This window comes from Cupressus sempervirens, chromosome 11 (genome assembly GCF_028749045.1).
Source record: "Cupressus sempervirens isolate cs-2001-9-10 chromosome 11, ASM2874904v1, whole genome shotgun sequence".
NCBI lineage: Eukaryota > Viridiplantae > Streptophyta > Pinopsida > Cupressales > Cupressaceae > Cupressus > Cupressus sempervirens.
Window position 1 is genome coordinate 44,699,184 of NC_143128.1, and position 288,358 is coordinate 44,987,541.

At 36.2% G+C, this 288,358-nt stretch overlaps 1 protein-coding gene across 1 annotated transcript; it reads right to left on the reverse strand.

The window, feature by feature from the left end:
• Window positions 1-88,759: 88,759 nt before the first annotated feature.
• Window positions 88,760-232,400, reverse strand: LOC149528170 (rhomboid protein-like protein). The gene is made up of 8 exons (XM_089811973.1): window positions 232,239-232,400; window positions 193,835-193,959; window positions 185,803-185,863; window positions 143,867-144,033; window positions 93,057-93,171; window positions 92,712-92,914; window positions 92,457-92,591; window positions 88,760-89,345 (listed from the first exon to the last, which is right to left on the reverse strand). Exons 1-8 carry the CDS (start codon window positions 232,263-232,265, stop codon window positions 89,240-89,242), a joined length of 939 nt encoding a protein of 312 aa, XP_089668099.1. The 5' UTR covers window positions 232,266-232,400; the 3' UTR covers window positions 88,760-89,239.
• Window positions 232,401-288,358: the final 55,958 nt, after the last annotated feature.

Genomic DNA, 288,358 nt, shown 5'->3' on the forward strand with positions numbered 1-288,358 from the left:
CCAAAGTAAATAACAACCATAACAAGATTCACATAGACAATTACACTAGATATGTTAACTAGGGAAACCCTTGATCAGAGGGAAAAACCTGGTTGGAATGATGCCCACAAGATGATGTACCAATATCAATATTCCTTGTTAGAGGATGTATCTTGTTAGGAGACTTTGAATCCTTGTTAGGAGTTGTAGAAGACAAAAGGACGCAATGTCCAAATAGCTTCTGGGGGAAGATCACCAAACTCATTATGCAATTAATCTCTCAACTATTCCTTGCAGAATAATCATATGTATTGTACTTTTACTTTAACTTCTTTCCTTTGTCCTTTCAACCAAACCAATCACTATCAGACCTTGTAGACTAGGTCACAAACCTCAAATCCAAGTATCCAAGTTTGAATCACACAGTAAAACCTTGGCAATGAAGTTTCCTTTACTTTTGGTCTACACTGTTCAACTTCGTAGTTCACCCTTCATGTTGCTTACAATCACTTTTCTTCCACACTAACGATAGAGGAAAATATCCTTTATATCAAATCCATAAAAAATTCCTTGATTCAGCTAGTACCTTCTCAATTAATTATCATAGGAGCACATTAAGAACATGTTACACTTAGTGATAACTGTTGATCTCAGTTTGGTTTTGACAATTGAGTGTCAAAACACTTAAGATATTTACTAAGTTCATTCTAAGCTAGTAATACATGCCAAGTGTAATATGTATAGATGTCGAGTTGCAATAAGTGCTGAGTCACTCAAGTGTCGAGCAAATAGACCATGCTGAGTAAGTAGTTGATGCCAAGAAATTTAGGTGCCAAGCCAAAAATGGAACTATAACATGTGTTGAGCATCAGTATTATCAAGTGTTGAGTAACATAGATTAGATCTAGTTGTTTGTGATGGCACAAAAAACTATGTAAACTAGTTTTATGCCAATTTATGGATAAATCTCAAAGCTTTAAAGGTAAGAACGAATCTATTTGGATTTCCTATGAAATCAACATGTGACCAATCAAAAATTGAAAAGGTTAAATGGAAAAAAGAATGAATCTCAGCTGTAGATTCATACCTAACCCTAAGCCACCAAAGTCTTTATAAGGAATACGAAGCCCCAAACATTAGAGTATTCAAATGGTTGAAAAAGAGAAGTGATATCAAGGGGTGAATGAATGAATTGTTCAGTTATCATTTAAGGTGACTTAGTAGAGTGAAACAAGTGCAAAATCAATTTGCAGAATAAAGGATCAAAGATTCATCATTGAAAAATCATATCTGAAAGGATTAGGGACATAATGGTGATCTTAAATCAACAAGTTAAAGTTGTAAGTTATTAGATCAAACATTCTACTATTACTTTCTAACAACTGTATCAACAGAGTGAAATCCTTTGGACTAAGGTTGACTTAATAGTCATTGAAAAATCCTTTAACATGGTGACATTCGAAGTGAATGTTCTAAAGTCCTTGAATCAAGCACACTTCTAAGAGGGTGTTAAAATCCTTTAATAGGGTGGGATTTAATAGTCTCCTGTAAGCCTTTAACAGGGCAGACCTTTCACAGGGCAAATCATGTTTCATGGTCAACACTTTATAACCTTAACAAGTGACACTTTATTGTTGCAGTAGTGAAGAATTGTGGGTATCATCCCCACCTAGTTTTACCTTCTCATTTGGAGGGTTTCTAGGTAATCATATCAACTGTCAAATGTGTGTATGCATATTTGATGCATTTGCTTTACATTTCATTTTAGTTTTATTGCATGCATCTAATGAATGGTAAAAATGGTTTAAGTGCTAAAGTTTGAACTTTTGATTCACCCCAACCTCTTAGAAGTACATGTTTCCTATTTGTAATTGCAATGATTGGTATCAAAGCTGAGTTCTCATTAGGAGAAGCTTTATAGCTTGGAGAAAAGATCTTGAAATGGACGTTTACAAATTGGGAAAGGTTGTTGAGAACCAAGGAATTGAGATACAACTCATCTTACATTCACTAGATGAAGCCAAAGAGGAGTTAAGGAAATTCTTAAAAAGAAGGACAGAGATTGCTATAGCAAAAAATGACACACAATACAAAGAGATTGACACAAAAAAGTTATTTGCAAGTGGAAACTCAAATGAATTGGATGCAACAATTATAGATCTAATGGAAGATAATAGAGTACAAGCTAAGGAGATAAAAAATTTCAAGATAGAGCAAGAATCCCAAGCCATAATGCTATGTGAGGCAACTGAACAAAAGAAGAAAGCCATAGAAGACAAGGCCATGATTGAAGAAGATGAGATAATCTTGGCAAACAAACTGGAAAAGAAGTCAACTAAGCTTGCTAGAATCTCCAATATGCAATTGGATACCCTAAATCAAATGATGAATGCTCATCATGAGTTGAATGTCAAAGACATTGAAATTACTACAATGAAGTTGTAGAGTGAACAATTGCAAAATGATCTAAGAAGAGAAAGAGAGATTGTTGAAAGCTTCAACAAGCCAAATGAAGCCATCAAGTATTTTGAGCAATTACTAAAATCTACTAGAACTAGCAATGATACATCAGGACTAGGCTACACAAGCACTGAAGAAGGAGAATCATCCAAAACCACTGAAGAAAGCAATGAAAAAGGTAAGAACTATAAAACCACTTGTCATTATTGTGGTAAGAAAGGACATATAGCTAATGTTTGCAGGAGCAAGAATGCTAGTTAGAATGCTAAGTCAAAGAACATGACTCATTGTCACAAGGGAAACAAACAAGGTCATCAGGCACATGAATTCATAACCAAAACCATGCATGCACCAAAATTTGAAGGACACTACTACAATTGTCAGAAGTATGGACATAGAGCCTTTGAATGCAGATCCAAGTCCACATAGTCATCAAGGAAGCCAACAAAGGTAAGAAGCTATGAAAACTGCTATAATTAGGATTACAATAGAAGTTACAACTATCACTACTATCAAGAATATGGACATATCCCTAATAAGTGCATTAGAACACACTTTAGTGGTAACTACAATAGATGGTTGAGTCAAACCACATGTTTTAGTTGTCACAAGATTGGTCACATTAGCAAGCATTTTCCAACTAGGTCGAAGGCACCAAGTTGTGAATTTGACAAAGGTAAAGGCAAGGCAGATGTTGAGCACATTAGGAATGAGATGAATAGGACATGGAAGAAGAAAGATGCTAGAGGTACATCAAATGGAGAAGGGATCACTTCACCCAATGGGTCAAGTGGTCACACTTCATCAAACTAAGAAAATAAGAGGTATGTGGGACTGATACTTAAAGTATTGCATTATACATTAGTTCCAAAAGAAATTAGCATTGAAATGATTCCATTATCATGAATAAAGATGCAAGAATTCAAGGAAAATTCAAGGTTAAAATATTCAAGTTTTATGTTGTTGCTGAGCATATAAAAAAAAAGTCCTCAAAAGATGCCGAGTAAATATTAGTGTGTGCTAAGCTTCTAGTCAAAATCAGTTGAAGCCAAGTTTGTAGTAGCTGCCAAGTGAAGGAAGTCACTAAAGATGTTGAATGGTGGTAAAATCAATGGATGCTGAGTGAAACAAAAATCAAATTGAAGTTAATTTTACAGTTGTACATGATTAAGTATTAATTTTAGAGTTCTGAAGGGTATATGGGTGATTTTCACCTTTTTTCATCATTATGAATTCAAATCAAGAGCAATTAGAGCGAGGAATTACAAACCAATTTGAAGTGTTTACACAAATCATAGCAAAGATCAAGCACTAGCTCATCGAACTTAAAGGTATTCTTCATCTGCTAAGCTATGCAGTTTTATACTTGTTAAACCCTAGTTTTATGGTATGGAATCTAGTTAAAAAAGTATGAAGGAGAAAGAAAATTTTTAAGTTTAATTAGTTAGAAATGAGGTTAAACACCCCAATTTCAAGGCTATACTAGATATGCCTACAAGAAAGACCCATCACACATGTTATCTATGATTTTCCCTAAGGTTGTAATGGTACAAGATGTAATAAAATTATATAATTGCAAAGTAGGAGGTATTGGGGACATGGAAATAAGATAGGCGTATGAAAAATTATGTGAACACCATGTGTTGAAGGAGGAAATCAAGATTGTGGAGAGAAAGGGTATAACCCATGCCCTCGAATTCCCAATAGTATTCATAACAGAGTGGATTAAAAAAGTTTTGAGTAGAATACATGATGAATAATTGTGGTTAGAAGGTGGACCCATTAAAATTTCAAAGAGAATTGTCCATAAGGTTACTAGTTATCCAACCCTAGATTGGCCCAAGACATTGAGAAGCAATTCCAAAGAGGTGATTAAGAAAAATACAGGTGCTAAGTGGAACAAGTGTGGAATGACCATTGAAAATGTTATAGATCCACTTCTTTATTTTGCAATAATGGTCATATCACAAAAATTTTATTAATCAAGCATGTTAAACAATGTTCCCTACATAGTTGTTGATGTAGGTTATAAAATTGTCAAGAAGGGTCATACTTATGATCAAGCAGAACTCCAAATGCAGCAAATAACAGAGAATCTTGGAGCTATTACAAAGTCAAAGAGTGCTCAATGCAAGTTTGGATCAATACTTGTATGTATGTTTTTCAATGTACAAAATGAGTTCCCATATTTTGGCAAAGTAGGATGGAAGACAAATAGGTTAGTTGCTATTAAAATTAATGAATATATTGAGCAAATGGGAGAAAATTTTGAATCAGTGATGACAAGCTATTTTGAAGATTTCAAGAAGTCTATGAAGAAAAGTTTAAGGATTCCTACTTTCCTACTTGAGCAATACTAAAATGACATTTGTTTCCTTGTACATATTTATTACACTTACATCTAGGCTTCTCTACGTAGGGTTAGATGGCTAAGGCCCATAGGCTATGAAATAAATGTTGATGAAGCCTCAACTATCATTACTATACTCCTTGCTAAAGAAACTGACAAAAGTGCCAAGATATTTGGTAATTATGATGTTGTGAAGTCAAAAGTTGAGATGGAAATAAAGACAACCTCTACTTTGAAAAAGAAGGATAAAATGGTAAAGAAATTGAAGGCCAAGTTTGGAGAAGGTGTAGGTGATGATGAAGATGATGAAGAGGAAGAAAAGGTGCAAGGTCAAGGACCTTTAGCTTTAACCCAAGGTATGGGTGAAGACCAAGAAGAAGCCAAGGAAGCACCAATAAAGTGAGAACCTAAAAAGAGGAAGTCTAAGGCACAACCTATGGCTAAACCAAAAGCAAAGAGGGCTACCAAGCCAAGCATAGCAAAGACAACTTCCCCAACAATAAGGGCTAGTACAAGGGCCACTACTCAAAAGCCCAAAGAATAGGCAAAGGAGAAAACAAAAGAAACTGAACAGAAGGGCTTAGTACAGAAGAAAAAAAGAAGAAAGTATATTGCACAACCTGAAATAGATGATGAGAAGATAGAATCTAAAGATACAAGTCAGTTTAGGATGGTAAGTCATGCACCTAAATCTGATCTTGACGATATTTATGATAATGTTAAAGATAAGGCAAATATGATAGGATTAAAGAATATTGACTTTGGAAAACTTTGTAGAGAAGAGAAAAATAAGGTAGAAGAGTCAGTATATGCTATGATGTCTAAGTTCAAGAATACTCCACTTGAATTAGACAACACAATGCCCAAGGAGCTATACACCATTGTAGAAATAAGTGGTATTATTGCTTAAACCTAGAAATAAAATAAGGGAATCAACCCTAGCCCAAGTGATGCCTAAATTAACAAAAGGGAAAATTATCAAGGAAAATAAGAAATATGGTAGCAGATTTGCACCCAAATATAGAGCATTCAATATAATCTAGAACAACATTGAAGATGTTGTAAAAGTAAGCCACTCGAATATGGAAATTGATATATGGGTTGACAACTGTCAAAGTAGGAGAAGAGGATCCCTTTGAGGGAAGAAATGATGGAGAAGTAGACAAAGAAAAGGAAGAGGAGACAAAAAAAGAAAAAGAAGACACCACTGTGGAGGAGACACAAAAGAAGACAGATGAAATGGCCACAGCTGAAAAGTAGCAAGAAGAAAAGAGTGTGCAAGAAACACAAATGCCAGCCACGAGTCCTCCAAATGATATAAGCACACCTATAGAAACCATAATAATAAAGGATGTTCCTGATAGTTCACCTCAGAACATCAACCCATTAACTATAGAGGACCTAACGAAAATTCTTGATCAATCCACACTACAAGGCAGATTGTATAAGAATCCTGCATTGGTTAGTTTTGAAGAGCTTCAAAAGGCGATAGCTGATATAGCAAAGGACAAGGTGAATCCACAAGAACCACCTTTTTCCATCCCTTCAGCTACCCATGTGCAACCTCTAAAACAAACACCAATAGATACATCTACAAAGGATGACACTATTGTAAAATCTGACATAGTTGAACAACAAACTTAGACTGCTCAAGAAGAGAAGGCTCCAAAAGCACAAATAGGATAGACAGAGGTATCTATGCCTGATACAAAAACACAAGGAGTAGGTCAAATAATAGTAATTGACCAAGGAAAAATTAAAGAAAAGGACATACCAAAGGAGAATATCAAGAAGCCATACAAACATTGGTAAATTTACCAACATCTAGCACTCCAACAAAATTCCTTTAAAGGCTGAGCACTGATGCAATACAACTATAGATTTTAGCACCAAGCTTGAACTCATCCAAAGTTGCCAAGGTATTTCACTATGGAGATGCAATTTTAGATGAAGAAATAGTGATACCAAAATATGACTATGCAACCATGACACTATAGCAAATAGGCATAATGCAAGAAGCCTTAGAAAAGAAGAAACAACAAGAAATACTTAGAAAAGAGTATAAATAGAGGCAAACATTACAAGAGATTAAAGAAATATTTTTAGATACTTTCAGCTTGCAAACACCTGATGAAACAAAACCAATCTTAGAACATTATCAAAAATTGTAGAACAGGGGAATAATAAAGACTAGGAAGCCAATGTCAAACTTATGGAATGGTCTGAAAGAAAATTCCAAGGGAAAGTCAATGAGAAAATATCAGGTGATATAACACTCTCACAAGTTGAATTAGCTAATAAAATTGAGAAAGTGAAGAAGGTACTTGAGAACATATTATCATTGTACACCAAATTGTGTGATCCCACACTCTTCACAATAGAAACAAGCCATAGAATTTTGAGTCTGGAGAGAAACTTAAAAATATTAGGTACACAATTACCTTAGAATCCAACTCAAAGTGAGAAGATTTCCATTCATTGCTTCATACACAAAGTCAACTAGTTGTGTTAATAGTAGAAGAGGCTACTATAAGAGCCAAGTTGACTAACATCCAAGCCTCCCTTACCCCTCACATGGAGATACTCCACAAGGAACTAGGTTATACAAAGACCTTGATGAAGAAAGATCCAAATCTTTCAACATCAAATGGAAAAGTTCACCTTGCAATAGAGATAGACATCCAAATAAAATCATTAGATGTTGCATTAGACAACTGTGATGTTTCTTTGAAGATTATAATGGAAGTCCACAAGAAATTTTTGGACAAATACACAATTAGTGTATAGACCCTTTGACATAAGTGTCAAAAAGAGGGAGATAAATATGCAAGGAGGAGATAAACAAAATAGGGAGATAACCCAAAACGGGGAGCACACAGTAAAAGAGCAGAAACAAAGTATATATCATATAAAGAGTATCAGTATTTTTGAAGCCAAAGAGTATTAGAAAAAGACAAGTCTATGGAGAACAGATTTTGGATATAGAATAGGCACATTAACTTAGGGGGAGTTACAAAATTTTGAAATTTTTTGAGGTTTTGTATATATGTCGAGCTATGAATGTATTATACTCGAGGAAATTAGATTTCTTATATACAATTAAGTGTTTTTGAAACTCATGTCAAAGGGGGAGATTTTTGATCTCAATTTAGTTTTGACAATTGAGTGTCAACACACTTAAGATATTTACTAAGCTCATGTTGAGCTACTAATACATGTTGAGTGTAATATGTATAGATGTTGAGTTGCAATAAGTGTCATGTCACTCAAGTTCTGAGCAGATAGACCATGCTGAGTAATTCAAATGTCAAGTAAGTAGTTGATGCCAAGAAATTCAGGTGTCGAGCTAGAAATAGAACTATACTATGTGTCAAGCATCAGTATTATCAGGTGTTGAGTAACACATATTAGATCTAGTTGTTTTTTATGGCACAAACAACTATGTAAACCATTTTTATGCCAATTTATGGATAAATCTTGAAGCTTTAAAGATAGGAATGAATCTATTTGGATTCCTTATGAAATCAACATGCAACCAATCAAAAAATTGGAAAGGTTAAATGGAAAAAAGAATGAATCTCAGCCATTGATTCATACCTAACCCTAAGCCACCAACATCTTTATAAGGAAGATGAAGCCCCAAATATTAGAGTATTTAGATGGTCGAAAAAGAGAAGTGATATCAAGGGGTGAATGAATGAATTGTTCAATTATCATTCAAGGTGACTTAGTAGAGTGAAAGAAGTGCAAAATTAGTTTGCAGAACAGAGGATCAAAGATATAGCATTGACAAATCATATCTGAAAGGATTAAGAAGGGCAAATGGTGATCTGAAATCATCAAGTTAAAGGTGTAAGTTATTAGATCAAACATTCTACTGTTACTTTCTAACAACTATATCAACAAAGTGAAATCCTTTGGACTAAGGTTGACTTAACAATCATTCAAAATTCTTTAACAAGATGACATTCCAAGTGAATATTCTAAAGTCCTTTAATCTGTCACACTTCTAATAGGGTGTTAAAATCCTTTAACAGGGTGGGATTTAATAGTCTCCTGTAAGTCTTTAACAAGGTAGATCATGTTTCATGGTCAACACTTTATAACCTTAACAGGTGACACTTTATTGCTACAGTAGTGAAGAATTATGGGTATCATCCCCACTTGAGTTTTACCTTCTCATTTGGAGGGTTTTTGGGTAATCATATTAGGTTTCAAATGTGTGTATGCTTATTTGATGCATTTTCTTTACATTTCATTTTAATTTTATTACATGCATCTAATGAATGGTAAAAATGGTTTAAGTGTTGAAGTTTGAACTTCTTATTCACCCCACACCCTCGCCCCCCCGCCAAAAGTATATGTTTCCCATTTGTAATTCCAACAATAACATGAATATTCTTCCTTACAACTTAAATATCTTTTCGTACATGTAACATTTTGATGAGAGGACTTAACCACATCATCACCAACATGTCTTCTTCACATTTTAAACTTTGGCTTCTCAGAATAACAACTCTTCTAAGAGATATAACAAGTTTACCAGAACATGCCTTTGTAAACTCTATCTCAAAATAGTCTTCATCGAAACTTGCATAACTTCTTCCAAGCTTAATATCTTATGTTTCTAAGATTAGATGTGTATACTAGACACGCATATTGTGATCTCCCTTTAACGTCACTACTAAAAGTAATCAACAATCTATCAGTACCAACTTCATCTTTACAATTTTTCTTATGTCAGATACCACATAAAATTACTATGTTGACATTAATGACAAACTCAATAATGAATGTAACATATCATCATGATAATGATCTAATCATATTTCTACAATATTTCTCCATAGGAATACTATTAACATTTGTGCTTCCAACAAATAGGAATACTAGAAAGAGTTCATTCTAGTTTATTTATAGAAGACACCCCAGAGGAGTTTGTGAACTTAGAGAGGTAAAAGAACATCAATCAATTAGTGGGCATGCAAAATATTTTGCTCATTCCATGAAAGAAATACATGATTATGATAAGAGAACTCTGATAGAGGAAAATTATAAATTGAAGGAAAAAGTGAATAAAGGAACAAGGGATCTGAAATTTTAGGTTGGAGACTTGGTAGTAGTGCATCTAAATAAATCCAAGTTGCAGAAAGGAGTTCCTAGCAAATTGCAGATGAGAAGAATTGGTCCCTACAGAATTATGGAGAAGCATGGACATAATGCTTATAAGCTTGATTTAACAAAGGAGTTAGGGTTATCACCTATCTTTAATGTATAAGACCTAATTTCCTAAAAAGGACTTGAGATTCCAAAATATAATAAAAAAGTAGAGATAGAGACAGACATCCAGGAAATCAAGATACCGGCACAACAAAAGCTACAAGTAGAAAAGATACTAGATTCTAGAGTAAAAAAATGACTAGGCATGGAGTATACATGGAGTATCTCATTCAATGGAATGGATTGCCTACTGTGGAGGCTACATGGATAGATGAAGAAGATTTCAAGAAATGAGGCATTAGTGAGGTGTTCTTGCCGACTAATCTAGCTTAGTCTCTTTTTCACAGAGGGGGAGTATGGTACAAGATCACCCTAGGGTTTTACTCCAAGCCCTAGTTCATTTTCATGCTTGTGGTCGAGGGGTGGATCACATCAAATAAGCCATCAAATAAGTGTAATGAGGACTTCAAAAAAATCATTCAATTTTGCAAGCTCACAACCAAACAAGCAATTAAGCTATTTAGCCATGCAAAGTTGCACAAGCATTTAAGTGTTAACATTTCGTAGGTTTGCAATAGTCATCAAGAGGAAAGGATTAAGATGTACAAAGTGGAAAAAGTGTAAATAATAGAGTTAGCGTAAGATCATAACATTTAAATGTTAACAAGTGAGACATGCAAAGTTGTGAAATAGTTAAAAGGAAGGATTAGTGCACGTTTGCAACATGAAAGGTCTAACAGTTGAAGAAGCCTAAAAAGTTGTGAAGGAAGAAAAAGATAACCATTTCACATCATTGCCAATATAAAATGTCAAGGTAGCCTATTTGTAGTGAATAAATGATCAAAGGAAACAAGATAATTCACTTCCTTATAACCAAAAATAGTTAAGTCATGTAAACTGTAGTGAAGTTGCACTCAACATCTTTTCACAAGATTGCAGGGCTAAGTGAATAGCGAGAGGAAACTATAGTGAAGTCACACTAATATGGTTTACAACATCATAGGAAGATAGAAGGAGTTAGGAGAAATCATAGAAAAGCACAAAGGATTTCAAGGTCGCATGAGTCAAAATATGGTTAAGGAAAATACTAGCGAAGTTGCACAAGTTAGTTTTCACATGATCACAAGGTTAAGTAAAATGTTACAAAAAAGTGATGCAAAGTCATGACCAGTGTTCATAGCATCACAAAAATGAAGGGGATAGTTAGAGGATAAGTTGTGAAGGAGAGAAATATTTGGGAAGACAGCCAAGCACAACATCGCAACTTGAAATATAGACAATGAAGAAAGAGGTGTGATGGAGAGATAAAGACTTGTTTACAATTTTGTAAGCCAGAAAAGTCAAAAGTGGAAAATAATACATGGAGAAGGAAATTGGAGATGTTAGCCAAGAAGCAATTATGAGTTAGAAAGAACTTGAAAAGTTAAAAAATGTGGTTGGACGTTGAATCTTGATGATTAGATGGGACAAGCTAGAGTGGAGATAAAAGTTGAAGGATCTCGGATGACACATGGAGAGTAGAAGGAAGACATAGAAGAATTGTAAGAAATAGAGTAGAGCTAGTAGGGAGTTATTTTCTAGTAGAAAGAAGCCTTCAATGTAATGTGATTTCTAAATTTAATAAAAGATAGTTCTAGTGTGTTAATCAATTTCAACTTGTAATCTATTTTCTGTTAATAGAGCTTATTAGATTAGGATTGTGTCACATAGGAGTAGCCAAATAAATGGATTCTTTTTTACCTCTATGTTCAGTCAAATGGACTTTTGGAGTCAAGAAGAATCCTCTATACATATGTTCTTTTCTTTTCTATTTGTGTGTATCATGGAGCTAGCTCATAATTTAAGCAAGGCCTAGATGAGAAAGGCATGTCTTGGTTAGGAATTTGTAGAGAGAGGAGAAGTGAGAGGAGAGTGCATAATTAATCTTTATCATTCAGGAGAAGTGATGGTTTGATATTCTTTTTAGTGGGTAGGAAGCCTTGAAAAGGAGAAGAGGTTAATTCCCCTAGTACTAGGGTTAGGTCATAATCCTAGGGACTCAGTAGTGAGTCTAAGGATTCCTAGAGGAGAATAGAGCTCAAGATAGAAGGTGACCGTCCCCATCAGGATCCTAGGAGGGTAGAACTGAATCTACTCATTTCAAGAAGTAATTGGATTAGGGGAAAAGTTAAAATATTTTTAAATAAAACTCAATTTATTCTAATAAATGTATATGGACCAACTCCAACATTTAATAAGAAAGAATTATGGCCTAGGAAATATTGAGAAGGGGGGGGGGAGGAGTGAATTAATATTTTGCAAGCTTTAGCCCAAAATTGGATATTATTATATTATTAACAATCTCATAACTTACATATGAAATAAAACTAACTATGCTAAAAGTAAACACAACCATGCAATAAAGAAACTCATAACACCATATTTTGTTAACTAGGGAAACCTTGGCCAAGAGAAAACTCTCATGGGGATGGTACTCACAAAATGATCCACTAATCAAAAATATGTTGTAAAAGATATTGACCCTATTAGGAGTCTATTAAATCCATATAGTGTCTCGGTCCTTGTTAGATGACTTAGGCCTTGTTAGAAACCTCAAACCTATTAGGAGTTGTTATATACAATTACAAAATGTATGCAAGATGAGCCCACTTTCCAAACATGCAATGTACAATATAGTTCTTCAATACAAAGAGATAGATACAAAATCCTCTTCACATTTCTGTTGGTACCTTTAATATCTGATATGCCTTTGTTGCTCATCACACAATTTTAATTCTTATGATTAAACATCAAAATTCACATCACAAAATATTACATCAATATCACATTGCATCACTTAATCATTCACATAACTTTGCATTTGCAATGTTTCATTTATACCTTGTTAATTACAAATATCTACCCAATTGGCCTTCATGTCTTTATAGATTTATCAAAATATACAATATTAACTCTTTCCCACTTAGGGTTAATATCTAGGATGTTGTCCCTAATTAGTTAAGTAATTTTTTTTAAAAATAAAATAATCCCTTAACCCAAAATATTTTTTTCCTCATCATGCTCTACTCTACGTGTATACTATTATAACTGGTAAACTAACCATAACTTTATCTATATTGTCTATACTATTGTGTGTACTTGCATACATCATCATCATAATGTTAGGTAGTTGTACCTAACTCCACATGTTTTTGTGATGTATCTATGAATCTCACCAATCAAATCTGTATTTGTTTTGCTAGATAAAATGTATGGCATTTAAAAAAATTTCTAATTATATATGTCATCACTTAATCTTTATGATTTTCCCACTTTGTATGACTGATATGTTGCCATAAATGAGAATATAATAATGTCTAAACTAGACAATTTTTTGACAATCTCCCCCTTTGGCATTGATGGCAACATAGGAAAAATTGGCTAAGTCCCAAAACACAAAACTTCTCAAAATTGGCCTTGATAAAATTTCAAAATTTCAAAGCTGTGGATCATTACATATTTTTCCATTAAACTTAATGAAAGATAAATCCCACAGCTCTCAAGAATCACTTGCATGCAAACACCTATCACAAAAGAGAGAAGCATAAAGTTATGGAGGCTAGAATTGCCAAATCCATAGATGAGACATTCTTGATGGGAAAAAAGAGAGATTGCTATTATCAAAAATGAATTAATAAATTACAAAGAGATCAGTCCTTATAAAAGGAGATCAAAACCCTAACATGGTAAAACCTGCGTTGCATGATAATAATCAATAAAAGAATTAATTATTATATGCCTAAAGTTTAGCTTAATTAAACTAGAGATAATAAGTGACTTATAATTAAATCAAAATGATTTAATTAATAAGGTAGTATCTTATTACTCTAACACCCCCCCTTAAGATAAACTTAGGGAGTAGATAAAAACCTAGAAACTACTACTGAAAGAAAATTTGGGTCCTGACAACAAGGCCTGATGAGGTACCCAAGTACAACCAAATCTATATAAAGAGAAGAAATAGAGAAAACCACATGGGCAAAACCCTACTCCAAAAAGAGATGGAAAGAACATTCTAGAAGATAGGAACAAAAGGATGATCATGAAGAACACCACTGAAGCATGAACTTGTAAATACTACCAAACTGTTGATCTAAAGAACCTCCACTGTATAGAATATGACCAGGTAGAGAAGACAAAGTTTGAAGAGCTGATCAATCAAAGATGAAAGGTATCTTCATGGCCTCCAAAAATAGGAATGAAAGAATGTCTATATGGTAAATGATCCATCTCACCAAAATGGATAGGTATCTAGCCACTGTAATCCCTAGCACATAGGATCAAATAGTGAATACATAGCTCACTCCATCAAAACAAGAAAGCAATAGAATGAACATAACCCCCCTATAATGTTGAGAGGTACAATATGAAAACTAAAATTGAATGTAATATCTCTTGCAAGAACATTGAGAGTGTAAAAGAAGTAGAAACACCTATAATGGCATGTGTCATCATCACATCATGAGGCTAATGTTGTGGAAGGAACACTCAATTGAAAATATAAGATGGATAATATGGCCAACATAAAACCCCCTAGGCACTTTATAATGTAGTGCAAGTACAACAAAACACAATGATGTGCAAGATCCCAAAATGTAATAGAGTGGTACTTTATCTCAATGGGTTTGCAAAAATACTACAAAAGAATGTCAACAAAGATCAAAAGAGACATAAGGCTGATACAACAAACATTACAACCCATCATGAGTCAACTAAAGCAATGAAATCAATCCTCAGACCTAAAACAACCAAGATATCCACTAGAATAAAAAAATAAAAAAGATTGAATAGAATGTTCTTGGAGAAGAATTTGGAAAAATAACTAGCATCACTAGAAAGACCTCTCTAACAATATAAAGAATTCCCAAACCAAAGATTATATGCTCAAGTTATGTTTCCCAAAGTGAAAAATATAACTTTTGACTTTGACTACATAAACAAGAAACCAAATATCATCAAAAGCCCAAATAACCTATAACATCATGACAGGCTTGGAAAGATCTTTTCGACAAAATAAGATTTCTCAAAAAATACTTCTGTATGACCAAGATACAACCATAAAACAACAAACAATTTTTTAGGACAAAACAAATTAAAGAAGAGACTATTTGAAGGCCACCAAATTTTGGCTTCAAAATTGTTGACATCACACCTATGGTTGTCAGACCTGTTGTGTTAGTACTTGGACTAACATGTGTCAATACCTTGCTAACATATGTCTAACCTAGCTAAATTTTCAACAATCTCCCCCTTTAGCATTGATGGCAATAAAGGGAAAATTGGCTAAGTTCCAAAACACAAAACTTCTCAAAATTGGCCTTGATAAAATTTCAAAATTATGGATCATTACATATTTACCATCTTTCCTTATGTCTCTAAATTACATTATAAATCCCCCTTTTATTATGGTTATAACTTCTATTACAACTTCTATATTACTCCCCCTTACTTATGCTTTATCTCTCCCTTATATATATATATATATATATATATATATATATATTTATATATGAAATTTTCCTTATCTCTCCCCCTTTGACATCAATGACAAAGGTGTCAAAATTTTCTATCCTCACCTCAAGGTTGTTACTGAGTTGTAATCCATGAGATGCAATCATCAAAGTTATATTTAAAAATAGAGAACTCCATGTCCCATTTATCCTTTAGTGCATCTGCAACACTTAATACCGCACATAGAGCATAAGAAGTTATCTCTACTACATCCAAATCTATGTATGCAAAATTTTCATATGATGCCTTGACTGCCAAGCATTCCTCCAATTTTCTCTATACAAGATCAATTTTCAAGGAAATGTTCTCTTAGCAATAAAAATATCTTTAATTTTATCTCCTTTTATATCTCCAAAAGCTTGATTTCATCATTGATCTTATTGATTCTTCTATCTAGCTCAACAAACTTAACTGAGGGATTCTCCACTTGATTTCCAAGTGCCTCCAACTCTTTGATTTTATTTCACAACTCATCTAGAATATCGTTGATAAGTGTGTGTGCTCCAACACACTTTCTATACACTGTCTTCCCTTTTGTTAGACACTATCTCAATTCCTTGATCTTTTCATAAAGATTCTTCAAGTCTCCTATTATATTATTGTCACAAAATTTTATTAATATCTCTACATCATGAAAATTTTGTGCCTTCACAATGGCTACATATGAAAATTTAGTGAAATCATTATCAAAATCTTGAATTAGAACTTTTTCTCTATCCTAGGAATTTGACTCTATCATTTGCACTGATATGGTGCTCTAAAGTCTATTAGTTATTTCCATCAATTAACTCTAAAGACTCTTCACCTTCTTGTTCTTCTCTATGACCTTGTTGGGTGATGAGATCAACTTTGTTTGATCATCATCATCTTATCTTGTTAAGGATGCTAGTGCAAGGGATGTCCTAGAAGAACTAGGTACACTTGCCTTCTTTTATTCCTCCTTTTTAAAACCTTTTCTTCCCTCTTTTCATTCTCTTCTTCTTTCTTCTTCTTTTCTTCCTCCTTCTTTACTTCCTCTTCTCATTTCTTCTTTTCTTCTTCTTCCATCCTCTCTCTCCTCTTATAACTTCTTCTTTTTCACCTCTTCTTCCTTTTTCTTTTTCTCCTCTTCTATCTTCTTTGTTGCCTCTTCATTCTTCTTTCTTTCTTTCTTTATTCTATTATTTTCTTCTTCTAATGTCTTTCTTTCTTCTTCCTTTTCCTTTTATTTTTCTTCTTTCTCACCTTTTCCTTCTTTCTCATATTTTGAGCTCTTATAGCTCACCAAATTGTCAATATTTGTACTAAAATTCCTAAAAGGGTCTTCTACTACATCAACAATAACTTTAGTGCTGCCAATTTTCATTATGTCTACACCTATTGTTACCTATGGAATTATTGTTGGTACTGCTATAAATTGAGAGATGGAGGGTTTAATATTATTCATCATCTCCACTATGGCTTCTTGAGCTTCTTCTTTGACCTCCTCATAGTTACCTCCCATAATCAAAATAGGCATTGTCTTGTTCCTAAATGTTCAAGTATTTGCAACAAGTTCTTCAAGTGTTCTTAACTTTCAACTGCACAAAGTTTTCTAATCATATTTTCTCTAATATTCTTGTCTTCATCTTGTACTCTCCTCTTTCTATTTACCAATCTTTCATACAGATCATTAGGGATATATTCTTTGATATCTTCAAACTTTTTTATATTAAGTATCATATGTCTAATTGTTGCATTCTCTAACTAAAGCTTATCCAATTTACTATATAAATCATAAAAAAAAATTTAATTAAAAAAAATTCCTTCATAAGTTATTGCATTGTTTAATTTCTCTACCTTAGGCTTCCAAGGTTTCCTCCCTTTGCTCGAAGACTCATATTGTTCTTTCCTAGTTTTTTTGGCTCAATATCCTTGAATTTCTTAGGTGACTCCACCTCACATTTTATTTCCCTCATAGGTCATTAAGTCCTTTTTCCTTTTTCCCAGTCCAACCATCATCTATTTCACTCTCTTCTATTTATATGTCTCTACTTGCTCTTATTTGATCTCAGCTAATCTAGTTGACTTCTTTTTCACCTCAAAAAATTATGCCTCTTCTTCTTTTGAAAGTTGCACAAGTGAAACAATAGGTGTAGCTTGTGGTTATACCTATGATATTGTTTCATAGGGTATTGTTGATGTTGTTGTCTAAGATTTGGCAAAAGTTATACCTTATGTCAATGGATTTCTAGGCAAGGGTCCTGTTGTTGCAAGTGTTGTGACAAGTATGATGCCTTCTTGTCCACTCTTCTTCATTCCTGCCACTATTTTTCTAACATATGCTACTTCTTCATGTGTAATTTGAGCTTCTTCCATGCTATTCTTCATGGTGGCCTGAACCTTTTTCCTTTTTGACTTCTCAAGTTGATCTTTATTAGTCATCCGCATTATTTCTTCATAGGTTCCAAATCTATTAAATTCCTAACCTCCAAGGATGAATTAAGGATTACTTCCCCATGGCCTTCAAATTTCTCTTTAGTGACCTCATATACAAGTGGTTCTACATATAAAATTATAGATTCTACTAGCTCTACGTAGGTAAAGTCAATATCAACCATAAAGCATATGTTATTCGTGAACTTCCTTACTACCGAAGGTGGAATTTTGTACCCTTTCTTCATCTTAGCTTGGAATTTTTTAACTATTAAGTCCATACTGCTTCCAATATTATCCATGGGATATCTTCTATAAATATTGATTATCTTCTCTATAGTACACTTTTCATTGTTCAGTAACTTAGTCAAACACAAGAATGGAAATCTTTTGATCAAGTTGAAAAACATGTAGGTTTTCAATAATCTAAATCTAAATTGGTTGTTCTTTAACTTCTTCATCCTTTCCATGTTCTTCATTAATTGTGCTATCAAAGTATAACACATGTTCTCTTTCATATTTTTAACACACATCTTGTATTCTACATGAATAAAGCCTACTGCCATGTCATCCTCTCTAGAACTGGCATAAATAGTTGATGCCATAATTATGCATACAAATATCACATCATTTTTCTTTATCTTGTTGATCATAATTCCTCTTCCATTATACTCAAAATAAGTTTTTTCCAACACAAGTTTCTTCACATTATTCTCATTTACTAGAATTGAACCTTCATTGCATAGACTAGTCACTTCATGAATTAGGTTAGTTGATATATCACTACACTCTCTCATATTCAAAATTGTCCATCGTGAATTCTTCTTAATATTAATTTTCCCCAATTCTCATTGTCAAAATCATGGGAAAATAGGAACTTGATCAACTTATTATGTTATAGGTGCTCATAACCACTTTTAAAGCTCATGTCTTAGTTGTATATTAGGTCAAATTCCTTAGTCGCATTTTCTTCTCCTACTTCCACAAATTTAATCTTAAGGTAGCTGTCAATGTTTTCTTAATACAATACTCTGTCCAAAATAACTAAAAAATAATGTTGTAGGATCATCCTCTAAGGGTTGTATGGAGTTTATCTTCATCTTGGTTTTGGCCTCATCCTCAACATTATGAATCAAATTTCTATCCATTTCTACTACAAATACTAAACTCAAATTCACAACTTTAACTTTCAAAATTTGTAAAATAACTTTACTTCACAAAAATAGGGTTTACAGATGAATTCACTTCAATGTTGCTTTGATTGCCTTGGATTCTCTCTCAATTTTTTCCTTAACTCCTTGCACATTCAAGTGATTCTCAAAATCTTAATTCTAATCCTTAAATCCTTTCCATTTACCTACTCCATTTCATACGAACTCCAAATCATTTGCACACTTAACCATATCTTCACCACATCAGGTTCTATCTTATACTAACTAGACATGCCTTAACTCTTTCTCTACCTTTCTGAGGCTTGATCTTTAAATAAAAGTACTTAATTCAAGTAAGATGAATCAAATACTATAGTTGACTTCAATCTTCCTTCACACACTTCACTTGACTATTCTTCCAACACTATATGTGAACTTGATGGGCCTCTGGCTTTGATAAATACTTCTTTAAACTCTTCTACATGTTCTGTTCAATTTTTTTTGGGTATCACTAGTGTTGTCATTTCTTTTGACATTCATTTCCATGTTCCTTCCAAACTTTAGATTCTTTCAATTGTTTCTCATGTCCACTCTATGTAATCTTTCTATATGAACAAAGTTCTTACATAGCTAGAATATTGGTGCATTGCTTCCAAATCTAGGTCCAAGTTGGTTAGCAAGTGCTCTACAATTTCTGGCAATATGTCCAAAGTTGTTGCACTTGTAACACACAATGTTACTCCTCATTCCATTTTTTCTTTCATTAGATCTTCTTCCTACTGGGTTAGTGCCTCTAAAAATTCTACTATTGCTATTACTATTATCAAATTTAGGTTTCTTACAATCAACTTCTCTATGACCAAAACTGTGTCAATTATAACAATAAGATCAATAACAGGTGTAAATGACTTACCTATGCAGTCCCTTTTCGTATGACCAATTTCATTACATGCGTACCATCTACATTTGAATTCATATCTTATTTCTTTAGGTGATTCAATTTTCTCAGGTTTCTTAGGTTCATCAACTTGTTTAGGTTACATCATGACTTTCTCAACCTCCTTAGATGCATCATCAGATTGATTTGACTCAATCTTATTTAGATCTTTATCTTGCGTAGGCTGAAGAATTTCAAGATTAGGTTCCTTTTTAGCTTCAAATTTATTATCAGACTTTTCTCCAATTAAATATCCAAGACCATTTCTATCATAAGAAAGTATCTACAAATATATTTGTTCATCAATCTTCTTACTACTAGAATATAATTTCTCAAGTTGTTTCTTAGACTAGGTTAACTCTCCTTTCATAATAGTGTTATACTTCTCAAGTTTTGCATACTTCAACTTGGTAGAATCAAGATCAGTTGTCACTTTGGTAAGATTTTATCTCAGATCTGCATTCTTAGACTTTAAATCTAATTCAATTTTACTATCATCATTCTTTAAGCTCAACTTTATATCTATAATCTTAAGTTCATGCTATTTTCTTTCTTTAGTCTTAAAACTTCATCACTTTCCTTGATCTGGTCTTTAGGCTCTTTCTTTAATTTGAGATAATCTATCTTATCTTTCATCTTTCCAATATAATCTTTACCATCTTCATATCTTTCTTTCAAAGCATCTCTTTCTTCAGTAAGAACATCAATCTACTCAAGAGATTCTTCTAGGTTATTCTGTTACTATTCCATATGCATAGGGATCTTACTCAAGTGGTTAAGACTCTTCAAAGTAACTTTTCTCTTATACCAATTGTTATAAATAGGAAGTACTTGGAGGGGGGGGGGGGGGGGGGTTTGAATCAGTATTTCATAAACTTTAGCCCACAACTGAATATTATTAACAACTTATAACTTGCATACAAAAGAAAATTAACTAGGTTGAATAGTAAACACAACCATAAAATCGAGGAACTAATAACACTATATATTTTTAACTAGGGAAACCCTGTCCAAGGGAAAACCCCAATGGGGATGGTACACACAAAATGATCTAGTAATCAAAAGTATCTTGTGAAAGATATTGACCCTATTAGGAGTCTATTACATATGTATAGTATCTCGGTCCTTGTTAAAGGACTTAGGCCTTGTTAGAAACCTCAACCCTATTAGAAGTTGTTATATGCAATTACAAAATGTATGCAACATGAGCCCACTACCCAAACATGAAAATGTACAATATAGTTCTTTATTACAAAGAGATAGATACAAAAACCTCTTTACACTACTACTGATATCTTTAATATTTGATATTGAATTTTTTGATCATCACATAATTCACATTCCTCTTATTATACATCAAAATTTTCATCACAAAATATTAAATCAATATCACATTACATCACTTAATCTTTCACATAACTTCACATTTACAATCTTTCCTTTATACTTAGCTGATTACAAATATCTACCTAGTTGACCTTCACACCTTTATACATTTATCAAAATACAATATTAACTCTTTCCCACTTAGGGTTAACATCTAGGATGTCATCTCTAATTAGTTAAGTAATTATTTCATAAACAAAATAATTCCTTAACCCAAAATATTTTTTTCCTCATCATGCTCTATTTAGCCTATATATTGTTGTAACTGGTAGACTAATCATAACTTTATCTTTGTTGTCTATAGTATCTTGTGCACTCACATACATCATCATCATAATGTTAGGTATATTCACCTAACTCCACACAAGTCTATGATGTACCCATGAAGCTCACCAATCAAAACTCTATCTATTCTGCTAAATAAACTATATGACACTAAGATAATTTTCCAAGTATACATATCATAACTTCATCTTCATGATATGCCCACTTTATATGATTCATATGTTTCCATAAATGAAAGAATCAAAATGTCTAACCTAGCCAAATTATGAATACGTACAACAATATAAATAGTAGCAAACCAAAAACAAGATGGATATAGAATAAGACCAACAGAAACCTTAGGGACATGTACTATATCCAAAATAGCAAGGGAAACAAAATCCAACCTAAAAAAACTAGTAGGAAAGGACTATAGACCTACTACTAAAATAGAACTAGTAAGTCGCTCCATAATAGGAAATGATTTAATGCACTAACATCATTCTGCCAATAGTGATAATAACCATATTTAGTTCACAACTAGAAACAACACATTTTTGGTCAAAACTAATAATGACAAAAACAAATTTGTTTAGAACCAACATCTTTACCTCTACCAAGACTTCTTGACTCATATATGACCCAAGAACCACTTTATATCCAACACACACATTAGGACTTTCCTCATTCACATCAAATATCCACCACTCAAGACTAGAGATTTGATACCATGTAATGTTGCTGAGAGGAACCCTTCCACCAAGAGAAAGGTCTCTTGGTCTTAACTCTATTATATTAGCATTTTTATGTCACATGACTAGTTTTGAAATATTTTTTGCATTTGAATGGAAGGCCTTCAGAATCCAAAGACAAAAGCCATGATCACTTTGGTGTATGAAGTTTAATCTCTATAGGAAGGCCTTTTGAATAATATATATCCATAAGGATACAATAAATGTTCAAGTGAAGAGTATAAGACAATATTGAGTTCACCATTAAATACTCACCAAAACCATCAACTATTGCCTCAAGTACCAAACTCACCCATATATGAAGTACGAGGTTTAGAAGGCAAAATAAAAAAGTATTTTTGTAGAATGATTTAAAAGATAGGTTAAAATATTGATGCTAGGGTTTAACCATCAATGGGTACCAATTTTCTTGTGTAATTTTTTTTTGACAAAGTTGAATAACCTTCCTATCCTCTAGTTTATCAAATTTGGAAATAAAAAGTAAGTTTTCCTAAGGAAAAAAATTAATAGAATCTAAATTAAGGGGATCCCAATGCTTAGTGATCTAAGCAAAAAGCCCCAGAAGAGTAGCTTAAAAAACCCCAAATTGATAAATGATTGCATCAATTGAATAGCCTAAGTACCCTATTGAATATATGATATAGTTTCTTCCTCAAGATCTATGATGATAGATCAACAAATAGGAAAGAGTGGATTCACCACTCAATTTGTGGAAGACCCCAAACCTCCACTAGATGATAGAGTTTGGGCATAAGAAATCCCATCCTTATACCAAATATAGAAACCTCAATCCATTGTGAGAGGAACCTACAATCCTCCCACCATCAAAACATTTTTCTAAACCAATCTTAGTAGCCATAGATAGACCTCTAAAAACCTAAATGTCATCAACCTTGGCCAAAAAACTCTTAGACAAATTCAAAAAAGTGTAACTCTCAACAAAGGAAGCTATTGTAATAACCGTACCCAATGAAAACACCTCCATAATAGAATCCAAACAAGATGAAGGAGGACCAGCATTAGTGAGAGTATTAGAAGGTAGAGGAGAAACCTTTCCTCCAACGAGTTGGTGCTTCTAAACACAAGATTTGGTGCCTCAAGTAGGTTAGTACCTATAAATCCTTGTAAAAGGACAAGTTTATATTATCTATATATATATATATATATATATATATATATATATATATATATATGTATGTATGTATGTATGTATGTATATTTGTATGTATATATATATATATATATATAATATATATATATATGTATATATATATATATATATGTATATATATATATATATATGTATGTATGTATGTATATATATATATATATATATATGTATGTATGTATACATATGTATGTATGTATACATATATATGTATGTATACATATATATGTATGTATACATATATATGTATATATATATATATATATATATGTATATATATATATGTACATATATATGTATACATACATACATATATATATATACATATATACATACATACATACATATACACACACACACACACACACACATATATATGTATATATATATATATATATATAAAATATAAACTTGTTCTTTTACAAGGATATATAGGTATATATATATATATATCATTATATGTTAAGTGAATTAAAAAAATTATTTGTCTTTATTAGAAGCATACTTCAGAAAGAGAGAAGGTTGTATAAGTTGTAATTAAAGAATTCGTATAGATAGAAGAAGAGAAATTGTCCATTAAAAGTATCCATTATTAGTTGAGTAAGCAATATTGATAAGGTGGAAGAACAATTTGTGTCGAGTGTTTTGGTTCTCACAAAGACAACAATGGAAGTTGGTGCTTCTAGTGAGTCAGTGCTCATAAACACAAGGGTTGGTGCTTTGAGTAGGTTAGCACCTGCAAATCCTTATAAAAGATAAAGTTTATATTAAAAAAATTATTTATCATATTTTTCTCCCGCATTTGATTTTCATGTAAATCATTGTGTCATTGTGTTCATGTAGAATTTGATGCAAAACAACTTCATGGAATCGACAGAGATCACCTATAAGAAAATAACATGTTACAAGGAAGAGAGAAGTAGAGGAGAGAAGAGTGGCTCTCAAAGATGAAAATATATTCAAGAGAGGAAAAAATTAAATAAAAAATGTTACAATATACAAGGGGATCATTACTTATAAAAGGAGATCAACCACTCTAAAAAAGGAAACCCTAAAGAGATAATGTGACTTTTAATAAAAGGAAACAAATATTAAATGTCACCTTCATGAAGAGACAAAAGTCAAATTTCAATACTCAAATCTTAATAGTAAGTAAAAGATAATAAACCTTTTACTCTAAATCCCCCCTTAAGATGAGTTCAAATGCAACTATAAACAATGCATGCAAAAGAAAGAAAAACAAAATGCAAAAGGAAACTTGGGTCTTGAAAACAAGGCCTAATTAGGCACCCAATCACAAAAAAATCTTTATAAAGAGGATAAATAGAGGAAACCTCATGGGAAAAAATATAACCCAAAAAGAGATGAGAAAAAATGATTTAAAAAAATGTGAAAGGAAGGAAGGCCTCACTAAGACCCCCCAAGGACAACTTCATTCACTCTAAGGATGGTGCCCAACTGAAGATAGCACATAGATGCAAAAGATTTAGTGAAGATTTTGGCAACCTATGCTTCCAAAAGAATATAATCCAAGAGGAGAACACCATATTGAGTCAACTATCTAATGAAGTGCATGTGGATCTAGATATGCTTAGTACATTGATGCTCCATGAGGTTGCAAGAAATATGTATGGCATTCTAATTATCACACCAAATCATAGTGGGACTATCAGGAGGAAACCAAAACTTAGTCATCAACTATCAAAGCCACAAAATCTCCTAACTAGATAACATTGTTGCTTGGTACTCTTACCCTATAAAGGATACTGAAATAGTAGACTTCTTTCAATACCATGTGATAGGACCAGAGCCAAGGCATAGAATGAAGTGAGAGGTATACTTCTTATCATCAATGTCACCAACCCAATTAATGTGTGGGGATCCTATAGTGTAGTAAATGCCAAAATGTGTAGTGCCTTGAATGTATCTCAAGATATGTGTGGCTTCTTTCCAATGGATCTCATTAGGATCATAGAAAAATTGAGAAAGAAGACCAACCACAAAGGAGAGATTATCATGAGTATGTGTCAAGTACAAAAAATTACCAACCTAATATCAATATAAAGTGGGATATGCTGAAATAGTAGGAAAAGTGGTAGACAAGAAAAAACCTAACTAAAATGGTGTAGGGGAAGTCTTGCAGTCAAGCATGCTGAAGCATCAGAGAATATCAAGGGAATATTCCTACTAAAAGATGGAAATACCATCAAAAGTCTAAGATATGTCATCTCAAACTGATCTATCAATTCTCTTTGAATATACTAAATCATGGAGGATTAGCTACCAATAATGATGAGATCATCAACATAGAGCACAAGTATCACAATATCAATCCCCTGACACTGAATGTACATTGTATGATCAAAATGATAGCATACGAAGTTTGTAGAAAGAAAGAATGAGTCCATCTTCTCATACCAAGCCTAAGGAGCTTATTTGAGATCATACAATGAATGTCAAATCTTGAATACTAAGGAAGAGTCCTACACAAATCCCTTAGGCTTCTCCATATAGATCTCCTCCTGAAGATCATTGTGCAAGAATACACTCTTCACATCCATCTGAAATACTAGCCATCCCTATGAAGCTACTAGTGAAAGTACAAAGTGAATAGAGTTCATCTTGGGGATGGGGGAAAAGGTCTCAAAGTAGTAAATACTCCCAACCTGTGAGAATCCCGTTGCAACAAGGTGTGCCTTATACTTATCAATAGAGTCATTTGTAACATACTTGGTACGATACAAGCACTTTCACCAAACCAACTTTATTCCTTTTAGAAGAGCACAAATATCCCAAGTGTGATTCTTTATCAAAGAAGAATACTCCTCATCCATAGCCAAATCTCACTCTATGTGTCTCATTGCCTCTGAAAATCTCTTAGGATATATGGAAATAGAATGACTCAAAAGATTGAAGCTAGATGTCTAAACTCAAGTACGATGTGTATTTGTAGGATCCCCTACCAAAGGGCTAGCTACCTCAAATGTAAAATGGGCCCACCTAGGAAAAGTGGGGCAATTGGTGGTGGTGTTAATGGTGGATCATCATTTGTATCATCCTCAAGAGATGGAGTAAGAAATAAGGAGGAATCTTGAGAGGGAGAAGTTGAAAGAGGAAAGTGCTCATCAAACTAGGCATCTCATCAAAAGAAGACCTCTCTAGAATTAGGATCAAACAAAATGTATGCTTTCACATATTCATAATAGCAAAAAAAGATGAGTGGTCAAATCTTCTTCTCCATAGATTTTCTTTGAGCATTAGGAATAATAGTCCATGCCTCACTACCAAAAACTTGGAATGTAGAAACATCAGGCTTGGCATGAGACCAAGCCTCCTTAGGAGTCATATGTCGCAATGCCTAATGGGTTATTTGATTTTGAATATAGTTGGCACAATTGACTGATTCAAACCAAAATGACGAATGCATATACTATGACTAAATCATGCAATTGGCCATCTTTTGTAAGGTTCCATTCTTTCTCTCAACAACACCATTTTGCTAAGAGGTGTGTAGAACTGAAAACTAATGTAGTAAACCATGTTTAATTCAAGAATCTATGAATGTCTTATTCACATACTCCCCCCTTTATCTATATGTATCTGTCTAAGAGAAAAGTAGCTTGATTCTCCACAAATGTTTTAAAGATTCAAAAGGAATCAAATGGATCATATTTTTACTTAAGAAAGTACACCCATGTATGTTTGAAGAAGTTGTCAATGAAGGTGAGCACATAGTGAGCTAGTAGGAAATGACATAAGGTCACTATGGACCAACTCTAATGGTGCCTTAGCATGTGTAGCTATTCCTGAAGGAAAGGGATCTTGATGATGCTTACCAAGAATGTATCAAAAACAAATACGATGAGTGAAATAGATCTATGGTAGCCTAGAAACAAGTGCATGTGTACTCATCTCCTATAAATATTGGTAGTTGACATGGCCCAAATGCTCATGCCAAAGCTTTCTTATTGAGTTGACATGGTAAATAAGAGAAGAATCCACACTTTTTTAACTCTAAAATCTATCAAAATGGTATAAGTGAGACTAAGGATCCACACTGCCAATAGAAATAACTAAATTAGGACCAAGGAGATCTCGAATAACCACATCATGTGGTGAGAACTAAATTGTCTTACTAGAGCTAGAAAGGAAAATCAAATAAACTAAAAGAAGGTTTGTCAAAATGCCAAGAATTAGAAAAACATCCTAAAGAGAGAAACCATCCAATGAAACTAAATCTAAACTAAGAATTGGGAGTTGTATAGAGTCACCAACTGCAATATGTGATGTATCACTATGAACAAGTGTGGTAACCAAATCTTGTGAGTAATTCATGTGGTACAAAGCACCAAAATAATGATCCAAGATCATCCTGAAGATAAGTCTCATGCATGGAGAGAATGATCCTTCCTCATAGAAGAGGAAGGGTGATGCAGAGTGCTCACACCAAAAGCTTGCTAGTACCCCAACTCCAACACTTAGGGTAACTTACCTTTCCTAATCTTTGAGAGCCCTTCAAGACTCCTCCCAACAAGTTTCAACAAAATGCCAAACTCCTACACAATTCTTCAATTTTTAAAGCATTGTTCCCTATCAATGGCTCTAGGGATCAATAATGGTAATATGGTTGAAACCAAGAAATGGGCTCCAACCTATTCCTTGGGTCAAGATAACACTTAGGATCTTTCAAGGAACACTCAAGGATTGGACTTCTACAATTACTTGACTCCCCAAACTTCTACTTTGCAATTTTTTTCTTAAGAGGCCTAATTCCCCATGTAGCCCTTTTAAATTTTTTAGGATAGTAACTTGATTTTTCCCCAATAGACTTATCAAAAAACTAGAGTTTAAAATACCATTTTGGAAGTTACACAAATACCCAAAGAAATAATTCTCCAACCTACTCCAGTGCCCTTGAACTTACGCAAGCCTAATAGACCTAATTAGCTAAATCAAGCCTAGATGACTTGGAATGAGAAAGGATGGATACTTAGGATTTTTTTTTTGTTATAGGAGCTTTTATTTAACCTTTTCCACTAAGATATGACCACCCACCAAGTTCTAGGGCTCCATTCCAAGTTTTGTCCACAAATTAGCACTTTCATGGCTGAATGCATAGTAATTTCTAGTCTAGGGCATGTTCATAGAACCCCTGAATCACCTAAGAAAAATTTATAGCTTTGAAATCTTAAAATACATACCCTAACCTTGCAAATCCTAGAAGGCCATGAAAAAAAAACCTTAGAATTGCAGGTTAAGGCCACATTTTGCTTGAAACCCTTAATTTAAGGGTTTTTAAACCTACTTGCAATGAAAATTCTCTAACTTATCTTAGACTAAACTAATAAAAATGAAATCAAGTGAAATGTAATCTATAATTAAAACACTTTCAAATCATGCAACTAGATTTGGTCTCCCAATTTGTACAGTTCTATACGATAGCAAAAATGCTCAGAAAATCTGTATATGTGGTATGAAAACTTGTTGAACGTACATATCCTTACACCTATGACTTCATAGAGGTTATTAGAATCCAAATACATCATTACCAACTAATATATGGTTGATTTGAGTAGTTACAAGACTAGTTGTAATGATTTTGCAAAATTGTCAAAATTGACAAAAATTTGTCAACAACTTTTCTTGCAAAATGCAATTTTTCCGTTATTGCTTCCTAGAACCTAACCACCTAGACATTTGCAACACTTAGGAAATAAATAAGGTGTAATTTCTCACAAAACACACCTAGATTCAATTTATTGACTAAAAAAACCAAAAACAAGATCCTTACGACTAAGGCAACTGAGGCTTATATGGCACCTTAAGTTCCTTGACCTCATAAACAAGGATCATCCTTATTACAACAAGAAAAAATCAACATTTTACTGAGGTGGATCATCACCCCTTTTTTTCCATCATGAATCTCTTTCAATTTGATGAGATGACCTATCATGTCACATAGGTGCCCTGCACCATACTCCTGTTGCCAAAAAGAGACTCAAGTCCCTTGAATAGGAATGTCCAAAAGTTTCACACTAGTCTACTCAATATCCTTTGGAATCATGAAAGTGGACTCCTCTAAAGGTTTTCCCTTCCATTTAACCAAGTATTCATATAGGTATGCCTTATATTCTAACTTTTGATCCTCTTTTCTAGTATGCACTCAATACTTGGTGATACTTTCTTTGGTAGACCTTGAAGTACATTTGTAGATAGATCATCAGTACACCCTACAACAACAACATCAGTAGAACTAGAAGGTTTTATGTGCATATATATCTAAAACATTAAATATATGAGAAAGGCCTATATCAACAGCCAAAGCAATTTCGTATGCATTGGGACCACATCACTTGAGAATATAAAAGGGACCAATCTTCTTCATGTGTAACTTAGTGTACTTTCCTTTAGGAGGCCTTTCCTTCTTAAGATGTACCATAACCACGTCCCTGATATTGAAATGTACTTATCTTCTCCTTACATCTATTTCTTGCTTATACTTTGTGAACTCTTCTACAACTTTTCTTTTACTTGGTGGTGAATGTCCCTCATGACCTCTGCAAAGTCATCAACAAGGGTACTCCTCTGACCAATATTTTCTACTTATCTAAGCTCAAACACTCCCCTAGGATGAGAGCCATACACAATCTAAAAAGGACTTAGTTATGTACTTCTATTGATGGAATCATTGTAAGAAAACTTTTCTTGAGGTAAAACACTATCACATGTAGCACCATAGTCCTTGGTAAGGCATCTAGAAATTTACCTAAGGACCTATTGATGACCTTAGTCCGCCCATCTGATTGGGGATGGTAGGTAGATGAAATTGCAATATTTTTTTCTAACCTCTTTTACAAGGTATGCTAAAAGTGTCCTACAAACTTTGGGTCTCTTTCTAACACAATAGAAAGAGGAATTCCATGAAATCTTACAACCTCTTTATAGAATAGGCTTGCTATACTAGAAGCATCATGTGTGGACCTACAAGTAAAAAAGTATGCTATTTTGGAAATTATGTCCACAACTACATAAATGCTATCATAACTAGACTTGGTCCTTTGAAGACCCAAAAAAAAGTCCATGTTGACTGAATCCCAAGGATTTTTAGGTATAGGTAATGGAGTATACAAACCTTGATTAGAACTTGTCCCTTTAGCCCTTTGATAAATCAAACAAGTTTCTACAAACTCCCTAACATCTGATTGCATTCTAGGCCAAAAATAAAATATTCTTACCAACCCCAATGTTTTTTCAAGGCCAAAATGACTAGCTAGGCTTCCACAATGTTTCTTCTTATTATATTTTCTCTCATAGAATACCAAGGTATACATAGTTGACTTCCTTTGAACAAAAGGCCCTCTTGAATAATATAGTCTACAAAATAAGTATGGTATATATCCCCTAGTTCCATACAAACTTGGTAAGCTTCATGAAAGTCTTCATCAATAGTATACATATCTTTCAAAGTAGAAACACCAACACTCTCCATCTCGATCTCTTAAATGGATAGATTCCTCCTACTCAAGGCATTATCTACCTTGTTAACCACTCCTTCCTTATGCTTGATAGAGAAGGTATATGACTACAAGTACTCCATCCATTTAACATGTCTATGGTTTAGCTTTTTTTGTCTATTTAGAAAACTCAAAGCTTGATTGTTAGTATAAATTCTTTAGGTAACAAGTAGTATCTCCACTTTCTAAGGGACTGAACCATAGCATAGAGTTATAGGTCATAAGTGGAGTACTTTTGTTTTGCCTCATTAACATTTTCACTAGAAAAAAGCCACAGGCTTGCCATCCTGACTCAAGGCACCACCAATTGCTCTCTTACTCACATCATACTCAATAGTAAAAACCTTGCTAAAAATAGGTAAAACCAAGATAGGTTTTTTTGCTACCCTTATTTTCAAGTATTTAAATGATTGATCTACATCTATAGTTAAGTGAAACTCACATTTCCTTCCCCCCTTAATAGTATCAATCATTGGTGAACTTATCCCACTAAAATTCCTTACAAATTTTCTGTAAAATCTAGCAAAGCCATGGAAATTTTTTACCTCACCAACAAACTTTGGAGTAGGCCAATTCAATATGGCTTCAACCTTAGAAGGATCCATCTTTAGGTTGCCTTTGAAAATGACAAACCCAAGAAACACAAGCTCTTCTTGCAAAAATACACACTTTTTTAAATTGATCTTCAATTGCTCCTCATGTAGCCTCCTCAAGACCATATCAAGATGTGTTAGATGTTCATTCTTATCCCTGCTAAAAAATCAAGATATCATCTAGATACACAATAATAAAATGTTTATGAAAGATTTAAGAACTTCATTCATCAATCTCATAAAGGTGCTTGGAGCATTGGAAAGGCCAAAAGGCATCACAATCCATTCAAACAATCCCTCATTGGTCTTGAAGGAAGTTTTCCATTCATCCCCCTCTCTAATTCTGATTTGGTGGTAGCCACTCTTCAAATCAATCTTGGAGTAGTAACTTGTATTTCCCAAGCAATCCATAAGATCTTCTCTTCTAGGCATTAACAACCTATACCTATTAGTTATCCTATTGATGGCTCTAGATTCTATACATAACCTCCATGCACCTTCCTTCTTAGGAGCTCGTATTGCTGGAACAACACAAGGGCTAATGCTCTTCCTTATAAAGCCCTTTTCTAACAATCCTTGAATCTGCCTTGCTACTTCAGCATTTTTCTCTAGAGTTAATTTGTATGCAACCTTGTTAGATAGAGTGAAGCCAAGAATGAGATCTATACAATGGATTATCGCCCTTTTTGGTTGTAATTTATCTATGTATCATCAGCAATTATCCCCTTATACTGATCCAATATGTCTCCAACTTCTTTTGGGCTAACTTTCCTCAAAGTCTCTTGTGTTTGATTCTCTTTCCTAGATGTATCATCCTTAGGTTTCACTACAATAAAAAATTGTGGTATTTTGTCCTCTTTTAGCCCCTTTAAGAATTCCTTTTCATCTACTAACATGATTGCACTAGGTACACTCTTATCCTTAGGTTCTCCCACCAATGGTGTCATTGTGTAAGTTTCCTCATTTTTGGTCAACGTATATACATCAGTCTTTCCTCCATGTTGGTCATTTGTGTCATATGGTCAAGGCCTACCAAGGAGGAGATGACAAGCATCCATATCCACAATTTCACATAGTACTTTGTCCTTATATTCCCCAATCTAAAACTCAACATAACACTACTCACTTACTAAGGTCTACTTCTCCTTAATTAACCAAGATACCTTATAATTTGTAAACTTAGTTTATTCACCATTTCACTAGAAGCTAGATTTTCAATATAGCTTGAATCAACAATGACTTTACATACTTTTCCTTTCACCTTGTAGGCTGAATTGAAGATTGACTTTCTTTGAGGAGGTTATTGGTTAAGTGGCATCAAAAGTGATCTATTGAACATCAAACTCTCTCTTGTCTTAGGGCTTTCATGTTTTGAAGAAGGTGTAGCAGTATGGAATGACTAACTTGAATATTGATTTTTTTTTAGGAGTTTATTGGTTAAGTGGCATCAAAACTGATCTATTGAACATCAAACTCTCTCTTGTCTTAGGGCTTTCATGTTTTGAAGAAGGTGTACCAGTATGGAATGAAGTTGTGCTTTGGCAATCTTCATCTTGGAGCAACCGAATCCTCCTTTTACCTTGGTTTCTTGCACCTATCTTTTCTGGACACCTAAAGGATTGATGTCCAACTTGGTTACAAGAGAAGCATCTTCTAATGAACACACTTATTCCTCTACCTCCAAATCTGCCTCTAGGACTAGGTATCCTTTCCCTAAAGGAACCTCTGCTACTAGTGATATTCTCTATCGCTTGACTACTACTAGATTTTCCTTTTTTCCTAGGATAGTTTCCTCTTCCAAAGAATCTACCTCTTCCTCTAAAATTATTTCCTCTTCATCCTCTATTATTTTGTTCACCTTTCCTCTTTTTCTTTTCCTCAATCCTGAGGGCAAGTTGGTAACATTTGTGGACTGATTCCATTGAAACCAAAGTTAACCATCTTGAATGTTATATTTGAGCCCATTAATGTACCTTGCTAGTTTTTGTTTCGCATTCTCATACAATTTAGACCTAAGCATTAAGGTATGAAATTTTTTGGTGTAGGTACTTACATCCATGTCCTTCTACTTGAGATTATGTAGCTTCTTGTGGAGTATCACTTCATAATCCTCAGGTGTAAACTATTTCATGATCTCTCCCATAATTCTCTTCCATGTAGAAATGGGTTGCTTCTCTTTGTCTCTCCTTTCATTTTGGAGAAAATTCCACCAACCTAGGGCTAGACCTTTGAATTTAGATTTTTCCACTTTCACTCTCTGATTAGTAGGTATCTCCTTACTTTCAAAATGATTCTCAAGGGCTTCTAACCATTCCATGCATGCCTCTAGTTCCAACTTCCCATCAAACATCAAACATGGGTAAGTCTCCCTTGTATTTTTTTCTTCCTACCCTCTAGAGGGATATTACCATGATCTTCTGATCTTCTGACATATTTAGAAATTCTTTCTCTTCCTCTTCCTCTTCCTCTTCCTCTTCCTCTTCCTCTTCTTCTTCTTCTTCTTCTTCTTCTTCTTCTTCTTCTTCTTCAACTTCAATCTCTTCATGTTCTCCTCTTCTTACTTGCTCCTTCAACTTATCAAGTTCTCTCTTCATTGCCATGTTTTCTTCTCTGACTAACCTGCTCTTATCCATTTTTTCTTTTACAATCTTTACCAACTCAACTTTAGTTATTCTTAAAGGAATTTCTTCCTCTTCTTCCATCTTATTCTCCCAATTATATTCTATGTGGCTCTGATACCACTTGATGCAGACTGCTCACACCAAAAGATTGGTATCACCCCAACTCCAACACTTAAGGTAACTTAATTTTCCCAATCTTCTAGATCCATTTAAGACTCCTCCCAAAAATTTTGAACACAATTCCAAATTCCTACACAACCCTTTAGTTTTCAAAACATTTCCCTATTAGTGGCTCTAGTGATCAATAATCGTAATATGGTTAAAACTAAGAAATGGACTCCAACCTATTCCTTGGGTTAAGCTAATACCAAGGACCTTTCAAGGAACACTTAGGGGTTGAAATTTTGCAAGTACTTGACTCCCCCAACTTCTACTTTGCAAATTTTCTCTTAAGAGGCCTAATTCATCTTGTAGCCTTTTTTAGGGTTTTATGATAGTAACTTTATTTTTCACCAATAGAATTGGAAAAAAAACTAGGGTTTCAAATACCCTTTTTTAAGTTACAAAAATACCCAAATCACTAACTCTCCAACCTACTTCAGCACCCTTGAACCTACGCAAGGCTCACAGACCTAATTGACCATATAAAGCCTGGATCACTTGGAATGAGAAAGGATGGGTTATTAGGATTGGTTTGTTGTTGTGGGATGTCTTATTTAACCTTCTCCACCAAAAAAATGATCACCCACCAAGTTATAGGGCACCATTCCAAGTTCTGTCCATAAAATCAACATTTTCATGGCTAAATGCATAGTAATTTCTAGTCTAGGGCACATTCATAGAACCCCTGCATCACTTGAGAAAAATCTATAACTTTGAAATCTTAAAATAAATACCCTAACCTTGAAAATCCTAGAAGGCCATAAAAAACCAATTATAGAATTGCAAGTTAGGGCCATATTTTTCTTGAAACCCTCAAATTAAGGGTTTTTAAACCTACTTGCAATGAAAATTCTCTAACTTGTCTTAGATTGAACCAATAAAAATGAAATCAAGTGCAATGTAATCTAGACTTAGAAAACTTTCAAATCATGCAACTGGATTTGGTCTTCCAATCCATATAGTTTCATACAACAACAAAAATGCTTAGAAAATATGTATATTTGTATGAAAACTTACTGAATGTACACCTCCTTACACCTTTAACTTCATAGAGTGTATTAGCATCCACATACATCACTCCAAATTGATACTTGGTTGGTTTGAGTAGTTACAAGACCAGTTGTAATAATTTTGTAAAAAATGTCAAAATTGACAAAAACTTGTCAGGAACTTTTCTTGCAAAATGCAATTTTTCCACTACTGCTTCTAAGAACTTAACCACCTAGACATTTTCAACATTTAGGACCTAAATAAGGTTTAATGACTCACAAAACACACCTAGAGTCAATTTATTGACTAAAATAACCAAAAACAAGATCCTTAGGACTAAGGTAGCTTAGGCTTATATGGCACCTTAAGTTCCTTGACCTCGCAAACAAGAATCAACTTTATTACAAAAATCAAAATTTTACTGAGGTGGACCATCACCCCTTGTCTTCCATCATGAATGTGCTTCAATTTGATGAGATGACCTATCATGTCACCTAGGTTCCCTACACCAAAGGGGGTTGAGGAGAGGAGATGTGATGTTGTTGTATGGCATCCTCTAAAGCCTCTAACCATTTCCAACACCTAGAAACTAGATGGAAGACACCATAGAATTAGAAGAGTTACCCTTCTTGTTGATATGAGATTTTTTTGAAGTGCAAGAACCTATAATGAATAATCATGGTTTTATCATTGATTTCAAACTTGCTACTTGTTGGTAAGATAACTATTCAGTTGATGTGAGTACTATCATTTGTTTGATTGATGAAGAGGATTTGACCAACTAAGATAATAGGAGCACCTAGAGGAAAGGTTGAGTTATGGTATGAAAAAAGAGTACAAAGATTACTTAAGACAATAATGATATAGTGTATTTTTTATCTTCTTAAGGCTACAAAAGGATGGATACATTGATCAAGTCTAGAAGAACAAGTAAGAAGAAGTGAGTATGCCAAGCTTGATCAGGTACATAGTAGGTAGTGAGAAAATTTAGTACAAGACAAGGAGAAAATTAGTTGGAGTTGAACAAAGTGAAAATTTAGTGTATGCCAAGTGAACTTAATGTAAATTGAGTAAATTTTAGTTAATGTCAACCACAAGTAAACTTTAGTGTTTACCGAGTTAACTACTGGAAGCTAAGTGGAAGAACAATATGGAAGCCAAGTGAAAACATATTGATGTTGAGTGCCACTATTCATGTTAAATATTAGATTTGATGAATCTAAGTTGACTATTTTATTCTCTTGAATTTTTTGAAGCATGTGGTAGATAAATATGATGAGTTGGTGGTACAGAATTCAAGGTAAACCATTTTGTGGAAAATTCAAAAAGGATTGAGGTAGAAGTTTCTAGAGGAACCAAATGGAAAAGTGGGTAGATTCACTGTATCCTACCTAATCCTACCTAACCCTAAAATGGACAATTATGGTGAAACAAAAAAAGATCTTAAATATCTATTTATAGAGAGAGCTAGTCAGAAGCCATGGTTGTCATGGGTGAGAACCTAAGGAAGACAAGGAGTCTAGGGTATTGCTTCATTCAGTGGCCAAACAAAAGAGATTGCAAATGAAATGCAATGAAAGAAGGCTTATGAGTATGAATGTTTGAAGGGTGAACAAGCTATTAGAGCTAAAGTGTGTGCAAGCCAAGTAGAATGGAGGATTGAAACAAAGATCTATAATCTGTAAGTGAGTTTTAATTTGTTATTAGATCAAGCCTTACTGTTACTTTCTAATCATTATATTAGTCTAGGATAAATATTTTAGATTGAGGTTGACCTAAAATTCATTTGAAAATCCTTTAACCAGGTGACATTCCAAGTGAATGATCTAAAGTCTTCTAACAAGGCTCACTCCTAATAGGGTGACTGAAATCCTCTAACTAGGTCACATTTAATAGCATGTATTGTAACCTTTAACAGGGTTAGTCCTTCATAGGGCATCACTTCATAAGAGTGATAATTAGTAGCATGTTACTAGTGGTTTTTTCCAAATTGGGTTTCCATGTAAAATCCATGTGTCAAATGTGTTATTCAATCTATTATCTTTCATGTGTACATTTCTGCAAAGTTATTTTGACCTAGGATAGTAACCTACAAAGTTTAAGAGTTGTATTATCTAATGGATGCATGCATAATAAGGTTTTATGGATATGGGTTCACTAAGATGTGAAAATTTTTATTTGTACTCTAGACCTTGGATAACTAATTCACCCCCACTCTCTATTATTCTAAAGAATTCCAACACTTCTTAGGATTTTGTTGTGGTTCGGAAGGAGACTATATAGATGGATTGGACAAATGTTCATGACCAACTAAATCTCTCTTTGACTTCGATGGCTTCTTCTTCTTCACTGTAGATGAATGTGCAACCAATGTCTTGTTCTTTTCTCTTGATAGAGAATCCAACTAGTAAAGCTTGGCCTACTCTCTAGTCAATCGATCACAAAAAATCTCAAATGTAGGCATGGTGAAAGAAGGGCCCAATGCATCCATAGTGAAGTGAAATGTAGAGGAGAAGATATAAAAGTTACCTTGAAGGTTAGATATGGTCCAGAAAATGCACTATTTATCTATCTTCTCTTTGCCACAAACCTATACCAATGATCTTTGTTGCTTAAAATTCATCATAAAGTCCTCAAGGAAGGGTAAAGAATTAGATACTAGAGATGTAATCTCTACCTTAAGATGAAGTTCTATGAACTCAATGATTGTACTAAACAAGTCCTTGAACTTGATCCACATCTCTCAAGGAGTGTCAAACTCATCAAGAAGAAACTATAAGAAACTATAAGCTATATGAAATACTTAAAGAAATCAAACCCATGGCCTCATCCATCTTATTCTTATGTTGGTATGTGTGATAGGGACTCTAAAAAATATGTTGATCTTCATCTAATCAAGACCACAAACCCTTGGAATGAAGTAACTATGTCATGGTAATTGTCCATGTGTGATAGTTATGTGAGTTTAGAGGAGCTAGACAAGAAGAGGTCTCGACCATTGTTTTAGAGAAAATGTTTTGGTTTTGAGAGCTATATGTTGTATAGAATTAAATGATAGAAGCAACGTATAAAAAAAACATCCCCACAATACAAGAAACCAAACCCCAAAAACTAAAAGGAATGTGTATAAAATGAGAAGAGAAAAATACTTCAGTTGACTAAATTATGTACCTTTGAAAACATCTGATGAAAAGAATAGAAGATATGGATAGAGCACTACACTAGCTTTCTAATGCTTTTTCATTGGCTGAAAATAGAGATTGGATGCAAAATATATGGCCCCTAGAGTACGAAAAAAAATGCATGTCTTTGATAGTAAAAACAAGTACCTAAATAACATAAAAATCTATTGAAACTAGCACCATCACGACAGGTGATATCTTATTTTTCCTGATTTTGATACAATATGCTAAGTTATGAGAAATCAATTGAATGATGCTTCTTATGGCCTTGAAGGGCATGAAACTTTCTTATGCAATGTTGATGTTATCAAGTCATTAGCTTAAATTTAACATCCCTATGGCCATCACAAGAAAAAAAAGGGCTTGTTGATGGGCATACTAACTAGGCGTTGACTAGGAAAAAATGTGGAAAAAAGTGGGCCCGAGAGCTCACATGGTAGGGGGCCACGTGGAGACTGGCTGACATAGTACATACCACATGTCTGTTGAGTCAACAAGTACCACGTGGTTGGTACTTATAGAGGCTGCCATGTGGCATAGTTGTATTCAGCCACATTGGGTGTCTAGGAAAGTTTGCAGGCACCACATGGCACTTTCATAGTGGGCTATGTGGCACAATGTTGCAAGTTGTCGATCGGCTGGGCAATGATGGAGTCACAGTAACCATCAGAGGTGGCTAAGTGAGCTGCTAAATTTTTTATATTTTTTATATTTTTCTGCTCATTTTGCGTGTCAAGGCCTATGGACAAAATAATTCTTCCACAAAATTTGATAGTGGCCAAACAAGACATGTTTTATATGGAAAGGGGGGTTTTTGGGCTCTTTGAATCGAATAGTGAGGTATGTTTGGACTCAAAGTGCTCCAAAAAATTGCACCCCTTTAGATCCAAATATAAGAACACATACGACCAAGAAAAAAACTCCAACATCAACTTTATCTAAAATGGAACAACTTTATATGAAAATGGGGGTTTTTGGGCTTTCTAAATCCAATGTTGTGATCCATTTGGACTCAAAATGCACCAAAAAATAACACCCCTTTAGATCCCAACAAAAGAGGGTATCTAAAACCTTCAATTTGTAAGCTTCAAAAATGACTTCAAACAAGAATAGGAAGCTACAAGTTCTTTGATACCATGTAGAAAATGATGCAAAACAACTTCATAGAATCCAGAAAGATCACTTGCAATAAAATAACCTATTACAAGGAACAGAGAAATAGAGGAGAGAAGAGTGGCTCTCAAAGATAAAAATACATTCAAGAGAGGAACAAATGAAATGAAAAGTGTTACGATATACAAGGGGGTCATTCCTTATAAAAGGAGATCAACCACTCTTAAAAAGGAAACCCTAAATAAACCCTAAAGAGATAATGTGACATTTAATAAATGGAAACAAATATTAAATGTCACCTTCATGAAGAGAAAAAAGTTAAACTTCAATATTGAAATATTAAGAGTAACTAAAAGATAATAAACCTTTTACTCTAATAGTTCATGTGTGCAATTATCTATTTCAATTATTGATTTTATTGTGTAGATTAAAGTTTGAAAAGGAAAAATTCATTATTATACTAATCACCCCCTCCCTAAGTATGATCATGTGCTCTTTAATTGGTATCTGAGTAGGTTCCTTTTATAAAGCCTAACAACTTGAAGGTAGATATTAAGAGCACAACATCGACAAAAGTTTTCAAAACAAGACACCAACTTTTGATGGGAAAAGCTATGAATATGGAGTTTAAATATTGAAGTGCATTTAAATGATATTGGATTTTATGTTTAGTAATCAGTACTAGATGTTTACACCACCAATGACACCTCTAATAGATTTAGTCAGAAAGAAAATATGCAAAAATAATGCCAAAGAAAAATATGCAATTTTATGCAATCTATCCAACTCAGAGTTCACAAAAGTTATGCATTGTAAATCTGCAAAGGATATATGGGACAAGTTGAAAAATATTTATGAAGGGGCCAACAATGTAAAGAAAGCCAAACTTCAAACCCATTGAAGTGCATTTGAAAGCTTGAAAATGAAGGAATATTAGAGACAGATATCCATTCCTTTCTCATGTAGATGAAGTTGTCAATTCAATGAAAGCCCTTAATGAAGATGTAGAGGAATAATTTGATGTGGAAAAGATCTTGAGATTCCTATGTAAGAGATTTGATTCTAAAGTGTCAATGATTGAGAGGAAAGAACTGAGAAAACTTACAAAAGATGAATTGCATGGGATCCTCACATCTTATGAATGAGAACCAAAGGAAAAGAGCCTATAGGAGAGATAGTATTCAAAGAATTCTAGAAATTGAAGTATAAAAAAGATGGTTTTAGAAAAGCTTGAGTAGTGAATCAGACAAAGAATAGGCCCACTTTAAAATAAAGATAAAAAGGGCTAATTTAAAGTACAAAGAAAAAATTATTTTCAAGTATTTCAATTGTGGAAGAGTGGGGTATTATGCATTCAAATGCCCCTTTAATAGAAGTGATTCCAGAAAAGATAAAGAGGAAGAATACACAAAGAAAAAGGGAAAGTAGTATGCTAGGTGCAATCAAAAGAGGATGAAGTTTCACAAGCATAAAAAGAATTTTTACTTAAAGAAAGAAAGAAAGTCATTGGAAGAGATCAATTATGAATCCCAAAGCAATGTTGTACAATACGAGATAATCTTTTTGGCCAAAGTCGGCAAGAAAGAGGAAGAAGATATTGACAAAGAATATATTGATGACACATGTAGTGATGAAGTAGAAGTTGATAAGTCATCCAGTGAAGAAGAAGATGTAGATGTCATGGAAGAGTTGCACTATGCATACAAATAAAATAAGAAACTAAAAGGGAAAGTTACTAACTACAAGATGAAAATTAAATAAGTCTTGGAAAATTTTGAAGATATAAAGAGTCAACTAAAAGAATCCATTGCACCTTTTGAATCTATCCTCATTGGGAGCAATCAATCTTCTCGATGAGTTGTCACTTTTCTTGGGTGAAGTCTCGAATAACACTATGCAATCATTTTGTCAGTCCACCTATTGTCTGTCTCTCATACTTTATATGAATGCATCTTATTCTAGTTTTGATTCAAGAGCATCTTGGGTGTAAGAGAAATCTTGTATCAACCAAAAATATTTTATTTTTAGTCTTTTCTATTTTAATAAGGACTAGTAAACAAGGTGGTTACTATTTATTGGAACTTGCTATTTTTACTAAGTTTTTCATATGAGCTTGGAATGTTCTCATTTTCTATAGAAAGGTTCATTTTAGAGTTTTAAGCCTACCATAAAATCTCATTGCTCAAGCATAAGTATCAAAGAAGTTATTGCAGATTTTCAGTGGAAAATTTTGTAGAATTATTCTCCAAGCTAACTGTTGGAGGCCTTAGAGTGCTTGAATGAGGTCTAAAAACTCAATGGAAGGGTGCTACCATCATTCTGAGGTTGTAGATTAGGCGCTGGCATTTCTAAAAAGTGGTTATAATAGCCAATTGGAGCAACAATTTGTAAGTTATGGCCTTTCAACATTGGGCTACTTGAAATGTCTAAAATAATTGTCAAATATATATTTGGCTGACTCTATATGTATTGTTAGGGTATGTTGGCCCTAGGTATTAAGTTTCATTGTCTAGAAGCTTCCCGGGTGACATAAAATTGTCTATTTAAGAAAGGCCTGAACATTGTCTAGGACAGCTTTGGGTGATAGTTCGTAGCTTGTCTTGCAATTATTGTAATGAAGGCACCCATGTGGGTTAGCATATTATACTTGTGAATTCTATAACTCCACATTTGCGGTACAAATAAGAAATCTATATTTTATTCTTGCATTTTTTGTTGTTTCTTTGTTTATGTTATGAGTTTATGGCATTAGGGAGAGCAACCTTCATGAAGTGGTACCAGAGCTAGAGTTCTTGATTGTGTGGATAGATCGTTGATTGTAAGGCACTTCATACTAGGACCATGGTTTGGGCTAAGTGTGTAGACAAATCACTTATTGTACAGTAGTTTGTACTAGGGTTTTAGCAGAAGCGCAAAAAATGCCTCCACGAAGAGAGTGTGGTAGAAGAGTTGTAGGTGTTACACCTGAGGGTTTTAGAGCCCTCCAAAGATAGATGCAAGCATTGGAAGAACAAATGCGTAGAGGAATGAATCTTCTTGTAAGAGATGAAAGCAAGGATGAGGACAAAGTAGAAGGCGGTTCCAAACCCAGAGGAAGAGAGGTTTTCTAGGACCATCTCCAAGATTGGAAAAAGAACTAAGTTTGAGGTTCCCACATTTTTGGAAAATCTTAACCCAGAGGAGCTAATCAATTGGATCAATGAACTAGAGGAGTACTTTGAGTATAAAGATATTGATGATCCTGATAGGGTCAAGTTTGCAAAGGAAAAACTAAAGGGACATGCAAAGATCTAGTGGCAAGAGGTTTAGTTGCAACAAAATAGAAAGGGAAAGGACAAAATCACTAGATGGGATTGAATGATAGCTAAATTGAAGTGACAATTCATTCGCATGGATTGTGAGCTTGATTTTTTGAAGAAGATGCAAGGGTTTAAGCAAGAAGGAAAATTTGTTCAAGAGTATATCAAAGAGTTCTAATGAGTTCTCATTAGAACTGGCCATGCAGAAGCTAATAAGGAGAAAGCGGTCCATTATTTTAATGGGTTAAGGCCAAGCATTCAAGATGAGTTGAGTCTAGTTTGAATGAACAATATTGAAAAGGCATACCAATTTTCTCTAAAAGTTTAGGGAAAGTTGAGGAAGAAGTTTGACAACAAGAATAGTGGAAGAGGTTATGGAAAAAGATTTGGAGGACAATCTTATGGTGGTCGTAACGATGACCAAAAGAACAAGGAGAAGTTGGAAGTAGCAATCAAAACTAGAGGGGAAACAATTCCAATCATTTCCATGATTAGAATAATAGAGATCAGAGAAGAAGAGGCAAAGGAAAAGGATCTAGAAGAGGAGGCTTCCATGAGAAATGTTTTCACTATGGAGAAGAAGGGCACAGAGCATTTGAATGTACCCAATGCCAAGGAATTAAAGATCAAAGAACAGAAGGCTAGGACAGAGTTGCACATGTTGATGAAGATGTTAGATCATCACATTTTAAAGATGTTGAAATAGGAGAAGTCCTAGTTAATAGAAGAGTCATGTTGAGTGGTGAGAATGAACCTAATCAAAGAAGGAGCTTGTTTCACACAAGGTGAAAATGTGAAGATAAGTGTTGTGATGTGATCTTTGATGGGGGAAGTACTAACAATCTAGTATCAAAAATGATGGTCACCAAGTTGAAGCTAAAGAGATAGAAACACCCATGTCCATAACATATTTATTGGGTGTAAGATGACCAAAAGGTCATGGTCAATGAGTGGTGCTTAGTGAAGTTCAAGATTGGAAGCTTCCAAGATGAGGTACTATGTGATATCATACCTATGGACATATTTCATATGTAGTTGGGTAGGTTGTGACAATTTGATAGGCATGATGTACACAATGGGTGAGCAAATACCTACACTCTGACCAAGGATGGAGTGAAACATAAGTTGAGGTTGTTGAAGGGTAAAGAAGAAAAGGTATTTAGTGCTACCAGAATATGTCTTGTTGATGGAAAAGAGTTTCCCAAAGGTATGAAGTTTGAGCATATGTGTTTTGCTATAATTCCAAAAGATAGTAAAGAGAAAGTAGAGGAGGTACCTGCAGGAGTTGCAGATATGTTGGGAGAGTTTTTTGATATTGTATCAGATAATGTGCTTGATGGATTGCCCCGAATGAGGAAGATCATTGACTAGATGGATTTGGTTCTAGGAGCCAGTTTTCCAAACAAGGCAGTGCATAGAATGACACCAGTAGAAAATGAAGAGTTGAACAAGCAAGTTCATGAGTTCTTGCAGAAGGGGTTGATTCAAGAGAGTTTGAGTCCATGTGTTGTACCAATAGTATTAGTAGCAAATAAGTATGGAGGATAGAGGATGCACATAGATTCTTGTGCTATCAATAAGATCACAATCAAGTATAGATTTCCATTTCCAAGGATGGATGATATTATGGACTATTTGAGTGGAGCTAAGTATTTCACAAAGATATATTTGAAGAGTGGGTACCATCAGATTCGTATTAGAGAAGGTCGTGAGTGCAAGACTACTTTCAAGGCCAAATAAGGACTGTACAAGTGGCTAGTCGTGCCTTTTTGGCTAACCGATGCACCAAGTACTTTCATGTAGCTCATGAATGAGGTACCGAAGGAATTTTTTGGGTAAGTTTCTCATTGTTTATCAAGATGATATATTGATCTTTAGTAAGACCTTGGAGGAGCATTTGATTCATATTTGCAAGTTGTTTGATAAATTGAGGGAAGAAAAGTTGTTGATAAACCTAAAGAAGTGCAATTTTGTAAAGGACGAGTTGGTGTACCTGGGATTTATAGTCTCAATAGAATGTCTGAAAATGGACCCAGAGAAAGTGAATTTTATCCTTGAATGGCCTAATCCAAGGAGTGTGACAAAGGTAAGATCTTTTCATGGACTAGCTAGTTTTTACAAAAAGATCATAAGAGGTTTTAATAGTATTTATGAACCCTTAAATGAGAGCAGATAGGAAAGAGTTTAAGTGGACTATAGGAGTAGATAAGAGTTTTAATCTGTCGAAACATAAAGGTACTGAGCAACCTATTTTAGCACTTCCTAATTTTAACAAGGTGTTTCAAGTAGACTATGATGCTAATGGTACTAAAATAGGAGCTATTATGAGCCAAGAAGGTAGACCTATTCCTTATTTCAATGAGAAATTGAATGATGAAAAAAGAAAATATTCTATTTATGATCAGGAATTTTATGCTATAGTTCAAGCATTGAAGAAGTGGAGACACTATCTTCTTCCTAAGGAGTTTTCTTTCTATACTAATCATCAAGATTTACAATATTTGAATAGTCAAGGAAAATTGAACCAAAGGTATTTGAAGTGGGTTGAGTTTTTTTAGAGTTATACATTTTTTTTGAAGCACATGAGTGGGAAGTCTAATAGAGTTGCAAATTCTCTTAGTAGAAGACAACTTTTGCTGATAGAAATGTAGATAGAGGTGGTTAGTTTCAAGGAACTCAAATCTTTGTATCCAGATGATCCTAATTTTGGTGAAGTGTGGAAGGCTTGTACAGAACCTATTACACTTGAAAAGACAAAGTGATTGGATTTCATGATCTAAGATAGTATGTTGTTTAAAGGAAGCCAGTTGTGCATTCCCAGAAGTTCAATGAGAGAGAATCTCATCAAGGAGAAGCATAGTGGAGGATTCACTAGACATTTTGGTAGAGATAAAACCATAGCTTTGGTTGCTAAGAATTATTACTAGCCATAGTTGTAGCAAGATGTGAAGAAGTTTGTACACAGTTGTAGAGTATGTCAGATGGTGAAAGGAGTGCAAAAAAATACAGGGTTGTACTAGCCATTACCTATACTAGGGAAGCCATGAGAGGATGTTAGCATGGATTTTTTTCTTGGATTACCAAGGACACAACATGGTTATAATTCTATTTTTTTGGTGGTTGATAGGTTATTAAAAATGGCACATTTTATTCCTTGTAGGAAGACTAGTGATGTTGTTCATGTAGCAGAGTTGATTTTCAAATAAGTGGTGAGACTAAATGGTCTACCAAAGAATATAGTTTCAAGTCGAGATACCAAATTTTTTGAATATTTTTGTTGTGCATTATGGAAGAAGTTGAAGATAGATTTGAAGTTTAGTTCATCACATCATTCACAGACTGATGGATAGACAAAAGTTGTGAATTGCAGTTTGGGAAACTTGCTAATATGTTTGGTTAGAGATGAGACAAAAGGATGGGATATGAATTTACCACAAGAAAAATTTGTATATAACAATTCTTTCAATAGGAGTACAGGCAAATCACCATTCTAGATTGTATATGGGAGTAGTCCCAAAAATGCTTCTAAATTGAGGTAGTGGGATAAAGGAGAGATAATAGTGTTGAAGCAGAAGAATTCGCTGAACATTTGAAGAACATCCATGATGAGGTGAGGAAGCACATTATAAAGATGAATATAGTAAAAGGATGAGTCAAACATGAAAAGGACGTATAAGGAATTTTAGATTGGAGATGAAGTCATGGTTCATTGGAGAAAGGAGCACTTTCCAGTGGGTACATATAATAAGTTGAAGATGAAGAAGTTTGGACCATGCAAGATAGTGAAAAGGCATGATTCTGGAAATGCTTATGAAGTGGAGTTGCCTACTAAATTGAATATTTCACTAGTATTTAATATTTTAGATTTGACAGAGAATTATGGAGGTGATGGAGATGAAGTTGCAGAAGCGTAGTGGAGTACTCCAACAACTAGTTTGGCTACAAAGAAGATTGAGGAGATATTGGACAGTCGCGTTGGAAAAAGTACAAGGAAAAAAACTTATGAGGAATATCTAGTCAAACGGAAAGGGAGGCCAACAGAGGATTTATCATGGCTAGCACAGGAGGAAGTTAACCACCTTCATTTTCCTCTAAACACCGGAGACGTGACAAAGTCACTTCTTAAATTAGCTCAAGTGTTTGATGCAAGAGCATTCTGGGTATAAGAGAAATCTTGCATCACCCAAAAATATTTTATTTTTAGTCTTGTCCATTTTAATTAGGACTAGTAGACATAGTGGTTACTATTTATGGGAACTTTTTATTTTGATGCAGGAGCATCCAAAGGTATAAGGGCAATCCTGTGTCACTCAAAAAACTATACTTAGACTTAGTTTTTGTTTCATGTGTTTTCATTTTTGGATACCCATTTGGGTTAAATAAAGGTTCCAACTCTTACAGTTCCACTATCAGTGTGCTAGTAAATCTTGAAAAAATAGGAGTATGTAATTGGGCCATCATTTTGGTGAGCTAAGAGGTGTAAATTGGCCAGATGAATGTAATTGTAATTTAGAGCATTCCAGAAAAAGAATCAGGTCAAAAGGCCCCATGGTTTGAAAGTTATTGCAATTTTTCAGGTTTTGGAGACCTCCTAAGAATGCTTCAAAGTCAGGTTAGGGGCATTAAATGACCTTGAAAAGGGCCCAAAAATGGGGGATGAGTGAAGCTGGTCCATAGGGCTATAGAGTGTTTCGAGAGCTTTCCAAAAATGTAAACAGTTCGTCAATCAGAGCTACGGTTCAAAAGTTATGCCTCCCGAAAGTTCGGTTACCATTTCTGGATTCTTCTAGATTTGTACCGACTTCTAACGCAGCTTCTGGAACCTTCTATTTGGTCGGTGGATGCCTACTAGCACTTTCTAGAATGTGCTCCTAGTCCTTAACCCTTCAAGGTCTATTTAAGGAGATTTCTGGCATTGTAAAAGGTAGTTTGGAGTAGAGTTTGAGAGGAGGTACTGAAAGGAGAAATTATCTCCACAATTATGCTATTGTAAGCCCTTAGGGCATGTTTTGAAGTTCATTTTCTCTGTACTGAATATACTAGCTTAATTTTCAGTTAATACAATTACCCTTTTTTTGTTGTGTTCATTCTGTTCTTGGGTTGTGTCCCCATCAAGTGGTATCAGAGCTGGTTTTCCTAAGTGTGTAGACAAAGCGCCAACTGTGAGGCAGTTTGCACCAGGACTGTGTGGTTGTGGGTTCAAGTTAGAAGATGCCTCCATGAAGAGAGCGTGGCGAAAGGGCTAGAGCTATTAATCCTGAGGAGGTTAGACCCCTCCAAAGGCAGGTACAGGCATTGCAAGAGGAGCTTTGTAGAGGAGCAAATGTTGCCGCAGGTGACGATAGTGACGATGACAATGAAGAAGAAGTAATGGGACCAGAAGGGGAATTTGATGAGGAAGTTCTGAATCATGCAGAGGAAAGGCTTTTTAGGGCCATTACTAAGTTTGGGAAAAGACCCACAATTGAAGTGGGTGTATTTTCAAGAAATCTGAAACTAGATGAGTTGATCGATTGGATCAATGAACTGGAAGAATACTTTGAGTATGAGGATATCAGGGACCCAAATAGGGTTAAGTTTGCAAAGGCCAAACTAAGCCATGCCAAAATCTGGTGGCAAGAGGTTCAATTGGAAAGAAATAGAAGAGGAAAGGAGAAGATCACAAGATGGGATCGCATGGTGGACAAATTGAAGAAGCGGTTCATTCTTGTGGACTATGAGCTTGATTTGTTTAAGAAGATGCATGGGTTAAAGCAAGCAGGAAGATTAGTCCAAGAATATACAAACAAATTTTATCGACTCTTGATTAGAGCGAGACATGCAAAAGCAAATAAGGAGAAGGTTGCTCGTTATATCAGTGGGTTGCGACCTAGCATCCAGGAGGAATTAAGTCTGGTAAGAATGACCAACATTGAAGAGGCATACCAGTTTGCCCTACGAGTTGAAGAGAAGCTGAATAAAAGGTTTGAAGGAAGACAAAGAGGGTGCGACCAAGGAGGAAGGGGAAGCGGTAGATCATCTGGAGGCCGCAATGAAACTCAAAAGAAAAATGAAGATGTGGGTACTAGCAAGAACCAGAGGAATGAGGGTTTCAACCGCTCCCATAATCAAGACTTTGGAAATCAGAGAGGAAGAGGTAGAGGACGTGGACAAGGAAGAGGAAGCTTTCATAGTACCTATTTCCATTGCAATGAAGAAGGTCATCGTGCCTTTGAATGTCCTCAATGACAAGGAAGGATAGATAGGAGAGCTGAGGGCCAAGCTAGGGTTGCTCATGTGGATGAAGATGCACAATCATTACATTCAGAGGATGCAGAAAGAGGAGAGACCTTGGTAAATGAAAGAGTCCTACTAAGTGGTGAGATTGAACCAAGACAACGGAGGAGTTTGTTTCGTACCAGATGCAAGTGTGAGGATAAATGTTGTGACGTGATCATTGATGGTGGTAGCACTGATAACCTAGTATCAGAAGAGATGGTCTCTAAGCTAAAGCTCAAGAGGGAGAAACATCCCCAGCCTTATCGGATTGCTTGGGTAAAAGATGATCATAAGGTCCTGGTAAGTGAACAATGTTTAGTGAAATTCAAAATTGGGAGTTACCATGATGAAGTTCTCTATGATGTTATTTCGATGGATGTTTGCCATCTATTGTTGGGTAGACCATGGCAGTTTGATAGACATGCAGTACATGATGGACATGCAAACACATACTCTCTAACAAAGGATGGAGTTTGCCACAAATTGAAGCCCATGAAAAAGGAAGGTGAAAAGGTATGTAGCAGTGCTAGGATTTGTCTTGTTGATGAAAGAAAGTTTTTAGATGGCATGAAACATCAACATATGTGCTATGCTTTGATTCCTAAGAAAGATAAAGAAGGTAGTAGTGAAATACCACTTGAAGTTTCAGATTTACTAGACGAGTTTGGAGATATTATCTCTGATAATGTTCCAGATGGATTGCCACCAGTAAGGCAAATCAGTCATCAGATAGATCTGATTTCAGGAGCTAGTTTGCCTAACAAAGCTGCTCACAGGATGACTCCTACTAAAAAAGAGGAGCTAAATAGACAGGTTCAGGAGCTGTTGAGGAAAGGCTTGATTCGAGAGAGCCTGAGTCCATGTGCAGTACCTGCAGTACTCACACCAAAGAAGGATGGAGAGTAGAGAATGTGTACAGATTCTCGAGCTATAAATAGGATAACCATCAAGTACCGATTTCCTTTGCCAAGGATGGATGATCTTATGGACTGCTTGAGTGGAGCTCAGTACTTCACAAAGATAGGTCTCAAGAGTGGCTATCATCAGATACAAATTCAAGAAGGAGATGAGTGGAAAACAACCTTCAAGACCAAGAAGGGTCTTTATGAGTGGTTAGTCATGCCCTTTGGATTGACGAACGCCCCAAGCACCTTCATGCGGCTCATGAATGAGGTTCTTAAGAAGTTCTTGGAAAAATTTGTTATTGTTTATTTGGATGATATTTTAATTTTCAGCAAGACTTTCGAAGAACATTTACTGCATATGCGTAGTGTCCTTGAAAGGCTAAGGGAAGAGAAACTGTTAATTAATCTGAAGAAGTGTATCTTTGCAAAGAGGGAATTAGTCTATTTGGGGTTTGTTATATCACCTGAAGGCCTCAAAATGGATCCAGAGAAGGTAAAAGCCATCTTGGAATGGCCTACTCCAAGGTCTCTTACTGAGGTAAGATCATTTCATGGTCTTGTTAGTTTTTACAGGAAGTTTATTAAGAATTTTAGTGGCATATGTGCACCCCTAACTGATACAATAAGAGGGGATAGAAAAGAGTTCAAATGGACTATAGCAGCTGCGAGAAGTTTTGAATTGCTGAAGAAGAAGGTGACAGAACAGCCTGTATTGGCACTTCCAAATTTTAGAAAGGTTTTCCAGGTGGATTGTGATGCCAGTGGTAGCGCTATTGGGGCTGTATTAAGCCAAGAAGGTAAGCCTATTACATATTTTAGTGAAAAATTGAATGATGCAAAGAAGAAGTATTATGTTTATGATCAAGAGTTCTATGCAATAGTTCAGGCCTTAAAGAAATGGAGGCATTATTTATTTCCAAAGGAATTTTTTTTGTATACTAATCATCAGGCATTACAGTACCTAAATAGCCAAGGTAAATTGAATCAGAGGCATATGAAGTGGGTAGAGTTCTTGCAGAGCTATACATTTGTGTTGAAGCATAGAAGTGGAAAATCTAACATGGTTGCAGATGCACTAAGTAGGAGATAGTTGTTGCTTACAGTAATGCAGGTTGAAGTAGTTGGGTTTGACGAACTCAAGAATTTGTACCCCAAGGATCTTGATTTTGCTGAAGCATGGAAAGCTTGTAAAGAACCTGTTGCTATAGATAGAATCAAGTGGTTAGACTATTTGATTCAGGATGGCATGTTGTTCAAGGGTAGTCAATTGTGCATTCCAAGGAGTTCCATGAGGGAAAATCTGATTAAGGAGAAACATAGTGGAGGGATGGTAGGACATTTTGGTCGAGATAAGACCATTTCCATTCTTAGAGAACATTATTTTTGGCTTCAAATTTCATAGGATGTGAAGAAGTTTGTACAGAGTTGTCAGGTTTGTCAAGTTGCCAAGGGGTTTAGTCACAATACTAGCCTATATCAGCCATTTCCTGTTCTATCAAGGCTATGGGAGAACAAAAGTATGCTTCTCCAAAATGGCACACTTCATTCCATGCCACAAAACTCATGATGTTGTCCATATTGCAGACTTGTTTTTCAAAGAGGTGGTAAGACTACATGGTCTTCCAAGGAGCATAGTTTCTGATAGAGATACTAAACTTGTGGGGTATTTCTAGAGGACATTGTAGAAAAAGTTGAGAACAGACTTGAAATTTAGTTCCATGCATCACCCACAAACTGATGGCCAAACAGAAGTGGTAAACAGATGTCTGGGCAATTTGCTGAGATGTTTAGTTGGAGATAAGCCCAAGGGATGGGATTTGATTCTACCACAAGAAGAGTTTTCTTACAATAACTCTATAAATAGGAGTACTGGAAAATCACCATTCCAAATTGTATATGGGAATAGCCCAAGGACTGCACCAGAGCTGAGGAAGATAGATCAAGGGGAGAGGACAAGTGCTAAAGCGAAGGAATTTGCTGAACATATCAAGCATCTACATGAGGAGGTTCAGGCACACATTACCAAGATGAATCAAGAGTATAAAGCTAGGGCTGATCAAAGGAGAAGACATAAGGAATTCCAAGAAGGGGATCTAGTCATGGTGCACTGACGAAAAGAAAGATTTCTAGCCGGTACTTACAACAAGCTGAAAATGAAGAAATTTGGCCCCTGCAAAATTTTGAAGAAAGATGACTCCGAAAATGCATATGAAGTGGAGCTGCCATATGGTATTCACATTTCTCCCATTTTCAACATTGTAGATTTAACAGAGTATCATGATGATGGTGCAGATGAGGAGCTGGTGTTAGAGCCATGTCCAATTCCTACTTCTAAGAAGGAGGAGATAGAAGACATTCTAGATCATCGTGTGGGTAGGAGTACCAAAAATAGATAGTATGAAGAGTATTTGGTCAAATGGAAAGGACGATCAATTGAGGACTCAACCTGGATTTCAGCAGCTGAGGTTTCCCATTTGGGATCTCCTCTACCATTCATAAAGTGACAGGGTCACTTTTCAATCTACCCTGGGTGTCTGATGCAGGAGCATCCAGAGGTATAAGGGCAATCCTGTGTCACCCAAAAAAATATACTTAGACTTAGTTTCTGTTTCACGTGTTTTCATTTTTGGATACCCATTTGGGTCAAATAAAGGTTCCAACTCTCACAGTTCCACTATCAGTGTGCTAGTAAATCCTGAAAAAATAGGAGTATGTAATTGGGCCATCATTTTGGTGAGCTAGGAGGTGTAAATTGGCCAGATGAATGTAATTGTAATTTAGAGCATTCCAGAAAAAGAATCAGGTCAAAAGGCCCCACGGTTTGAAAGTTATTGCAATTTTTTGAGTTTTGGAGACCTCCTAAGAATGCTTCAAAGTCAAGTTAGGGGCATTAAATGACCTCAAAAAGGGCCAAAAAATGGGGGCTGAGAAAAGCTTGTCCATAGGGCTATAGAGCATTTCAAGAGCTTTCCAAAAATGTAAACGGTTCGTCAATCGGAGCTACGGTTCAAAAGTTATGCCTCCCGAAAGTTTGGTTACCATTTTTGGATTCTTCTAGGTTTGCACCGACTTCTAATGCAGCTTTTGGAACCTTCTATTTGGTCGATGGATGCCTACTAGCACTTTCTAGAATGTTCTCCTAGTCCTTAACCCTCCAGGGTCTATTTAAGGAGATTTCTGGCATTGTAAAAGGCAGTTCGGAGTGGAGTTTGAGAGGAGGTACTGAAAGGAGAAATTATCTCCACAATTATGCTATTGTAAGCCCTTAGGGCATGTTTTGAAGTTCATTTTCTCTGTACTGAATGTACTAGCTTAATTTTCAGTTAATACAATTGCCCTTTTTCTATTGTGTTCATTCTGTTCTTGGGTTGTGTCCCCATCATATTTTTTAGTAAGTTTGTCATATGAGCTCAGAATGTTCTCTTTTTCTATAGGAAGGTTCATTTTAGAGTTGAAAGCCTACCATAAGAATCACATTGCTCAAGCATAAGTATCAGAGAAGTTATTGTGGATTTTTGGTGAAACAATTTGCAAAAAAATCTTCAAGCTCACCGTTGAAGGCCTTAGAGCTCCCGAATGAGGTCTGAAAGGGTGCTAACATAGTTTTGAGCCTATAGATCAAGATTTGGAATTTTTGAGAAGTGGTTATAATAGCCAATCTGAGCAACAATTTGCTAGTTATGGCCTTTCAAAGTTGGGCTACCCGAAATATCTAAAATAATTGTCAAAGATGTATTTGGCTGACTCTATATGTATTGTTAGGGTTTGTCATCCCTAGGTATTAATTTTCAATATGTAGAACCTTCCTAGGTGGCATAAAATTGCCTATTTAAGAAAGGCCTAAACATTGTCTAGGACAAATCTAGGTGATAGTTTCTAGCTTGTCTTGCAAATTATTGTAATGAAGGAACCCATGTGGGTTAGCATATTGTACTTGTGAATTCTATAATTATGTATTTGTAATGCAAATAAGAGGTCCATATTTTGTTATCACATTTTTTTTGTTTCTTTGTTTTCTATTATGGTTTATGATATTAAGGGGAGCACCCTTCATCACTATCCATTGGGAAGGAAAGTCGTAGGGAAGGAAAAAATGAGGACTTGCTTTTAAAGAGGAGAAGATTGGGGGAACACCTAAACTACCAACAAGAAAAATAAGTGACCAGCTACACTAAACACCACCAAAAGATCATAGAGCAACAAGAGTTATATATATATATATATATATATAGGTGAGAAGAACTCACCATAGAATTAGAGCTAAAGAAAACTTACACGAAGTCATTCACTAGTTGTGAGAAGAGATCCTTTTTGGAATAATAAGTCGCATCGGCATGGTGAAATCCAGCACCACCTCCATTTGGAAAACTCTCTATCTTCGTAACTCAAACTAATCATGTGTAGGAATCTTATCAAACAATCACCACACCCAAAGAGCCAGATCTCATAAAATTCTAAGTTTCCCTAGGCCTTCTATAGAGAACTTTCAAGCCCCTTCCCAACAACCCACTGAAACAAAAATTGTTCAAAAACTTCCAAAGTGGGGATTATATCATTTTTAATATATATTTTCTCGGGATCAACACAAGCAAGAGACTTTTCAAAATTAAAAACACCCTAAAAAAAATGAGCTTTTTCAAGCATAGGGTCAATCTTGGCTAGGATAAACTGTTGGTCTTGTATTGGTTTTGACATTTGAGTGTCAACACACTTAACCAAATTCTCAAGTTAATGCCAAGTATAATACAGAAGCCAAGCTACAGTGTATGTTGAGCTAGAGAATTCAACAAGTGCTAAGTGAACTTTAGGTGTAGAGCAATCTTTAGTTGCCAAGTGAAGTTCAAGTGCCGAGAAAAGTATAGGTGTTGAGTCACTATAGATGCCGAGTGAAACAGAATTGCTATAGAAGCTGAGTGAGCTAGTTTTTCTATACCTGTCGAGCATCAACAACTAGTATGTGTTGAGTAACACAGAAATCAGCATATGAGTTAGATGTAAACCATTTTTGGAGCCAACATAGTATGAATCTCAAAGGATCTTGAAGATAATATTGAATCTTTCAGATTACCTATGCAATCTCCATGCAACCAATAAGAAAAATGGAGAAGGTATGCAACCAATAAGAAAAGTGCATGGAATGAGTGGGAAATGAAGATTTGATATTGATCGTAGATTCATACCTAATCCTAAGTCTTCAAAATATTTAAAAGGAGGACGAAACCCCATTGTATGTGTGGAAGAGAGAAGTGTATGGGTGAACTATAGAAAAATTCAAAAGGGTAAGAGACTTAGTGAAAAATAGAGCAGGATTGTAGAATCCAATTATTGAAGAATAGAACATCAGAACCACGCAGAGTGACATATCAGATCAAGCAAAGATCAGATCAACAAGAGCAAAACAAGGATCTAGAATCGGCAATTAAAGATTGCAAAGCTATCAAGTCAAATATTTTCTAATACTCTCTAGCAATTGTAGTAGAAATGGAAATCCTATGGACTTAGGTTGGCCTAGCAGCCATTTGTAAATCTTTTAACAGGGTGGCATTCCAAGTGAATGTACAAAAGTCCTTTGACCAGGCCTGCTTTTAGCAGGGTAGTAAAATCATTTAACCAGGTCACTTTTGATAGAGTGTAAAGTCTTTAATACGATAGGCCTTTCACAAGCCAGACCATTGGAAGTGATCAAACATTGTAACCTTAAACAGTTACACATTGCTGCAGTGATATTTTATGGGTGTCATCCTCACCCTAGTTTTACCTTCTCATTTTGGAGGGTTGTTGGGTTACCAAATTTGTGCCTTGTCTATTTTCATGCATGTCTTTACTTTCATGTTTATTAGATAAATTAAATGCATGTGAATGGTTTCAGTTAGATAAATTTGAGAAGGTTAAAGTTAGTTACTTCTTATTCACTCCCCCCCCCCCCCTCTCTCAGATGTAAATCTTCCCTCTTGTTAATTCCAACATAAACTCTTCATCCTTTGTTGCTATTAAGTCTAAAAATTATTTATCTAAAATAGAGGAATAAGACAAGTTTATACCTAGAGTTTCCATAAGTGCAATTCCTTGTTTATTAGCTAAGAGAAAGTGGAACAATAATTCTTCATTGTGAGGCAATATGTTTGTTGAAACCTTTAATGGTTCTTGAGATTGTATAACTTTGGAGCCTTGAAGTTGTCCCTGTTGTACATTTGTTCCAACATTCTCTATTTCAAGAGAGAGAGAGAAATGATCTTTCCCACCTAAAGCTTATTCTTGTATTTGGAAAAGAGGGTTTTCTATAATAGTGGCATACTCACAAAACCTTGTTGGTAGGTATAACAAATTGAGCTTGCACTAAGTCACCTTATCTTCTAGCCCCTCAAATTATATTTTTGTTTCACTCGTTGATCTATCAATTGGTTTGAAAATGCCTTCGTTATGTGGGTATCTGAGAGACTCTCCCTTTCAAAAATTATTTTTGTCAGGAATGAGTGTGATTACCTCCAATTTCTGAAGATTGTCCAGTTGGGATCTAATTTTAGGTTGCAAATTAGCATTTGAGCCTCTCAAGCACCTCATAAGAGTGTACAAGTCCTCTTGTTCCTCTAGTATTTAGGTTGAAACCATTTCTTTGGAGATGATGGGTAATGAAATAAAAATATTTCATATTCTACCCCTCCATCAACTTGAAAGATGTGTTTGGTTTCTTATGCATGAATCTTTCCATTGTCATGTTAATCAGCTTTTTCCTAATCAATGTTGATGACTGAAACTACATTAGGAGCTTTAAAAGAAAAAGGTTCAAATATTGGATAAGAGATAGTCATTGGGAAGCTTGAATTCAACTAATTTTCATCGCACTCTTCCTCTATAGGAGGCATACTTAGACAAATCATCAGATCATCTGATCTGGAAATATGTTCCTTATTATTCTCAATGTGTGAACAAAAACACCGTATCATATCAAAAGCATTATTTTCTTCAAGTGTGATTTTTTGAGAGTCCTCATCATCATACTCGACATGTAGGTGATATGGTTTAGTTGAATCATGAAGGCTATCTTCAATTACATGAGGCATTAGGAAATCCTCTGCACTAAAAACTATCATAATTTGACAAATAGGAATAGGGGATGTTGGTTTTTCTATTTTGAGAATGAACCTTTTCAATTTGGGTTTTACCTCTGGATGATACTGTTGTTCATAGAGACAAATTCTTTCCTACAAATTTTTATCACATTTTACTCCACTAATGGTCATATCATCATTCAATAGTGTATCATGAACCAAAGGTTCTCTGTTGTGCAATTTCTCTCTTCCTGTTTCATAACCATCCAGTGAGGACTTAAAGTTGTCACTTATAAAATCATTTTTTGATTTCAAATCCAAACTTGAGACTTTTTTGATATAATTTTATTGAAACCAACTGGATAACAACAAATAATCCTCAATTATAATAGCTTCTTTCTTAGCAATTTCAAAGTCACATACCTTACTCCTTTTGAGATGAAATCCGACCTCTGGATGTAACGCCACAATAAAGATTAACAACAAGCTAGCTTGTTGGGCTGGTCAACTTGTGGAATCTTTTTCAAATTTTAGTTGAATCTATCCACAAACTTTCTTATCTCCTCATCTTTTCCTTTCCAAACCTTGAAAAGTTTTCATAATAGGTAGCCTACATTAACTACTAGTTTAAATCTTGCTAGGAATTTATTCTCAGCACACTCCAACTAGTGATGTACCCACTTTCCAAATGGTGAAACCAAATAACAACATCACCAACAAGGGATCTAACAAATATAAAAACATACACATTCTCCTCTAAAATAGTAAGAATCCTATAGGCTATGTTGAATACTCAGATATGGTTGTTAGGATCTTGATCGCTTGCTCCAAAAAACTCACAAAAGTATTTTTTTGATCTGGTAGGCATGGTTGTGAAATGAGGAAAACCAAAAGGACAAAAATGTGGCTGCCATGATTGAGTCATATTCAAGGCCATTTTTATAGTGGACTTCTTTTACCGAATAGAATCAAAGTCACCAACATCCATCCTCGGAGAGGTACCTTTAGATTTCCAAGGAAAAAAATCACAAGAACTTTGCTTTCGCTCCCTAGTAGAGTCACCAAAAATATTTCAGTAAATAGATTTTTCCTTTGAAAGGAATTACAAGGTATGACTCAATATGCCCAAATAGAAGAACAAAAAAATACTAACAGTTGGACGAGTTATCATGGATTGACAACCCTCCTTCGAATTGAGAGGTACAACTCCCTCTTAAAAAGATTTACAATGAATTAATTAGCTGGTTATGTCTTTTACCTAGAGACACAAAGCTTTTCTAACATTTACTTATCACTATGGAATGAATGTGACTAAGAAGATTAAGACTAGAAGATGAAAGAAAAACTAGAGAATAGCTATAAGACTATCTATGGAGTCTTTCACATCACAGAAGAAGTTAAAGGAATAGCATGATCTATTCTGCAAATTGAAAATTCATTAGCCAACTAACTTATAAATAGACGTATACATGACATCATATTGCAATATTGTACTCTAGGATGAAAAATAATCAATCGCATGATCAATTTCAATCAGAAAAATGAATGTTTAGACCTTGGGATCCATCATACAAATATTCATCTTTATTTCAAGAAAACATGACAAAGCAACTTCAAAATCATTATGCACCTGCTCATATAGCCAAGTTGCACAAAAAAAATGCCCTATCCTTTGTTACCATCATAATGTATTCTTCCCCCTGGTAGCCTCAAGACTTTTCGAAAAAAAAATCTGTTACATCTCAACTTTGTGATAAATAATGCCTTTGGGTTGTGTTTCAATTTCCATAACCGTTTCTTGGAAATCCTTTAATTATTTCTTCACTTTTTTATTTCTCAACCTATTCTCTCTATGAACATCATTTTTCGCCAACAATAAAGATATTCCTTTGACATTTGGAAAGTGTTTTAATATTTTTTTCTCCTTTATGATTAAATACTTACTAAACCTTTCTCACTTTTTGTTACATTTATTATCTTCATAATCAATGAGGTGGCATTTCTAGGATGTTGAAGAGGTTAGATGTATTTGAATCTGCTATTGATGAATCTCAACATGAAAAAAGAAAAATTAACTATCTATCATGCATGGGCACGCTATTCCAAATAAATACCAAACTTTGGGAATAATTGTCAAACTACATTATGCTCCAGGCCCATTGGCAATCTGATATTGAAGACTATCTCAACCGCTCTCTATCCATGGTCACTATTACTATTGATCACCACGGAGCATCTCACAGTTTATCTTTGTCACAAGGATTCATGTTCTCTTTTCACAATCTCTGACTTCTCAAATAGGAAAAAAGGCATGTTATTTGATCAGTTAGGCATTTTTGTAGTGTTTAAATATACTACTCTTCATCTTCCCATCGGATGAATCATGCATGGGCACTAGCTTTGCTTCATTTCATTGGTAATTTAGGCACCAAAAACCTTCACATTCTTTCATGATCATAATATGGGGGTTTCCAAGGGAATCCTTTTTCATAGCCATGACAATGTGCATCAACCTCCCACTATGATATAGTTACAGGGAGGAATCTGACAAGAATGTATCCGCCACACAAAAATGTGAATCATCATTGATCATTTGTCATTGAACAAGCATCTAGCATCCATTTTATTCACTAATAACTTGTTCCCTTAATCATGGGCTAGACTTATATGACGGAAAGTGGTTTTCAATGATACAGATTCCTTACAATTGGCCTCTACATGTTATGTGTGTACTTCAATCAAATAGTTCTTGACTTTCTTCTTCAACACCTAATAACTATGATCACTCCATTTAAATGACTTTGGCAAATTTTATCTCATCATAGCTCCAAACTCCTTGCATGGGAAGCTGTCGAATTCATTCTCATGCACTTTTACATATCACGAGAATATTGTCGAATAGTTTACATGCACTATTTGTCTCGGGCATCTTCATTTCCTATATTGGCATTTCCACAAGTAGTTCACAGGCAATCTCCTATATTTGCATACAAAGCTATAGGCTCAATCCCTATAATCACCCTCTAATAATTAGCATCAAACGATATTATGCTTAGGGTCCATTTATGCCTCATCATTGAAGAGCATTTTGACTATTATCTACCTAAGGTGGCTGTGCAATCATGATATAAACCATATTATCAATGAGGTAGCAAGATCAAGGCCTAGTTTTGATGTGTGGTGAAGAAAATCCCAACACCTATCATTGCTTCTTATTGCCATTTGTGCCCTCAATATGTGTTTAACATTTGTTGCTATTTCTTCTCCATCTTTGAACCCAATATGAAGTGTGCTCGATTTAGCTGTGGCTAATTCATTATACTTTGTCATCATGCATATCTTTTACCATTTTAAAATTTTCCTTGCTCCTTTTATTTGGTCTAACTCATCAATAGGAATGAAGAAACATGATCAGGAACACATCCATTCAAAATTTAGTGGCACTAATCTCTAGCATGACCATGCATGCGATAGATCTTTCCTTTTGACACACCTATCAAAATTGGGCATTCTGTCAAATGGTTTTGACACAAAAGTCTTCACCCTTGCTTAAGGTATAACCCTCAAGTGACCACATGTAACATGGAAATGACCTCCAAGTGTGGGACTTGCACTCTTAGGTTGAATCTCTAGAGAAGGTTGGCTTCCTTACAATTAGGATGCACCAAACTAATCTTTGAAGGAAAAGGGACAAGGAGATATAGGAAAGAAAATAACCTAATCTAATCTAAATGGGGTGATGCACCTAGATTGAATGGTTGCAACTTTGCATGTAGATGCACTAAATGTCAATGAAACACCCAAATACACTAATCTTAACTCTATTCTAACTTTTAAGAAACCATATGCAGGTTTAGAAATAGTTGAAGTGCTGAAAGGAAAGGGATTTCACTATACAACAACCACTAGTAGACTTGACACAACACAAAGATCTAAGAAGATGAAAAGAAACATTTAAAACAAGGAAATCACATGCATATATTAATGAATAGAAAGAACAGGTAAGAACATAAGTATTTCATTAATGGAAGGCAATATTGTAGAGCATAATGCTACTACAAAATACTGGTAGGGAAGAACCTCTAAAACATATTTACAACTGCCTTTTGTATAGTTCAAACATAACTCTGATATTTTGTTGAGTTCAAAACTCTAAATAGGTAGAGTTGAGATTGCAGAGAAGCAATAACTATTGAGCAAAATAAATCATGATCAAATGCACATCCCCATATAGGAAATCAAATCTTTTACTTGTAAATCTAGCCCTAAAGAGATAAGAATGCTGACCTTCATTATTCTAGCTAGGTAGATAAATAAGCAAGTAGCGGGAGGAAGAAAACTATATTTATCAGGCATGGAGAACATCAATAGGTAGTTATAGTCAATCAAAACGATCGATTTTCCATTAATGAGCTACTTTCCTTTGTTCTCAACATACCAAATTAGATATATCATTAAGTCAAATAGAGTTAACCATCTAACTTGCTCTGTGGACCAATTTCCTTTTAGCATTCTGACACCTCGCCTAGCCTTCTATTTTTATGTTGACCTATGCCTTTGATAGTGTTCCTAGCTTCTCAGTCTGAATTTCTCTTTAATTTTTTGGCCTTGCAAAATAGAAACTGCCCTTGTTAATGCTTGATCATTGCATCACATCTTGAAATCATGTTTGTTCCTTAACTGTCACGACCTTGTGACATCATCAAATTGGCCCTTCACACCATCACTGTGGTTTAGACCTAACAATCTTCTAACCATGTGATGATGTGAAAGTTGTTAGCTTGCCCTTGTCACCCTATCATGGCTAAAGATCCTAGGTAGCATGAAATGTTCAAGACCCTATGACCATTGATAACCCTAACTACCAGGGCTACCATTCGTGTCGTCATGGCCTAAAGCCTAACTATAGCTTGAATACCTATGACCCTAAGAAGACAAGGTTTTGACAATGATCGCCTAATTGCAACTATCATTTCCTCTTTTCCACTAACTGCTACAACGATGTGATACATAGAAATGATCATTTTGTTAGGTCCTAGCACAATCCTTAACCATATCATAAACCACTATGACAATATGAAAACCACAACCTAACTGTCGATCCCAAGTCATAGCCTAACTATTAACCTTGGTGTTTAACCTCATGACTATGTGATCCATAAGTTTTCATAGCTTCACAACTTAACTCTAAAGCTTATTTTGATGGAATTATGTCAATTCATTTGATCTTCTTTCATTCGACAAGCCACTCCTTTGAAACTAACCCCTACAATGATGTGATGAAAAGGGCTAGAATTGGCTTGGCCCACCATAACACGTGTTCACTTGTCACCTATTCACAACTTACAACTAGGGTTTAGCACTTAACCCTATGAACATGCACTCAAAAGTAATTGCAACTTCACCACCCTAACATTGAGTTAAGCTTACTCCCTGTGAAGCTACTAAAGCATATGAGTTTGAATTGTTGTGGTTAACCTTCACACAGTCACAACCTAAATCCATTAAAGCTTGAAGATGGTTGTGAAAAAGTGACTATGGAAATGATTGTGTTGCAACTTTGCAACCTCCCTAATGCTTAAGTCTTTATGGTGTGCAACCATGCGAACAAGGATGTGATCACAAGATCACAACTTGAATTTGCAAGCTTATAACATGTGATCATAAAGATTAAAGACTAAGCGATAAAAGGGAAAAGTCAAAGATTTTTGTACTCCTATCAACTTGCATGGCAAATAAATGAATGGTCAAAAGGACATGGATCAAAGCTACCACCCTAGTTTTCATAAGATCTAGCAATATTTGGAAAATAAAAGAGCGGAGTGGGGAATGGTCAACATTTCTAGCAACTCAAAGAGGATGCTTGCCTACTAAGTATGGGCCAGTGGCCTTAATCATTCCATTGGGCTATAGAGTCACAAAAAATGGAACCCTATTCCACAAACAACTAGAAATATTGCAACTTTTGTAACTAAAAAAATTTCAAAACTTGGCTATCTCATAGAGAAAATCCTATGCTCATGCACTTCTTAGAAAGCTAGAAAACACCTACTCTACTATGTACATAGATTTAGAGATAGAAGGCTAAAAAACCCATTAACTAGTTTGTTGAAGTTGTTTCCCTTCCTCACTAGTTGATTTCCTCTCCCATGCACATGGGCAGCTAAAAAGATCATGAGACATGACAAGCACACTATTTTATGGAACACCTTTTCCCCAATGCTAAAGACAATGAAGCTTCCCAACACTGGGTCACCTTGATTTTGAGAAAAACATGCTTGCTCTTCCTTGTAGACTTCTCCCTCATGTTCTAGAATGAACATGATTGGGGGAAACTTGCATTGATGTAGGGATAGATACCTGGTGGGGCATCCTCTTGATGGTACAAGGTCAAAGGAATCATCCTTGACCATTTGGTTGTACTCTACAACCATTGAATCCTCTTGGCTACCATGGGCTAGCTCTGATTATATGGTTGGTGTATGTTCTTCTTCATGTTGCAACTGCAACATGTATTCCTCGTCGAGCCCATCTGAATCCTTGTGAAGGAGGGGTTGCACTTCCTGTACTTGTACAGTCTCCTATGATGTGAGAGGGATGGATGGTTGTGTGTATTTTTCCTCTAAAGTAGTACTCATCATGCTCATCAACCTCTCTTGTAGTTCCTTCTCACATTATTCCCTTTGTGCAACCAAATCCCTTGCAAGAATTGCTTCATGCTATTGTTGCTAGGCCTCTAACCTATTTGCAAAATCTTCGTCAAACTACACCCATTATGCTTCTAGCTGCAGTAACTGACATCTATTGAACTTGAGGCAATAAGGGCAAGGTTTCTTCCTTTATCATATATGAGAAGCCTCCTACTACCACACCAGGTCTAGCTTTTCCTCCTTTTGCAGTAGATCCTTAGGCTCCATCTCAGGGTTAGAAGCTAATTTTTGCTCCTCAGGAACAGGAACAACCTCCTTGTTATTTGTCTCTTTTCCTTCCACCCTTGGAAACAACTTAAAATAAATTTGACGAGCTCTATGCTCTTGTGATGGGGGCCTTTTGAAGCTATGGATGGCATATTTTCTTCTTGGGAGCTCTTGTGCTTCAACAACTTGCATTTGAGCAAGCTTGAGCCTCATCTCCTCCTAATCTGCAATCAATCTTCTGGCAAGATTCTCCTCAAACTGGGTTACTCTCACTTCCCACTCTAGAGAGTGAAGGAGAGCATGAAATTTTCTTTGGTTGTTGAGGAGAGGCCTAACAAGAACAATATTTTTCATATTGCCCTTGTTGTACCTCCATTCGTTCTTGCACATCAAATTCATGTTGCCTCTGTATCTCATCAAGCTGCCTATCCTAGGCCAACAACAACTTAGCATTTTCGTTCATTTGGCTTTTGAAAGCCTCCAAATGCTCACTCTAATCAAGAAACTTCACATCCATATTCTTTTGGAATTCCAACATCATATCTTTAAGTTCTTTATATGGAGATGTTGGGGCTAGAGGAACAGGGTGGGAGGAGAATATGCCTATTGAGTATGTTGGCCATTATTTGGGTTGTGGCTAAGACTAATATTGATAAAAAGAGGGATGGGGAGTAGGGAATAATAAGGGTTTCTATGAAATGGGTTCATGGTTAGATTTTCATAAAAACTGCGCTTTCATAGAAATTTAAAATCACAAAAAGATCAAGAATGATCTTTACATACTAGCACTATGATTGTATGGAACTAGATAGATGCATAGAGTCATCGTGGTGTTAGATGAATGCCTCCAAAGGCTGATTTCACTAAGAATAACACCCAAATTGTCAATGAATGAACTTGCAAATGGCTTCTTGTGGACTTGAGAAGCTGAAATTGATTGTCCCACTAGGCATGCCAAAAACCGTTGACACAAAATTCAGCACCCTTGCTTGAGGTATGACCCTCAAGTGACCTCATGTAACATTGAAACTACCTACAACTGTGAGACTTGCACTCTAAGGTCGAATCTCTAGAGAAGGTTGACTTCCTTACTATCAGGATGTACCTAACTACTCTTTGAAGGAAAAGGGAGAAGGAGATACAGGAAAGCAAATGACCTAATCTAATCTAAAGGGGATGATGCACCTAGATTGAATGATTGTAACTCTACATGTAGATGCACTAAAAATCAATGAAACACCCAGCTACACTAATATTAACTCTATTCTACCTTCTAAGAAACCATATGTAGGTTTAGAACTAGTTGAAGTGCTTAAACAAAAGGGATCTCACTATACAACAATAGCTAGCAGACTTGACACAACACATAGATCTAAGAAGATCAAAAGAAACATCAAAACAAGGCAATAACATATGCAAATTAATGAATGGAAAGAAGGGGTAAGAATAGAAATATTTCATTAATGGAAGGCAATATTGCAGAGAATAATGCTACCACAAAATATAGATAGGGAAGAACCTCTCAAACATATTTACAACTACCTTTTATAGAGTTTAGGCATAACTTTGATATTTCTTTGAGTTCAAACTCTAACTAGGTAGAGTTGAGATTGCAGAGAAGCAATAACTAATGAGAAAAAGATATCATGATCAAATCCACATCCCCATACAGGAAATCAAGTCTTTTACATGCAAATATGGCCCTAAAGAAACAAGAATGTCAACCATCATTATTCTGGCTAGGTAGATGGATAAGAAAGGAACAAGAGGAAGTAAACTACATTTATCAAGCATGGAGAACATCAACAGGTAGATATAATTGATCAAATGGATGGATTTTCCATTAACGAGTTGCTTTCCTTCGTTCTCAATATGCCAAATCAAATATATCATCAAGTCAAATAGAGTGAACCATATAACTTTCCACGTGGGCCAATTTCCTTTCAACATTTTGCCACCTTGCCCAACCTTCTATTTTTACATTGACTTGTAACTTTGCTAGTGTTCCTAGCTTTGAGGTTTGAATTTCTCTTTAATTGTTTGGCCTTGTGAAACCATGACTGGCCTTTTTTATGCTTGATCGCTATGTCATAGCTTGAAATCATGTTGGTTCCTTAACTATCGTGACCCTGCAACATCATGAAATTGGCCCTTTGTGCCATTGCTACAGTTTAGACCTAACAGTCTTTTAGCCATGTGATGATGTGAGCACAGTTATCTTACTCTTGCCATCCTATCACAACTAAAGATCCTGGCTAACATGATATTTTCGTGACCCTATGACTGTTGAGAACCCTAATTGCCAGCACTGTCATTCATGACATCACAGCTTAAAGCCTAACTGCAACTTGAACACTTGCGACCCTATGAAGACAAGGTTTTGACTATGATTGCCCAGTCACAATTGTCATTTTCTCTTTTCCACTAACTGCTACAACCATGTGATACACATAAATGATCATTTCATTAGGTCACTGCACAATCCTTAACTATATCATAAACCATTGCAACAATGTGAAGACCACAACCTAACTGTTGACTGCCCAATCAAAGCCTAACTATTAATCTTGGTGTTTAACCTCGTGTCTGTGTGATCCATAAGTTTTCACAGCTTCACAACTTAACTCTAAATCTTATTTCAATATTATGATGTCAATTCATCTGATCTGCTTTCATTCAATGAGTCACTCCTTCGAAACTGGCCCTTATGATGATGCAATGAAGAGGACTAGAATTGGATTGGCCTACCATGACATGTGTTCACCTATCACCTATTTGCAACCTACAACTAGGGGTTTAGCACTTAACCCTATGAACATGCGCTCAAAAGTAATAGCAGCTTCGCAACCCTGACCATGGGTTAATCTTAACTCCCTGCAAAGTTGTGAAACCATATGAGTCTAAACTGTTGTTGTAATGTCCTGCCTAGAGATCCTTGGAACAAGGATTCAATACAAGTCAAGGTAATTTTTTTTTACAAGTATGAATGCACATGACAACATCATATAGGGATCACAAAGATCGCAACAAAAGACTAAACCAACAATCCCAACAACCAATGGATCTCCAAATGCCACTACCTAATTGACATGACCAAATTGAAGAATGAAAACCAAAGATGACATCTGAACAAAAAATGTTTGATCTATCGAAGCATGGAAAATTAAGAAAACCTAAAGGGTACTTAAAACATCAAATTATGTTCCCTAAAAACCAATGGAGATAACCCTTGGCCTTTGTGTGAGGAAACATAACTGTCAAATTTTTGTGTGAGGATGTACTCCTCTACGCTAGGATGTACAACAAGCCATGCAAGGATCTACCTAGTCAGGTGAGGACTTACTTGGTCTAGCAGCCAGAACACCCCAAACTAGTGTTGGGTTTCACATGAGGATACACATACAAAATAGCAAGCTAGAAAACATTAAGGTAAAAAGATAGGAAATGAATTTCCTCCTCACTGGAGAGTTTTGGATCCACAAATCAACGCATAGACAATCAAACACTATAACTGCAAGACAAAAACTACATCTAATTATCTAAAACATAGTTGTAAAAGAATCTACTGAAACTCATGTGCGGTTCCTCCCAACCATAATAGCATCATGAGACCTCAAAATTCCTACCCATCCCCTACACGTAACATCCCAAACTATTGACTAGATAGATCGAGCTATCTTATGAAAATGTCACTACTAAAATGTACTACATCATAAGAATAAGGAAATCTAACATGCTAAAAGTAAAGCATTAGATATTCCAATAAATCAAACTCATCATCTAATCATATGATAAACATCATAATATAGGAATGCATCAAATAAATTAACACCATCTGAACATGATATCCAAGCATTTCAATGAAAGCGTAAATCACAAGAAAGCATACTCTGGAACCCTAAGTACCAAGTGAAAACATCCTACAATGGTCGCACTAGGACAATAGACCATCTATGTACACTAGTCCCTAGTAGTGGTGAAGGTAGCTACGCCCTCCAACCATGTGGAACCCATTAGTTCACTCCCACCATGCTGATGTAGATAAATATCCAACCACAAACACACACCAATGAACCTCCAGGGCTATCACTCGCGCCAGACAGCAATGAAGATTGAAACCAAGACCATGAGACAATGCAAGAACTATAGGTCCTGGTCAAACACTCAATGGACTACTATGCAGGGGTTGATATCATGGAGATTCGCTTGGCATCCAAAATCCCAAGCTTGGAATTGTACGGACTCAACTTCCCAATGGAAGGCTCTCACACTTTAGCATTTTTATTATCTTAAATTTTATTACCACTCACACATTTTATTTAGTTATCACTTGATTAAAACTTCAGCATGCCAACCCTCAGGAAATAGTCATCAGGTTGTGGAGATAGAAGCCCCTTCCATATGCTATCCTACCCTACCCATGCTCATCTAGTGATGAGTGCCCATAGGCATGCATATTCCCAACCTAACCCAAAATGATCATAACTCCACCAAAATACAAATGAGAGATCGGGCCTTGTAAGTCACTTGAAAAATGTACATGCATGTACTCATGTATGGCACACCATCATCACAAAGATCATAAAATAAGGACAGGATGAGAACACAATGCAAAAATAAAACTCAACCAAAAATAGACACTGGAGGATAGATTCTACATGAATCCCAAGGAACAATAAAACCATACATCATGAACTCACTCAACTAGCCTTAATCTAGGAATATGGATTTTACATGAATCTCAGTGATACAACAAGACCAAACATCATGAACTCACTCAACTGGCCTCAATCTAGGAGTATGGATTCTACACGAACCCTAGTGTCCACAAAACAATAATAAGGGTCCAAAAGAAACCATAATGCTAGGTATAAAATCACTCAACCGAACACAATGTTGAGAATGTGGATGTGGCATGCATCCCAATGCAAACATAAAGATGCAACAAAGGTTTGTCTAACATCCTATGGATGATCCAAGTCCATGACCAATATCATGTTAAGAAACTCAAGAAAATTGGGTGGCACGCAAAATGAGGTAAAATCCTCAAAACTCAAAATTTTTGAAATCAAAACCCATTTGGTCTTAGGGCACAAAAGCCACAAAAATCCAATAAATTTTGGGTTTGGAGTTTGTATGCAAAAATGACTAGAATAATGGTGCAAAATCCCAAACCCTCATCCCAAAAAATAGGGAAATGCTCATACCCGCCCAACTAGGTAGAGCTAGCATATAGAAATGGAAAGAAACACTAGTTCTTAGCCTCTTAACAAACACATACCAAAAACAAAAGTAGTCAAAACAATAAAAGGGGAGAGCCCTACCTCATAGCCAAAGGGGCAAAATGGGAATATGGACCATAAAATAAAAATCCCACAAAAGTGGCCAAAACTAGTGGAATCCAAGGTCTCACCAAGCTAGGTCCAACGAGACCAATCTCGCGATGATTCCATGCATGTAGCTCCCACAACGAACAAAATAGTAATTCCTCATAAGAGGATTTTTAGTTTTACTCTCAAACTTTCTAATTCAAAAGTGAGAAGTGAGGAATTAAATTTCTTTTTGGATACTTATTCACTTTTCGAGTGAATAATTGATTAGGGAAAATAACCAGCCAACCTAGTTAAACCTTGAATCAACCCAAACAAAAATAGGCTATTCCAAGTAAAAGCTGCTAGAAATTAAAATTAATTAAAATAAACCCAAAAAACCAAAATCACAGAAAGTCTTAACAACTTCACGACAATGCGAAATACTAAATACACAAACACATTCATTGGTCTAATCACACAATGCAAATGAGTCTAGATTTAATCAAATCACCAGAAGGTTTAATTTAAACATTTAAATAAGATACGTTGACCATATAGGGATGACATTGGTAAATATGAATAGTTGAATCACTAACTCCATATGTCACTACTAGGGATATAAATCATGCGCACTGAAATACATGATCAATTGCAATTACATATAATAACTTAGCCAAAGTAATAAATGCATTAAATCACCCAATTTAACCATTTATTCAATTATACTAAAATAACCTATTTACATCACTCACACTCACATAGCATAATGAAGCAAGAATGAAGTAAATAACAATAGCATTAAATCCATCACATAACATAATCAGAGATATGTCCAAATATCAGATAACCAAATATCATCATAAAACACATTGTCATCTCAAAATGGCATCAACATGAAAATATGATCAACTGCATAGCATAGTAGTATAGCATCTATGATACTAAAATCGAAGTATAACATCTGACTCTCAGGTCATGTCAACATATAACAATAACATGAGTAATAAATATCTCTTAGATCAAAATATAACAAGGTAAATATCCACAACACATAACCAATGAATCCAACATAGACAATTCATTTCTAATTATTTAAGCACTTAATAATGGTTGTTTAAACAATATGAAAAGGCACTTAAAATACATAAGTGAACATAGTCATATACATGACTAACCACTACTACAGGATCCTAGTCCATTATAGCAGGGTAATAATACAAATTGCAATCTCTGCACACATCTCTAGGTAATCATGGAACAACATTATGATACCTCATCGATCCTAGTATCCACTAGAACAAACCTTAGTGAACCATCTACCAAATCATAATCTTGTAAATCATCCATAAGAATAATCAAAGCAACTAATACAGTAACAAAAATCAAATCATCTCAAGGGCGTAGACCACTCATGGTCCCCATCATGATCACTCACCAAGAAAGATCATCAAGGTTGCATCCATTAGGATGACTTACATAAGTCGAATGGGAGAGGCACTATAGTTGTGGTTAACCTTCATGCAGTCACAACTTGAATATATTGAAGCTTGAAGTTGCTTGTGAACATGCAACTGACTATGGAAATGATTGTGTTGCACCTTCATGGCCTCCTTGATGGTTAAGTCATGACAGTGTGTGGCCATGCGAACAAGGATGTGATTGTAAGATCACAACTTGAATTTTCAAGCTTATAACACATGATCATAAAGATTCAAGACTTAAGGATAAAAGGGAAAACTCAAAGATTTTTGTACTCCTATTAGCTTGCATGGCAAATAAATGAATAGTCAAAAGGACATGGATCAAGGCTATGACCCTAGTTTCCATAAGATTTGGCAATATTTAGAAAACAAAAGGGGGGGGGGGGGGAGAAATGGTCAAAAAATGGTTCACACACACTATTTGTACTTTCAAGCATTCAATTCATGTAGCTTATGTTTCAAAATAGTCGATCTCAAGAAGTCTTTGTAATCGCTTCGTAGCTTGAAAGATAGAGTTTCAATTCATTTTATTGAATTTTGTATCACACCCAAAGAAAATGGATCAAGGTGCCTATGGCTATAAGCCTTTCCACTTATTTAGATCTCAATCACTTCACTCTTATACCGAATGAGAAGTACTCTTTTGTGGAAATGAATCATTAGGCTTATGAGGCTCATAGTGTTTGATAAATCTAAACTTTACAATATATATCATTACAATACCTATTTAAGGCATTATATTTGATGCATAAGTTTAATGTATTGAACTCCATTGCACCTTTTGAATCTATCCTCATTGGGAGCAATCAATCTTCTCGATAAGCTGTCAATTTTCTTGGGTGAAGTCTTAAATAACACTCTGTAGCCATTTTCTCAGTCCACCTATTGTCTATCTCTCATACTTTATATGAATGTATCTTATTCTAGTTTTGATATGTATATGTTCATATTTCTCTTATTTTCAAGAGACTTTTCTAATCAACATGAGTTTTTTTAAGATGGATTGATCTAATGATTCTCTTTTGCAACCAAAGCACTACTCCTTATGAATATATCAGATCCATGTTTCTATACTTATGAACTTGTATATTTAAACTAATATGTTGAGATTTTGAACTTGGACTTTGAAGGGTAGTCATTGATCCTACATTCCAAGATGTGAAATGAACCTTGAACCTAGATCCTAAACCTGAACTTGTTTCATATTTCTACATTTTTGAACTTCTAACTCTACAACCTTTAATTTGTAAATGATGAGTCTTAAACTTAGAATCTTCAAACCCAAACTTGAACTTGAACTTGAAATGTGAACTAGCAAACCTGAACCAACTAACATGTGTTTTGAAGTTGAACTTTGTATCTAAACTTGTGTCATCCTTTGGACCATCTGAAGATCTAAAGTTGCGTATTGTTGAATCAGTGAATCTACATTTTCCCACATTTCAAAACTTGACAAGCTGAACCTTTGAATTCAAAGCTTGTACTTAGATTTTGCAAGCTTGAAATTGAATTTGCATTTTAAACTTTGAACTTTGAGCATTTGAACTTTTATGTTCAATTTCAAGTTCATCAGTGTCATAGAGCATCACTTCTTTGTAGATTAAACTTTACATAGACATCATTGGTAATAAGCACCAACAAGGAACTAAAATAATTTAAGAACCACTTCTACAGGACTGATTCTCACAAGTGTGAAACTTGGGTGTTGAAAGCATGCTTAGACTATCAGTGCAATAGCTACTGGTATATATCAAAATATTGCATACTTGATATTCAACAAACACATACAGATGATAAGAAATGGGATAATTGCAAAGGAAGAACTATAAAAGTTTGGTGAAGGAAGATAACTAAAAGAGTAGGAGAAACCAAAGCAAGTACAAGTTTTCATTCATACACCTCCTAGTTGAGTGTAGAAGCATGAGTTCATGGGGGAGATACAAATGAGATTATTCATTAAACCCTTGGAAAAGAGTGACACAAGTAGATCACACTATGAAGATGGATACTAGATTGCATTAATGTCAAAATTTTGATAAAAAAATATTCAAAGGAGAAGATGCATGAAATGACAGTCTAGAGCATGTAGTAGCATTGAAGAATCCTTCTTAGGGGGAGTACTAGAGAACCTTCAAAGAGAAAGCTACATATTTGTATGCATATGATGATTAAAAATATCATTTGGGTAAACATCCATTTTCCATTGATTTCAAAAGGGGAGAGATATAAAAAAGAGGAGAACCAAGAAATAAGAAAATATTGCCATCAATGAGGCCAATGGGGGAGATTGATGGAAATATTGTCATTGATCTCAAAGATGTTTGGTTGCCATTGTAGCTACAATCCCTGATCTATTATAGTTACAAAAAAAATTCTTATACTTCCATCTCTCTAAGCTCTGATCCCATGTAAAAAATTCTACAACTATAACACAAATCTAGCTAAAAGAACAAGAAACAATACTTGCAAAAATGAACAAGAAAAACAAAGCTTCGAAAAGAATTATTGACTACATTGTGCTCTTTCTCATTTATTAATAATGATATATTATGCATGATGTATAAAAATTGAAACCACCTTTAAAAAGAGAGAATTATGGTGAAGATTTTTAGTTATCACCAATCATGTATGAAAAGTCAACAAGAGACTATCTAATTAACAGCCTTAGCTTGGGAAAAATCATCGTCAAAGTTGAAGTTTTAGCAAAAAATCACCATCAAGACTAAACTAAACTAATGGTTGGAATTATAAACACTAACACTTTTATATTGGGGCTGACATCGAACCAACATTGGAAGTTTTAAGGAATTCATCAAGGATCCAAGTACGATGGACAAGAGTTGATATGGCAACACAAACAAATCTTATCATGGATAGTTTGTCCTCAAGGAATAAATCTAGATAAATTTGAGATAGGTCATCAAGAGTATAGTTAAATAGTTTAAGTAAGTCAATGATAGCCAAAGTCATAATGGGTAGCAGTACATACAACTATAAAGATATAAAGCTACATACTTAGAAAGAAAATATAAAAATAGAAGCGATGATTATTTATTGGGATCATACGACGACGAGTAAGCATGATACCTTAATATGATGAAGATGATATGATATGGAATATTTTTGGTGAGTACTAGATTTAGAAAAAAAGATATGATAAAATGAGCAAAGAAAATAATCAAGTTTGCATCAATAGGGAAGGTTAGCAGGGAACATTGAGCAATTGATTAAAAGGAAATGGAAAGTTTACAATGAACAAAGGGCACAATTAAGATTTAACAAAAAGATGTGGTTAATCAAATGAGCTCATATTAATTAAATGTAGTGACATGTTCATTAATAACTTAAATGTTACATCTATTATACCTAGAAGATATAAAATCTTATAGAGGTTGAGAATTTTAATGTGTGGATTGGAGATGATTGAATAGAATAGACAAATGCATGGAAGAAAGAAGAAATTCAATAATAAGAAATGTGTGAGAAGAATTAATAAATGTGTGAGTGTGTGTAGTCCTTTTTACAAATACAAGGCCCAACAAATGAAAACATGCCAAAAATAACACAAAGAATGCACAAAAGCAAGAGGGGTGCTCATAGAAAATAAAACTAAAATACCAAGGCATTGAGGCCTTTTCCCAAATAGAGTGGGCCAAAACTCACAAAGCAAGAGAAGGCAAGAAAGAACATCCTAAGCCTTTAGATAACTATCAGAACACAAAGGGAAAGCCCACAAAAGAGGACTAAACTCACACCACAAAAGGAGGGTGTGAGCTCCTCCACCTTTGGCAATTGTCTAAGTGATACAATCTTTACGTTCCCCAATAGAGGAGACACAGCTAGGGCGGTTGACAACATAGTGGCCAAAGTATTGAAGAAGTTGAACAATGACAACAGAACCATTGTGCAAGTTTGCATAAGGAATATAGGTGACCTTGTAGCTTGAGGGATGAGTACCAGCAGAGTTGGTGGAAACAACAAGGAAAACAATAGTAGGAAGATATTGAACAACATTAGAAGCATATCCACGAATGACAGCTACATTCAAGTCATGAACAATAATAGGTGCCTCAACAAGATCTTCCACATGCATATAAACATCCTCGTCAATAGTATGGGATCCCTCAGAGGAGAACTTTGAGAGGGAGTCATCAACTCAAATATTCAAATGGTCATAACAAGAATCCTTCCACCAAGAAGAATCACCTATGTGATGCAAAAGAGCATAATTTGAAGCCAAGTGACTGGTAGTGAAGTAATGTTGACAACTGAAGGGGAGACCCTCATAGTATGTGCTTATGTCAATGACTAGTCCCCAACATGAACACCACATCACTAGGTGTGGCTGAGACATATCCAAGTCAACCACAAGAAAAAGTAGTATGGCCCAACGTTACCATAGCTTCAAATCTAGAAGAGAAGGCCAAAGACCTACACTTCTACCCACCAACTCACATTGTTGGGTGCAATCAATATTCTCCACCACTTTAGGGCCACAAACCACCTCATGTGAGGCCTTGACACATGAAATGGGATGAGTTTTCACTCTTTAAGGGTCGGTAGAAGCAGACTTTGCAGCATGAATATAACTATTTCTATCAATGGTAGAATATTTTGGGAGGGGAGGCCCTCCTTTCACAACTTTGGGTTCAAGGCAACCAAAATTATCCACTAAAGCACCTATAAAATGAACTATAGGGTCCCTTGGAGTAGGGTTCGAAGGGGTCACTAAAAATCTAGAAGAACTAGAGAAAAGAAAGGGCACATAGGTGACTAATCCCACCTTTCCACCAACTAGTTTTGTGGATGCCTGAGAAAAGCCAACATACCCATCTTCGACCAATGACAATGTTGCAGAAATCCTACATGCAATGGAAACATAACCACTAATTGTGACATATATCAGAGTATGTTGTGTGAATGAAAAACTTATATATCTTTATTAAAGTCTAACTTCTCAAAGAGAGAAGGTTGTATGTGTTGTAGTCAAAGAATCCATATAGATATTATAAGAAGAGAAGTTGTGCAATAAAAGTATCCATCATTAGTTGAGTAACATTGATAAGGTGGAAGAACATTTTGTGTCTAGCGGGTTGGTCGTCATGAAGACAACAATGGGAGTTGGTGTTCCTAGTAGGTTAGTGCTTGCAAAGTGTTGGAGTTGGTGTTTCCGGTAAGTCGGTGTTCATAAACATAAGGATTGGTTCCTCTAGTACGTTGGTGCCTACAAATCATTGTAAAAGAAAAGCTTTATATAAAAAGAAATTATTTGTCATAGTTTTATCCCGTATTGGGTTTCCATGTAAATCATTGTTTTATTGTCTTCAATTGAATAATTATCTATTTCAGTTATTGATTATGTTGTGTGGATCAAAGTTTAAAAAGAAAAAAATCATTATTATACTTCAAAAAGAGAGAAGGGTGCAAATCTCGTAGTTAAAGAATCCATACATATATAAGAGGAGAACTAATGCAATAAAAATATTCATCATCAATTGAGTAAGAAAAAATGATAGGCTAGAAGAACAGTTTGTGTGCAGTGGGTTGGTGCTCCCAATAGGTCAATGCCTACGAAGTGTGGGATTTGGTGCTTCTAGCAAGTTATTGCTCATAAGCATATGTGTCGGTGCCTCTAGTACATTGGTACCTATAAATCATTTTAAAAGAACATGTTTAATTACTTTTTTTTTAAAATTGTGGTTTTTTCTTGCATTGGGTTTCCATGTAAATCATTGTGTCTTTTTGTTCATGTGTATAATTATCTTTTCCAATTATTGGTTGTATTGTGTTGATTAAAGTTTAAAAAGGAAATAGTCATTAATATATTGATTCAACCCTCCCAGCCCCTACCCCCCACCCTAGTATAATCACATGCTCTTCATGATGCTTGTCTTATAGCTAGATTTTAGCAAGCTTCTATAGAAACACATGTTGTCAAAAAATAATACTTGAAAGACATATAAAACTATAGATTATGGTATCCTAGGAAATTTGACTTTACTCAGATTATGTATATTGATGCAAATTGAGCTTGTTATCTAAATGATAAGAAAATTACAAGTCCTTGGACCATGGTTGGTTTCTTAGCCAAGAAAGAGGATTAAATATCTACCTACTAAAGAACAAATTGATAACATATTTACCAAGGCACTTTCTAAGGATAGTTTGAAGTAATTTTGAGAGAGATTGGGGATTATTGCCCATTCTTTTTCAAAACTAGATGCCTATAGATGTACATTAGTCAAGTCAACTTCATGAGTGATTTTACTATAGTGATGGTGGCTTCCTCTTAGGGGAAGCTAATTGTAGTTGTAAGTTGATATGTGTTTTTAGTAGCTAAGCAGATTGAGAAAGTAGTGTTTGAGACTGACTTTATCCATTAATGTTAAAGGGGAGAGTATTTAGCATGATAGAGCTATTGGTGTTGTTGATATGTTGTCATCAATGAGAAAGAGGGGTATTTTTGGAGACTTGCATAAAAAGATTAGTTGGTTGTGTTATTAATATTATCATTGATGTCAACATATTTTTGTTGGCATTACTAATTGATTGTTGCAGATGTTATTGAGTTTCCTATACAATGGTTCTAAGAGTTTTGTTCAACATATCTTCTCTGTCGCAAATCTATTGGTGTGGTTTGGGTATATAGTTAAAAAGTGTTTGGATATTTTGGATTTAATTTTTTTGCACTTTAGATTGCACTACAAAAGAATCACTATATGTTTGAGTAAAATAGTGATTGACAAAGTTTTCTACATCAAATGCATGCTCTGTAGTCCTCCACATGTTGGTTTCTAGTGTTGTGGTTTTTGAATTGGTCTTATAATTTCTTTAGCTTCATTTTGTTCATAATATGTGACTTTTTTGGGATTGAAGGGGTGGTTTCAAAGTTTGATGACATTCTTACTCTAGGTTTGGCTTACCTAAAGTATTTACCCTTTAAATAGGCCTTTGTGAAAATATGTAATGTCCCCAAAATTGTAGCACACTAAGACACATGTTGGCCTCTAGCTTAGCTCCTTTAGAGGCTAACTAGCCAAACATAGAGAGAGAGCGTGTGGCCAGTGAAAGATAGAAAGACAAGAAAAATCCATTTGAGATGGAAGGTAGGAAAAGGGGGAAATCATTTGTCTTATTCAACTACAGCCATGTCAAACAAATGGAATTTAGGTGTTTTAAAAAGAATTCATACTTTGTACAATACCTTCTTGAGAATTACGGGAGGATGAAAGGTTTGTTGAGAAAGCACTATGCAAGGAAAATAAGGGGAAGAAGGAAAGGGGAAGAGGGCATGGAAATATTCGGACTTTTTTGTATGTGTGAACTATAGAGAATCTCTAGCAACATAGGACTAGAGGGATGACACCCCTTCTTGTCAACAATTTCGACATTGTTGAGAGCGGTCTTGGGATTCCTTTGAAAGTGCGAAATACAAGTATTCAGGAGGAAAGAAATTCTACTATTCAGAGGGTTGTAGTTGGTGGAACAAGGGTATTTCTTATTGCCTTAGCCATAACAAAGGATGAGAAGTGTGAAGCTCTTAACATAGGATTAAATGGGCATATGGAGTACCATAGTATCAACGGGATGGCACCATAGCAATGAGGAGTTTTAATTTGCAACTAGTGATGAAGGTAGCTTGAGAAATACATGTAATCTATAACTCGTAGGAAGGCTACAACCAAGACTTTGTTGTTCACTACTGGGATTTTTTCCTACAACAATCCCTAGGGGATGTGGTTATTCCAAGTTGGGTGATGCAATTTAAGGGAAGAACTAGTTTCATAGAACCTAGGTGCTTTTCCAACCAACATGAGACCATGAGTAGAAACAAGGAGCATTGACGCTCATGCGAAGACAAAGGACGTTGACTAGTTCATAGGACAAGAAACCTTCTCATCTTGTGAGTTAATTTGTTGTATAAGTAAATAGAATCTCTAACTTCTTATTCATACTTGGAATTTAATTTTCCATTTAGCTTGGCTCTATTGAAGATTAATGTGGTGATAGAGGTAAACCTTTGTAACTAGAATAAGGATTGTAGAATAACCAAATTAGGTTGTGCCTCAAAACTGTGGTTAGGAATAACTGAAATAAATATACAAATGCAACCTTATACCGTAGAGATTTCCATATTTCTTGGACCATGTATTGTAGCAACAAGGTTGGTACTGCAGAGAGGGTACACAAATGCCTAGACTCAACATAACAAGGGAATTCATTTTCGATCCTATTGATATGTTTTAGGAAGTCCATTACAATGGTATTAGAGCCTAACAATCCTCCATCTTGTGGAGTTCGTTGTGGGAAGATAATGATAATATGGTTGTAGAATGAATAGGTCTAATTACAACTTACAAGATACACCAACATGCGAGGTTAGGAACCAAAGAGATTCAACGTTTGAAAGTGAAACTTCTTTATAGGTAGAGATAGAACCTAGTGATACAGATTCTGAGGAAGCAATATTTGAGAATATGGGTCAAAGGAATGCAGAGGATAATGAATCACAAATGTTCAAGCAACCGATAGAAACTATCAACCAAGGACACATTTTGGCTGAACAAGGAGCACAAAGGCAAGACAAGCGAATGGAGCTCATGATGCAAATGATGGAAAGATAAATGGGGCTAAATATAAATATTAATGGCAATAATGCAACAAACAATACCAGGATCAATGGTGCAGAAAATGTGAATAGGAGAGTTAATGGGGGACAAAAATAACAATGGTAGGATTAATGAAGGGAACAATGTAGATCAGCAAGTTGACCAAAACGGAGCAAATGGAGGAATGGAGGTGGCTAATAATTTTGGTAGGGTGGCTATTTCAACAAGGACAATGTGTTCAAGACCAAGAATTATGAATTGCCCTCCTAGAGTTCAGGTTCAGCAAGGGCAAGAGGTGCAATTATAGGATGTACAAGGCCAATTGATGAGAGAATGGGCAGCGGAAGGAGATCCATTTCAAGTAGCCATCACATTGCGTGACTACATGGATTTGAGGATGAGACACATGCCAAGGGGTTGTAATAGAGCCCAATAGAAAGAGTTGTTAAGGAAGATTAATAAATTATCCCTCCCCTCTTATGATGGAACATGTAAGATGACTGCAAGGGCTATGGTCCAAAACTTGATATGTATTTTTAGCTGAATCTTTTGTTGAAAGAGGATGCCATCAAATTTGCAGCATTACACTTAGAGGGACTTATGAATGAGTGGTGGAATCATGGTATGATTACCTTAGGGCATAATTAGATTACTTCATATATTGACTTCACGAAAACCTTGATTGAGAGGTTTGATAATAAGGACCCTAAATTACATTTTAAACTGGCACAACTAAAACAAGGGACCAATGTTGGTAATTATAGAGTTGAATTCAAAGGCTACCAGCCCTAGTGACGGATATAGCCCCTAACAGTTTATTAATGTTTTTCATGGAGGGCCTCACTAAACCACTAAGAGGATGGATCAAAGGATTAAGTTCAACTTCACTGCAATAAGCCTAGAAGAAGGCAAGGGACATGGAGCCAACCACATCTAGAGATAGATTTTGTGCTAAGGGTTTCACTTCTAAAAGAGATAAAGATAGGAAGCCCTTCCACAAATAACAACCTAAAAGGGGTGAAACTAAAAAATTGGACAACAATCAGCTTAATGAACTTAAGAGGAAGAAATTATGTTTTCATTGTAGAGAACCATGGGACATATCTCATAAATGCCCTCTCAAAGCTAAGGCAACTAACATGGAATATTTTTCAGTAGGGAAATCATTATCAAAGGGGGATGATAGTCATTATGAAGATGAAAATAACAAGGGAGGTAAGTCTACAGATGATGAAGTGATTGAAGGGAAAGTGATAGCCCACCTATCAGGTGATGAACAAGCTATTACCTTCCATGTGAGGAGCACAATTCAGGTGCAGTGAGTGATTACCTTAGTAGATATAGGTGCCACATAGAATTTTATATCAAAAGCACTTGTTGATGGATTGGGGCTCTAGATAGATGTGCATAGAGGGTTCAGAGTCATGGTGGTTAGTGGACATCAGCTCCTCAGTTCCTTGGTAGTAAAGGATATGCCTTTATGTATGGGGATTATGATATGACAAGAAGATTTTATGTGGTTCCCACGAGTGATTACGATTTCATCTTAAGCATGACTTGGATGAAGACCCTAGATGAGTTCACCTTCAACATGGATATGATGGATCTCAAATTCGAGCATCAAGGGAGAAAGGTGGTGATTAGAGCTCTTACAAATAAGAGGCTCAAGGTGATATCTTTGAGGTGCATGGAAAGGCTCATACAACATGATCAGATGCAGTGGGGAGCAGGAGTCATGATGATACCACAAGAGAGTATGCAATAGAAGCATGAGTACCCACCACAGATTCAGGACTTATTGACCAAACACTCTAAAGTGTTTTATGATATTCCAGTAGGAAGACCACCAATAGGAGTATAGAGCATGTAATTGAGTTAGAGGAAGGAGCCAAACCGGTTATTATTACACCCTATAGGCATCTGAAGAGGTACAAGGATGCGATAGAGAAGGCAATTAAGGAGCTTCTAGAGATGGGTCACATCAGGCCTAGTAAAAGTCCCTTTGCTTCAGCCATGATATTAATCAAAAAGAAAGATGGGACATTTTAGATATGCATTTACTACAAGAGCTTAATAAGCACACCATTAAAAACTAGTATCACATACCCAAGATCGATGAGTTGACAGATGAATTGCATGGGGTATGCTACTTCTCAAAGATTAATATGAGATCTAGTTATCATCATATTAAAGTCCAAGATGAGGATGTGGAGAAGACTGCTTTCAAGTTTCATTAAGGGCATTTTGAGTTCTTGGTCATGCCCTTTAGGTTGATGAACGCACCAACTTTCCAATCTTTCATGAATAGGACATTCAGGGATCAATTGAGGAGATTTGTACTAATTTTCTTTGATGATATACTCATCTATAGAAGGACATGGGAGGAACATCTACAAAATTTAGACATTGTATTGAGAATCTGAGAGAGGTAGTCATTATAGGCAAAGATGTCAAAGTGTGAGTTTGGTATGACACAATTACTATATCTTGGGGACATCATCAATGTCAAGGGAGTTAAAGTTGATCCAAACAAGATTCGTGCTATTATGGAGTGGCCCCCACCCAAGAACCTTTCATAGCTCCATGGGTTTATGGGATTGTGTGGATTCTACTGGTGCTTTGTGAAGAGGTACTCACTAGCAGCAACCCCTCTTACTGATTTGACTCGGAAGGATGCATTTGAGTGGACAGAAAAGTCTCAACATTGTTTTGATAGGTCCAAGTTGTTGATGAGCTCTTGTCGATATTGGCCACACCATATTTTACTCAACCCTTCGAGTTACATTGTGATTCTTCAGGAGAGGGAGTTGGGGCAGTGCTAATGCAAGATAGGCATCTGATAGCATACAAGAGTAGGAAGTTGAAGGGTATGAAGCGGAGCTACAGTATTTATGACAAGGAAATGTCAGCCATCATGCATGCCTTGGCTAAATTCAGACAGTACTTGGTGGGCAACAAGTTTACAATCAAGATGGATCATAACAATTTGAAACATTTCATTTGACAACAGGAGTTGCACGATAGGCAACAAAAATGGGTCAGCAAGCTACAAGCATATGATTTTGATATAGTTTTTGTCAAAGGGAAGAAATACGTAGTTGTTGATGCACTATCTCACAGACCGCATTTGTGCACCATTGAAGCCTTATTGGATGATTGGAGAGATTTGATTATGGCAGAGTAGGCTAAAGATGATTGGGTTGTAGGCATAATAGATGGTACTAATCAAGAGGAGCACTATAGAGTGGTGAACGGATTAATCATGTATCAAAATAGGATACGGTTAGTACCAGGTTCTACAATGAAGCAGAAGAACCTTGAGCCTTCCATGATTCACCCATGATAGTTCGAAAATGGTACTTTAAGACTTATAAGTAGTTGAGAGAGTGGTTTGTGTGCAAAGAGCTCAAGATGGATGTATTACAACATGTGAGGGAATGTGCAGTATGCCAGCAAAATAAGCATGAACATTCTTATCCCAACGGATTGTTGTAGACTTTACCATTCCCAAACAAAAGTGGGATAGCATCTTGATGGACTTCATCATAGGGTTACCCAAGGTGTAAGACAGGGATTGCTTTTATGTGGTAGTGGATCGGCTAACCAAGTTTGCACACTTCATTTTTATCCCATCCACATACACAACGGTTTAGGTGGCTGAAATCTTCTTCAGAGAGATCTTTAGGCTACATGGCTTACCCCAAACCATTGTTAGTGATTGGAACAACAGGTTTATGAGCTCATTTTGGCAGGAACTTTTCAAATTATGTGGCACTAAACTTACTCTTGGTACTAGTTATCACCCACAAACACACGACCAAACAAAGATAGTAAACAAGTGGCTTGAAGGTTATTTACAAAATTATGTGTCCGGCAACAAAGGGGATGGTTGAAGTGGTTACATATCATAGAATAATATTATAATACAACACATCACATGTATATACAAATGACACCTTTTATGGCCCTCTATGGTTATGATGCACCCAACTTTATAGATCTGCTTTTTAGTGAGAACGGGACGCCTGGTTCCAAGAAATGGTTATAGGAGACTCAAGAGATCATGAAAAACATTAAAGGATAACATGTTGAAGGTTCAGTACCAGCAAAATCAATATGCGGACCAGCATAAGGTGGAGTGTTCATTTAAGGTGGGGGACATGATTTACCTCATGTTGCAGCCTTATAGACAATCCTCCCTCTGGAGGAGTGGTAAAGAGAAGTTGAAGCCATACTACTATGGCCCATGCATAGTGGTTAAATGGGTTAGTGGGGTAGCCTTCGAGTTGGAACTGCATGAGGAAAAGGTGCATAACGTGTTTCACATGTCACGTCTTAAGAAGGCAATCAGGCAGGATGTGTTACCTTTAGCGGAGCTACCCCTACTTGATGAGGAAGAGAGATTGGTATTGGTGCCTGAGGCTATTATAGACAAGAGAGAGTTTTACGTAAGAGGGTTATCATGGAGTATTTGATTCAGTGGAGAGACTTGCCTCATGAAGATGCAACATGGGAAAATGGGGAAACGCTACAACAATTTGGATTGGATCCGCTTGGGGGCAAGCAAATTCAGGGTGGGGGGGGATTGTAATGTCCCCAAAAATGCAGCACACAACGACACATGTTGGCCTCTAGCTTAGCTCCTTCAGAGGCTGACTAGTCAAACACAGAGGGAGTGCATGGCCAGTGAAAGATAGAAAGACAAGACAAATCCAACCGAGATGGAAGGTAGGAAAGGGGGGAAATCGTTTGTCTTATTCAACTGTAGCCACATCAAACAAATGGAAGATAGGCATTTTATAAAGAATTCATACTCGATATGATACCTTCTTGAGTGTTATAGGAAGAGGAAGAGTCGTCAAGCAAGCACTATGTTAAGGCAATAAGGGTAAGAAGGAAAGGGGAAGAGAGCATGTGAAGATTTGGACATTTTCTGTATGTGCGAACTGTAGGGAAGCTCCAACAACACAGGACTAGAGGGACGACACCCCTTCTTATCAACAATCTCGACATTGTTGAGAGCAATCTTGGGATTCCTTTGAAAGTGCAAAACACAAGTGTTCAGGTGGAAGCAAATTCTACCATTGAGAGGGTCATAGTTGGTGGAACAAGGTCATCTCCTATCGCCTTAGCCATAACAGAGGATGAGAAGTGTAGTGCTCTTAATGTAGGATTGAATGGGCATATAGAGTACCATAATATCAATAGGATGACAACATAACAATGAGGAGTTTTAATTTGCAGACGATGATGAAGGTAGCTTGAGAGATATGTGTAATCTACAACTCATAGGAAGGCTATGGCCATGACTCTCTTATTCACTACTAGGAGTTTTTCCTATGCCAATCCCTAGGGGATATGGTTCTTCCAAGTTGGGTGATGCAATTTAAGGAAAGAACTAATGTTGTAGAGCCCAAGTGCTTTGCCAACCAACACGGGGCTGTAAGTAGAAGCAAGGAGCATTGATGCTAATGCCAAGACAAAGGACATATGCCAGTTGGGATTCATGGGACAAGTGACCTACTCATCTTGTGAGTTAATTTGTTGCATAAGTAAATAGAATCTCTAACTTCCAATTCATACCTGGAATTTACTTTTCCATTTAGCTTGGCTCTGTTGAACATTAATGTGGTTGTAGAGATAAACCTTTGCAAATGGAATAAGGATTATGGAAAAACCAAATTAGGCTCTATGTCTCACAACTGGAGTTAGGAACAACTGAAATAAATATACAAACACACCCTTATACCAGGGAGAGTTCCATATTTCTTGGAACATCTATTGCAGCAACAGGACTAGTACTGTAGAGAGGGTACAAAAATGCCCAGACTCAACATAACAAGGGAATTCATTTACAATCCTATTGACAAGGTTTAGGTAGTCCATTACAATATAAGATGAAGAGTAACATCTATGATGGTTATTTTGGTCCCAGTTTATGAGTGTTGTGATCCCTTTCTCATTCCTTTCCACTATTGAAATGTTTAGGTGCTAACCTAACTTGAATTATATTTGGTCAAGATGCTTAACTGACCTTGGGAAACTTTGTTTGCATGAGGATGATATAAGTAATGGATAAATTGTTGACAAAATAGTATGACATATGTATAGACTTGTTTGAGTTTTGTACAAGTATGTGCATATGCAATGAGGATGTGTGAAAGAGGATCTATCTCCCTGCATGTATGAGTTGGTGCGAAGTGTGGTGTCGTGATGTATGGAATGTCATGTGTTAGATACCAAAAGCAATGAGTAGAAGGTATCTATAGATCTTATGGTTGAGTTGCAAAAGTGTTTAAGAGAAAAGTGTGGTGTCGTGATGTATGGAATGTCATGTGTTAGATACCAAAAGCAATGAGTAGAAGGTATCTATAGATCTTATGGTTGAGTTGCAAAAGTGTTTAAGTGATAGATTTTTCTCTTTTATTCTTCTTCATATTGGCAATGCACCCTCCGATTGCGAGCCTTCTTTCAAGTAGTGAGCCTTTCGTCGTAAAAATCATCTTAACGAGTATCAACCTAACATGTGTTTATATATTGAATATTTAATCTACTCCATGGCTTTTCCCTTAACAAGGTGTTTCACTTACATCCAGTGTTAATTTGTGCATGGTGGTTTTTGTTGTTTTTTCGTATTTTTATCTTTTTTGTGATTAAAGATTAAAGCTAAGCTTTTTTTATAGGTATAGACCGAAGCCTAAATTAATTATTATTATTTGTTGAAATTAATTTTGATTATGTGTTAAGCTCGAGTAGACTCAAATCCCAAACCTAGATTAAAAGGCTCAAGTAGACATGAGAGCCTTACAAGTTACCGTTGTGTTGTAGCTCTTGCCTAGATTAAAATAAGCTTTTGGTGATCTGATTGAAGGAAATATTTATAAGTTTTGTTGACAACTTATTCACCCCTCAACCTCGCCCCTCATCATGCCTTTCTTAGTTGCCATGTACATCTAACAGTTTGATTTATATTTTTTCTTTTGTACTACAAAATATTTGTACTCAACACATCTAGATGCCTACACCATGGACTTTTCCATTAAACCAAGTGCCTTTTGGCAATTTAGTTTATATATTGATAAGCCTGGACTTTTTTTATGAGGCTGACTTTATTTTGTTCATGATTCAAGAGAGCATTTGAAAGTATCAAGAGGTAAGAGATGCAAGTGAACACTTGCTATCTTTGAAAAGGAAGAAAAAAATATATATCTTTGAGGGAAACCTGCTAGAGATAGTGAAGGAATACAATTATCTAGGAATTAATTTAAACAATAAGCTTAGTTGGGAGGCTTATAAAATAAATAAAAAAGTATGAGGATAAAGATTATCTTTCCTACTACATAATATGCAAGAAAGAAAAATATGGGATTGGGAAACTAAAAAAACTTTTGTTTATTGCTCGTGTTTTTTGTGGCTACGGGGTCTGGTGAGGTAACATGTCAAACTACATCAGATAGAAAGAATCCAAATGCACTTGAACACTATTAATCTCAAAGTCAAGTCAACAATCCCTTATTAGATTCTTTTAATTGAGACGAGTATGTTTCTAATGAAAGCATTGGTAATTTGGTTGCTAAGCTACTTCAAAGGCTTTGGATGAAACATAAAAGCAGGTTGATGAAAATATGGGACAGTAATTTGCAACATTTTCCCAAAATTGTGTTAAAAAATTCATGACTGCCATATGAATAAAAACAGATTGCTCAAAAAAACAGCATAATATGTTATAGAGTTAAACTCGACATGGGAAACATGATGAAAAAGCTAATTTGAGTGTTGCAGTCAAAGGATAAAATTTTAATCTTACAATTGAGGACCAATACTCATCATCTCAGATGTGAGCTGGGTAGCCAAGGAGGAGTGAGAAGAAATATATTCCATTTTTTGATGCAAAGTGGTAGTTAAAATTAAATGGCACTTCAACATTAAAGGTGTTGTTGATGAGGTTATTCATATTTAGTTTGGAAACAACTTGAAGGAATGCAGTTTAAATGAGCTATTTGAGGAAGCAGGGCTTCACAAATCATCGGGTTTCCTAATCAAGATTCACAATAGAAGACAATCTCAAAAAGAACTTGAAACTGTGTAAATGTTTTGTTGCTTGCTCAATTAAAGTGCCTGGTACTGTACATGTCATTAAAATTCCTCTATTCTTTCATTCACCATAAGACCTATAGCCGTACCCAAGTATGCCTTCAAGTCATGGCTATAGCCATGTGCGCAATGTTGTTCCAATGCATTCATCTGCGTCTAATAAACTCAAAACTATCAAACTAACCTAGTTAACTTCTTATTACTGCAAAGAATTCTAGACTACAAATCTAACGTTTGCAACAAAATATGAACCCAACCATTTCCTGTTATTAATGTATTCATTATGACTTTCCAATTTTTCTAAAAGCTTGTTCACAACAAACTCAATGGTTATAAGAGGTGTCACAGAAAATGGTTACAACCAAACCAAACAAATCACAACAAAAATTACAATTAAGGTTTATGTGCATAAAAAATAAGCATCTGTAAACATCTTATAATTCACCCTTACATATTCCTCATTTGAATATCTAAAATCCAATTTCTATCAATGAAGCAGTTATGGACTTCGTAAGTAGCACTAGCATAATTGGAATAGATATTTGCTATGGAAAGCAGAATCTGAACAGAAATTTTAATTAAGAATGATATTGGCAAACTCAAGTGCAGAAATCGGTGTGGATCCCAAAAGTCTAATCAAGTAAAACTAAAGAAAAAAGAGAGCTCAATATGTAATTGAAGAAATATCATTTGGAATTGATATTAGCCAAATTGGTGGCTACTAAAGACAATAGTAGCAGATTTAGAAAGTCTTCATATGAAATGTTAATGCAATTACCAAGTGACAAAAAAACAAAGAGAAGCAGCAAATATAATAGCTAAATCTACATCTCGTAATGTTGGATTGCCTATTTACATGAGGGATGAAAATATGATAGATTAAAAAACTTAAAATTATTCAGGATGTTTGGGCACTCAAGTCAAGATTTAATGCCTCAGATTTATTTTTATTGATTTTCAATAATTTGTTTAAGGGATCCATTTACAGGACAAGCAAATGAAATTCTACTTGGCAAAGCAAACCATATTAAGTGACCACCACCATAAACTTTAGATCAAGTGAAACCTCTTCCTCTTTCATCAATTGAATTCTTTTAACAGAGTTTATTGGAAAGAATCTCCATAATCTAAATGTTAATATAAGATTATGATTTACTCTGACAAAACTAGTGACAAAATGATTCCAGTTCGAGCAAAACAATTCTTGGGGTCGGAAAACTCTACAATCAGACCTTACCCCAACATCTTATGGGCTTCTAGTGTTTCACATAACCTGTTATATGTGTGAGTGCATACACATACACAATTAACACATCCAAAGGAAGAGCAGAATAGGTCTTCTTTAATCAGCAACATAACAAAAGAAATCTATTAACAGCAATTGCCTCGTTTCTTCTAATTACAATAACATCTCCTAAAAACATTTTTCATGTGAACTACAGTATTTTTCATATCCCTCAAAACATTGGCACTAGAAAACTGCCAAAAAAGAACTGAGTGGAATCAAATATCATTTCCACCGTAACCAATTAGACATTCTCAGCTGCATCTTGTTGTGAGTGATCATCTACTGCGGCAGCTTCACTTGCCTTTGCTGCAGCTAATCGTTCTTCTAGAGCACGAGCACCACGTTCCCTGTGGAAGGTTCATACAAGAAGAGATCTCAACTTCTTCAATAATCTTTTCTGCAGTATTCATACATGTAATGTTTTCATCCTCAACTGTACTAATTTTTTATGGGTGTCCTAATCTCCCCTTTCTGAAATAGGATTTAATAACAAATAATTTTTAAATATATATATATATAGCAAATAAATAATTTAATTTAATTACAGGTAACTAGGTTTAATGAAATGTCAAAGAGATATGCAATGAAGACTTGCAACTCCCTTAACATAAGATATAAAAGGGAGGGTTCATTTGAAATGAGATGAGGAGAAAGGAAGAATGAAAGGAGCATAGGAATCAAATAAGGAAGAAAGGAATGTGACTCCCTCAACATAAGATATAAAATGGAGGGTTCAGTTGAAAGGAGATGAGGAGAAAGGATGAAAGAAAGGAGCATAGAAATTAAATAAGGAAGGAAGGAATGTGAAGGAAAGGAGGTGACTCTTTCAAAGGTCAACAACGATGAAGGGTTGTGACTCTGTGTGGTAATTTCTGACTCAGAAAGTGGTAATTCTAAAAGGTTGTGACCTAAGTTACAACATGCGCTCAGACCCAGTGGAATTTGTAAGTCAATTCACTGCAAATTTGGATGTGGTGCGAATTTGACATCAGACAGGAATTCACTGTAAATTCTCCCCGTGCGGCCCTGCACGAATTTGAGGAAAATTATGACTTTGCAAACACCCACGTGAGCCTGGGAAGAATTTCAGTCGAATTTGGGATGAGATTGGCCCCAAACGTCCATTTCATTGATTTTTTATTAAAGTTGTTTTGCTATTTTAGGTCTATTTGACCCCCCAACCCTATAAGTGACTTATCTATAAAGTTTTCTTGCCATTTTATGTCATTTGTGGAAGGCAACGGTAGTTCATGCATTTGGGGCAATTTTATGAGGTTTTATTTGGACGTTTCTGGGTGTAGCTTTCTTAATGTGTCAAAAGAAATTATCTATTCTAGGTGTGGCTGTCAGATATTTTAGTGTTCAAAACTTATTGCAAGTTGATTTTGCTCCCATGCTTGGGCACAACATATACCCAAGGAACTGTGAGTTTATCGTGATCCTTGCTGAAGCATATTGCCCCAACTTTTCTGCGTCTCTAAGTCTGCAAATCTGAGTAAATTCAAGCTGTCTCTGCGGTGAAGACTTTATCTGGGAAAAAACAGAAATAAAAGAGGTAGGGTTTTGTTTATGTTATTTGTTTTGAAAAGTTTTTTTGCATTTTTTTAACAAAATGAAATGGGCTCTTTAGTTTTATTTTTCTCTTACCATTTTAGTTTGTGGCTTTGAGTGTTGTTTGTAGATTCATAGAATGGCAAGTGTTTCTAGCAACAGAAACTCGCACTGCAAAATAGACAAATGCTCTCCACTATGGCAATATGTGGAAATGATTCAACCAATGCCAGGTGGAGGATTTTTCGTGGATTTCCAGCTGTTGCAAAGAGGAATATAGTAGCTCTTATAGTAGAGTGAAACGACATTTGTGCTTCATTCCTCAAAAAGTCATTAAGTTTTGTACAAGGAAGCCAAGAGTTAATGGGGTACTCCCTAAAGCCCTTCTTCCAAACCACATTGTGAACAAATATATTCAAGAGCAAAAACAAAAAGAAGCAGCAATTCGGCATGCTAATTCTCATCCTTTGCAAAAGTCTAAATGAAATAAAAACATCTATTTCCACTCCCAATAAACCACTTGCAGATGTCCATCCATTCTTGTGTGCTCATTAGGAACCGGTGACAAATAAGAGAGCAAGGGGTCATTGGAAATGTCATTTCAGAATGAAGCTATAGAAATTGCCGAGGTAGACATAGTGAGATGCAAATGATATTGTCATTCAATATTGTTCGCTAACCATATTGGCAAAAAATGGTGAGATCAATTAATGAGGCTCTAACAGGGTTCAAGGGCCTAGGTTATGAGAAGGTGCGCACCACTTTATTGGACAGAGAGGTGATCCATGTAGAGGCTCTCATGCAGCACAACAAGGATTCATGGACCGAAACAGGTGTGACCATAGTATCTGAAGGATGGACAGATGCAAGAAATCATCATTTAATCAATTTATTGTAGTGTCCACAAGAGGTGCAATGTTTTTGAAAGAGGCATTGTCTAGAATGGTAATCAATGGTAGTTGGAGCATATGGAGGCAATCTAATAGTACTAGGGTAGCTGTCATTAAGGAAATGCTATTAGATGACTCTTGGTGGGACCATGTTGAGCACCTCCTAAGGTTCACTAAGCCTGTATTGAGCATGATCCAATACACTGATATGGATAGGCCTTGCTTGGGTGAGGTATATGATGAAATAGACTCCATGATTGAGGATATTGGAAAGATCATAAATGAGAGAGAGCAAGATCTTGATGAAAAGTTCTTAGAGGAACTACAGATAATCATGGTAGAGAGATGGAAGAAAATGACTACCCCTTTGTATCTCTTTGCCTTTGCATTGAGCCCTAGGTTCTATAGTCAATCAGTCCTCAGGGAGAGTACAAGTAGAGTTGCCCCATACAGAGATCTTGAGGTTGCTCTCGGGTACAAGGCAGCTCTTTGAAGACTCTTTCCCAATCACATATGGCCTACAGTGAACTCTGAATTCATGAGTTTCACAAGCACCGATGAATATTGAACCCGAATCTCAAACCCACATCCATATCGGAATCCGAACCGGCAACTTAGGTTGTGACTATTACAAAAGGGAAAGCTAGAGATGAGTAAGGGAGGTGGAAAAAGGGAACATACAAATGATATCAGAGTATCATTGATGCAACTGAGCCAAACGGCTTTACCGTCCTAGAAAGGAGTAAAGATGAAGCAATAAATGCATTCTAGACAACAATGACCAAAAAATGTGTATACTCATGTGTATGTTTTGTGTCTAAATATATTCATGTGTATTCATGTGTACACTTTGTGTTTTCAATTGTATGTTCTGTGTTTGGATCTACATTTTTAGTCAATCTAGAATATGAGAATAATGAACTTTATAAAACAAAAAAAAGAAATTCATTATCCATTAACAATTTGCAGAAGAAAACAAAAAGTAAGATACTTTACAAAAACAAATGACAGAACTACCTTCTCCTAGATGCTTCAACGGGATCAGACCCTGGCAAAGGCATGCCACCTACAGCATCCCCTTCTTCACCGATACGTTGAGATCCCCCGCAGAAGATTTTCTCACAGACTAGAGCAATTGCATCCACAATAGGTCTGTCAATTGTGAATAACATATTTTAGGCAATAATAGCCTATAGGCATGTCTGTTGGTGTTTTATATCAAATTATATTATATATATACAATAAAATTCACAAAACGTAGCAAATTTTCACCTCATTATTTCAGGGAAAAAGGTTGAAAAAGAAAACTCATCACTTGGATCACCCTTCAAATTAGTTTCTGGCTTTTTTTGGATGTATCGCAGGTACAGCCAGCTTCCATAAGTTCCAAAAATTATGAAAGGAAGATATGTTGTAGACTCTGTTGCCAAGATACTCACAATTATGGATACCAAAACCAGAAGGGAAGGCAACCACTGAGTTGAGTGCATTGCAAGCATACAAAAGCATATTAGTTATATCCAGATTAAAGTAGAAGAAACAAAGACCTCACATAAAGTAAGAACACACTAAACTGAGAAACAATTAATGCTGGGAAAGCTGGAATCTCAATTGTACCTGGGCACGCAACTTAAGAACATAAAATAAAGTCATTTCTTGATCAGGCATAATTTGCTTCACTCCAACAAGGAACCCTGACAAGACTCCATGGAAGCCATAAAGTGGGGTATACCTGTAAAACACACCAAGAAAATTCCTGTGTTTATTCCAACTCCAAATAAATATTTAATGAACACTCTAAATCAAATTAAAGCTTCAACAGACAACAAGTGTAGGCTACAATTGTATGGTATAAAGTTTGAACTGGGATGTTTTCATTGGCTGTACACCTGATGTTTAGTTTCACATCTTTCAACTCAGAAAGGATCTTTATTTACTTAAATGGAAAATGTCACAAATCTTAGGAACACTGTAAATCTACACACCAGTTAAAAAATTAGGTTCTCAAGAGAATGAAAACAATATTTTTGTATAAAGCTTCTAACTCATCAATGGTGTTGAACAAGTTTCATGGAGAAACCTAGTTTGTGCTTAAGTATATTAAATGCACAGAAGGAAGAATCCACAAGGAAGAGAAACATGTACTCAAGATTTTGTCACTTTTTGCCTTTTCATTTAAAACTGACTTTCCACCCTAAACCCTAAACCAGTGAAATATAAAAGAGTCTGACATAACAAAATTGTTAAGAATGTTTATCTCGATGGTTTAGAGGGGGTCCTCCCTTAAACAATATTAGATTTTTCATATTTTCCATTCCCATTCAACCCAAAAGAGAGAAATCTGATAAAATTAAATAAAGTGGGATTAAAGTTTTAGTACAAGCTTAACTTGTAGACGTTCACGAAAAACCAACTGCCCTACATGCCCACTAGATGACCATCTGGAAAGAAAGGGAATAATAATGATGAGACAATTATGATAATCATTCTCTCATTGTAGATTGGAGTTTAAGACACTTAAAACCCAATTTACCTTTTAAATAATTGAAAAACATCACCTGTAAACATTGAGAAACCCATAGTTTTTCTAAAGCTTCATGTAAACTTGGATAGTCATGGTGACCATTTTAAGCTGTTGAATATATGTTGTATACTACATTTTTCACACCCCATATAGACTATACACTCTACCACAGTGTGCCTTTACAGGTAGTTTTTTTCACTAATGATTTTGTACCAATTATATTGTAATAATATCACTTAACAGTTTCCTAACATATGTGCCTATAAATACATCCACATGGATTAGGGTTAAGCACAAGAACAGAATATCATATTGTCTTGTGAATAGCTGTTCAATGGATACTGATCAGACATGGTCTATGATGATCCAGAGGAGGCCGACAAAAGCAGAAATGGGAAAATACCAAAATCTATTTTTCCAGTAATTTTCTATACTTTAGTATTTTGCATTTTCGAAGGCCTTTGGAGCATTTCTAGGCCCTGAAAGCTCCCAAGAGTTATGTCTCTCGAAATTAGGAGATAGAGAATTTGATTACCTTTCTAACAGTGTAAGCGGCGTACATTTTCGAGCTATGCGCTGAAAGCTATGACTTCTACAGGTAGACATAAAATTTGGAATAGTTTTTAAATAGTTTTCATAGTTTTCATATTTTATTATGTAATAAATATTATGTGAACTGTTCATTTATTTTTGAAGGGATGTCGATGGCCCTTCAGATTCATCAAACATTGTATAAACTAGAGTTTTGAATGAAATGAACTATTTTTGGCTTGCATAATCTGTTGTTCTGAAATTATGCTATTCGCATTAGAATTAACAATACCACAGGTTTCACACCAAGTGTTGTAATCTGGAATCATAATCCAGATCAGATACAGTGAATGCTATTTTTGTTGGCATTATTTCTGCAAAGGATTTCTTAAAGTATCTTGTTAATCTGTGAGTGTACCATTATTTTTTTCTACTGCATTTAAGATTATGTGATCCATAATGTATCCAGTTTTTCTATTTGCTGGTATTTGTTTGGAACAAACACAACTCCGTGGATGTTTCAAATATGTTCAAGGTAGTATGGGACATCAATGTGCAGGGTTCAGTGTGTGGAAGATCTTCAAAACTGAGCACACTATTTTCTAATTTTGGTCTGTTAGGGCGTTTTTTATCTAGTGCTTGATCTATCAATGAATTTTTGATGGTGTGAATAAGGTACTTCACCTAACTAGTTTTTTTGTGTCCTTTTCACATGTTTACTTAAGTCCTAAGAATATTTCTAGAAGCCTTAGTAGTCACTTGGATTATATCTTATCTTTTGGTATTTATTCACTTCTTGTTCAAGTCATTTAATAGCATAGTTACACCGCTTTGGGGAATAGGGGAGCATCGGAATGGGGGACAAGTCTTCAGGTAGGGCGGATAGAGGGGCCTCAATTTCAGTACAATGGGGGGATGGCAGCTAGGGACAGGGGGGGAGGGGGGTGTGCTATATACTAAACATGTGGTGCTTAAAATGCTAGCTATGAAAAGATGTATAACAATATAAGAAATAATATAAGAAATAACTATGTAAACAGTAAAACGGTAACTATCAAATAGTAAATTAGAATTACTGAATACTTGAGAATTGCATTGAACAAGAAACATTGAACAATTAAATTTGACATTGTCAAATCAGAAAATGGATTATATTTAGTATTATATAATAGATATCGAAAGTACGAGTATCTAATCATAAAGATGACTACATGAGTAGCATGATACCAAAACAAGTACAAACTACAAGGGATGGGCTCCATACACCCCTTGGGCAAGAATAGAACCCATAAAACAAATAAAATATGTTTTTTTAATTGCACTTTATCTATCTGTTGTGACAGGGGACCCCTAGGTGTCCCCCTATTCCCTCTAGGCATCCTCATGTCCCCTCAAGGGATATTGGGACATCCCCATGTTTCTAGCAAAACAATGGTAATTTGGTGGTGTCGTCGGGGACGCTAGAACATCATCCCCAATGCGTCCCCATTTCGGGGACATTGGGAATTTGGGGCAGGACACATCCATGGGGTACATTGTTTAATATTTGTTGAGTTAATTGTCTCATGTTATAGGATAAAGCTCAAATATCAATGCACCAACGGTGATTTGGTGGTGTCGTCGGGGATGCTAGAACATCATCCCCAAGTCCCCATTCCAGGGACACTGGGAATTTGGGGGAGGACATGTCCATGGGATGCATTGTTTAATATTTTTTGAGTTGACTCATGTTATAGGATTAAGCTCAAATATCAATACACGCCTTGGAAAGGTGGAGGCTGACCAAAAGCACAGGTGTACCGTCTTAAATTGGACGCACTCCAATTTAATAATGATTTAGCACCCATTTAAGGAGAGGTCATCATTCAATTGCATCTTTCTTCATTTCTTCCCTTTTTTGTCCTTTCTCCTAGTTGGAATTGGGGTAAAACCTAATAAATCCTCTTTAATGCTTCTATTTTCATTGCGTTAAGCTCGAGGTAGGATCTATCATCATAGGTCCTCCCTTCCATTCATCTATCCACTTGGAACTTGCTCTCTGCACCGAAACAACTATATTTTGGACTTTGTGCCTAATTTCTGGGAACCGAAACCTATTTTGGAATCTCGGGATTGGGCCCTATTTTGGGTCCTCTGCTTGGATCCAATGTTCGATTAGTTTTGGGGTGCAAACTTCTACGCAGGTCGACCTACGAGGATTAAGCTATTCTGAGCTCTATATAAGCCCTTCCATTTGCTCCATTTCTCAATCCAACACATCCACAATCAATCCAAGTCATTCTACAATCAAGCACTCAAGCTCTCAAGTTCTCAAGCATTCTTCAAGCATTCAAGGCATTCAAGCTATTTCTCCATTGACGATCGAGGATTCATGCGTTCTGTTGGTTCCCAAAACAGCAGATTGGAAATCCAAGAGCCTGCCACTTCTCCGATAGTATTTCTGCAATCAATTCTGGCCAATGAACGAGAATCACCTTGATTCTCCTGCACTTCAAGCTCCGCTACACCTACACGAGTAGACCTTCTCCTCGAACCTGATCATTTGGTTCAGAGCTTTTCTAAAGCGAATTTAAGCTTTGGAGTTCTCCAACTAGCAAGGTCCTTGAACTCGATTAAAATGAAACTAAATGTTGAGTGTTTGAATTGTATAAGGTTTGTTTATAATGAATTTGATGTTTGTAGGAAGGAATATATAGATTTTCTAACTTCAATAATAGAAAGACCAGTGCCTCTGCTCTTTAGGAGTGAATTTTCACGTACAACTTTATAATGTTCCATGCACTTATACTGTCAACAACTAAATAATCAAGATATGACAAATCAAATATATATGCAATCTTAAATTAGTCCAGATTAAACTTTAACTCCTCTGGTAGGGAGACAAAAACAAACTGGACATTGATATGAAAACAATTCAATATTTCACTATATCTGTGATGATCTAGTTTAAGATGCTAAATGACCATGTCCACTTATCTGATATTTAAATTGTATACAAAATCTCAAAAAATAATTACAAAGGACGATTCATCTACAGTTTAAATCTCCATGTCATTTAAAAATAAACAAAGGACATTTTATTTTATTATAAACATAAAATAATTGAATTTATATTACAAAATCATATTATAGCCCTTATTCCTCCAGATAAATAATATAAAATACTTCTTCTAGAATATAGATGTTCAAATTTTGTGAATGTCTTTTTGCTTGGTTCTATATCTCCCTTATATATCGAAATAATATGAAGACGTGACTTTTCAAATTTAAAACATCACATCTCTTCAATAATTCATACTTTTTCAAAATAAAAAGAATGACTCCCAATGTTTACTGCATAGATTAATTAACAAACGCACACAGACAATGAATACGAACAGCAAACAGCAGAATGTTTATTATTTGCAGATGCCAACACTACATTATGCTTCGATGGTAAGATCTGATAATGATTACAATGCTTCCCGAAGGAGTTATAAATACTTTCTTAAGAACTTTCCCGAAGGAGTCCGTCGACCACATACATTATGTCCGCTACAAACTATTTATCCGTCGACTACATAACAAGAACTTTTCCGAAGGGACCCGTCGGCTGATACACAATTTCCTTTCCGAAGGGACCCGTCGGTTGATACACAATTTCCTTTCCGAAGGGACCTATCGGCTGATACACAATTTCTTTTCCGAAGGGACCCATCGGCTGATACACAATTTCCTTTCCGAAGGGACCCATCGGTCGATACACAATTTCTACCAACGACATCATCCCCCCCAAAAAAGAAAAGTCGTATCCTGACGACTATTACAATATCTCTGAGACAAATCAACAACCAAAATACATTGACTGACTAACTGGTCTTCAACACTGTCACCTTAGCCAATCTGACATCTGACCCTGATAGCCACCTGTGTCGCTTTCTACCTTCCAATTCCAAGTACACTGAACCAAGTGTCACTGCACTGCCTCCAACTGGATGATCAGCTCCTCCCAAACTCTCTACGCATCCACCAAGACAGCCTCACGGCCAACACCTACTCTCAGTGCCTCTGATACACAAACACTCCATGCCTAACGCAACTCCAAGTCTTCTCAACTGGTCAGACTCCCACGACTGATATCCGCAACGACTGGGGGTCCAGGGGGCAACACCCCCGGCGAGGTCGAGGGGCAGCGCCCCCACGAGGTCCTGGGGCAGCGAGGGCGGGGTCAAGGGGCAGCGCCCCTCGCCGCCAAGACCAATTTAGCACTCTGAAACCCACACAAAACTGCACGGAACACACCATTTCTGTCATTTTCTGCCGATTCTACACTCTTTCTGGCAATCGCTGATGCTTCCCCTTCCCTTTGGTATCCTTCATTACTCATTCTGAGCATTCTTGATTTGTCAACATTTTTTTTTTTTTTTTTTTAAAGAAAACCTCCTGTCGCCCTTCTGTGCTACCAATGTACAGCTACACCATACATCCTGCCACCGTATCGACTCCTTCCTTATGCAATATCCTATAACGTCCTCCAAAGTCTGAATGCAATAACAGGTAGAAGTCATATGCCATATTTATCATTTATGCAAAACCCGTACACCATATTATACTGAAAATCCGTACAGTGGAGAATTCTTTCGAACATGTGGAGGGTGAATTGCAACCCTTGAAATGATTTTCACAATCCGTACACGCAAGAGGAGATTGAAAATCGGTACTCTGAAGAAGTTAGAAGGAAAATCAAATAACAAAGCCATACCACCAGAAGACCACAAATCCATACAATAGTTTTCCCTCCCTGAATCCGTATGGCAGGAATGATGGAAATCCATACAGTGCATCATTGTTATAAAATCCGTACATCATACATTAGAACCCGTACTGTTCAAAACTCAAAAATCCGTACATTGTCTTCACTTTAGCTCCTTTCAAAATCCGTACACCGTACTGCATAAAATCCGCACATTGCTCGATCACAAGAAATCCGTACGCTGTCTCCACAATCCGTACGGCAACTGTGAAAATAACCATACGGGAACTGTCTTTAAAATCCGTACGGTAAGCTTGCTGCTAAAAACCGTACGGTATCTGCAAGCTTATAAAAATCCATACAGTGAACCAATAAATTCCGTACACTTCATCATCATTTTAAAATCCGTACAGTACATATCAGACTTGATGCTTTTCCGTACACTGCTCAAAATCTCCAAAAAAATCCGTAACAAGATGCAAAACCTGGCGAAATCCATACGGCACAAAAATCCGTACATTGAACTGGAAAATCCATACACTTCCTCCAAAACCGTACGGTGAATATTTAATAATCCATACAGTGCTTTGTTTCCAAAAATCCATACAGTAGCTTTTTCATCACCTTTTTTTTTTTTTTTTTTTTGAAAATCTCACTTTTGGAACAATTATGTACAATATTTACATATATACAGTAGTTATAGTCTTCTCTCAGTTATTCATCCACGGGGGTGCGTTACTTCTTTCATGGCAAACATTCAACTTCGACCTCTTCACTACATCGAATACTTCCTTTCCGTCTAGCATCCACTGTTTTATTGCTCCATTATTGCCTACTTCCCGAATCTGGTCCATTTAATTTTGAACTTGCCTAGTTTGATTTTATTCCGATCGTCGTACTTCAACACCCACTGTCCAAGTTGAAACTTGCTACGCCTGTTCTGTGTCATCTCCATACCGCCCAATTTGTTCCCGAAGCTCCGTAGCATGGACTCCATCAATTGCCCCTTCTGGCCGCCAATAACACGTCCACTCCATATTGCTGCAACTTTTATTAGAACCTTCCGCTTTGTTTCCTGTGCAGACCATATCGTGTGTCTTCGTTGCTGCTAGTACCTTTCTGCTATATTTGTGGTTCAACATAATACTTTTTTCCTGCGTAGTCGTACAGTAGAATCTTTCCTTCTTTTGGGTTCGTACTGTATGTTCTGTCCTCCAGCTTCAGTCATATCCGCATTTCCTTCTTCGGCTTCTCTGTGTTGCTTCGAACATTCATTTCCTCCTTTGACTTCTCCATGTTCCTTTAGACATTCATTTCCTCCGTCGGCTTCTCTATGTTCCTTCGGACATTCATTTCCTCCTTCGGCTTCTCTGTGTTCCTTGGGACATTCATTTCCTCCTTCGGCTTCTCTATGTTCCTTCGGACATTCATTTCCTTCTTTCTTACCTTCGTCGATCCTTAGCATATTACAACTTGGAAAGAGCTCGTAATCCTCTATCTGCCAATGGTAAAGACCATTTACTGAATCCAGATCGTCATCTCCTTCCAATCGTAAGACTCCCTCCTGATCAGGTTCCATACTCTGCCTCCTCTCATCCTCTTCTCCTTCGGAATCCGACGACAAAGCTTCTTCTCCAACCATCTGAGTGTGTAGATCGATGACATACTTCCGGCCTTTGCTTTTGAGTGATAAAGTATTTTTCTTCCAATCATGCTTTGCCTTGGCTTGTATCAGCCACCCCCGGCCCAGAATGGCATCATATCCTCTCCGCTTCAGTGGGATCACGACAAAGTCCAACAAGAACGGTTGTGTTCCAATCGTCACTGGTTGTGCTGTTAGGACTCCCAATGGCTTGATTCCATGTTGATCGGCTGTTAACAGCTGGAAGGTAGGTGGCCATAATGTTGGCCGTCCCAACTTTTTCCAAGTATCCTCTGGTAGCACATTGACACCGGATCCTCCGTCGACAATCGTGTCCGTTCGCACAGTCCCGAGAATGCCCATTTCAACAACTGCCGGATAGCGTCCAGATGAAAGAGCTAACAACATCGGATCTCCTGCACTTGTACCCCCCTATTTCTCGTTGTCTTGCTCTATGGGTTGCTTAGCACTCGGAACTATATTTGTGAGGGCCGTACGGAGTTGAGGCATAGTTAGCAACAGATCATTTATCCTGACGGGTATCTCAGCTTGCAATATTTGCCGTACAATGTTCTGTTCTGCACAGTTCCGAATTGAGGTACTTGGCGGGTCCTTCAGGTGTGTCGTTTCTGCCTATGTTGCTTTCTGGATCTCTGCCCTTGCTTCCTCCAGTCTCTTCTTTTCTTCCGCTGGGTCAGGGTATAGCTTCGCCTGCTTCCAAGTGATTGCCAGAACTTCTTCCTCGTCTGTCCCTACGGTAATCAAGTTTACTCCGGATTCGGGCACTTACTATCATCATGATCGCCAGGTCCACACCATCGGCATAGCAACTTCAGTGTGTTCATCGTTGTGCACTCTCGGGCAAAGTGACCCCACAGATTGCATGCGCGGCATTGAACAATTGGCCGACCATTCACATCGTATTGAATTCGACTCCTTCCTCCATTGTTGTTGTTGCCACCGTTGTTATTGCTATTGTTGTTTTGACTGCGCCGGTTGTTTCTGTATCCACCCGATGTGGCTCCTTCCTTACTGGTGTTCTCATTCCCTCCTAACGGGCATTCCTTTACCGAACGCTTGCTGACAGGAACACTTGCTGTGGTGTCCTTTTTTTAAATTGAAAGGGCATTCCTTTACCGAGTGTCCCAGGATCTGGCAGATTTCACAAAATTGATCTTTCGGGCAGGATCCCTTCGTATGGCCTTCTTTCTTACACTTCGTGCACCATAGGTCATTACCCTTAGTCTCCTTGTTCATGTTTTTGAATTCCTTCATCATCTACATCATATCCTTGTGGAGGGCACGGACCTTCCTATTGCTTCCTTCGTCATCGCTGTTATCCTCTCCTGAAGATGCATCGTCTTCTGAATCGGACGAGCTATTTTTCTTCTTCTTCTTTGTCTTCTGGTCACTTTCGAGGTTCATTGCCCGATTGTACGCTTCATTGTATGTTGATGGTGGCACGATCTTCATCTTTTTCCGCAGCTTCGGGTGAAGGCCTTCAATGAACCATCTTTTCTGGAGCCCATCTACCGGTTTATTCTCCATTTTACTAATTAAGTCCTTCAATCTCCTAGCAAAGACCTGTACTGTTTCATTCTTCTTTTGCTTGGTATTGAATATCTCGGCTACAATTTCATTATCATCACGCGAAAGTTGAAATTTTGCGATGAATTCCTTAATGTTATCCCAACTATTTAATTTATGTGGATCAGCATCAGTAAACCAATCAATTGCAACACCCCGTAGGGTAGCGAGAAATTGTCGGATCCATTCGTTTGTATCTATTATGCCATTTGCCCTCCAGATCGTTTCACATGTTTTACAATGTCGAATGGGATCAGCTGCTTCATCACCATCAAATTTAGGCAATTTTTCCTTCGGACCTGCCATTATCACTGTATGTTGAGGGTTTTGTTGTGTACCTGTGCTGTTTTGCACTCCTGCATTGTTTTGAGCACCCGCGTTGTTTTGAGCTCCCGCGCTATTTTGAACACCCGTGCTGTTCTGCACACCCGTGTTGTTCTCTACACCTGCGCTGTTTTCTGCTTCCGCACTGTTTTCAATACTTGCGTTGTTTTCTGCTTCCGCGCTACTTGGTGAAGAAGAGGGTTCAACCGAAGCCGTTCGTTCCAGAAGTATATCTCGGACGAAGAGGTCACTCCACGCTCGTGCTCCATCCGCACTCCGAGCCGTGCGAGTTGATCTCCTTCTGTCAGAATTCTCTTCCCGTGGCGTATGCAGGTTCAAAAACTCCTCCCTTGCTTCTTCCACCAACTCAAGCCGTTGTCGAGTCTCCTTCAACAATCCTTCCGCGCTCTTGTTTCCGTCGGCAATTTTTTGAAATCTCCTTCGACGCTCTGTCTGTTGAGCCAGAATTAAATTTCCCTGCGCAACACATATGTCATCTTTTTCTTTCAGCTTATTCTTATCTTTGTTCAACTGATTCGGCATTTAATTCATATCCGCCTGCTTGCGTACCAGGTCCATCGGGCAACGGCGCCAAATGTTTACCGCATAGATTAATTAACAAACGCACACAGACAATGAATACGAACAGCAAACAGCAGAACGTTTATTATTCGCATATGCCAACAGTACATTATGCTTCGATGGTAAGATCTGATGATGATTACAATGCTTCCCGAAGGGGTTATAAATACTTTCCGAAGAACTTTCCCGAAGGAGTCCGTCGGCCACATACATTATGTCCGCTACAAACTATTTACCCGTCGGCTACATAACAAGAACTTTTCCAAAGGGACCCGTCGGCTGATACACAATTTCTTTTCCCAAGGGACCCGTCGCCTGATACACAATTTCCTTTCCGAACGGACCCATCGGCTGATACACAATTTCTTTTCCGAAGGGACCCATCGGCTGATACACAATTTCCTTTCCGAAGGGACCCATTGGCCGATACACAATTTCTACCGATGACACCCAATAACTAATCCTTTTTTAATTTGACAGTCACTTTGATCGCAACTTTTGGCATTTTTATTATTTTTTTGCAATCTCTTCACTTTAATTATATTTTAAGCATCTTTCATGATTGAGCATTTGTTCATTTTAAAACTTTTATTGTTTTGTATCATCTAACTTTAGTTTAGAGCACCCAGCAATTATCAATCCTTCATCAAACTTATTATACTTGCAAATCTCCTCTGACTCTTTCTTAAGCATTTACAGGTTTGAAATTCCCTGCTCAAATTGAACACCATCAAAAGTCTGTGATTAATGCTGGAAGCTAATATAGTAATATTTTGTGTTCATCGAATTCAGATTGAAGTCCTGCTTGTATGCATCAATGCATTCGACCTTGATCTATTCCTTGTTTAGATATACAAACAACTTCTCTCGATAAATATCATTTTCGAATGTTTCTTACTTCTGCGTGGTCATTGTTGTGTGTAGGGGACTAGGATGGGCCTCGTCCAACCTCTTTCTCATCTTTGCTTCTGTCGTCATCATCCTCTATACTACTAGAAACATAGGTGTATGGAATTGTCACCATGTCCTGGAGACTTTTGCGTGAACTCATTTTTGGGAAACTACTTTAACAAATAGGCACTTTCCTAGGATTCATTTCATTATTTGTTTGTTATGTTTGTTAAATATCTTTGTTGGTGACAAATCCTTGCCACGTTAATGGTTACCATCATGCCTTCGGACTGCAAAGATTCAGTATTATAAAGTTATCGGGTTTCTTCCTCATTCATATTCTCCGAAATGCACATCCACAAGTTTCTCTTTATTTTCATCTGAATTCATTTTACATTACCGCTTGAATATTCCTCTATGCTCCTATCTCCATTATCAGGCATGATGGAACGGCTGGAGTTTTCCATCAAGCCTAAGAGATTGTCTTCATTCATTGGTATTGAGAAAATAAGAATATCTGCTTATAACTGCAACTTTTCACCTTCACAGTACGTGCTCAATTTCATAAACATGTATATCATTGGCTATGTCTTGTATTTTGTAAGCAGAGATAGGTGGTTGGGAGCAACTTCATCAATTCCTCCAATCTAATTGTACGCAAACATGCTCGAAAGAAGTATTGCCAATGAAAGAATCTATGTAATGTACATTCTAGGTTGATCATATGCATCAATGCCCTCACTATCATTATCACTTTCTTTCATGTTAATGATAATATGTACCACATCTTGAATATTATCTTGCTCATTCCTCTTTTGTATTTGTTTGATTACTGTCATCTTTATTTTGTGCCCAGGAAACTAAACAAACCGATCTACTAAAGGCCTCTGTTTTGAATTAGAGGCATATTCCCTAAACATTGTGATAGAAGAGATACAAACAAGTTGTGTGCTTCATTATCTGAATGGGCCTCGGCTGTTGACTCTGATCTTTCACATTCCATTTACATTGATACCAAACAAGATGCCAAATACGAATCAAACTTTCTTTTCCGCATTCTCTAATCATGACTTTTAGTATATTGTTTGAATATACGTAACGGGTAAGATCTAAATATTTTCTCTTTGGCATGGTATTTGGGACTCTAAAATTTAGAATTCCATCAGTGGCTCTTTCTGAAGACGTATGCTCCCTGTGAGCATAGCGAGATCTCAACTATCTTTGGAAGAGCTGACCATGCATCCATGTTTAACATGATGCAAGGCAAAATTGGGTGGCCCCTAGCCCCACTTTAGTAGTTAAATTAATTTCTTATAAAGTTATTAAATAAATTAAAAATTAAAAAGTGACTATATTTAATTAATTTAATTAATTATTGTATTACAAGGGAGAAGCTTCTAGAGTGTGTATTAATTATTGGAAAGGGGGAAGCCTCTAGTAATTTAATTTTCTAATAGCACAATTAATTATTGTATTACAAGGGAGGAGTTTCTAGAGAGTGCATTAATTATTGGAAAGGGGAAGCTTCTAGTACTTGCAATTAATTAATATTTGATTTCCTTCTAGAAGGATGTAGGAAAAGTATAAGTAGAGGTGGGAGAGTCATTGTTGAGCATTGGATGATTGTGAATTGAATTTGATAAGAGCTTGGATGTGTGAGTCACATATCTTTCTTGGCATTAGAGGACGTTCATCCTCTCTTGTAACATTCTAGATGTCATTCCCTTGGGGTTTGACCTTTGGAATACATTACTGTGTATTTGATTTTATCAATCGAGAACTAGTATTATTTCAGCAATGGTTCAATCTTCAATTTGCATAAATTCCTTCTTATTCATGTTATGTGGATTGAAATCTATGCAAAGACATTAAAATCGCTTGCAGCAGTTGGTTCAATTTTTGGGCATTTCTGGGGTGCCCATTACAATGGTAGCAGAGCTATAAGTCCTACCATCCTGTGGAGGTCTTATAGGGAATTTGGGATAGCCGAATAGAGGGAAAAGTGTCTAACAAAATGTATATCAATCCAGATCAGGAAAATGTAATGTTCATGGTACTGGGTACATTAGAGGAGCAGAATAGGCAAATGGATATGATGTTGCAGCTTATGGCTAGACAGATGGGCATCAATATTGACAAATTGTATGTTGCTCCAGTGCAGAAGGTAGTTGATTCCTCAGGTGGGATCGAGACACATATAGAGCCACCCAGCTATGATGTTGGTGATGTGGAGTCCGTCGATGTGGGATTAGAAGAATACAAGGATACTATCATATTAGCAGTCGCTTTTGTTTCAGTTGAACCATCCGATGAGGAGTTTAGCAATATGCATGCAGTTGTTCATATGTGTTCTAATGATGGCGCACATGTTGATGATTCTGAGTTTTCATCAACTACAGATCCGGTTCAGTTTTCTATTGCGGCAGTTAGTGTTGTTCCTATGTCCATATATTTTGATGCGGCTACACCTATTGTTGATACAGTTAGCATGAGTGCATATGGTTCGCCTGTAGCTACATCTTTTTCAATGCATGTTGGTGATGATCAAAATTCCAGTCCAATATCTATTATGTGGGTGGATACAAGGAAGAAAAGATTTCATAGATCGTCTACAGAGTTGCCTTCTGGTGACATTCTGACTTCTACATCATCAACACAAGTTTTGAGAGCAAGGCTGCAGGACATGTGGTTGGTCTTAATGATGCTGGATTGCAGTTGGTTTAGTCTCCACAAGGATGTCACATACTACTTCATTTGGGATCCGGGTGGAGGTTGGAGTTCATTGTGTTGCTAGATTGCTTGAGGACAAGCAATTTCAAGGAGGGTGGACTGTAATGTCCCCATCTTTTTAGCAACTAAGTGAAGTTCTTAGCCTTTACGTTGTCCAAGGTTAAGTGGAGCATAAGAATAAATTAAATTAATTTCTTATAAAGTCATTAAATAAATTAACAATTAAAAGGCGATTTTATATTTAATTAATTTAATTAATTATTGTATTACAAGGGAGAAGCTTCTAAAGTGTGTATTAATTATTGGAAAGGGAGAAGCCTCTAGTAATTTAATTTTCTAGAAGCACAATTAATTATTGTATTGCAAGGGAGGAGTTTCTAGAGAGTGCATTAATTATTGGAAGGGGGAAGCTTCTAGTACTTGCAATTAATTAATATTTGATTTCCTTCTAGAAGGGTGTAGGAAAAGTATAAATAGAGGTGAGAGAGTCATTGTTGAGAATCAGATGATTGTGAATTGCATTTGATAAGAGCTTGGATGTGTGAGTCACATATCTTTCTTGGCATTAGAGGACGTTCATCCTCTCTTGTAACATTCTAGACGTCATTCTCTTGGGGTTTGGCCTTTGGAATACATTGCTATGTACTTGATTTTATTATTGGGACAACTAATATTATTTCAGCAGTGGTTCAATCTTCAATTTGCATAAATTCCTTCTTGTTCATGTTATGTGGATTGAAATCTATGCAAAGACATTAAAATCGCTTTCAACCGTTGGTTCAATTTTTTGGGCATTTCTAGGGTGCCCATTACAATGGTATAAAAGCTATTTCTAGGGTTGAAAACTGGGAATCAGCCCTTTTGGAGGTCATTTGATAGCCTGTTTTTAGGTTTGTATCTCACAAGGTATTTCATCTTCCTCTCTTTCATTTCTATATACTTTATCATTTCAACATATCTCTATATCTCAACTCTATATTGCATATCTTCTTGCTTAAAGCGTCTTAAGGTGGAGGTGAGAAGGAAATAAATCCAAATTATTCATTCCTTTTGCATTAGGGTTTGCATTGATACTTCATTTTGTATCGATCTAACCTAATCCAAGGGGTGGATCTTCGTCTTCCCCCATCATTAATGTGTACGTTGGATGTCGATTCTGATCCAGGTGCCCTGTGGATGCTCCTCGAAAGCACATCCGGGTGCCCAAGATGCAACAAACTGGCACCCAAATAGATTACGCGAAGCAAATATACCAAGAAGGGAAAGAGATACAAATGTTTGTAACTAACCATCAAATGTCACAATTGATATTCAAATCATTCTCCAAATTGGAGTTGTTTAAGGTAAATTGTAATTACTAAATTTTATTTATTTATTTAATTTTAATAAATTTTATGTCATTTTCAGTATCAAATTGGATATAACTTTGCTTAATATTTATTGACATATTGCTATTAATTTGCTAAGGTTGTTGAGACCCAATTTGCATCTCATACTATTGTTATGAGACGACTTGTCAAGGTGCAAGGGGCATCGAGCCAAATGGATATTTCTAACTAGTGGGATATATAGAAGGCTTTGATCAAGTAGGGCTCAAAAGGTCAAGGCATTGGTCTTGAATGACGTTGGGCTTGTATAATTTGTATTGGATTTTGCCAAGCCTATCATGACCATGCTCCGCTTTGCTGATACAGATCAACCTTGTTTGGGGGATGTCTATGATGGCATGACACAACGGTAGAGAAGGCAGAACTTTCCATACAAACACATGAGAATGACCCCACAGAATGTGAAGCCTTATGCAATAAGATGGATAACAATCATTCATCATCATTTGGAAAAGGATGACTGGCACCTCCTTGCATATGCCCTATCTCTGAGGTACTATAGTGACGAAATACTTGCTATGCTAGATAGAGTAGCACCATCTGTGAATGAAGAAGTTGCTAATGGGTGCCACAAAGCTTTTGCAAGACTCTTCCAAGATGATGAAATGCACAAAAACGTTAGGCTGGAATTTGGCTTATTTGCCTTGGAGGCAAAACTTAGTCCAATTGCAATAAAGGACCAAAATGACATGGACGCTGTCATGTGGCAGTACCTCTATGGTCAACCATTTAAGTATCTACAATCTCTTGCAATTAAGATCCTCTCACAAGTTAATTTTTTTTTAGTTTTTTGTTGACCACTTGTATTCTACAATTTAGTGCTTAATACTCTTTAATTTTGTTCTTATTTGTATGCTTAATTTTTTTATCACTATCTAGATAGCAAGTTCTTCTACTCATGAACAAAATTAGAGTACATAATCCTTTATCCACTCAGTGAAGTGTAACCAATTGGGCTCAAAAAAAGCAGCCTCGATTTATATTCAAATCAAATTGCACCTTTTGTCACGTAAGGAGGATCACTACAAGGAAGGGGCAGCCAAGCTTTGGGATGTAGCCCCTGAGTGTGCCAACTTGGATGCTTCTTGGTGTGAGTTTCTCTAAGATTGCTGTTTGTGTTGTGGTGCACAAAGAATTGTGAATTCTTTGGTGTGAACAGCCGTTAGGACTGGTGCAAGATCCCAGCGATTTATACCTTGAAGAATGGCATCACACAGATGCCATTATTGAGACTATTGGTAGCAGAGATACCTTGTTTTTCCATAAGCGGCTGTTGTATCATTATTATTCTTGTGCTGCGATCTCTTCTCCATTAGTAGCATTGATCCTATTGTCTTCCATGGTCCTAACAGAGGGCCTAAATTGATTACAGTGGCAGCGTTAGCATTCACTGGATCTGTGTATGAAAGGACAGGCCATTTTTGGTATTAGAGTGTCTGCAATATCCATTCCAAGCCTTGGTGTTAAAGGAGTCAGCAATTACATCTAGCTGTGATATTTATATATGTGTTATAGCAGATCAACGTTGGGTATGGTGGAACTCTAATTTTTTGCATAATTTAGAGTCCCAAATGCCATGCCAAGGGGAGAATCTTCATATTCACTAGGTGTAATCCTCATCTTCAAATATGCTCCTGCCATACAATTGTTCAGTTTCAGTTGTATTGTGCATATTGGAACTATTGTTCAGGAAATTGGTTGAACCTAGAAACATATTCAGGACATGAATTGATTATGAATGGATAATATTCAGGAACAAGGAAGTGTTTTGATCATAGCAAGATAGAAATGTAAATATATATATATATCATTCACTTTTACCCATATATATATATATATATATATATATATATATATATATATATATATATATATATATATATATATCATTCACTTTTACCCATTGAGAAATTAGTATCAGGGTTGCAGGTTCAGATTGTTCAAAAGGTTATGACCAGAGGATACATATATATATTGGAATCCATGATTAAATTATATTAAGTGATAATATTGGTGTAATAAGAGTGAACAGATATGTACAAGGTGAATAGTGCTTGAGGATTCAATCTGAACTGTACAGCAACATGATGATAAAGCTGCAAATGATTAAATTCATAGAATGAATTGAAGTCACCATAATTAATATATTGCAAATAATATCTGAAGGGACAAAAATGGAAAATTCATACATCGGAGTATTGTCCTTGACAACTGTCATGTGTGGAATGGACCAGTTATTGTGATTAGAAATTCACCAATGAATGATGCCTGGTTGTTAACATGAATGGAAAGTTTAAAGAGGAAATGAAACACAGATGGTATGCCGAGGATGCAAAGTCATTGTATATTCAGCAATTACGATGGTGAATCTTTTCCCATGCAAATTGTTTCCTGATAATATATACAAGGACAAAGAGGCAGAGAATTGGTGTAACGTTGAAGTTGAAAGACAAACAAATATATAAACTGCAATGGAATCAAAGATAGTGTGTGAAGGGTTTAATGGATTGGGCATCGAGATAGGAAAAGAAAACCACTAAGAAGTTCACGAGCCTGATTTTCATCCGGAAGAAAGCAAGGAGTTTGAGTTATTTTTACCAATCAATGATTTATAGACTTAATCAACATCTAATAATACTCTTAATATTGCTGCAAGAATATGCGTGACAGATGGAATGATAGAGTGTAGCGCAAGATGCGTCTGAAGAAAATGTTGAATTTGAAAGTATTGAGGATACAAGTGCCCAATGATATGTTGAGGAAGTTGTTATTCATCTAGAGGGATTCTGATGCAGAGATAAATTCAACGGAAGCAATATCAAAAAGGAACCAGCATCAACAAGAAATATATATTGAAATTTCTTCTTAATTAATTCTTCAAATGAATAGTAAATACATTTGCTCTCCTACAGATTTCTTCTCCCGTAATTTCATATTCCAAAGACTTGCCCTAAACCTAAAACTCTATTTATACTTGCTAAGACGGTCTACGGAAAATTCTAGATTATTACAAAATAGGAAAAATAGTCTATAGAATACTCTAGATTGATATAGAATGGGGAAGAATGACCCCAAAATGATCTGAACAAATTCCAAGAAAAGATCTTATCCTAATGACAAAATCGAAATAAATTTCTCAAGTCGGCACGTGCATAAAACTTGACCTAAATACTTTATGTGGGTGCTCCTACACTAGATTCCCAAGTTTAGATGCAAGTACGGAGTCGATGATATTAATCGCAATTACAAATGGTAAGACATCTTGGTGTACAGAGACCTGATAATGTTTTGGAGACGTGCGAGTTCGCTTGGAGGTCATTCTTGTTACCAGGAGCAGACGCAACCTCCAAGGGATTGTTCACTGTGGAGAAACATAGGGATGAAACAAATGTTTACATCCTTGGTGCCGCACAGGAGCTTGCTCAATTCAAGGTCATTTTGTTCGGACCATTCCATGAATTTAACAAGGTAAATATATGTCTCCGATGGTTTTGAGTTATATAATGATTCATTAAAACAATTAAGCTCATAGCTTTATTAGCAAGCGGTTGTGATTAGGTGGCATGAAGAGCCGTGTCAATTCATTTCACATATTTTCACTTCTATATAAACCACAGATGAAAGAGACAATTCATATTTATAACAATTTTTACATATTCAAGATATATGCACTTTGATATATTATATTCTTTCATTGGCAAAGGAATGAATTGTTGAACTAAGCTTGTGGATTTAGATTGTTGAGTACGATTTTTCTATGCTATTTTGAAATCTAATTGCATTGGATGGATCATCTGTAAGGAGTGTCTTCATTGCAATTTTAATTCTGGCATAACCAATAAGCTTATCTATTTTATTTATTTGCATTAGAGTTTAAATCATTGTTAAGTTGTGTCCTTTATAAATATTTTTTAATTTCTATAAATATTGTAATATCCAGACAAGTGGATTGGATCGTTATTGCATTTTAAACTTGATAAACACAGACATTATAAATATTTAATTGTTTCTATATTTATGTCTAGTTTGTCTCTGTACCACAGGAGTTAAAGTGCATTCTAGAATAGTTTAAAATTGCGTTTGTATAATTGATCCATCGTGTCTAGATTATTAATTTGTTTATAGTGTAAGTACACTGAACTTTATAAAGTTGTACGTTTCAACTTATGATATTGACTCTGTTTGCCTATTTAATTAAGCACTGGTCTTTATATTACTCTTGATTCATAATCCATATGCTAGCAATTGTTTCATATCTTTCCTTTGAAGAATTAATATATTCATTTGTTCCAAGAATCTATACTTATTCTTATTTAAAAAACATTCATTTATTCATTTATGATTCTCAATTCATAATTTGCGAGTTTAAAGTTTTCTATAATCCTTGCCATTTGGGAAACTTTTCATTACAGTTAAATTCTAATCGATCTTCTATAAGTATCTTGGACCTGAGTGATTTGTTCAAGATTGGGTACATCCGCCTTGGTTTTGCAGAGCTAGAAGTGCAGGGAACTCGGACTACATTGGTCAGCTCCGTCAAGTTGGCCATAACCAATTGGATATCCCAGCATCAAGTTGGCAAGGCTCGTAGGATTCCAATCTGCAATTTTGGGAACCAACAAGGTGTACATCAAATTACCAAGTGCATAGTTAAATTTAACAAATTGTTGTTGCATTGTAAATACTCTTGTTAAATATGATTAGATTTATAGCAGATTTGAATGTAAGAATCTTTTCACTTTTCTTAGACAGTAAGTTTACTAACTTAGTGGTTCTTGTGCAGATTATAATCAGAATGAATATGAACAAAATATTTCATAATATTGAAGGTGTCTGAAACAAGAATAATATTTTTGAATATTGTACTTGAAATGCTCAATGTGAATATAGAGATCGGGCTCTAGAAATGGCTCTGCACTGTAGTTGTATGTGATTTCCATCTAGGCCCGATTGGACAAGATATATATACCTTCATTTTACAAAGGACATGTCAATGAATAGACGTGTCTCCACATGGGCAGAGACATGGCTCCCCATAACTAATCATTGTTAGTTTGCCGAATCAATTCTTCATGCAAATTATAATTGGTGCTTCATGCAGATTAGAAACAGTGATTTGTATATAATATCAGACTCGGGTCTGATGAGTTAATTAAAGTATTATGACATATATCAATGTTGATATTAAATGGCAATGTAGATAAGGTTAATAATTGAATGAGCTCTTATTTATTCATTAATTATTAAGTTGCATTATTATAAAGATATTTATATTATAATAATCATGACATCAAGAGATATTTATAAAAAGTGTGTTGGGAAGTTTCAAGTGTTGAGTTCTTTTGGAAAATTTCCACAATTTCTGAAGTGGATTTTTTTAGGAAACTTTGACCAACAAAGGATTATAAATGGGAGCTTATTTCATTGAGAAAAGCATGCTTGAATATATATTTGCTTTTGTTCCCTTTGTGGCTTTTTCAAGTTCGCAATTGTGAGCCTTTGCTGAAGTATAAGGGTTTTTGGGTTTCTGAAGATTGTTTGAAGTCACTACTGATGTATAGTGGTTTCATTGGTTAAATCTCCTATCTGTGATTATCTGTAATTGGGAGATTGGAATTATATTTCTAAGAATTCCAAGTTGGTGTGTGTAAATTATGCTGAAGTATATGATTTGCATCTCTTTCTCTCTCCTACTGTAATACCTGTGTCTACGGAGAGTCGGGTTTTGGAGATTGCGTAAAGGAGGATGGAGAAATTATTTGTGAAAATCGAATGCAATTCTGAAGTTGTCCTAGGAAGTGTGATTTTCTGCCGTTAATGTTCAGAGATCAATTGGTAGTTCACATGAGTATTTAAGGTGTAAAATCGGGAGTTCTAGATGCTGGATGCATCAATTCCTAGCTCGTGGGGGCTGCAAATCAGGGGCCCATAGCCATTTCCTTGACCCACGTGTTCCATTATTGCTCATCGTCAATAACAAAGGCCCTGCAACTTCATGTATATGACCAGCGTTTCAATTCGGGATCAGCATTTTCATATTTTGAGGGTGCCGCAATCTAGTTGACAAGCAGCAATTGCATTCCAGGGGTCCTGTGATTTTGTATTTTGTTGGTTCATCAATTTCCACGCACATGAGGTTGAAGATCTATTTGGCATGGACGGGTTGTGTGCTGCAGCCCAGGTTTAACTTTGTCTTATGTGGTTGTTATTTATATGCAATTGAGCAATCAGAATTCAAATTCTAGTGTTGGAGATAGATATTTATTTTCCAGTAAGTTAATTGAGGCAAACAGTCAACATAAAAACATTGTTCAGTTGCATCAGTATTTTGGATAGAGACAAATTCAGAATTAAGTAAATTGGTATAGCGAGCTGAATTGTTTTGTCCTTCACTGTGGTTATCTAGAAAATTGTCTCTATTTTTATATTTTTGGGTGTGGTACTTTGGAATTGAGAAAACTACGAATTGACAAACATTTGGAGTTCCTTAATATTGTTTGCTGTGGTTATCTAGAAAATTGTCTCTATTTTTATATTTTTGGGTGTGGTACTTTGGAATTGAGAAAACTACGAATTGACAAACATTTGGAGTTCCTTAATATTGTTTGCTAAGTGTTTGACTAAATGCCAAATCTCTGATTAGTAAGGGAAGTTGATGTTTGTTAAAGCCATAACCGACAAGAGTTATTACAAACTATTATGACATAACCACGGATATCAAGTCACATGATATCCATCATGATAGTAAAAGAAACCATTGTAAAGTCATCAATTTACAATGTCAAATACAAGTGTTCATTATTTGAAAGATCGTCACCCTTCAATAATGTCCATAAGGGGGCCATAATGTCATGGAGTCACACATATGACAACAAAAGAGTTTACACATTAAGCATCTTTTTTATATTAGTACAAATAAATAATAATTTTGAGACTCAATCTCAAGTTTGACTTACATTTTCAACCATACCAAGTTTATTTCAAAAGTGTTCAACTTTTACCCTGAATAGAGGCTTGGTGAAAATGTCTACGTTTGATCACTTGTACTAATATACAACAACTAAATCACATTCCTTTCTACCATGTCTCTCACATAATGATAAGGAATCTCTACGTGTTTTGAACTATCATGGAACATTGGATTCACTGAAAGCTTGATACAACTCTGATTATCACAATGGATAATCGTAGGATTCAGGGCTCACCAAATAATCCTACAAGCAAATTTTGAGCCATAGTGCTTCTCTTGCTCCCATAGAGGCTCCAATGTATTAGGCTTTTGTACAACTTTGTGCAATTAATGTCTGCTTCCCTAATCCATGAGATCATTGCCGATCCTAAACTGAACTAACATCTTGATGTGCTTTTCAGATTAATTACACTTCCAACCCAATCTGAGCCAAAGTATCCATGTAGATCTAGGTCTACATTTTTGTATTTACGACCATACCAATTGTACCTTGAAGGTATCTCAGAATATGCTTTGAAACAACAAGATGTATCTCCTTTGGTTCACACAAACTATCTTAGAGCATTCACTCTGTAGCATATATCTAGTCTTGTCTTGGCAAAATACATCAATGATCCAATTATCTATCTATAGAGAGTGGGCTCTGCAAATTCTAATTCTATTGCTGCTTCCTTTAAATTATGCAAATTTGTTTTCCATAAGTATAGACATGGGTCTACAATCCGCATTCCAAACCATTTTAGAATGTCAATGGTATACTTTCCTTGATTAAAAATGATGTCATCTGATTTATGACAGACTTCTAATCCAAGTAATGTAAAAATGCCCAAATCCTTTACGTCAAATTCCAAAGCTAGATCTCTCTTACATGGCCAGATTAGGTGATCTTCCCCCGTAATAATATGGTCATCAAAATATAGAATAAGTATTAACATATCACCATTAATTACCTTAAAGTAGAGGTTTGGATCTGCATCATTCTTGGAAAACCCTAATCCCACAAGATAGTGATTAATCCTCTCATACCAAGCCTTGAGGGCTTGTTTAAGTCCATATAAAGCCTTCTTTAATTTGCACACATGTGGTTCAACATAATGTATTACAAAGCCTTCAAGTTTCTAAAAATAGACTTCTTCAATCATCCCATTTAGAAATGTAGTCTTTGCATCCATTTAATGGATCTTCCATCCTTTCAATGTTGCAATAGCTATCACTACTCTAACTGAAGTGTAATGGGCAACAAGTGCAAAAGTATCTTCGTAATCAATACCCTCTTTCTTTGAGAAACATCTAGCAGCAAACTGGGCATTGTGTTTCTCAACATTGTCGGCTACAGCATGTTTAGTTTTGAAGAGCCATTTGAAGAAACAACACATTTTCTTTTTGTTCTTGGTCCTATGCCCCATACATCCTTCTTTACAATGGACCGGTACTCTTTTGTCATATTATCTTTTGACACAAGTTGGTTCTGATTTGGTGATCTCGCTCATCAAAGAAACATAGCTAGAGAATCTGTGGGGTCTCTTACTTTCTCTAAAAGTTCCTTTGGGTGTTACATAATTTTCAGTTTCCTCAATCATCTTTCTCGCCCAAAGTGGTTTCTTTTTGTTATTGGCAGGTTCATCTATTAGAGCAATCTGATTTTCATTTATAGTTTCTTTGGGAGACTATCACTGAACCTCAGGAGCATGATCCTCCTCCATATCTTTAGGAGGATCTTGAATTTCTATCTCATGAGAGCTCTTGGAACTCCTAAAGGGCAATGTCTTCCTCAAAAATGACATCTCTACTAGGTTCAATCAATTTTTGTCCAAGTATGTATATTTTGTAGGCTTTTGATGTTTCACTATAGCCCACAAATATCCCTTTATTGCCAGTGGGTTCTAACTTAGACCTCTTTTCTTTAGGCACATGGATGTAGACAGGACAACCAAAAACCATTAAGTGGCTTATGTTAGGTTTTACACCAGTGAATGCTTCTTCTGGAGTTTTGTCATCTAGGTGTAAGTGTGGACATGACATCTATTTGAATGTAGACAGTTGTCCTAGAGGCTTCGGCCCAAAATGAAGTTTTTATGTTTTGGTCATACAACATGGCTCTAGTAGCTTCTACAATGGTTCTATTTTTTCTCTCAGCAACTCCGTGTTGTTGTGGATTGTAAGGTACAGTAAACCCCTCTTAATCCCAACTTTCATACTAAATTATTCAAAAATTTATGAAGTGTATACCTTCCCATTATCTGTTCTTAGTGCTTTGATTTTCTTCACGAACAAATTTTCTAGAAGAGATTTGAATTCCTTGAACCTTTTAAGGATTTTCTCATACTCTTTACATTTAACAAAGTATATCCAGGTCTTTCTAGAGAAATCATCGACAAAGATTATATGATATAAGAATCCTCCTATGGAGGGTACAGACATGGTTCCACCGAAGCCGGAGAGAACAAACTCTAATACATTTTTAGTTTTGCTAATACTAATTTGGTAAGTCCACTTTGTATTCTTTCCTAGGCCATACACTTTGCATGGTCCTTGATGAGATTGATTCAATTTGGGCAACCCAATCACCATTTTTTCTATTAAAGGTAGAGTACTAAAATGAAGATGTCCTAGTCTTCGATGCTAGATTTCATTTGAGTCAAAAGTCTCATGAATTAGGGCTTGGTTTGAATCTGTGCAAAGTCTATAAAGACATCCTTGTCTTATCCTAAAGTTTGTGATTTCTTTATAGAGAAGTTCTTTGGCTATGCTAGAACTTTCCCATCCATAAAAGTAACTCTACACCCTTTGTCTCCAAGAGCAGAAATGGAGAGTAGGTTTCTTTTAATCCCTGGTACATATAATACTCTAGTGAGTTGAAAAGAAAGGCCTAACTTCAAATTTATGGTACAAGTTTCAATCCCCTTTACTAGACAATCTGAATCATCCCCAATAGTTACTTCTTCGTCAAATTCTTCCACCAAAGTTTCTAAGTGTTCTTTGAATCCTGTAATGTTCTTTGAATCATGTAATGTGTCTAGAGGATCCACTATCAATTACCCAAGTGTCGAGTTTGTTTGAAACTCGACTTGATAGGGCTGAGTAGAAAACGAATTTCTCAAAATCATGTCCTATATTAGCTTTTCCAACTTTAGCAAAGGATGCTTGTTGTTTTGTTCTCTCAAGGCACTTGACTGCATAATGTTCATATTGATCACATCTAAAACATTGTATTTGGAATGTCTTTCCTCTTCTTGGAAGATCCTTTTCCATATGTATTTTTCTTTCTTTTGAAATTCTTCTTCTTTCCTTTCTTATGGGAATCAGTGTTTAATACATGAATATCCTCATTTATTGGATTTTGATTGTTTATTCTGGTCATCAGTCTAGATTCTTCTTGTAAGCAATTTGTTTTCAACCTATCAAGTTAAGGGAGTTTTGACTGTGCACTTATTCCTTGAATAAATGGTTCTCATGATGTTGGTAGGCCACCTAGAGCTATTAAGGTTCACTCTTTGCTATCAATTTGCTTCCAACTGTTGGAAGTTGATCTCTTAATTCAGTGATTCTCCTAAAATATGAAGTGATAGATTCTCCCTTATTCATTTTCATATGGTGGTGTTGTCCTTTTAATGCAAGGATTCTACTAGTGTTGTTTATCTCAAATGTACCTTCAAGAGATTTAAATATTTGATTTGCAGTATCATGTTTTGATAGAATAGGTACTATATGATCCCTAACTGCATCCACGATAAGTTTCATAGCCTTTTCATTGTTCTCGATCCATCGGGTTTTCTTTGGATTATTCTCTGGTTCTGATTTGTTTTCCTTCACAAATGAGCCTAATTTATTTTCTTTCAATATCTCATGATTCTAAGTTTCCATTATATAAAGTTGGTTGCTCCTTCAAGACAATCCTCAAATCTGATGACACTCGACATTATGAAGAATGGAATGTGATTGCACTTTCAAGAGAAAAATTGTAGAAGTTGAGAAAACCAACTTCACAGATCCTCAAGAATACCTGCATGCAAATATCCTGCAACGAAGAGAAACCAAAAAACGGAAAAAGCAGAGCTTAGAAGTTCTCAAGAATCTGAGAGCGAAAATGCATCCTAAATTATGAAAACAAAATACAAAAGTTCAACCTTTTAAGGTGAACAAAACCCTAAAGGAAAGAAAACTAGGTTTGCGCAATTATATGCACCTAAGAGAGCTAAAGCAACTAGAGTAATAAATAACTTACTCTAACACCCCTCCTTAAGCGAAGCTTAGGAGGAAGCTAACCTAGCAAAGCTATGAAAGCAGGAAAATGGGTCCCGGCAACAAGGCCTAATCAGGTACCCGATAGAAGGAAATCTCTGTAAACCGGAGACAAAGGAGAAAACCCAATGGGAAAAACCCCTCTCCAAAAAGAGATAGAACAAACATGCTAAAAAAAAACATGAAGGAAGGCCTCAACAAGACCCCCCAAGAACAACTTTCGTAATCCCAAGCATAGACTGCAGCTGAAGATAGTGAGGCGATGCAAATGACTTGGTGAAGATGTCAGCAACCTATGCATCAGTGGAAATGTACTCCAAAGAGAGATCACCGTCTTGGATCAAATGATGAATGAAATGCATATGAAGCTCAATGTGTTTAGTGTGTTGATGCTCCACCGGGTTGCAGGAAATATGAATAGCACTCTGATTATCGCACCACAAAATAGTGGGACGATCAGGAGAAAAACCAAACTCAGTCATCAACTGTCGAAGCCATAAAATCTCCTGACTAGCAAGCACTGCGGCTCGATACTCAGCCTCTGTAGATGAAAGTGTGTGAGCCTACTGCTTCTTGCACGACCATGTGATAGGACCAAAGCCAAGACAGAAAACAAAGCCAGAAGTAGACTTCCGATCATCAACATCACCGGCCCAATCTGAGTCAATGTAGCCAACAATGTGAGGTGTCCCTGATGTGTAATGAATGCCATACATCAGTGTGCCCTAAATGTATCTCAAAATACGCTTGGCATCTTGCCAATGACTCTCATGAGGCTCATGTGAAAACCGAGAGACAAGACCCAATGCGAAGGAGAGATCAGGACGAGTGTGTGTCAGGTACAACAAGCTGCCAACCAACTGCCAGTACAATGTAGGATCCACTGAAGGCGAAGTGCAAGAGGTAGACAAAGTAACACCTGACTGAAAAGAAGTAGGAGCAGGCTTGCAATCAAGCATGTCAAAGCGTCGAAGCATGTCAAGAGCATACTTCTGCTGGTAAACAAAGATTCCAGTAGGGGACTGAACAATCTGGAGACCAAGAAAATAGTGTAGCAGGCCAAGATCAGTCATCTCAAACTATTCATCAATGCTCTCTGAACATCCTTAATCATAGAGGACGAGCTACCTATGAGAAGAAGATCATCAACATATAGCACAAGGATCAAAACCTCAGCCTCAAGATGTTGAATGTAGACCGTAGGATTGGAATGGCAGCGTGTGAAGCCTATAGAAAGCAGAAAGGAGTCCATCTTCTCATAACAAGCCCGAGGGGCCTGTTTGAGACCATACAATGAGCGTCGGAGTCTGCAAACCAAGGAGGAATCCTGCACAAATCCCTGAGGCTGCTCCATGTAAATCTCCTCAGTAAGATCACCGTGCAAGAATGCTCTCTTCACATCCATCTGAAAAATGGGCCATCCCTGTGAAGTTGCGAGGGATAAGACAAGGCGAATAGAGTTCATCTTGGCGACAGGGGCAAATGTCTCAGTGTAATCAATACCCTCAACCTATGAAAAACCCTTCGCAACAAAACGAGCCTTGCGCTTATCAATGGAACCATCAGCAGCAAACTTAGTACGATACAACCATTTGCATCGCACAACCTTTCTTCCCTTAGGAAGAGAACAAAGATCCCAAGTATGATTCTTCATCAAAGAAGAATACTCCTCCATTGCACTGTCCCACTCAGGATGTCCTGTCGCTGCTGCAAAAGTCTAAGGATCATCACAAATAGCATGACTGAGAAGACTAGAACCCACAGTATGTGAACCGGTGCGACGGGAAGTGGTAGGGTCACCAGCTAGCGATCCTGCAGCCTCAACTGTAGCTTGAGCCCATTTAGGCATCTGGGGAGGATCCTGTGGCGGAGGTAAATGGGGATCAACATGATCATCATCCTCATCGTCCGAAAAAGAGACTGGAAAGCATGAGGGAGTGGTGGTAAGTGAAGTAGACTCTAGATGCAGGGTATCTACTGCAGGAAGGCGCTCATCAAATTAGACATCCCGTCAAAATAGGACCTCTCTGGAATCAGGATCAAACAACATGTAGGCCTTAACATCCTCCCAATAGCCAACAAAAATGAGGTGTCGGCTCTTCCACTCCATTGCTCTCCTCTGAGCATCTAGTATAAACGCCCATGCTTCACTACCAAAAACTCAGAATGAAGATACTTCAGGCTTGACATGAGACCAAGCCTCCTCAGGAGTCATATTTCGAACTGCCTTGTGAGGCATCTGATTTTGAATGTAGTTGGCACAATTGACTGCCTCTGCCCAAAAACACAAATCCATGGACCTAGACTGAATCATACAATTAGCCATCTCCCGAAGGGTTCTGTTCTTCCTCTTGGCCACACCATTTTGCTGAGGGGTGTAGGGCACTGAAAATTGATGCTGAAGACCATGTTTAGAGCAAAAATCCCTGAAAGCTTGGTTCACATACTCCCCCCCCATTATCTGTGCGTATCCGCCCAATAGAAAGACCAGACTACTTCTCAACAAATGTCTTAAAGACTTGAAATGAATCGAAGACATCAGACTTGTACTTCAAAAAGTACACCCATGTACATCTGGAGAAGTCATCAATGAAAGTAAGCACATATCTGGCACTTGAAAAAGAAGTGGGAAATGACATGAGATCACTATGAATCAACTCCAATGGTGCCAAAGCACGAGTGGTTCACCCATGTGGAAAAAGATCCCTATGTTGTTTGCCAAGTGCACAACCCTGACAAACACCATCTGTACAGGAAATTTGGGGAAGCCCAAGAACAAGTGCCTGTGTACTCATCTGTTGAAGATCTCTATAATTGACATGGCCAAAACGCTCATGCCAAAGTCTGCTTACTAAATCTGCATGTGCAACAAGACATGAACCTGTGTCATCAGAAGACTCAAATCCATCAAATCTGTAGAGGCGAGATGCAGAATCAACACTCCCAGTAGCCACAATCATCTCAGAATCGTGTAAGTCCCAAATAACCACATCATGTGGTGAGAACTCAACTATCTTAACAGAGCCAGAGTGGCAAATCTGATAGATAGACAATAGGTTCGTCGAAATGTCAGGGACAAGAAGAACATCTTGAAGAGAGCCCCTAGCTAATGCAACAGAACCAGAACCCATGACTGAAAGATGTGATGAGTTCCAACAACAATCTGGGAAGTAGGGCAAGGGGCAAGTGAGGTCACCAACTACTGAGTGTTTGTCATATGGTGAGAGGCACCGGAATCAAGAATCCAAGTAGGCCTAGAAGTCATAGCTTGTGCAGTAAGAGCATGACCTTTCCCTGCAGGGGGGGATGCAGAGTTAGGCGTTGAAATGTGATGCTCCTGCATGGCTTCCTCTAAAGCCTCCAAACGTTTCCAACACCTAGAAACGGGATGTCCATCCTTTCCACAAAAACTATAGGTCTCAGTTGATTTCTTCTTAGTCTTGGGACTTCAAAGCAGATTTACCCTTGGAAGGGTTAGCTAGAGGTTTCGCATCAGTTTGTGGTGCATCTTTCTTCAATTTGGCTTTCTGTTTTGGTTTCCCCTAAGAAGTCTGAGCAACCAATGCTTGGCTAGAAGAGCCAGAGGCATCCACCTGTTGGATCTTAGCCTATTCCCGTGTCAACTAATCACAAAATGTCTCAAATGAGGGCATCTGATGTCTGTTACCCAAGGCATCCATGGTGGAGTAGAAAGTGGAAGAAAAGATCTGATACTGTCCTTGCAACTTTAAGAGTATCAAAAAAATACACTCATCATCAGTTTTGTTTTTACCACATCCCTGCAAGACTGTACACAGAGATTTGAACTTCATCAAGAAGTCTTCAATAGTGGGAAAGCTGGCTGGTGTCAAAGAAGTCAACTCTGCATTAAGCTGTAGTGCTCAGAACTCATTCACTGTGCCAAACAATGTGTGGATTTTGGTCCAAATAGCCTGTGGAGTGGTCAAACCATCCAAATGAAACAGTAGACTATTGGAGATGTTCAGTGCAATCAGTCCCATGGCTTCATCCATTTTGTTTCTGTGCTGAAGAACCTCAAAAGGGCACTACAAAACAAGTTGCTTTGCATCTAGGCATGACCATAAGCCTCTTGACATGAGAAGCCTAGTCATTTGTGTCTTCCAGGTGCCACGTGAGCCGGATCACAAAAGGATCCAACATTGAGAGAAAGAAAAGACGGAAGTGGAAGGGTCTGATTCTGAAGCAAATTACAGAATAGAAAATGCTCCCCCCCACAACAAATAAAAATATCCCCCAAAACCAAAGCAACAACTATGGAAAAACACAAAAACTGAGAAAAGAGCCTAGAATTTGGATGCAGAGAAGAGGAAAATAGAAGCCTCTACTTCAACGCCAAATTTGGAAGCTCAAACAAACTCGGAATCAAATGAAACCAGCACCATTGTCTCCATCTCTGAGACAACTTTCTGGCACTTCTTTCGGATGGCAAAAATACGTTCGTATGCTCAAGTTATGAGCAAAAAACCGACTGTAGGTCCAAAAGAGGAGCTCACTAGAAAATTACAGACATGGGCTTAAATTTGACGCCCGTACGGCCGTCACAGACCGTCACCAGAAAGAAATCTGTCTGCCAGAAAGATGACATCATCAACCAGAATGATGATGTCAATAGTCAGAATGATGGCGTTAGCAGGGGCTGGGTCAGGCTGACGTCAGCTGCCGGAAAAGTGACATCACCTAACAAAATGATGATGTCAGTTGACGATTTGCTAACGTACGACTGAAAGTGACGTCAAGCTGATGTCATACAACAAAGCGGCGAATTGGCGAGGACCACCGGTGGCGGTGGCGCCCGGGAGGAGAACCCGACGACACCACTGGCTAGAGCTGGGCAGAGGTGGCGCCTGGGCGGTCAGTTGGTGGCGACGGGGTACTGGCCGCGCCACTGGTGCTACGTCAACTACAACTGAGCACAGGCTAGGCGCGGGCAACGCTCTGGTGGCTGCAAGGTGGTGCCGGCGTGGCTTGTGGGCAAAGCGCCCAAAAATCACACTTTTTTAATTTTTTTGAACCATGCGTCCATACGACCGTACCAGGGGGCCAAAAAAAATTTCCAAAACACCCTATAGCCGAAAACAAAAAGTTTTATATGTTTTTTTACTACAAATGGCCTCCTGGATCCAATGGGGGCGTCCGTTTGGGCCCAAAGTGCCCCAAAAATTCGCCCTTCACCCTTTTGAAGAAAAAAACTCTGAAAAAGCTGGAGTTTCTGACTCTGAATCATAGCTTCAAGAATCTTCAGACGAGGAAGCAGCAAGTCCGCTCTGATACCATGTAGAAGTTGAGAAAACCAACTTCACAAATCCTCAAGAACACCTGCATGCAAATATCCTGCAATGAAGAGAAACCAGAAAACGGAAAAAGCAGAGCTTAGAAGTTCTCAAGAATGTGAGAGCGAAAATGTATTCTAAGTTATGAAAACAAAATACCAAAGTTCAACCTTTTAAGGTGAACGAAACCCTAAAGGAAAGAAAACTAGGTTTGCGCATTATAATTAATATAAAATATTAATTATATGCACCTATGAGAGCTAAAGCAACTAGAGTAATAAATAACTTACTCTAACAAAAATAAATATATGTTTTGAGTAATCTAAATTCTCAATCTAATTGGATCTTCCTTAACAAGGCTCTGATAGCCTTTCAAATATGATTAGATTTATAGCAGATTGGAATATAAGAATCTTTTCACTTTTCTTAGACAATTAATTTACTAACTTATTGGTTCTTGTGCAGATTATAATCAAAATGAATACGAGTAGAATATTTCACAATATTGAAGGAGTCTGAAACAAGAATAATAATTCTGAATATTGTATTTGATATACTGAATATGAATATAGGGATTGGGCTCTAGAAATGGCTCTGCACTGTCGTTGTATGTGATTGTCATCTAGACCAGATTAGACAAGATATATATACCTTCATTTTACACGAGATATGTCAATGAATACACATGTATCCACATGGGTGGAGACATGGTCGTTTATTGACATGTCTCCCCATAACTAAGCATTGTTAGTTTGCCTTAATACTAATAACGATTAGAATTGGTTCTTCATGGAAATTATTATCGGCGCTTTATGCAGATTCTCTCAATGTGGAAGAGATTTCAGCCTTGTTAGATATGGAATAACAAAAACATGTTGAAAGAAATAGTCCAAATTTTTTCCCAATTCACCATGGTGAGCAAGTTGATGGATCAGTGCACAGTCAAGAGGGATTGGATGAAGGAGATCATATTCCCAAGAATCAGATAGTGAAGATGAAATAGAACTGCATACGATGTATGAACAGGAGGAAGTTTCAGATAAAAGTTCCATTAAGGCATGCCTAAAGTCTCTATGTTCTTGAATCCGTTGTTAAAAGGGGAAGCGGATGAAGATATGTCTAATTTCTCTGTATTCTTGAATCCATTATTTGAAGATATTTTCCAATGCAACCAAATCCATCAACATCATGATGAAGATAGCAGTCCTAATTTGAAAGTTGATAAAACTCATTTAGAAGATGAGACATCTTTTGATCCATCCTATGAGCCAGAAATACATCTAATATGTGAAGATGAGGTGAAATCATATGAGCATGATTCTGAAAATTATCTAAATATCATATCTGATCAGATTCTTGATAACGAGGAAGTTCCTATATGCAAGTTATCTTTGAATTCTTTTTGTGAGGATAAACAGTACCTAAAGTATGAAGGGGGGTCAGATTGTGTGCAAAGGGGCAATCAAATAAAGAAAGTTGATCTAGATGTCGGTATGACAAATCAAATGCATGGAGATCCTCCATTCAGCAAAGACCACAATGCTCATGATGAATTCTCAAAGGCTAAACATAAGTCGGATACTAAGGATTGCATTGATGAAGTGGAAGTAATAAGTATTGTCCATAGGGATGATGCATTCAATATAGCAAGATCCAAAGCGTTACATGATCAGAATCGGGTGTTTGATAGAGGAAAGAACTTGTGTTCATTTTGGGGGGCTTGGGGCCACCCAATTTAACCGTGCATCATGTTAAGCATAGATGCTTGGTCTGCTCCTGCAGAAATAGCTGGAATCTCATTATGCCCACAAGGAACATATCTCCCCAACAAGAGCCACTGATGGAGCTCTAATTTTTAGCCCTCCATTTATGCACTTTTTCCAGTGTACAAGAAGTATCCCTTTGTTCCAAAACATGCCAGCACTTATCTACCACCATCCCAGGAGCATGAAGAAAAAATGAGTTGGAAATACAATGTAAACTTGATGAAACAAATATTTTGAGAGGAAAAGCTCTTCAATCTGTAATAGTTCTCAATGGAAGGAAAGCAGATCCATGTGCTTGAATATGCATCATCTTAATGACATAAAGAACTAATGCTGATAAGGGATAAGAGGCTACTGTTGTGAAGGCATCAAAGGATAGTGAAAAGGAGCAAGATGATGGTATCATGGAAACTGACATAAGCATGACACTAAATAGAACCTTAGGCAATATCAAAGAAGTGGTACATAGATGATCCATGAATATAAAAGAACAACACTGAGAGAGTATGTCAAAGATATATAGGCCAAAATGCAAATGGAAGAAAATAGTTTTAAGGACCCTAGAAGGCAGCCAATGCTCCAAGATGGACATATGTATACACTAAATAATTAATAATAAATAGTTTCAATCACAGACAGTCCAAATCATGAGAAGTTTCATGAGCAGCAAACTACAGTGGACAGCATATTAGGCTTGAGCAACATCTAGATGAGAAAAGGTACAATGAACCTTGAAATCAAAAATGATGAGGCACATAAAGTTTTACAGTACTGAGAACCAGGCTTGAAGAGGATGGTGATTAGAGTACATGTATGTGTATAGTCTACAGAACTATGTTGACCACTGACAGACGTGTAATAAAAGGAACCAAATAAACAGTCAAACACCTTGCATTGTATAGCCAAAGGGCATGTAAAAGGTAGAGCCATTAAGGGTCAAGTGACTAAAGGTGATGATGACAGTTATGTCATGAGTGAATAGAGATAATAAGATGCTTACATACATCATATATGTGCAACGAAATACTCAAATATCCATGGTCCCCCGACAGATGAAGAGGTGATGTGGGGATGTGGTATATCAACACTGTCATTAAAACATCTTCCAGATGCATCTTGGCTTGTTCGCAAAATCATTTGTGTATGGAACTTGGAGACAACCATGACTATTTGTGCAGAAGCGACTCTTTGGACACGTGCTTAAATTTTCCCAGCGATTTGTGATCATTCTCTATTGCTAGCAATAAAATTTGGTATTGATATTTTGGTATTTGTGGTTGTATGTTTGGCGGCTCCAGATTTATTCTTCAGATACGTATGAGTTTATAGACAACTACAATGCAATTCCGGAAGTAAAAACTCCATCCATCCTGTGCACCAATATACAACTAATATGAAGTTATCGCAAAAGCTCTTCAATCTGTGATAGTTCTCAATGGAAAGAAAGCAGATCCATGTGTTTAAATATGCATCATCTTAATGACATCAAGAACTAATGCTGATAAGGGATAAGAGGCTACTGTCGTGAAGGCATCAAAGGATAGTGAAAAGGAACAAGATGATGGTATCATGGAAACTGACATAAGCATGACACTCAATAGAACCTTAGGCAATATCAAAGAAGTGGTACCTAGATGATCCATGAATATAAAAGAACAACACTGAGAGAGTATGTCAAAGATATATAGGCCAAAATGCAAATGGAAGAAAATAGTTTTAAGGACCCAAGAAGGCAGCCAATGCTCCAAGATGGACATATGTATATACTAAATAATTAATAATATTTAGTTTCAATCACAGACAGTCCAAATCATGAGAAGTTTCATGAGCAGCAAACTATAGTGGACAGCATATTAGGCTTGAGCAACACCTAGATGAGAAAAGGTAAATTGAACCTTGAAATCAAAAATGATGAGGCACATAAAGTTTTACAGTACTGAGAACCAGGCTTGAAGAGGATGGTGATTAGAGTACATGTATGGGTATAGTCTACAGAACTACGTTGACCACTGACAGACGTGTAATAAAAGGAACCAAATAGACAGTCAAACGCCTTGCATTGTATAGCCAAAGGGCGTGTAAAAGGTAGAGCCATTAAGGGTCAAGTGACTAAAGGTGATGATGCAGTTATGTCATGAGTGAATAGAGATAATAAGATGCTTACATACATCATATGTGTGCAATGAAATACTCAAATATCCATGGTCCCCTGACAGATGAAGAGGTGATGTGGGGATGTGGTACATCAACACTGTCATTAAAATATCTTCCAGATGCATCTTGGCTTGTTCGCAAAATCATTTGTGTATGGAAATTGGAGACAACCATGACTATTCTTGCAGAAGGGAGTCTTTGGACACGTGCTTAAATTTCCCAGTGATTTGTGATCATTCTCTATTGCTAGCAATAAAATTTGGTATTGATACTTTAGTATTTGTGGTTGTATGTTTGGCGGCTCCAGATTTATTCTTCAAATACATATGAGTTTATAGACAACTACAATGCAATTCCGGAAGTAAAAACTCCATCCCTCCTATGCACCAATATACAACTAATATGAAGTTATCGCAAGATATGAAATCTGTGAACAGAGCATGTCAGCATATAGAAAGAAACGATGACTATATCATCATTTTCCTTTTGCTTTATCGTCCCACTTGGAAGGCCAAACCAGACAGAATGAACCTATGCGAGCTCTTTCAAGGTGCCCGTGAGAAGATGCGCAAAGAAGGATGAAGTTGTCAGTGCTATTACGCATTGTGGAGAGACGCATGCGGAAGGCCAAACAAGTTTTTATCGCATAAAGAGGTGTCGAAATCTTCATCCGCCGTTTCTCTTACTTGTGCCGCACAATAGAAGGCAACCCTAGTTGAAGAACGAGATGATAGGTGAAGTCTTTGCAAGTCAATACATAGCTGCGATTAAAGTTCACTATGGAGATATTTGATGGAAAGTCAGGACAATGGATAAATGAAATTATTTTTGATATATTGATATGATATGATATGATATGATAGATTTTAATGACGTCCACGAGACTAAAGTAGTCTATGGGACCCATGCAATCACCCTCCCGAGTCAGAAGCAAAACTAGTCAGTTGCAAAGTTTTGGTTAACTTGTCTCTCCTTTGAAGTTTGATAATCAAATCCGTTGTTCTCTTCACTTGATCTTCGTCAAATAAATATTTGAAGTCCTTGTTCTGTAGTATTTTTGTATAATCAGATCTGATGTCGTTGTAAGCCAAGCACTCCTTGACAAAGTGCTGCTCTGTCTCAACTGTTCCCATATTACAGAATAAACATGTTCTATCTGCCCACTCTTTCTTTGGAACTTGCCCTCTACCAGTTTCACATCGAAGCTGATGTGAACTAGTTCTAAGTTGTGCCATCAACATTTTTGCTTTCCAGTTAATAGGTGCTCTTATATAGGCCTTTTCATCATGACTAGAAGTGGGATTAAATTCTTTAGTGTAATAAGATTTTTTCCGCCCTATGTGTCTTGTCCACATTTGCAGAATTTTTCATTAACAAACTTCTTTATTTCTTTAATGTTATCCGGGCAAGTTTGGATGTTGATATCCCATTTTCGCATCCATTTGTCATTTTGCTTCATCCATGTGCTTTTCCGCCTCACAAGTTTTTCCTCTATGACCAACTTGGGCCAACGATGTGTTTCCAGACCTTGGGTTTTCTTTAAATAGCTTAGCATCTGAACCAATGCGACGGCTTCTAATGGAAAGGAACCCACCTCCGCCAAAAGGATTTCATACAGAACTGTGGTCTTGACTTTAAGATTGCATATGATGAAGTGTTTATTGAATAGCGATTTGAATAGTCTTCATACGAGTCCATGGCAAGAAGGAAGCAACCTGATAAAAAGAACTGTTAAAAGAAGGGACTATTATAATATTAGAAATCTTAAGATATGATTAAATTTCATATATAAAAGGTAAATTAAAATGAAAAGATGCAATTAATATTTAAGGGAGTATGACTTTTTTAATCCAAAAGGTCAAATGTTGATATATAAATAAAGTTGGATGTCTTGAGTAGAGATATAACAAGACACATTCAATATTAAACATTCGATGTTCATATATTTATTTGTCTGGAGGAATAAGGAGCAAATATAACTTTGTAATATATTCTAACAATATAGTTCAATGATTTATAAAAGCCTTTTCTTTTTTATTATTTAAATGGCATGGAGAATTAAATTGCAATTGATTGGTCCTTTATAATCATTTTTTGATGAATAGTCATTTTCTATTAATAAAAATATACAAAGAATACAATTCACAAAAAAGGGGCCAGGGGATACAAGATCACCCCGCGAAGGAGTTCACACGGCCAAAGCCAGACTTAAAAACATGGCCTCAGCCGGAAACAGCAACTATTCATTAAAAAAAAAACATAATAAGCAACCTCAAGCGGCCACAGCAGTGCCAGCCGAGGGAGGAGGATCATCTTTGTCAAGAAAACCCCACGCATCAGTGGGATTGTGGGGCGGGCTGGGAACAATCCAGCCATCATCAGCAACAACAGGATCATTGGCAGTCTCCACATCTTTAACCTCGGGCCACAAAGGAGAAATCGCCAAGGCCAAGCGAGGATACTTTCCAGACTACGCCCGCCGAGGACCAAGAGGAGTCAGGGACCAGCCAGAACCACCATGGGGTGAGGAAGCAAAGCGGCTTATAATCATTTTTTTAAAATGATGTAAACAATTTATGTGAGATAAGTGGACGAGGTCATCTATGGCATTTTAAGATCAATCATCGCAGATATTGTGAAATATTTAATTGTTTTTGAATCTGTGTCCAGTCTGTCTCCCAGCCTTAGGAGTTATAGCGCAATCTAGACTAGTTTAGAATTGAGTATATATATTTGATCTATCACATCTTGATTATTAAATTGTTTATAGTTTATGTGCATGCAACATTATAAAGTTGTAAGTTATAATCTTCACTGTTGTTGACTCTTTTGCCCAAATAAGCTAAAGCTCTGGTCTTTTTATCATTGAAGCATTGGATTTATATTTGAAGTCAGAAAATGTATAACTTCCTTCTTACAAACCTCAAATCCATAGTTAAAAATCTTATACAAAACATTCATTTCAAACTAGCACATAATTCCATATTAATTGAGTTCAAAGACCTTGCCAACTGGAGAATCCAAAGCTTAAATTTGCCATAGAAAGGCCTAGAACCAAGCAGTAGGCGTTTGAGGTGAAGACCTACTCGCCTGGGTGTAGCGAAGCCTAAAGTGCAGGGGAATCAAGGTGATTCTCATTCGTTGGCCAAAACTGATTGCGGAACCCTATTGGAGAATTGGCAAGCTCTTAGATTTCTAATCTATGTTTTTGGGAAACAACAAAATGTAGTGTTGATTGATGAAGAAGATTTGTAAAGATAATGAAATGGAAGAAAGTATTGATAAGTATGACAATTTCAATAAGCACTTAATGAGTTAGACTTTGACCGTATAATGTTGATTTGATCGTTTTACATGAGTTGATTAAGTATTGAGATCATGTATAAGCAAGATATGTTGGTTGACAAAGAAACAGTAAGTTGCACCAAGTTAGTCAGTGAGATTGGTAAACGAAGAATTAATGGTCACCGAGCATTCACAGTAGTCACCGAGTGTATGTTGAGTAAGTGAAGATTGAACACTATGACCCGACCAAGTATAGTTATTGCCAAGCTTAATGTTGACTGAGCGAGTTTAGTGTTAACTAAGCATGGGAAAGAAGAACAATTTCTAGATGAATCAATTGATGGAAGACATTTAATGTAAATATGGATTCATCTATAAGTTTTTAAGTTATGGACAAAGTTTGTTATGAGATCCACGGCTGGAGAAATTCAAAGAAGATCTAATGGTGAAGATTCAATGATCAGATGTGGAGCACAAAGTTCGAGGTCAACACGTGATACCCGAGTGTCTAGATTCAATGTATCCAAGCTGAAGATGATCAGATGGTTGTGATTAAGCAGCAAAACATGGAAGAATCTGATGAAGCAGCAATAACCTGTCTATTTAAGGGATGAACGAGATGTTCATAGTCATTGATCAAGTCATTTGTGAACGAGAAGATAGAAGGTGAAACCAAGCAGAGCAACATTGTGAAATCTAGCAAGTGACGTGCGAAGTTGATGTGTATGTGAGTGGATCAGCTAGAAGGAAGAAAGATGAAGAACAAAAGAGAAAGAATGAACGAAATGGAGATCTGAAACAGCGAAGGTAGTTGCATTACTTATCATATCATTTCACTATTACTCTAGCAATTGCAGCAGAAAATATCTTAACCGAGTGGACTTAACAGTCTTATTTGTAAATCCTTTTAAGGCAACATTCCTTTGATTGTTTGTAAGTCCGTTAGAGCAGGTCACTCAAATGAGGAATGATAAGGTCAAATGAGGACTGACAATGTGCATGTAACCTTTAGCAAAGGTTGGCTCCTAACCGAGCTCATTTCAGAAGAGTGAAAATTTTGGGTTACCGGTCCTAAATGGTTTTTCCCTTAACGGGGTTTCCATGTTAAAATCATTGGGTCAAAATTGTGTGGATGACTGCATTGCATGTTATTTGATGTTTACTGTTTCATGCTGCAACTCGGTATATACCATCAACCTCTAATACTTGGTATATAAGCTAACAGTTTACTGGTAATGATTGAAGTGGATATAATTGTGAATTTATTGAAAAATGTATCAAGGACCGGTGGATAACTGATTCATCCCCCCCCCCCCACTCTCTCAGTTATCTAACAAGTATACCTTCACTTTCAGCTATCTCATATCAGTGTGAATTAAGGGAAAGGCATGAGAGTCATTTTTTCTCTGTATATAGTTGAGATAAGAGAGTTGCACTGATTTAGTAGCCATGGGAAAGGCAGTTCACTATTCTAGGTTATAAACTTTTTCATATATTGTCTCTGATGTTTCTCTTAGAGCTTTTCTTACTAATTCAAATGAGATCAGAAAATTGTAATATGAACTGTTTTGCCACCTTAATAACTGTTATCTTGAGCAACTAAGTCAGCAAGAGATGGTCATAGGCTTGCCATGAGTCGTATCTTTGTGAGCCCTTGGTAAGAACTCTGTAGAAGATTTCTACAAAATCTTGGAGAGCAACACAATCTTCGGAGCTACTTAATGTATCAAGTAAATTTCCCCATCTATACTAAGGCAAAATATGTTCACCTTCATAGCTGATTTTCCTAGATATACATGGGTCTACTTTTTTTTACAGAAATTTGGAGACTTTGACAAGTTTCAAGGCACTAGTTAAGAAACAATCAAGCAATGTCATCAAGATTCTTTGAACTAGTAATGGGGGGAAATATGTCAACAGTTAAGTTTGAAGATCCCCAAGAGAAAGGATAGGTATGTAAAGGACAATTCCTTATACTACCCAATAACAGTGTGGCAGAATCTAAGAGCAGATCCTTGAAAGCGATGATTAGATGTATGATCCACTCCAAAGGTCTTAAACCACAAACTCGGTAGAAGCAATCAACTGTGCTTGTTATATAAAGAAATTTAGAATAGAGTTCCTAAGAAAGCCTGAAAGAGTGCCACTCCTTCGAATCTTATTTGGACGGGGAGGAAACCATCAAATGAGCACTTCAAGGCTTTTAGATCTCCAACTATGGCATAGATACCTCAGCAACATCGCAAGGCTATAGATCCTCAATACAAACCTTAAATCTTTGCAGGTATATCTTGATAGTGAAATGGATAAAGGCTATTCTATCTAACCACACGAGTTATTCATTGAGAGAAGTGATAAGTTTCAAAAGAGTCCTGCTGACTATACACTTGACATTTCTCCATAAAAGGTGAGTTAAATTGATTTCGATGATTCTTCTTCTGGAAACTCTGATCATCGAATGTCATTTCCTGAGGCAAAGTCTTCTTCCAATTTTGACAGTGAGGGTAACAATGGGGATCCAAATTCAATTCTCCACATGCTTTGGAGGATGATATTTTACCACCCGACTTGCCTATTCTCCCGATTTTTGTGTTAGACAAACACTTGATAGTGCAGGCATTTAGGATAGGGAAATCCAACAGATGGTAGACACATAGTTGTACTATCAAATTTGGCCACATTCTTTCTTAGTCATTGCTTCTGATCCATAGACATTTCAAGAGGCATCAAGCATACCTAAGTGTGATGGGGCTATATAGGACAAATATGATTATGTACTCAAAAATCACACTTGGGATTTGACTCCCCCTACAGAAAGAAGGAAGATGGTTCAATGTAAGAGGGTATATCACATCGTTGTTAGGAAGCTCCCTGGTTCTTGAGATGATGTGCATCAACAGAAGAGGGAAATGAGTTTGAGAATAATTAGAGAGGTTGTTGGGAAATAATTAGTAATGTCAACCTCTGATATGAAAGCCCAGGGCTCCCTCCTCTTGTAAGAGTCATTTGGAGTAATAAGGTGTGAGATTTCACACATTCCAACTGGCATTTCACCCACAAGGGATCTCTCTAGAGTATCTTGACCTCGTTTTTATGGTCTCTAATTCCTCTCTGTTTGATTCCTTGTCTTCATGCAAGTTTCATTGTTACTTTCTAATCTAAGAATTTTGTCGTCGGTAGAAATTGTGTAGCAGCCGACAGATCCCTTCGGGAAAGTTCTTGTTATGTAGCCGACAGATAAATAGTTTCTAGCGGACATAATATTTGTGGCCGACGGACTCCTTCAGGAAGGTTCCTCGAAAAGTATTTATACACCCTTCGAAATTATTGTAAAGAATCATTTCAAGCATAATATAATGTACTGGTTGGCATATGCGAATAATAATAAGAAGAGTTCTGTTGTTCGTGTTCGTGTTCACTATCTGTGTGCGTTTCTTAATTAATCTATGCCGTAAACATTTGGCGTCGTTGCCCGATGGACCTAGTACGCAGGCAGGCGGATATGAATTAAATGTCGAATCAGTTGAACAAGAATAAGAATAAGTTGAAGGAAAAGGATGAATTGCACGCAGCATAGGAAAATTTAATTTTGGCACAACAGGCTGAACGCAGACGAAGATTTCAGCAAGTTACCGACGGACACAAAAGCACTGAAAAATTGTTAGAAGAGACTCGACAACGGCTCAATTTGGTGGAAGAAGCAAGGGAGGAGTTTTTGAACCTACATACACCCCGGGAAGAGAATCCTGACGAAAGGAGATCGACTCACACGACTCAAAGTGCCGAAGGAGCATGAGCGTGGAGTGACCTCTTCGTTCGAGATATACTTTCGGAACGAACAACTTCGGTTGACAAAACCTCTTCTTCACCAAACAGCGCAGAAGTCAAAAACAACGCGGAAGTCGAAAACAGTGCAGGTGTTGCAAACAGCGCAGGTGTTGAAAACAGCGCAGAAGCAAAAAACAGCGCGGGTGTAGAAAACAACGCGGGTGTGCAGAACAGCGCAGGTGTTCAAAACAACGCGGGAGCTCAGAACAACGCGGGTGTTCAAAACAACACAGGTACACAACAAAACCCCCAACATACAGTAATAATGGCAGGTCCAAAAGAAAAGTTGCCTAAATTTGATGGTGAAGGAACCGTCGATCCGATTCGACATTATAAAACATGTGAAACGATCTGGAGAGCAAATGGCATAACAGATACGAACGAATGGGTCCGACAGTTTCCAACCACCCTACGGGGTGTTGCGATTGATTGGTTTACTGACACAGTTCCGCAGAAGTTAAACAATTGGGATAATATTAAGAAGGAATTTATTGCGGAATTTCAAATATTGCAAGACGATAATGAAATTGTAGCAAAGATATTCAATACTAAGCAAGGGAAGAATGAAACAGTCCGAGTCTTTGCCAGGAAGTTAAAGGACCTGATCAATAAAATGGAGAATAAGCCGGCTGATGGGCTACAAAAGAGATGGTTCATTGAAGGCCTTTGCTCAAAGCTGCAAAAGAAGATGAAGATCGTGCCACCATCAACATACATTGAAGCGTACAATCGTGCAATGAACCTCGAAAGTGACCAGAAGACAAAGAAGAGGAAGAAGAATAGCTCATCCGATTCAGATACGATGCATCTTCAGGAGAAGATAGCAGCGATGACGAGGGAAGCAACAAGAAGGTCAGTGCCCTCCAGAAGGACATGATTCGGATGATGAAGGAGTTCAAGAACATGAACAAGGAGACTAAGGGCAATGACCTATGGTGTACGAAGTGCAAGAAAGAAGGCCATATGAAGGGATCCTGCCCAAAAGATCAATTTTGTGAGATTTGCCAGATTATGGGACACTCGGTAAAGGAATGCCCTTTCAATTTGAAAACAAGAACACCACAGCAAGTGTTCCTCAGGAGAGAACGGGAACACCAGTACGGACGATGCCACATCGGGAGGATATAGAAATAATCAGCGCGGCCAAAACAACAATAATAATGGCGGGAGGAGTCGAATCCAGTACAATTCCAATGGCCGGCTGATAGTTCAATGCCGCGCATGCAATCTATGGGGTCACTTCGCCCGAAAGTGTACAACGGCAAACACACCGAAGTTGTTATGCAGATGGTGTGGACCTGGCGATCATGACGATGCTAAGTGCCCGAAGTCCGGAGTAAACTTGATTACTATCAGGATGGAGGAAGAAGTTCTGGCAATCACTCGGAAGCAGGCGAAGCTATACCCCGATCCGACGGAGGAAAAGAAGAGACTGGAGGAAGCATGGGCAGAGATCCAGAGAGCAATGCAGGTAGAAATGGCACACCTGAAGGACACGCCTGGTACTTCTGTACGGAACTGCGCAGAATAGAACAATGTACAACAAATATTGCAAGCTGAGATACCCGTCAAGATAAATGATCTGTTGCTCACTATGCCTCAGCTCCGATCGGCACTCACAAACATCGTTCCCGCTGCTAAACTCCCAAGAGAACATGGAAGGGAGCAGGAAAGTGGAGCAAGTACAGCGGACAAAAAGGAGGAGAGTGGCGCAAGTGCAAAAGATCCGATGCTGTTAGCTCTTTCATCCGGACGCTATCCGGCAATTGTTGAAATGGGCATTCTTGGGACTGTGCTAACAGACACGATCGTGGACGGAGGATCCGGTGTCAATGTGTTGCCAGAGGATATTTGGAAAAAGTTGGGACAGCCGACATTGTGGCCACCTACCTTCCCGTTGTTAACAGCAAATCAACATGGAATCAAGCCATTGGGAGTACTCACAGCGCATCCAGTGACGATTGGAACACAACCGTCCTATTGGACTTTTTCGTGATCCCATTCAAGCGGAGAGGATACGATGCTATTTTGGGTCGGAGGTGGTTGATACAAGCCAAGGCAAAACACGATTGGAAGAAAAATACTTTATCACTTGAAAGCAAAGGAAGGAAGTATGTCATTGATCTACACACTTAGATGGTTGGAGAAGAAGCTCTATCGTCGGATTCCGAAGGAGAAAACGATGAGAGGCAGAGTATGGAACCCGATTAGGAGTGAGTCCTACGATTGGAAGGAGATGACGATCTGGATTCAATAAAAGGTCTTTACCACTGGCATATGGAGGATTACGAGCTCTTTCCAAGTTGTAATATGTTAAGGATCGACGAAGGTAAGAAAGAAGGAAATGAATGTCCGAAGGAACACAGAGAAGCTGAAGAAGGAAATGAAGGTCCGAAGGAACACAGAGAAGTTGAAGAAAGAAATGAATGTCCGAAGGAACATAGAGAAGCCGAAGAAGGAAATGAATTTCCGAAGGAACATAGACAAGCCGAAGAAGGAAAGGCAGGTATGACTGAAGCTGAAGGAAAGAACATATAGTACGAACCCAAAAGAAGGAAAGATTCTACTGTACGACTGCATAGGAAGAAATTATTACGTCGAACCACAGATATAGCAGAAAGATACCGGCAACAAGGAAGAGACATGATACAGTCTGCACAGGCAACAAAGAGGAAGGGTTCAATAAAAGTTGTAGCAGTACAAAGTGAATGTGTTACTGACGGACAGAAGGGGCAGCTGACGGAGTCCATAGTAGCGAGCTTCGGGAACAAACTGGGCGATATGGAGATGATACAGAACAGACGTAATAGGTTTCAGCCCGGACAGTGGGTATTGAAGTACGACGGCCAGAATGAGATCAAGCCGGGCAAGTTCAAAGTTAAGTGGGTCAGGCCGTATCAAATCCGGGAAGTAGGGGACAATGGAGCAATAAAATTATAGACTTTGGATGTACAGGAAGTGCCTCAGGCGGCGAATGGCTCAAAGCTAAAGGTATACCACGGCCGGAAGACTTCTGCATCAGAGAATGGCCTTCGAGCGACCCCTTCGTTGTTGTAGACCGACGATGATGACGGGCAAAGGGAAAACTGACTTTGCTATTCATAAATTATTAAAAAAAAAAAAATTTAAAAAAAACTAAAAAAATTTTAAAATAATAATAATAAAATAAAAGAAAAAAAAATTGAAAAAAGGCACCGCATGGATTCTTAATCTGCTCACCGTACAGTTTTGGAGTTGGTGTACAGTTTTTAATATTTGAAAGTAGTGTAAAGTTTTTATTTGAAGTTGGTGTACGGTTTTTAAGCTTTTGGAGTTGAAGTACGATTTTTAGAGGCAGAGTACCGTTTTTGAAGGCTACTTACTGGAGCACCGTACGGATTTTTAACACCCTCACTGTACGGAATTTGTTGTTTGCTTTCTGTATGACATACAGATTCTGAAGGTAAGACAAAGTAGCGTACGAAAATTCCAATGAAGATGCAATGTACGGTTTTGGCTACGGTACGATATTTGGGAGGACAGACATTGTACGGTTTTTTAGAGTCACCGTACGGATTTCCAAAGTCAAGAATTCTAATGAGGTCCACCATACGGCTTTTAAGCTTGTGCTCTGTGCAGCTTTCTAAATCACACAAGGATGTTATAAAAGTCTATTTGCCCTATGGATTTTGCAGAGCACATCAAATACAAACTTGGCGAATGGACTTTCCTGACGTACGATTCGCTAGCTGTTTTTGCACCATACGGATTTCAATAAGTAGCGTACGGATTTTTTAAAGGCTTGGATTTTGTATCGTACGGATTTTAGGCTTTTGAGGATTGGGATACGGATTTTGGGTGTGGGCTGAAGCATTGAAGCCGTATGGATTTCGATTGCAGTTTAATAGGATTTCATTATATGCTTGAAATATTGTTGCTGAACGGATTTTGCCTTGTGGGGTTTGAGTTTTGCATAAAATGTTGCACGGGTTTTTATGGTGTATGGATTACACAGGTCTAGGCGTACGACTTCTGCAGGATATGACATTCAGATTTAGTAACATTTGAGGATATTGCATAAGGAAGGAGTCGATATGGTGGAGGATGTATGGTGTAGCTGTACATTGGTAGCACAGAAGGGTGACAGGAGGTTTTCTAAAATTTAAAAAAAAAAAAAAAACGTCAACAAATCAAGAATGCTCAGAATGAGTATCAGATGATGTCATAGGGAAGGGGAAGCACTAGTGATTGCCAAAAAGAGTGTGGGATTAGGAGAAATTGCAGAAATAGTGTGTTCCACGAAGTTTCGTGTGGGTTTCGGAGTGCTAATTTGGCGCTGCCCCTCGACCCCGCCAGGGGCGTTGCCCCCTAGACCCCCAGTCGTTGTGGATATCAATCATGGGAGTTTGACCAGTTGAGCAGACTTGGAGTTGCTGCAGGCATGTAGTGTCTGTGTACCAGAGGCACTAAGAGTAGGTGTTGGTCGTGAGGCTATCTTGGTGGATGCATAGAGAGCTTGGGAGGAGCTGATCATCCAGTTGGAGGCAATGCAGCGACACTTGGCTCAGGGTACCGAGGAGTTGGAAGCAAAAAAAGCAGCACAGGTGGCTATCAAGGTCAACTTGAGGAGTCAGTATTGTGTTAGCAAAGGCTATAGATGCAACGGGATGAATGTGAAAGTGATGTGGCAAATCAATATTGTTGTATTAGTTGTTTGAGTTTTGTTCTGTAGTCGTCAGGAGACGACTTTTCTTTTTGGGGGGGATGATGTCGTCGGTAGAAATTGTGTATCAGCCGACGGGTTGGCATATGCGAATAATAATAAGAAGAGTTATGCTATTCCTGTTCATGTTCACTATCTGTGTGCGTTTCTTAATTAATCTATGCCGTAAACAAATTTAATACGTGGTTGATGAGCTAGTTGAGGAATCTTTGATGGTTTATGGATCAAATATTAGCATTGCTTCTAGTTCTCCCACATAAGTTTATTGGTATGCTTCTACACCCACAGAAAGATAACATACAGTTTACATGAAGTTTGGTGATGCACAGCTGCTTGAAGCCTCTTGCAACATCTAGACCCTAGCTAAAAGTTCCATTGTGAGTAAAAAGGAAAAATATGCACCACCTATGAAATCTGTTGCTTATTCAATAAAGACATTACATGTATTTTTATAAAATATTTATTATATTGTGTGGTCATCCATAAGATACTGAAATAGACCTAAATCGCCATGAAACAAAAATAATTAGCAAACAAGAAATAGGGGCCAAGGGAAGCCCTTTTCCATTCGTCCTCCTCTTTATACAAGAGGATTAGTATTTACGTTAGCTACCAGGTTCTGCTATTTATGTCTAGGTCCTTGTGCTAGTACAGTTCAGGTATGGTTCTTCCTAGGTTACCCAAGCACCTAGGAAGTATCCAAGGCTGGTAGGTCTGTTTGTGTATGTAATTCTGATCATCAGCATACTCTTTGTATCAGCTTTAGATAGCATCTTGCAACAGCTTGGTTCTATTATTCAAGTAAGAATTCCTCTATGCAATGCCCTCAGTCTATGACAGTAGTGAACAGCCTTCTACTTCAATTCATTTCAAGTAAGGGGATCGATTCTTTTATATTTGTAGATCTAACTATATTACTGTTGATAGATTTGTAACAGTCAGCCCTCATAGTTCAGGTTTTTATAGCATTCTACTTCACCAATTTTGTCTATTTTTCCTTCAAAGTTTCAAGACTAAGACGCCAATTTTTTTATAGTTGACAGTTCAAACATTTTAGACTTACCCATTGTTATGTTTGCATTTCTTCAGTGCCTTACAGTAACATGTACTAATCTAAAACCCCTTTACATCATTACCTCTCTCTTAAGCCCCAGAGATCCAAAAAGATGAAAATTAAAGTTCCAGAAACTGAAGTTAAAAATGAAGACAAAATGCATAATCGATGCCATGTACATATTTGCAATGCCAAGTGTAACATATTTGAAGGTGCCAAAGTTGAGTCTCTTAATCTACCTATCAAAAAGTCTATCCACTAATTCTGCAGTGATGTGTCGTAGTTGGGAATTATATATGACCATATCAACAAGAAAATGCAAAACTAAAACATGCTATTAAGATGCTCATTTATTTTTGGGCCACAATGCACCTTACATTCTCAATTTCAGTGTTTTCAGAAGCAAATATGTGATTCATAGGGACACGATTATTCTGTGTGATAAAGTACAAGTGTAAAATTTGGACATAAAAATGACTTCTATCAAACACCACATTTTGCTTCCCTAAGAATAGTTTTTTTTTCTATATTTACTTCTGTAAATATCTCAGTTGCCAATTTGGGTACACGGTGTTTTTTTTTTACCAAAACTATACCAAAAACCCATTCAGTCCTTATAGACCTTCCAAATATATTCAACCTACCCATTGCACTCGAAAATACGGGTTCAGGTTCATCTGTATATGTGTATGTATGTATGTAAGGATGAACCCGGACCCCTACCAAAGGGAAAAAATAATTCACACCCATGCACCCAAACTAGAACCCAAATTGGCAACTTAGGTATTTACACAGGTAAAAATAGAATAAAACTTAGGTATTGGCAACATGGGTCAATGAGTTTGACTCAAAAATCACACAGTTAAATCCCAAAGGGAAAAAATAATTCACACCCATGCACCCAAACTAGAACCCAAATTGGCAACTTAGGTATTTACACAGGTAAAAATAGAATAAAACTTAGGTATTGGCAACATGGGTCAATGAGTTTGACTCAAAAATCACACAGTTAAATCCTGATAGCAATATCACAGAATAAAAATTATTCTCAGGGAAGCGAAATATAGCATTTGTACTTTAAAACACACAGAATAGTTGTGTCCATATCAATCACATATTTGCTTCTGACAACACTGAAATTTAGAATTTAAGATGCATTGTGGCCCAAAAAATAAATGAGCATCTCAATAACATGTTTGAGTTTTGCATTTTCCTGTTGATGTGATCATATATTATTCCCAACTATGACACATCACTGCAGAATTAATGGATAAACTTTTTGATAAGTGGATTAACATACTCAACTTTGGCACCTTGAATATGTTACACTTGGCATTGCAAATATGTACATGGCATCAATTATGTATTTTATCTTTCATTTATAACTTCAGTTTCTGGAACCTCTTTTTTTTCATCTTTATGGGTCTCTGGGGGCTTTTTGGCATCAGGATATCTTCAGGTTTTTATAACATTCTACTTCATCAATTTTGTCTATTTTTCCTTCAAAGTTTCAAGACTAAGATGCCAAATTTTTTATAGTTGACAGTTCAAACATTTCAGACTTACCCCATTGTTATGTTTGCATTTCGTCAATGCCTTGCAGTAACATATACTAATCTAAAACCCTTTTACACTAGTACCTCTCTATTAAGCTGAATGTACATTTTGAGTCCCACTAGTATACTTTTCACCCATTCGTGGACACTGCAAAGATTAATTATTTCTTCACCAGAGCTTCTAAGAAAAACAAAATGGATGCAAGGTCATTAATAATGCAATCCATTCATCCATTTTCATTGGCTGTTGCATATTTGAGCAAAAGCTTGATTCCAAAAAATCCTCAAAGCACAGCTACTATTTCACAGTTTGAGAATAATACTGACATCACGATACTCAAAAAACACTCTTGAAAGACAAAAGCATATATTAAAAGATTTCTTGTCAGACTAGCAAATCATAGTTCAATACTGTAATTTATCTACTTGATTTCTCATATATTAAAAGAACGAAAAAAATACTTCCAAGCCCAACACAATAGAAGGTAATGTTGCAGTTGCATTAAATATATACTCCCGAGTCCAACAAAAATTTTAAGCTAAGCATGTGCTCTCATATCATAAATTATTCAATTACAACAGGAAATGCTATATACTTTATTTTGAACATAGTTTACATATATTGAATTACAGAATCTCAGTACTTACAGAAAACTCTCCATCCGTGTAATGTAATACAAAAAGATGGTGGTGACGAACACACTGATTGAGGTGAAAATATTCACAACAATAATGAATTTGAAAAACTCTCTTGAACCCCATATTGGTTCCAGTAATTTTCCACTAAAAAGCAGGCCAATTATGCTAAGCACCAACTGCAAAAGACAAAAAAAATTGTTAAGAAATTGATCTAATACAAGGATTACATGTTAAAAATTAAAGAAATTATAAACTGCAAGAAGGAATGTACGATCCCATAAATTACATTTCTTATGTAGAAGCTTTATGTGGGAAGAGGGCATGAGGGAGATAGGAAAAATCCTAGGATACTGATTCGTAGCAGGAGAGAATGGAGGCGGAAGCGAAGGCAGACAGGCACGCGGAGGCGAGGCAATGCCCTTCGGATGTCATTTTGATGCCATCCGCAAGCATCCAGATGCCTGTGAATGGCATCTAGATGGCATCCACAGGGCATCTAGACGCCTCTACAAACGTCTGAATATTAAACAAAAATAAATGCCTTTTTGACTTATATTTCAATTTAAACATGTGCAATTTAGGCTTATAAAATCATATTTGTTTTTGCCAAACCCTAAAACGGCCCTAATAGAGGCCTTCCAAACATTCAATCATCATTTTGTTTGCAGATGGGTTTGCTCTTCTCATTTGGCTTCCATTTTGGCATTTTGAAGGCAACTTGATTATTTTCGAAGAGGAACGATCGAAGGGCAAGAGTTGGCTTCCACAAGTTCATTAAAACACTAAGAGATAAGCATTTTATCCCATTCTTGTGTGTTTCAATGAATTTTTTAGAGATTTTGATGAATTTCTTCAAGTTTGTGAAGAACATTTTCAAGTTTTTTCAATAGTTTTTTTAAAGAAATTGAGAAACAAGTTTAGGTATCTATTTGAATGGTTTTGTATCATTTTTTTACTTGTGTGCTTGATGTTCATAGCTTTTTTATTGATTTAAATTTATTTAATTACTTATTATAGAAAGAAACTACATTGTATTGTGCAAGAATGGCTGCCACCGGTAGTCAGAGTTCAGTGGGAGGACAAGGTCAGAGTGCACTGGTAGGGCAAGGAGGGGATATTTTCAAAATTGATTTACGGTCTCCTCTTTGGAGACAAACAACAAGAATATCACAGGTTGCAAGTGGTGGTTCCTATATTTGGAGTTGTCATTATTGTCAAAGTAACAAAAGGAAAGTCTTTTGATAGCTCTTATTCTTTGATAAAACTTCATTTCATGGCCCCTGCTGGTAAAGGTTTTGGAAAGTGCAAAGATGCAGACGGGAAGGGGCTGTTTGATGCATAGACAGCTTTGTTTGTAAAAGAACAAGAGGCCGTTGATCATTTGGTTAAAAGATCTAAAAAGAGTTAGTATCAACCTCCTTCCTCAAAAAATGTTAAGGCTTCCCGGGTTTTCCAAATATGTTGTAAACTTGTAATAGCACTTGTAGAATTTTTTGTGTGTTTCAAGTTACTATTCTAATGAATACATATGCGAGATAAAGAGGCACGTCTCTTATAGAGATAGGTCTATATTATCTCACATTAGTTATTGTGATAGCACAAATAATATTTTCTCAATGTATTAAAATTGTTTTATATCAATCTTGTGTGTGTGTGTGTGTGTATGATAGATCTCATAAATATAGCATAAATATATATTATATATACTCTTAACATTAGTTAAGTATTCCATATATAATATTTGTCCTAAATTATTTATATATCTCATATATATAATTTAATTTATTCGACAAAATTATAAAATTAATACTCCCTCTTAATGAAGAAGGATAAAACACACATATATTACACCATTGGTAATATTTGTTGAATTTATTAAGATTGTTGCACATGTACTAAGCACTGCCATTATATGCGGTATGTGTTTTTCAAATACAACATCCTCTCATATTTATATTGAGCATAGGTCATGAATAGACATGTCCCTTCTTGGGACATGTCTATTCGATAATTAGATAATTAATAATATTATATATATATATATAAACTTCTCTTATATAACAATAACCTTATATCTCAAATATATATATATATATATATATATATATATATATATATATATATATATATCTTATAAAATTATATATATAGGTCTATCTAACTAAAGCTATTAAACATCAAGACTCCCTCTTAGCTAGGGAGGATAAACACAAGACAAATATTACACCATTGGTAATATTAGGAAGTCACACATCAAGGAAGTCTTTGATCAGAAGACTTCAATTTTATGATATCATATGGGTATTGGCCTATCAGAATGTTAGCAAATGACATTCACCAAATACAATTTTAATATCATATTAGATAACATGAGTATTGGCCTATCAGAACATCAATCAAATGATATTCACCTAACTACTCAGAGTATTGGCCTATTAGAACATCAACTAAATGATATTCACCAAATACTTAATGTGGTAATGGCCTATCAGAATATCAAGGCAGGATATTCACCAAGTACCTAAAATATATCTACACAAACAACTTGTAGGTAGTCAAATTAATGACATTTAACACCTAGTTGTTGATTTATAAGATAAAGCCTTTTCATGATTTATTTCAACATTTGCACAAAATGTATATCATGATACAAGTTATAGAAAGGTTGTCACCTTTCAATAACTTCTCCAAATACAAGTGAAAAATCGTTTGAAAGTTGTCACTTCCTAATGATAGACACAGGGGATTAGCCTATAAAATCATGCAGTCACATGCATGATACCAGAAGTTTACATGAAGTCAAAACTCCCTCTAAATATTAATCTTTGGAGCTTCTCATCCAGTGTCGGTTCTAATGGAGCATTAGACTCCCTATGAATCTGATATCTATCCTCCTTTTCCTACAAAAGCATCCTCAGTAAAAGATCAAGGCAAATAGCTCTTATAATACATATAAATAAGAGATAATACTCAAAAGATAATAAACGATTATGCATAATAATATAAGATCATCTCAATATAATATAGATAAATATCTAATTTAAATATATGCTTTGAACATAAAGGCATATCCTCCATTTTTCTATATATATTATGATCTTTATTAATACCCAAAAATAAATAAAGTAGCTAATTTCATTTATATTCATATCAAATTGTTCAGAAAATATATTTTGCTTTATATACATATATATAATCACCATATATTTTCCGTTATACTATCTCATATAATATTAATATGAAATAATTATTAATTTACTTTAAAAGACATATACTTACCTTGACTTCACACAATTCACATTGTCAAAGCCTTTGGTTTTATCACTTCTAGTACAAGAGGACCCTTGCTGACATGTCAGTGAGGATTTCTTTCAAAATCTGTGAACAATAATATTTCCTTTAATGTTCCTTTTACCCTTTTATTTTTGCAATATCATTCAATGCAATATTTTAACTTCTTAATGCCCACTTGCAAACATGACTCATTGTCTCTTCACTCTACTTGACTTTATGTGTTGGACTTGCTTCTTATTCACCAATTGAAACTTTGTTTGTCCGATCAATATGTCGTTTGACCTTATCTCGTGTTACCTTCACTTATGCTCTCCCCTCTAGCTTAGATGCTCTCCCCTCTAGCTTAGTGAATAGATGCAAGCTTTTATTAATGATGATGAGGTATATGGGTTACCATTTTGTAAGACTTCAATTTCTCCTTAATGGTGATTAGGTTATATGGATCACCTTCCTTAACTAATCATTCAATGATACATATATCCTTTCACTTAATGCATGGGTTCGATGCTTATACTTTCAGCATAATGTTGCCAAGCTTGCACTTTCAAAGGAGAGTTCTTAATATTTAATCCCTTTCTCAAATGGATATCTATGTGCCTTTCTCTAGTTTGTCATAACATCCTTCTTTGGTTGGTTGTAAATGTTTCTCCTCTGTACTTCTGAGCTTAACAGTGCAAGTGGTATGCCCCACTTACATTGCATTAATGGGTGCATGTGTAAAATCCCTTTCCAGATATTTTACCCAAAAAACCCGTGATATAAAGTGCAGATTTAAACCCGAACAGAAAACCAATATTCAATATAAATTCCAAAACTTTAATCGATTTCTAACCAGCAAATTTACATACAAGAAAACTCAGAAAAGCTTGTTTTATTCCTCCAATATTCAGAAAGTACATATATAAAGCAAGAGTTAACTCACATATCCACCAAAGACGTTACTGTATTATATAACAGCAATACAATAACATGCAATAATCCAAATAATCCAATCTTATAAACAAAAATAACAGTCAGACTGGCGAATGTAGATAAAACCTGTAAGAAGGCTAGGTTTGCGTCCAACCTCCAAAAGCTTCTTCAAGGGTTTGCACCCTCGAAGAGATAACCAGTAACTGTTTCCAGCTCCCAAATTAATATTTGTTTTAAATATTATAATCTTCATAAGTTCCCATGTGGAGCTTGTTGTACCTTTATCACTTTTCCCAATGCGATGCATGCTCTTTTAAGCAATGTGGGATAAAGCACCTTTTTTGTCCTTTAGTCACTTAAGTGAACATAGTACCCTTTTAAATAAAGTTACAAGTTAAATGAACTTTAATAGTCACTTAGTCCATAAACCATATAATCATTAGGCATTAAAATAGCTGACCAAATGAACTCAGATAAGCACATGCAATAGCTCGTTGAAAAACTCTCGGCGAGACGCTTCCAAACCAACATTGAGGTACCAAAAATATTGTGCTCTGTTTACTTACTAAAAATAGTAAGCATCCGGATAACCTGCCAAAATTGCTCTGATGGGTTTGAAACTGGAAATGTTTAGGCCAAACTTCGAACTGAACCCCATAAATAACCTTTTCGACCCGAAACCTAGGCAAAGTGAGCCGGCAACACAGAATTATAATGTCCCAGAAAAAGGAAACATTACAAAGCCTCCCTTCTCAAAGATTGCTTGCCCTCAAGCAATCCACTCATACCTGCAGAAACCAAATGCCAAGATCCCATACTCGCCTTGAGAACGAGATTCTACTCCTCAGCCGATGTAACCTAGCATGCATCTTCCCAAATTCGGAATGGTGAAATAGTACAATAGGAATCGATATGCCAAATAACTGAATGCCAGGATCCCAAGGTTCACCATTAAGAGACACCAGCTGCCATGTGATGTTGCCCTGTGTACCAATACTCTCAGTCAGAATGAATGCCTCAGTCCATAAGTGACCCTACGAGTCTTCATTGTCAAGTGATGATGGGAGCTCAGCAATATACCAATATCCACCCCAAGATGATAACAACCAAACTCTCCTCCTAGCTCCTCGATAAAAGGCAATACATACGGATGCTCCCCTTAGATCCCAAGTGAGAACTCATGCGCTGTCTGAGATACCATTGACTAGCTCCTATAATATCTGTACCACTATACCACTATACCACTCCTGCAATAATTGTACCAATGACAATGACAGATCCAGCCAATCTGACTCCACCACTATATCACCCCGATGAAAACGAAGTAATCCTAATCTTTGGAACTCTGATGTGTCAGAAGGTTGAAACACACAGATCATAATCCTGTGACTATGTAACAACACATCATAATCCACCAAATGTAAAATACTATTAACACCTGGATTCCCGATCACCCAATCAACATGATCTTGGATAAAGGAAGGAGTGGTTGGTGAATCACCAACATCATGAATGCTCACACTGTCTTCAATATGTTGTTGGATAAAAAATGAAGACACCTCATGTGGAACATAGGGTAGTGTATGTTCTCCCCACTCATTTGCAAATAACTCATTGACCCCTGAAGACCAAATAGAATCAGTGAATATACTACTAACATCCACAAGCAAGTCATTGATAGTTGGAATATACCAACAAGAAAAATCACCAATCAACAAGTAGGTTGTGGCCATCTCGTAAGAACTGGGTGATAAATCTCTGGGTAAGCTAAAGAATCTCTCAGAGCATGCCAAGGATAAATCCGAATTTCCTACTCCACCAAAAGTACCCTCACTTATGTCAAAGTCTTCATGAAAGGAAGGTTCACCATTAATTGAAATCTCTGAATTTTCCTCAATTGTTGTATCACTAACCATGTGCTCATGTGAAGATGTACAACTACTGTCATAAAAATCAGAATTTCTAGACTCATCAACTTGCTGATCCATAGAATTTTTCTCATCGTAGAAAGTCTCAGATGAGGAACACGTGATTGAATTACACTATTTCCCTTTACATCTACCCGCTTTATGAATTTCTTCAATGATTTGCATGATTTCTTGTGCCCTTGAACGACAGTTATCTTCTTCGTAATGGCTGCCCCACTTGTTTGATTTTCAGTTTTGTGGATGGAGTAATGTGTTAAACTCAATTGAAGGTATAGTTCATCTACCTCACTCTTGTCCTCCCCAAATTTTATTGCTAGATCTCTATCCATTAATAGTTGCAAGTACTCATATTTTATCATTTTCAAAGTTTCAAAAATAGTATGTAAAAAAGGACTTGTGACACCACATACATTCTCATGCCTCTAATCTATCACAATCTTCCGTATGAGACCCTCAATCAAATTGGAAGAATCATCCATCCTCGTCAACACTTGAACAATCTTGTCCTCTTTGACCAAAAGCATATCCAATAAGTCGAGTGATAATGGTTTTTGACCATCTCCTTCGAACACAAGCGGCCTGTTCTCCATAGAATCTCTTGATTTCTCATCACCTAGGGAGACAACATTTTTAGATACGTCCTCAAACTCAACGTGCGCTAGATCATCTATCCTACCAACATTGCGGTCCATTTGCCCCTCAATATTTAACATAATTTCCAGCCTAGTATCACCATAAAATTCATTCAAGTTAATTTCCATGTCACCAAATAAGATGCTGGTGTTTTCCATGTCTAAATAAGATGGGGAGTTGCCAACATTGGCGGTTTGGTCAACTCTTCTACATGGGCCATTAACCTGCTCATCAGAAGGACTAGTGTAAAAAGCTCCATAAGATACTTCTATCTCTCAATTATCTGTTAGTATACTTGTGCCATTATTAGTAGTACTATCAAGTTGATTGATATCTTCCCTATGCAAATCTCTGTAACTGTCCTCTGTAAGGAGATCTCGAGCCAATTTATAGTATTTGTTTCTTATCATATCTGTCTTGTTTTGCAGCTCTAGTTGAAAGTCCACATAATTAATGAAAGGAAATTCTTTTTGAAGCTTTGACGAGAATTTGTTATAATCATCGTATAGTCTCCTTACTTCGATTTTAATATCGAGTTGGAAGTCTCGTCCCACTTCCTCTGCCATGTAGCTTTTCATGTGCCTAAGATGGACCCAATACTGTTTCATAAGTTCTACCTGTAGGCTTAATTTTGCAAACTGCACCTTGAAGCTGAATACAGACTTTCAAAATGTTATATTACCATTATAATAACTCTACGGAGGATATTACCCATAAAATAAATGCCTACTTCAGGTTCCTCCAGCCAATATTCAATGCGAACCAATTTGGCATTCTACATTCAATATTAACCTCTTGCTGGAATATGTAATTAGCATCATTGTGATTATTCTCTATTTTCCCAGCTTCCTTGGTATCAACAACATTATGTATACCACTTTCAAAAGAAAAATTTATAAGCAAATCTAGAACCATTTCTCTCTCTAAAGATGATAAATATACTGAACCAGCAACTTCAGCGGCATCAATACAGTTAATTGGCGGCCACTTTCTTTCTTCTTTGCTACACTCATGTTGAGGACGAAGCGTAAAATGCACAAGCAGTCCATTCACAAAGATATTATCAATATTCATCCCATTTGCATATAATCCGATAATTCCATCCTCCGGAAACACAGCTCTGAGTTTTCTATGCCTGTAACTGGGTACTTATGTCAAACAGTTATTAAGCAATCTCTATTTTCACCAGAACCAATATTTTCTTAACAATCTAAACCCTTTTTACTTAATTCAAATACTAGGAGCTGATGATTTCCAACCAATAACATTTCCCCACTTCCATCTAGTAGGTCCAAACTGAACTTAACATTCAATGCTCATAACAATCTAAAGATATTAAATCAATGAATCTCCAACTGTTAACAAAATACAAATAACATTGTTATCAATGCGCAAGGCAAAAATGACAGACCCATACTCATTTAGTGTCGATTGAGGAGTGTTTATCTGCATCCAAATACAATGCAACCCATGCCACACTTCCTCTACTTACCTTAATATGCTCACGTCTGCTGCCTTGTCTTAAGAATGGAGTTGGCTAACCCGTGGAGGAGAAATACATCAAAACATAACTGATCTACTCTTGCGTGAGTCCCTATCGTTGGATGGAGACTAGCTGCCATAATCCTCCTAACCGGATGTGGAGTTCAACACCCTTTCACCTGGTGAAACAACTTCCCGTGCTCACTGTATCAACCCGCTAACTCCAAGTAAAACCAATCGCTAACCCAACGTAATGACCTTCAACTAGTGCTTCACGTGACCGACAGGGTGATAGCAAGCCAGTAATGAACAATCATTTAACAATTTCGTGAATGAATTGAATGCCGTATTTCCTCATCTGTAACAATTTTCGGTGATTATAATGGTACTCCCGAAAATATGAGAAAGAAGACTCACTTACCCCCTTCATAAATTTTGATGTAGGCATTTCCATCGTTCAGACAACAGAACCTTACAAAATATATCTTTCATATACAATCTGCTTCATATTGGTAAGGAATGCAACGCGTTGTATGACCACAATTGTCATTTCTTGCCTCTCATATCTACATATGGCGATGATACTAGAAAAGGTTCCAGAAGATCTTAATATCTGCTGAGTGCATTCGCTTGAGAGTTTTTTATCATGCCGCTTTCTATGCATACCTCAAAGTGGGCAACGTAAATGCTTCTTTGCATATTGTTACTGCCTTTTGAACAGTTTGAATGGCGCCGTATCGCAAAAGATACAATTGATCTTTCTACCTTAAAAATTTTGACGAGAAAGGTACATGCTGATAGTGTAATCAGAAACTTTTGCTGGCAGGTTCTTCAACAGACCCCAGTAACCAAAGGATTCCCATGAACAGATTGACTTTCAGCCTCAATCTCATTTCTTATAATGCAAATATCGGCCTGTATGTATTGTTAAGGCCTTTCCCAAATCACCTCATTGAACTAGAGCTACACTCTCCTAATGTAAACCGATCCAATACTTAACTCATGCAAAAATTTTGTGTGTCTAGATAAAACTTCACAAGCTGGCAGGAAGACCAGCTCTGATACCACTGTAAAATCCCTTTCCAGATATTTTACCCAAAAAAGCCATGATATAAAGTGCAGATTTAAACCCGAACAAAAAACCAATATTCAATATAAATTCCAAAACTTTAATCAATTTCTAACCAGCAGATTTACATACAAGAAAACTCAAAAAAGCTTGTTTTATTCCTCCAATATTCAAAAAGTACATATATAAACCAGGAGTTAACTCACATATCTGCCAAAGATGTTACTATATTATATAACAGCAATACAATAACATGCAATAATCCAAATAATCCAATCTTATAAACAGAAATAACAGTCAGATTGGCAAATGTAGATAAAATATGTAAGAAGGCTAGGTTTGCGTCCAACCTCCAAAAGCGTCTTCAAGGGTTTGCGTCCTCAAAGAGATAACCAGTAACTGTTTCCAGCACCCAAATTAATATTTATTTTAAATATTATAATCTTCATAAGTTCGCATGTGGAGCCTGTTGTACCTTTATCACTTTTTCCAATGTGATGCATGCTCTTTTAAGCAATGTGGAATAAAGCACCTTTTTTGTCCTTTAGTCACCTACGTGAACATATACCCTTTTAAATAAAGTGACAAATTAAATGAACTTTAATATTCACTTAGTCAGTAAACCATATATCATCAGGCATTAAAATAGCTGACCAAATGAACTCAAAAAAGCACGTGCAATAGCTCAATGGAAAGCTCTTGATGAGACGCTTCCAAACCACCACTAAGGTACAGAAAATACTGTGCTTTGTTTACTTACTAAAAATAGTAAGCATCCGGACAACCTGCCAAAATTGCTTTGATGGGTCTAAAACTAGAAATGTCTAGGCCAAACCTCGAACTGAACCCCATAAAGAACCTTTTTCGCCCCCGAAACCTAAGCGAAATGAGCCGTCAACACTAAATTATAATGTCCCAAAAAAAGGAGACATTACATCGTAGGGTTCTCTTATTTCTTTTCCTCATAACTCCCAATTGACCAAATCATGGTTACCTCATCCTACATTTCAAGGGTTGTTGACCATGACTTGGTGTGTGATGTATGGATGTATCTACAATGTGCATATTGATTGGGTTGTAGTCCCTTCCACGTCATTCCATATCGCGCTATCTTTCGTATATATATTTGTTTGATTAAGAATATCGCTTAACTCTCCATGTAATAGGGGTTCGAGCCAATAAGAGGTTGCCCCCAACTTTATTTTCCTCGACGTCCTCTCAACAGTCGATATTCGTTGCCACGTTGAAGGTGAGTGCTCTCTTCTTCTAATGCAAAAATGATGCTTGTTTACTCTCACACATGCAGCTCAATCAAAGAAACATAACGACCCCTATCACTCTAGACAAGAGAAAGCATACAAAATAGTTCTTTTGTAATGTCCCCTTTTTTAGCATTCATAGCATGATGTTGTCGTTAGCCTATTTCCCCACGGTCCCATAGGCTAACCGGGACATTAAAGGGACCTAGAGGCCATTTGGCCTAGATAGTTTCAGTTGCAGGTCTTTCTAAGGGGTTTTGAGGCAACTTTGGGCATACTTACTATTTATAGTAAGTCATCTTGGGCATGGGCGGACATCCAGTGGCAACGATATGTCGATGGTAATTGTTTAAAATCGACAAGAAGACTTGTTTATCACTGATAAGATTTGTTATGCATTGATAAAGCTATTTTATAAAGTTAAATTTAAATATTTAACTTTATTAATGCATAGACTATAGTTGTGGGAAATATTTAAATTAGAAGAGTCCCCTTTATTTTATAACAAATTGGAGACATAAGTTACATAAAGGGAGTTATGTTTTATCCCATATTGAGAAAACGAAGGATGGAGCTCTTGTGAGAACACTATAAAAGAAATGGAAGAGCTTCTTTTATGCATGGTTGGAAATATCAAAGAAATTGGAGAATTTGCTAGAGATTATGTCTCAATAGTTTGGAGGACGAAATCCCTTCAAGCTGGAAATCTTGACGCCATTGAAAGATATGGTCTTGAGATTCAACATAGTAGCAATCCAAAAAAGCAAATACGAAAAAGCAATCCAAAAAAGCGGAATCGAAAAAGCAAGCTAAAGAAGCAGATACGAAAAAGCAGTCCAAAAAAGTAGAACCGAAAAAGCAAGCCGAAAAAGCAGTTCGAAAAAAACAAAGCAGAAGGGGCAGCATTGAAGGAAACTATTACAGCCATCTACAACCAGGTTCTTTGTTAGTATTGCTTTTTAGGGTGTTATAAGTTTCAGCTGTAAGTGTGCATTGTATCAGCATTATCATTTGATAATCCATGTAAATGCCAAAGTCTTGGCCATATTTCATGAGCATTGTATTTTTCATTGCAATTAATAAGATAATAGTTGTTGGTGTCATTTAAACAATTTACTATCGTTATTTATCAGCTAGTTAGTTTGCATACCAACTGTTTGTAAAAATGCCAGTTGGCTGTAAGTGTTCATTTCTCATGCTTAGATCATATATATGCACTGAATATTGTCAAAATTAGTAGCACACTCATGTTAGGTCATTGTGTAGTCCATTGTAGTCTTCTAGCACAAGATTCTCATTGATGCAAATTTTAAAAAAAGTCATTTAAAGCCAGCTGAAATACTATCAGTCATACGTCCCTTGCATGTGAATTGTTTGATGAAATTCCTTGAGCTTTCATCAGCATTTTTGAGAGCAGATTTGAAGGTCATTACAGTGGTATCAGAGCTATAAGTCCTGCCATCCTGTAGAGGTCTTATAGGGAATTTGGAATAGCCAAATAGAGAGAAAAATGTTTGACAAAATGAATGCCGGTCCAAATTAGGGAAAGGAAAGATTTCTACAGTTATTAGACACCTTAGCACAGGGACAGCGATCAGCAGAGCAAAGAGCACAGGAACAAAGTCAGAGATTTGAGCTTATGATGCAGATGATGGCTCGTCAAATGGAGTCGAATGCTAGTGTGGTTGGAGGAAATAATCAGAATGGTAATAATCAGAATGCTAATAATCAGGATGGGGCACATAATGGAGGCGAACAAATTGAGAACAATTTCGGTCATGCACCCCAGCAAATTAGGACAGTGAGTTCGAGGCCCATGGTTCCAACATTTCCTACTAGAGCTCCAGAGCAACCCGTACCAGAGCCCCAGATCACCGATATACAAGACCAGCTGAGGAGAGATTGGGAAGCCGGAGGTCCAGATTTTATAGCCGCAATTACCCTTAGGGAATATATAGATGTGCGGATGAAGCATATGCCACGTGGACATGACAGAAACCAGAGCTATGAGCTACAGAAGAAAGTAGGGAAACTTCAGTTACCATATTATGATGGCTCGGGGAAGTCTACAGCAAGAGCTTGGGTTCAAAAGCTTGACACATATTTTCAAATGAACCCTATGCCTGAGGAAGAAGCTATTAAGTATGCAGCAATTCACCTGGATGGGTTAGCACACGAGTGGTGGCATCATGGTATGGTCACTATGGGTCATGCACACATTACCTCCTATGTGGAGTCTAAGGAGAGACTGATTGAACGTTTTGATAGGCCTAAGGATCGTACCTTCCCTATGACAGGCAGAAACTTCTATGAGGAGTTTAACAGACATGCTAATTCAATACAGGGAGACATTAGCACATCTTCAGGTAATGGTTTATCTGCATCATCTTCACAGGTAGAAGGGGTTATAGACATGCAGGTTGAGCCAAAAGGTGATATCATAGGCACACCGGATTGTGTGATTGACACAGATAGTGATTCCAGTACAGTTGGGTTGGATAAGTTACAGCAGTTGAGGATACCGTCATGTTTGAGGATAGTACAGTTGATCAGAAAGTGAGCATTCGGGACTTTGCAGAAAATGAGTATCAGGCACAGTTGGATGCTTCTTCAAATGAAAATAGAGGCTAGTAGCTCTTTACTTGGTTTGGCAAGCCAGCTAAAGACAAGGGACAAGAATATTCTCACGGCTTTATCTCGTCATGACAGGATACATGGATTGATTGAGAATCACATTTGGATGATTCAACTGCAGGAGAGACAGAAAGGAGTCACAAGAGGTTCTTCTTGTGACGACTTACAACAGATCAAGGAAGATGCAGTGAAGGAGGAGGAGGTTGACCGGCTTTTTCATGAGCTGGAGGATACTCGAAATTCCTTGGTGTGTACTCGGTTGGCTCTCCAGGATTCTGAGAGACACGTGGACGAGCTTTGTCTTGAGGTGAGTTCAGTTTGGGAATTAGCGCGTATAGCAGGGACTCAGTTTTATTTTACAGTCAGGTCACATGATGATGATATGAGTATGTCTAGCATTCACACTCCGGATTCAGAGATTGTAGACAGGTGTGTAAAGTCAGTTGGTATTGTTCACATTACTCAGGTGAGAAGTTTACTTGAATTGCCAGCTGGTTTCCGTTCATGGATTAGATGTTGGGATCCTTATCTTGGTACTTGGGATCGTTTTGACCAGAGATATCTATCATTCCTTGGTAGTAGTATCTGTTGCACCATCATGGACTTGATTAGTAGTTTGCCAAGTGTAGTTCTCATCCATGCCAACAGCTTGTTTGATGCTGGAATTAGTTTTTACACCCCTGTGTTGGGCATTGTTCATATATCCAGTCAACCATTCTTGTTGGAATGGGTTGATGATCTCTCAGATATGACAGAGTTTACAGAAGAGTCCCAGGATCTGAGTATTGCAGATGATAGCTATTCCGAGGTTACTCCTTTGGACAGTATACCAGGGATAGAGTATAGGAGTTCGACCAGTCGGCACAATCATGTGTCTAGTCAGCTGAGAGTTGGCGAGCGAGACATTTCTATCGCTTGCGAGCATTTTGATGCTGCTCGTCAATTGTTAGCAGTTTATGGATGGGGTTCTCCTACTAGTGATGAACAGGGAGGAAATTATCTTTTCTTGACAAAGATCCACTCTTTATGGGAGGCTATCCGGATTCTGAGACAAAATTATATGCAGTTGGTAGCCGACAGAGATTATCTATGGAGTGGGGGAGTACAGCATACGATGCATTATTGGCCAAGGAAGATGAGGTGAGTGAGCTTACTCAGTAGCTCGAGGTGACTTTTGAGATTCTTGAGAGTACACAGTTGGCTTTCGAGGAGTCACAATTTCATTTGGCTAAGGTGACCATGGAGTTAGAGCGACTTCAGTCTTTACCAGATTCTGTATAATCAGGGACCGTGGTGTCTGGTGATCCGCAGATGTCCATGGTCGAGGTTGATAGAGGTAGTGGAGATGAAGATATATCTATCCACAACACTAGTATTGGCATATTTGGTCCGTTTCCACTGGAGGCAGGTTCAACTGAGTTGGGCGCTGCAGCTGAGCATTGTGATATGTTTGACTTGGAGGGCACAGAGACTAGTGATGTTGTTGTTGATTCTGCACTCTTGGCTATATCATCCTCTGACTTAGCTGATGATCAGTCACAGTTGGTTGTATCACGTCTGCAGGATGAGTCTTTGATTGGGATTGGTTCTTTTTACCGGCATTATACTGTAGGATATGTTCATCGATTTGCTTTTGATCCATGTGTTGAGGAGTTGATGGCAGACAGGTTTGGTCTGGGCTCTCGTTTTTGCTATCTACCGTATAATGACTATTCACCATCAGCAGTGCATGGATGTTATGGTTATGAGACAGTGACCGGTGATCTGTAGAGTTGTGATAATTGCAGTAGGTGTGCAGTGTGTGGATTCTCTGTATTTGGTGCAGTTTCATGCGGGAGTATTCATCGTTGTTGCAGAATTGTATTGTACATTCCACATAGGCTAGTAGGATGTGTTGATGGTATTTACTATGTTGGCAGTTTGGGTTATCTACTCTACTTGGGTTCTGATATTTCGAGAGCTTGTTTCTCATGGGTTCCTGACTTTGGAGTTTGGGTGAGTTGTATCCGCCAATTTGATTATGGATTCCTCTTGATTAATTTTCAAAGGTTGTTGCAGGAGCCTATGTTGACTGACAGCAGTATAGTCCATGACTACATTTGGGATCCAGGTGGATTGATTGGGTTGTTGTTCGACCATTGCTTGGGGACAAGCAATTTTGGGAAGGGCGGACTGTAATGTCCCCTTTTTTAGCATTCATAGCATGATGTTGTCGTTAGCCTATTTCCCCACGGTCCCGTAGGCTAACCAGGACATTAAAGGGACTTAGAGGCCATTTGGCCTACATAGTTTCAGTTGCAGGTCTTTCTGAGGGGTTTTGAAGCAACTTTGGGCATACTTACTATTTATAGTAAGTCATCTTGGGCATGGGCGAACATCCAGTGGCAACGATATGTCGATGGTAATTGTTTAAAATCGACAAGAAGACTTGTTTATCACTGATAAGATTTGTTATGCATTGATAAAGCTATTTTATAAAGTTAAATTTAAATATTTAACTTTATTAATGCATAGACTATAGTTGTGGGAAATATTTAAATTAGAAGAGTCCCCTTTATTTTATAACAAATTGGAGACATAAGTTACATAAAAAGAGTTATGTTTTATCCCACATTGAGAAAATGAAGGATGGAGCTCTTGTGAGAACACTATAGAAGAAATGGAAGAGCTTCTTTTATGCATGGTTGGAAATATCAAAGAAATTGGGGAATTTGCTGGAGATTATGTCTCAATAGTTTGGAGGACGAAATTCCTTCAAGCTGAAAATCTTGACGCCATTGAAAGATATGGTTTTGAGATTCAACATAGTAGCAATTCGAAAAAGCAGATACGAAAAAGCAGTCCGAAAAAGCAGAACCGAAAAAGCAGGCCGAAAAAACAGTTTGAAAAAAGCAAAGCAGAAGGGGCGGCATTGAAGGAAATTATTACAGCCATCTACAACCAGGTTCTTTGTTAGTATTGTTTTTTAGGGTGTTATAAGTTTCAGCTGTAAGTGTGCATTGTACCAGCATTATCATTTGGTAATCCATGTAAATGCCAAAGTCTTGGCCATATTTCATGAGCATTGTATTTTTCATTGCAATTAAGAAGATAATAGTTGCTGGTGTCATTTAAGCAATTTACTATCATTATTTATCAGCTAGCTAGTTTGCATACCAGCTGTTTGTAAAAATGTCAGTTGGCTGTAAGTGTTCATTTCTCATGCTTAGATCATATATATGCACTGAATATTGTCAAAATTAGTAGCACACTCATGTTAGGTCATTGTGTAGTCCATTGTAGTCTTCTAGCACAAGATTCTTATTGATGCAAATTGAAGAAAAAGTCATTTAAAGCCAGCTGAAATACTATATCAGTCATACGTCCCTTGCATGTGAATTGTTTGATGAAATTCCTTGAGCTTTCATCAGCATTTTTGAGAGCAGATTTGAAGAGGGTCATTACATCTTTGCAGATCAGCTTAGACCTTTTCATGTGTGTTGTGAGAAGTTTGAACCTACGGATTCCTCTGCCCACTTCAACTTTTCATCCATTGATTTATCTCATTGCTAGTTAAAACTTAACAAATCCAACAATCCCAACCTTTGTATATTTACTGATTTTAATACAATCTAAGCCTATATAATGATTAGTCATCGTAATCATTGTCTCCTAATCTCATTCGCTCCATTTCATTATCATTTGATATAAGATCAAAGTTCTTCTTTATGGAGATGATCGGTGTCTATTTTTTCAAACACTTTGTCATTTTTACACTCTTGTCTTTTTTATATACATCACCATTCTTCATTTGGTGGATGAAGATTACTGCAATTTTCTAATCATAGGTTTCTACGAATGTAGTTCCAAAACACGAGTCTATGATTTTTGTAAACAAGACCTGATTTATAAAGTTGAACTGTCGCGGTTTTATCATACAACAATCAATATTCAAGTTTTATTGTATTATCATGGCTACTACAGAGAATACATATTTTGTTCAAACATATACAATCGTACAACAATAGACTTCTCAACCAATTTGTATTGATGCATACTTATATTGTAATTATTTCTTGAATTTGATTCGTCCTTTTCTTATGTCTTATCTCCTTCAAACTTGGGGTCTTCAATTTACACTGATATTGATTCGAATTATGATTCCGGATTACAACACCTGGTGTGAAACCTATGGTATTGTTAATTCTAATGCGAATAGCACAATTTCAGTACGATAGATTATGCAAGCCAAAAGTGATACCTTTCATTCAAAACTCAAGTTTATACAATGTTTGATGAATCTGAAGGGCAACCAACATCCCTTCGAAAAGAAATGAACAATTTACATAATGTTTATTACATAGTAAAATAATAAAAACTATGTAAACTATTTAAAATCTATTTCAAATTTTATGTCTACTTGTAGAAGTCATAACTTTCAGCATATAGCTCGAAAATGTACACCGCTTACACCGTTGGAAAGGTAATCAAATTGTCTATCTCCAAATTTCAAGAGACACAACTCTTGGAAGCTTTCAATGCCCAAAAAAGCTCCGAAGAGCTTCGAAAATGTGAAATACTTTAAAACATAGAAAATATAGGAAAAATAGATTTCGATATTTTCCCATTTCTTCTTTTGTCGGCCTCCTCTAGATCATCATGGACCATGTTCTGATCATTTCTCCTCCCTTGAGAGGCAATGGACCCCATTGCATCTACGCTCTACAATAGGTGTGGAAAGTGGATCTGAATTTATTCATGTGTAAGGCACTTCCCCTGATGAACAAACTAACCTGCTTTTGCCACACAATACAAGTAAATAGTCTATTTCTTCAAGTTCTTCATAGAATTCTCCACAACTTGATTAGTTTGGAATGGATTAGCCACTTCTGGATTTAATTTTGTATGGTTGATCTCCTCAGCAACACTTCCAATGTCTAGTAATGGAGGAAAATAAGGCTTCAATAGTTCAAAATTATAAAATGGGTGAATACCCAAGAATGGTGGCAAATTAAGTTCAAATGCATTTTCACCAACTTGTTTGATAATCTTGTATGGACCATAACGAAGGGGACGAAGCTTTTTATGAGGTCCTTGCAATCTCTCCTCTTGAAAATGCAACCATACCTTATCCCTAATTTGAAAATTATGAGTTCGATGTTCATCATGCCACTGTTTATACTTCTTAGTGGTCTGCTCCAAAATCTCATGAACCTATTGTTGCAAATGGTGAGTTCTATCGATGAACTTCATTGATTTTTCCTTCTCTTTATCCAGACATGGGGTCAAATCAGGCTGCATAGATGGGATATAAATAGTTATTGCTGCCAATGGCTGATATCCATGACAAACTTCAAAGGGGCTATGACCAGTTGAACTACGAATTGCCCTATTGTAGCTATATTGTGAATAAGGAAGACTTTCATCGCATGTATGAGGATGTTTTGTTGTGATGGACATGGTGGCATGGAAATTATATACCATTCTTTTCTCTTCCTCAAAACGAATCATTAAATAGCACAAATGCACAAGTTTGGGAAATCAATCTTCTGCATTGTTTTGCACTAATCAAAGATGCGGAGCGAGCAAGATTCACCTCTGGTATTCAATACTTTTGTTCATTCAATTTGATTATCACACTTCTTGGCCTAGATTCATACACCCCATGGCACTGATACATGTATGGTTGTCCCAATAAAATATTACACTCATCAAGAGGAGCTACATCACATATCACTTCATCCTTAATGGTTTTATGGAATATGAAATACGACATTGCTTATTTACCTAAATGTCTCACCCTTGGCATACCCGTCCCATAGAATATGGTCGTGGGTGTGGTGTTGTCTTCAGATTTAGTCCTTTTACAATCTCAATAGATATCAAATTCTTTTGATTACCACTATCAACAATAAAATGTAAAGCTTTTTCTCCTACCCACATTTGTGAATGAAATAGTCTCTCCTCATCATCCCTGGCAAATACCTTTGTAGTGGCCACTGTGGCATATGGATCAGCCTCAATGATTTGTTCATCTTCCTTTTGTTTTCCAAAATCTATCGCCTCATGTTCAGTGGTTTCTTCATGGGTTTCCATCATTAGATTCTTTACAGTTCTGGAATTTTTGGTGTTACGAGAGGGACTTTTGTGGACTTCACACCACATGCCTGATTCTTGGCCTATTTTCTTCACACCCCATATCTTCTTTGCTAGTGAATTTGGAAATGGCTCCTTTTCTATTTGTTTCCCTATAGGTTTATTACCTTCACCTTTCCATTTGTTGTTCATTGGGTTTTCCCTTCTCCCTTTTTGTTTGAACTTGTCCTCAATATTTGATACATATTTGAAAGCACTCCACAATGTCTCTATATTGAAGAAATCCATTTCAGTCTGGATGTACCTATGAAGGCCACTCTTATACTTCAAAACTCGATGTTTTTTTTAATCTTTTATACCAAGCTTCGTAGAGAGAATGAAATATATTAGTGTACTCCTGAACTGATTGGTCCTTCTTCTGTCGAAGTAATTGCCATTGGATATATTTTTGTTCACACGTATCTTCAGGGTTATATTCTTGTTTGATGTGCTCCACAAAATCTTCCCGTGTTGGTGTACTATCCAATAATACAGAAAATCCATGTTCATCTTGGGCTGCTTGGGCTTCTTTAGTTTTTGCATAAACTTCCCATGCCAACTTCACATGATTCTCAACTTTGAGGAGGGCGAAGGTGATTTTTTCAATATCCGAGAAATTATTAACACAAATGTACCTCTCCAATTTTGACAACCAATCATCAACATCGTCTGCATCAATTTTCCCTTGAAAAGTTGGGATATCAAAATTTACCTATACTTTAAATGGGGTTTGCCTGCCAAATGTTGAATTCTTTGGATTGGCCTATGAATCTTGTTTTCCCAACGTTTGTGAAAATTGCTTCATCTTTTCTTCTCATTGCTTATTCAATGCATCTTCCACTAGTGTTTTGAAGGATTCTTCCATCTCGTCAACCTATGGTTTTGCCATCTGCGACCTTGCACATCTCAAAGGAAGATAATCTGAAGGATCTCTCATACCCAATCCCACCTTTGGTAAGCTAACCGCGTACGATGGGATATACAGGAGCAAACAAGCTCTGATACCATTGATCCGAATTATGATTCCAGATTACAACACCTGGTGTGAAACCTGCGGTATTGTTAATTCTAATGTGAATAGGACAACTTTAGTACGACAAATTATGCAAGCCAAAAGTGGTTCCTTTCATTCAAAACTCAAGTTTATACAATGTTTGATGAATCTGAAGGGCCACCAACATCCCTTCGAAAAGAAATGAACAATTTACATAATGTTTATTACATAGTAAAATAATAAAACTATGAAAACTACTTAAAAACTATTTCAAGTTTTATGTCTACTTGTAGAAGTCATAACTTTCAGCACATAGCTCGAAAATGAACGCCACTTACACCATTGGAAAGGTAATCAAACTGTCTATCTCCAAATTTGAAGAAGCTTTCAAGGCCCAAAAATGCTCCTAAGGCCTTTGAAAATGCGAAACACTAAAACACAAAAATTACTAGAAAAATAGATTTCGATATTTTCCCATTTTTCTTTTGCTGGCCTCCTCTGGATCATCATGGGCCATGTTCTGATCAGATATGTAAACATATATTGTGAACAATTATGACCCTTTACAAGTTGATAGTCTCCCTTTGCACAAATTTCAATAATGCCTGCCAGATGGAAGGTTTAGTTGTGGACAAGACCACCTAGCAGTTGGTAATGCACTCACAATATTTTAGGGAATGACAACTTTAAACAACGATCTACAATAATCTAGATTTGTTCCCTTCTCATTTATGCATCATTTCTGGTTCAATGTCATTAGAAAATTTCTTAAAGAGGCTTGACAATGTCGAAAGTCATAAAAAATGTATATATTGCTTTTCTTGGTGCAAAGCACATTGCTGCCACTAACCCCCCACAATCGCCTCTTCACTACACACTTCAACATTCGGGATTTGTCCTTTACCAATTTTGAAGGTCATTTCTTCCTTTCTTTTCACTTTTTCGTCACCATATTTTAATATTCTCCCGAATCTTCCATGTCTGTAATTTTATCTTTCTCCCAATTTTTGGAATGCTAGATGACTGAAGTTTATGTTGTCTACCTCAAGACTGAGCTACAAAGGCATTTTTATCATTTCCTTAGGTTGATGCTACAATACATGACAACAAAAGCAGCATGGGATAGAACCTGCTCTAATACCATGTTGATTTTATTAGGATCATTGCACATGTACTAAGCACAGCCATTATATGTGGTACGTGTTTTTCAAATGCAACATCCTCTCATATTTATATTGAGCATAGGTCATGGATAGACATGTCCCTTCATGGGATATGTCTATTCAATAATCAGATAATTAATATTAATGATAGTATATATATATATACATATATAACACAACCTTATATCTCAAATATAATGAACATATATATATATAGATTATATCTCTTATATAATTATATATAGGTTTATCTGACTGAAGCTATTGAACATCAACAATATTTCAAAAATAACACATTCAAGAAATCTTTGATTAGAAGATTTCTGATAAATGATATCATATATGTATTGGCCTATCAAAATATCAACACATGATATTCACCAATTACTATTTGATATCATATTAGGTAACATGAGCATTGGCATATCAGAACATCAACCAAATGATATTCACCAAGTACTCTAAGTAATGGCCTATCAAAACATCAACTAAATGATATTCACCAAGTACTCAATGTGGTAATGGCCTATCAGAATATCAAGGCAAGATATTCACCAAGTACCTATCATATATCTATACATGCAAATTATAGATAGTCAACTTAATGTCATCTAACACTTAGTTGTTGATTTACTAGATAAAGCCTTTCATGATTTATTTCAACATTTACAAAAAATGTATATCATGATTTAAGTTATTGTAAGATCGTCACCTTCCAATAACTTCTGCAAATACAAGCGATGATCATTTGAAGGTCGCCACTTTCTCATGATGTACACAAGGGGCATGCCCATACACACATGACATCAAAAGTTCACATGAAGTCACCACGGATATTGTCATGTCGTGTTGTCATGACATCCACCATGAAACATATCATAGAATAAGCTTTTCACCTCAAACTTATCTCTCATAGAACTTCGTGAAATATTAAGTTTTCATGAAATATTTGTGAATGTTATGAATAAAAATGGCGAACATTAATCCTGATGATGTATTTGAAAATATTTTGTTTCATCAACAAGGAATAAGCATGCCATCTTCAACAATAGCAAACAGAACACAATCATTTTACAGTTGTTATGAAACGACAGAACTCCTTGCCAGATAAAGGGTGCTTTTCAATGTATATATAGATCGAGGTCTTTTATGGATGGTTGAGAATAAATATTATTCACCATCTTCCTAAGAGTTGGGACTGAAATACGTTGCTATGGTTTCCTACAAACTCCACAACCTCTTTAGGGCCATTTGCAAGAGTTGAAAAACTGTGCTTAGCAAAAATGATTGAAATAATTTCACGCAGAACTACAGGTGAAAGACGTAGCTTGAATTAATTGCTAACAAAATAAAGGGATTGTGTCAGGTTGGTTGGCATACCAAATTATATGTGGCATCCAATTATAGAAGAATTTTATATTCATCAATATTGACAGAAGTAAGTGACACCAATCGGTACAATTAGTGGGTAAGAGAGACATGTTAGGGTGTGGATTCGAATAACCAAACACACATTAATATTTACAATATTATTGATTGAAAGTAGTGTGAATGCCATTTCCCTTATTTTTATCTCTAATTAATTATTTATCATAATAAGTCGATAGTGCCAACACAGGAATCAAACATCAATCGAACATTTATGATTTTACCAACTATCTATGCATATTGTGGATTTAGCACACAATGAAACCAAAGGTGAATAAAAATTAACAAAGAAGTATTGCAAATATAGTTGGCTTGAGCATTATTTTAACATTATTAAAAGGATTGTATAAGGAATTCTAATGCTGCTATCTATCATGGTTGAATCTCCATATTCCTATGATGAGGGAGTTGTTTACTGTACTAGGGTAAATGAATCAATGCACACAAATAATAGCCAAGAACAACAGAACTCCTTGTATTACTCGCATATGCCAAAGACATTACATTATGCTCAATGAAGATGAATACAATGATCCCAAAGAGTGTATAAATACTTTCCAAAGAACCTTTCCGAAGGGTTCCGTCGGCTACATAACAAAAACCTTCTCGAAGGAGCATATACCGACGAGAACCTTCCCGATACAACCTTCCCGATACCAATGAGAACCTTCCTCATACAACCTCCTTGATACCGACGACATACATCCTGACACATACCCTGTCGGCTACACAGTATTTACCGACATCATCCCCCCCAAAAAGAAAAGTCATCTTTGGACGACAACACAACAAAACTCAAAACAACTAATTACATTTATTCATAAAAACAACATAGACATCATGAACCAGAAGGCTGTCTCAAACTGTGAAGACCGGCTGCGTCAAAGCTGATACACTTGTTCTGTCCAGATCTTCAAATCAACTCTGATCTGAGAGTTCTCCTCCACAACTTCTTTCAACATCAATGCAACCTCACTCGGCTTCTTTCTGATCATGAGCCCTCTTCACTAAGTCCTCCTAAAGTGTTGCTACCAAACGCTGCTCCGTTGTTGCTAACTGTTGTTCTGCTTGCTGCTTTCCTCGTGCACCTTCCTCGAGCCATCTCCTCATGCACCTTCCTCGAGCCATCTCCTCCCAAGCCTTCTCAAATTTACTCTCGACTTTGGGCACTTGGCATCTTCATGATCGCTGGGTCCGCACCATTTGCATAATAATTTCGGTGCATTTGTCGTTGTACAATCCCCGGCAAAGTGGCCCCACAAATTACATGCTCGGCATTGAACTATGGGTCGGCCATTCGCATCATACTGAATTCAACTCTTGCTGCCATTATTATTGTTGCTATTGTTGTTGTTTTGTCCTCGCCGATTATTTTTGTACCCTCCTAATGTGGCACCCTCTGTACCGGTGTTCCCACTCCCTCCCGACGTGGAAGCCTCTTGTGTCAGGAACACTTGCTGAGGACCTCATGTTTTTAGATTAAACGGCCATTCCTTTGTGGAATGTCCCATGACTTGGAAAATCTCGCAAAATTGGTCATTCGAACAGGATCCCTTCGTATGGCCTTCTTTCTTACACTCGGTGCACCATAACTCGTTTCCCTTGGTCTCCTCCTGCATGTTCTTGAATTATTTCATCATCCGAATCATATCCTTTTGGAGGGCGCAAACCTTCTTGCTCCCCTTTACGTCATAGCTGCTCTCCTCTTCTGAAGATGTGTCGTCATCTAAATCGGACGAGATACTCTTCTTCTTTTTCGTCTTCTACTCACTTTCCAGGTTCATTGCTCGATTGTACGCTTCATTGTATGATGATGGCGGCACAATCTTCTTCTTCTTCCGCAATTTCGGACATAGGCCTTCAACGAACCATCTTTTTTGCAACCCATCAGCCGGCTTATTCTCCATTTTATTGATCAAGTCCTTCAACTTCCTGGCGTAGACTCATACTGTTTCATTTTTCTCCTATTTTGTGTTGTATGTCTCCACTACAATTTCGTTGTCATGGTGCAACAGTTGAAATTCCGTAATGAACTCCTTTTTGATGTTGTCCCAACTGTTTAACTTCTGAGGATCTGTATCGACGAACCAATCAATTGCAACACCCCATAGGGTGGCCGGAAATTGCCGGACCCATTCATTTGTATCCATTACGTTGTTTGCACTCCAAATTGTTTCACATGTTTTACAATGTCGGATCGGATCGGCTGCTCCATCACCATCAAATTTTGGCAATTTTTCTTTTGGTCCTGCCATTACTACTGGATGTGTAGGAACACTGATGTTCTGTATTCCGGCACCAATGCTTTGTATCTCGACAGCTGTGCTTTTTGGTGAAGAAGGATCTCCATTAAGCGAATCTATCCGTTCTAGAAGTGTATTGCGGACAAAGAGTTCACTCCACGCTCTTGCTTCCTCGGCACTCCAAGCCGTGCGAGTCGATTCTCTTCCGTCTGGATTCTCTTCCCTCGGTGAATACAAATTCAAAAGTCCTCCCTTGCTTCTTCCACCGACTCCACCCGCTGTTGAGTCTCTTCTAACAATTCTTCAGAGCTTCAGTGTCTGTCGGCAATCTTCTAAAACCTCCTTCTGCATTCGGCTTGTTGTGCCAAGATTAAATTTTCTTGTGCAGTACGTATTCCATCTTTTCCCTTTACCTTATTTTGATCCTTGTTAAGCTGATTTGGCATTAATCTTCATTCCTCCCTCCTTCCAGGTTCATCGAGCAATGGCGCCAAATGTTTATCGTACTGGGGTAAATGAATCAATGCACACAAATAATAGCCAAGAACAGCAGAACTCCTTGTATTAATCGCATATGCCAAAGACATTACATTATGCTCGATGATGATGAGTACAATGATCTCGAAAGGTGTATAAATACTTTTCGAAGAACCTTCCCGAAGGGTTCGATCAGCTACATACATGTTGGCTACATAACAAGAACCTTCCGGAAGGAGCATATACCGACAAGAACCTTCCCGATACCGACGAGAACCTTCCCAATACCAATGAGAACCTTCCCGATACCGACGACAACCTTCCCGATACCGACGACATACATCCCGACACATACCTTGTCGGCTACACAATATTTACCGACAATAGGGGCCATCAATTGTAAGCTTATGAACGAGTGAAAAGTGTAATCCTAAGCAATGATGAGACACAAGATTGAAGTAGATCTTATGGATCAACAATATAAAAATAGGAATTTTACATTGTGGGAGGGAATAATAATCAATGTTTCATTCTTGAACTATATTTAGAGGGGAGATGTTTCATTCTCAAATAATCTAAGAAGGAAATTTCTGATTTAAAGTCTGTGGACCCTCATGTGAAGATAAGTATTCTCATATTTTACATTTATCTACTCATTGTAGTTTCTCTCTTATTTGTAATTCTATACATACTATAAGAGTTATTTGCCTTGATCTTTTCCTTTATGTTTGACGATGTTCTTGCAGAAAAAGAAGGTTGGTACTTTACCAAATATTGTGTAGACTCAATCTTATGGCAGTAGCTCTAAAGAAGTTGTAATTTAGAATTCATAAGTCATCTAGCAACGAATATTCTTGATGATTGAAATTATGGGCATTCTTCCATTAAGAGGGAGTCTAACACTTCTTCAAAGGAAATGTGGGATTTTAAAAGATTGATATTCAAAGGGCGTCTAAAAATACAAGTGTGTGACTACATGATTTTGATGGGCCTACCCCTATATACATCATGAGGAAGTAATGACTTGTCACCTAAAAGTTGAAACATTAATATCAGATTCAGAGGGAGTTCGACACGCATGATTTGGCAAAGAGAGTCTCTAAGGCAGTAACTAGAGGGCATGACTTTGCAAGATCTTTTATTCAAAAGAAGAATTACAAGGATGCAATTCCTTGTTATTAAGTTATCTACGAAAGAAAAGTTTGAAGTGAAATTCCTTGAGAGAGAAGTTTGAGGTGAAAATCATTGTTCCACCCTCTAGGAGCAGCTATGATGGGTCCACCCTTTGACTTAGTTCATGGTGGATATCATGTGAGTTGCTACATGATGTTGTGATTTATGTCATGAAAGGTGACAATCTTTCATTTGATATATGTGCGAGGTCGCTATTGTAAGGTGACGATCTTAGCAATAGTTTGACCATGTTATCATGATAGACTTCATTAAGTTGTCTTGGAATGTGCCAATAATCATGTTAACAAAATGTATCATGATCGACTAGATTAAATTGCTATCCTAGAATGAGCCGAAAATCATGATATTGTGGTTGTTGTGTTGTATTCTTAATCCATTGTCATGATAGACTACATTAAACTTGTTGTCCTAGACTATGCCGGAAGGCATGACAATAAGTAAATCATTATAGTCCTAGATTGAGCCAGACATCATGGGATTAAGACTATCTGATCGACTATGTGTCCCAAAATGTGTCGGAAATCAGATAGTATATATATTCTTAAAGGGATATAATTATGTATGAACATTTTTTGATGCAAACTCGAATACGGGATTAAGAAATTGTTAATGTTATAATTCTGTCGGATAAATTATATTATATATAGAAAATATATAATTTATGACAAATATTATATATGGAATAATTAAACTTATATTAAGAGTGATATATATATATATATATATATATATATATATATATATATATATATATATATATATATCTTGCTATAAAACTATTACAATATATTGAAGATATATATTACTTATGTTATAGCTATAACTAATGTAAGTTAATATGTCAAAGGGACATGCCTCTTTATTTCCTATATATATTTGTTTGTATAGTAACTTGGAAAACACATAAAAGATACATAAGTGCTATTACAAGTTACAGATGGATGAATGATCTTATTTCACTAACATGGTATCAGAGCAAGTTGCAAATGAATCGAATATTACAAGAAGGTGAAAGAAACGCATGCATTGCTGTTGATAAACTTTGATTAAGCTGCAAGATAGTCTAGAGATGGAAACCTCTAGGCTTCAAAGTTTGGACAAAATCCCAATGTTGAGCAAATTTATATCAAGATTTTTCTACTCGCATTGTTGCAAGAAGGATAGCAATTAATGGTTTGAAGCCAGTGAGTTGACACACGATACCCAGGAGACATGCAACTTGGATGATAGCCATCGTGAGTCTTTAGGCGCAGGTCTATCTTATAATCGTCTTCTATAGATCGACAAAATAAACTTTACTCTAGAAAAAGAAAACTTTACTATGGAATAAGTGAGTGGGAGAAATATTATTGTCAAAAACGATAGGCCAAGTTTAAGATGAAATATGGGCGTAAGTGCTACTTGTAGTCTGGGGGAGAAAATAAGGCATCATAATTGTGGTTTTTGCATGCAGAAAGATACAATTTTGATTGTGGGGTTTTGCTCTAGTGCACTGCGCCCTCGTTGAATTAGGCTTGACAAATTGCTTGAGCATGTTGGTGACCAATGTTTCGAAACATTTCATGTTCATAACTATGTTAAATCAAAGCATTCAATATCTCTCTAAACACATAAGGTTGTGAATTCGATGAAGATGTTGACGTGTTTCCCAACAACGTTAACAAACTTCATCAAAGATTGTTTAACCGTTTGATCTGTAGAGGAAAATAAAAGAACTGAGTTCCTGCATATTATAATAAAAACACTCAAATCTGTAGAGAAAATGATGGAGAATTTGAACAATGGTTTCAATGACTTGACTGATTAAAATGTTACCCAAATTTTTTAGTGGGAGTTCTCTTCAAATGAAATATTTATTTACGCTATTCGCATGGAAAACAAAGGATGACTCCATTTTTTCGAGTGACCCTTCTCTACCTGAAATTAGATCCGCAAGTGCAAGATCGGCTCTCCTCACCTATGTGATTCGAGATACATTCAACCCTGACCCACTCTTAACATGGCCCTTGTTCTTGACACGACTCCTATTAAATTGCAAAGTGGAATGGTATTATATTGTTGAGGAAATACATTGGCGGAGAAAGTGGATTTGAATGAATTAACACATATGGAAGATGGTATGTCGTTGAGAGGAAGAGCACAGAGGGCGTCTGGCATTTGGCAGTTCAATGTTCTGATGTTTAGCATCAATTCAAAGACTTTGTTATCATCTTGTTACAGGCACTCTTTTCAAGGTGGCCTCCTAGTTAGGTCTTTGCACTCTTGGAATTTAGAGAGGCATCTTATTTTGGAAGAGTTGTTAATACCAACCACGCAACAAAGAAAAGTAGACAGCAATTCAATATCAATAGTGGATAGGGTGACTCGTATCATACGATCCCACCACATACTAAGAAAGATATAATTCATATTATAATGAACCAAGTCAGCAATTTCACATGCCTCAGAGGTACTAGGGACCCACCACCTATCAAGTAGGTGATATTGGAATGTTATTGCAGGAAAAAGAGGGAGTAGATATGATTCAGTTAAACTTTGGTGAATCCAACCATATAATATGCAATGTTGTTGGCGTACTTATATGTTCAATAATATAAGAGTGGGTATCCAACATTGTAAGGGGGTATGATAACCAATGTCCTATTTCCATTTGAACCATTTTTATATGAGAGCAGAAAAGACAGTCAAATTGTTTAATTCTTACATTGAGGCATTTCCTGATTTGATGCATATGGACCTTCATTGGAGCAACTTATATTATTATTGTAGATAAGTATTTATTATCCTTGGGTATTGCATGTATCTACTCATGGTAATCTCTCTCTTATTTTGTATTTCTATAATTACTATAAAGAGCTATTTGCCTTAATCTTTTCCTTTGTCTCTGAGGATGTTCTTGCAGGAAAAGAAGATTGGTACATTAGGCATGCTACCAAATATTGTGTAGACTCAATCTTATGATAGTAGCTCCAAAGAAGTTGTGATTTAGGATTCACAAATCATCTGATGATTAGGTTGGATAATATGAGTTTCTTGAAGCAAATATCCTTGATGATTGAAATTATGAGGAGTCTGACAGTTCATTAGAGGCAACCTTGGAGAAAGAGAGGGAGCAAAAAATAAAAATGCTTCAATCAAACTTTTGATGATATTGGTTCAGAAGGAGTAGACCTTGTTGATGGATTCAACACTAGTCAGAAACTATAACAGCTAAAGGACTATGATTCATGGGATAAAGTCTCATGTATGTAGGTTGGAAGGCCTTTATGCTATCAGGATACCCATTGAACTAGGGAAGCATGGCATGACTTGCTTCCAAAAGGATAGAAGGATGATAACAGATTCAGAGGAAGTCTGATACTTCATCGGAGAGAACCTTGAGCTAAGAGGTCAGAAAAGTTGATATCAAACTAAGAGGGAGAAACCTTATTCTCTGATATGTTTTATGGTGAATGTTGTGACACCACCACATGACAGTATTCATGGAGACTTCATGCAAACCTTTGATGTCATACATGTATGAGCATGTCCCCTATGTGCATCATGAAGAAGTGACGACTTCTAAATGATTATCACTTGTATTAGGAGAAGTTGTTGTAAAGTGACATCCTTACAATAACTTGTAGTATGATTCATTTTTGCGAAATTGATTCATGTAAAGGCTTTATCTTATAAATCAACAACTAGGCGGTTGATATCATTAATTTGATTCTCTACAAGTTGCTTGTATAAATATATTTTCGGTACTTGGTGTATATCTTGCCTTGATATTCTGATAGGCCATTACCACATTGAGTACTTGGTGGATATCATTTAGTTGATGTTCTGATAGGCCATTACTCAGAGTATTTGGTGAATATCATTTGATTGATATTCAGATAGGCCAATGCTCATGTTACCAAATATGATATCAAATAATAATTGGTGAATATCATATGTTGATATTCTAATAGGCCAATACTTACATGATATCATATTCTAGAAATCTTCTGATCAAAGATTTCCTATATGTATTATTTTTAAAATATTACCTATGGTGTAATATCTATGTGTTTTATCCTTCTTCATTAAGAGGGAGTGTTAATGTTATAATTATGTTGGATAAATTATATTATATATATGAGATATATAATATATGACAAATATTATATATGGAATAATTAAACTTATATTAAGAGTGATATATATATAAAACTATTACAATATATTGAAGATATATATTACTTGTGTTATAACTATAACTAATGTAAGTTAATATGTCAAAGGGACATGTCTCTTCAAGAGACATGCCTCTTTATTTCCTATATATATTTGTTTGTATAGCAACTTGGAAAACACATAAAAGATTCATAAGTGCTATTACAAGTTACAGATGGATGAATGATCCTATTTCACTAACAGAAATTGATCATATCCTCCCTCACTAAGAGGGAGTGTTAAAGTAATAGCTTCGGTTGGGTCTGATAAAATTGATATCAGCATATAAAACAGGTTTACACATACATATACATATGCATATATGTGTATGCAGAGGTTGGATTTCCTCCACATTCTAATATCACAAGCTATTTGATACTTTATGATCATGCCCAATTCTTCCCTACATTTGTTGTTCATTTGTTCTTGCTCTATTATCATAATAAAAAACATATCATGACAGACTACATTAAGTTGATGTCCGAGAGTGCACCCAAGGTCATGATACTTGTCATAATGGAGACTATATTGAGTTGATGTCACTACGATCATGTTGTTATTTGATTGACGACATTCAGTCATTGTCCCATAGCGTATCGGAGATCAGATATCTCATATCCTTCTTGGGTATATAATAATATAATTATTGGTAGGTATCATGATGTTGATGCTAGTGTTTATTACGTGTATAAGATGATTATATTGATCAAATCCTACCTCAAGATCATGGTACTCATCATGATGGACTACATTAAGTTGTTTTCCTTCAGATCATGGTTGTTATCTGATAGACTACATTCAGTTGTTGTCCCAGAGTGTCGGAGATCAAATAACACATCATTCTAAAATATAACATATTCCTTTGGTAGTCATCAAGGATTTAAGGTCAGTGCACATAAAAATGATGAATATCATACGATTGATACTTCTTGTTGAAACATACTTCAGATTATATTGAAATATAACATTTGAGTTGATCGACATATGTTGATATCCTTAAATATGTCATTCCAAAAAAAAATTATTGAGAAGATATCTATTCATATGCTTGAGAGCATAATGTGTTCTATAACAATCCTCCCTAGCTAAGAGGGAGTGTTAAGGTTGTAGCTTTAGTCAGATTGATTCAATCATGAGATACATTGTTGTTGGTAAATCATCATTTAGACAAATACTAGATTACATCGACTTATATATATATATATATATATATATATGGTTCTGTATATATATAATGGTTAATATATTATTATTATCTAATGATGGTTAATCATAGAGACATGTCTCTTCATGAGACATGTCTCCTCCTCTCATATTTATAAGTTATTCAACTCAACATTTGGAACATACCAATACCATGGCAATGTTAGTACATTTGCAGAAGTGATCCTAGTTACTCAACAATCAGCTTATTTGGTTCTTATCCGTAATTCCTCCAAGGAAATATAGTTGCAGCATTAGATACATCCCAATTAAATGAGTTCATTTTAACAATCTCCTCAATATTCAACAACTCCATGCAATGTAAAAGACCCTACTAATTTACTTCAAATATTTTGTTCTAGGGAGAATTTCTCGCGGTAAGTGATATTTTCTTTCACCAAGGATTTCAACAAAATCCACAATTAATGATTTTCAGAATGCAAAGAGAAATCATGATTATGCAATGCAATTTCACTTCCAACACATAAGCCTCAGTGACGATTAATAAATATTATAAGCTAATATAAATATTATGATTTCATACTTAAAATGAATGACCATGCTTTGGCAGTGATATCTAGCAGATGTAAATAAGTATGAAAGTTATTCCCAACAATGAGAACAAGAAAGCTTTTCAACCCAAACTAGATTGTTATTGTTGCTCCAAATTGAATGAAGGAACTTTTGCAACCCTTCCTTTAATACCATTAGATGACACAGTATAGCTTTTTGTGAACCAATGAAAATAATTCTCAACAAACTTGTGACTGCTGAATAATTCAATGTCATGGACATCTGATAATTTATCCATGTAGTAATCTTATCTGTCTGTTCAGATGAGAATTATTAATCATCTAAGGATGTTAGAAATGACCCTTCTGCTAGGCACACACCAATTTACACTGAATGCTTCCAGTTACTTTGAGCAGTTGATATCATCCAAACAAGTGCTCGAGTGGTTCCTGCGTTAGCTTTCACCAATGACTTTCCATGTTCATGGATATGGTCACATACCTTGGCTATGACGCAGGATTATATTTGGGCGGCAAATTGGAAATAGTTTCTGCTTATGTATTATCCCTTATAATAAATGATTCTTTAATAAATGGTGGCACTTTGGTTTAAATGATACCTTGTAATTTGGTGGCCCTGTTTACAATTAAGTTTCCCATTTGAATTTTCTAAGGAGCCTTCAAATGGCTTGTATAAATGCTAGGTTGGCCTACACTGGTGCCACCCTACATGCTCTACATCATCCTGCTTTATTTATTCATTGCTTTTCTCCTTACGTCTCCCCTCAATGACCCATGCAAAATTTATGCCCGAAGTGGGTCAGACCAATGAGGAATTTCCCGTTATTTATTTTGACAAGTAAAGACGTATTATTTACTCTACATGATCATAGGTCGATCCAATCGGGTATCGCCATTGATATATGCTTCATTCACCTAACGTCATGTCAAGGTATTTTACAATCATCATTGTAATGCCATATCTGCAATCGGTATCCAGTGTCTGCAATCATCATTTAGTGCCCTATCTGTAATCGGTATTCTTTAATCCAAATAATCCATCATTATTTCCTTGCATTTTCTGATCTCATTTTCAAACTCTACAGCTAGTTAATACCAATAAGACAATTTCTCAATGAGCACGTCCAAGAATAGACAAGGGATATGTTTCAATATTTATTTCCCCCAGCAAGTATTATGCAGATTTTCTAACATATGATGTTCAATAATATGACATTGGTCGAAATATGCAGATTTTGGTTGAAACAATAATATTCTACTTCAAGAATAAGCAGCACTAGAAAGATCCCTAAGACTAACCTGCTCCGATACCATGTTAAAGTTTCCCAGGTTTTCCAAATATGTTGTAACTTGTAATAGCACTTGTAGAATTTAAGTGTGTTTCAAGTTACTATTCTAATGAATACATATGTGAGATAAAGATGCACGTCTCTTATAGAGATAGGTCTATATTAACTCACATTAGTTATTGTCATAGCACAAATAACATTTTCCCAATGTATTATAATGACTTTCTAACAATCTTATATATATAAATATATGTATGTATGTATGTATGTATGTATATTTATATATATATGATAGATCTCATTTATATAGCATACATATATATTATATATACTCTTAACATGAGTATTCCATATATAATAGTTGCCATAAATTATTTATATATCTCGTATTTATTATTTAATTTATCCGACGGAATTATAACATTAACAAAAAAGAACAAAATCAAACCACCCGCTGAAATGGAACCATTTGTATCTTCCAAACATCCATTCATGCAAGTACTTGTATCGGGAGAGAAGGAAGAAGTAGAGAATTTTGCAGCAGCCTGGAAAAGAGGTCCACTGCACTCTACATTTAAAATGGAGTCAAGATACCGTGCTAATGGAGCCATTACACGTTGCCTCTACGCTAATGGCCTTCCTTTCAACCTGGTAAGATCACCATATTGGAAGGAAATGGTAAGAGCCATCAAAGAAGCACCAGATGATTACAAAAGTCTTTAGTATGAAAAGGTGCCTACCACACTTTTGCAAAAGGAGAGAGTTCCTATAGAGAAAGCACTTCAATCCATTAGAAATTCTTGGAAAACTTTGGGTGTGACAATTGTGTTTGATGGTTGGGAAGATACAAGAAACATGCCATTAATTAATGCAATTGCAGTGTCCTCCAAAGGGGCAATATTCTAAAGCCAATTAATTTTCAAGGGGAGGTGAAGGATTCACAATTCATTTCTAATATTCTCATTGAGGCCATAGATATGGTGGGTAGTGAGAATGTGGTCCAAGTTGTTACAGAGAATGCCAAAATTGCAGGGGAGTTGGTGCTTTGGTTGAGGGTTGGTTTGACCATTTTTTTGAACACCATGCATCATACACTCCCTCAACTTGACTATGCAACAAATTGGCACTCAAATAGATTGGGTGAAGCAAATATACGAAGAGGGAGAGGACATCCAAATGTTTGTGACTATCCACAACATGTCACAATCCATTTTTAGAACATACTCACAATTAGAGTCGCTGAAGGTAAATTAATTTTTTGCAATTATTAAATTGCATGGATTTGTAATTTAGTTAATATTTAAAATTTTAATGTCAATTGACATATTGTTAACTTGCTTAGGTTGTTGAGACCCGTTTTGCATCTCATACTATTATTTTAAGATGACTTCTCAAGGCAAAAGATGCTTTGAGCTAAATGGTCACTTGTCCTCAATGGGGTGCATGGAAGGCTTCAAAATACAGAAAGAGCCCTAAAGATTAGGGGTATGATCTTGGATGAACGTTGTATTACGATAATAGATAGTTTCTATTATCTTTGTTTATTATCTAATGGTTATCTATTGTAAACTTCTGTAAATATTAGAATGTTTCTAATATTTAGTTTTATGTTTCTACAATAGAATGTTTTTATTCTTTATGATTGTTTTTTAAGGAAACATCATTCAATCTCTAGTATAAATTGATCTCTCGGTCTCTGTTAATAACAAGCAAATATTTTCCAATTACTTTATAATATGGTATTAGAGCCATTACTCTAAAAAAATTCGAGAACATTTATAACTTCTTAGTTGAAATTATCCGCCTTTTATTTTTGAAATTATTTACATGCATATTTGCTTCCAAATCTCTTTATAATCCAACAAGGGTTTCAGTTCTAAGAGATCTGAATCCGCCGACTTCTAATTCACAGCAATCTTCTCAGCAGAGGTCTCTGCTCTAGCTTGAGAAGGCTTCGAGAAGAAAAACATTAGATGCAACTATTACCACAAGTTTGGGCACATGAAGGTTGAATGTCGGAAGCGCTTAGCTACCCTATCTAAGTAATCTGGTTCGCAGCCCACAGCGAATAGTGCGGAGCACTTTGAGCAAACAAAATCTGTCTTTCACGCTTTTTGACAACTTCGTGCTCTGGATAGATTAACCATTAAGAGAGGGTATTATGATAATAAATAGTTTCTATTATCTCTGTTTAGTATCTAATGGTTATCTATTTTAATCTTCTATTAATATTAGAATGTTTATGTAAATATTAGAATGTTTCTAATAATTAGTTTTATGTTTCTAGAATAGAATGTTTCTATTCTTTATGATTGTTTCTTAAGGAAACATCATTCGATCTCTTGTATAAATTGCTTGGGAGACGTGCATGATAGGATGAACACCATGGTTGAGAAGCTAAAACATTCTATACAAGCACATGAGAGTGTCCCTACAAAATGTCAGGCCTTATGCAAGTGAAAGCAATAATTATTCATCGTTGGGAGAAGATGACTACCCCATTGCACCTCCTTGCATATGCTTTATCTCTGAGGCACATGCTAATGAAGAGGTTGCTGATGGGTGCTCAAAAGCTTTTCCAAGAATCTTCCAAGATGATGAGATGCATGAAAAGGTGAGGCTAGAATTTGGCTTATTTACTTCTAGAGAAAAGCTTACTCCATTTGCAATTAAGGACCAAAATAAAATGGGAGAAATCACATGGTGGTACATGTATGGTCAGCCATACAAGCGTCTACAACCTCTTGCAATTAAAATCCTCTCACAAGTAAGTTTTGATTTTTGTTTTTAGATTACAACTTGTATTCTACAATGAACAATCTAGTATTTAACATCTTTCATATTTGTCATTTACTTTTTGTTTGTATGATTAATTTTTAAAAATTAATTTTGTGAACACAATGCAGGTTGCAAGTTCTACTGCTGAAAGAAATTGGAGTACATACTCCTATTTCCATTCAGTGAAGCGCAACCGGTTGGGGTAAAAGAAAGCTGAGGACTTGATCTACATTCATACCAACTTGTGTCTTTTATCATGTAAGGATGATGAATACATGGATGGAGCAGCCAAACTTTGGGATGTACTCCCTGAGTGTGCAAACATGGATGCAACACTTCATGATCTTACTATGATGATGGATGATGGTGATGATAGGTCCATGAGACATGTTGCATCTAATGCAAAAGGAACCATTCTTGATTCAAATGATATGGACATTGCAGCGGTTGGAGATGAAAAGGATCCAGATTATTTTGAGAATCCTTATGATTCTGATTAGTGAACACTGAATTATGAACTATGGTTTTTTTTTTTTTTGATCAGTATGAACTATGTTTTTTATTTTGTAGTTTGAGACATGGAGTCTAGAACATGAATATTTGTGCCTATGAAGTTTTAATTTGAAGCTTGAACAATTTAATTGACATATGAAATATCTTGAATCTTGATCAATGGTGAAGTATCATATGATTAATGATACTATCAAATGATGTATGTTTGTATATTTCTAAGTTTCTAACTCTAAACTCTTGTATTTATAAGTTTCTTAAATTCTTTGCATATATATATTAATATTATGTATATAGACATTTCCAAACGCATCTCTACCCCAAAAAAAGGCCTGCATCCCGCATCTACTTCTGATTCTGCATCTGAATCGGTAATTTAGGAAAAATCCATAAGGGAGATAGATTCACTCAAAAAGGTATGAGGTGTCGAATGGAAAGATAACAAAATTGAACCATCTAGATCCCAGCTGTTACTTAAAAACTTAGTTACCTGGGTTCACCGTTTTGGTCCAAGAACCCTACCTGGGTTCGAACCAGTTTGAAATTCAGGTTTGGTTCGACCTGGGTTCGAATTTACCTAGGCTGGTTCGAACCCACAACCTAGAATTCGAACCCGTTACGAATTTGGGACGAATTTTGCTGATGGGTGATTTTCAAGTCATTTTTTATAACCAATTTTATAATTTTTGAGGTTAGGTTGCCCTAAAAAGTGAATGTAAAGAGGTGGGAAGTAGATGCAAAGTTGGCGGGCATGGATATTTCTGCTTCTCGGCTTACAATTGAAGACTTTGAAGATTTTGATGCCCATACTATTGTTGTTGGTGCTGATTCCATTGGCCTTAGCTCTATTTTTGAGTCAACCAATGCGAAAGGACTACAAGAAGAAGAAGAAGAAGAAGATGAATATTAAAATTTTATACATTATGATTACTTGACTTGAAGTTGAAACAATGATACTTGAACTTGTTGTTATGATTCATGGATAATGATTTACTTTATAGTTTTAATGTTTTGAATCTCTGATGTTGAACTTGAAAATTAAAATATATGATGGTATGATATTTATTCATGATGATATGATTACAACTTACATGTTTAGAATTTATGCCTATGGTGTTTTTCTTGTTTAAATGATTAACTTAGTTTACATCATATAATTTTATGTTACTCTATGCTTCTAGGCTTCATAAATATGTATATATATATACATATATAATTTTTAATAATTTTTACATGTTTTTTGTACGAACGAACCCAAACGAATCCAAAACCCTTTCCAAAATTTTGCAATACCAGCAAACAAGTTCTTCAAACCTGTATTTCGAACCAAACCCGAACCAGTAACTAAGCTTTAAAATGTAAAATGACACACTTCAGCTCATAACAGTGAATGCCATGTCAGTAAGAAAAATGCATTTTAGAGTGAAATCATAAAATTTCAACTGAAAAATGGAGGAGCATGAAGGTTTATAAAACTATAGATTTTATTTCCATTGCTGTACTTCTCAAATTCAAATGAATCCAATTACATACTTAGTATCTTCAAAACCAATTAATTGTTCATCACATACATTTCTGTTACAAATTTATATGGTTTACCATGAAGGAACATTTTTTAATCATTTTGCTTGAAAGGAATAAAACCAGAAAGTGCTGATCAGTCCAATATATTCATCTCACAACTGCTCAGCATACCATATAGCTCATGCTCTTACAATAAAAGTATATTCCTTTTGATATCTTTTCATTCTGTGTTTAAAACAACAGAGTTCAACAGAGGAAAAATTTGCTTCTGCTTCGATCAATCAGTCTTGGCTCATTGGTTGAACACAAAGGCAGAACTTGCAATCCCTGAGTACTTCGAACTGTCACTAGTGACTAGTAAAGAGAACATGATTATAACCTCTAACAAAAAGACTACAAAATGCTCATGAATATTTGAAGTTGGATTAAATAAATTCACATTTATATATCTAAAGCATCATTAAAACAGGGACCACTTACAAACTTGACATGAGAGACTTGAGTTGCACCTTCCATAAGTCTTGTTCCCATAGTGTGAATTAGGGCTGCTTAGTCACATGATAAACTGTAAATAGAACAAAGCTAGACTCTGAAAGTCTAAATACGTTTCAAAACTGTTAAGTGTAAACTAACCTAACAAAACGTTTATAGTTATACCAATATTTCTGGAACTATCAAGTTGTTTTGTTTTAAATATTCTATTCTCTGTTGGTAGAAGACATCAATCTAGATTCAATCAACAATCTGGCACATAACAAACTACATATTTGGAACTTGTCAAAACAGGGAAAATTCAGTTTCTGGAATCTGGGGGATTTCTGATAGACCATTTTTTGCCTTTTGGCACCCTCAAAGTCTATGTCACTAACTGAGTATGTACAATTATCTCTGAGACTAGATGTAACATATTTCTCACAAATTATACAACACAAAAGGCAGCAATCTTTGAAAAGATGCACGGGCTGGAAGTTCCAAGGCTGACAAGTCCACTTTGCTAAGGGAACAGAATGCTTGCACTGTGAGTCCCAACACATGCCTGGGTGTTCCTGTTCCATCTGAGCTGGGATAGGGTGATCAAAAAAGAGGTTGCGTTAAATTGATGTATTGAGAATGTAGCACACTCAATGGATCATATACCGAGTTTTTTGTTCTCCAATATGCTGTGAATATTACAAAAGGGTAGCAATCTCAAGAAGAGATATGAAGCTACAGCCATCTCTGATTTTTACATCTGGATGGAAATTTCCTGCGTAGTTATTTTTAGCAGGAAATGAATACACCAAAAACAGCAAGTAAAGAAACTCACCCTGCAATCTGAAAAGCTGCGGAACAGGATTTTCCCAAAGAAATTAAGCAAAACATGAAACTCATGAAAACATTAAAAATTCAGTTTCTGAAATTTTGGGGATTTCTAATAGACCTTTATTTTTGCATTTTGGGGCCTTCAAATATATCTTTTTCAAAAATCTGTTTTCCCAAAAGAAAGAAAAATAACTTTACAAGGTCAAAATATTTTACAGTCAAGAATTTTGGCAGGGTAAACAAACCAAAACTTCAGCAAGGCACTCATCTTAATGGGACATAGAACTGCCAGCTGCTGGATCAATATTGCTGTCAACTCTTACAGGCTGCAAATAGAGTTCACCAGCATAGGCCCAGCACAGACATTGTCTTATTTGTATATTATGTGGCAGAAAGCACAAGGCCATCAATTAAAACCCTATGGTGGCTATGTAAAGAGCTTTAAGGGCATTATAATTACCATACAAATATGGAGATTAAATCTTCAAATATTGAATCAACCACCTTAAGTAACAGACTACAATATCAGGCTAAGGAATTGTGAATTGAAATGCAGTTTGAAAAATTAGTGTAGCACTTCCAGAGTGTACTAGGACGCTGCAAAAATATGCACTACGTTAAACACAGTCCTCATAGCACTGCCTAACATAAATGCTAGGCTTCTTACGAGACCTAATCATTGGGTATTCATGGTACATTCGTTTATCTGGCATGAGGATTTCCCTACATGCCACATTATTCATGACCTTTCACCTAATTTTTTAAATGGTATTGTGACTTCAACATACAGGGACGCAGATGCACTGTCTGATCCGCTCGAGCAGCAGATTCAACACTCAGGTTATCTTCATTTGTAGCTCAGCATACATATTGTATCTATTCTGTTTTTCACTTTTTTGTAAAGCAAATTACAGATGTGGAAATAGTATGGTTATGACTGGGTATTGAGCTCATGTGTTTCACACTAAATCTAGAAGTGTCCAGAGTATGACCAAAAGTGTTCACAAGAAAATATAAATGTAACATACTTATTCGCAGTATACATGAATGTTCAATCTGTTCCATGCAAATACACAGTTTCCTACAGAAATACGTCCACTGTTTTCTTCCTTCAGATGATTCCATCCAGTTCAATTTTTTTATCAGAGCATCTTTGACCCAACCTCTAAAAATATACATACAAACAGATGCATCCGTTAGCTTCCACTAAGATACAGAAAGAAAAATTGCATTTCATGTCAAAGAATATGCAGAAATACAATCATATATATAGTGAACTATTGGGAAAATTTATTTATCTCTCCCAACAGTACTTCCAGTTATCTATTGAAAAGACCATGTCTGTAATCTTAGCATTTATCCTAATGATGCATGACAAAGTATTGACCAAGTTGTGAATCCTCTACACAGTTTTATGGGAAGAGTTTTTTAATATTGTTGCTTGCAGAAGTTCAGAGTCTTTTATTATAAATCATCCTTAAATCACTGAAGTCTTTTGATCTTGATAATTCTCCCATCTGTTTCTGATATTAATTCAGGAAGTTACAGCTTCAACTTCGTACTTAGCAAAACAAATAACTAGGCAATACTTTATTAAGAAAAAAAAAATAACACATTGAACACGTGCACTCTTCACCTAGCTAGCTGTAAATTGCAAACTGGGATCCTTTGGAGATGAGGTTGAACAGTGAAAAGATTTTAAACTTGTTGAAACAGATTGGCGAACAAGATCTGGCACAACCAAGATAATTATATTTCGAGAAATACCACAATAATAATAATTACCCCAAATGCAGAGTGCTCTAAGTAGCCAGCAGTAACTAGATTCCATGCAAAAGGGACAGTCCTGCAACGCCAGAACAGAGATTACAACTAGAACTGATTGAAAATAAAAAATAGAAATGCAGAACATGAAAATTATAACAATAATTCCTATTCACTTCCTTTGTCTTCAAAGAGGGTTATTTAAGTAAGAAAAAAATTACATGTAAAATGAAAAGGATTTCTTAAGTACGCTAGTATATAGGGTACATGTATACCAGAAGAGTGTAACATGAGCCACGTCACATTAAAAGATAAAACATGTGATCTGAAAAATAATCCTCCAAATTGTAGTTATCAGCAATTGTCTTTATTATATCATCCAATATGATGCTAGTCAACTAAAGGAGCCTGAATGTCTGACATTAATTTTTTAAATTCCTTTTTTATTGAGTTTTATAAATCCATCCTTGACACATCTTTACCTTCTCTCTAGGCATAAAAAATGCAAGAAGATTTCGACAATGCACTCATAGACGCTCATTCAACTGAGAATCCAGGTGCCAGGATGCAGCTTTTAGTCTAAATACCTGGACAGAATTTGAGGAAATCTGCTCCTAAAGAGGTGGTTATGATAAATTTCTTGTAGGAGCGCAAGTCCCACAACATGAAATGTTATTTTAAACACTCAATTAAATATAACACAAATTATTCTAATACCTCTAGAATATTTCTTTCTGCGAGCGGAGAAGTCAAAGTTTACTAAATATACATTTATTTTCACAGTTGAATTTGTACTGTTTGTTTGTCTAGGCCAAAATGCTGTGTATGGTAACTATTTATAGGAGATGTTAAATAGTCTATCTTATCAAGCAGTTAAGTTTAACACACAATAGCTATCTATAATTGTTTTGTAATTAATAAGTAGTCAGATAACCGATATGTTACATTGAAGGAAGCAAAGGTGTGGAATACACTTTCTACACAATAAAAACAATATAAGATAACATAGTTATTTATGTTAAGGAAAAAATTTCAAGAGAAAAGCAACACTCGAAAAACTCAATATTTTATTCAGTTATTGTCCCAAACCAGTACTGAGAGGGGGGATGAATCGGTACTTGCTTTAAAACCAGTTAGCTGAGCTACAAGATTCAATAACTTAAATACCAATAGTTTTAACAGTAACATAATGATAAATGCAACAAAATAGAACCATGCAAGCTTACACAAGAAAGCATACATCAATGACATAGGGTTTTGTACAGGGAAACCCTCAGTGAGAGCACGAAAACCCTAGTGGGGTAATATGCCTGCTAGCCTTTACAGCAGATAAAAGATTGCCCTGTTAAGAGCTATAGCTGTTCTTTCTAAGAGCTCATCCAATTAGAATGGTACTAACCTATAAGGAATACAACAAGCCTATGAAAGCTACCTTGTTAGAGGATTTACAACACTCCTTCTAGGAGGTACCTTGTTAGAGGATTTACAAAGGCTTACACAATAAGCACATCTTGTTAAGGGTTACAATAGCTGCAATGGTAAGAAAGAACACTAAAGTGGTTCATCTAAAGAGTGGCACAACTTGCCTTATAGCTCTGTTGTTCAATCCTTGGAGATCCTTCAATCTCCTTCCTTTGTCTTGGCTTGCCCAGTGAACACCCTTGTAGTTGTGTCACCTATCACTCTTGCATGTTCCTTGCTATCTCAAATACCCTGCATGTTGCCCGGCTCTTCACTCTGTGACTACACTTCTTCACTTGCTCACTCATATCTCAACAACTTCAATAACAATAATCAAGTGTACAAGACCTATTTACATTCTTCAAAATATGTTTCATCCTGACCACCCGTAACTACCTACGAGTAGGTACCTAGACTGGTAGGCCTGCGAATCTATCTAGAGTCCTATGATATCGCTCATGACCTTTTTATCTACGAACACTCTATCATGGAAGCCTGTCACATCATATTGCCTCTCTATCCGTTTGTCATGTCAAGTCAATGGCAACTCAGCATACTTTTTTCCCACTTGTGACTATTTCATTTCACCTTTGTGCCCATGTGACTTGTCATAGCCAGCCACTTGTTTGGACTAGTCTAAAAGTCTACCAATGGTTGTTCTGACCTCAAGTTATTCATTGCTACCAATTGCCAATCAATGACAACACTAGGGTATTAGTCATCACCTTTCTTCGGTTGTCATGTCAATTTAACTAATAGGTCCAACAATATCCCCCTTTTGCATTGATGGCAAAACCTTCGACCATTCTTGATCTTCTTTGACAAAACATATTGCCTTGGTTCTTTTCTCCTTTGTTGTTTTCTACTAAGCCAGTGAAATTCTTTATCCCAATGCGGACTTAGTCGAAAAACAACGATACTGCCCCTGAGTGTAGTCTTTGCATTCTTCTGCATTCTGGACTTCTTTATTCATCTCCCCTTGTTGGGCTTGGTATTATCTCTCTTGTTCATTCTACATCAACTCCCCCTTTCACCATTATCCATACCTTACTTTTAGTCTTAATCTTTTTCGAATTCTCCCCCTTTCTCTTTCTCTATCTTCTCATTTTGATGTGATCTTTTTCTCTTCTCCCTTTTTCGTTATATCTTATCTCCCTTTCACATTATGTCTTCTCACCTTTTTGTCAACAATGAAAAAGGGTAAGATGTTGTATTACAATTTGTCAAACACCTCTTTATATAGAGCGCGAGCACTCTCAAGTTGTGTCTTCCATGACTCCTTGAGATTATTGAGAACAAGTGTCTCACTACAAATGTCTGTCATATGTTTTATACCATCCAGGGTACTAATTAGTGGCTTGGCGATCAGTAAGTCTACATCCTTTAGATGCTCTTGAAAAATACCTAGCAAAGGTGATAGAAAACATTGAAGTTCTAAGAGCTTGAGAGCTCTTCGTCCTATTTCGCCTATGCCTGTGAGCCAAATGATGGTTGCTTGAACCTTTGTTGTATATTCTAATACTGAACTTGTGTGCGGATCAAAAGTCCCAATGACTTGTTGAAGCTCAAGTTGAGTTGTTCCACACTTTTGCTCATCAGTTGTAAAGGTACTCAAGTTTGATACCTTTTGTAGCATGGGGGTAATGGTTTTTAAAGCCTTAGTCATTTCATTCTTGACTTGTGCTGTTGTAACCTTTCAGAGCTCAATAAAATTCATGAGCTTTTCTAGTCGCTTTTCTTCAACTTTCTTCTCCACAACCTTTTTCTATGTCTTCAACCTATCCTTCAATGTTGTCAACTATCTATATAAGTTGACCAATCAGATCTGTGTTTGGGTCATAGGTGACCTCTGATGCTAGCTTAATAATCAAATCTCTTGTTTTAACCAAAGTCCTTGCCCATTGCTACCTTTTTTCTTGCTTGATTGAGCATTTCATTCGGACCAGCTTGGAGTATTTCTTTAGTTCTTTTGAATTCATCTTCCCAAAACTCTCCATTTTCTCAATCTCCTCCTTGATTGAGTTATTTTCAATTTCTTCTCCTACATCCTGTTCAAATAGCTCTCCATCTTCTAACTAGATGATGAGGAAGTGGGAGGTGTCGCCTGTCGACCCTTCCTCTTTTTCTTCTTCCATGTCTCCTCTTCTAAAATTTAACTTCCGCTTGGTTGACTCACTTCTTTTGACACTTCATTGTCCTTTGGACATGCTTTTCAACACTTTGGACTTTGTCAATGTCTTGTCTTTCTTAGAGGATTTGGCTTCCTCTTGTCAACCTTCCTGCTCCAGTTCTGGAGTCCTTTCTTTCTCTAGTAACTTTAGACTCAACCTCAGACTCAAATGAAATCTAGCATCAAAGACTAGGTCATTTGAGTCCTTTCTTTCTCTGAAAACTTTCAATAATGAAATCTAGCTAAATCTAGCTAAACTTGGAACCTTCCTAAAGAATGATGTTTGGGATACAATTCCTAAACCAAAAGAGAAATCTATTGTTTCATCCAAGAGGCTCTTCAAAATTAAACATGCTGCAAATAGTAGCATTGAAAAACATAAAGCACACTTTGTAGCTAGAGGATTCTCACAAAAAGGAAGAAATTGATTATGAAGAAACTTTTGCACCCGTTGCTAGATACACCTCAATTAGAGCAGTGATAGCTATTGCAGCTGGCAAAGGTTGGAAGCATTGAGTAAGAAGTATACTTAGAGCAGCCTGAAGGTTTTGTGATTTATGATGCAGTTTCTTATGTTTGTAAATTGAATAAAGCCCTATATGGACTTAAACAAGCTCCCTGAGCCTCAAATGAAAGGATGTGTAAGTAGATCTTGTATAATTTTTTAAACTTCTAAATGGATGTGTATAATTAGATCTTGTACAAAGACTTTTTCTTTTAAGTCAAAAACTTATTTAAAATACAATAATATAGAAATATGTTGAATCAATAAACTTATGTTTTATTCTGGCTTTTGCAGATTTACAGCCACAAGTAACAGAATCAATATCTATACATAGAGAATGGCTGGCGGTAGAACTAGGGATGACTTATGGAAACAAGGGACGCTGGGAGCAAAAAAAAAGGAGATGTGAATTGTAACTATTGTCCTATGTCGATGGGTGGGGGCATAACTCAACTAAAATATCACATTGGAAAGATAGAAAGCTGTGATATTACGCCATGTGATAATTGTCATGAAGAGGCTACTAGGGAGGCTATAACAAGCCTTAATGCATATGAGCAAAAGAAGATAGCAAAAAAGAGGACAGCGAATGCCATGGCTGCACAATGGGAGATTCCAGTTCTACAGGGTCTCAAACAGGTGCGGAGGCTTCTTCTTCCATTGGGCCACAAATACGAGGATCGTCATCCGAGAATGTGAGCAGTCATCTTTCAAACTTTTGGGTTCCACATAACAATCCAAGTGCTCAACCTGGATTGAAAGGCACTGCATGGAACAATGCGATGCATGAGAACACAAGGGTGAATGTTGCAAGATTTTGGATCTACAATGATCTTCCCTTCAATGCTTTATGTAGTCCATACTAGGATCAAGTGGTCACTTAGATTTCTATGTCTGGTAACGAGTTCAAGGCCCCAACTCATTATGAAGTGGGTGGGTTGTTATTAGACGATGAGGTAACAACCATTCATCAACCTGTGGAAGAGCAAAGAAAAATATGGGAATACAGGGGCTGAACTATTATATCCGATGGGTGGACAAATGGTAGGAATAGGACGCTCATCAACTTTATAGTTGCTTCACAGGAGCAGTTGGTATTTCTAAAATCAATTGATGCCTCTGATCAAGTGAAGAATGTAAAAGCTTTATGCAACATGTTGGATGAGGTGGTAGTGGAAGTGGGGGTGGCTACTGTAATTCAAATTGTGATTGATACTGCAGCTGCATATTTAGCAGCCAGTAGACTTTTGATGGAAAGGCATCCCACATTATTTTGGAGCCCTTGTGTTGCCCGTTGTCTTGACTTGCTCCTTGAGGACATAGAGAAACTGAGTTGGGTTGAGAAGGTGGTTCAAGATGGAAGGAATATTGCAAAGTATATCTACAACCACACATGGGTCCTAAGTCTTATGAGAGAGCACACTAGTGGCAAGGATCTTGTGCAAGCAGGGGTCACACGCTTTGCTACTAATTTTCTCATCTTGCAAAGCATATTGGAAACATTGTTAGACCTGAGGCGTATAATTCTAAGTAAGAAATGGTTGAAGAGTCCTTATGCCAAAAAGCCTCAAGCAGAGAAGATGTTGTTTGATACTAGATTTGGCAAGCTAATGGAGGAGATCATCAAAGTAAGTTTTCAAGTCTTGATTGATGATTTATTATTTAATTTTTAAATATTGCAATTCGCTGATTTTTGTATAACTTCTTATGAAGGTTTTAAGAATTGTGGATGGGGATAAAGCCCCCATGGGGTATCTATATGAGGCCATGGATAGGGCCAAAGAGACCATTCAACACTTATATAGGTCAAATGAGGCCAAATAGAGACCCATATGGAACATTATCGACCGTAGGTGGAACCAACAACTCCACCAACATATTCATGCAATTGCCTACTATTTGAGCCCCAAGTTCTTTTTCTCTAACACTTTTCGAGCAGATGCAGAGGTTCAAGTTTCCCTAGACGCATGTATTTGAAGATTGATTGCTGATTTGGACCTTCAATACCTTGTACTTGATGAGTTACAAGGTTACAAGAGGGAAGAGAGGCCATTGTTTTCTTCTCTTGATTGCAAACATAAGAGGCACACCTTACAGCCAGGTAAAAAAGTACATGTGTTCTGTTTTATTATACCATTGATTTAACTAATTAGTTTATTGCGGTCTTGAGCACATTTTAAATGGCTTTTTATCCTTGCAGATTTGTGGTGGGAAGATTATGGTGCCACAACACCTAATCTTCAAAAGCTTGCCATTCGAATATTATTGCAGGCCTGTAGTGCTTCTGGTTGTGAGCGAAATTGGAGCACTTTTGAGAACATACACACAAAAAAACACAATAGGTTGACTTAGAAGAGCTTGGATGACTTAGTTTATGAGCGCTACAACCTTTGATTGCACGAAAAGAGGGTGCAAGGGAAAGCTTCATATGAAGCACTTGACTTGGATGATATTGATCCAGATTCCATATGCAAAAGATTGGTTAGCTCCTCCTGATGGTGATGATGTGGATGTGCATGGAGATCCTTTGTTAGCTGATGAGCAACTAGCTGAGTTTGAGATGGAGGCAGATGATTGGGATGCAGAAGTGGCAGCACGTGAATAGGAGGAACATGAACAAAGTCAGGCACCTATGGAGGCACCTATTGAGGGACCTATTGAAGATGTTCCAACTACTTCAGCAGCATCCACCCAGAAGCTGCGATCTCTTTTGAGCTTTACTCGTAGATGCAGTTTATGATTTCTACTTCTAGTTGTGATGAACATTGAAACTTAATATGTATTTAGAAGTTGTAGTTTCATGAAGTTTGATATGTGAACTTATGTTTATTAAATATTTAGATGTCGCACTTGTTTTTTGGTAAATGATTCTAAATTTCTATGTTAATATGCAAGTTGTAATTGATGAATTTTTATGCATTTATGTCAAAACTTTGATTAATATATAATGAATATCTCAAATCATTATACATTCTATAAATTTTGTATATGTGTGTGTTTTTAACATTATTTTAAGAAATTATATATTTTTAAATGTTTGATAAAAGTGCCGATTTATTGCCTTTTTTTGTCGAGATTTTGGATTTTTTTGGGTCGGCCGAAATATTGCCGAGATCGAGATTTTCAACTATGATATGAACCATCTTATCTCCAACATCTTCCATGATTAACCGTATTAATTCAGGTTAATTTAGTTACAATAGCATTTCCCGTTAGATTAAAAAGATAAAATATTTACTTAAAATAAAAAGAATTAACTGAAATAGCTTTAGAGGAGAGCATATATCCCAGTGTTGGAAAATTCTAGCAACAGTTTATGTTTTCTATCTCTTGTATGGACATAACATTTTTGAAGAGCTGAGTTTAAAAAACTTATACAAAAAATAATTCCATTGAGCCAAAAACTTGAAGAATGGGAAGAAAATGAATGTGCAAATCATTACAGTAAGTTTGCCGGTGGGACAAAACTTTCAAAATTTGATGACAAAAACAAACCACGCTAGCAAAAACACTGCTGAAGATTGCCGAAATGTAATACAACTGCCATTCCAGTATGAATGGGAATATATTTGATACTCAACAGTAAGCTACAAAAAGAATACACACACACACACAAGATCCTCCACTAAGAGATGTAAATGCTCAGTGAATGCAAGACAAAGAAGATGTAGTTATGTTGGTGTAGTATTACTCCAGCAAACAAGAGAAGTACAAGTCACATGATGCATCTGTAATCTATCGGAGTACATATCTATCCCAGTAAACTTATCCTATCCCAGGGGCAGATAATTTAATAAAATAATTATCTAAATGGAAACATAAAATTAAAAGCATCTCACATAATTAAAAATAAAGAATACATGTCTTTGAGGTATTATAAAACCCTAAAAAATTGAACATAATGATAAGATCCATACTTCCCAGGAACTAGAGCCAAATATTCAATAGTTGATGGAGAAATCTGGGATACAACATTGCCAATCACAAGTACCACTGCAAGACCTCTACAAAGATTTGTGAACCCCGTGAAGAGGCCAACACCCTGACATCAAATCAGCAACGAGCCAAATGCATTAGAAACTTAAAAGAGATTCAACTATATCAAATTGCAAATGGAAACAGTGTGTATGAGTAAATGCATGCATAATCATTTGAAACATTGAGATATCAAACAAGACTATAAGATCTTCTAAAATATTTAATATTGGCTAAAACTTTAAAAAATAAGTGTTTATCTGCAATAATTACCAATGGTGCTAAATACTATAGCGCTATTTTTTTAAGAGTATGATAGTGATGATTTATAGTCCAATTTAAGTATCACTATCCATATGCTGCTCATCTATATTACTGTAATCATTAGTCTGTTATTCTTACATAGCATTGTAACACTTATTTACATAGTAAAATATGAACACATCTTTAAGAATTTGCATAAATACTTTACTTCTTCCAATCAGAATGTAACAATATAGAGATGGATGTCATAATCAGTGCAGGCTTATGTTCTTGAATAATCATAAATTAGAATGCATTTACCTGTTATTAGATTCTTATTGTGCTTGCTTCATGAATCAAAGTGCCATATGATTGATTTATCCATACTTATTGACTAAGTGAAATTTGAAATAGGAGATATTCCAGCAATTTTAATCATCTCTAGAAGTCCTCAATCAATTATCCAGTATGAAGATACAGACCAGTGTTGATTGGTATGACAATGATATTTGAAGCACAAATACAGACATGTCTGAATATATTAAGTAGGACTTTCTTCTGATGGCAGTCTGCTTTCTGACAGTCATGGGTTTAGATTTTAGTTTCCATCTGTAGGGTGGTATGCATGTTTCAAAAATGCTTTGTTGTTTGGAAATTACATGATACCTAGTTCATCCCAATCATTAGCATTTATTAAAAAATATTTACTGCTTTTTTCTGGCATTTAAATGCCTAAGATTTTGTGAGTGAATCACCATGCAAAGAGATAATCCACCAATTGTAATGCATATAACAATATCTTTAACAGGTTCACTACTATCCATTGATGACTAATTGTAGACATTCAAGGGGCATTACGAAGATTATTTTAGGTTATCCCTTCTCTAAAATGAAATCTTAGCCAATATCCTACATTAATTGCCTGATTTGACGATGGCCTACATAGATTGTCTAGTTTGACCAATGCCCTACATATTTCGCAAACTAGTTGGACTTTTGGCCTACACTTCGAGAATTCTAACCAAAATAAAGTTGGATGAAATGGTTACCTTTTTTCCTTAATTCAATCTTAATGCAGCACCTAATACAAATACTAATTTCTTTTGATATATGGATGTCTTTTCAGTAAATGCATTAGCTGCTGCTATACAGATGCATGCCTTAAGAAACTGCTAAAAATAAACTAAACCAATGAATCATCTTCTCCAAGAAACCCTTGGGCATAGATCATTCATCATTTCGTTATTGTAATGTCCCCTTCTCCACACTAGCATTAATGGCGCCTAGTTGGTCTATCTTCCCATCCGGATAGGCTAACGGCATGTGATTTAGGATACCAACCAGTCACAGGTGTTTGGTTTCAGTTGAAGAGATTTTTAAATGGGAAAGCCTAAGGTTAGAGTCACTTTATTTTATTAAGTTGAAGTATAAAGTACTGTATTGCTTAAAGTCACTTCAGGACAAAATGACTTAAGTGACTAAAAGACGAAATAGTCTTTTATCCCACATTGCTTTGAGATGTGTTCTCCTCACACTTCGAGGTGATAAAAGAAAGCTTTTACATTGGGATTGCCATCATGAGTTTTGATATAGTTCAAATGACAAAAAGGTTGCTTAAATGTGACTAGCAATTTTAAGGACGAAACACCTTAAAACAGTAAGAGAAGTTGGACGTAACCCCAACTACTCTTAGAGATTACTTATAGGTTGGCAGAGATATTGGAAGAGTGATATGTTATTTCCAATCAAGTCTGCCTAGACATCAGCTATCTCTTCATATGCAAAGTGGGGAATCATAGGAGTAATCAAAGAAGGAGAATAGACCTACGACAGATAGATAGGTACTGCAGCAGTAGGAATTATCAGCTAGAACTCGTAATATCAGTTGCAGAATGATAGCAAGGAAGTTTCAGTTTGGTCGGCTATCATCTACTCTACGTGGTTAGGAAGTAACTCGTCTTTGAGTGTGGTGGTGGGAGTTGTGGGTGAAGCTGGGTGGTGCAAAAGCGTTCGCTAGAAATAGGAGTTAGCAAGTGGAGGACATCCACAGGCCCAGGACTCACGGCAGAGTCTCCACACTCCCATGACACATGCTCATCATACAGTGGTGCTTTCGTATCATATCACAGGGGCCATTGTGGGATAGTAACCCAACCAGGGCAGTTCGGTTGGAACTGGCATTGCAACATTGGGCAGTCACAGTCCACTCCAAGGTGATGGATTGGATCTCATGTAACTACAACCCATACAACTGAACATCTACTATGGCATTCTACTGTGGTGAAACCAGATTAAGTGTGTGAATTTTACAGTGGTATCAAAGCTATAGGTCCTGCCATCTTGTGGGATAAACAGGAAATAAAATGATAGCGGAGTATGAGGAAGAAACTTTATAATTTTGGTCACCTCCAACTGGAACAAGCAAGATCTTCCGAACAAATTGATATTGAGGATAGTTATTCAGTGGATGAGGAACTGATTTTTGGAACAAGTGAACAAGCTGAACAGACTAAACAGGTTGATCAGATTGAACAGGCAAAACAGGAAAACAACATTCAAATGGAACGTAATGAAACTGAACCAGATCGAGAAGTGAAACATTGTGAGCTATTAGAGATGGGCCGAATAACCTAGCTGATGCACTTCAACAACTTGCAGCTAATATACAGCAATTAGCCCCTGTTAACAGGAGAGCTCTGAGCCATCACAGTGGAGCTAGTAGTGTAGTGGGATCACCCAAAGTTGTTAGGGCTCCCAGACAAAACACTAACAAGCCTTTAATGTCAATTTTTAATGCAAAGGAAGAGGTAGCACCACCAACGGCACCAAACTTACTACCAGACAATGTTATGGCAATGTATGATGAATGGGATTTGTTTCTTGATCCAATTAAACAAAATGTCCTTTGTCCAATATCTAAGTTAGAAAGGGAGTTAGATAAATAGCAGCAAGATAGAAGAATTAGAGCACCAAACAGAGACTTAAAGCATGCTATGAACAAATTATCTCTCCTTACTTTTCATGGCAGCAGTAAGACATCTACAAGAGCTTGGATTCACAAGCTAGATACTTACCTAACACTTAAACCTATGTCAGAGATAGAAGCCATTACATTTGCTACGATGCACTTCGAGGGGGCAGCATATGATTGGTGGCATCACGGGTTGGTTACCCAGGATCATGGTCTCATTATGTCCTATGAGACTTTCAGCTCTAAGTTGTTTACTTGCTTTGATAGGAAAGATATTGAGATCTATTACAGGAATCTGGCACAGTTACGAGAAGGTGGAACTCTAGATGATTTCATTGACGAGTTTCAGCGGAACTTGGTGATGGTTCCATACATGTCAAAACAATGTAAGGTAATGTTGATCACCGAGGGTTTACAGGATAGATATAGAGGATTGGTTAAGGTACTTAAACCAAAAATTCTGGATGATGTTATTAAGATCGCACATGATCTAGAGTCACCATCTTCAATATTACAACCCCCTAAGAAAATGTATAGAGGATCCACTTCATTCCACAAGACCAGAAACCAGCATAAGTCTACACCTCCCAGGATGCACTTTGAGACACGAAATGAACTTGAGAGGAAGAAGCTATGCTTCACTTGCAGAGAGCCATGGACACCAGATCATAAATGTCTTGGCAAAGACAAGATACATTATATAAAGGTGCTTTCAGAGGAGGAGGATGAGCAGCAGGAAGGCAGCGATGTTGATGGCAGCAATGAGGAGGAGAACAAGGATCAACCACCTAGAGGGAGGAATAAGGAAGGTACCAAGGGGCAACCTCCTATCATAGCATCACTTTCTAGCAATCCCAAAGGACACCTTTTCGTTTGAAAGAAATTGTTAGAGGACAGCGTATTATATGTCTCTTGGATACAGGTGTCTTGCATAACTTCATAAGCTCATGCTGGGTTCCCAAGAGGAAGTTACAGATTAACGACATACCTGAGTTTGAGGTTAAGGTAGTAGCAGATGAGAGATTGAGATGCATAGGGAAGGTGCTAGGGCTTCCGATTCATTTTGATTATTTCCTTCTTGAGGCAGATTTTTATGTGGTGGATTTAGATGGACTAGATGCCATGTTGGGGAGACAGTGATTACAGACCATAGGCAGATATACGGTTGATCACGAGAAGATGCAGTTGGAGTTCTTACAGGATGGCCAACAAGTGATCCTCAAGGCTATGCCAAAGGATGAACCCAAGTTGATTTCAGCCCACAGGATGGAGGCCATTATGAGGCGTGATGACATGGAGTGGGCAGCACACTATTTTATTTCCCCTAGGGCTATTTTAGACTCAGGACAGTAGCTTCATATTGACATTCAGCCAGTGCTTGATAAGCACAAGAGGGTTTTTGAGGACATACCTCCAGGTATTCCCCCAAACAGAGGGTTTGAGCATATCATAGAGTTGGAGGAGGGCGCCAAACCTGTCATCATGACACCGTATCGTCATCCCAGGCATTATAAGGAGGCGATAGAAAAGATGATTAAGGAGCTTCTAGACATGGGACACATTAAGCCTAGCTCCAGTCCCTTTGTTTCTTCCGTTGTATTGGTGAAGAGGAAGGATGGCACTCTACGCATGTGTATTGATTACCATGCTCTCAACAAAAGGACCATGAGCTATTGGATGAGTTAGATGGGGCGGTTTACTTCTCAAAGATAGATCTCAGATCGGGGTACCATCAGATACAGGTTCGCGAGGAGGATATGCATAAGACAGCCTTCCGATGTCATTATGGTCACTTCAAGTTCTTAGTTATGCCATTTGGACTCACTAATGTGCCAAATACATTTCAGTCGTATATGAACCACATCTTTCTAAAACAGTTGTGGAAGAGTATATTAGTATTTTTTGATGATATATTAATTTTCAACAGAATTTGGGAGGAGCACTTGCAGTAGCATCTAAATGAGGTACTCAGTATCATGGAGGAGCACTTGTTGTTTGCTAAGGAGTCCAAGTGTGAGTTTGGGTTGACCGAGATTCTTTACCTTGGTCATCTGATTGGTGCTGATGGGGTAAAGGTACATCAAGAAAAGATTTAGGCGATACTAGATTGGCCACCACCGAGGGACGTATCAGACTTGAGGATTCATGGGTCTCTGCTGTTACTACAAGAGGTTCACTAGAGGTTTCTCTTAGGTAGCCGCTCCCCTTACCGACCTCACACAAAAAGGGGCTTTCAAATGGACAGTTGACGCAGAGGAGATCTTTGATAGGCTCAAATGGGTGATGAGCACATGTCCAGTCTTGGCACTGCCCAAATTCTCTCGACCATTTGTTCTAGAGTGTGATGCTTCAAGGAGTGGTATTAGCACAGTCCTCATGCACGATAGGCATCTGATTGCTTATGAAGGCGGGAAGCTCAAGGATGGTGAGAGATTGTACTCCACTTATGATAAGGAGATATTGGCTATTGTGCATGCTTTAGCCAAATTCAGACAGTACCTAGTGGGGGGCAAAATTCATAGTTAGAACGGATCACAATAGTTTGCTCTACTTCTTAGAGCAAAAGGACCTTAATAAAAGGCAGCAAAAGTGGGTCAGCAAAAATTTGGCGTATGATTTCAACATTGAGTACATAAAAGGAAAGGACAATGTAGTTGTTGATGCACTTTCCAAGAGACCCTCAGTAGCGGAATGTTGTGCTATTTTTGAGATTTCAATAGATTGGAAGTCTCAGTTGCTAGTTGAGTATTCTAAGAATACTCAAGCATGTCAGATTATGGACGGACAGCTTCAGGACAGCAAGTATAAGGTAATAGATGATGTGATTTTCTAGAAGGATCTGATTTACCTCGTACCAGGGTCTAAGCTCAAAGGTAAAATTATGGAAACTATACATGATGCACCATCAGTTAGCACTTTTTGGTAGGAACTATTCAGATTGATCGGCATGGAGTTGACTCCCAGCACGAGTTATCACCCCCAGACAGATGGATAAACAAAGATAGTTAACAAATGGGTGGAAGGTTATCTCTGGAGCTATGTAGCAGAACAACAGAGAGCCTGGTTTAAGTGTTTGTATCTCGGAGAGTATTGTTACAACTCCTCCTACCACATGTCCATTTAGATGTCTCCATTTTGTTCTCTCTATGGCAGCGAGCCCCTGTCATTCGTAGACCTGGCTTTGTAGGACAACAGGGTGCCACTAGCAGGGGATTGGATACAGAATCAGTAGGATATCCTCAAATCTCTTCGAGAGAACATTCTATGGGCCCAGAATCAGTAGAAGATGTACGCTGATTGCCAATAGACTGAGCAGAGTTTTGAGTTGGGTGATGTGGTTTATCTTTGCCTCCAACCATACAGACAGACTTCCTTAAAGAAGAGTGGGTCTCAAAAACTTCAGCCCAGATTTTATGGTCCATATCACATTACTAGGAAGGTTGGTGAGGTCGCCTATGAGCTGGATTTACCTGATGACAGCAGAATTCATAACGTGTTCCACGTTTCATGTCCCAAGAAAGTCATTGGCCAACATACAGTACCTTCCATAGCGTTGCCTCCGCTCGATGAGGAAGGGAAGCTTGTATTAGTTCCAGCACAGGTGATATAGGTCAAAGAGAGGAAACTACGAAACATCTGATTCGCTGGAAGGATTTACCTTACGAGGATGCCACTTGGGAAAGTGAGTCAATCCTACAACATCCGGCAGTGAGAATGCTTAAGGGCAAGCAATCCCGGTAAGAAAAGACTATAATGTCCCCTTCTCCACGCTAACATTAATGGCACCTAGTTGGTCTATCTTCCCATCTGAATAGGCTAATGGCATGTGATTTAGGATGTCGGCCAATCACAAGCGTTTGGTTTCAGTTGAAAAGATTTTTAAATGAGAAAGCCTAAGGTTAAAGTCACTTTATTTTATTAAGTTGAAGTATAAAGTACTTTATTGTTTAAAGTCACTTCAGGACAAAATGACTTAAGTGACTAAAAGACGAAATAGTCATGTATCCCACATTGCTAAGAGATTTGTTCTCCCCACACTTCAAGGTGATAAAATAACGCTTTTACATTTGGATTGCCACTGTGAATTCTGATATAGTTCAAATGACTAAAAGGTTGCTTAAATGTGACTAGCAATTTTAAGGACGAAACCCCTTAAAACAGTAAGAAGTTGAACATAACCCCAACTACTCTTAGAGATTACTTACAGGTTGGCAAAGATATTGGAAGAGTGATATGTTATTTCGAATCAAGTCTGCCCAAACATCAGATATTTCTTCATATGCAAAGTGGGGAATTGTACGAGTACTCAGGGAAGGAGAGCAGACCTATGGCAGATAGATAGAAACTACAGCAGTAGGAATTATCAGCTAGAGCTCGTAATATCAGTTGCAAAACAATAGCAAGGAAGTTTCAGCTTGATCGGATATCATCTACTCTGCGTGGTTAGGAAGTAGCTCGGCTTTGAGTGTGGTAGTGGGAGTTGCGGGTGAAGGTGGGCAGTGCAAAAGCATTCGCTGAAAATTGGAGTTAGCAAGCGAAGGACATCCACAAGCCCAGGACTCACGGCAGAGTCTCCACACTCCCGTGACACATGCTCATTATACAATGGTGCTTTCGTATCATATCACAAGGACCGTGTGGGATAGTAACCCAACCAGGGCAGTTCGGTTGGAACTAGCATTGCAACATTGGGTAATCACAATCTACTCCAAGGTGACAAATTGGATCTCATGTAACCGTAGCTTGTACAACTAAACATCTACTATGGCATTCTACTGTGGTGAAACCAGATTAAGGGTGGGAATATTATAGTTATTGTTTCTCTTTTGAAGAATCCTACACAAATACCCAAATCCTCCACCACTTTTCCCAAAGCTACATGGGAGTTCTTTATACACTCACTTGCATCTCCTTCATCCCCTTCGTTAGCCACTTCTTTGTTTCTTGCCTTCGCTGGCTAACCATTCCTTCCTCAGTCTCACCTTTCGTGTGCCTTTCCCCATTCCCCCTACCACCCCATGTTGCCCTCACCTACCCACACCACCTTTTTCCTTCATAGATGCGGATCATGACCCCTTCATCACCCACCTCAAATGCTCTCTTTGGGCCACTCCCTTCACATATCTCTCATGTGCTTCCACCACATTTGACACCATCTCTATGGCACTCTGTCCCCAAAATTGTTGGTTTGATGATGATTTTAAGTCTTTTTGTTGCCTTGTTCACTCCACCTTCACTGATCAGGATCCCTCCTTTCCCCGAATCAAGCTATCCATGCGTAGCCTCCTTCACTGGAAGAAGTGTCTCTTTTACCTTGAGTAATGTAGGTCTCTCAGCTCTTCCCTTGGGGCCTCCCCAAAGCACTTCTGGCGCATGCTCTTCCTCCACCACTCCGCTTTCCTGCATGACCTGGATTTCAACTCCCTCATCTCCTACATTGTCACCCTTTACGACATTCCTAGTCAGCCTCCCCTTTGCATCCCCCCTCCACTACCACCTCTTCACCATTTCCATCATTGCCGAGGTCGTTAGAGCTGAGTTGTAGCAAGGTTGTAGATGAGAAAGGGTTCCAAGCAGAGCTCTTCAAGATGAGGATTTTTGTTCTTGGTTTGTATCTTGTTGATCTCTTCAATAGAGTGGTGTGTACTGGTTTTTTGTCATCTTGGTCTCGCCATATTATTCACCCAATCCACAAGGCTAGGTCGACCTCTGATCTCGGAACTACGGGACCATTATGATTATGCATAGCTTTGCCAAACTTTATGCCACAGTTTTGCACATTATTCGCACAAGACAGTTGGACGTATTAGGTTGCAGGGCTAGAAGCCAAGCTAGTTTCAGAGCAAATTTTCAGACTACTAACCATGTTCTCACTCTCAAGGCCATTACTAAGGAGGCTTGGCACCGCTCGACGAAAGTCTACTACTGCTTTGTAGACTTTTGCAAAGCCTTTGATTTTGTCCCCCGCTCAGCGTTATTTCAAAGACTTGGGAATATTGGGTTTCTGAGGTTTGACTCGCGGTAATCATGAGACTTTACCAGAGGGATGTTAGTTGTATCAGGACTCCTCTGGGCTTCTCCGATTTTATTCAGAGTCCTATTGGCATCAAGCAAGGATGCCCACTTTCTCCTATGTTGTTTGGTATTTACATTAAGGAGCTTAAGACCTATCTGAGGAGTTTTTCACTTCTCGAGGATGGGTGTTATCTTCATCAAGCTTTGATTTCCATCCTTCTCTTTGTTGACGAAGTGGTGCTTTTGTCTTCCTCCCCTGATGTGTTACAACATCTTTTGGACAAGTTGGCCTCCTATGATTCTCAACAACTAGTGGTCAACCTGAGCAAGACCTAGGTTATGGTTTTCAACTGCTTGAGAACCTCTCATCTCCATTTCTTCTTTAGAGGGACCGAGAGTGAGATGACTTCCAGCTACACCTATTTGGGCATCAGGTTTTCTTGGTCGTGTTTCACTCTGAGACCGGCCATGATGTTGTGGGTCAAAAAGGGGTTGGATTCACTTGCTTTACTTGAGAGAGTGCTTTAAACACCATTTCCAGGATATCACATCTAAGATGTATATCTTAGACTCCTTAGCTAGACCTACTGTCCTTTATGGCTCAGTCGTATGGGGCCCCTCCTTATTGGCCACTGACTGAACTTTGGTGGAGAGGGTGTAGACTCTTCTTCATGCCCCATTCGCTATCAACTGATTATTCCGATCAGTATTATCTTGGCCAAGTTCAGTGCTCATCCCTCTAGACTTTGCACAATCTTGGATCTGGTTTAGTTACTTCACAGACTTGGGGGCTTTGCAAACTCTTTTGGTGGCAGATATCGTTATTCCTACTTGGCCTATTGTTCCTCAACTTTGATTGCAACCTCAAACCCTACTTATCGCACTCAATGCAAGTATACTCAAGCCTCCAGCCTCCTCAGCTCTGTGGGTATCAGTATTGATCGCCTTGCTCCCATTTATTATTCCCTAGACGCTCCCGCTCATCTCCTCCTCGCATAGTCGGATTTGAATGAGATTACCAAGATGGACATCTACAGGAGGTTTATTCATGTGACTTGGGGCAACTAGCTGAGGGGCCACCGCCTGCGTAGGGCCTTTTACGTGGAACACTATATTGACATTCATAATGGTATTATTCTTCGACCTTACTACTCTTCCCGATGGCGGCCTCATGCCTTACAGATCCAATTAGGCTCCTTCAAAGTTGGCTCTCACCGACTCCACATCTAAATAGATCACCAAACCAACAAAGATGAGCAGTTTTGTCAGTGTTGTGACATGGGTGTGGCTGAGACTAAGATACATTTCCTATTTTATTGTCTGATCTACTATGAGATTCGTGGTTGGTTCCATTGCTTATTCAAAAAGTGTAATTCCCTATCCTCCTTTAGGTATGATGATCAATGGTGCCTTCCACTCTATCTCCGAGATCTCACTTTTTGGGAGTCTTCCCCCTCTGGATCTGCATCCTTTCATCAGCTTATCACTTCCTTCTTCACTCTAGTTCCCTCTCCTAGAGGAACCAAGCAGTGTGGGAGCTCATCCACTACTAAACACATCATATCAATGAGACCACACAGAGATCACACACACGTGCACCACCAGCGACAACGGTCCTCCTCTCTCCGTTGACGGGTTTGGACTTCTCTACACACAGATAGTTATCCTTCGGTGTTGAGCTACTTTTCAATGACTACAAACCACTAATTGTTTGGCAGTTTTGTAGCCTCTCTTGTATAGGGTTATTTCTCTTTGTTTGCTTCTTGCTCTGTTGGTTTCCTTTTTCTTGAACACCATTTGGTGGTCCTACTGCCTTCTGGCCTCTATGTGTACTTTCAGGCCCTTAGACCTGTTTGTGGTCTCTTGTTGAACATTAATATTTGCTCTTATTTTATCTATACAACATTTTGTTTTCTTTGTATATGGAATGCACTTGGTCCACATTTTGTTTTCTTTGTTTAATTATATATATGTTTATATCATAGTTCCATGGAGACTTAAAAGGGAATGTGCTGCTGGGCATTTTGACATGCTTCTCAAATTGGGTGGAAATCAAAGATGAACTCCCACCTCTTCTGAAAAGAAGCAACTCTCAAATAAAAATTGACTACCACAAGATCTTTACAACCAAGTCATGGCCATTTGTTGTTCTAATAAAGGACCTGCTGTATTTGTATAAACTTTTCAACGTTCAAAGGTTAAATTGCTCATAAAGAGTCAGTTTTTAGATTTTACAATTCATATATGAACTGATCAAAACATATGTTGCCATGAAATGCAACATTTCTGCCCATAACCAGCAATATATCAGCTTGCATTTATGAGATTTTAACCTCATAACAAGTTCTCTGTAATGAAAAAAAATTGCAATGTAGAATTCTTAAAACGCCTAAAGAACTATGAAATAAGTTTCCAAATATTTTTAAACTCTCCACTGCATTACAAAAGTCCCAAGGAAACCCAGCAGTAACATATTTCTCATTAACCTCAGTATGGTGAAAAAGAAAAGCAAGCATGGAATGATAACTGGGTTAATTGCTTTCTTGAAAATTTCTAGTTGAATCCAACTATCCTCTGGAGTGATCATGTCAGACACATTAATAGCCCAGTGTAAAATGTCCAGCCTCTACCATTAGATTGCAAGCCTATAACTATCTGTAATTTGTCTGGTTTATAGTGGAAATAATTAAACCGCTTGATTTATTATATTGTTCAATTTGAAAAACTCAAATGACAATCAGAGAGTTCAAATGTTATTTAGACTGGAAAAAAAATTAGATGACGACGAAAATTTGCAATACAACACAATTTTTATCCTAAAAGGCCTTGGGAAGAGGAAAATCCAGTAGGTAGCAGCAATTGTTAGTCTACTTCATTGTTGATACTCAGAACAAACAAGTACAAATATAACAGGTGCAACTTTTAGTTGTTCTTCTAATTGTCAAGTCCGCACTTCAATCATCACTGTTTAGTTGAAGTGTAGGTCTCCTTGGAAGCTACAGACTCGTGCATCTGTGAGTAACTGAGGGTCTTGTAGCAGGCATGGAATGAAACTTTAAATTTATGTCACTTAACCATGTTTCTCTTTCTGCTCACCATATTTGTCACAAAAAAACAAGAGCAGATGCTTTTCCACTTTTAGACAAATACTTCAGAAATTTTTAACTTGCTGAGCTTCTCCAATATTTATTCTATTTTAAACCCGAATTTAAACTACATTTAAACATTAATGTCTCCCATGTCAAATCATTTGAATGTGGCAGCTATGGAAGACTGGATTCAAATGCTTTTTCAGAAATGATACTGGATTATAATGCCACATCAGAACAACTTTGTTTGGACACATTGCAGACCTTGCAGGTAGCACAAAGATTAAATGCAACTAGCATCAGAGTGAAATCCATGGTGAAGTTTATCACTTTAAATGTCATTTGGAAAATAATCGAGAAGATAAGATAAATTTATTAATGTCCAACAAGAGACCACCAAAAGGATCTAAGGGACTGCTGAAAGCGTACAACCAAGGAGACGGCAAACAACAGGAGCACCAAATGGTGTTCAGAGAAGAGCAAACCAAAAGAGCTACAAAGAAAGAAGAAGACGAAGAGACGGAAGACTGTTAAGGCAAGGACTAGGGGTCCTTCCTCACAGAAAAGAAGTCCAGCACCAAAGGGTATGGCCCAAAATGGCTTGAAGAGCACACGATTATACTGAAAGGGAGGGGGAGTGAATCAATATAATAACAACTTTGTCAATTTATAGCTTTTTATCCACACAATAACGTCAAATACTGAATTAAATAATTATGCACATGAACACAATGTTTACGTGGAAACCCAATGTGGTAGAAAACCACAGCTAATAATTGGTTTTTATATAAATTTGTTCTTGTACAATATTTTGTAGGCTCCAACCTACCAGAGGCTCCAACTCCTATGTTTATGAGCACCAACTCACTGGAAGCTCCAACTCCCACACTTCGCAAGCACCGACCTACTGGAAGCACCAACCACCACTACTTGTCTTCATGAGCACCAACCTATTGCACACAAACTTCGTTTCCACCTTAGCAATGTTGCTTACGCAACTGATAATGGATACTTTCTTAGCACAATATTTTCTCTTCAAACTAATATGTATATCTGCTTTCAAATTCACTTTCACCTTTGCAAATATCTTTCTTTATATTGTTTTCAATAGAGCAGCAATTCTTGTTTTACATTTTATTCCACTTTTTCTTAGCAAGTGTTGACTTTTTCTAATCAGCTTCGCTTTAAATAGATATATATATCTGCTTTAATTCCACATTTATATTTATAATTCTCCTTCCTTACATTGTCTTTAATAGAGCAGCATTAGTTCCTCTTCCTTTTTTATTTTCAAATTAATATGTATCAAAAGATCTGCATATATAATCTGCACTTTTTCTTTCACTCTTATATAGTTCTCATTCCTCTGTTTCACAGATCTGCTCCTTATTTTTAACCTCACTCTTTTATATATTCTGCTCTCTTACATTTTCTTCTCCAATTGCACACACATCTTTCAAATGATATGTTTAGAGTTCTTATATCTTCAAAATAGATGAGGTCCAATTAATGGATGTATTCTAAATGCCTCTTCATATTCAAACTAATTGTTCCATTTCAGACTATCGATTTGTCTCTCTTAATATCAATTTTGTCTTTACCCTCAATAGAGATAATTAACTAATTTTGATCTTCATGGTAGTTGCTGCAGTAATGTCCCCTTTTTGGGACATTAGAAAAGTTAGAGACAAATTCATATAATATTAAAATTGATTTTTGGGAGCGTGGATTGAAATTATAAAAGGTCCATTTAATATTATAAGTGAGCTAAAAATGACAAGGAGAGATACAACGAAAAGCTAGGAAGGGAGTCGAAGAGTCATAGCTGTGAGGATAAAAGGAGAAGAGACTCGTTCATTTGGCATTCTTGATTTATGATTCAGATTTCAGTTTCTCTCTGGCGCAAGTTATTCAAAAAGCTTCAGCTTTCAGCCAGTGTGAGGACGTAGCCCCACATGCCGGTAGATAGTTGACACAAACCCATTGTTCGTGGAGACGTCACATCAAGTGTCTCACGTGTGCTTATAAGTTCTTCTCTTAGTGTTCCAATCTGACTGTAAAAATGTGTTTAAGATTGGATTTTGAATTCTGGTTATTGTATTGCTATTGAATAAAGCAGTAACATGTTTTAACGAATTTTATGAGAGTTTAATGCTTTGATACTGTTGGTTTGTTATGCATTTTCATATGCTTGAATCTTGAATATTATTTTGAGAAAGAAACCGGATAAATATCTATTGGGGATATTTCCTATGGTTTATAACTTTATGTTACTGGGTTTTAATAATGCAAGTTCATATGTTTATGTTCTGAATGATATTTTGAGGAAGAAATCAGGTCAATATCCGTTTGGGATATTTCAGTGCTATCAGAGTTGTTTTCCTACCAACCTGTGAAGTTATAACAGAGACAAATTTATGAAGGGTCAAATTTGCATATCTAAGTTCAATTCAAGAGGAACAATTTTGTTTTTTTCTTAAAGGAACAGAACTAAGGAGCATTTGCAATCCTGAGCTTTATATTTGCATTAGGCGTGATCGTTTGAGGAAGCAATTCAAATCCTACTCTGTGGGTCTAGAAATATTTTTGGTGAATATGTTAGGCATGAAGATTTAATGTTTATATAAGTTTTGCTTACTTTTCCCAAATTTTGGAGAACATTTTGGCAAATACTTTGGAATGGATTAACCTTCATCTTGAGGTGAGCATCTTTGTGGGAGCCAGATTTATTGAGTGCTAACGGTTATGATACAGGCCGTGATTGTATAAAATAAATATATGCTCAAACATTGCTCAAGCAAATGGAAGGATTGTCGTAGATTGAAGATAGAGAGGGCCTGCTTTCCTCTTTAAGTTTTATCGAGACGAGGCCTGCAAGTTATTGTTTGAGGTGCATGCCCCTAAATATCAAAGGGAAGGCCGAATGGCAATATCGAACAAATCGAGACTACTTCTAATCCAGTACACGACATTGCTAGTTGTGTGGATTGTGTCTTTACATAACTGAGATTCGAATTTGTAATCTGTAAAGGTGCGATGGCTAGGGTGAAGCGCTTATGAAAGTAAGAACGAAAATCACAGGATCTCTTTAAACATCTCCAGGTTGGTCATATGCAAGAAAACCAAGAACGATTTTGCACAGGAAGCATCACCATTATCGTGAGATGCCCAGGGTGAGAGATACAAAGCACTTTCCATTGCCAGTATGATTGTGAAACAGTTCTTGGTTAAGATGTTTTAAATTCACCAGTCTAGCTCAGGCACGATTTGAACCAAGAGAGATCAAGAAACAGATATAGACTACAAAACATGTAAACACATGATATAGGGAGGAGCATTAATGGTAGGTGTAATTGATTGTCTGAGTCCGGAATCTTTAGAGCTCTGTGGAAATACATCTTCAGGAATTTTATTATCAGAACTTAAAAACCTATGGTGTTTAAATTTGTAAATATAACTGCATTGGGCTTTTCACACACTTCAAATGTTCTAGAGCCGCAACACATAAGAAACAATTTTCTAATACCAAATGTGGGAAGAAAATCACTGGTAGATTATCGTTCCATTGGCATCATTATTTACACGAGTCGTAGCACCTTAGGAGTAGAAAACTCATTATTGCCATTATCATGAATGTTGCGTGGAGCTTCGAGATTATTACTATAAGTTGGAATCATAGATGACAAGAGTTAGGAAGAAGGCATTATTAATGGTCTCATGCAAGAAGACGAGGAGGTTGGGTAATGACAATTATTTCGGAATGCCAGGGCGGACTTCAAATTTGTGGAGGTGTGCATAAACCTTTCTTTTTGTAACCATATACATGATTACGAGGAAGGTGGCAAAATGGAGGGTAACAGTTTAGTGCTCCTTTATTACCATTGGCTTCATACGTGGTTGTAATGCCCAACGATAATGGGAAGGTGGTCAGCTAAGTCTTAAAAAGTCAAGATTTAAAAATTTGAAGATAACGTTACAAAATATTGTAACTGTGCAAGATTCCCTGAGCTTCCAATTACTGACAAATCTATTGTTTTCTACCACGGAATAAACTTCATTGGCATGTATCATCAACCAAACATTTGTGGTTACAAAGGCACAGAGTCTTCAACAAGAGTGGAAAAGGTTAGTTGTTGATGTTCACCGTTTCTGAGGAAAGGAATTAATAGAGATCATAATTTTGATAACATTGTCCTTGTATATTACTGGCAATAGCGAGTGAAGGTAGTATTCTAAAGTATTCTGAACGAAAGATGTGGAAAATAGTATCAAGACCCAAGCTATCTTATTAATTTTGTCAACGTAGATTAGAGGTATAGGAGTATATGTGGTTGTGCAAGGAATTGTAAAATCTTATCACCGGAGAATATATATGCTGTAATAAGTGTTGTAGATTGTTCTTACCGCATTATACGATCTGTGAACAGAAGTATTAGGAAAAGCTTAACATTACCACATGCAAGGATCGGTATCCTTCTCGTGTGTGAAGAGGGAAGAGTGTGTTACCAATTACAACAGACGGTAACAACAGTTTGTGGAATTACTTCCTGTGGTAGTGAGTGGTAACCGTATAGAAGATGGTATAATCAGACAGGCCAAGGATGCATCCAAGGGAAAGTCGGGTCATCTAACTCCGACCATAGCCATGCTGATTAGTCATCGAGCGGGGTGCAGCAGACATAAGGAGGTAGTAGCAGCCATTGGAAGCCTTGTCATCATTATTAGGAGTCATGTAAGGTATTGGGAGTTGTAAGTCGGATTGCTGAAGTCAAAATCCAAAAGGAAGCAGACCCAGCAAACACTGCAAGTACTTGACCACCGCGAGCAAATAAGAACTTGGATAAGGAATTCTCTTAGCTTGGGTCACGTGAGCAGTTGACGTCCCATAGTAGTGCCAAGTCACATGTTATTATAATCCATTGTTGTTTTATGTAAAAACATGTGGCTAGTGTTCAAATGTTAATCTAGTTATTTGGACAAATATATTTGGTAGGTATGAAGTCTTATGCAAATCTTCATGAATAATCACATTGCTCCATGTTGCCACTATCATAACATGAAAAAGTGAAAGTGTTGGATTAGAATGATCATCACCATCTCCCTTATTATTCTTATTATGAATCAGTACTTGTTGCTACACCTCTGGTTCAGATTCTTGCACTGTAATGTTGCCTTTTGCATACAATGAATGCCTTTGGGATAAGCCTGTAAAAACCCTTGATTTTTCCTCTACAAATCTTAGACAGCCAATGAACTAATTCCACTATTTTATTTTATTTAAACTATATGTCTTTGAATTCTTCAGATTGCATATTAACACAATGGAGAACACAATGACCACAAAAACAACTCCAGAATTATTTAAATTTATTGAAATGGAAAGACAACTTTTTATGAGCAAACTTATTATCAAATTACAATATTTTGCAAGAACCTGTTTGCTGAATATGTTTGCAATTGCCTCCAATTAGCAAGGACGTCTAGAATGCATTCACATGGCTTCAATATTTGGCGGCTGCCACCTCCAATTTCAAATGCTACCAAACTTCACACCCAATATCTGAATGGTGAATTCAAATCCCAATTACAACAGCAGCAAAATTATAAAGGATGTCTGATGTCAATATCACTTCATGGATCACCCACATGATTGCAGAAAATTTACTTGGCCACTTGCTAGCCGTATTTCAATGTCGCCAATCACCTGCAATACCTCAATAATGTCCAAACTGAAACCCCCCAATAGCACATGTATTTCCAGAATGACACTTCCAGCTATCACAATAACCAGCTCAATCCCTCCTTAATTGCCAAACAGCAGCAATTAATTAACCTCCAGAATGTTTGTCTCCTTAGCCACAGTGAACACAATAGGAGAATCCAACAAATATCAAAGCCACTATACTTCAGCAGTAGAATGAAAACACTTCTCAAATATAGTGATGAACAGTAGAGAAGTTGGGCAAACTTAGTTGTACCTCAATAGCTAAATTGCAAAAAAGATTTTCCACCCTTATACATCAGCAAGGGCATACAATTAAGAACCCAGCAAAAAGCCACAAAGGCACAATATCTAATATATAATCAAGCGTGCTTTTCTCAATAGATGGGCTTGTATTTATAACCTCCAAATTGCCTTTTGTTGCCACAATGTAACTCCATTCAAGAAGCTTCACCACATATTAATTAGAAGCTTCCTTTAGATTCTCTCACTTGACTTGGCTTAACTAATTAATAAATGGCACTTTCCAATGATAACTCAACTCTCAACTTAAGTGAAATTATAAAGTTAAATTATAACTTTATAATAAGCCATTTAATAATTAATAATAAATTGGCTACTAAAAATATAATAACCCTCAAAATACTCATCATTTAAATATGTCGTTTGAAATAGGAGTCATACATTTTATTTCTCCATGTGACCAAATGCACTTTCCAAAAATAGAAAGGGTCTATTTTGATCAACACCAACTTACCACAAATAGTAAGTACACAAAACTAAGCCCAAATGAACTTCGACCTGAGCCAAACGAAGACCAACTTGTAGCTTACTAAAATGTGGAGAAGATAAGACCCTCCCAAGGCAAGCTACTGCCACAGAAGACCCTCTATCCACAATAATTAGCCTACGAGGATCGCAATAATAGGCTAATCCCTGAAACTCCAATGTTGACAAAAATGGGGACATGACAATCCTCCCTCCCCAAGATTGCTTGTCCTCAAGCAATCCGGCAATACAGTAAACTCCAACCTCCACCTAGATCCCAAATGAAGAAGTGCGTGACATCTTTGTAGACACTAAACCAACTACAACCCAGCATCATCAGGACCAACCACATGTTCTACAGCCTCACACCCAAAACTTGTGCAAATGATGTAGAAGTCAGAATGTCAGTTGAAGGCAACTCCATAGAAGATTTATTCATCCTCTTCTTCCTTGTATCCACCCACATAATATATATTGGACGGGAATCCTGATCATCATCAATAATCGCTAAAAATGATGTAGCTACAAGCGAGCCATATGCACTCATGCCAATTGTATCAACAATAGGTGTAGCCACAACAAAATGCGCGGACACAAGAACAATACTAACTATCGCAATAGAAAACTGAACTGAATCTACTGTTGATGAAACCTCATAATCATCAACATGTGCGCCATCATCAAAACACATATCAACAACTGCATGCATATTGCTAAATTCCTCCATAGATGGCTCAATCGGCACAGAAGTAGCCGCCAACGCTAATATGATTGTATCATCGCATGCTCCTACTCCCACTATCATCGCATCACCATCGAATGCATAATCCTAGGAACTCATGCCAACAACTGCATCATCCGACTGTTTTACAATACCCTGTATCTCAAATTCTCCATCCCTAGGCAGAGAAGTACATCTTCTGCGAGGATAATATCTACCTGGAATGAATCTCCTGTCCCCATCCATGTCACTATACTAATCACAAAATTAATTTGACAATCTCAGAAGTAAGCATCAACCAAAATAATAACAGAGCTCAATTCTTGCAAGCTAGCAGGAAATCGCTCTGATATCACTTTAAAAACCCTTGGTTTTTCCTCTACAAATCTTAGACAGCCAATGAACTAATTCCACTATTTTATTTTATTTAAACTATATCTCTTTGAATTCTTCAAATTGCATATTAACACAATGGAGAACACAATGACCATAAAAACAATTCTAGAATTATTTAAATTTATTGAAATGGAAAGACAAGTTTTTATGAGCAAACTTATTATCAAATTACAATATTTTGCAAGAACCTGTTTGCTGAATATGTTTGCAATTTCCTCCAATTAGCAAGGACGTCTAGAATGCATTCACATGGCTTCAATATTTGGCAGCTGCCACCTCCAATTTCAAATGCAACCAAACCTCATGACCAATATCCAAATGGTGAATTCAGATCCCAATTACAACAGCAGCAAAATTATAAAGGACATCTGATGTCAATGTCACTTCACGGATTACCCACGTGATTGTAGAAGATTTACTTGGCCACTTGCTAGCTGTATTTCAATGTCGCCAATCACTTACAATACCTCAATAATGTCCAAACTGAAACCCCCCAATACCACATGTATTTCCAAATGACACTTCCAGCTATCACAATAACCAACTCGATCCCTCCTTAATTGCCAAACAGCAGCAATTAATTAACCTCCAAAATGTTCGTCTCCTTAGCCACAGTGAACACAATAGGAGAATCCAACAATTATCAAATCCACTATACTTCAGTAGTAGAATGAAAACACTTCTCAAATACAATGATGAACAGTAGAGAAGTTGAGCAAACTTAGTTGTACCTCAATAGCTAAATTGCAAAAGAGATTTTCCACCCTTATACATCAGCAAGGGCATACAGTTAAGAACCCAACAAAAAGCCACAAAGGTACAAAATCTAATATATAATCAAGCATGTTTTTCTCAACAAATGGGCTTGTATTTATAACCTCCAAATTCCCTTTTGTTGCCACAATGTAACTTCATTCAAGAAGCTTCACCACACATTGATTAGAAGCTTCCTTTAGATTCTCTCACTTGACTTGGCTTAACTAATTAATAAATGGCACTTTTCAATGATAACTCAACTCTCAACTTAAGTGAAATTATAAAATTAAATTATAATTTTATAATAAGCCATTTAATAATTAATAATAAATTGACCACTAAAAATATAATAACTCTTAAAATACTCATCATTTAAATATGTCGTTTGAAATAGGAGTATTACATTTTATTTCTCCATGTGACCAAATGCACTTTCCAAAAAATAGAAAGGTTCTATTTCAATCAACACCAACTTACCACAAATAGTAAGTACACAAAACTAAGCCCAAACGAACTCCGATCTAAGCCAAACGAAGACCAACTTGTAGCTTACTAAAATGTGGAGAAGATAAGACCCTCCCAAGGCAAGCTACTGCCACAGAAGACCCTCTATCCACAATAATTAGCCTACGAGGATCGCAATAATAGGCTAATCCCTGAAACTCCAATGTTGACAAAAATGGGGACATGACAATCCTCCCTCCCCAAGATTGCTTGTCCTCAAGCAATCTGGCAATACAGTAAACTCCAACCCCCACCTGGATCCCAAATGAAGAAGTGTGTGACATCTTTGTAGATACTAAACCAACTACAACCCAGCATCATCAGGACCAACCACATGTTCTACAGCCTCACACCCAAAACTTGTGCAAATGATGTAGAAGTCAAAATGTCACTTGAAGGCAACTCCATAGAAGATTTATTCATCCTCTTCTTCCCTATATCCACCCACATAATATATATTGGACGGGAATCCTAATCATCATCAATAATCGCTGAAAAAGATGTAGGTACAAGCGAACCATATGCACTCATGCCAACAATATCAATAATAGGTGTAGCCACATCAAAATACACAGACATAGGAACAATACTAACTGCCGCAACAGAAAACTAAACCGAATCTGTTGTTGATTAAACCTCATAATCAACATGTGCGCCATCATCAAAACACACATCAACAACTGCATGCATATTGCTAAATTCCTCCATAGATGGCTCAATCGGCATAGAAGTAGCCGCCAACATCGATATGATTGTATCATCGCATGCTCCTACTCCCACTATCATCGCATCACCATCGAATGTATAATCCTAGGAACTCATGCCAACAACTGCATCATCCGACTATTTTACAATACCCTGTATCTCAAATTCTCCATCCCTAAGCAGAGAAATATGTCTTCTACCAGTATAATATCTACCTGGAATGAATCTCCTGTCACTATACTAATCACAAAATTAATTTGACAATCTCAGAAATAAGCATCGACCAAAATAATAACAGAGCCCAATTCTTGCAGGCTAGTAGGAAATCGCTCTGATACCGCTGTAAAAACCCTTGGTTTTTCCTCTGCAAATCTTAGACAACCAATGAACTAATTCCACTATTTTATTTTATTTAAACTATATCTCTTTGAATTCTTCAGATTGCATATTAACACAATGGAGAACACAATGACCATAAAAACAACTCTAAAATTATTTAAATTTATTGAAATGAAAAGACAAGTTTTTATGAGCAAACTTATTATCAAATTACAATATTTTGTGTGAGTTATTCAGAAAGCTTTAGCTTTCAGCCAGTGTGAGGACATAGCCCCTTGTGCCGATAGACAGTGTACACAAACCCATTGTCAGTGGAGACGTCACATCAAGTGTCTCGCGTGTGCTTACAGGTTCTTCTCTTGGTGTTCCAATCTAACTATAAAACTATGTTCAAGATTGGATTTTGAATGACGGTTATTGTATTGTTGTTGTATAATGCAATAACATGTTTAAAGGAATTTTATGAGAGTTTATTGGTTTAATATTGTCGGTTTGTAACGCATTTTCATATGCTTGAATCCTTAATATTATTTTGAGAAAGAAACCAAATAAATATCTATTGAGGATATTTCCTATGGTTTATATTACTGGGTTTTAATAATGCAACTTCATATGTTTATGTTCTGAATGATATTTTGAGAAATAATTCGGGTAAATATCCATTTGAGATATTTCAGCTGCATACTTTAACATTGAGGTCTTTGTGTCTTATTTGAAAGTGTATTATATTGGCTTATATTTTATCTTTGTTTTGATCCCTTTGTTAAAATATTTGGTGTTTATCGTCCCTTCCATCATAATACGGCTAACCAAATAACTAAGTTGCTTATATCCTCCACAATGATTTATTATCAGTAATTGTCGCTGTTATTTTATATCTTTTTTTGTTGAAGGTTCAGTTTTCACCTAGCCTCTTTGGTTAAGAACCAAGGACTGAGGGGTATCCATTCTGCCAAATTCGCTCAGGGCATGATTTTGGCCTCATCCCTTTTAGATGTCAAGGGCCTTGCACTCAGCAAGACTTAATCCCTAGTGGGCTCTTTGTGAGCCTTTCAACTTCACCAATAGACCAAAGGACCTTTGACATTATTTTATATCTTTATTTGCAGATTTTATAAACTAAGTCTGATGCAAAGGTCTTTAATTATCACAACTTTACAAACTCTTGAATTAATTTGACTATCCTTTGCATAATCATGTCGCTATCCTTGATGAATTTGTTCATGTATACATTGCTTGGTATTATTTGATATCTCTCGACTCTTTGGCGGTTCAACACAAAAACTTTCATTGTTGTAGATGTGTTGTCAAATGTGCCCTTCTATTTCTGTCGTTTCTTTGTCTAAGGATATTCTAACATGGATGTTTGTCATGTATACCTTTCCGTCTTTATGTTTCTCAATCCTCGGTGGCTCCCTGTATATTTGTTTGTCATATATTTGTTTTCTATCTGAAGTTGTTATAGCTTGTTGTCACCCCTTTTGCCTTTCGATTCATCCATTTTTTGAATCTTCCTATTCACTTTCTTTTCATACTAATAACCTTAGATTTAACATGTTGACTCAGATTTATGATTGGTAACATAATCTTGGATCAATTATGTGCTGGAAATGTTTATGATATTTTTGAGTTACGTGGCATTTTATGCTAACTGTATCATCAAATATATAATCATTGTGCTACTAAGATTGTTCATTAAGACTGTCGCTTATGGTTGCCAATATAACACATTCTCTTTGGTCGTATAAGTTGTTTTCGTCTACTTAACATGACTTATAAAGTTTGTCCAGCATTAACTCAACAAATACTCTTATTTCAGACTTCTATGTTGTAAGGTAAATTCTTTTGGTCTTCGTCTCAAGTTTCTAACTTTGACTTCTTATTTTGTGCACATATTGATTGTCTTGTCTTTTGACATATTATTAAACTATAATAATAATATAACATTTATTCATTTGATTGTGTCTTTCAACTTTTGTCGTGAATACAAATAGATACATCCACATTATCTTCATATTTTGATAACACATCCTTTTATTACATGTTCATAATCAATTTTACATATATTCTTGATGATGTTATGTATCACATACTTGATTCCTCTTTAACTTCAATGACAGCTTCCTCGTTGTACCTTTGACATCAATACAATAATTTCATCACAGCTAATGTCCCTAGTTTGTCTCTAAGTGTTGTTGGAGGAATGGCACTGTTGAGTGAGCCCGTGGAAGGGCCTGACAGACCTAGAGTGGCAGGTGGTGGGACTACTGGGCGACCACTTCTTAACCCAAGCGGGAGGCAAGGGCGAAGAAAAAGTCACGATAAGCTGATCCGAGGCCTGGTGATGCAGGAAAAGGAGTTGCAAAGTATTCTCATGGAGCTGTGACGTCTCCCGGAGATAAAGCGCGAGACACCTCTGATCCATGTATTTGAGAAAGGTGGAGAAGGACCAGAATTCTCTAAATAGACAATGGAATCTCCCTCTAATCTCATAGTAGATCGGGCACCAGAAAACGAAGAAGGTCTCTGTCTCAGCCTCGGCCATGGTGCACAACCGACAAATACAGTCCTCTCTATCAATGTGGTGATCCATCTGAATCTAAAGCCTGTGGAAGCCAACCCGGAAAGGAACCTAAGGAGATGCACAAGGCGTGGCTCCAACGCTGAAACAAATAGCCTAGGTGCATAATAATCCCATCCTAGATGTCAATAAAGTGCTCAGCATAGAAGGTCATCCACAGATGTAACCTAACAGGGGGATTACTCCAAGATGTAAAAATGTAGCATTTGTTCTAACAAGCCCATTCAACTCATGTAGGGAAGGGAGGAGGTGAGGGGGAGCATCCAGCGAAAACTGAAAAGGGGGAAGGCAGTCAATTTCAATCCCAATCGATCTCAGCAAAATGATGGCCTGAGCATACCAACATTGAGCCCTAGTGGTAGTGTCCAAGTCTGCGATAGCAACGAAGGAGCAATAGACCAAGTAGGAGTAACGGTGATGACCATTCACAGAGTCTACAAAACCATGAAGGCGGTGGAGAAACCATATCAAATCAAAGATGGCCCTAAGCCTGAAAGAATGCACCTCAAACTCAGCAAAGATAATACTATGCGGGGTAAACTAATATAGTGTGAAGAAGTGTCATGAAAATAGTGTCTAAAGCACTACTGCTCCAACATAGAAAGGAAGCCCAACCCTTTACTAATCCTAGGCTGAATGGTGGATCCCAAACTGAAGCGAGGTCCAGAGAACTAAACCCCGAGGTAAGTATAGAAGGAAGCAATCTCAACCTCTTGGCCCTGAAAACTGAAATGAAGATTCGATGTCTTCAAGTTCAAACAGTTGAAGACCATGACCCGAGTCTTACTCAAGTTCACAACAACCTGGCGCAAGTCACAAAAAGAGGCAAGCCTGTCAAGAAGCCTCTATAGACCCTCCAGAGAGGAGGCCATAAGAACCACATCATCTGCGAAGAGAAGGATGGAGATCAACACATTGTGCAAGTAACAACCATCACCGAGGAGCGAGGATTCCCTGAGAAATGCCTTAAACTCATCAATATAGATGTCAAATAGAGTGGGTGAAAGAGAGCAGCCCTGCATCACACCGATGGTGCTCTGGATAGGATCGAAGAAACCCTCAAGAGTTCTGAATCTGCCCACCACAGTCTCACTAAGTCTCATAATAGTTGTCATTAAAATCTCTGGAATCTTGATGTCCCTAAACCTTTGGAAAAGGGCCACCCAGGGAATGGAATCAAAGGGCTTGTGAAAGTCTACAAAACAGTAGTAGACTTTCGTTGAGCGGTGTCGAGCCTCCTCAATAATAGCCTGTAGCATCATAATATGGTCCATAGTTTGATAGCCTGTATGAAACTCTGCCTGTCCCCTGGCCCGACAAAGTCTCCTATCAAGCTCTCTGGATAAGATGGCATTCAAAACAGTGGCATAAAGCTTGGCAAAGGTGTTGCCAATCATGATGGTCCCATAATTACCAGAGTCAGAAGCCACCCTGGACTTATGTATCGAATAGGTCACATGTCTCGACCAAGAAGCAGGTAAACCAGTGCACACCACTCTATTAAAGAGCGTCGTAAGAAAGGAATCCAAAACAGAACTATCGAGCTTGAAGAATTCAGCCTGGATCCCTTCCTAGAGTTCAGCCTGGATCCCTTCCTCATCCACTGTTTTGTTGCATCTCATGAATCTAATAACCTTGTAAATATTGGTGGGAGTAACTAAGAGGCAATGGGGAGGGGGGATGAGGTGCATAGAGGATTGGCCGAGGATATCATAAAGAGAGTGAAAAAAACCATCATAAAATTTTCCCTGTAGGTGTAACATTTCAAGCAAAACAAACTCTTGACTCGATTTCTAAGGGTAAGGCAAAAAAGGCAAGAACTGGTAATGGAGTACATTCTAATTGTGCAAATGCTCGAAGTAATCGCTTATAGGGGGAAGATGATGCACATGAGTATTTTAGGGAATCTAGGTTAACACATGCTATAGCATGTAGACTAGACAAGGCAGATTATTTCTTTCTTTGTACCTCTTACTTCACCAAGATCAAAGACCATTTTAAAAAGTACAAGATGGAGAAAGAATGTCAATGAAAAAGCAAAGAAGGCCACAGATAATTTTTGGTGCCGAGCTAAGCATTCCATGTTGTCAAATCTTCAGATTAGCATGATATGGTGCACACTATTGCAGCTGCAAGTCCTAAGTTTCAAGCCCCATCTTACAAGGCATTGAGGATTGGTATGCTCAATGATGCAATATAGGAGGTTAAAGATGACGTTCATGAGCTTCCATTATAGTGGGCTAATTGTGGTTGCATCATTATCTCAAGTGAATGGTCATATAGAATAAACTGAACACTCATCAACTTCATTGGCTCATGACATTGGTAGGATATTTTTTAAATATGTGGATGCATTATATACAATCAAATTTGCAGCTCCATTGATCGATAGGTTTGACCTAGTGGTCATAGATATGGGGCTGCAAAATGTAGCTCAATTTATTATAGAAAATGTTGCTTGTGTTGGTGTTGGGAGACTCTTGACGTACATATACCCCTCCATGTTTTTTTACCCCATGTGCAACACATTGCCTTGATCTAACCCTAAAGGTCATTGGAAAATTTGAATGGGTTAAAGAGGTATTGTAGAAGGCTCACATAGTTGCCAAATTTATCTATAATCACACGAGTTTTTGTGTATGATGCCCTCTTTCATAGAGGGCAAGGAGCTAATTCGACCATAGGTGACAATGTTTACAAAACACTTCCTTCGACTACAAACTCTTTCCAAAAAAAAGCAATTGAAACAATTTTTTTTCCAAATGAGTGAATAGAGTCTAGCTTCACAAATCGAGTAGATGCCATAGTAGTGGTAGAATACATGTATTCTATCAGTCTTTGGGATGTCATTAAACTAGTGGATGGGGATAAAAACCCCATGGGATATTTATATAATGCTAAGGATAGGGCTAATATAACTCTATGATATGGAATGCTCTTAAATTCTAATGTTTTAAACCCTAACCAGCAAGTGAAGAACTCGACTGAGAGTGTTTCTAGCCTTGTGTAGCTCGCACTCCTCAAGCCACATTGGTGGTTTATGTTCAACCATCTTCTCTACCTACTTTTGTAGCCCTCTTGAGCAAGCTAATTTTAGTGATGGAAGTCTTGAAAAATGATGGGTGATTCCAGGGAAATCTTAACCTAGTTTTAGGCTAGCCTCAGATTTCCTACATAGCTTCTCCTCTCTTGGGGACAAGGATGATATGCAAGTAGTTAATCAATGAATTACATCTCATGGAATGTGAGAGGTCTCACGGACCTCACCAATAAGTATTTCATTAAAGATACTCATCAACATTTTCCTACTTTAGATTTTTTTGTCTTCAGGAAGCTAAAATAGTTGCATCATGTTTTCTACTATATGTCATGTTATCTGGATGGATTGCCTTCTTTTTGCTTCTCTGCACAATGTTGGTAGAGGAGTTATTACTCTCATTTCTCCTCATTGGCATTCTTCGATTGCTGATCAAGGTCCTCATGTCAATCAACACTCATTCTTTTGGGATTATTAATGTTTATGCTTCCAATGATGCTATGAAAAGATCTTAGTTGTGGTGTTTGGTTATTGACTCTTTACCACCTACAACTTGGGTTATGTGTGGGGATTTTAATATGGTTGAGGTGGCATTAGATACAGAAGGCATTTTGCCTTTTTGATGAACAGCTCGAGAAAGTGAGGCTTGGTTTTACATCTACAATTAGTTAGACCTTTTTGACCCCAATGTCAATCGTCGTCACCCTTGTTGTACTTGGAACACTTGGTGCAACCTCTGAGATAGTACTGATAGAATTCTCAAAAGGCTAGATTGTGCCATGATCTCAACTCAATCTTTTTTTTTCCTTTGGTGAAAATCAAGATTTACTTGTTTGTGCATCTTTCTAAAGTTACTTTGTCACACCACTACCTCATCAACTTCAACACTGAATAGCAGACAACTCATATGCATCCTTCTAAAAGGCAATTTTTTTTTAACATATTATTGTTGCAATATCAACCTACTACTCACATTAAACGAGTTTGGAACCTTGAGCCCAGGTCCACTCACTACTAGTCAGAATGCTTGGTGGAATAATGTCATCTCTCATAGGTAGTTTCCCTACATTTATGTTAGACAAATGGTCATGTACCTCCCATGGTCTTATGATGCAAACACCAAAGGATTGGAGTGCCTCTGAAGCTTTTGTATTAAACACATCAAAGAAGCCCAAATGGTGCTCTCTAAGCTACTAGATATTCTTCAAGAGTTTGTTAGGCATTATGAAGTGTTCATTGCACAAGGAAATTTTCCTACTGGAGATCAAGCCTTGAAGGATTGCCTTGCAATTGTTCATTCCTAGCTCTCAAATTCTAAAAAGATCTTCTATGATCAAATTTTAACTGTCAAGGATTGTTAAGAAGTAGTTTCTTCCATGGCAAATGACAAAGCTACTAGATCCATTGGTTTCCCTTGTGAATTTTACAAAGCCTTATGGCCTTCTATGGATCCTAACCTTCATACAGTTAGCCTCAAGGCTTTTCATGCTCGACCCTTGGGTCATCTTATCAATAAAGGGAATATTAAATTCATCCCTAAGGAAGGGGATCCATAGGACATATGTTACTAGTGACCCATTACTTTGCTCAATGTCTCTTACAAGATGATTGCCAAAGTTGTTGCCCTTAAAATCTGCCATATCCTTGCTCTTATTGTTCGACCATAATAGACTAGTTTTATCAAGTCGTGATTCATCTTGGACTACATTATTATTGTCTGGGAAGGCATGGAGTGGGCTTATCACTCTAAACAAAATCTTATTGTTGTCCAAATTGACTTTGCCAAAGCTTATGATTGCATAGAGTGACCTTTTATTCTTGCAATGCTTAAAGCTCTTGGGATTGGGCCTCAATTCATTCAATTTGTTTAGATGCTTTTTGGTGATGCTCTTACTTGCATTACCATCAATCGTCGCCAATCCTCTAGCTTTGCTCTTTTCAAATCCATCTGACAAGGTCATTCTTTGGCCTCATCACTGTATGCTCTTGTTGCCAAAGGCTTTGGCTATCTTTTGGTTTTTACCATTTTTGTTACTCATGTTAAGGGAATTTACCTACCTAAGTCACCTTCTCAACTCATCAATGGCCACTTTGTTGATGATTCTTTCCTCACGTTGATACAGGATGACAATGTCTAGGTAGCTCTTCATTGCCTTGACACTTTCTATCAAGCTTTTGGGTCGTCTATTCAATGGCATAAACCACAGTGTTACAGGCAATCTTTTCTTCCTGCTCCACCCTAGATTCTCCAATATGTGCTGAAGTGGATAAAATATGGGAAAATATTTCGTCTCTTGGGAATTCCTATTACTTTCCAAGGTTCTCATGTTGACCTCTAGAATTCAGTTTTGACTCGAATAGAGAAAAAATTGCTTACTGGATTACCAAACCATTTTATTTGAAGGTGTTGGCAGCCACTAATGTGTATTACTCCTCATGTTGGCCTTTGTTCCACTACAACATAGAGAATCAAATACTCAATGTTTCGAGATGAAACATCTACTGCTCAATACTCTCTTGATATCTCATGCTAAGCTTTAAAAGTAAGATCAAGAAATGACTTTAAGGTTCCTTTTGCTGTGGATACTCTCTTTGTGAAATAATCTGATTTGCTAGTAATTACTAAGGGGACTTACATTATTCAATCAATGGATATCAACTACTTGCACTTCCATAGATTTAGGTTCTCAATGTGCAATTAATTTATAGTTTTGGCTTTCCAATTCTCTATTTCAACTTAAACTTAAGCTTGTTAAATTCAACTACTTCTACTTCTAACGAGGAATGGAAGGAATTATGGATGACTTGGACTCTACTAGATGTAGCTTAATCAACGACTACATCCACCTAGTGCAAGCTTCTAAGAAACACTCCAATGGTTTTCATATCAAATGGATGCAATCTAAAGATTAAATGGAGTCAAGCAATCAACATCCACGATTACTTCCATTCAACTAAGCTACTTCAACATGAAAAGAAATCTACTCCAAATGAAAGATAGAGGAAACCATGCAACACTTCAAAGTAACATTAAGTAATTCACCGAGAAGAACCAAAAACTGAATTATCCATTACTTTGATAAGTATTATAGCAACAATTTGATCAAGTCTCTCCCTTAGCTAGCCTAATCTACTTTAATCTTCTACAATCTCCAACCTTTTTAATTCCTCTCTAAAAAATGAATTACACAATGAGAAGGCCTTGGCCTTTTAAAGTCATTCAATTACAATGATGGCCAAGATCAAATGTAGATCAAGTGCCAAGATTGATCCCTACAAACCCTAATTAGGGTTGCCAAATTTACAACCAATTAAATGAAGGCACCAATGTATGGGCCAATAAGAAAACTACAATGTTTTTTTCAACCAATGAGAAAATAGGACACTTGTCATGTTGTGGTTGGCCGTGCTTGAATTTGGAATTTTCTTATTGGAGGAGACAACTCAGTGCCACCTCATCCTTATCATGTGCTTGGAGTCTTGGCTTGAGAAGATGTTTGTTAAATCTGCAAATATTTCTTGCTCAATTGTTAGAAAGTAACACTCAACATTTCAGATCTTCTCCATCCTTTGGAAATTTTTCTCGTGGTCTTGACTTGAATTTGCGCTTAGGACTTGTGAACTTGGTTTGAATTTGATCTATCTTGAGCTTCTCAATGATGCCCTCATGAGGTTGGATCCTTTTCAAGGCAAACTCATGTTCTGCCTTCATCAGGAAATCCAATTAGAAACTTTCCCTCTCACTTGTAATCCTCGAGCTTAAGTTTGAAGCATCCGCTTGAAGTCTCCACCTTCCAGCTTCTCCTTATTGAATGATCAACTTACAAGAAAGAAAAAAAAAAGGCATTAAACTTCGCAAAGCTAATGAGTACAACAGAAAGAAGAAATCCGCAAACTCGCGACATAATGCATTAACATCAAAGCAAAATGAAATAGAATTCTCCCCATTCAAAATCAAACCTTTCTCTGGATTTGAGGGTCCTTTCTATATGCTCTAAACAAAATAAAATCATATAGAAATCTGGAAAATATGCAAACTTCCAATACACCATGCCCAAACATCTACTATTTCCTTTAAACCTCCAGTTCTGATTTTGATGGAAGAAGTCTACTCTTGCTTGCAAAAAGTTGCTGCCTTACCAGGAATTTACTACCATAATCATGAAAAATTTGCTGCTAAAGGCAGAGGAGTTTGCTGAGTTTGGAGGGCCTGCAACTATGATCAAAGTTGTTACCAAAGTATGTGGAAGATTGCTGCTATAATAGATGAAAGACTGCTGCTGATTCTAGGCAAGATTCGCTGCCTAAAAGCAGAGGCAAATTGGATTTGCTTGATGTCGAAATGCCCCTTACTTCCTCCTTTTATATAGGTGTTTGAGGTAATGAAAGGGGTCGGCCCCTTTATAGGGGAGACCTGACCTAAAAAACAAATTATTTTATTTACATTTCAGGCCTCTCCAGACCGACTTTGCACAAAAAAAATTGAATTTGAATTGAAGTTTTTAAGGAAATCACCCAGCCTTGGAGGAAGAGGCTTGGGTGGAAATTTCTATAACAAAGGAATCTTTGCCAAGCATGTCTTGGCCTAATGATTATTTCTTCCCTTCAAAATTGTCCTAAAATTGTAATTTTGCAGCCCCCAACCCCTATTTTAGATCAAATTCAGTTCAATATGACGGGACAAATTTTGCCATGAGTGAAATATGGGCAGAAATTCCTCTGACAAAGGAATCTCTGCCAAGCACTTCTAGTCCTTATTTTGTCAACAAAAAAAATGGTGTTCCTTACCTCCCTTGCCCCATCACTTATTGAAATTTTACTCAATTTTCTCCCCTGTGCTTGCTCAACCCTCAAATTTATCCACTTTTGGCTATAGATGGGGGCGGAAATCTGGGTTTGAGAGGATTAAAGGGGATGGAATACCTCTGATTATAGGATTTCCACCATCCCTCATCAAGCCTCTACTCATCTTGAAGATTATTGTTCTACTAAAGGTATTCATAGACAAAATATTGTTCCAAGGACTTTACAAGAAAATGGAGTGGCTGAACGCATGAACAAGACAATAATGGAGCATGCAAGGAGCATGAGGTTGCATGTTGGGCTACCATTAAACATGTGAGCAGAGGTCGTCAATACTGTTGTATATTTGATCAATAGAGGTGCCTTTACTCCTTTGAGTTGTGGTATTCCAGAGGAAGCATGGATTGGTAAGAAGGTCAGTTATTATTTTCTCTAAACTTTTGGTTGTGAGCAAGCTGGAAGCTAAGTCAAATAAATGTGTATTTGTTGGACATGGCATTGATGAATTTGGTTATAGCCTTTGGGATTTTGAAAATCATAAATTGTCAAAAGCGGGGATGTCATATTCAATGAGAAAGCATTGTATAAAGATCTGTTGCAGCGGCATGAGAAAAGAAATAATGAATCTGTAGTAATGGATGATACTCCAAAAAATGATATTCTGGTAGTTCCTCATGCTCCACAACAACAGCAACAACAAATACCACAAACCCCAGTGAATGTTAGACAATCAACAAGGCTAAGTAGACCTCCAGAAAGATTTTCTCCATCTTTGTATTATATTTTATTAACAGATGCAGGTGAACTAGAATGTTATGATGAAGCTGTACAAGTGGATACAAAGATTCAGTGGGAGTTTGCAATAGCAGAAGAAATGGACTCCTTGTAGAAAAATCAGACTTGGGATCTATGCAAGTTGCCTGCAGGTAAAAAGATTTTAAAGAATAAATGGGTTTGTAGGCTGAAAGAAGAGGATGGAGGTAAAAAAAGATTTAAAACCAGGTTAGATGCAAAAGGATTCGCAAAGAAAAAGGAAATTGATTTTGATGAAATATTTTCTCTAGTTGTTAAAATGACTTCTATTTGTACTATTTTAAGTATGGTGGTTGCTAAAGATTTGCATTTAGAACAGCTTGATGCTAAAACAGCTCTTCTTCATAGCGATTTGGATAAATAAATATATATGGAACAGCCACAAGGATTTCAGGTAAAAGGTAAGGAGAATTTAGTGTGCAGATTGAAGAAAAGTTTATATTGCTTGAAACAATCACCTTAGAAATGGTATCTTAAATTTGATAATTTTATGAAAGAATGCGGTTACATTCAATGTCATTAAAAACGCGGTCACATTCAATGTCATTCAGAGCATTGTGTTTATTTTAAAAGGTTGGATGATGACATTTACATTATTTTATGTTTATATGTTGATGATATGCTTGTAGCTGAGTCTAACATGAATCACATCAAGTGATTGAAAAAACAATTAGCACACTCATTTGCCATGAAGGATTTGGGAGCAGCAAAAAGAAATCCTTGGTATGAAAATTTGTAGAGATAGGAAGAACAAAATATTGACTTTATCTCAGACTAATTATATTGAGAAAGTGTTGCAACGTTTCTATATGGAGAATGTCAAAGCTACCCCAGGCAAAGTAGATGTGTCCAAAGACACAGCAAGAGGAGGATAAAATGTCCAAGGTGCTTTACGCTTCAGTTGTAGGAAGTTTGATGTATGTTATGGTATGTGTTAGGCCAAATATTGCACATGCAGTGGGAGTCGTTAGCAGGTATATGAGTCATCCTGAGATTGAGCATTGGAATGCACTTAAAAAGTTAAATGGCTTCTCAAATATTTGAGAGGAACATCCAGTAAATGTATGCACTTTAGGGGCTCTACTACTAATTTGCAGGGATATGTTGACTCAGGTTTGGTAGGGGATCTAGATACCGAGTGGAGTACTATAAGTTATGTATTTACTATTGTTGGGACAATTGTGAGTTGGATTTCTTGGTTACAAAAGATGAATTCTTTATCCACTACAGAAGCAGAGTATGTTGTTACTACAGAGGCAGCCAAGGAGATGATATGGCTTAGGTTCTTCATGGAAGAACTGGGACACCCACAAAGGGACAATTATTTGTTTATAGATAGTCAGAGTGTCATTCATCTTGCAAAGAGTTCTCCTCTGCATTCAAGACAAAACACATACAGTTGAGGTACCAATTCCTTTGATCAGTTTTGGATGATGGACAATTAATAATGGAAAAGACCCATACAGATGAAAATCCAACAAATATATTTACAAAGGCAGTGACAAGGGAGAAGTTGAGCTCCTCTTCGACTTCGGTTCGTCTTCTAGACTGAACAAAATAAGAGAATAGTAGAGTCCAAGGTGGTTTAATATTCTAGTGAGAGTTACAGATTTACCAGTGCTCTCCAAGTGAGAGGTTATTATTGTGGAGTCTAATCAATCTCCAAGTGGGAGATTGTTGTTATGTGAAGCCTAATTAGACTCGGAGCTTAATTTTTCCCTACTTCATTCAGTACGGTTTCCCTCCTGTTTAGAGTGAGATCGAGGGGCAACACCCCCCAGGGGTTTTCAGGAGCAAAGTCCCTGAAAGCTCAAATGACTTTTTATTGTAAAAAGCATTGAGACTTATTTTTCCATTGGACGACTCATTCTAGCCCTAATTTTGTAAGCGGCAAAAAGCTTGTATAAAATGGCTTAGGATTAGGGATTTCATAATGTATGATGATTTAGTAGCTTCTTGCAGCAGTATTAAGCTGTAAGGGATTACAAATTGTAATCGGGTTGAAATCACTGAATAAGAATAATATTGGACTCGTTGTCGGTGGACATAGCCCAAGGATTGGATGAACCACATTAAATCTTTGTGTCTTGTGTTCTCTACTATGTGCTTTATTATTTTCTGAAATTGGTTATATTTGCCTGTAATTGTTGTTTCTGTGATGCTAATCCTAACAAAAAGATTAGTAATCAAACACACGATTATGTGAGCAAAGGCTCTAAAAAATATGTATGCTACTTCTGCTCACAATAAAAAATGAAATAGTGTGCAATAGATGTTAGAATATTGCGGTAAGGAAGAGGATTCATATAACCAGAGAGGGTTGATCACATATAACTGATTTGCCAACAGCTCATTCCAAACCATTGACATTCCAACTTCCCGTCAGCTAAGATTTTTGACAATTTGCATTGTGTTCCATGGCTGAAAAGGTCAGCAAGAACAGATCTGCTGATGTCAGCAGGTATGTACGTGAAGCTATGCAAATCATGTACAGTAACATGCAATGACACCAAGTGTTGTGCACAAGACATATCTGCAATGGAGGAGACCAGAAGTTCAAAGACCTGTCAAGATACACACAATATTCCCAGATAATTGAGCAGCTGTATTGTGATCAGAATACCTTTAAATCCATGGAGAATGTTTTGGCTTATCTTGCCTGTTTTCTTGGCTGCTGGTATGTTTGGAAAAAGCCATGCTAGATAAATTTATTCATTTGAATATTACTCATGAGCCTATATTGAATAAATTCTTTTATCCATGTTCTCTTCTAACAGTAACAGATAGCTAGATTATCCTTGGTATGTGATGTTTGGCATGTAAAACCTTGAAAAACATGATTGGCATTTTAACTTAACCCCAATATAAACTGAATCCTAAAGCAATTGTTTGATTTCAAGTGTTTTTTATGTACATCTCTTTCCAGCCAAACATCAAAAGTCACTAGGAGTTTTTCTCTTCTTCATGGCAATCAACTCTGCGACAATAATATGCAATATAAATCACATATATCTCTTGAATTCATATAAACCAATACTGATCTTTGTTTACAATTAGGTGAAGAAATATTTAAATATGTACATGATTAAACACTACACTGGTTGCATTTCCACAGGGGTGATACGATTCCTCTGGGTCATCTGTATTGCCTACACTGACAAATGATGCAGATCTCCACTGGAAGAATTTTTCTGCTGCTACACTTTGAACTTGAGCATCCTAACAAGCGCACATTAGCACTTCTCCCTGAGCCTTGTCAGCTTAAAAAACCATGTGCACACACCAAGAGATATAAGATCATGAGTTTTTAAATCAACTAGAAAAGCATGATGGATACAAGACTTAGTTTCTTTACAGATTGCTTGATCTCATATTTGCATCTGCTAAGGGATTTGCTTCATTATAAGCATTAATCGTCAAGGAACTAGGACACAACAGGTGGTTCTTACAAGTTAAGTGCATCTTGCAATCATTTCATATTAAGGACTATATTAAGATTTGACAGACCACCATTAGGGCATCAAAAAGCACTTCTTTTCTTGACTGACCACCAGGCTTGCTGTGCAAATCAATTTCTTAGAGCTTTCCATCATTCTGAATATTGGATATAAGATTGTTTGATTAAGACATTGTTGGTTTTAACCTAAGCCCAACCCTATATGTTTCAATGAGGATATCATGCAATCCTTTTGTATAGACAAATATATTAAAATTTGACAGATCATTAGGGCATCAAAGCACTGCTTTTCTTGACTGCCACCAAGATTGCTATGCAAATCAAATCCTTAGAGCTTTCCATCATTCTGAATATTGCATAGAACATTGTTTGATACAAGATAAAGCTAGTTTTAACCTAAGATCAACCCTATATATTTCAATGAGAACATCTTGCAATCTTTTTATATTAAGGATAACATTTAAATTTGGCAGATTGCCATTAAGGCGTAAAGGTGCTGTTTTTCTTGACTGCTCACCAAATTCGCTGTGCAAATCAATTCCATAGAGCTTTCCATCAATCTGAATATTGCATATGACATCATTGGATCTAAGATAAAGTTAGTTTGAACCTGAGCCAGCCCTATATATGTTTCAATGAGGGCATCAAGTTTGGGGGGTAACTAGACTAAGGACTCAAGCCGACCTTTATGATCTATACAATTTCTGCCCTAATAGTTGTCCTTAGAATTTAATCAAATTGGACTAGTTTACATCTTTCGTAACTAAGCCTCCCGTTCAAATCCTAAGACACGGATACAACATTGAAATTGGACAAAAAAAAAAAACAGCAACAGACTTGGTAGATTCAGTGTAACCCAGTGAGCAAGGCCGAGCAAAAGTCCAGGTGAATTTAATAACAGGGAGACCTCTCCATCATGGAAACTATGCCAATGATTACCTCAAATTTAAGAATTTACGGAAACAAAATATAATGAAGCCAAATTTAAATTGTTCAAATGGCTCGTCCTGTTTATTGTTCTTTTCGAATGACAAATCTCAATGCAGGTTTACTCTTTCTCCAAATAATGTGGTTCTTTCAATAATTAGAAAACTTCAATTTCGGAGTCGATTAATAAAAGCCTATTGCATGTGGAATTCGTAGATCTGGAAAACCAAAAAATAATATTGCTTTTAATCACGCGGATGAATGAAATCGACTAGTTTGGTGCAAAAGAGTACCCAGAAGAAGGCAATGAAATCGACTAGTTTGGTGCAAAAGAGTACCCAGAAGAAGGCACAAACATAGACATTGATTTGGCACAGTACAGAGAAAATATACATAAAACCCATTTTTTCCCTTGTCTTGTTTATGCTAAAAGTTATGCTTGTAAAATAAAACTGATCCAAATTCACACAGAAATGAATTGAATATATGAACTTCTTACCCCTGGAAACAATCTAGCGCTATTCATTGTGATTTCTTTAATAGAGCTGAGGGAATTGAGATGCAGATTTAACTGTTTAGCTGGTTACTTTTCTCCTCTTCTCATCTGATTTTGCATCGCAAAACACTTTCATTTGCGCAGATCAAATTACGATGGTTCAACAAATGGATTTGAATGTCCTGATATGAATATATTCAATCCAGTTAGAATGTGCTGATAGTCTTGAAGTTGGAGTTTAATTTTTTTACAAATATATTGAGCGCTCCATGTATTTTATTTTTTATTTATTAACTTTTTGTAAGTAATTATTTTAAATCGTTGGGATCAACAATAAGAAAAGGGAAGTGGCTACGGGACAATTATATGCACCTATGACCAATGTTAAATAGTGAGAGTCTTTTATATTTTCATTGAATAAAGTTGCATATAAGTTGCACCATAGATGACGCCTAGGAAAAGGGGGATAGAATGAATATTTTATTCAATATTGAAAATGTTGCGAACAAATATCTGAATTTATAAATCTTTTGTAAACCCTAATCTTGCTCATTAGTCACTTTAGAATTTCTCTGATGAGAGTTGGAACCTGGTGGTTAACAAAGGAAAATATCAGAAGCAACGATAGGCTTCTGCCTTAGTGCATTTAAACCAGGAATAAGCATAGCCCTTTAGATTTGTATGGGTATTCCAATAATCATTCAAAATTCTCATCAGACTTCAGCAAGCAAACAAATGGCTTTCCTGGATCGCACATCGCCAAGCCAAAAAGAGTAGGCAAGATGTGGATTATTCCCCTTTCATCCTTAGTGTCAAACTTTGCAACAGGAGCCAACTATCTAATATTAGGGCATGAGGGAACTTCCTCACCTCCTACTCAAGCAAGTAATTGCACACAAGAAATCATAAGGAAATACTCTTGAGATAGGCATCTAAATCTATCACTCCAAGGGTTGATAATCAAACGCATAGGGAAGTCATTATGGTGAGAGATTTGAATGAAATTGATAGTAATAATGATCCATATTATCAAAAATTAAGAAAAATGGGACTAGTGGCATTGATGTGGAATGGCCAAATTTTGTGTATGGGAGGAATGGAAAAATGTGGAAAGAATCCTTCCACAATCAAGTATGTATCACTCACACTTCTAGGAAATTCCTTCTATTAGAATGTAAATTACGAAATTTTAAAACATTTCTTCTTAATAAAGTTAAACTATATTACAATGGTTACCCTTTTTTTTAATGGTCTCCTAATTTTAATGCACAAAGTTTTGCCTAAAAGATTTGTCCTTCATGGCTTAGTTTAGGTCACATTCCAATGGAACTAATTAAATGGTAAACTCTCAAACAAATAGGAGACTGTACAAGCTCATTTTTAGGTTTTGAACAACCTAGCTATGACAGAGAAGAGATTAAAATTTTAGTTGATTTAAATCCCCTTTGCAAAAGAAAATTGATCAAATTCTCCATTGGTTTTGGGGATTATGAAATCCACCTAAGATCCTATCTAGGGCATGTAGAAAAGGATTGAGTTAAATGGTCTAAAGCCTTTGTCGAGTCTACCAAGATCTTGGAGATGATAGGCTTTGACTTCCCAAACACTACATGGAAGGATAATAATAACAATATAATCAAATTGGTAGGAAAAAGGAGGTGCTTTTGAAATAATTACAAACACGGTAAACAATGATATTGAAATTCCTATAACAAACACATACATTTAGGATATAAAGCTTCACTAGGAGATTGAGAAAATAGAAAATGAAATAGGAATCCAAATATCTAGAGAAATGGAGGTAACCATTATAAATAATAAAGAGGATATTATTAAAAATTTAGAAGCCAACCTCAGTATTTTAGCCAATCTTATAAAGGAAGTAATAGAAGTACAAGAGGAGTTGAGTGAAGATTTAAAGAAATGGCATTTAGTGAAGAATGAGGAACAATAGGCTCAAAAGGGCAAGTATGAAAATATACATCCTGAAGATGCAATAAACACCATCAAAGAGGCACAAACAGTAGAAGAAATCTCTCCAGATAGATATAGTAATAATATTCCAATGGAATTAGAAGCCATATATAATGTTTTGAACAACATGAATCCAATCAATAAAGGCATAATCATAGAAGAAGATATGGTGGAATTGGATCAAGTTAGGCAAGCACAGTTAGTGGAAAACATACTTACACATGAAGAAGTGGGGACTATAAATGAACTAGAGGAGACAAAGGAGAATGAACAATGAAGAAATTTTAGGAAATGCAAAAACTTATGAGAGAAGAGAATGTCCAAACCAAGGAAAAACCTTATAAAAGAGAGGAAGGAAATCTTTAGCTGAGTTAAGATTACAAGATGGTCTGGACGAAAATCAAGCAAAACTTACATCTATATTTAATAATGGGAAGGGGAAGGGGCAATGCTTTCTCATAGAACTATGAAGTTAACATCCTCGAATGTTATGGGCCTAAATGCCCCTAACAAATAGTTTTCTCTCAAACTCTACCTTAAAACTATGGATTCATAAATTATTCTTATTCAAGAAACAAAATTATCCTCAAAGGAAGCTAAAAAATTCAAACAAAAAAAAGTTCATGGCAAGAGAAATTTATACAACCATAAGGTGCTTCCAATGGAATGTTGACTCCTTGGGACCCTAGGAAAGTAAGTTTCAAAATCCATACTTTAAGAAGCGACTGGTTAGGTGGATTGCTTAAAAGTGTAAACAAAAACCTCACATTCTTTCTTATTAACATTTACGAACAAATTTCCATAGACGGAAAAAAGACGGTCTGGGATGAAATTGGATTACTATTTGAGTAGATAAATAATTAGAATATTATTATAGGATGAGACTTTAATACTCACCTTCACATATCAGAGAAAAGAGGACGAGTCTCATATGAGCCACAATCTCTCAAAGACTTTCATTTTGCATTAACATTATTCTATATTAGATATCCAAATACAAAATGGAAATTTCACATGGAATAATAAGAGGGATGACTCTAATTTTATAGCAAAAAAGTTGGATGGGTTTCTCTTAAAGGAGATCTCAACACCTTTAATTATACATTATCTGCTTCTATTCAAATTTAGGCAGATAAGATCATTTGCCAATAAGATTAGAAATAACATAAGATATCAAACTACTTAGTTGCCCATTTAAATTCAAAAAGATGTGGTTTCAAGATGAAAAGTTAATGGCTTCTCTGGAACAATGGTGGAATACACTTTAGAAACATGTTTGAAGAAAAAGTAGATGAGGAAAAGGACTTAGTAGAATTAAAAGAAAATATAATGAAGGAATGAATAATGAAAGTTATTTCAAAAAAAAATTATTATTAGAAAAACATGAAGATATTTTATCAAAAGAAGTTTTTTGGAGACAAAAATCATCAAAGGTTGTCTTTCAAAGGGAGATAAAAATTCAAAGTTCTTCCATAACAACACCAAAATAAGAAGCATAAACAAACTCATGAATATTAAAAATAAGGAGGGAATGATATCAGAGGATCTCGTAGAAATTAAGAAAGTAATGGTGGAGTTTTTCAATACTTCATAGAATAGTGTGGACAACTTTGAATTGTTAATATGAAATAGGATGGTTAGTGATATTCCCAAATCATATCTGACATTGATAACAAACTCAATCAAAGGTTATCTATTGAAGAGGTTAAAAGGGCCCTTTTTGAGCTTTATCCTAGTAAATCTTTAAGGCCTTATGGTTTTCAAGCATGTTTTTCTTCCAAAAATGTTGACATTTCCTTAGTCATGAATTATGGGAGACAATTGAAAACTCTAGAAGAGTGGGTCATTTCATGATGGAGATCAATAACACATTTTTAGCCCTAATTCTTGTTGTGGTTTCAGAATGCATGCCCCATTTCTCCTTAAAATGGGGACCCTCTAGTAAATTTTTTGTTTCCCAGGTCCCTAGTCCAAACCTAAGTCATTTTGGGAACTCCACTTCGAGTCTAGGTCAAGCCCCAGTCCTCTAACTAAGAAACCCAGAGGTCAAAACTAGAGAATTTAAGTGTTAAAGGGCAATCTTTAGTGAGCAAAAAACTAGCTTATTAGGGGAAAATTATCTATTTTGACTAGTGTTGACCCAATTTTGTCAGTTCGAGTCCTGGGGAGTCCTCATTTGGATCTTCTAACATGAGCTAATTAATGTTTGCTTCTTTGTGCAAATAAAAAGGTGTCCTTAACTTGTCGAGGTCATAACTTTTGTTCTAGAGCTCGGAATTCAAAATTGTTTACACCATTGGAAAGAAGAATTAAAAATCTAATTTTAGTCTCTAAAATAGTAAGCCTTTGGCTACCTAGATTTAGGGACTGATGAAAGTTTCAATTTAAAATTTTGAGTAGAAGAAATCCGAAAAAGCCAGTTAAAAACATATAGAAAAGTTTTAAACATTTGATTGTTCTAAACAATCTGGATCACCTGGTCTCTGACCCGAAAGGATTGGGTAGTTGGAGAGAAGAAGAGATCAAAGATATAGAGGTCAGATGCATGAACTAGAACAGGTTCCTCATCTTATGCAACTATTAATGACAAGATTCAACATAGGTGCCTTAGAATTTTAGGTAGAAGAAGTAGGAGTTCAATCTTATGAAAGTATTTGGCTATAAAGAGGGTATAAATCATCGAAAAGGGGTAAAGTAAGTACACAAAAGTGATCCCAGACCTCATTTGAGAAAAAATTAGAAACTATTTTCACAACAAAGAACTTTGATTTTTTGGCGAATCGAGCTTCCAAGCTTCCAAGGTGCGCTTCTTATGAAAGTGTTTGGCTATAACGAGTGTACAAATCATAAAAAAGGGGCAAATTAAGTACACAAAAAGTGATCTCAAACCTCATCTGAGAAAAACCCATAAACCATTTTCAAAATTGAGAACTTTGATTTTTTGGCGAATTGAGCTTTTAAGCTTCCAAGCTTTCGAGGTGTGCTTCTTATGGAAGTGTTTGGCTATAAAGAGGGTATAAATCATCAAAATGGGGCAAAGTAAGTACACAAAAAGTGATCCCAGACCTTGTCTAATAAAAACCCAAAAACAGTTTTCAAAACTAAGAACTTTATTTTTTGGTGAATTGAAGGTGCACTTCTTTTGAGGTGTGTTGCTTCTAAGTTGCGCTTCTTTCGAGGTGTGCCAAAAGTTTTTTGAAGAATTTAGAGGTGCATCGACAATTAACTACTAGTTCCAAATTTAGATCTTTCCATGCACCGAAAATGCATTATGACGGCAGTTTAACTCCTACAAACACCTAGTAAAGATGAGCTTCTATTTTTGGGCACTTCCAGACACTCCTACATCATCTAAGGGTTTTCTTCTTCTTATTTTCTCATGCTTTCTTTGTTTTAAGACATGTAAAGGCTCATGCATTCATTTAATGATATAAATAAGGATGGAGTCCTACTTACCACCTGTTAGAGAGTCAGTTTGTACATAAATAGATTTGTTTTATTAGTTTAGAAGCATATATTTGTGTAAAGAGATCTCTCACTCTCAACACAAGTTGAGGAGAAGATTTCTTATAAATTTAGGAATGTAATATGTATTCAAGGTCATCGTTATTTTGATGCAATAATATATGCTGTTGGTGCTCTCATTCAAAGTGTAGTTATTCTTGCCTAAGTGTGTTATATTTTGTGAATGTATGTTCATGGAGTGTAATGGAGCCAATAGTTTTATTGTGTTATTTTGATTGAGTGATCTTTTAATTTTGGTGTTTGCTACGTGTTTACAAATTCCACTAACGTACTTAGTTTGAGAAAAGATCACCCTTTTGTTCCTGCTTAGCTTTTTGTCTCGCATGAGCGTACTTTTTGTGGCCTTGCAATTTGATGAAAAGTGAAACATCTTACGATTATTCAATTCTCATCGACAATTGCATCAATGGAATTAAGGAAGGGTTGCTCATATTTTCATTGGTTACTTATCGATTTTTTCAAAGGCTTAACTCGTAGACATGTTGTTTATGTGGCTTATGTGTGTTAGGGATTTACTTTTCAAGTCATTTGTTTAAACTTCTTGTTACCCTATATTCATTATTTGATTTGCTAACCCTTGGTTAAATTAGGAACTCATATAGTTGCATTGTTAGATTGCATTCATTTAAAAATTAAAAATACCAAAAATATATCTCTTTTTGTGGTTAATTTTGAAACAACAAGCATATTATATATCTTATTCGAATCGATTCAAACTAGCAAAGGCCTCCCTATAGACACTCACATTTATCTTCTACTACGCAGATTCTAGTAGGTCGCAAGATCACTCGAAACCTTGGAGTTGATCCCAGATTAGCTTTTCAAGAGAGGAGTTTGAAATTCTTATCATTAAGCACTGTGCAAAATGACAGCTCAACAATTCCAAAAAAGAACAAAACAAAATATTTATGTGATTTTAGACCAATATCCCTATGCAACACAATCTATAAAATTTTGTCTAAGACCTTGGCCAATACATTGTGAAGGATGTGATAAGAATGAATCCATAGATCCATTAGAACACCTGCATGCAAGAACCTGTCACAGAGAAGAAAAAGACAAGAGAAGGTAAGGGTTTGGCTTTGAAATATGCAAGAATATATTATCAGACTAAAATAATAATAGAAATATACAATGGATCAATCCTTATAGAAGGAGATCATAAAACCTAAAAGGGAAACCGTAAGAGGTAAATGACATTAAATAATTATATTTAATTGTCAAATGGGAATTCATGTGCATAAAATGAATATGAAGAAGAGAATAAAGGTAATTTAATAAATCTAATTAAATTTATCTTTTACTCTAACACCACCCTTAAGATAAGAAAAAATGCAACTACAAACAATGTAGGAAAAAGAAAGGTGACTATAATGTTGAAAGCATAAATGAGTCTTGGCAACATGGCCTGATGAGGTACCCAACACAACCAAATCTCTGAAAAAATGGAGAAATGGAGAAAACCACATGGGAAAAACCCTACTCCAAAAAGAGATAGAAGAATGCTAAAAATGGAAGAAGGAATGACTCATTAATGAAACCCCTCAAAGACAACTTCATTCACCCCAAGCATAGAACACAGTTGAAGATACTGTGGGGATTCAAAAGGTTTAGTGAAGATGTCTGCAACCTACTTAGCAATGAGAATATACTCCAAGCTAAGAGAGTCATCTTGAATCAAATGTTTGATGAAGTGAATATGAATCTCAATGTGCTTGGTCCATTAATGCTCAACTGGGTTATGAGAAATGTGTATAACACTCTAATTGTCACACCAAAGAAAAGTGGAACTATTAGGGGGAAATCCAAACTCTGTCATTAACTATCATAGCCATAAAACCTCCTGACTAGCTAGAATTGTTGCCCTACATTCTGCCTCTATTAATGATAATGTGTGAGCATGATGCTTCTTGCAAGACCATGTGGTAGGACCATAACCAAGACATAAAACAAAAACAGAAGTAGACTTTCGATCCTATAATGCACATTCAACATCATGGCATTGATCTATTGATACTCATGTTATATGTTGATGATCTCATTATTATAGGTAGCACACCCTCTATGATTAAGAGTGTTCAATGAGCTTTAAGAGAGCCATTTGAGATGATAGACCTCGGACTTCTATAGTATTTTTTGGGCCTACAAGTTGTTCAGTCTTCGGATGGGATAGCCATACTCCAACAAAAGTATGCTCTTGATATGCTTCAAAGATTCAACATACTTGATTGCAAGCTTTCTGCCACACCTTTTCATTCGATTGTTATTTTATCTACCACTTACTCTACTCCTATAGTGGATTTCACTTTATATAGACAATTTGTGGGTAGTTTGTTTTACCTAATGCACACACATCTTGATCTTTCCTTTGTGGTTGGCCTTGTCTCTTGATTCTCACATGATCCTCGTGAGAGTCATTGACACAATGAAGGATTTGGTAAGAACAAATCCATAGATCTAGTAGAACACTTGCGTGTAGGAACCTGTCATGAAGAAGAAGAAAAAATGAGAAGGCAAGGGTTTGGCTCTGAAATATGCAAGAATATGTTATCAGGCTAAAAGAATAATAGAAATATATAATGGATCAATCCTTATAGAAGGAGATTGTAAAACCTAAAAGAGAAATCCTAAGAGTTAAATGACATTTAATAATTAATATTTTATTTGTAAATGGGAATGCGTGTGCATAATGTGAAATCTTAAATAGGGAGTAAAGGTAATTTAATAAATGCAATTAAAGTAATTCTTTACTCTAACACATTGAAATCTCTAATATTTAAAATATTCTTAGAAGAACAGACAAGCTTTATTCTAGGAAGATCTATTTTTTATGGAGTAATAATTATATAAGCACTAGTACATTTAATTAAACACACAAAAGATCCTTATATTTTCCATCACCAAGCTTTCAAGAGAGGGAGATAACAACAATATCTTTTACATATCATTATTTCCCTTTTAAACCATTTTCCTATCTACCCACCCCTTTTATATTTCTTTCTTTTAAATATAACAATAAGCTCCCTTTTAAGGTATACATTTTACATCAATTAAAATACATCAAGTACATAATAATTTGGTAACATCTCCATAAGCATCATAAAACTAAAACTCTAAACCAGCAAAAAAATTTGTCACCCAACCATGTGGAACCCTAAGGAACCACCACCAACCCCCTGAACTAGGAGACAAAACCATAATCCAAATAGGTCTAGGATAGAACTAAGGCTTGACCCCAAAAAGAAAAGCAACAAGTACAATGCAAGGATGAAAGATCAAAAGACTGCCAAGGGAAAAGGTGAGGGTGAAGGGTTCAACCACATCTAAGTGAGTGTCATTGTACCTTCCCATGGTGTTGGGATCCACTTGTTGGGCTTAAGAATGTCCTGCCACACAAAATATCTTTTCCTCAAGTACTCCAACTTGGATAGGCATGATCTAGTAATGTTGGGATTAACCCCTTGATCTAGAGACCTATAAGATGCGTACAATGTACCTACTCTGAGTACTCCCATAATACTTCCTTATTTATCTTGTTTAGTGTGAAACCCAAACCCAACCCATATTTTCATTTTATTATTATGTTATCACTTATTAATTAATTCACAATTGGAGCCATCCTATGCAGGGCTTTGACCTCCAACATAGATCCATGGTGACCACTTCTGGGCCCTAGCACCTATGGCAAGCCACTCACCTAAGGTTTCTACCCTCCTTAAGAAAACTAAAACACAAGTATGCCTCAAAACCAAAAAAAATGTTACATCACAAGGAAAACAACATGCCCTTGGTCAAAATACAAAGTAACAGTAAGGACTTAGTGAAATCAAACTTGGCAGTTGATCAAAACATCCAAAATAGTAAGTGAACTAACCAAACAACCATGAACCTACGCATCTGTTCAATATATCCTACATATCCATCCTCTATTGTTGCACTTTTGTTATATTTGTGCATCCATTAAGTAGTGAATCACGTCTATTTTCTATAGTTTCAACACATACATTTAACATAACAATGCATCCATTACTTCAATGCATATGTTTAATAGAATTACACATTTATACATGTAGGCTAACAACTAAGTGTTTGCAAGGCTACGCATATTTCTAGTGTAACTGCACATATGTGCAATATAGTTGCACATCCATTCCAAAAGGCTAAAAAAATTAAAGAAATGCTTTAATTTGAACTTCCAAATTTGGTTGAGATAGAGGAGTTCCCTAGGCACCTCCGTGGGCTGAAACCCAGGTTGAACACCTCTTCACAAAATCCATTCTCAAAGAAGTTCCACCCAAAGTAAACCATCTCATAGCCCAAAAATGCAAACCAAAAAAAACACATGGAAAATATACAAGAGATACTTTGCAACATCCAGGAATAAAACATGAATATTTAATTAGGAGACAACATATGCATTTCCTACATAAATATTTCACTATTATATTATGATATTGTGAAGTTAAACAAAGGGAAAGAGTAGTTTCAAGCCTACTTGATTTCTTTGAGATAGGTTGTTGATGATGTCTTTATGAAAATCCCAATTCATTGGCCTCTTTCAGGAAACACCCCTCTGGCTTCAAGCTTCTCTGGTTTCCTCCTAGATTTTTGTGATTCCCTTGGGTTGGTTTTTCTTTCAACATTCAATTATTTACTATAGTTTTTGCCTTTTGATTTTCCTATGTTTCTTTGCCAGGAATGCTCCTATTTTATAGGAAGCAAAATGTCTTTGCATTAGTTGTGTCTGTTGCAACTAGCACCCTTAACAAAGGTTTGGTTATTCAATCAACCTATTTACTTATTGTTTGTATTTTATTGTTTAATTTTCTATCAACTTGCTAATGATCCATGTGATTCTAGGTATCCAAACTCAAAGATGTCCTATTGTGTAATGTGTCTATGTATAGTTTAGTCAAATAAAATATAGAAAATATATTGATGTAATATATTCCTATTTATTTATTATTATTGCACATTGAAAAAATATTATAATTTAAAATTTCCAAAATATAAAATATTTCTAGTTACATTATGTGTGTGTGTGTGTGTGTGTAATATTTGAAAGCACTAAACTGTGCAATTAAGAAGTGGTGATGGACTAAGTCAAACTAATCGATGCTTCAAAATAATCACAAATTGATAAAACTATTGAATGATATGAAAAGGCACTGATGTTTATTCAAAGGTGACTTGGAGCCACGTCCATGATAGGACATGATTCCATTGTGGTGTCACTCCTATCGAGGCATGACTCCTCTGTGACTTACATTAGCTACCTCCATATCCTACAAATGATCATTGAACAAATATAAAATATTATTTGCATTCATCAAGATTAGGGTTCACTAATTAGTCTACACCATCTGGTGGGTTGGTGTTAGTTATAATCAAGCAATGAACATTTAATATTCTAGTTATTTCATAGCTCAGCCTAACAAGTATCATATCATATTTGTACTCCTCATCTTGATCTGATGCAATCATCTAAAGTTCATATTATATAAAATAAATCCTCCTTTTGATTAAGATCTACAATTATCAGTCTCACATCGATGGGATATATTCTTAATATTGTATTCATCAAACCATCTTAAGGAATTTTGTGAAAGGATTACAAACAAGAATATTCATCTAAGAAATAAAGAGTCATCCACTTAGAAGTAAAGTCTAATAAACACAACATGGTATCAGAGTAGGTCTAAGAGATGATTTTGATCAAACTTATTTAGTGCACTCAAATATTCTTAATTCCTTGTCTATCAAAATGGTGAACGGTATAAGGCTGGGAGACAGGGTCAAAGGTGATTCAGATTTTATAGGATTAAAATTTGTTAGTTTTTGGTGATTGATTAGAGAAGTACTATACACACTTCATATGTATGGCCAACATGTTGTAACACTGAAACAGGAAAAATACATGTATAAAAGGGCTTAGGGTTGGGTATCTTTTATAATGTGTGATGTGAAAATTGCTTCTTGCAACAATATTGAGCTTTAAGGGATTACAGATTGTAATCAAGTTATAATCACTAGAACATAATAATATTGGACTTGATGTTTGGTGGACATAGCCTAGGGTTTGAGTGAACCATGTTAAATCTTGGTGTTTTGTGTTCTCTTCCTATGCAATTTATTATTTCCTGATATTGTTTATATTTGCATGCAATTGTTATTTTTGTCTATGGTTAATCCTAACAAAATTGCGAATGAAGTTAATCTTGAAAGAGAACAGTTTAAAATAATTTATTGAAAAATCCAAACCACCACCCAAAGAAAGTAATGAATTGGAAAGATGGGAAAGCGATAACACCAAAGCCATGAAGTTAATTATGGACAGTGTTAGAAACCATTTACTTCCAATCATCTCAGGGCTAGACATAGCACATGAAATGTTTAAAGGACTTCATGAAATATTTGAGATAAACAAAACCACTAGAATTCTAACTCTAAAAGACAAGTTGTCCAAAATTAAGATGAACAAAGGATAATCTGTCGCTTCATATTTCGTGAGGATAACAGAACTAAGGAACCAACTTTCTATGATTGATCAAATCTATGATCAAAAAAAATTAACCATGATTTCTTTGAAGGGACTGCCACCATCGTGGAAAACCTTTACATAAGGACTATGCACTCATTACATGCTACCTAAACTTGCTTAACTAAAGGTTGATTGCTTTCAAGAGGAAGGTATGTCAATGTCTCAAGATGATACTTCTACAGGATGTGATGTTCAAGCTCTCACAACTCAAGTTGATAAAAGGAAGAAACCTAAATTCAAAGGGAAAATAAAATATATGGATTAATCTAAATATAATGCTTTAGATGTGAAAACTATGGTCACTTAGCATTTCAATTGCCTTATAGACTAAAACATCAAGCATCCTTTGCCAAAATTAGTAGTCTAGATATAGACTCAAAGAGACGTCCATTCTAAAAGTACTTCAAATATTCATAACATGTGTGAAATATTGGATTGAGAGGGGTTCTCTCTTTTTCTTATCATCTTTATCAAATTGTGAAATAAATGTGAAATACTTTCAAAGTAAACTTGGAATGGTTACAATTATTGAGATAGAATCTCAGTGTACAAAATTATAGTAATTTTTTAATTTATAAATTGACTTTAAAATCATATTTATTTGGTTGTGTTTTCAATATATAATATAAGAGTTATGTGATTTGATCTTTTCTCCTGAGAATGTTATTGCAGGAAGAGGGAGTTTGATGTTTCTTCAAAGGCAATCTTGAATGAGAAGCTCAGATGATTGATATTCAGAGGGAGTTCAAATCTGTGATTGGTCAAATCTATGATGAAAAAGAATTAACCATGATTTCTTTAAAGGGACTGCCACCATCATGGAAAACCTTTAGACAAGGACTATGCGCTCATTCCAAGCTTCCTAAACTTGCTCAACTAAAGGTTGACTACTTACAAGAGGAAGGTATGTTAATGTCTCAAGATGATACTTCTACAGGATGTGATGTTCAGGATCTCACAGCCCAAGTCAATAAAAGGAAGAAGCCTAAATTCAAAGGGAAAAGGAAATATATGGATTACTCTAAAATATAGTTCTTTAGATGCGATAACTATGGTCACTTAGCATCTCAATGCCTTGATAGACTGAAACATCAAGCATCCTTTACCAAAGTCAATAGTCTGGATATAGATTTAAAGAGATGTCCATTCTAAAAGAACTTCAAATATCCATAACATGTGCGACATCAAACTGTGCAATAAACGTGAAATACTTTCAAAGTAAACTTGGCATGGTTACAATTGTTGAGATAGAGTCTCAATATACCAAATTATTATATTTTTTAAATTTATAAATCAAATTTATTCGGTTGTGTTTTCAATATATACTATAAGATTTATGTGCTTTGATATTTCCCCTAAGAATGTTATTGCAGGAAGAGGGAGTATGATGCTTATTCAAAGGCAATCTTGAATGAGAAGCTCAAATGATTGATATTTAGAGGGAGTTCGAAAAGTCTTTGTGAGTGACTATGATTTTAATGGGCCTACCCCCATGTACATGACGAGGGAGTGATGACTTACAAATGGTGTCACTTGTATTTGCAAAAGTTATTGAAAGGTGATGATATTACAATAACTTACTTTTCTATTATGATGGATATCTTACGATATTTATGCAGATTATGATAGATTATACCTAGCATGATTGATGTTCATATGATACACATTATGAGAATGCGCGTGCACATACCTTATAGACATTTTTTAGTACATGGTGAATGTTATGCAAATTGATGTTCTAGAGGTCATTAATCACAGTACTTGGTGAATATCTTCCATCTCATTCTAGAGGCCATTACTCAAAGAGTATTTGGTGATCATATATTGTTATTCTAGAGACCAATACTCAAATTTGTTATCAAAATGGTAACTATCATATGTTGATATCCAGCAGACCATTGCCTTATTGAGTATATGTCGAATATTAAGTGTTTGTATTTTGAAGACCATTACTCTCAGTTTTGGTGCATATCTTATGTTGATATTATGTAGACCAATACTCGTATCAAAATATTTAAATGGTTATTCTTCTAAACTAAGAGGGAGTGTTAATGTATAGTTTAGTCGAATAAAATATAGAAAATATATTGATTTAATATATTCCTATCATTTATTTATTATTATTATTGCACATTGAAAATATATTATACTTTAAAATATTGAAAATATAATATATTTCTATTTACTTTATATATACACACATATATATTTACATATATGTGTGTGTGTTTTTTCAAAATAATAAATTGTGCAATTAATAAGTGGTGACCGACTAAGTCATATTTCAAAATAATTAGAAATCTATAAAATTGTCAAATGATATGAAAAGGCATAGATGTTTATTCGAAGTTGACTTGGAGCCACAACTGCGATAGGACGCGACTCCATAGTGGGGTCACTCCTATCAAGACACGACTCCTTTGTGACTTATATTATTAGTTGCATCTGTATCTTGCAAAGGATCATCGAACAAATATAAAGAGTGTTTGCATTCATCAAGGTCAATTTCCACTCATTAGTTTGCACCATATGTTATTCACAACGAGATTCTGGTGTGTCGTTGTTAATTAAAATCAAGCAATGAACATGTAATATTCCAGTTATTTTAGAGCTCGATCTAACAAGTACCATATCAAATTTGCACTCCTCATTCTGATCTAACGCAGTCATCTAAAGTTTAGATTATATAAATTATATCCTCCTCTGATTAAGGTCTGCAATTATTAGTCTCACATCGATGGGATATATTCTTCGTATTATGTTCATTACATCATCTGAAGGAATTTTATGAAAGGATTACAAACAAGAATATTCATCTAAGAAATAAAGAATCATTCTCTTAGAAGTAAACTCTGATAAACTCAACACAATGGCTAAGTCACTCACCATCTTACTCGGAGTTCAAGGGTTCATTTCCTCTGGGCTTGTATTACTTATTAACACTTGATTAAGGGTTTAAATTTCATTTTCTTCTTGTAGTTCATGAAGGGTTAGATAGATGAATTTGTCGAGGGTGAAATCAGAGGGTAGACAGTTCTAGGTTCAAACCTCATATGCATTTAGTTAAATTTTCTTCTATTTGTTTTATTTGTTCCTCTCTTAACTCTTTTAAATTATAAGACTTTTGCAAACTAACCATTCAAGAGATAAAACCACATACAAGCAGTAATACATGAAAATATGTTTATTTGGCTATATGCATGTGCACTCATATATACTCAGATAAATATATTCTATTTTTCAATCATAAATTGAAAGTCACAAAGAAACCACAAAGTATACCATTAAACCAAACCAAGATAAAAATGCCCAAGATCCTAGATATAGGTAGTTGACTCCCTAATAGAGGGTGTCTACTTAGAGCATGGTTTAATCTCTAAATCAATAGATAATAAAGAGGCTTTAGTATTTGTTCCTGCGTACACCTACAACACTGACCAACCAACATGAATATCTACAAGTAACATCATGATTATATAAAATCATATCAATAGTAATATAAGTATTAGATGGGTTAGTAGGGTTAGAAATCTATAGATGTCCTTAATCCATAACCCATTATCCATTATCCATAAATGAAAGCATATAAAATGTATCATAGAAAGTGTATCTCAAAACGCATTATGCAAAGTATTATTAGCCTCCTACCACAATCATAAAACATATGAAACAAATCTAGTGTCTCAAAACCATATTGCTAAGATGACATTACATCCTCCTATATTTATTGGCATCCTCCTAGGTAGCAGAGGACTCATCATTGGGGTCCCATTGAACCCTGACCCACTCCATGGTTTGACCCATGAGGTATAGGCTTCTTTGTTGGAGTATATGTACTGGCTCTGTTGAAGTTGATGAAAGCTCAACCACATAGCTCCCAAGAATCACCTGCATGCAAACACCTATAATGGAAAGAAAGAAGCAAAAGCTATGGAGGTTGGAATACCTAGATCCATAGATGAGACATTATTGATGAGAAAAAAAGAGATTTATATTACCAAAATTGAATGAATAATTACAAAGAGATCAATCCTTATAAAAGATATTCAAACCCTAAAAGGTAAAATCTAGGTTGCATTATAATAATTAATAAAAGAATTAATGATTAGATGCCTAAAGTTTAGCTTAAGTAGAATAGAGTTATTTAGAAAATAATTAATTACTCTAACACCCCCCCTTAAGATAATCCTAGGAAGTAGCTAAAAACTTAGAAACTACTATTGAATGGAGAATTGGGTCCTAGCAACAAGACCTAATGAGGTACCCAAGCACAATTAAATCTTTGTAACGAGGAGAAATAGAGAAAACCACATGGGAAAAATCCTACTCCAAAAAGAGATGGAAAACATGCTGGAAGAAACTAGTGAAGGACTAAAGAAACCTCCAAAACTAGAAAATGTCCCAGAAGATGGGAATAGAAAATGATCATGTAAAACACTGCTAAAGCATTTAGAAGTTGCAAAGCTCTATCAAAAGTAACTCTTGATTTGAAGAAACTCCACTGAAATAGAACATGACCATGTAGAGAAGACTATAATCTACATGATTTCCTACAAATCTCAAGAATCACCTGCATACAAACACCTATCACAAAAAAGAGGAGAAAAATCTATGGAGGTTGGAATTCCTAGATCCACAAATGAGACATTCTTGATGAGAAAAAAGAGAGATTACTATAATCAAAAGTGATTAAATTACAAAGAGATCAATCCTTATAAAAGGAGATCAAAACCCTAACAAGTAACTAACCTAGGTTGCATGATAATAATTAATAAAATAATTAATTATTACATGCTCAAATTTTAGCTTAAGTAAACTAGAGATAATAACTGACTTAATAATTAAATCAATGTGATTTGATTAATAAGAAAAAACATTATTACTCTAACAACCCCCATTAAGATAAACACAGGAAGTAGCTAAAAACTTAGAAACTACTATTAAAAGTAAATTTGGGTCCCAAAAACAAAGCTTGATAAGGTATCCAAACACAACCAAATCTCTAAAAAGAGGAGATATAGAGAAAACCACATCAGAAAAACCCTACTCCAAAAAGAGATGAAAATATTGCTAAAAAGAACTAGTGAAGGACTAAAGAAGCCTCCAAACTAGGGAATGACCCAGAATATAGGAACAAAAGGATGATCATGTAAAACACCACTGAAGCATGTGGAAGTTGCAAAGCTCTGTCAAAAGTAACTACTAATATGAAGAACCTCCACTAAAATAGAAACTAACCAGGTAGAGAAGACTGCAATCTGCATGAGTTCTCTCAGAAGACACTAATCAAATTAGGAGGAACCTAAAGAAAAATAACTAAACTCGAAGATACATATGACATGAAAAACCAAAGCCTAAAGAGTTGATCAATCAAACATGGAAGGCTACAACCAAAGTATGAACAAAGAGAAGAATGTCTATATGGTAAATGATCCATCTCACCAAAATGCATAGATATCCAGCCATTGCATCCACCTAGTACATAGGAAAAAATATATGATACATAGCTCACTCTATTGAACCAAGGAGGGATGAGAACTGACAGAAGAAAGCCACCCCCCCCCCCCAAAGAATGCATCAAAGGGTGAGGTGATAGACAACTAGAAAAGTGGGCCAAAAGAACATGTCAAGCATGTCAAGGAACCATGATCAAGATGCACAAAAGAATACATATGTCTGTATTGAGGTGATGAATCTCAAACATTTCATGAGGCTAATGTCATGGAAGGGACACTAACTAGATAAAGAAAGATGACAAACAAAGGAAAAACATCAACCCCCCATGGCACTTTAATTGGAGTAGTGCATGTATAATAAGGTACAATATATGGTGAATCCCAAGAATATAGTAATTTGCATGAGCATTCTTAGATGACACTACTTGAATCAGAAGGCAAAATAAGACAAGATAACTAAAACAAAAATATAGATGCAATATGACACTTTAGCTTAGAGTGTTTGTAAGGATGTATACAAATCATGTCTAAATAGACCAAAAGAGACATAAGGCTAATACAATAGATAGTACAACCCATTAAAATTTTATCTGAAGCAATGAAATCAATCCCCAGACTTGAAACAACCAAGATATGCACCCAAATGAAAAATTTCAAAAGACCGAATAGAGTGTGCCTAGAGTAGAATTTAAAAAAAAACCAACATCACTAGAAAGAGCTCTTAAAGACATTTCCAACGATATAAAGAATTCCCAAATCAGAGATCAAATGCTCAAGATATGTCTCCTAGATTGCAAAATAGAACCCCTAACTTTGATAGTAGAAAAAGCCATTAAAAAAGTATCAAATTAAAAATTACCTATACTACTATGACGAGCTTAGAACCAGCTTTTCGACAATATCTTGTTTCCAGAAAATGAAATATGTATACCCAATATATGAGCAAAAAATCAAAGGTAGGTCCAAATAGAGCTAGAAGAGGGTAACAAGCATACTAATGTAGTGATGATGTCAACAAGTGATGAGCATAAATTTGATGGTCAAATAGTCGTTGAAGCAAATAAATGCCTAAAAAATGACCCTGTTGCCAAAAATACTTACCAAAAAATAAATCTACACTACCAGAGAGAGACGAGGTGGTGTTGAAAAAAAATAAAAATTGATGGCCATAAATATCATGTATGTGAGAAAAAATCACCATTAGCGCCAAAAAATTAGGTGCAAAGGATAGTGGTCAACTCAACTTGACTTGGGTTAAAAAACCAAGTAAAATGTTCTCCAAAAGACACATGAATGAAGACCCATAAAAATTGGAAAACCACCATTGAGTGAAACAAAACCACCCACCTTGAGAATGTTGCACACTAATAAAAATTCCACAATCAATGTGTATTCATGTGTACCAAAGATTGACAGTGTGGTTTGCCCATCACAAAAAAATGGCGTCAAATCATTGGAAAATATTGAATCAACGCATGTGAAAAATGATGAAGTCTCTAAAGCACTAAGGCCTGAAAAAGATGCCAATACCTAGATAAATGCACCTTCTAAAAACAAATGTCTTCCAAAAGAAGGAGCTGGTATCCTCAGTGAACAAGGTAGGAGTATTGGGAAAACACATGGAACAAATATCGTTGCACAAAATACTAGGATCCCCAACTAAAAAAGGTGCCTCGTCTTGTGTCAAAAACATGTAGTGTAGGGGCTATGAATGTCGTCAACTATAAAAAAAAAAAAAAAGAATGGGCACGGGCTTCAAAAATAGCAGCCAAAAAAGTGGATCGACCAGTGGGTCCAAAGGCCAAAGATTTATGAAGGGTAGACTTCCAAAAAATGCCTCCAATAGCTTGTAAAAAAAAAGGATTGGCCTAATGCATGGAAAGAAGGGTGGGTCTAGAGCTTGTCAAAAAAGGATCAAACCAATAATGGCGTTGAGCTATTAAAACCTTGACCTCCAATGAAGAATACTCCACCCAAAACATATGCATAGACTCTGTCGTGGAATCATTCACCAACAAATGCATGTGTGGTACTGCCCCTTGTATAGACATAAAAAAAGTTGTTGATGAGGGTAGAAAAAAAGGCCCAGGAGAGCTAGAAAAAAGAAAGGCTTGGTGGTGCTTGGAAGAAGCACAGAGACCAAGGAAGTTGATAGTGTGCATGTGTGTGGGGCTTGATGCAGGTAGATGGATCTGTCTCAAAGGGACCTTTGAAACTCCCCCCAAAAAAAATGCTCCAAAAAAAAATTGTATATTGCTTCACGTTGCTTTTTTTTCTTCTTAAAAAAATAAGGCCTCCTTTTATGAAAGATTTTTTTGTTAAAATATAAACAATTTTTTTTTCCAATTTTTTTTTTTAGAAAAATAAAATAACCACTGCCTCATTTTGCATGCCTAGGTCAAAACAATCTGGGTACAAAAAAAATTTGCCCCAAATTTCAACAACATCCAAATTGGGCATATTTTATATGGAAATTGAGGTTTTTGAGTGCTTTGAGCTCAACGATGATGTATGTTTGGGCTCAAAGTGCTTTGAAAAACAAGTTTGACCATATCCAATACAAAATTCTTTGAAAACCACAGATCTAAAAATTGATGTTAAATATCTCACAAATAGAAGAGGGGCATGAAGATTTGGAGCTCTGATACCATATTAAAGTTGATGAAAGCTCAACCTCATAGCTCCCAAGAATCACCTACATGCAAACACCTATCGCAAAAAGAGAAAAATAAAAGCTATGGAGGCTGGAATTCCCAAATCCATAGATGTGACATTCTTGATGAGCAAAAAACGAGATTGTTATTATCAAAAGTGAATTAATAATTACAAAGAGATCAATCCTTACACAGGATATCAAAAACCTAAAAGGTAAATCCTATGTTGCATTATAATAACTAATAAAATAGTTAATTATTAGATGCCTAAAGTTTAGCTTAAGTAGAATAGAGTTTATTAGAAAATATCTAATTACCTCTAACAGACTCCAAAGCCAGTTTCCCATCTGCAACCTGTAATGAATACCAAGTGAAAACATGAGAAACATTAGGGGTATGCTCTCTAAGCACAAATATATGAAAAACATTGAATGTGTTAGCCATATTCTCCATTGGCTATTTATTTTTTAATGTCTCAGAGTTAGTTTCATTTTCTTAAGGAGGGTTTTATTCTTTCTAGCCTTGTAATGTTTTCACCCTAAGTTTAAAACCCTAGATTTTTTGTATGTCTCCTATTAATTCCTAATTATTTTATTTTTCGAACTCATGCCCTGAACATTATCTTTCCTATAGTTCACAACTTTGCAAGAGGTACAGGGCTTTCACTTTTCTAGGTCACGAAGTAAAGACATCCCTTTGGTAGTAGCATCTCTGGTCCCCTTGAAAGGTTTTAAAATAAGACAATGATCTAGAAATATTAAGGATTGTGTGACTTTGCAAGCCATGTTTGGTGTTTTAAATATCAAGTAGCAAAGCAATGATTGGTAGTTCATCATAACATCTAGGGCTTCATTTTGACAATCACATTTAAGGTTGTGATGTTGCGATTGAAGGAGATTAGACCACAAGCACTACATCACAATAATTTTCTTCATAGTGATCTCAAGGTGGCAATGTGCTATATTGTTAAGACATTGTGACTTCTCCATGGTTAAGTGCAAAAGGAGTATTGTAGTTGCGAGGTGCTGACTTGCATGATAGTGGTTAAGGGTGACATCTTTGCAATCTATCTGATGGTCTATGTTTAATTTTCCAAGTTGTGATGGCTTGTTGAATACAATGATCGTTACACCTCTATACTTTATTCAAGCAAAGGAATTTAAGTCCATGAAGTGGCGATAAGCCGTCATGCACAATTTCGTAGTGTTAGCTATGAATGTGCATATTGCCACATGGATAAATCTGATCAAGAAAAAATGAAGGATCAACGGTGGAAGATGATATTCGCTGGATCACATGGGCCATTCTACTTGGAAACTATGTGTATTCAAAATGTTGCGTGCATAATTGAAATTTTAAGTTGCAAAGTGGCAAGGAGCTATAAAATGCATTGAGTGCAATATGGCTAGTAACATCTTAGAATTAAAGTCAAGGGTTGAGAAGTCATGATGAGCAATATAAAATAGTGAGCGTAACATCTCTACTCTAAAATGATTTAAGCTTCTTACCATCACGAAGTCATGGTGAAGGTTTGAAAAGTGTTGAGCACAACTTCATAGGTGTAAAGTCCAAATAGTAAGATAGAGTTATGACCTAGTGATATGAGGTTAAGCATGACTTCACAAGTCAAATTGCATAGTTAAGGTATAGGGTTGTGATGCTATACAATGAAGGAGATTATTAAGTGGGGCTTCATCATATGATATACAGAAACTAATGGTGAAGTGGAATTGGATAAGAAACATAATTTCATAGGGTTATGAAGGATAATGATTTTTAGGGCTACAAAGTTTTGACTAGGTCAAACTATTAGGATTGGTGGTCAAGTGCTACATTGCGATAGTTAGGAGTCATAATTAAAACCTAGTTTTGAAGTGGAGATGAACATGAAATGAAGTAGGTGAAAATTTGCAGAGACCAAAAGGGTTTTAAGGTAAAAAATAGAGAGGATGTGATTAGAATGAATAAACTATTGAACCTAACATCACAACTCCTAGTTGAAAAGTCATGTAGTAACTGTAAAGACAAGTAGACTAGGGTTTGCACAAATGAGCTAGGGCCGTTCCTAATAAAAGGTGAATTGATGATGAGGTTGTACAAATGCTACAAAGTATAAGTAAAGGCATTGTTATGAATATTTGAAGGAATTTATGCATGCAAATTTTTAATGCCATCAATGTTTCTTCTAACTCGTAAAACCTATTAAACAATTCAAAATGAAAGCCAGTGCAACATTTTCAAAGCCAAAAAACTTGTAGAGTTGATTGTTGATTAAGATATGGCAATGCAAGAAGGAGAACTGATTTTAGAGGTAGAGATTGAAGAAGTTCCACCAAGCCCAACACACACAAGAGTTAAAAATTAGAGCCCTTTCATTGAAGAAAGGTTAAAACTTCTCCTAGGCTCTTCCAATGCACAGTGTTCAAATGCACATATGATAAGATATCTATATAGTTTCTATAGAGATGCTACAATCCCCAACACCAATGGAGGTGAACTCTTCTGGTTCTTCTATGATATAATATTAAATAACCCTCCTACCTATAACCCTTGGTACAAGAATTTGGGTAAGTTGATTGCACCAAAAGTTATTTTTGATGTACAACTAGTGAAAGTCTTGATTAAGGCTTATGATGTTGCCACCCAATCATTTCATAAATTTGACAAGAGCATGCTATGCACACTAGATAGAGAATCACTTATTGAAGTATTTGGTCTTGAAGGACCAATGGGTGAAGAAATTAATTTGGATAAATTTGAGGAAACTTTCCAATCACATAAAAATTTCTTTATCAGTAGGGTTATGAAGTAACACATTCCTATGAGCAAGAAATAGATGGGAGAAATTCCAAAAAAAATATAAACTCGTGTCACTTGAATACTTTCATAGATATTTCCAGAAGATAGTTTTTGGTCTCAATAAGGTGTTAGGAGTTGATGGGATTATGAATGCCACTGGTGTTACATATACAATGGGTATAAATATTTAGGATTTGTATACTAATGTGGGATATGATTATGTCAAGCACATAATTACAATGTTTCAATATGAAATCATAGGTGCACAACAAGGGAAAATCAAAAATTTCAAATTTTACCATTATTTAGTACCCATGCACTTTACTCTATACAAGAACACTGGCCATATCAGTCCAGATTTCATTGAGTAGATTGAGAAGTATGGAGAGGCCCTTCTTGTGCAATGCTAGACTAGGGTATGGAACAAGTTTTATCCTTATGCCAATTCCATTTCATTTTTTTATGATTCTGTATTACTAATAATGAATATGATAGAAGTAATCTGGAGAGAATTTCACAAGTAGTGAGAGAATTGCTTAGGCCCACTTTATGTTATGATGATGATGCTAAATTGAAACACAACTTGGAGGATATGTTTTTGTTTGAGAACTATACTATCATGAGAGTTTATGTATTCCCACAACCACCCCATATTTTACCTAGATTTGTACTTGAGATAATATGTATCATGGAATTATTTTGGCAACTAATTTTGATGAATAAGGAGAACTGAGGGCCAACAAGACGGAAGGGGATATTTTTGTGCAAAATTTTAAGGTTGAGGACTTCAATATTGGAAAGGATGCAATATATGAGACTGATGCATTCCTTATACATATCAAATTTTCATATTCAATTTTGAGGACATATGATCATGAGGATGTAGTGAGAATTGCATTAGACAAATAAGAGGGTACAATTCACCCTTAAGCAAACAATTATGAGAAGAATATGTGATTAGGAATTATCTATTTGAAGACATTTGTAAGGATAAAACCCTAAAGTGGAAGGATATCATGAGGCTTGAGGAAGAGATGAAAAGAAATGACTTGACATTCCTAAGTTTTTACAGTGATACCAAATATTTGGATAGGTTTACTAAATGTATTAAAAATTATCAAGAAATCATGTCCCATGTGTTTGATCAAATACAAGAGCAAGAGGAAGAAAAGGTGAACCTTGTGTCCCCTAAACTTGATGTTTTCCTTGAAGTAGAGGATGAGGAGGAACAACCTAAAACATCAACATGGGCACAAGGGGGTAGCAAAAAGAAAAAAATTATTGAGATTCCTTAAAAGGCCAGAGAGAAAGCCTTACAAATATTGCCTAGGAGGATTCAATACTTTGTTGACTTAAGACAATTTTTTTTGATAAATTAGGCCACTAAAAGTGAGAAGACTCCTAGATAATTAGAAATGGCTTCTAAAATGTTGGATGATAGAATCATTAAAGCACAAGAATTCTTGTAGGATGATGACTTTGTGAAGAATGAGGAATTTAGGAGTTTTTTGTTCAAATTGAAACAAAATGAGTTGACCTTGAAATTGCAACTTGGTGGATATGATGAGAAGGTTGTCGAATTGATAGGAAAATTACAAGCCTATGACCTTGATAGTGAAACTTTTAATATAGAAGAGGCTAGGGAGCTAGTAAAGAGGAGTGAAATGTTGTTATTGCTTGGTTGGGATTTGACCTCCTCCTTCATGTTGGACAAGATTTGAAAGAAAGAAAAATCAATTTCATTTGAATATTTTGGCTCAAGAGGATTGAAAAGAGGTTCATGCTACAATATTAATGCATAAAATATTTCTATATGGAGTATAGCTACAAAGTCAAACAAGCCAAAACTGATGGAGACAAAAGATATAACTCAAGGGAGTGTAATCTTTTGGAGTGTGCAGTCCACATGAGGTGGAGAGATTTTTGGCCTACTGAGTGCAATATCAGAACTGAGAAAAGACAAGATGAATGAGATTGAAGACCAACTTGCTCAAACTTTTAAAAATTATGCTGCCACCAGAAAGCAATATGAAGAGGAAATGAAAAAGAGTTATGTGATGGAAAAAAAAATCACATAACTAGAAAAATTAATAAGAAATTTGAAAAGTGTTACAAAGTGTATGTTTGAGATGAATGATAAAGAATTTTAGATAGAAGGAGAAGAAATATCATAGCAACAAGTAAGCATGGACATTGATGAGAAAGATCTAGGCAAAGAGGTAGAGGTAAATGCAATGAAGGACATTTTGTGCCATAGAATAAATGTTTCTAAAAATGTACATAATGTCTTTATTCCCTTACAAGGTGCCAAGCACCAATGTTTTGAGGCACTTTCATTATTAACTCATTTGTTTAAGGAGTGGGGTCCATATAGTCTATTTTTTGATAAGCTAATTCTAATAATGACATAGAAAAAAAGAGTTGCCAGAGGAAATTATTATTCCTACCATAAAAATGCTTGGTAGGGTCAAGGAGTTAGATGGATTTTTTACTAGTAAGTTAAAACTAATATAGAACAAGATGAAGATCATTGTAGATGGCACAGATGGCTTGATGCCTCCCATGGTTGATGTTGAAGGAAATTTAAGGGATTGGCAGGAGTGAGTCGCATCTTTTGAGAATATTTTGAATAATAAAAGAGTTATAGCTTACTACAATGGAGATGCAAATGTGTCAATTTTCTATTAGATTATTGATACACTATATAAAATTGAAATGGATATGAACAAGGTGGTTGTTGATGCAAAAGCCATAGTAGATGTCAAGTGGGTAAAGAGCCTAAATGAACTGAATATAGTTCGGGATATCACATATTTGACATAAACATAGATATTACCATATGGGAGGTTGTAGCATAAATCAAGGCCTTGCTTGATGGAGATACTAATTGAATAGAGCCAGAATGAACTATGAAGAGATAATGGAGGGAGGGTAGTCATCAGAATAGGATATCTTACTTTTTTGGTTCACCTGCTATGGATACACCTACATTACAAATAGAAAAGTATTCCTAAATACATATGCTACAAGCTATTCATTTTGGAACTATCTCTATTGTTGTTTCTTGTTATTTTGTCTTATTTGTAACAAGTAATGATTGTCAAATGAAAAAGTGACATGTATGTATGCTCTCCCATGTCTAAAGCTCGTTGCAATCCTTTCTTATAAAAGGATTTCAAAACTAGGATTAAGGGTCCAAAATTTGATAGAATGAATGTTATTTTCATGTTTTGAGTTGGTTCAAGTACTCTGTAGTGTTTGTATTCTAAGTTTTGCTCATAAAGAAGGAATATGGGGTTTCAATGTTGATTAGGCACAAACCACAACCAAAATGAACGCAAGAGGAAAAGGGAAATATTATTATCAGAAGTGATATGCTATTACATTCAATACAATGAAAATAGACTTTATGACATGCCCTACGAGCTTACAATGGTCTAATTCTGGAGAAAAATCCTCCTCACAGAACTAAGCAAGGATTGCAACAAGCTTTAGACATGGGAGAGCATACATACACGTCACTTTTTCATTTGACAATCATTACTTGCTACAAATAAGACAAAATAACAAGAAACAACAATAGAGATAGTTCCAAAATGAATAGCTTGCAACATATGTATTTAGGAATACTTTTCTATTTGTAATGTAGGTGTATCCATAGCAGGTGAACCAAAAAAGTAAGATATCCTATTCTGATGACTACCCTCCCTCTAAATACATATGCTGCAAGCTATTCATTTTGGAACTATCTCTATTGTTGTTGCTTGTTATTTTGTCTTATTTGTAACAAGTAATGATTGTCAAATGAAAAAGTGACATGTATGTATGCTCTCCCATGTCTAAAGCTTGTTGCAATCCTTCCTTATAAAAGGATTTCAAAACTAGGATTAAGGGTCCAAAATTTGATAGAATGAATGTTATTTTCATGTTTTGAGTTGGTTCAAGTACTCTGTAGTGTTTGTATTCTAAGTTTTGCTCATAAAGAAGGAATATGGGGTTTCAATGTTGATTAGGCACAAACCACAACCAAAATGAATGCAAGAGGAAAAGGGAAATATTATTATCAGAAGTGATATGCTATTACGTTCAATACAATGAAAATAGACTTTATGACATGCCCTAAGGGCTTACAATGGTCTAATTTTGGAGAAAAATCCTCCTCACAGAACCCTCTCCCAAACTCCACCAAAAAAATTGCCTTTACAATGCCAGAAATGTTCTTAAGTAACCCGAATTAGGTTTAGGGTTAGGAATACATTCTATAATATGCCATTTGGCATCCACCACCAAAATAGAAGGTTCTATAAATCACGTTAGAAGTCAGTGTAAAATTAGAAGAATCCAGAAATGGAGTCCAACTTTCGGGAGGTATAACTTTTGATTCGAGACTCCAATTGACGAACTGTTTATATTTCTGAAAATCTCTTTAAGTGCTCTATAGGCTTATGGATAGATTCACTCATCCTCCATTTTTTGGGCATGTATGAGGCTATTTAGTGTCTCAAATTTGACTTTGAAGTGCTCTTAGGAGGTCTTCAGGAAACTTAAAACTATAATAACTTTCAAATCATAAAGCCTTTTGACCCAATTCTTTTTCTAGAGTTCTTTTAATTACAATTATAATCATACCTCCAACTTACACTCTCTAACTCACCATAATTATGGCTCAATTACAAAATAACTTTATTTTTGCATTGGCACATATCCCAAGGTGCTCAAAAACTCTAACCCAGAAAACCAATAGTGGAACTATGAGTGTTGGAACCTCTATTTGACCCAAATGGATTTCCAAAAATGAAAATACATTAAACAGAAACTAATATTAAGCATATTTTTGGGCGGTACAGGATTGCCCTTACACTACTAGATGCTCTTGCATCAAGTGTTCAGAGCCTATTTGGAGTTGTTAATTCATAGGATTTAACACTCCAGCTATATTATTCTTAAGTAACTTAATACAAACAAAGAAGTAGTATTAATTGTCCAATTGAGGCCTTGTCTCTTCTTGTAATATCTTTAATTTTTTGTGATTCGATAGCAAGTATATTGAATTGCTATTGTAGTTTACTCTTAATGATATCCCATTTCATATTTTATTGTTAATCAAATTAATTAACTACTTAATGTGACATGAGAGGATTGAAGAGTTTCATGTGGAGATTTTGATAAAAATAGGATATGGATTATGTATCAATTTTTCCTCACAAAGTGATGAAACCAATTTGAAATTGAAGTGTCATTTTATGAATGTATAACCCAATGGATAAAGTGTTGGTCATGCATGTATCTAGGAAAATAGATAGACCTACATAGTGTCAAAATCATTATTTAAAAATCTTTTTTATTTTATATTATTGTGCAAATCTTCCTATACTTGATTTATAGATCTTTAACCTACACTTGATTTAGATATGTTTAGGGTAGAAGAATTAGCTATCTTGCATTCCTTTTGTTGTTTCTAAGTTAGAAGGATTAAAAGAAAATGTTTGATATAATGGAATTAATTATAATATTGTTGTAAAGGAAAATTGTAATTAATTCCAAGGTATGCCCACTTGAATCCTATAGAATTCAAAGGGAAGAAGACTAAATGTCATATCAGTTGGTCTTATTGGTTTAAATGGAAATACTTGTCATGGTTTGTGGCTAACTCATAGGTATTTTCAACATCCTAAGAGGTAATTAAAATCTTGTCATATCAGGAGCCAAAAAAATGATGAATCTACTAGGAAACACACTACATGGGTATTATTTGGCATTTTAATACATGTGTGTCAGACCAATGTCTCTTTATTATAACACAATTGTTATTCTTTGTCATATCAGGGTATTATGTTAGATTGACATCTGGGTTGTATTCTTGTGTAAGTGTGGAGTATTGTACTGCATAACTGGGATAGTGAAGGTAGTCACATTATAATGGGATTCAATATTCATACCTATTATGGGTTGTTTATCCTTTTCATAGATTCTCAAGGGTTGTCATTAGAAAAGTAATTTTCCCCTAATGGGTGGTGACTCAGTCAAGGTTTTATTAATTGATGCTAAACTTATGTTTTAATAAAATGGCTAACAAAAGAAAGAATACAAGGGCTTATACAAAAGCACATCTTGAGGTCGCACTACACATAGATTTACCACAAGTTGGTAGAAGAAATTGGCTAAAGAAAAAGGGAGAGTCCAATCATACTTGGAAACTTAGGGATAACATTGAGAATAACCCTTTGTATCATCCCATATAGGAAAGTGAATTCTCATGCTTAAGTTCTGAATTTGAAAATACTAGGCTTCCATGTGAACTTCTTACAACTCTATTTCAAGATGAAGTAGCCTACCAAGATAAAGAAGTCTCATTTTTTGGGGATTTTATTTTTAGACAAAGTGTTTCTAAAGAAATTGACCAATGTGGGAAATCACATATTACTTAACCTAATAGATCTTACCTTGAGAAGATCCCTTTTATAGAGAGGAATTTTATTGATCTCAACGACCGCATAGAGTTAAATTCAACTATAGTTAATCATGAAGAGGTGTTGGTTGAAGTTGAGGCTCTCAAGAAAAAAGTTGCAGAGGAAGATGCCAAATGTATACACTTGGAGAAAGAAAAGGAAAAGATAACCATGCATACTCTTATAAAGAGAGAGAATATTCTTAGAAGGATGGTCATGCTGAAGGAGTATAACAAGATGCTAGAGGATAAATCTTCATCCTTACACTCATATTTTTTTGGTGATCTATGAGTAATGACATATAAAATCCAAGAAGAGGAGCATACATTGTAAGAGAGAGAGGGACCTGTTATAGCACAAATCCACTCATACAAGCTAGTTGGAGAAAATAGAGTTGAAGCAAATGTAATAGACTTTACAACCAAAGTTTCAAACAAAGGTAAACAAAAGGTTGTTGGTGTTCAAATTAATGAATCACCTGCTACCTCTCAAGGTACCCTTACCATGCCAAAGCTTTACATGGATTTGGAGAAGGATAAGAAAGAGAGTGAAGATCTGGCTAAGGAGCCAGAAAAGGTGGAAAATGAAGCCCAAGATGTTGAAATGAGGAGGAATATTCAATTCCTAAGATCTACCTCTGGTTTAACCACAAGACAAGCAACATCTTCACTAGGTATGTCTTATGGTGTTGCTTGTGGTCCCCTAGTGAGTAATTTAGGAATTTCTCAGTATGGTCCAACATTTTCTTCTACTAGAATATGTTAGAGAGGTGTGGGACAACAAGTAAAAACTAATTTTGTGGTGAATAATGTTGGACCTAGTGCTAGTGGTTGTGTAGGATTTCTAAAAAGGCCTATATATATGGAAATATACAAGCACATATAATTCGTAGGAATCCCTGGTTGTCCAATTCTTGTTCCAAATGAGGTAAGGGATAAGGTCACAAAATTTTCTAGTAATAATGTTATTAGTAGTGAGGAGCACCATAGAAACTTCATTAAAATATTTTGAATGATTATGAAGTAGAATACGAGGATGTAGTCATGAAGTTATTTGTGCAATCTCTTACTGAAGATGCAAGACACTAGTTTAGGAGACTTCCTAATGATATCATTAGTTCATGGGATGACTTGGAAAAGTGTTTCAAAGAATAGTTTTGGGATAACACTAATGTTGGTTTTGTGTTAAATAAATTTAACAATATTAAGAAAAGTTAGAATGAGTCTACATTTGATTTGAATGTTAGGTTCCAAAAGGGAATGTACAAGCTTGTTCAAGTTATGACATTGGATGAAAGTGTTGTTGAAAATAATTATTCAATTGTATGTTGTCTTTGATGTTACACAAAATGTCAAGTCTTATCGAGTAGTCAGTGTCAGCTGAGCTCACTTGGACACTGAAGGAAGTTTTTGTGTATGTTGAGTGTTCCAATATTAACCTAGTTCAGGGACAGTATCAACCAAGCTCACTCAAGCATCAAAGGATGATCCTGTGTTGACTGAGTTCACTTGGTTACCAAAGGAAAGTTAGCATGGATCTCGTGTTGACCAAGTTCACTCAGTTACCAAAAGAAAGTCAACATGAAGTCAATATTGATCAAGTTGGGTCAGTTAACGAAGGGTTTTCCTATGTTGACCAAGTACTCAAATCTATTTTAGCCAATTATCAACATATTGAGTTTGAAAGATTTATTGGTTAATACTAGCTGACTTAGGGGATGAAAATTGTTTGGTTAAGTGTATTCAAGTTGACTTGACAAGGTAAATTATATAAGTATGAGGTCAAGTTGAGGATTGAAACATGTAATTGAAGAAGATTATTTAAGAAAGTGAATTGGAAGGATATCTACAAGAAGATAGAGTATTCGAGTTGACCAAGCTGCAATGAATATTCTAATCAAGGAGGATCAACTAATCAAGGAGGATCAAGTAATCAAGCCAGAATAAAGATATGAATCAATCAAGTTAGTTGCATCAACAATTAGTTCAAGTAATTGTTACTCTCTAATAATTGTAGTAGTGAATCAAATCTCCTAATAGAGTTAGCCTAACAACTATTATCCAAATCCTCTAACAAGGTGGCATTTCTAGATTGAAGTGTCTGAAGACCTCTAACAAGGACACTCCCAACAGGGTGAACTAAATCCTCTAAAAGGTTCACACCTAACAGTGTATTTTGCAACCTTTAACAAGGTTTGCTCCTAACAGGGCTCACTTCAAAAGAGTGAAAAACGATAACTAGTTACAATTAGTGTTTTTTCCAAATTGGGTTTCCACGTTAAATATTAGTGTCTCATGTGTTTTTGTTATTTACTTTATGTTTCTGTAACTAAGTTAATTAAGATTAATCACAATTAATATCTTAAGTTCTTCATGTTCAGAGTTAACTGAGTGACAATAATATTTTTAATGTTTTAGATTAAGGTAAAAATAGTTTTTGAGGGGACCTCGAAACCCTTTTACAACAAAGACCCAAAAGATATTCAAAGAAAGCCCAACATCCCATAGGGATCTAAACCACAAGAATGCTACAACAAAAAAACATTATGGCTAGCAGCATAAAAAAGATTAGAAAAGAAACCAACAAGAAGTACTTAACCATCCAAGGGGACTAAGAATTAAATTTCACTCCCTTTTTGTGAGAGCACAAATTCATATCAAATTGACGTAGGGTCTTTTTAGACCTTTTTGTAGTCACAGTTATCCACCCCTCCTTTACCATCATAGCCTTTGAATGCCAATTTTGAGAATCCAAAATAGAGGGAAACTCATCCAAATTTTGACAAGGACCATTTGACATCACTTCATCCAGCATACTAGAACTGATACCATTAGTTTGTTTACCAGTTCCAGCAGTAGCAATTAAAAGAAGCCCATCCTTTTGACAAGGACTATCTACCTGCACTTCTTCCATCAAATTGGAACAATTGCCAACAGTTTGAAACCCGTCTTTATAACAAGGACTAACTAATATCCCTTCTTCCATCAGAATGGAACTTCTACCAGTAGAATTATTATCGATTCCAACAACAAACATACAATGACTAGCTCCAACAGATGTAGCACCATGCAACTTACCTTGTCTAGAATCAGCAGCCTTAGCAACATTATCTCAACCAGATTCTATACAAAGAGTACCAGATTTAACACCTTGATCAGAAATAGTCATAGCATAATGGAACTTGCCATGTCTAGAATCAGCAACCTCAACACCATTATGTCGACCAGATTCTGCACCAAGACCCACAACACCATTATCTTGGCCAGAATCTGCACCAAGAGTACCAAATTTTACACCTTGGGCATCCACCTTGGAAATAGAAGCATTCACCATCTTAGATCTAGAAACCTCTTCCACCGGAAAAGAAGATTTGTCTATTGTATAATGCTGGTCTAATACACCCTTCCACCAGGAGGAGGGTTGTTTGTTCATAGTTTTTCCATACACACACTTAGCAGCAATATGTCCAGTATTGGAACATTTTTTACACCTAAAACGGAGGCCCTCATAATCAAGCAACTGAGTCCAAGAGCCCATTGAATGATTTAAAATAATCTCAGCTAGGAGACCCTTAAAAACATCAATATCCACTAGAATCCTAGCATAAGTAGAATGGGAATGCTCAAAAGATTGGGAATCAACCATACAGAAATCCCCTAAAGCCTCACTGATTTCCCTAAAAATAGAATTCACCCAAAAATGAAGAGGAAGATTAGGAAGCCTTACCCAAGTAGGGATTTTGAAAGACTCCATTTGAGGATTAAAATCTAGATGCCATGGTTTAACCATTAAAGGAAAGTGGTTCTCCCAAAAAAAGACCTGATCACATAGAATAGCTTTCCTGTCCTTTGGATTAACAAATGTAACAATGAAGAAACCCTTGACCAAAGGGAATATCTTGATAGAATCCATAATATATGGATCCCACTGCTTCAAAATCCAAGCATGGAGCTCCAAGAGAGTGGGCCAAAAACCTTTAAAGCAAAAAATAATAGAATCCTTGGACAGATCCCTTGAACGTTCTTCAAATTCTAAAAGTGACTCATCCCCTAGAGTAAGAGAAATTGGCTTATAGGTAGGGATCAAAGGGGATACAAAAGATCTACTTCCACAACCAACATCCTTGCTAGATTTAGAAGCCATCACACCACCATTGCCATATTCTTTGTTTCTACAGCTAGCATCCTTGCTAGATTCAGAAGCCATTAGACCACCATTTCCAAAAACCCTAGCACCATTTTTCCCACTTTCACAGCCAACGTCCTTGCCAGATACAGAAGCCATCACACCACCATTACCAGAAACCCTAGCACCAATTTCCTGCTATTGTAGCTAGCATCCTTGCCAAATTCAGAAGCCATTAAACCACCATTGCCAAAAACCCTAGCACCATTTTTCTCGCTTCCACAACTAGTGTCCTTGCCAGATACATAAGCCATCACACTACCATTGCCAGATTTCCTGCTTTCGCAGCTAGCATCCTTGCCAGATTCAGAAGCCATCAGACCATCATTGCCAGAAACCCTAGCACTTGTTAAACAAGTTTCAACAAGGATTTTTTTAAAAGTTGTGTTGACATCTTAAGGGACTTGGATTTGTTTTCATGGTAATTGATTCACCCCTCCCCTCTTAGTTACTCCTTTACATTTCCAACATTTGGTATCAGAGCTATTGTTTCTTGCAGATAAGGTTTCAAGGACCTAAGTTAAATATCAAGATATCTTATAGAAGGGAAATTCCTAAGTTGAACAAAGATAACTTCCAAGCATGGCAAGAACTCATGAAGCTGCATTTGGAAACCATTTGAGACTTAGGCCTAAAGTACTTAGAAAATAAGTATGTGGCACCTACTAAAACTTTGACTATGGAACAAATCATAGAAAAGAAGAATCACAATAGAATGATGATGGACATTGCCTCTACTCTTAGTTAAGCTAAATTTGATGAAGTCAAAGAATGTCCTATTGCTCATGAAATGTGGGTCAAGCTCAAATATATCTATGGAGGAGATGACAACATGAGAAGAGCTAAGGCAAAAAGTCTAAGAGGTCAATTTGATCAAATGAAGATGAGAGAAGATGAAAATATTGCACAATACAGTGAAAGAACCAAAGCAAGTGTGAGTGCAATCAGAGCCTTAGCAGGGAAAATAGATGATGTGACAATGGTCAACAAGGTACTCATAACTCTTCTTCCTATTTATGCAATTAGAGTTTTAGCAATTCAAGAAATGAGATGTAATCCCAAAAATGGTATAATTTTGGATGCACTAGTGGGAAGGTTGACAGCCTTTGAGTTAGACAACTTTGATAACTATGTTCCTAACTTTGGTAGCATTGAGTCTGTATTTCAACCTAAACTATCACTCAAAAAGAAAGGTGAAAAATCTAAAAGAAAACAATCTGATAGTAAAGATGAAGAGGATTTTGATGATGACCTTGAAACCAATGAAGCCCTACTTGCAAGAATATTCCCTAAGGGAAAAGTAAAGTACAAAGATAAAATGCCCCTAATATGTTTTTCTTGTGAAGAAGTTGGTCATATTACTGCAAGGTGTCCAAATAAAGAAAGTAAAGAAGAAAATAAGTGTAGTAAGTACAAAGGCAAGAAATATTTGAAAATCTACAAAGATAACAAGGATGAAGGTAAGAAATCTTGTTACATGGCTAAAGATTTTGATAGTAGTGATGATGATGAAATGGTTTACATTACTATTAAAGACGAATTAGATGATGAAAATGATAAGACGACCCTCATTTCTAATATTAGAAAGAATGACACATGTATCATAGATAGTGGTTGTTCTCATCACATGACTGGTGATAAAATGAAATTTGAGCATTTGGAACACTAGGATGGTAGAAGTGTTAGATTTGGAAATTATGAACCATGTTATGTAAAAGGAAAAAGGTTGCATTGCATTGACTAATGAACTCAGATGTGACAATGCATACTAGGTTGAAGGATTGAAACACAATCTACTTAGTGTGGCATAGTTGAACAACATTGGATTCAAGGTAGAATTCATGAATAGAAAGGCCAATTTGTTGGATGGGAAAGGAAATCTGGTTGGGACTGGAAATCAAACAAAAGGTAATCTATTATATCTAGATCTAACTAAAAGTTCATGTTTCTTAGCTCAAGTAGAGGAAAGTTAGTTATGACATAAAAGATTGTGTCATGTGAATTTTGATAACTTAGCAAACATAAGCAAGAATAAAAGAGTAAGAGGCATTCCAATCCTAAAGAAGCCTGATATGGGCATGTGCAAGAATTGTATAATTGGGAAGATGAGAAAGACAAGCTTCAAAAGAAAGAATTATCATTTTGAAGAAGTTCTTGAGCTGGTTCATACAGATCTTTGTGGACCTATTGGCATAGAAAGCTACTATGGAGATAAGTACTTTATTTTATTTGTTGATGATTATTCTAGGATGATGATAGTAATATACTTGAAAGATAAATATGAAGCCTATCAAAAATTCAAGTGGTATCTAGCAAGAGTGGAGAAAGAAATAGGAAAGAAACTAAATTGTCTAAGGTCAGACAGAGGAGGAGAATTAATCTCAAATGAATTTAGTGAATTCTGCTATGAAAGAGAAATCAAAAGATAGGTATCAACACCTAGTACACCTCAGTAGAATGGCATAAAAGAAAGAAGAAATAGATCAATTATGGATTGTACAAGGACATTGATGATAGAGAAAAATATTGTAATCAAGTACTAGAAGGAAGCAATCAATACAACAGTTCATACCTTGAATCAAGTTTAATTGAAGAAAGATTCAGATCAAACACCTTATGAATTATGGTATGGATATAAACCTAATGTCTATTATTTCAAAGTATTTGGAAGCAAATTTTATATCTTAAAAGAGACAAGGAAAATAAAATTTGATGTGAAAATTGATGAGGGCATATTCCTAGGATACTCCAACAAAAGAAAAGCATATAAATATTTGAATATTACTACTGATAAGGTTATAGAAAGTGCACATGTAAAAATTGACGAGTTTGTCTAAAAGAGTGAAGAACAAAGCATCTAAGAACTTGAAAACTATAGAAACTTTGTCTACTATGAAATTGATACTTCACCCAAAGTTCAAGAAAATCAACAATTTTCACCACCTGAGTCCCCTAGATCTCCAATTCAACCCAAGTTGTAGCTAATGCAACCTGAGTCATAGTCAAAGGGACCCGAGTCTTAGTCAAAAGGACCTACATTTTAGATAATAGAAATCAAGTCATAGTCTGAAGGACCCAAGTCACAGATAGTGGGACCTGAGCATGATTTAGAAGATCATTTTGAGCATGGTGAACTGAGTGAATCTAAGAAGAAGGAACTTGTAATTGATAGATATGTCAGAAGTCATCATGCACCTAAGAAAATCATTAGAGATTAGTCAAAAGGCACAATGACAAGGAATAAACTAAAAGATACATGTTTGCTGACTGAGTTTGAACCTAGAATTGTTAAAGATGCATTAGACAATGAAAGTTGGATTGAGGCAATGAATGAAGAGATTGAACAAATTTAAAGGAAAAAAACTTGGACTATTGTTTCTAGACCCAAGGAAAAAAATGTAATGACACAAAATGGGTATTCACAAATATGTTGAATGAAAACATAGAAGTATAAAGGAACAAATCAAGGCTACTATGCAAAGTTTATGCTCAAGAAGAAGGTATTGATTATGGAGAAACATTTGCTCCTGTTGCAAGACTAGAAGGTGTTAGAACACTACTTTCTTATGCTACACATAAAGGATTCAAATTATATCAGATGGATGTAAAGTCAACTTTCTTGAATGGATCCTAGAAGAAAAAGTCTACATTAAGCAACTTGAAGGTTTCATAGATCTTAACAAAAGGAATATGGTTTGCAAATTACACAAAGATTTATATGGTCTCAAATAAGCCCCCAAAGGCTGGTATGAAAGATTGCATAGTTATATGGTAAAAATTGGTTTTGAAAGGACAAATGACAACAACAATCTATACATCAAGGAAGGACCAAAAAAGAAGATATTGTTCACAGAATTTTTTGTAGATGATGTATTATTTATTGGATATGATGACTTATGCTGCTACGCCCTTAATATTGGTGTATATAGGGTTATAAATAGTCAACTTGAGGCTATCTTAATCATAAATTAAGTTATGTTATCATTGTTATATTATTATTTAGGTAGGTAGGTCAACGTAGGTGCTATGTAGGGTTGTGTCTATTTAACCTAAGCATAATTAGGTATATATAGGAGGTTGTGAGTATTATTTCAACATCATATTGTGAAGTGTGTTCTCATTGGAGATATTTGGTGGTTGCCCATTTGAAGTGGCCTATTACTCTTAGTTAGTATCAAGTATTTATATAATATTTCATATTATTTCTTCTATTGTACAAGTTATTTCATTACAAGTGGTATCAGAGCATGATCTTGGCACCATAGAGGCAAGATTTTTTTTCTCAATATTGGGGTAATTTTGGGAAGAGCATAAATTTCAGATTTTAGTGAATTTTTCAAATATTTTTAAAGGGTTTTTGAAGAGAATATTGAGATCTTCATATCTCTCACATCCTACCGAATTGGAGTATAACTTGTATTGGGTTTTTGAATACATAGTAGAGGAGCCTAAATTTCAAAGCTTGGAGAAATTTTTAAAAATAAAATAAGAAAGATATTGCAAAATTAGGAAAATTCTCTCTCAAGGCAACAAATTTGTTAATTTTTATGGGATTTTTCTGAGTAAGGGTATCTTGACCCTAGTAAGTTATAGTAAAAAATAAGTAAATAAATCAGAGAATTTACATTTCATTTGTGTCATTTATTTCAAAAATATTGCTTTCCATCATGATAGGGCCTTTAACAAAAGACAAAAAGAATGCTACCACATTGAGGAAATCCTCTGATCAAGATTGGGAAGCAACAGAGGATAGTAATCCCAATGAGGATCTTAGTGAGTTCAAAAAAGAGATCAAGAGGGATTTGTGTGACCTACAAGGAGATATATCAAATATACGAAGCATGTTAAGCACCTATATGAATGAAAAAAGGAAGGATCTCTCAAGCAATCAAGGTGAAACCTTCAAGTCGACTAATAATGGCACAAATTTTATTAATCCTATGGGATCTAGGAATTTTTTTTACCAAAGTGGATATGTGCAAATGTGATGGAAAGGATCCTCTAACATGGATAAATCAAATGGAGATTTTTTTTGAAGTACATCAAATCCCATATGGACAAAAGGTCATGATGGCTTCCTTATATCTAGAACTAGATCAATTCATTTGGTATCATTGGCTTTATACTTATAGGAGGAAAAAGGATCTCATTGTATCATGGTCAATTTTTATAGAACTCCAAGCACAATATAGCAATAGTGTGACAAAAAACTTCTTTAGCCAACTTGCTAAGCTTCAACAAATAGGATCAGTTAAGGATTATACTAGAAAATTCCAAAATCTATCCTTAAGAGTGGATTCAATTATAGAGGAGAATTTGAATGATTTATTCTTGGGTGGTCTCAAGGATCACATTCAACATGAGGTACACATGTTTTGTCCTAGCTCAGTAAATGAGTCTTTATATTGGCATACAAGGTAGAGGAGAAGTTCTTGATTCCTAGAAAGCAAGGGGCTAATGTGACAAGAGAAAAAGGATACTCAACACCTTCTCTTCTTCAACCTACTCGGTTGACTCCACAACAAATTGAGTAGAAAAGAGTAAAAGGGTTGTGTTTTAGTTGTGATAGAAAATATAGTCGAGGGCATAAATATAGTAAAAATAAATTGTTCTATATTGAAGGTCCAAGTGAGGAAGAAGAGGATGATCCCATACGAGAGGAGGATAGGGAGTCAGGTGAGGAATCACATGATTCTCAAACAATCATTTCTTGCCATGCACTTTCAGGTTTTAGTACACCACAAACTCTCAAAGTAGTGGGTTTCATAAAGAAGTAGAAAGTAGTACTGTTGATCGACTCAGGTAGTACTCATAATTTCATCAACAAGAAATTCAAAAGGAAAGGTAGTGGAGCTAAGGTGATTGAAGGAAAAATTCCCAAAGATGGTAAGCTCTCATCAAATGCAGAATTTTCTTAAGAAAGATGCGGATGGATTTGTGGCCCAACCATGCTCATTACAAGTCTCTCAATCTAATGCTCTTACTCATCTATATTTACAAGCAATAATTGATCATCACTCAATGATTCTTGGATATATGCATAAAGGACTTCCTTCTAAGAGGGATCATGACCATGCCATGCAACTAGTTCTAGGGAGCCAACCACTAAACATCAGGCCTTATAGTTACCCACACATACAAAAAAGTGAGATAGAATTTTTTTTTGAGGAAATGCTAGAGGCAAGAATTATTAGGCATATCCAAAGTGCTTACTCCTCACCTATTGTGATGGTGCATAAGAAGGATGAAACTTGGCGGATGTGTCCAGATTATAGATTGCTCAACAAGTACACTGTTAAAGATAAGTTTCCTATTATAGTCATCAATGTGTTGGAAATATAAGAGTAATTGAGAGGGGGGGGGGGGGGGGGGTGAATCAGTTACCACTAAAATAAATCCCATATCCATTTAGATGTCAGTACAAAATAAACTCTAAAAATTGAATACTGCTGATGCTTAACAAAAACACATAAAATGTTGTAACTTGGTAAATACTTAATATGCTCAATAAGTACTTAACATGAAAATCTTAGATGTCATCTATGATTACCATTATTTTAACTTAGATGCAAACACATAAAAGAAAATAGCATGAACACAATTGACACCAAGATTTAACGTGGAAACCCAATTTGGGAAAACCACTAATTGCAACTAGTTACTATTTTCACTCTTTTGAAGTGAGCCCTATTAGGAGCCAACCCTGTGAAAGGTTACAAAACACACTGTTAGGTGTGATCCTATTAAAGGATTTAATCACCCTATTAAGAGTGGCCTTGTTAGAGGTCTTTAGACAATTCAATAGAACTACCACCTTGTTAGAGGTTTTAAAAATAGCTGTTAAGCCAACTCTGTTAAGAGATTTAGATCATTGCTACAATGGTTAAAGAATAATAATGAGATGACCCAATTTCTGATGCAATTAAATTTCTGATTACAGATCTCTATTCTGGCTTGTACATGATCCTTCTTGATTGAATATATTTCTTTTCAACTTCACAAGGATATTCTGCTTATCCTTTTGATTCACTTCCTTGCTACACCATTAGATAAATCTCCCATGCATTCACACTCATACACACTTTCAAATTCTCAACTTGACCTTATACTTATATCATTCATATTGTCAAGTCAACTCATATGCAACTTAGAATAACTAATATTCATCACCTCAATTGGCTAGAACCAATATATAAATTAATTAAACTTAGTATGCCAAAATAAAAAAATCCTTCATTAGCCGACCTAACTCGGTAGACACTAACTCAAAAATTATTTTCCTGTTACTTGGTTAACACTAGTTCCATCCAATATTTCCTTCATTAGCTGAGTGAGCTTGGTTAACACTCATCTTTTGTAAACTTTCCTTTGATGCCCGAGTTAAGTTGGTAGACATGCATTATGAACTAGGCAAACACAAGAACTCTTAGTAGACACAAAAAAATTTCTTCACTGCTTGAGTGAGCTCAACATGCATTGACTGATAATGATATGACATTTGTGTAACATCAAAGACAATACACAATTAATAAATTGTATCCAACAATCTCCCTCTTTGGTATTGATGGCAACATAACATGTCATAACACAATGATTTTTTTTTTATCTATGATAACTTTCTCTGTCAGTATGAACTCTTTCTATCTTTAGTTTCTCCCTCTGTCAGAAAGATTCTATCAACAACTATTACCAAGTTCATTCTCCTTCATAGACATCTCTATGATAGCATACTTCTCCCTCTCACAGAAAACTTCTCCTTCTAATTAAAATTTCTTATGAGATATGATAGTAAACTTCTCCCTCTTTGACAACACATGCCAAAGACAACAACTCTATTAATATCAATGTAGCTTAAGTATTGATTCATTTGCAATATGCCCTTGTGAATACTACACCAACTGATTGATCTTCAACAGGTTCTAGTTAATGCATCACTAAACTTCATTTAGTGAGCTTTAGATAGGGGAATGACCCCTATCTTACCTCTTAGATACAAAAATTAATCCTTAGGTAATGGCTTGGTGAATATGTCTACAATCTGTTCTTTTGTGTTCACATATTTGAATTTGACTAATTCTCTTAAGAAGTGATATTTTATTGCAATGTGCTTTATTTTGGTATGCATCACTAGATTCTTTGATATATTGATTGCACAGATGTTATCATTGTATATGACTATTGGATCTTTGATCTCTATCTTCATTCCTTCCAAGAGTTGTTTGAACCAAATAGTGTTAGAACAATTAATCATTGCTACCACATCTTCTACCTCTGCTATGGATTAAGAGATGCAATTTTATTTCTTGCTTGTCCAAGACACTAGTCTTTTACCAAGAAAGAATGCTCCACCACTAGTGCTCTTCCTATCATCAATACTTCCTACTTAATCAACATCAATGAACACATTTAAGTCTAGATTACCTATAAGTTTTTACCATAAGCCATAGTCTTCAGTACCTTTTAGATATCTCATGATTCTCTTAATTGCCATCATGTGATTTTCTCTGAGATTTGCTAACAATCTTGCTACCATACCAATTGCTAATGCAATTTCAGGCCTTGTATGCACTACATACTGCAATTTTCCAATTGTTGATCTGTATGTGGTCTAATCTACTTCCTTTGAATCATCATTTTTGGAAAGACTATGTCTAGTAGACATAGGGGTTCCAACTAGTCTTGAATCTTCCATTCTAAATTTCTTTAGTATCTCCATGATATATTTGGATTGAGTAATGTATATACCATTTTTATTCTGTTGAATCTACAATCCAACAAAGAATTTAATCTCTCCAAACATAGACATCTCAAATTCTTTACTCGTTTCTTCTAAAAATGCTTTGTATAAGTCATTATTTCTTGTGAATAAGGTATCATCAACAAGTATTTCTACCAACATAATCTTCTTGTATGGTCCTTCTTTGATATACAAATTATTGTTATCATTTGTTCTTTGAAAGCCAATCTATATCAAGTAATTATGAAGTCTTTCATACCAAGCTCTAGGAGCTTTCTTGAGACCATATAATTCTTTGTGTAATTTTTAAACACTGTCTCTTTTTTTAGGATCTACAAAATCTTTTGGTTGTTCAATGTAGACTTCCTCATCAAGAATGTAGATTTAACATCCATTTGATACACTTTAAATCCTTTATCTGTTGCATATGCTAGTAGAGTTCTAACACCTTCTAATCTTGCAACAGGAGCAAAAGTTTCACCATAATTGATACCTTCTTCTTGAGAATAGCCTTTGCACACCAATATTCTTTTGTTTCTGGAAACTTTTCCATCTTCATTCAACTTGTTTCTAAACACACATTTTGTGCCAATTACATTTTTATCCTTGGGTTAGGAATGAGAGTCTAGGTTTTGTTCCTCTCTATTGTTCTATTTCTTCATTCATTCCTTCAACCCAACTTTCATTATCCAGAGCATCTTTAACATTTCTAGGTTCAAATTCAACAAGTAAACATGTACATTTTAATTTGCTTCTTGTCATTGTTCCATCAGATTTGTCTCCAATGATATGATCAGGTGCATGATGCCTTCTAACATATCTTACTAACACAGGTTCTTTAGATTTGGAATGAGTTCCACTATTTTTATCATGAACTTTAGTATCTAGCTCAGGTTCCATTGTCTCTAACTCGGGTCCATAAGACTCCATTTGAACTAGCTCAGTAGCTTCTAACCATGACTCGGGTCCTTCAGACTATGACTTAGGTTGCACTATCTACAACTCGGTAACTATTGGAGATTTTGGAAACTTGGGGGGTGAAGCTTTCTTTCTCTCAGATAGATTTGTCAGGGTATTAGGTTTATAGTAAACAAATCTTTTGTAATCCTCTAGCTCTTCGCTACTTTCTTCTTCACTCTTTTTTGCAAACTCATCAATTCTCACATGTACAATTTCGATAATTTTGTGAGTAGATAAATTCAAACATTTGTATGCTTTACTTCTACAGGAGTATCCTAAAAATATACCTTCATCACCCTTGACATCAAATTTTCCTTTTCTAGATTCTTTCAAGATATAACATTTTCTACCAAATACATTCAAGTAACTTACATTTGGTTTGTAGTCATACCATAGTTGATAAGGAGTTTGATTTGAATCTTTCTTCAATTGTATTCTATTCAAGGTATGAACTGCAATGCTGATAGCTTCCTTCCAGTATTTGATTGCAACATTCTTTTCAATCATCAGTGTTCTTGCACAATCCATGATGAATCTATTTCTTCTTTCAGCTATACCATTTTGCTGTGAAGTACCAAGGCTTGATACTTGTATTTTGATCCCTCTTCCAATGCAAAAATTATTGAATTCATTGGAGATGAATTCACCACCTCTTTCTAATCATAAACATTTCAATCTCTTTCTAGTTTCTTTTTCTACTCTTGCTAGATACCACTTGAATTTTTAAAAAGCTTCAAATTTTTCTTTTAGATAAATTATAGTCATCATTCTAGAATAATCATCAACAAAAAGAATGAAATTTTTTTCTCCACTATAACTCTCTATTCCAACAGGTCCACATAAGTCTGTATGCACAAGTTCTAAGACTTCTTCCGATTGATAGTTCTTGCTTTTAAAACTAGTCTTTCTCATCTTACCAATTTGGCAATTTTTGCATAGACCCATATCAGGCTTCTTCAAACTAGGAATACCTCTTACTCTTTTATGTTTTCTTATCTTAACTAGATTATCAAAGTTTATATGACATAGTCTTTTGTGCCTTAACAAACTTTCTTCTACTTGAGCAATAAAACATGAACTTTCACTGAGATCAAGATAAAATAGATTACCTTTTGTTTTCTTGCCAGATCCAATCAAATTTCCTTTTCCATCCAGTAGTTTGGCCTATCCATCCATGAATTCTACCTTGAATTCAATGTTATTCAATTGTACCACACTCAGTAGATTATGCTTTAGTACTTCAACCCAATAAGCATTGTCACATATAAGTTCCTTTGTCAAAGAAATACATCCTTTCCGTTCTATGTTACAAGGTTCATTGTTTCCAAATCTCACACTACCTGGACATCCTAATATTCCATTTCTCAAATTTTGCTTTGTCTCCAGTCATATGATGTTAACAGTCACTGCCAATAATCCATGTATCATTTTTGCTAACATGAGAGATAAGTGCCATTTTATCTCCCTTATCATCAGTTTCATATTTTACTGCAATATATACCATTTCATCTTCAATGTTATCAGAATCTTTAGCCATAAAGCAAAATTTTCTTACCTTTTTCCTTGTAGTTATTGGAATTGTTCTTGTCTTTATGCTTATTTCTTTTCTTTTCATCTTTGTTTTCTCTATTTTGACATCTTGCAGCAATGTGACCAACTTCTTCACAAGAAAAGTAGATCAGAGGAAATTTACCTTTGTACTTTCCTCTGCCTTTGGAATACTTTCTTGCAAGTAGGGCTTCAACAACTTCAAGATCACTGTCTGAGCTTTCTTTTATTTCTTTATCTTCATTTCTTGATTGATTTAACTTTGATTTCTTACTCTTTTTATTGAGTGAGAGCTTAGCTTCAAATGTAGACTCGATACCTTTTGAGCTAGGAACATAGTTATCAAAGTTATCTAACTCAAAAGTTGTTAATATTCCAACTAGAGCATCCAAAGATATTTTATTATTTGGATCACATCTCATCTCTTGAATAGCAGACACTCTAATTTCATAAATAGGAAGAAGAGTTCTAAGTACCTTTCTTACAACTATTTGTTCTTGAATGTCTCCTTCAGATGCTTTGATTGTGCTCACATTTGCTTTGATTTTTTCCACATATTTTGTAATATTCTCATCTTCTCCAATTTTTATCTAATCAAAATGACCTCTTAGACTTTCAACCTTAGCTCTTCTTACATTGTCATCTCCTCCATAAATGTCTTTTCATTTAGTCCACATTTCATGAGTTATTTTATAATCTTTTACTTCATCAAATTTAGCATAACTAAGAGCAGATGCAATATCAATCATCATGATGTTATGATTCTTCTTTTCAACAATACCTTCAACTGATAATGTTTCATTGGGAGTCTTGTATTCAACATCAAGATATTTACAACCTAAATCACTAATGGTAGCCAAATGTAACGTCATAAGTGCTTGCTATGCTGCAAAATTATGTCTGTTCAACTTGAGAATTTCTCTTTTGTAAGACATCTTGATCTTTAGCTTAGTTCCTTGAAACCTTCTTTGAAAGCACCAAAATATCTGATACCAATTGTTGGAAATATAAGAGGATTAACTAAGAGGGGAGGGGAAAATTAGTTACCACTAAAATAAATCCTAGATTCCTTTAGATGTTAGTACAAAATAAACTCTAAAAACTGAATACTGCTGATGCTCGACAAACACATATAAAATGTTGTAACTAGGTAAATACTAAATATGCTTGGTAAGTACTTAACATTTAAAACTTAGATGTTACCTATGATTACCATTATTTTAACTTAGATGCAAACAAATAATGGAAAATAGCATGAACACAATTGACACCAGGATTTAACGTGGAAACCTAATTTGGGAAAACCACCAATTGCAACTAGTTATTATTTTCACTCTTCTAAAGTGAGCCCTATTAGGAGCCAACCTTGTTAAAGGTTACAAAACACACTAGTAGGTGTGACCCTATTAAAGCATTTAATCACCCTATTAGGAGTGGCCTTGTTAGAGGTCTTTAGACAATTCAATATAACTGCCACCTTGTTAGAGGTTTTACAAATAGTTGTTAAGCCAACTCTGTTAAGAGATTTAGATCACTACTACAATGTTTAGAGAGTAACAATGAGATGACCTGATTTCTGATGCAACTAAATTGTTGATTACAGATCTCTATTATGGCTTGTACTTGATCCTTCCTGATCAAATATGTTTCTTTTTAGTTTCACAAGGATATTTTGCTTATCCTTATGATTTGCTTCATTGCTACACCATTAGATCTTCAAAATCTTCCATGCATTCACACTCTTACACACTTTCAAATTCTCAACTTGACCTTATACTTATATCATTCATATTGTCAAGTTGGATCATATATAACTTAGAAAAACTAATATTCATTACCTCAGTCGACTAGAACAACAAGATAAATTAATTAAACTCAACATGCCAAAATGATTTTACTATGTTAACCAAGTGAACTTGGTTAACACTGCATATTCATGAAGATCCTTTTTTAACTGAGTGAGCTTGGTTAACACTGGTTCCATCTAACATTTCCTTTATTAATTGAGTGAGTTTCATTAACACTTATCTTTTGTGAACTTTCCTTTGAAACCTGAGTTAACTCGGTAGACAATGCCTTCTTAACTAGGCAAACACGGGAACACTCAGTAGACATAGAAAGTTGTCTTCACTGCCCAAGTGAGCTCAGCATGTACTGACTGATAATAATATATAATTTGTGTAACATCAAAGACAATACACAATTAATCAATTGTATCCAACACGATGATCTTCTAGATGAATTAAATGGAGCTATGTATTTTACCATGTTAGATCTTAGCTCAGGTTATCACCAAATTCAGATTAAGGAGGAAGATATTTGTAAGACAAAAATTCAAACTCATGAGGGTCATTATGAATTTTTGGTGATGTCATTCAATCTTACCAATGTACCATCTACATTCCAAAATTTGATGAATTCTATTTTTAATAAGTTATTGAGAAAGTTTGTGTTAGTGTTTTTTGATGATATATTAATTTATAGCAAGACTTGGAAAGAATGTTTGTAGCATGTAGATTAAGCATTACAATTACTTGAAGATCATCAACTCTATGCTAAGCCATCCAAGTGTGCTTTTGGTCTTAAGGAGGTGGATTATTTGGGACACATAGTTTCACATGAAGGAGTAAAGGTGGACCCTAACAAAATTAAGGCCATCATGGAATGACCTATTCCAAAAACTATTAAGAAGCTGAGGGGTTTCTTGGGATTGATAGTGCAAGAATCTGGTTTAGGCCAGAATTCACCCAAGACCAAGGAACTCAAACACAAGCACAATTGTAGACCAAAGAGAGAGTATGATCAGAATGATGATAGATTCATTCAATATGCCATATATGCCATATCAAGAGTACAGTAGGAGTGCCTTTATATAAAGTCCTCAAGAGAGCTTCTAGAATGCATAGAAGTCAGCATCATGATAAGTCATACAACTAGACACATGTCCACTAGATATGGGTTATCCTCCATTAAGCACGAAAGTAAGTGCAATGATGTGAGGATAAGCCTACAATGGTGTAGCACACAAATCAGTGGTGTGGACAACATGTGCTTGATAGTGAGTGCGAATAACTATGTTGTCTACATGAAAACTCAATGAATGATGCAAACTCCAGTGTTGTAGATACCATGTGCTTAATTAGAGTTGTGTACTTCTATGAAAGTACACAAAATCCTAAGTGTCTCACCTAAATAAATAACAAAATAATGCAAAATAGTAAAATAATGCATTAACCTAAGTAAACTTAAGTAAATGTAAATAGTGAATACTTATTTACACCAACACCCCCCCTTAAGTGCAACTTAGGGGAATGCCCTTAAGCTTACAAAATCTAGGATGAAATGCATGATGGGTCCCGGCTACTAGGCCATGTTAGGTACCCATGTACATAATGCAATGCAATCTCTCATAAAGCAAAGAAAGAGGGAAAACCTTATGGGAAAAAACCTCCCCCAAAAAGAGAGATAAATAGGTATGCATGGATGGATGGAGTAATCAAGACCACCCCTATTATGACATACATCCATTATATACATAAGAGAATGATGAGAAGAGGAAGAGAGATAGGATAGGCTTCCCCCCCTACAAAGAAGAATGTCTGCTCGTGACTGCTCTAATGAATAAGCTGATCTAAGATTGTAGAATGGTGTTCCTCCCCTTAGAAAGAAACAAGGCCAAGGGTACAAATGAGACACTTCTACTTTGTGTGGAAAGAATCCCATGGATAAGAGATGTCTCTGAAACTTGTCTCAATGAACTATCTGTATTTGCAACTGATGAAGAACCCTGCTGCAACTATTAATCATAAGTATCTACAATCACTTCAACCTATGAGGATCGATCATGTAGAGAACGAACAAGAGAGTCAGATGGATCCCTCATGACAACTGAAGAAGGTGTTGCTTCATCAAGAAGAAGAGGCAGATCATCAATACTATCCCCAAAATCTAACACTGAAGCTGAACCTAGAAGACTGGATGTACCCTGCTATGCTGGACCTATCACTGTGGCCATGTATGCATGTGGATTGAATTGATGTAGTGACCTCTCACTATAACTGTCGATAAAACCCCACATGTCTGAATCTGTTGAAGCATTATCACTGGTGTCACTACCAATTTCCACACAGTATGATGTGTGGAGAGGATTAGAGGACAAACTTGTTGATCTTTCCTCAAAGTGTACATCCTTCTCCACAAAGATCTGATGTGTCTTTGGATCCAATATAGTCTATATGCCTTCATAATATCTTCATAACCAATGAAGGTACAAGGACAAGATGACTGTGCCTTGCATCCCCTGGAAGATATCTTTGCCCATATAAGACATCCAACGACTCTGTAGTGTGTCACAATAGGTTTTCTACTGCACCATGCCTCAAAAGGAGTCTTTTCATCTAAGGCTAGATGAGGAGATCGATTAAGAATGTGAGTGGCATTGCTGATTGCTTCAAATTCTAACGATGGATCGAGAGACTTGGCTTTTATCATGCAACTTGCCATAGATTTGAGTGTGTGGATCCTCAATGCTGCAACATCTATCTTATGTAGACTAAATGTTGGCGGAGTCTGAAGATCAATGCCCTTGAGTCTACAAAAGTCTTTAAGTCTTCTATTCACATACATGCTTCCATTGTCCATCCTTAGAACTTTGATGGCTTTCCTAGATTTCTTTTCTACATGAGTCTTGAAGGCTAAAAACTTGTCCACACTTCATTCTTACTATGAAGAAAATAGACCCAAGTGTATCTTGAAAAGTCATCAACGAAGGTAAGTATGTAGTGACCCTAGCTGACTACAAAAGGACCTACTAATACCATGTGAACCATCTGTAGAACACCTAGTGCTCTTGAAGACTTCCCTTTTTGTAACTTCCCCTCTGGATGCATATCCACTGAATCTATTGGATATTCACCATGGGAAAATTTGATTTGAGGTAGACCTTTGACCATTTTGTTTGTGCAAAGTTGCTGAAGGTAGCAGAAGTCAAGATGACCAAACCGTTGATGTCATAATTGCATTGTTAAATTTGATTGTGTTAACAAGGCCTTTGAAGGAGACTTGGGCACAAAATGGGAGAAAGAGTACAACCTTTTGTTATGATTCACTTTCCCCACTGCAACCAATGAGTCATCTTTTAGACTGTGCACCTTTACTGAGTGTGGAAGGAACTCAACTCTATGTCCATCTCCAAGGTAAGTGATTTGGCAGATTGATAGGAGATTAGGACTTAGTTTTGGAACATAGAGAACATCTTGAAACTCTTCATTTTCCATTTCCACATTTCCTTTCCCTTCAACTTCCATTTTTGTATCATCTCCCATGAAGATGTACAGTACCTTGGACTACTTCATTGAAGAAAAATTTTCCTTTGAAGAACCCATGTGATGTGAGGCACCAGAGTCAAAAATCCATTCCTTTGAAGAGTTGGAATTTTCCATGAGTGCTTGCCCTTTGCCCTTTGAATCTGAAGAAGACCTGTTATCCTTGTAACCATTAGGTAATGGAACATTATGTTTCTTCATGACATTGGTCGACTCATCAATCTTTTTAAGATAACACTCCTGTTCTTCTTGCAATAAGCACACTTTTTCTTCTCCTTATTATTGTCCCCCTTTTTGTTGGAATTTGAGGAAGACTTGCCTTGTTGATTGGATTGTGGTGTTGTCTTTTCTGTATCCTCTGATTTGTTCTTCCACTCCTTCTTCTTACCCTTTCCTTGATTTGAAGACTGTCCAGCTGAATTTGAGAACCCTCATTGTTGACCACCAATGCTTTAGATTGATGTGATTTGAGAATCCTCGTTGATTTCAACTTCTTTTCTCTAGTATCCAATAGATCAACATAGTCATCAAAAGTGACTTTCTTATAGGCAAACCCTAAGGTAGTCTTTGAGGTGTTAAAAGAAGATACAAATGCAGAATACTTTGATGGCAGTTTGTTATGTATGAGATAGATCAATCTGTCATCTTTGATAGAACTCCCACAATCAGTAAGCTTCGTCCTTAGTTCATTCACCTTGATGATGAAATCCTGTATAGAATCATATGACTTAGGATCTAAGGAGACAAGCTCATCTTTAATTTTTAAAATATCCTCTTCAGACACTTTACCATAAAGATTTTTGAGGGTATCCCAAGCTTCCTTGTGTAGACACCTAAATTTGATTACACTATTTTAGTAATCCTATTTTAGTTATCTAAAAATGCATTATTAATTAAATTTCTATTTAATTAATCCTTTGTCATCCCCTAGTTGATTAATTTAATTAATCATCTATAGTCCTAATTGATAAATCAAATAATCTATTATTTATCAATTAAATCCTATTCTTCTATCTAATTCCAAAAATCCCCATTTATTAAATAAATCTATTTGATAAATGAAATCCTCAAATTCAAAAACCCCTAACCTATCTCTAATCCTCCATTTAGCCTAATCCACCCCATCCACCCATACTAACCAAGCTTAGCCACTAACTCACCCACCCTCATTAATGCCATCCACTTGCACATCTCTAACATCTCTAATCTAATCCTAAACCCAAGCCTAATCCACCCCCTAATGTTGTCACATTCCTTAAACAAGTTTAAGACTTTCCTAAACCAAACCAAAGTCTCCCCTCAAAAAAACCCAACCACTAAGTCATGAGTGCTCTTACAAAACATAAAGACTCTTACAAGCCCACTCATGACTCTTACACCCATCTTCCACACTCTTCCCTCTTACACACTCATTCCTCTTACATCCCTCTTACATACTCAACCCCACTCATCATGACTTTAACCAACCCTTAACCCTACCCTCTCACACTCATCCTCCTTGTGACAAGTGTCACCTTCCCATTGGTGCTAAACAAGCACAATCCATGTGCTCCCCTTTGAGTGCATCTTAGCCCTCCTTAAGCCTTCATCCATCCTTGCATCTAAGCCCTCCATCCCTCTACCCCTTAGCCTATAAATTGAATCCCATCCCAAGCCATTTCATCAACAATCTTTGAGCTAAAGTTACCATGCTATTTTGAGAACCAAAGCCATCAACCATACCCTTATAATGCCAAATTGAGAGCTCACAAAGCTACCAATTTGCCATTACCCATCTCCATTGAAGCAACTTTTGAGCATCTTGAGCATACATCCACAGCAAAAGGACACATCTACAGAATCAAGAAAGCATGGAGTGTTTTCTCTCGTGAGGTTTGCACTTCTTATTTTCTTTCTTAGTCTAAGCATATATGTGAATTTAGTTTTTGGTTTGTGAATGTTTACTTTATTTGTTAATGTTCTTTGCATACTGATTCTGGTTCTACACCTTGGATGTAGAACATTTCTTAATTTGATATATGATCTTCTCATCAACCCCCAAACATATATCACCTAGGGCTTTCCTATCCATTGCTACCCAAGTTGGAATATCACTTGCTAATACTTCATCACCTGCTAGTTTAGGAAGAGCACAATCTACATATTGTGAAACTCCATTATGCATTAAGTGATACCACATTTTGATGGACCATGTAGCATAGTTATGAGGAGTTAATTTTGGAAACTTAAAATTTCCCATAATGTATAAAATGAAAGAAAATTGCAAAAAAGAGAGAACACAACACCAAGAACACACCCCTCCCCTTTCAACTAAATCAAGAATCCCCCCCTCTCCCAAAATAGATGCTTTTGGCACTTTATCAATAGTGTAATTAAAATGGGCCACTTGCCAATTTTGGCCTTCGTGGACATCTAATTTTTCTTGTTACAACCTCTTAATAGATTAAAAATCTAGAACTTTACAATGTGTTACAATTTTGAAGCAATACAAAGCAAAGAAAGGCCCTATTGCTAAAAGTGACACTTTTGTCCACACAACCCTACAATCTAACTATAGAATTGGAAAGTAGATGAAAAATAATGTACTTAAAAAATAAAAATGAAACCTATTTTCAACTCTAGATGTGCTTGTACGAAGCATTTGAAGTTGCAAAATGTAGGATTATGCAGGTACAGTCACCAAAAAATGCAAATTCTAACAAATCCATGCACCAAAACTAGAAAAAAATTGCACCACTAAATTTTTTAGGAAATTCTACCCAATTTTTAAAAAATGCACTTGATTTGGAGTCTGGATGACTAAAATATGGCCTCCCAAAGTCGGACTGCAAAATCCAAAATCAATATTAAGAGGGGTTGCATCAGAAAAAGATGGGGTTAAATTTGATGGTCATATGACCGTCACAACAGTTGTAATTTGGCCTGGTATGATGGTCAGATGGCTATTAAATTTAGGAATGTGAAATGATGATATCAACATCCTCCTTCTCTGTGATGACGTTCGAATGATATCACGTCATATGTACTGTACAGATGTGGGCAAAAAATAATCATACACTGATGTGTCTAATGATAGGGATGGTGACTCAGTGATGATGTGTCACTGACTGGGATAGGTGGGGCTGATTGGAATGACAACTAATCAGCATGGCATGACAATGTCAAGCGTAGATTGGTCCACATGTCTTGGTAGCTGTCTGTGTGGCTTATGTACCATGTTGCGTGGAGATTGGACTGCACATGTTGGGCATATGAAACTACACCATGTGGCACAATCATGCTAGTGTGGGCTGCGGTAGATATCACCGCGTGTCTTTACTATTGACCAGACGTGTGTCACTAAGCATTACCTTGCCAGATTTCCTTTTAGCAATGCTGGGAATGTGATTCGTGATCATCGCTGGTGGACTGTGATTTTCCTGTTTGCCAAAGTTTTGGAAGCAGGAACCAAAAAGTTTATAAATTGTTCCACATTCATGGGTGAAACAACCTTGCAGGTGTATAAATGTTACACCCCACTTTTTGTTTACCAAAGTGAAGGTCATTAGGGTATGATATGTGGTGGTTTCTTAGTGTGATTTTGGTCATCAAGAATATGCTAGAATTTATATGCAGTGTACTACTACAATTTGTAGAGGTTGAATTTGATTGGTACAAAAATTGCAGAGGTGCCCGTTGAATAAAATAATAAGCCCTACGAAAATAAAAAAATCTAAAATTGTAGAGCCAAGTTGTGACTGCCCTATTCTGCAAAAAAAATTTCTCTGCCTGAATGCCCAACTGTGTTGGTCTTAGAATAGTTTTGACATTTGAGTGTCAACACACTTAACCACTTTTTCTATTGAAGCTGACTACACTATGTATGCTGAGCCACAGTTGGTGCCGAGTCAGATTTCAAACAGGTGTCGAGTAACTTTAGGTGCCAAGCATTATATGAGTGCCAAGTTATATATAGGTGTCAAGTCACAATTGATGCTGAGAAAGTCAGAATGCTTCATATGTCGAGTGAGCCAGAACTATACATGTGCCGAGCAAGACAGAATGTAATAGGTCCCGAGCAATCCAAGATCAAACATGTGCCAAGCACCAGTAATCTAGTATGTGCTGAGTAACACAGAATCAACATATGAGTTTGCATCTTTAAAAACTTAGATGTAAACCATTTTTGGAGCCGACATAGAAGGACTTTGAAGGAAGATAAGGATAAGATCAAATCTTTTGCATTTCCTATGCAATCAGCATGCAACTAATCAGAAAAATGGAGAAGGCATGCAACCAGTGATAAAAATGCAAGGAATGAGTAGGAACTTAAGATTCAATATGGATTGTGGATTTGTACCTAACCCTAAGTCTTCACAATCTTTAAAAGGAGGATGAAAACTCCATTGTGTGTAAGTGAAAGAGAATAATATATGGGGAAATTATAGTGAAATTCAGAGTGAAGTGTGAAAGACTCAGAGGAATAGAGTAGTAATTACACATCCAGTTGATCAGAATAGGACAAGGGATAAGAATAAAGATCATATCAAGTAAGGGTCACATCAAAGAGAGCAGATCAAGTGCCTGAATCCAACAATTAAAGATTGCATACTGTCAAGTTTATTGTTCTAATACTTTCTTGTCAATGTATTAGATATTGGAAATCCTATATTAATAGGTCAGCTTAATAGCTAGGTGGGAGAACCTTTGGAGAAGGTGATTGAAAATCCTATTGTATTAGGTGGGTTTAACAACCTATTGTAAATCCTTTAGCAGGGTGACACTTCATGTAAAGTGTTTTTAAATCTTCTAACCAAGTCACTATTGATATAGTGTAAAGCCTTTAATAGGGCAGGCCTTTCATAGGGCAGACCATCATAAGTGGTCAAACATTCATTACTACAATAATTTTTGTGGGTATCATCCCCACCCCCATTTTACCTTCTTATTCCTGGAGGGTTTCTAGGTTACCAAATCTGGTGTTATGTGTTTTATGTGCATGTGTTTGCTTTATGTTTACTTATTATATTTACTTGCATGCATCTTATTTTCAATTATTTGATTTAAAGGATTAGAAAAGGTTAAAAGTGTGGTACTTCTAATTCACCCCCCCAGAAGTACTTTTCCCATTTTGAACATTCCAACAATTGGTATCAGAGTGCTGGTTCTCACAAGGAGAAGCCTAACAGCTTAGAGAAAAGATCTAAAGATGGAAGTCTTCAAACTTGGGAAGATCATAGACAATTAGGTGATTGATGTACACCTCACTCTACACAAAGTGGAAGAAGCTAGAGAAGAATTGAGAAAGTCCTTAAAAAGAAGGAAGGAGATAGCCATTGTTGAAAATGACATACACTACAAGGAGATTGATACCACACAAGTATTTTCAAATGGATATTCCAAGGAATTTGATGCAACAATAGCATAACTGATGGAGAAAAATAGAGCACAAGCTGAAAAAATCAAAATACTCAAGCTTGAACAAGAATCACAAACCATAATGCTTTGTGAAGTGACTGAACAAAAGAAGAGAGACATTGAAGAGAAGGCCATGATAGAAGATGACAAGAGAAATCTCACCAATAGACTGGAGTAGAAGACAACTGAGTTTGAAAGGATCTCAAACATGTAGTTAGACACCTTAAGCCAGATGATGAATGCTCATCATGAGCTAAATATGAAGGACATTGAGATCAATACATTGAAGATACAAAATGATCAATTATAGAATGAATTGAAAAGAGAAAAAGAGATAGCAGAGAGCTTCAAAAAATCAAGTGAGGCCATCAAGTACTTTGAGAAACTACTAAAATCACCAAGAGCTAGTAATGATACTTCAGGACTTGGTTACACTAGCACTGAGCAAGGAGAATCATCCAAGACCACGAAAGAAAGGAGCAACAAAGGTAAGAATACTAGACTTTTCATTTCTATGGTAAAAAGGGACATAACTCTAATGTGTGCAGGAGCAAGAACAATCATCAGCATGATA

Coding starts and splice junctions, on each gene's coding strand:
- LOC149528170 (XM_089811973.1), bottom strand. CDS start 232,265: ATGAATAGCGCTAGATTGTTTCCAGGG. Junction 144,034..185,802: donor TAGAGCACTCTGCATTTGGG/GTAATTATTATT, acceptor TGTCTTTTGCAG/TTGGTGCTTAGCATAATTGG. Junction 93,172..143,866: donor ACACGGATGGAGAGTTTTCT/GTAAGTACTGAG, acceptor TGTGTTTTACAG/GTATACCCCACTTTATGGCT.